This window comes from Vipera ursinii, assembly GCF_947247035.1.
Source record: "Vipera ursinii genome assembly, chromosome: 5".
NCBI classification, from domain to species: domain Eukaryota; kingdom Metazoa; phylum Chordata; class Lepidosauria; order Squamata; family Viperidae; genus Vipera; species Vipera ursinii.
The window spans coordinates 54,036,396-54,324,753 of record NC_139518.1 but is presented as its reverse complement, the minus strand read 5'-3'; the positions used below and the strand labels follow the sequence as shown (position 1 = coordinate 54,324,753).

The window sequence follows — 288,358 nt, the reverse complement described above, 5'->3', positions numbered from 1 at the left end:
ACCAAGCCACTTTTACCAAAACTTGCAGTGAAATGAAAGAAGATTGTGTCTGTTTAGGCATGTGCATGTACACATGGCCTGGGAAGGCTATATCAAATTCTTGGATAAACATGACATGGCAGTGGGTTTGAAGAATAACATTTGGCTCAAATGAAGAGCCCTTTCAATTGATTTTTACATATTATTTATTATATAATTAACTCAGATTTGATGAGATGTATCATGAATGAATAGTAGGGGCGCGGTGGCTCAGTGGGTTAGGACGCTGAGCTTGTTGATCAGAAGGTTGGCAGTTTGGCGGGTCGAATCCCGAATGAATAGAACACTATAGGAAGCATATGCAATAGCTTTTTACTATTTTTACCAAGACTCCCACCTGCAAAGCACAAACTCAGAATAGTTTTTTGCCCTGTATGTTGCAAAGAAATGATGCACGGATAGTCCCCAACTTACGATTTGTTGTTTAACAAGCATTTAGAATTATGACAGCCTTGACTTCCGGTGGCTCCACGGCGACGGAGACAGCCTTCCCGGGCTGCCCGTGGCTCAGCTGTGTGTTTTTTCGCCCGAAACAGCGCCGATCAGCTGTTCGGGCGAATTTGAAGCCCCCTCCTCGGGAGAAGAGGAGGGGGTGAGGCCCCAGGTAGGGGTTGAGTTCTCCGGGGCCGCCTGAGCTTGGAGCTTGGGCGGCTGAAGGATTGAACTCCCCCGAAGCCTGGGTTGCTCCCAGCTGGCCAGCGTCTCTGCTCCGGATCTCTTGGAGCAGAGCCAGGCGTCTGCGACCACCCCTGCCTGAAGAAAGGACTATGGATTAAAGGAGCAGGCAGAGCGGTACAAGAGGAAAAGGTGAAGAGGATTATTTTATTATACTCTCGAGCTTGATGAACTTTTTAAACTTTAAGTGAAAGTGCGTCACAATTGAAAAGTAAAAGATGGCGGCTAAACCTCCCCCTAAAACTCTTCGGAGTGGTGGATCTTCTCCGGTGCAACAATCATCATTACAGGCGTTGCACCCTCCTGATGTACTGACACCGAAGGACTTACGAGATGCTTTGGATAAACAAGCCCAGGTACTTTTGGAATCAATTAATCAATCAATGGGTGATAAATTTGCACAGATGGAGGAGAAATTGGAGAAACTGGAGGAGAGAATGGAAGAGAGAATGGAACAGAAGTTCAACGTGATGAAGGTAGACATTTTGTCTTCAGTGCATAAAGTGGCGGAATGTGTGGAAGATTTAGATGAAAAAGTGGATGATTTGACTCAAAAGAATGCAATATTAGAAGTTAAAGTACGGGAGAATGAAAATTTAAGAGACAAAATGGAAAGGGAGTTAAGCCTTGCCCAATATTACCAGATGCAGTTTGCTGTTAGAATCAGAGGTTTAAAAGAGAACATTAAGGAAGATTTAAAGCAGCTGGTTTCTGAGGCTTTTGAAGTGGTATTGAACCAGCCAGCATCTGAAATAAGAGCAGCTATGGATAAAGTGTTCCGTGTAAACTCATGGATTGCCAGACAGAGAAAGTTGCCTAGAGATGTGGTGGTTTACTTTGCAAAAAGAGAAATCAGAGATGAAGTTATACAAGCTGCCTATGATGCTAAAGTTGTGATTGCTGATCAAGAAGTCTTGGTTTTAAAAGAAATCCCTCCAAAGATTTTAAGGAGAAGGAAGGACTTTACATTTCTTGTGCAAGAGCTCAAGCAACGAGATATAAGGTTCAGATGGGAGATTCCAGACGGGCTGATGGTGATGTATGAAGGCAAAAGGTATCGGTTGATTACTGTGAAGCAAGCGCGTGATTTCTACAATACTGTTTTAAAAGCAACCCCATTAACACTTCTGGAAGCTGCAAAGGGATCTGGAGAAGGAGAAGGAGAACATCAAGAGGATGAAACAGAGGAAAATGGTGCTGGAGGAGATCAAGCTATAACTTCTTTGGATGATCCTAGAGAGCAAAGGGTAACGCGTGCTGCTTTAAAAAGAGCAAAGAAAATAAAAGAACAAGACCAACAAAAGTCTTCAGAATCTTTACAACGTACTCATAGCCAAGCAGTGGGAGGAGCACGGCCTAAAGAAGATAGTCCTATCAAAGCTGTGCTTCAAGAGCTTTGGGAGGATATGCATGGCAACTAAATTTTTGACTTGGAACGTTAATGGACTAAATTCACCACAGAAGAGAAAGAAAGTTTTTCAATATTTAAAACAATTCAAGATAGATGTTATATGTTTGCAAGAAACGCATATTAGGGCTATGGACCAAAAGTTTTTATTGAACTCAAGACTGGGTACGCACTTTGTTGCCTCTGCAATGAATAAGAAAAATGGAGTGGTTGTTTATATTAAAAGTGCCATAACAGCGGACTTAATTGAAGCAGACAAGCATGGAAGATACGTACTGATAGACTTGTTGCTAGAAGGCAAAAAGACGCTTCTAGTTGGACTGTATGCCCCTAATCAACAACAACAACAGGCTGACTTTTTTAGTTTACTTCATACAAAGCTTACCCAGTTGGATTATAAATCTTTTATTTTTATGGGGGACTGGAATGGTGTTATGGATGTACAGATGGATAAGGCTGGAGCTTTTAAGCGCATTCCAAGTCATGCTAGACTGCCTAAATCTTTTTTTGAAATGAAGGATGACTTGGAACTGCGAGATATTTGGCGTGAGAGACACTTGCAGGAAAAGGATTATACTTTTTATTCTGATAGACATCAATCTTTTTCGAGGATTGATTTTATTTTGGTGACTAATGACTTTTTTTTGAGGACTAAAAAGGTGAAGATTTGTGCAAGAACTATCTCTGATCATAGTCCAGTTTGGTTAGAGATTGATAAGGAGAAAAGAGACAGGCGCTCGTGGCGCGTAAATGAGAATTTGTTTAGAAATCAGAGAAATGTGGAAGAATGCAAACAGCGGATGAAGGATTTTTTTGAAACTAATATGAATAAAGGTACTTCTATGGATATGGTGTGGGATGCTAGCAAGGCATACATGAGAGGGGTGTTGATATATATGAACAACAAACATAGACGTGCTGTGGAAGCTAAGAGGAAAGAACTGGAGAATGAAATAAAGGAAAAAGAAAAGGCTTTGATTTTGAACTCAGAGGATGTGAAGACTAAGGAGGCTATTAAATTGTTAAGAGGACAATTTGATAAATTAATGGCCGACCAAGTGGCAACCAATCTGCGGTTTGCCAGGCATAATACTTTTTGCAACGCTAATAAACCAGGTAGATGGTTAGCTTATAGATTGAGGAAAAAACAAAGTGCTTCTAATATAGATAAGATTGAGCATAAAGGAAGGGTTGTGTTTCAACAGGACCTTATTAAGGACGCTTTTGTGGATTTTTATTCTAAATTATATGCTAAGGAGAAAATTAATGAAAAAGACATTGATATATATTTGGAAAATGCTAGCATCCCGGTTCTTACGCAAGTACAAAAAGAAGGGATTAATCAACTGATCACAGAAGAAGAAATTTTTACAGCAATTAAGGAATTGAAGGTGGATAAAGCACCAGGTACGGATGGCTTGACTGCGGCCTATTACAAAAATTTACAATTAGAAATGATAAAACCGTTAAAGGAACTGTTCCAGACAATCCAGAGGGGGGGAAAGGTGCCACCGTCTTGGAGAACAGCTTTTATCTCTTTGATTCCGAAGGAAGACCAAGATGCTACTCAAGTTAAAAATTATAGACCGATATCACTTTTAAACACAGATTACAAGATATTTGCTAAGGTTTTGGCTAATAGACTGATGAGGGTTCTGCAACAGGTGATTCATGGGGATCAAACAGGGTTTATTAGTGGTAGGCAAATGAAAAATAATGTGAGGCATATAGTTGATGTGTTAGAGTTTTTGGAAAGGAACAACCAGATCCCTGCGGCGCTAATTTTTTTAGATGCTGAAAAAGCTTTTGATCAATTGAATTGGAAATTTCTGTTGAAAGTTTTAGATAAAATGGATTTTGGGGAAAAAATTTTACAACCGATTAGGGCATTATATCAAAAACAAACTGCCCGAATTATAGTTAATAATAGCTTGACAGAAGCATGTAATATTGAGAAGGGCACAAGGCAAGGGTGTCCGTTATCGCCCTTGTTATTTGTGTTAACATTAGAGATATTATTGGTTAAAATTCGGAATTCGGAAAAAATTAAGGGGATTCAAATTGGAGATCAGGACTACAGATTGAGAGCATTCGCAGACGATCTGGTTGTTACAGTGACCCAGCCAGAGAACTCTGTTGTGGATCTGATGGAGATAATAACACAATATGGGAAGGTTTCTGGATTTAAGGTTAATGTACAAAAAACAAAAATTTTGGCCAAAAATATGACAACACCGCAAAAGGCCCTTTTAGAAGGATTAACTGGATTTGAGATTGTTAAAAGGGTTAAATATTTGGGGGTGATTTTGTCGCCCTCTAATACAAAGCTATATAAAAATAATTATGAAAAACTATGGGGGAAAATTCAAAAAGAATTGGAGAGTTGGGAAAAATTGCAATTGTCTTTGTTGGGACGGATTGCAGCAGTAAAAATGAATGTCCTGCCTAAATTTTTATTTTTATTTCAAATGATACCGATTCTTAAGAAAGATTCTAATCTGGAGGAATGGCAGCGAGGTATCAATAAATTTGTGTGGGCAGGGAAAAAACCACGAGTTAAACTTAAGATTATGCAGGATACTCGTGAGAGAGGTGGCCTTAAATTGCCTAATTTTAAATTATATTATGAAGCTGCTGCATTAGTAGGAATAAGTGATTGGATTAATTTGACACAAGGGAGGTTATTAAATCTTGAGGGCCACGATTTGTTGTTTGGCTGGCATGCATATTTGTTGTATGATAAGAAGGTAGACAACGTGTTTAGGGTGCATATTTTAAGACAGGCATTGCTGAGAGTTTGGAAGAAGTATAGACATAAGTTAAGTTGCAAGATACCATTGTGGGCAATTCCAAAACACGCAATAGAAAATATACATGCTGGCTTCAAACATGATTTGACTACGTACAAGGAGATTCTCAGTTTGGAAATAAACGTTTGGTGTTTGAAATCATATAGCCTCTTGCGAGAAGAGAAGGTTGTTCAAAATTGGTTTCAATATACTCAGTTACGGGCCAGGTGGAAAGAAGACCAGAAAAATGGATTTACAATGACTGATGAAAATTTGATAAAGCAAATTAGGAATCAGGGACCAGCACATATCAAACGGATATATCTTGCATTGATAGAGATTGATTCAGAAACAGAGCTTGTTAAGGATTGTATGATAAAATGGGCCCAAAATATCCAGGAAGTTATCACAATGGACACGTGGGAAAAGATTTGGGTGAGGAACGTAAAATTTACTCAAGCTCAAAATCTAAGAGAGAACTTTTATAAAATGTTTTATAGATGGCATTTAGATCCTAAAAAGCTTGCAAGTATGTATCCGAATTATCAGCCTAAATGTTGGAGGTGTGGTGATGAAGATGCAACATATTTTCATATATGGTGGACATGTAAGAAGGTTAAGGCTTTTTGGATAAAAGTCTGGTGGAATATGCAGAAGATTTTTAAACAGAGGATAAAGTTTTGTCCGCAACTTTTTTTGTTGGGAATAATTGCGGACGCTACAGTTGTGGACATTAAGTTGATGTTGAACTTAATTACGGCGGCAAGACTTTTGATAGGCCAATATTGGAAGAAAGAGGAACGGCCGACCATAGAGGAGTGGACTTTAAAGGTTTCCGACCTGGCAGAGATGGCGAAGATTTCGGCCTATTTGAAAGATCATTCGCAAGAACGCTATATTATGGAATGGAGAAAATGGATTGATTTTATCCAGAACAAGTATAGGGTTAAGAAGTTTTATGTAGCATTTGAATAAGTCTTCTTTCGTTTTTTTTTCTTTTCTTATCTTAGTTTCTTTTCATACATATTCAATATTATTAAGGTTTGTTTTATCCTATATAAGCTAGAGAGTGATGGATTTTTAGAGTTTATAATTGTTAGTATATGATTGTTTATGATTGCTTTTTATATATATACCTTGTATTTAGCTCTGGGAAGTCGGGGGGGGGGAGGGGGGGAGGTAGGGAGGGGGGAGGAGGGAGGGGGAAGGGGGGATTCTTAAAGGAAAACTGTATTTTAAAACTTTTCAATAAAAAAAAAAGAATTATGACAGCCTTGTAAAAGGCACTCATGGCCATCTTAAAATGTCATGCTGGCCCTCCCATGGTCACATGCCTGTATTTCGAGTGCTTGGCAATGGCCTGAAATGTATGACTAGTTGCCATGTCTTGCGGCCAAAATACAGGTAGTCCTTGACTTACAACAGTTCATTACAACATATAAATGTTATTAAATTAAATTAAAATTAAATTTAGTGACCATTTGAAGTTACAATGGCACTGAAAAAACTGACTTATGACTGTTTTTCACATTTATGACTGTTGTGGCATCCCCGTGGTCATGTGTTCAAAATGAGTCAGATGCCTGGCAATTGACTCATGTTTATGACAGTTACAGGGCTTTGGGATGATGTAATCAGCCACAGCAACCATCTAACAAGCAAAGTCAATGGGGAAACCAGATTCACTTAACAACCGTGTTACTAATGTTAACAACTGCAGTGATTCAATTAACAACTGTGGCAAGAAAGGTCGTAAAAGGGCAAAATTCACTTAACAATGTTTCACTTAGCAAAAGAAATGTTGGGTTCAATTGTGGACATATGTTGAGGATTACCTGTACCATGATTTGCAGTGTTTTTGTTGGTTTTTGGCAAAAAACACTCATGTGAGTGAATGGGTTCACACTTATGAATGCATGATTCATTTGGAGGCCACCATAAAAACAACAATATTGGATGCACTCATGTGATTGCCTTGACTTATGACCAACATGAATTACAATAGAAACTGTGGTTCCAACTGCAATGGTAAGTTGAGCATAAGATAAGAATTCTACATACAACTGCCTTTCTAGCAAAAATAACATAATAAAATAATTACTATTATGCCACCTGGCCATATATCTTTGAGACGTGTGGCTATTCAACTAGATCTTCTCCATCCTTATTGCCTTGAGCGACAGTCCAATCTCACAAGCAATACAGAAAAATCAAAAAGAGAAAAAAATTGTAAAAAATCATTTTTTAATTTTAAAATATTAAAAATTAAACATACAATATTGCAAACTCTGGAGTATACAGTTGTCCAATTTCAAATATACAGCAGATGGTTAAACTATAAAATCCTGAGCACCACAAGAAGGTACTGATCTGTTACAGGTCTGTTAGCCTGTGAATGTTATTGAGTTCAGGTAATTGCTATGGGGAAAATTATGGTGTGAACATGTGAAAGTAAGTAACATGTGCACACCCTATACCAGGGGTGTCAAACTCAATTTCATTGAAGGCCGCATCAGCATTGCGGTTGCCCTCAGGGGGCCGGGTGGGTATGGCCTGGGTGGGCGTGGCCTATTGGCTGGGCGTGGCTAGAGTGCTTATGGCCTACTGGGTGGGCGTGGCCAGCTCTACATCGTTCACATCAAGCGTGCCTATGGGGGCCTGGGCAGGAGTGGGACAGATCCGAGGGTCTCTGGCAGAAGGAGGGTCTCTGGGCCAGGGCAGTGGCTGGCAGCCGTTCCTTCACTGTTTCCAGGATGGCTTCACGGGCCACATGAAACCACTTTGCGGGCCGGATCCGGCCCCCGGGCCTTGTGTTTGACATGTCTGCCCTATACTAAAGGCATAGTTACTGAATTTGCCTAAACATGTACATAACACATGCAGAGGAAAGAAATTAAAACTTAACATAGCTTCTGCTTAAATATGTCTCTCTTACTTAAACCTTCTTAACCTTTCTTTGACCTTCCTTAAATCCCAAAGCAAAGTCTGCTTTTTTCTCCCTGCAGTTTCTGTATCCTCTGCGATTTATTTCAGCCATTTATCAGAGCTCTGCCCTAACTCAAGCACAGCACTTTCCTTCATCATTTGCCCAAAATTCTACTTCTAATTCTCAGGAACAAAGCTTTTCAAATCCAGACAGAGAAAAGTGGAACATCTCACTTTGCATTCAGAAGGCTTGCCATTTCCCATGTTGATTCTGGAAGTGTGTATTCCCAGTCTTGAAGCTAGCTGTCACTATTGTGAATGTAGGCTGGCATCACAGCAGTGGACAAGTAATGAAATATGAATCCTGATACAAATCCTGGTATTTAACAGCATAATAGAATAACAGAGTTGGAAGGGACCTTGGAAGTCTTCTAGTCCAACCACTTGCTCAAGTAGGAAATCCTACACCATTTCAGACAAATGGCTATCCAATCTCTTCTTTAAAAACTCCAGTGATGGAGCACCCACAATTTCTGGAGGCAAGCCATTTCGCTGGTTAATTGTTCTCACCATCAGGAGATTTCTCCTTAGTTCTAGGTTGGCTCTATTGTATGTAATTGTATCTGATATCAGGATGTAAATATGGACAGTTACACTGGATAAATTGTCAAAAATGTATAAAGGTACTTCAAGTGTACCTTGGAAATGTACCGAACAAATTGTCAAAAATGTCTACTTCAAATGTACGCTGGAAATCTAAATGTAAAGAAGGGACATTTTAACCATCCATAGTGAACCTGCAATAAAACAAAGAAATATTGGAGTAAGGATTCATATTTTATCATTCTTAAAGTGAATATAAAGATAAAACCAGAAATTTTTCTCTTAGGCCTAATGGACAAAGAAGTTGAAAAAGATTGGAACTTTGATATTATATATGCTGACAGCAGCAAGAATACTCTATGTGCATAAGTGGAAAGATACAGTACTTTCATTCCCCAAATGGATGACTGGCTGAAAAAGTTGCTGGAGTTAGCAGAAATGGCTAAATTGACTGTTCTAATTTAAAGAAAAGAATATAACGAACTTTGCAATAGTGGTGGATATCTGTAGCTAGGGTGAAAGATGAGGGTGAAGCTTTGTTCTCTGAGCCTGTGGGATGGTTTCCAAATCTTTGTTACCAGGTGAGGTAACATCTTCAGCAGAGTTTAGGGGATGTCAGTGTCAGTGTCAGCTAAACAGAAGAACACTGACACTGACATCCCCTCAAATCCTCTGAAGATGTTACCTAGCCTGGTAATGAAATGTTCGGAAACCAACTCACAACTTTGAAAAATGAACCTTCACCCTCATAACTTTGTTTTTACTTGGAAACTACTTTTGGACTTTGTGCTTCAGGTGGAAAAAATGAAACTTTGATTTTGGGTCTTGTGATTAGATAGGTTTGTTGTTAAGGAAATGGCTAGTATATACTACTATGCAGGGATTTTTTTTGTCATAGAACGCTCAGAACGGAGTTCCGGCACCTTTTTTGGATGGAATCTGGTAGGGTAGGCAAGCTGGGTTGTATGACATGTGTGAGTTCTGGCACCTTTTTCTTTTACAAAAAAAGCACTGTTATTATGTAAAAGTAAAAAGTTGAGTTTACATGTTATTACCTTAGCCTATTGCTCTAAAAACAACGAAAAGTCATTGCTTTTCTTTTTCTTTCCCCTTTTGCACTAAACTTCTTCTTCTTCCCTTTTTCCTCACCTACTTTCCCATTATTTTAATTTTTCTATTTTATATTTCTATAAAACTAATAAAATTAAAAAAAGAGAGGGTGAAAATACGAACAGCTAGGATTGCATAGTGATATTTTTTATTGTGTTTCATGAACCTATAGTTTCAAAACTGATTTCCATACAATTTATTCCAGGGAAGCAATATTTTCAAGATCTGTATAAACAACCTTTTACACGTAATGACTTAAGGAGATGATGACTTGTACATGCAGCTGAACTATTACCAATTTATTACATGGAAACAAATTTTAGATCAACTTTTTTTCTGGTGAGCAAATCTATTAGGAGGATTGGCTCTAAAGAGTTTGCTATTAAGGGGTAAAATTTAATAACTTTCATCAGATGAATAGACCTTAGTAATGGAGAACTAATGGGCAAAATGGCAAGTTCAGCATTATAAATAACAAAGCAGCAGGTTAGTCCAGTAAAGTAGTTTCAAATCTTTATTTGTTCAGCCAAACAAATGCTCAGACTTAAATACATTCGTGAAAACTGAGTGCCAATTTAAAATTGCATATAATCTTTCATAGTAATTGCTTGCACACTGCAGGTAGTTAGTAGATTTTAAAAAGGATAGCTTTCCCCTGTGACAAGCAAAATTGTCTCCTGGTAAAATTTACACCTTTGCTACTAATTAGCATTTCCATTAAAATGAACAGCTTTTCACAATAAAGAAATTTAGCTAAAGTGTTGTTGAGTATGAGCAACACAAGGCTATTGAAAGCTAACAATTAGCCAAAGCAACAGTTTGTAAAAATATGTCCTCAGAAGAGAAAGCCATCTAGTCCTTATCAATTAATTGCAATGCAGTGTATATCAGATGCTTTATCTGATGTGTTTCTAGAATGACAACAGCTAATAACTCTCTGGACAGTTCACAAAGATTATAGCACAACCAAATATAAAATCTGAATCTGAAACAACCAAAGAATAAATCTACAAATAAAGGACAGCAGGACTGCAAAAATCTAAAAAGCACTAAAAAGTATTCTGTTGTGAAATATCACACCTTAAATACACATTTCACTTTCCAGGGTAATCCGGCTTCATCAAGAAGAAACCACATAGCAAAATGGCTTGTTAGGAGATCCAAGGCTGGTTAGAATATTAGGGGAACCAAAATTATTTTAGAAACTCACAGTATGAAGTTGTTAAAATTTAAGTCCATTGAGGCATGAAACAAAAAATAAAATTAGTAAAAAATGTATTAACTCTTGATTACTTTCAGATATTTGGATAGGGAGATTTTGAAGACATATAATGTTATTTCAGTTCTCCAGTATACAAAAGGATCAGCTATAAGAAATATTACATGAGAAAGTTGCTCACTGAATCAACTTCGATTCTATTTAGGCATCTAAGCTCCTTTTGCATCAACTATTAATAATGATCTCGATAAAATGACTTCTTAACATTCCATCTGATTCTACAAATTGAAAGTTTTTTGTTATTGTTTGGTTCTTGCATGAAATTCTCATGCAACTTATATGTCACGTTTGTGAACTAAAACTAAGTCATGCTGCATTAAAAATATGAATACATGAATAAGGAAGACTGCCATAAAAACATATAAACTGGCAAAAAAACTCACATTTACAGGCAAGAAAAGGATTTTTAAAGACAATGCATCACTCTGAACAGAGGTGCCACTGTTTCCTGAACAATTTGTTCACAAATTTGGCACTTCCCTGATCTTTTTTTATCTATCACTTGGATTGTCACAGCTTCATTACACATCTTAAAATTATTATAGGACACTGATCAATTGCTCAGTCTATTAATCTCAACTGCTTATGTAAAGTCTTAGAAACAATTCCAAGTGCAGGTTCACTCACCTGGTTTGTAGCCAGCCATTTGTTTCCTTCAACTACTATGACAAACACATCACTCAAGGTCCTAGCATACTTGAAAGATATGGATTTAATAAGTTAGCAGTCATAAGCGAATAAATTAGAAACATGAATAGCATAACACTTCAAGATAATTTCCAAGAAAAAATTACCGTTATCTAAGATTTGAGTGCTATTTTGATGGGGGTCCATGTCCTCTGGGTTTCAAGATAGTGGATATAAAGATTCTGCATGGTTTGATATTTCTAGTATGTGTTAGTGCCAGAATATAGCAATTGTAGTGCTAGGCTCACAAGAGCCAAATCAATATTGGCTGAGATTTTCAGCAAGGTGATGATCACAGCAAGAAATAGTCAGAAAAAGAATAATAGATAAGCCTCCAGATTCAAGGGCAAGCAATTACTTAAGGACAAAGATTATAAAATGGTATGGAATCAAATCAAGACCCCATCAAAAGAGCAAGTACCCCTGTAGCTTCTCATAATGTTTTAGTTGTTTCATTTATACACGCAAACAAAAAGCTTCCACTTTGTCAAAAAGCTCACAAAGAAAAAACATAATTGACTGATCCAAAACACTAATTGAGAAAATGGATCATTTGCTAATAATGGTTCATGGGAGTGTTAGATGTATACTGGGGAAAAAAATCTCACAAGCTGAAAGGAGTAAATATTTGGCAGTAGGTTTTGAAAACTGTCCAAGCAGCAACAATGCTTGTTCAATTATTCAGAGTAAGATCAACTTCTAGTATCAGATTGTTGTGATTACTTGGGGAAAACAAAAAGGAAACTGTGAGTAGCATAGCTCCACCCTTCACAAATCTATCATGCACAATTACAAAGTCGATATGAAAGCAGTATTCCTTTTCTGATATTATTCCCAATGGCTTTTCAGAGGCATAATTTTTGCTTTTAGCTTATAGCTCTCAACTGAGTGCATTAAAGTCAGAACTAGAATAGTTATCAGGCAAGTATACATTAGGAATCAGCATTTTCCATCAGCATTCACAAGGTTGTTTTATGAAATTGTGTCATTTCCATATAAGCATTAATACTATTCCATAAAGGATATTGCTACTAAAGGATAAGACCACGCCTCCAGAGAAGATGGCCGCTCATAGCTGAGCGTGGAGAATGAGGGGAGCGAGTTTGGCATTTGGGCCTGTTGTTGGTCTGTAGCCCGGATGGGTGACAGGACCCTCTGAGGCTTCGGTGGAGCCCGTATGGGCGCTGGAGGTGACAGCGGGGCGGTGCTGGAGGTGGTGATGAGGTGGCGGGGCGGCAAGGCTCCCGGACCTGGAATGGCCGAGCGGGCCGGCTCGGTCGGGCCGGCCGGCAGCATACAACGGCCGGCAGCAGCCGGTGGCATCCCACGGCAGCCTGCAAAGCGGCCAACAATGGGCCTGCTGCGGTGTGTGGCATGCGGTGTGTGGCGGCTTGTTCGGGCCGGCAGAAGGCATTCAATGGCCGGCAGCAGCCGGCAGCATCTTGCGGTGGCCTGCGAATCGGCCGGTGATGGGCCTACTGCGGCACACGGCGTGTGGCGGCCTGCGACGGGCCTGCAACAGCCCAAAGAGGCGGTCCAGTCCTGCGGTGGCTTGCGATGGAGCTATGATGGCCTGGGGCAGCCTAGAGAGGCGGTCCAGATGGCGAGGCCCCTGGACTTGTGGCTGCTGAGCTCATCTGCCCATCCGTTAGATCGGTGAACTTCCCCCCCGACGGAGGTTCCTTGGATGGTGAAGGCTGCCGTCCGATGGTCTGAGCGCCATGTGGAGCCCTCCTGGACTTGTTCGGAGGGTGGGAACATCTGGGACCACTTGAAGTTGAAGTTGAAGATGGAGGTGGAGCGTGCTGGATGGCACCCGAGATGGTGGTTATCTCCTCGGGGGCCATACTAGAAATCTGAGGTGACCCTCCTCCATTTTCTGTATCTGGAGACTTACTACAGCCCCTTGGTCACGGTTATATCTAGGACATAGAGATGGATGACCTATCTACATCTGTTCATCACCGGAGCTGCGAAGTCCACCAGACTGTTCTACCATCGTCCAGCCATCGGACTCTCTCTCCTTCTGCGACCTACCCAGAGCTGGATAGTGATATTCCTTGAGATTGGAAGATCTTGGTCACTGTGAGAGGGTGACCATGTTTTTGGGAGCCACTGTTTCAGCTCTGTGGATTTACTATGCATTTTGTTCCAGCCAACTCATTTCTTTGCTCCTATCTTTTTATCTTTTGATGGCTTACACCGTAAATGAGCTGCTTGCCCTAAGAGCTTCCCCCCTCTCTCAGATTTGGCCATCCAACCTGTGCCGCCATTTCCTTAATGATGGGTCTTGGGACCCCAAGAGGTGGCATGGCGCAAAAAAGAGGCTTTTGGGTTTTTTAAATTTTTTTTAAAGGGTTAGGGAGGGGGGAGGGTCAGGCCCGACAGAATGAGGAGAGGATTCTACCGGACCTCTCTCAGTCTAGGTTGGCTGATGGTCGCGGCAATAAGGGGGCCGGGGAGATTCTTGGGACCCAGGGGGATGGGGTGGGGATAGCGATCCCCACGGTGATTGGGAATGGCGTCAGATGGATGAACAGAGGGCCATATCGTAATATGGGATTGCGCCCCCGCTATTTTCGAGCTGTGGTGCACTCCGACCCTCTGACTCTCACCTGCTCTCCCGGGGAAGGGGGAGGGCAGACACCTGAGCTCAGGCTGATCTATTTGAATGCCAGGTCTGTTGTGAATAAAGCTCCCCTCATCCGTGATTTGATCGAGGAGGACGCAGACCTGGCATTCATTACGGAAACTTGGTTGGGCTCGGAGGGAGGGGTCCCTCTGATTGATTTATGCCCTCCAGGATTCCGTGTGCTGCATCAACCTCGGGCTCAGGGTAGGGGCGGTGGGGTGGCGGTCGTTATTAGAGAGACCCTCCGTCCGTGAGAGGCCACTGCCCCTCAGATAGACGGATGTGAGTCCCTCCTCTTAAGGTGGGGCCCTGGTGGTCAGTTGGGCCTGTTGCTTGCATACCTCTCTCCCAGCTGCGTAGCAACGGCTCTGCCTGGGCTACTTGCCCTGTCAGGGTTGGCGGTTGAATTTCCCAGACTTATGGTTCTGGGAGATTTTAATCTGCCTTCCCTGGGTGGTGCGTCGGAGGTGGCCCGAGAGTTCATGGCTTCCATGATGGCCATGGACCTGACCCAGATTATTCAGGACCCAACTCACAAGGGGGGAAACACACCCGACCTTATTTTTATCTCTGGGCAGTGGCTTAATGGTCTGGGGGGGGTTACTCCAACATCTCAACCCCTTTCATGGACAGACCATTATCTCCTGCGGTTGGGCCTCCGTCTCGCCACCCCCCACTGCTGGGAGGTGGAACCGACCAGATGGTTCCTCCCCAGGCGCCTGATGGACCCAGATAGATTCCAGACGGCGCTTGGATTGATTCCTGCCTCCCTCTCCCACAGCCCGGTCGAGACCTTAGTTGATGCCTGGCAACGGGCTAATTCGAAGGCTCTCAACCGCATTGTGCCTTTGCGGCCTCTGACCCGGCGCAGGTCCCGGCTCGCTCCTTGATTTTCCATGGACCTGCAGGAGATGAAGCGCCGGAGAAGGGGCCTAGAGAGCATTTGGAGAACCAGTCAGTCCGAGTCTGACCGAACACAGTTAAGATCCTTTTCTAGATCTTATCTTGTGGCAATGGAGGTGGCGAAGCGTGCTTACTTCTCCACCCTCATTGCGTCCGCAGATAACTGCCTGGCCGCCCTGTTTAGGGTGACCCGCTCCCTTTTAAATCAAGGGACGGGAGACGCCCCCTTACGGGGATGGGCCGAGGAATTTAGTAAATATCTGGTGGACAAAATTGCTCAGATTCGGGCTGGTCTGGACTCTGACTGGGCAGTATCTGACGAGGGGAAAGCGATGGGTTTGGCCGAGAACATTTGGGAAGAGTTTAATCCTGTGACTCCAGATGAAGTGGACAGGATCATGGGGAAATTAAGTGCTGCCACATGTCTGTCGGACCCGTGTCCCTCTTGACTGGTTTATGCGGCTCGGGAGGTTACACGAGGCTGGCTCCTAGCAGTTATCAATGCTTCACTGAGTGACGGGTGGTTCCCTGCCACCTTGAAAGAGGCGGTGGTAAGGCCCCTCCTCAAGAAACCTGCACTGAATCCAGCTATTTTAAATAATTTTCGTCCTGTCTCCAACCTTCACTTTCTTGCAAAGGTTGTTGAGAGTGTGGTGGCATGGCAGCTCCCTTTGGTCCTGGAGGAAACTGAGTATCTGGATCCATACCAATCGGGTTTCAGGCCTGGGTATAGCACGGAGACGGCATTGGTCGCACTGGTGGATGATCTCTGGCGGGCCCGAGATAGGGGTTATTCCTCTGTCCTGGTCCTATTAGATCTCTCAGCAGCTTTTGATACCATCGACCATGGTATCTTGCTGCGACGTCTTGAGGGGTTGGGAGTGGGAGGCACCGTTTTACGGTGGTTCTCCTCCTACCTCTTGGGCCGTTCGCAGACGGTGTTGGCAGGGGGGCAGAGGTCAACCCCAGGCCCCTTAGTTGTGGGGTGCCTCAGGGATCGGTACTCTCACCTCTCCTGTTCAACATCTATATGAAGCCGCTGGGTGAAATCATCCGTGGTTTCGGGGTGAGGTATCATCAATATGCTGATGATACCCAGCTTTTCTTCTCCACCCCAAACCAACCCAGTGATACCCTCGATGTGATGTCCTGTTGCCTGGAAGAGGTACAGATTTGGATGGGGAAGAACAGGCTCCGGCTCAACCCGGCCAAGACTGAGTGGCTTTACGTACTGGCATCTCATTTAGTCCAAGAGGTTGCATCTTTGGTTATGGGAGGAGAGAAGTTACCTCCCGTTGATAGGGCACGCAATCTGGGCGTCCTCCTGGATTCACGACTCAGTTTTGAAGATCATATTGGAGTCGTGGCCAGGGGGGCATTTGCCCAGGTTCGCCTGGTACACCAGTTGCGCCCCTTTCTGGACCGAGATGCCCTACGTACAGTCACCCACACACTCGTTACCTCCCGTATAGATTACTGCAATGCTCTCTACATGGGGCTGCCCTTGAAGACCACCCAGAGGCTTCAGCTGGTGCAGAATGCGGCCGCGCGGGTAGTGATGGGAGCACCCCGATACTCCTGTATTACACCCCTCCTGCGTGAGCTGCATTGGTTACCGGTTGTCCTCCGGGTGAGATTTAAGGTGCTGGTACTTACCTTTAAAGCCCTACATGGCTTAGGCCCGGGATACTTGCAGGACCATCTGCTGCCGGGAATGACTTCCCATCGCCCAGTGCGCTCACACAGAGGGCCTCCTCAGGGTACCGTTGGCTAGACAATGTTGGCTGGCGACCCCCAGGGGGAGGGCCTTCTCTGTGGGAGCGCCAGCCCTATGGAACCAGCTCCCCCCTGAGCTTTGGATGGCCCCAGATCTCCGGTCCTTTCGCCGCGGCCTCAAAACACTTCTTTTCCATCAGGCTGACCTGGACTGACAGGGATTTTAATTATGTTTTTAATTTTTAACTTATTTTAATTTTAATTTTAAATTTATTCTACAGGGGCCATTAATTTAATTTTCTTTTAACTTCTGTATTATTGTATTTTATTGTTGTTAGCCGGCCTGAGTCCTTCAGGAGATAGGGTGGCATATAAGTCCCAATAATAAATAAATAAATAAATAAAGTATTGAAAGTATTATTCAGTATTTTAAGCTATTACAGACTTTTCTTTACTGAAGGAAACTTCATTACAAAATATATAAACTATTTAATCTAGCACTATTGAAGATGCCTGCAAAAAGGATATTATAGCAATTTTTTTTAATGTTTGCTTTCTATGGTTAGAATTTGGTCCTCTCTTAAAATGTTGGCAATGGATCCCAACTGCAGAAATTCCGAATTGCAATTAATTTATTAAAGACATGTTAATGGAAAGCTGTGAGTATACATTAATGTTAAGTATTCACTTATGACCTCATCTTACTTACAATTCCATTTGGAAGAGATAACTGCAGATAACTGGGTAATCTACAGTTAGATTCACAATCTAAGACTAGCAGGAATTTAATAATTTAAGTCCCAACTAAGTATCTAAGAATTATTAAGGTACCGTTTAAGTATGCTATATAGGCAGTTCCAAGTAGTGTGATTTATAGTAGATCAGAAGCCATTGTGGACTTTCTAGGAGCAGAATACAATAACAGATTGTTAACAGAGGGCTTTGAAGTATAACCTTGCTGTTGGCTTTACCTGGTAACCATGTTTTTTTATGAGGGTGAGGGTTCATTCTCCGAACTTGTGGGTTGGTTTACGAATGTTGTTACCAGGGTAGGTAATATCTTCAGCAGATTTTAGGGGATGTCAGTGTTGGTGTTTTTCTGTTTATAAGGGCTTCAGGTCTGGGTGTGTCTAGTGAGGGTCTTGTGATGGGTCAGGCGTGAATCATCAGTGAGTCTTGTGATCGGGAGCTTACATCAGGTCAGGGTTGTTTGGATGTGAACTGCTGTCAGGGGGACTTGTGTGGCTTAGTTGGTGCCATCTCTGGTTAGCTGTGCAGTTGTTTGGATTCTGAGGGGTTCGTAGATAGGTTGTAGGTCAATGTGTCTGTTGATGTAATTGCTTGTAGAGTGCCAGGCTTTGATGAACTCATGAGCGTGGCAGGTAGTAATGTGACAAATGATTTTTGTGTTGCTCCAATTGAACTGGTGCTGTTTGGTGTTGGTGTGGGTAGTGATTAAAGATTTGGGATCATGGCGTTTGACTGCCAGATGGTGTTCATGGATCCTGGTTTTTAACTGATGTTTGTGCCATGTAGAATTGGTTGCAATAGTTACAACTGATTTTGTACATTACATTGTTACTTTCATCCTTCTATATCACCATGCTCGGGAGTTCATTGAAGCCTGGCAGTCCACAAGCAATTCCATCAACAGACACATTGACCTACAACCAGCCCCTGGAGCTCCTCAGAATCCAAATCAACCGCACAGCCAACCAGAGACAGCACTGACTCTCAACCAACCCACACAAGCCCCCCCGTTTACTTTCCAATGACCCTGACCTGATGTAAATTCCCCAAGATTCACTGATGACTCACACCTGACCCAACACAAAACCCATCACAAGACACCCACATCTGAAGCCCTTATAAACAGAACAATGACACTGATATCCCCCAAACTCTGCCTAGAATGGAAAAAAATGTATAAAATCATTATGAAATGTGTACTAGGGATGATTTAATGACAGCCAAATCCACATGCTTTTTGTACTGATCCATGTTTTAAATATCAATTGTTCTCAATTGAAAAAGATTTTATGTAGCCATTCATAAAATGAACATTCTGTAGAACTGTGTGATATGAAATCTCAGTAAAACATTTTGAAAAGGGAGAAATTGTGTTGTAGGAATTATTTATATGAAGAAAAATTATATAAGAGAGTAAAGGTAAAGGTAAAGGTTTTTCCCCCCCTGGAATATTCAATCTATGCACTTCTGAGATTGTCAGAAATCTATACTTCGTGCCTGCTTTATTCCCATAAAAGCTAATAGGTAAATAATAATAAGATAAATCAACATTCTAGCTGAATAGCTCTCTTATAGCTATTCAAAAACCAGTAAAACCATGGAAGGAAATAAGGCTAACCAGGGCTGCCACCAATATCTGCAGAGTCACCATGTTCGCTCTGAAAGTTTCTGAATTGAGAGGCTGAACAGACAAATCAATGGTATGAAAACATCTTTTTACTCTGGCTGTCCCTTCTCCATAGAAAAGGGAAAACTATAAAAATAAGCAGTCACCTGTTTAAATTACATTTTTTTATTTTTATGAATATCCCTTTTAAATCCTTCATGCACATTTTCAACATAAAAATCTTTCAACTGAATCGTATGACATAAGTTGCAATTGTTCTATAATGTGGTAATTCCAACAGCTCCCCAAGAATCTCTTAAACTTTGGCAAGTAGTATCATCTGACTAGACAAAATCCCGTAGGAAGGGCTTGATGAACATTTTACATTTGATGTAAAGTGGACCAGTGTATGGAACTCAACTCATGGATGGATAAGGGGAGAAATTTTCATAGCAGTACAGTAGGCAACATGGCATAGGGATTATTAATCATAGCTATGCTGGTGTGTTTGTTAAATGATAGTAATCCATTTTTTTCATACTGAGTGACCAATGAAAACACAGTGTTTGCATTGTTTGTGTCAACAAGTTAAATGAGGATGTTATTTTAAGACTGATAAGAGATTCAGCAACTCCTAGAAAGCTGCCATTTTTAAAGAAATACCATGATGATTGTACAATATTGGGATCTTTGTCCTGGTAATACTGCAAGGAAATGCTAGGGTTTTAGTCCATTAATATACAAATATACATATGTAAACAGGTAATGTACAACCAGCCTAAAGTTGTATCTTGCATCACAACTCTGAAATTGCACGAATAATAGTATGAGAATGCTACAAAGAAAAGATATGATTTACTACACTAATACACATAATAATAGTTTGAAAAGAAACAGTTATCCTACTCATTCTCTCATGTTATTACATATTCAACATCAGAAACTAAGCTATCAGATACAATTCATGGCATAAAGATGAAAAATGTCCTTTATTTACATAACTGTGCATCTAGGATAAAAATTAAAATTAGAATCATACAATTCCAGCTTTCTTCATTCACTCATGCATATAAACAATGCTGTATCTGTAATGGCAATATGCGCCAAATAGATACCTCTAACCTTTTAAACCCTAATGGTAATTCTGTAGAACGTATTGTTATGTTCACCTGTGTGAATAATAAATAGCCATATACATGTGTATGAACACACATAACAAACACTTCAGGCTGACCGTTGTCATGACATACATAATTCAAACAATTCAAGGAAGCAACTAGCTAGCTTTAAAAAAAAGTGCATAGAAATCAAAATATTTAAAAGATTAAAAGAGCTCCATTCTGGAAAGAAATTTCTATCTGTTTTTTACAAAAATGTTTCTTCTAAAAGAAGAAAAACACAAAACAACTCAAAGAATAGAGCTTTGAAATGCATATTATGGCAAAGAACTCCTCAACTGTAAGTCTTAAAGAATACATGAAAATCTTGGTTCCTTAATATGTCAGGAATTTACTGGCAAAATTAACATATTTAGTACTTTAGTACTTCCTTAATGTGTATGGCATACACAATTCAGGCATTAATTGTAATGCTTTAGAAGATATGAATATTAATATTAGATATTTTCTGTAATCTTTCTAATAGCAAAACAAGAATTTCTTTCTTCTTACTTTGGGGTACTTTGATATCTGTGTAGTCCAGTATGATTTATCTGGACAACATAGACTATACTTTTCAGCTAAACGTACAATGCCAACAAAGCACAAAATGGCTAAAGCATTTAAATGGTAGTATTTCCCCAAGACTGAAGAACATTACCCAAAATTTAAGAGTATGGCTAGTTTGCATGCATTTACTCAAGTTCCACTATATTTAAAAGATGTATAATAACAATATAAATTACTTATACTTGTATAATATTTAAATGCTTCATAGATGGATCTATTTCCATAAAACTATTTCCTGAGTCTATCTTTTTCTAATCAAATTCAACAGCCAAATTTAGAAACATTCATGAAGAAAAACAAAGCCCTCTAAATGTGAAGAGGCAGCCCTACAAGACAAATTTTTAACATTATTTTAATTTTCACAATGTAAATCTCTACATCTAATTTATTTAAATATAAAGTTACACTGTTCTCTTGCAATCTGTGTTCAACCCTGGCAAATTTCTGCAACATTATAACCAGGGAGATATTGTTTTTTTTCTTAAAATACAAATCAGAGAGCTATTTCCCCCCCAAGTTACATCAATCCAAATGATATCTGAAATAATTAGCAGACATGTAAGGAAATTATTATGAAGGAAGAACTTTAAAATTGTATTAAATACTAAAAACTTTTAAAAAGGGAAACTTTTGAATTAAATTTGATTATGTTGTACTCATGGTGTTACAAATAAGGTAAAAGTGATATAAAGGGACCATTTTTCCCCATGTAATGAGTCCATCAACCCCAACTCTTTCACATAGAGATCAAAACCAATAAAATATTATAAAGGGTAGACAATGTACTTGTCTGTACTTATTCTGATTTCCCAGTTCATGGAAGATCAGAAGAGATGAATAATAAGAGCATTTGGGTTTGCCATCTACCCTAGATTATTTGGTATGCCAAAATAAAGAGCTCTTTACTATCTCTGACTTGTAATGATTTTCTGTAAACATTAACATCACACTTAGAAGTAAATTCATTTGTAACAGCCTTCAAAGATTCTGAGTAAAATAACGTATCAATTATCCCTTGTAGTAGATGATAAGCCTTTCAAATTAGTTGGATAGCTAAAGTAATTTAATAGCACAACCTGTGAATTTTCAACAATAGGCACAAAATATCTCTCAATCAAATCAGATAAAAATTATATGTAGCATAACAAGTGATAATGAATACGTTATTGAAATAAACCTGTACTAAACTTGGGTTCACTAGGGAGAAAGTATTCAAAAATGTGAAAGATAACAGGAAAAAATCTCATGTTGATCTCATCTCATCTTGATTTTTCCCAATTGCCTGAAATATTTTAAAACAATAATTGCCTACTGGTTTTTACAATAAAGAGATAAAACACACCTTAGCTATAAAACACACCTTAGCTATGACAAAAAACTATTATTTAAAGCCTATGAAGCCTAATGTGTGTATTTAAAAATTCCTATTTTCCAGAATGTTATTAAAAGAAAACATTTTAAAGTCCCAATATATATAACTTCTGAAGCTGAACTTTTTTTGCTAGTATCCCTTGGATTGAATTGATGATAGGATGTCTCTTTTGCATTTCCAAGTTGCCTTTGCCAATGAATGAAACACTTCTACAATTTGAATGTGTCCCATGTAAATTTTCCAAAAGTACGGCAATGTTTTCCTTTTTTGCTTTCTTTCCTGGGAAAATTTATTACCCACTTCTCACCGAAACACTACATAACTGTGAAGTTTTTGATTGATGCTCATGGTGCTGATGATGAGTGGTATTTCACAAATGCAATTGCAGCCAGTTCTTTACAAAATTCTTCTAATACTATCACACCTTCAAGTAACGTCATGTGGTCAACACTGTAAAGTGAAGATAAGGAACAGATTTAAAAAGCCACACGTCATCAGGAAATGATCTGTATTTGACTGGTAATTAATATACTTACATAGGCCCTTCAGGTTCTAACCCAAGAAGACGTTTCCTGACCAATAGAAGTTTAGGTGTGAAATCAGGTATGCGCTGAATCCGTACCATCAGATCTCCAACAACCTGTATATTATCCACAAAATATTGCACACAATGAAGCAAAGAGTCAGTGTAATTATATGGATCTGAATCTGGAGATAAGAAATCAAAATTCAACTTTCTGAAGTACTGTACATATCATGTACATATCCCAACAACATATTAAATTCTCACTCTGGTCCATCTGATGAAATTGCATTGACGAAATGATGAACATTAACAAGAATAAAAGCTGTCTCCCATTTCCAATTGCTCAGCAGCAGCAAGACCATTAACATTTACACAACTATGAGACTGATCAGATGGCATACGTACCCTAACAATGACTGAAAAAAGAGAACGGCAGCCAGAAGCCAGATTTACATAGGGATCCAAAAGGTATTCATGAATATGTGGATGTGGAAACAAGGAAAGCTTGGACAATACAGAAGTGACTTGTAGATTGACATCATATGGCTGTGGGGTAAAAAGAAAAGAAGACATTTCCCAAATATACACATTCGTTGTCACAGATACATGAAGCAGAAAATTACTAGCTTTGCTTTTAACCATGCACAAGATTTACAATGAGTAATTTTTATCAACCATGCAAGCACATGGCTTTAATTGTTTGACCAAAAGGCCATTATATTACTCAAAGAAAGCCAATGACTGAGATTTCAGTTTTATTTCTTTAGGGCAATAATTGATTTAAAGCTATCAAACTGTAAGCATAAAAGAGACAGAACGTGTAAAAATGAATCAATTATTACTGTTTAGACTATGCGGGACAGAAGGTTTCTAAATGTCCTATTCAACACCCCAGTCAACTGTCATCTATACTGATGATCATTTGTGGTGATTGAGAGATTCTTATGGCTGCTCTTGTAATGCTAATAGCAGGCTGAGTGCAGCACAAAGAATTTGTATTTTCTTTCTGTCTCTACTTCTGGTACTTTAATACATTTTAGCATAATCAAGGGAAGATTATCATTAGGTAAAATTCTCAGAAATTGGGGTGATGGAACAAAACAATTTTCCTAATGTACAACCATTCATTCATTTGCTTGTTAGCATTCCATCTCCTGTCTATGGCTCAAGAGAAAATTCATATTCCAATGTTATTATATTAGCAACCTAGTAAGAAAGATTGTGTTTAGAAATAGTTTGATCTAAAGTTATTATAATGGATTTGTTTTGGATCAGCAAAATGTCCACTTTATCCTTTGTTTCACAGTTGTTATAGAACAGTAAGAGATATTCAATCCTGCAAAAATCCTACAGAAACCAAAAAGTTTTCAGCCTAGGTGGCTGCACGCAGATCGCTTAGAGCTTCTGAGACATTCCAGTTACATAAAATGTTGAAAACTTTTTGTGATTAGCTAAAATCTATTGAGATTAACATATTGGTATAAGCATCAAGAGGATGTTGGCCTTGAGAACAAGAGCAGAACATGCATGGGACACATGGGTTAAATCTGTAATCAGGAACTATCTTGCACTTAAGAAATAAAGCACTTTTTGCAAAGAAAAAGATAGGCAAAATAATGTAATTTGGAAGTTCTAGATACAGAATTTCAGTTTCTATGTAAAAAGAAAATCAGGATAAACATCAACTATTCAGTTCAAGAGGCCAGTAGTAATGGATTAACAGCATATAGAATGCTGTGTCAGAACACTGAAATACCATTTATGGATCCGAAAAGCAGACCCTGCATTTGCAGGAAACCACCATATGCTTTATAACAGGGGTCCCCAACCTGTGGGCCATGGCCCACTAGTAGGCCATAAGAAGTTTGCAACTGGGCTGTAGAAACGGTCGGTGAGAGCACGTGCATTCTCACTTGTGCGAGCACCAGGGGAGTGCACATAAACTCCATTTAAGGGAGTGCCAGGCACGCTTGCTGGCCGCTCACATGAAACCATCCCCTCCCCTCCACTGCGGGTTGCATTAGCTTTATAATCTAAGTCTTATGTCAGTAGAATTGTATTCAATTGTAAGTAAATGTTCACAGACCTATTGTTAAAATAATTAAATCAAGTTTTTCATTTTAATCTCAAATGGATGTTTAAGAATATTTCCTTCCTGATTTAGATTAGCATTTTAGGCTTAAAAAAATGCAGCTAGCTTCCTTTATTTTAGTATAAACTAGTATGCCAACAATTTATACTATCCTCTCCCTGTAACCTGTTCAGATTTCATGACTCTTAGCTCTTCTATTTGGGGAAAGGACCATTTTTTAAAATTGAGTTTAGGAACATTCATCAATTCTCAGGTATACAAAATCACTCTCTACAATGCAACTGTACTAATTGCCCTATCATTAGGTATGTTTTGCCTAAAAACAGCTATATCACAAGAGGAAGCAGCACAAAATGCAGGTTTACCTGATCCAGAATTTTGCCCATTCTATCAAAGAGAACTTTCAAGAAATGTCCTTCAAAGAATGCTGTTTCTAAATTGCACTTTTCCAACAATTTAGGAGATCCTGGCCATTCCCATCGTAAGCATATGGAACAATAATCCCGAAACTAAAGAAGGAAACGTGATTACTAAATAATAAATTAAAGAACAAATAGTAATTACAGGAAAAACTTAAATAATCAACTAGTTTTTAAAGATCCCTTTAAAAAAATTCCAAAATAGCGATAAGCAAGTCTGTCTGTCTGCATTACAGTATCCTTCTAAGAATATTGTAAAAAACATTGAACTTAATTAATAAATGCTATTTTCTTTTTGCCAGACTAACTACAATTACTGTATATATTTAAAGAATACGCAACTAAATACTATACCGCAAATATCACTTATGAAGAAAAATTAAGGTACTAATTTGAGGCACATTAGGATGCTATAAAATTTAATGGACATCATGTCCATTTACTAATCAAATACTGCTTCAGTTCATGCTGCTTGACAGATAAAATAAGGAATGAAATGTACTATTATGTGGTTGCTGGTTTTAAAAAATAATAAAGTAAATTGTCACATCATTATGTAATCATGTGAAGTTGGCTTCTGCTTCCCCCTTGTCTGAAACCATCATACTATATATATAAAATAGCATTTTCTGTCTTTTCTTACTTGTCGATGGGCATCTCTGAGGTAGGTATCATAACCTGTTCCATCCACATGGTAGGAAGATTTGGCTTCATCTGGTACAAGACAGAGAAAACTGCAAAGATATACAAAACAAAGATATATATATATAAAACAAATTCTTTCTATGTCTTTACAACAATGAGCAACTCAAATACTATTTAACTAGTTTTATGGATTGCTGTGGAACTGAATACAAAAAAATCTGTTGAACTGTAACTTTCTAAGGCAGACATGTCAAACACAAGGCCCGGGGGCCGGATGCGGCCCGCGAAGTGGTTTCATGCGGCCCACGAAGCCATCCTGGAAACAGTGAGGGAACGGCCCCCACTGCCTTGGCCCTGGCCCAGAGACCCTCCTTCTGCCAGAGACCCTCAGATCTGTCCCACTCCTGCCCAGGCCCCCATAGGCACCCTTGATGCGAACGATGTAGAGCTGGCCATGCCCACCCAGTAGGGCATATGCACTCTAGCCACGCCCACCCAGTAGGCCATGCCCACCCAGGCCATACCCACCCGGCCCCCTGAGGGCAACTGCAATGCTGATGCGGCCCTCAATGAAATTGAGTTTGACACCCCTGTTCTAAGGTATCAGACATATCATGATAGATTCTAGGGTTTGTTATGCTCAACCATCCTCCCCACCCCACCCCAACTCAAGACAGGCCCCTTCCTTGGAAAGCTCAGCAAAATCCTCCTCCTCTGATGCTGCTGCAGGTGCACATCCCATCAAGACTGAGATCTTACTGCACACACTGGAATTACAACAAATTATGTTGGTTCTATTAAGAAGGGGGGGGAAAACCCCTGCTAGACATAAAGAGCAAAAAGGACATTTAGCTGATTTTTTGAATGAATTTAAGGAATAAGCATTACCATCTAATGGCATATCTCTCAGGATTTCAGAATTAGATATCTACTGTAATTCTGTACTCTTAAGAAGCTATTTGTAATTGTTTTGGCATTTTTGGCATTTTTCTTAATGCAGCAGTTGAAGAGTGAATATTGCAGCATAATCAAAGCCCATATATTATAACTGTGTGATTTTGAATATATTAAAACAGGCTTTAAATACTAAATTAAAGATTCAGGAATCCAGCTCAGAAATGAAGGTCAGTCATTCCCTTCTGGCTGATTCATTATATTCAAAGCTATCTATTAGTTCTCTATCTTTTCAATTTTCTCTCAGGCTCAGTGAATACACGCGCACTACAAGACCCCTAACTCTAACCCATACTGTCACATTATAGCTTCAATGTTCATCAGAAAAAGTAATTAATCTGCTTCCCTTGAAATCTTCAGGTCTAGTTTATAGTAAACTCTTGATTTAACAGAGTAATGTAGGGAATGAGTATCCCACTAAATCACAATGTTGCTAAATCTGAAATGAATATGTTCATGTGCATTTTATGAATGCATAACATTGGAATGGGATTTTGTGCACATGTAATATATGCACATGTAAAATAGTGAATGAGATTTTAGCATACATATATGTATGAAGGGCAAAGCTTTTGTCCACTACGCCCAAAGTATTCTAAACCAAGATTTGTTAACTAATATGCTTGTGTAATGCACATAAAAGTAATGTGGTACAGAAGTTAGTTCTTTTGTAGGAATAGGATGACTAAGATTCAAGTCCAGCCTAAGCTATGAAAAACAGGGTCAGTCCTGAGAAAAACCAGACAAAAAAATGCTGTGAATATCACATTTACTCCTGGAAGGTCATATATGAATATAACAAACAATTAATAAAATACATACTTTATCAGTCATAAGACTTGGATTTTATTGCGGAAACCTAAGGCAAGTGTTACAGTATTATTAACCTAGGAACAAATATTAGTAAATTCAACACACCTATTTACAATTTTATGGACTTCAGTCTTCCCATCATTTTTGGGATGATCGGGAGTTGTAGGTGGTGAAGCGCTAAGCCACTCTTGATTTGACAATATAGTATCAGGAGAAAGATCTGTAAACAAAGGATCTTCTTCCAGGTCTCTGTGACAAAATGAGGAAAGAACAGAACTTGGGTTTCCTTTGTTGAAAAGTTTGTCTTTCTATTTGAAAGACAAATTTATGTCTACAATCTGAAAAAAAATTACATCCATCTTGTACAATTTTTACTTCCTTTCCCTTTCAGCTACAGCCTTCAACTCATGAGCAGCTTTTTAAACGTTCCAAAAATAGCTTGAGTAAAAATATGAAAACATTCTGTCATGAAACAATTGCGAAATAGGCCTTTCCACCATCAGAATATTTGAAGCGTGAGCCACTTCAGAATTAATTACCTAGAATGATGTTTCTTTTTCAAACAATGCCTACTTTGACAACCAATGCACCATTTAAGCAATAGCAGAAAGTTACTGTATATCTAGATATTTATATGGCAAGGGAAAAAACAAAAGTTAAATGTCATTTTTTTCAAGATGAAAAAGAATGAGGATTGGGCTTTCTTGATTTGAAGTTGTTCTGTTTGGTTTGCATGAAAGAGTGGATGCTATGCAAAATTAAATTACTTATCACTTGTCTTTATTTTTAATGTATTATTTTGTAACAAAATTATTCAATAAAAATTAGTTTTTTAAAAAATTAGATATACTGGCAACCTGGGTGAGTCCTACAGCAATCGTGTAACATAGCAGTACCAAGGCTGGTTAGTAAGCATGCAAGCCACAGCATTCTAGACCAGCTGTAACTTTTCAATGGTCTTCAAGGGCCAAACCCAGTAAATTAATCTAATCAGAGATGACAAGAGTTTGAATAACAGTCTTTGAGCTATCCTGCTGCAGATAAGGCTACCGTGAAAAGGGTAGATGTACATTCTTCATTTATACGTCTGACATTAAACAGCGGTATTTTTAAACAAACTTTTATGATTTTACTTCTACTTCTGAAATACTCGTCACCTATTAAAATAATACAAAAACTAAATCTACATTCTCAATTATTTGCTTATTAAAATAAACCTACCTGAAACTAAAATAATTTTAGTTCTAAAAAAAATGCTAATGAAGCATTATAGCTACTGTATTTTTCAGACCATAAGACGTACCTGACCATAAGACGCACCCAGTTTTTAGAGCAGGAAAACAAGAAAAAAAAATTCTGAACCAAATAGTACTGGTATACTAAAACAGGGCTTTTCAACCTTTTCATCCATTGTACCACTTTTAGGACAAGGCAATGTCCGAGTACCACCAGTCGCCCAGCAAGGTGTCAAAAACTTGACACCCCCCCCAAAAAGGAAAAAAAATGATACAGGTAGTCCTCGACTTACAATGATTCACTTAGTGACTGTTCAAAGTTACGACAGCACTGAAAAAAGTGACTTATGACCATTTTTCACACTTATGACCACTGCAGCATCCCCAGGGTCATGTGATTTACATTCGGATGCTTGGCAATCGATTCATATTTATGATGGTCACATTGTTCCAGGGTCATGTGATCGCCTTTTACAACCTCCTGACAAGCAAAGTTAGTGGGGAAACCAGATTTACTTAACAATCATGTTACTAATTTAATTTCTCTCTCCTTCTCTTTCTCTCTCTCCCCCTCCCTCTTTCTTTCTCTCTCCTCTCTCTCCCTCTTTCTCTATTTTTCTCTTTCCCACTATTTCTCCCTCTCTCTCTCCATTTCCCTCCCTTTCTTTCTCCTCTCTCCCTTTCTCTCCCTCTCTATTTTTCTTTCCCTCTCTCCCTCTCTCTTTTTTTCTCGTCTCTCCCTCTCTCTCTCTCCCTTTCCCTCTCTCCCTCTATTTCTCCCTTTCTCCTTCTCTCTCCCTTTCTCTCCCCCCCTATTTCTTTATCCTTCTCCCCCTTTCTCTCCCTCCCTATTTCTTTATTCTTCTCTCTCTCCCTCTCTCTCTCTCTATTTCTCTCCCTCCCTCTCCCATTGTCCCTTCCTTTTTTCCTTCCTTCCTTCCTTCCTTTCCTCCCTCTTTGTCCTTCCCTCTCCGCGTTAGAGCAGTACCCATGGAGGCGGCCCTGCGGCCTGGCTTTCTCTTGCAGAAAGCAAGCTGAAATGGAGTGAGGGATATTGACAGGAACGCAAATTGGCCGATGTCGCACTCCTGCAATCTCCCTCGTTCGGTTTCAGCTTCCCTTGCTACAAGAGAAAGCAGGCTGAAACGGAGCGAGGGAGATTGCAGCAGCGCGAGATCAGCCAATTCGCGTTCCTGGCAATCTCCCTCACTCCGTTTCAGCCTGCTTTCTCTTGTAGCAAGGGAAGCTGAAACGGAGTGAGGGAGATTGCAGGAGCGCGAGATTGGCGTTTCTCAGTACGTGCCGATTCGCGCTCCTGGCAATCTCCCTTGCTTTCCACTTGCGAGGTTGGGGCTGGCCCTACGGATCACCTTCGGACCATAAGACACACCCTCGTTTTCCCCCCAACTTTTTTTGGGGAAAAAGTGCGTCTTATGGTCCGAAAAATACAGTACTTCAGAGGAAATTAAGAGGAAATTCAGAACATAATAAAACATACACTGCTCCTGGTATCTGCCCATTTTCTACCACGTCTTTATCTTCTTGGCATGGTGGTTTATATTCTGTATAGTTCCTCTCTTCTAAATTTCTAAGAACCAGGTTATAAAGAATATGTTCATCAGGCTTTTGCAAAAGGTGTTCAAACATTCTGAGGGTCATTATGCTGATCTGTAGAAGTAAAGGAAAAAAGACATTAAAAGATAATTGTCTTTTTCACATGGGTTCTCAATATTATTATGCTTGTCACTGATAGAACAGCTGTAGAGGCGTGTGTGTGTGTGTGTGTGTGTATGTGTATACACACATATATACACACACTTAATACTCAGAACTGCAATCTGTGGTTGGAAAATATTTGGTTCAGAGAAACACAATTGTTACTATCTCCTAATTTGGTGGCTCACTACAGATGGAAAGTTAGGAAAAGCTGCTGTAAAATTATTTTGGGAATCCATCTGAATGAACTATTCTAGGTTAGGGATGGAAAACTGTCATACTTCCAGTACTGAATTAGTCTTGTTTATATAGCTATTAGTGAAGTTGCAATTCAACAAGTGGAGGACCACAACTTTCTCATGCATATTCTATTCTATAGTATTCTGCTTAGAGAATGGAAACAAGACATGCCACAAGTTCAAAGTAGCACTTAAGTGAATATTACAGGCTTGCTAGCCTGAGGCAAATCTTGAGATATTAGTCTTCTAATTGCTAGACCTGCAGAGCACTTTAGGTTATCAGTGACCTGCCTAGCCTTTGAAAGTGCTGACAGGCATTTATTTCTACCTCATAATTTTCCATTTCCTCTCTTACCTATCTCTGCATTACCTCCCAAAATGCTAGTATCCTATATTGGTCAAATAGGAAAAGAAGCACATATGCATGCTAGGGATTGCATACAGACTTTTTAGTATTTGTTTTTTAGTACTTTATGGGTTACTCTGAATTATTTATCCTGAGTGCTCTGTCCACTTAGAAATGAGACTATTAGAAGGTGCAGTAGTATAACCTTTAGATGCATTCAATATATACATACACATACACACACACACACGTTTATCTGGTGTCTGAAGATGAACTGTTCACCATTTAAAAGTTAACTTATTAATGCATATCTGAACACTGATTGTTTCACAACAGCACTATGTACTTGCTATATTTGAACTTCTTACCTCATCTGAAATGTGATCACAGTGCTCAATTAAGCGATGTCGCAATGGGTGCCTGTTGACATCCGTTAGTTTTTCTGGCTCCCGCTGGTCTCCAAGGATGAAGTAAACCATTTCGTGAACTAAGGCATCTGATGTGACTTGACGAACGATACGATGCAACAGGGCAGTTGAAGTAAGAATTCCAATCTCTGAACTGATCATAACAAACATTTTTTAAACAAATTGATGTGGGTTCGTGTTTTTTTTTTAAAAAGGATGGGAGAAAGTCCAGTTCATTTTTCAATGGAAGATTACTCACGTTTGCATTAGCTGAGGTTCCATCACGTCAATGAAAAAACGCTCCCGCACTGAGACTGCCATGGCAACAGCAGTTGTCTAAAACAGAGGATATCAAGATGTCATCTTCACGATTTACAAATCATAGCTTTGTGAACTTGTTTTGGCAATGACTGATACAAGTATCACAAACCTTGTGAGCTTCCTTAATGAGCTGATCACAGTAATCAAACCAAGATAGAAATGAAATCAGAGCTCTTTTGCCTGGGAAAGCAGATGCGTCTTCTTTATAGTTATAGGAGTCCAAACTAGAGTGCAGGAAATGAAGGCAAATGAAAGGTATTTGATATTTGCTACCATTATAGCATAAGGATAAACAATAATTCTAAACATTTAGATACCGTATATACTTGAGTATAAGCCGACTCGAGTATAAGCCGAGACCCCCAATTTCACCCCCAAAAACTGGAAAAAGTTATTGACTCGAGTATAAGCCGATCCGCCGTTCTGCAAGCCTCTGCCGCCAGCAGAGGCTCGATCCGCCATTTTGCAAGCCTGAATACACAGGAATACCCTGTGTAGCCGCGGCTCGTCGGCAGGTCTCCGTTCCTCCTGCCGACCTTTGGGGAGGTTTGGGCGCCTCCCCAAACCTCCCCAAACCTCGGCAGGTCTCCGTTCCTCCTGCCGACCTTTGGGGAGGTTTGGGCGCCTCCCCAAACCTCCCCAAACCTCGGCAGGTCTCCGTTCCTCCGCGCAGACCTGCCGACCTTTGGGGAGGTTTGGGCGCCTGCCCAAACCTCGGCAGGTCTCCGTTCCTCCTGCCGACCTTTGGGGAGGTTTGGGCACCTCCCCAAACCTCCCCAAACCTCGGCAGGTCTCCGTTCCTCCTGCCGACCTTTGGGGAGGTTTGGGCGCCTCCCCAAACCTCCCCAAACCTCTGCAGGTCTCCGTTCCTCCTGCCGACCTTTGGGGAGGTTTGGGCGCCTCCCCAAACCTCCCCAAACCTCGGCAGGTCTCCGTTCCTCCTGCCGACCTTTGGGGAGGTTTGGGCGCCTCCCCAAACCTCCCCAAACCTCGGCAGGTCTCCGTTCCTCCTGCCGACCTTTGGGGAGGTTTGGGCGCCTCCCCAAACCTCCCCAAACCTCGGCAGGTCTCCGTTCCTCCGCGCAGACCTGCCGACGTTTGGGAAGGTTTGGGCGCCTCCCCAAACCTCCCCAGGTCTCCGTTCCTGTTTGGGGAGGTTTGGGCGCCTCCCCAAACCTCCCCAAACCTCGGCAGGTCTCCGTTCCTGTTTGGGGAGGTTTGGGCGCCTCCCCAAACCTCCCCAAACCTCGGCAGGTCTCCGTTCCTCCGCGCAGACCTGCCGACCTTTGGGGAGGTTTGGGCGCCTCCCCAAACGTCCCCAAACCTCGGCAGGTCTCCGTTCCTGTTTGGGGAGGTTTGGGCGCCTCCCCAAACGTCCCCAAACCTCGGCAGGTCTCCGTTCCTCCGCGCAGACCTGCCGACCTTTGGGGAGGTTTGGGCGCCTCCCCAAACGTCCCCAAACCTCGGCAGGTCTCCGTTCCTCCGCGCAGACCTGCCGACCTTTGGGGAGGTTTGGGCGCCTCCCCAAACGTCCCCAAACCTCGGCAGGTCTCCGTTCCTGTTTGGGGAGCTTTGGGCGCCTCCCCAAACCTCCCCAAACCTCGGCAGGTCTCCGTTCCTCCGCGCAGACCTGCCGACCTTTGGGGAGGTTTGGGCGCCTCCCCAAACGTCCCCAAACCTCGGCAGGTCTCCGTTCCTGTTTGGGGAGGTTTGGGCGCCTCCCCAAACGTCCCCAAACCTCGGCAGGTCTCCGTTCCTCCGCGCAGACCTGCCGACCTTTGGGGAGGTTTGGGCGCCTCCCCAAACGTCCCCAAACCTCGGCAGGTCTCCGTTCCTGTTTGGGGAGGTTTGGGCGCCTCCCCAAACGTCCCCAAACCTCGGCAGGTCTCCGTTCCTGTTTGGGGAGGTTTGGGCGCCTCCCCAAACCTCCCCAAACCTCGGCAGGTCTCCGTTCCTCCGCGCAGACCTGCCGACCTTTGGGGAGGTTTGGGCGCCTCCCCAAACGTCCCCAAACCTCGGCAGGTCTCCGTTCCTGTTTGGGGAGGTTTGGGCGCCTCCCCAAACGTCCCCAAACCTCGGCAGGTCTCCGTTCCTCCGCGCAGACCTGCCGACCTTTGGGGAGGTTTGGGCGCCTCCCCAAACGTCCCCAAACCTCGGCAGGTCTCCGTTCCTGTTTGGGGAGGTTTGGGCGCCTCCCCAAACGTCCCCAAACCTCGGCAGGTCTCCGTTCCTCCGCGCAGACCTGCCGACCTTTGGGGAGGTTTGGGCGCCTCCCCAAACGTCCCCAAACCTCGGCAGGTCTCCGTTCCTGTTTGGGGAGGTTTGGGCGCCTCCCCAAACGTCCCCAAACCTCGGCAGGTCTCCGTTCCTCCGCGCAGACCTGCCGACCTTTGGGGAGGTTTGGGCGCCTCCCCAAACGTCCCCAAACCTCGGCAGGTCTCCGTTCCTGTTTGGGGAGGTTTGGGCGCCTCCCCAAACCTCCCCAAACCTCGGCAGGTCTCCGTTCCTCCGTGCAGACCTGCCGACCTTTGGGGAGGTTTGGGCGCCTCCCCAAACGTCCCCAAACCTCGGCAGGTCTCCGTTCCTGTTTGGGGAGGTTTGGGCGCCTCCCCAAACCTCCCCAAACCTCGGCAGGTCTCCGTTCCTGTTTGCGGAGGTTTGGGCGCCTCCCCAAACCTCCCCAAACCTCCCCAAACCTCGGCAGGTCTCCGTTCCTCCGCGCAGACCTGCCGAGGTTTGGGGAGGTTTGGGGAGGCGCCCAAACCTCCCCAAAGGTCGGCAGGAAGAACGGAGACCTGCCGAGGTTTGGGGAGGTTTGGGGAGGCGCCCAAACCTCCCCAAAGGTCGGCAGGTCTGCGCGGAGGAACGGAGACCTGCCGAGGTTTGGGGAGGTTTGGGGAGGCGCCCAAACCTCCCCAAACAGGAACGGAGACCTGCCGAGGTTTGGGGAGGTTTGGGGAGGCGCCCAAACCTCCCCAAACGTCGGCAGGTCTGCGCGGAGGAACGGAGACCTGCCGAGGTTTGGGGAGGTTTGGGGAGGCGCCCAAACCTCCCCAAACAGGAACGGAGACCTGCCGAGGTTTGGGGACGTTTGGGGAGGCGCCCAAACCTCCCCAAAGGTCGGCAGGTCTGCACGGAGGAACGGAGACCTGCCGAGGTTTGGGGAGGCGCCCAAAACTCCCCAAACAAGAACGGAGACCTGCCGAGGTTTGGGGACGTTTGGGGAGGCGCCCAAACCTCCCCAAAGGTCGGCAGGTCTGCGCGGAGGAACGGAGACCTGCCGAGGTTTGGGGACGTTTGGGGAGGCGCCCAAACCTCCCCAAACAGGAACGGAGACCTGCCGAGGTTTGGGGACGTTTGGGGAGGCGCCCAAACCTCCCCAAAGGTCGGCAGGTCTGCGCGGAGGAACGGAGACCTGCCGAGGTTTGGGGACGTTTGGGGAGGCGCCCAAACCTCCCCAAACAGGAACGGAGACCTGCCGAGGTTTGGGGACGTTTGGGGAGGCGCCCAAACCTCCCCAAAGGTCGGCAGGTCTGCGCGGAGGAACGGAGACCTGCCGAGGTTTGGGGAGGTTTGGGGAGGCGCCCAAACCTCCCCAAACAGGAACGGAGACCTGCCGAGGTTTGGGGAGGTTTGGGGAGGCGCCCAAACCTCCCCAAAGGTCGGCAGGTCTGCGCGGAGGAACGGAGACCTGCCGAGGTTTGGGGAGGTTTGGGGAGGCGCCCAAAGCTCCCCAAACAGGAACGGAGACCTGCCGAGGTTTGGGGACGTTTGGGGAGGCGCCCAAACCTCCCCAAAGGTCGGCAGGTCTGCGCGGAGGAACGGAGACCTGCCGAGGTTTGGGGACGTTTGGGGAGGCGCCCAAACCTCCCCAAACGTCGGCAGGTCTGCGCGGAGGAACGGAGACCTGCCGAGGTTTGGGGAGGTTTGGGGAGGCGCCCAAACCTCCCCAAACAGGAACGGAGACCTGCCGAGGTTTGGGGACGTTTGGGGAGGCGCCCAAACCTCCCCAAAGGTCGGCAGGTCTGCGCGGAGGAACGGAGACCTGCCGAGGTTTGGGGAGGTTTGGGGAGGCGCCCAAACCTCCCCAAACAGGAACGGAGACCTGCCGAGGTTTGGGGAGGTTTGGGGAGGCGCCCAAACCTCCCCAAACAGGAACGGAGACCTGGGGAGGTTTGGGGAGGCGCCCAAACCTTCCCAAACGTCGGCAGGTCTGCGCGGAGGAACGGAGACCTGCCGAGGTTTGGGGAGGCGCCCAAACCTCCCCAAAGGTCGGCAGGAGGAACGGAGACCTGCCGAGGTTTGGGGAGGTTTGGGGAGGCGCCCAAACCTCCCCAAAGGTCGGCAGGAGGAACGGAGACCTGCCGAGGTTTGGGGAGGTTTGGGGAGGCGCCCAAACCTCCCCAAAGGTCGGCAGGAGGAACGGAGACCTGCCGAGGTTTGGGGAGGTTTGGGGAGGCGCCCAAACCTCCCCAAACGTCGGCAGGTCTGCGCGGAGGAACGGAGACCTGCCGAGGTTTGGGGAGACGCCCAAACCTCCCCAAACGTCGGCAAGTCTCCGTTCCTCCGCGCCCTGCCTGCCTGCTTCTTTCCGCTGCGGAAAGAAGCAGGCAGGCAAGGCGCGGAGTTTGGGGAGGTGCGCGCGCACCTCCCCAAACCTCCCCAAACTTCGGCAGGTCTCGGACGGCGGTGGCTTGGGAGAGGTGCGGGCGATCCCGGAAGCACCAAAGCCTCGGTCGCGCACAAGTCCTCGGTAAGTTTTTTTTGTTGACTGGAGTATAAGCCGAAGTGGAATTTTTCAGCCCAAAAAGTGGGCTGAAAAATTCGGCTTATACTCAAGTATATACGGTAATTTTCATTATTATATTGATAGTGATACTTTCTCCGAGACACATTTAAAATTTAACTAATCTCAAGTATAAGATAGGTTATAAATATAAATCAATCTATGGCTTAGAAATAACTCAAACAACATGTCCAAGAGTCCACAATGTAATACAAGCATGCAAGGACAGAATACATACCCCCAGTTAATGCCTTCAACTGTTTCGATATCTAAAGGATCCATTGACTGAGGGAGGGCTTTGTAAAGAGAGGCCAGTCTATCTGTCAGCAGTTCACATAAACATGTACTCTGTGTTAAGCACTTGGCAGCTGCTGGTTCAGGCAAACTCACTAGAAGCATGAGGCCTTCACAAGCTTTCACTGCTATTCGGCCATCCTGTGAAGGAAGAACAACACATTTCACTAAGTTGCTCTGATAACATCACTGCTTCAGACAGGAAGGCGATGCAGAGTGTGGTGAGGATGGCAGCAAAGATTATTGAGATTTACTCCATTCTATCCAAGACATAACATATACCGTATTTTTCGGACCATAAGACGCACTTTTTCCCCCCAAAAGTGAGGGGGGAAACGAGGGTGCATCTTATGGTCCAAAGGTGATCCGTATGGCCAGCCCCAACCTCCGCAAGTGGAAAGCAAGGGAGATTGCCAGGAGCACAAATCGGCACGTGCTGAGAAACACCGATCTCGCACTCCTGCAATCTCCCTCGCTTGGTTTCAGCTTCCCTTGCTACAAGAGAAAGCAGGCTGAAACGGAGTGAGGGAGATTGCCAGGAACGCGATCTCGCACTGCTGCAATCTCCCTCGCTCTGTTTCAGCCTGCTTTCTCTTGTAGCAAGGAAAACTGAAACCGCGCAAGATCGCGTTCCTGGCAATCTCCCTCGCTCCGTTTCAGCTTGCTTTCTGCAAGAGGAAGCCGGGCTGCAGGGCTGCCTCCGTAGGTACTGCTCTAACACAGAGAGGGAAGGACAAACAGGGAGAGAAGGAAGGAAGGAACAATGGGAGAGGGAGGGAGAGAGAGAAAGAGAGAAAGAGAGAGAGAAAGAGGGAGAGAAGGAAAAAGAAATAGGGAGGGAGAGAGAGAGAGAAGAAAGATAGGAAGGGAGAGAAGGAGAAAGAAAGAGGGAGGGGGAGAGAGGGAGAGAGAAAGAGGGAGAGGGAAAGAGGGAGAGAGAGAAAGAGGGAGAGGGAGAAATAGAGGGAAAGAGAAAAATAGAGAGGGAGAGAAAGAGGGAGAGAGAAAGAAGGAGAAAGAAAGGGAGGGAAATAGAGGGAGAGAAAGAGGGAGAAATAGAGGGAAAGAGAAAAATAGAGAAAGAAGGCGAGGGAGAGAAAGGGAGAGAGAAAGAAAGAGGGAGGGGGAGAGAGGGAGAGAAAGAGAAGGAGAGAGAAATTAAATTAGTAACATGATTGTTAAGTAAATCTGGTTTCCCCACTAACTTTGCTTGTCAGAAGGTTGTAAAAGGCGATCACATGACCCTGGAACAATGTGACCATCATAAATATGAATCGTTTGCCAAGCATCCGAATGTAAATCACATGACCCTGGGGATGCTGCAATGGTTATAAGTGTGAAAAATGGTCATAAGTCGCTTTTTTCAGTGCCATCGTAACTTTGAACAGTCACTAAGTAAATCGTTGTAAGTCGAGGACTACCTGTACTTTATCATTTTTTTTCCTTTTTGGGGGTGTGTGTCAAGTTTTTGACACCTTGCTGGGTGACTGGTGGTACTCGGACATTGCCTTGTCCTAAAAGTGGTACAATGGATGAAAAGGTTAAAAAGCCCTGTTTTAGTATACTGATACTATTTGGTTCAGAATATTTTTTTTCTTGTTTTCCTGCTCTAAAAACTGGGTGCTTCTTATGGTCAGGTGCGTCTTATGGTCCGAAAAATATGGTAAGTGTTGCTTGAGCAGGTCCACAGGATTGTCTGGGACACTACACATCTCTTCACAACCTGTTTTCCTTGTTACCTTCTGGGCGGAGGTATCCGAAGCAGAACATCTAGATTCAGTCACAATTTTGTTCCATATAGCATCAATCTTGAGAACTCTCAAGCTTCCCCTTTCCACTATGTATTCCAAGATGGGACAGTAATTAATATTTATATGTATTTATATGTGTGTAGGTATACACATGTGTATAGCATGTTTATATGTGTGTTATGTGTATACTTTTGAGAGCAGAAAACAGGATTTCATTTTTAATGTGTGCTAGTGCACCCACAGTAAAAATGACAAAGGTTATTTATCTATCTAAAAAAGTTGACGCACATCTAATTATATAGTTTTCATGGCCTAGTCTAAAAAAAGACATATTGATTACATAATATGTCATGAACATATGTGTAGGATTAATTTTGCTTATTTATTATACAGACAGACAACCACAATCAGGATTGATTCTGTTTACAGAATAATTAAAAAGAAGTTTCCGTTCTCAAATGCAGCTTTACTAACCTTAAAAAAAGTAAATGGGTTTCATCACATTTTCATCATCTGCAGGCAACATGGCTAACAAAATGGAGATAGCTTTAACAAGGTCTAAAAGTTCTTGCTAATCTCAAGCATTATTTAGCAGATTGGGTATTAACAGGACATCATTCAGAGCAAGACTTAAGGAACTTACAATAGCGATTCCCTAACTCTGAAGTATAGCTTTCTGAAAATAATAAATTAATGTACTGACTCTTGTGCAAAGAAAACTAATGATTTTGTTGGTGTTGACATTATAAGGGATAACCGCTTTTAATAATTTTCTTTCTTCCATATACATCAAGGATTCTCAGACTTAGCTGTATGAAAGCCCCTCCCTCTAGAGGTAATGAGAAGCAAAGCCTAGAAAGTGTGTGGAGAATGTTCCTACTTTGCCTGCTCAGTGTGACATTTGCCTCCCCCTCCCCACAGTAGCTTGCCTTACAACTTACTAGAGATCCTGTCCAGTTTGAAAACCGCAAATTTGTGAGAATTCCTGTGAGTTTTGGTTAAAGTGGATCTATAGCGACCATGATTACTCAGCAGCCAAACAACCACCAGACAGAGAAATGACATCCCTCTTTAATCCAATATTAATTCTGCTATAATAAATAGACACTCACGGGGCTTTTGGTAAGGTTGAGCAGAGAATTCACCAAATTATAGTCCCCATGTGGGCGAACAGCTAAAGCCTCTGGAGATAAAGGGATGTTTAATTCAATTTGATTTGCAGACAAATTATCTGCCTGCTGAAGGTCATTCTCTTTTTCTACTTGCTTTGTCCTATTTGATGTTTCTTCAGACCGAATGGACTGTCCTGTATCTGTCACCCCAGAATCTTGCCCTTTTACAAGGTCTTCTGTGACTGAGTTTGCTGCATCTTTTGAAGCCAATCCTTTCTGCTTGTTCTGAAAAAAAGTTAAAATGGATAAAATCAATGTTTGCTTGTAACAGAAATGCAGCAAGAAGAAACCCAAAGGAAATGAAGAAACAGCAGAAGAAACCAATAATGTTAAGTTGATTCCAGAGAGTCTAAATTTCTCAGTAACTAAAATGCATTTGAGTTGAATAGTGTAATGGAAAAGGAAGCTTTTCATTATGCCTTTCACATTTTAAGAACTTTTATTCACATCATGTATTTTTGATTCTCAGATAATTTCCTTAGAACAGTAAATTATTGCACTATATATCTTGTACAGACTGCCGAAATTTATAAACATCAAGCAATCCTCCATGAATTTTAGCCTGCTTAGATAAGCTATTATCTTTTGTTTATTTGCAACTTATACATTTACATATTTTTTAAAAATAACCAGACATTAATTATCATTTGATTGGTTAGCCTTAGTGGTTTACTTCTTCTGTTTCTTATCTAATTCAAACACACTTCGCATCAGTCAGATTAGTCAGAATTGCCACATGACGTTAAAAATAGAAGAAACAGGACATCCTTCAACAATTTAAAGTATGCTGCAAAAATTTGCTAGAAATTGTACAATCAGGTGCAATACTCTACATATCCTTCCAAATGAAAGCAGACATTTATGATATGCAAGGAATCTTTTAATACTAATTCAAAAGAAATCCAAAAGAATTCAGTTTAAGACCTCAACTCACTTTATTATTCTTGAGTTCTAAAAAGAGTTTTAGGTGCTATCTAGTTATGCTTCTAATTGCACACATCTAAAAGAAAAAAAATGTTATTGAAATTAGCGAATTTGTACTTACCACTGTCACAAAATTGTGAAAACCTTTCTAAAGGCTGCCCAATTAAAAGTGGAAACACTTTAAACATTTCTGCCTAAAGATCTGCTTCTGTTTTGTGAATGATAAAACAGATTCAAAGTTCCAGTTTTTAACAGTTTAAAAAAAATCCTTAAGAACTATGGTAATGGATCCATAGTTTGCTATTTAGCAATATGGTACACTTATATTATAATAAGCTTGCATAAACAATTGTGTAATTGTTATTCTTGAGTAATATGTTATTTTGGAAGCACATGTAATATTCCAAGCATTACAGAAAATAAACATATAATTAAGACTAAAATGTAATTAGAACATAATTATGTTCTATTATGAACATATGAGATAAAAAGATAAGAGTAATATTGCATAAATTGCCAGAAAATGTTTTCCTACAAAAAGGCATATATACAGTTTCTTAAACATACTGTAGATTTCTTTCTTTGCTTTTGAAAATGAAATTGACTCTATAAAACACAATAATTTGTGCATGACCGGCTGGCACCATTTTAACATTAATGGATCCCACTATTCTGAGACCAAATTTAAGTACTGTGTGTAACTATACAAAATAAGTATTCTTAGGTTTTCAGTGTTTCTTTTAAATAGGCCTCAGGCCTCTAGTAACAAGGTTTCAACACAGTTGTGATGTGAAATTGTTAATGATGGTCTTCATCTAAAAAGAAATACTTGCAGAAAGAATCAATCTGACAAATGATGGCAAAAACTTGTTGACTATGCCTAAACTTAGTATAGCCCACAATTTTGTACTATAATTTTAAAAGCTACACCACCACTACACTGCTGCTTTATGGGATTTGTTGTCCCAAAAGTTACATGGGACCATGTTTCTTTTACCATCAAGAAACAGTCTGTGGCAACAATAAAAAAATGTAAGATATTTCAATGTGGTGGCTGTTCTGGATTATTGTTAATGGGTTGCATTAAGCGATGAATTGTGTATCACACTATGCAAAACAATCAAAATTCACTGATTTGTTCATGCATTTCTGAAGCCCACCTGCTCACCTGCCTCGAAGAAATGTGTAGGACAGGGCCTGGAATCACCTATTAGGAAAGTTTAATGAAATAGGCTGTATGCTTTCTGATTCAAGAGCATCATCACCAAGGGACTTCACTACCAGACCACTGGGGATAGCAAGAGCAAGCAACAGTTTGCTGAACTTAACAGAAAGAAAAAAGCCAACTCAGTTCAGCAGCAAAAGGTGTGTAGAAAGCATCTTGTCAAACAAACAAACGCCACATAAAAAGCCCAGCTAATTAATTGTGGTAACAAAAACATCCAAACAAATGTAATCATACACACTCTGTCAGAGTACATATGCTGCTCGTTTTCTCTTTTCACACTATTAGTCACAAAATCATGGAACAAAGATAATTGAAAATACAACCACATAATTTCATAGGACAGGAGACTTTGTTCATCAAGAAAAGGACTGCACTGAAAAATGCAGCAGTGTTATATATAGTCCAGTTGTCTAATATGGCCACATAAATCTGCAAATAATGGCAATAATAATTACCAATTTTGTAAATGCAATTACAGTAGAAGACCTGTTTATAGAAAAAGTCGCAATGGCTCTAATAAAATTCAGAAGGTTAACTGCTAGCAACCGTCTACCGCTAATTAAAAACCTTAATACCTTCAACAGTATTAATTCTATATATGTCTACTCTGAAATGTTGCAATAAATTCAGTCGAAATTACTTCCAAGAATAAACATACGATTCCAAATTTGTAAGATTCTCTCAAGATTTCCAGTCTTTGCTCCATGGCTATGAGCACTGGGTTGATCGTTATGGCAATAGTGAATTACTATAGGATCTAATCCAATTGGGCTGTTAAAACTTTTAAACCAAATTCAGTTTATATATTAAAAATTAGGTATGCAGAACATGGTGAGATGCATCTCCTCATGTATCAATCAAACTTTCTATCACCATGGATATCTTGAAATCACTGGATATATATTGGCAAGCCTAAGCAGTTCGGTTAAACTGTATTCATAATTTCATGTTTCTTTATTTGTTTTTGTTAAATTTGCCACCTATCTTGCCATTGGGCTACTCTAGGCAGTTTACAACATAAAAAGAAATGAAAAGAGGGCAAGCAAAACAAGAATATCTAGATTACTGCAATGCACTCTACATAGGGCTGCCCTTGAAGACCACCCAGAAGCTTCAACTAATCCAGAATGCAGCAGCAAGCACAATAAAGCCCCCCCCCAGGTTTGTCCATGTAAAACCTCTGTTGCATGAGCTGCATTGGCTTCCGGTTTCTTTCCTTATGCAATTCAAGTGCTGCTCATCACCTTTAAAGCCTCATATGGCCTAGGGTCATATGCTGGCTGGCTCAGGAATTCTGGGAGCCAAGGTTGCCTACCCATGGCCTAGGGCCAGGCTATCTGCGGAATATCTGCCTGAAGTTCAGTAGGCCTCCACCTATTTAGCCTTCCATAAGTCTGTAAATCCCTGATTTTTCCATCAAACATTGGAAGATCAGAAAATCAGACTGATTCGGCACCAGGTTTTTATTCTTTTTAATACTTTAATGTTTTAAATACTTGAGTTTTACAGCTTTAATAAGCAGGCATATACATAGAATGAAGGCTACTGCTAAGCTTGTAAGCCGCCCTGAGTCTTCGGAGAAGGGCGGGATATAAATGGAATAAATAAATAAATAAATAAATAAATAAATAAATAAATAAATAAATAAATAAATTTTATATGTCTTTTAATTTTTGATTGGGGGACATCCAGTTTGCTGAAAGATGGGTATAAATGTTTTAAATAAAAAATAAAATAATCTATATATGTGATTTGTGATATTACAAACAAATTTAAATTCCAAATTAACAAAATTGAAGAATTAAAAATTCAGCACCATTGATACTCCAGTCTCTGAACAAGTAGTCAATAAGTAGCAACTATCTGTACAACATGACATTGTCACATTAGTTTTGATTGATGTAAAATATGGGGGAATGTTTCCCCCCCCTCTTTTTAGTTTCTTTTAAGACTGAATTATTTATAAATAAAGGTGAGATTAAATATTTAAATAAATATTAAATACAATATTTAAAAAACAACAGATCTTAGCAGGATTCAGCCTCAATTTATTAGTCCTCATCATGCCATTACAGTGTCCAAAGTACACTAGAACCTAGATCGGATGCAACTGACTTCCTAATTATTTCACTAAGCAGTTTCGTACTGACATTAAACACAGGTCACAAAATGGATCCTTTGGATACTCCAGTCCACACCTTAATAATGAAGCTGACCAAGTTCCCTAAATACACAATACTGTGATTCCAACTATCACCCATACAGCCAGTCCAACAATATATTACTGCACAGTCAGTAGTATCTAATGTGATTCAGATACATGGTTATACTTTCACATTTCTCTCTCTTAGCAGATCATCTATAAGGATAATCAACATGATGCTGGAACGGTTCTAGATAATCTGTTTCTTCCAAAAACACTTAAAACTAACCAACTACCTGTCTCAAATACCTTAGTGTTCATATATACCTGGAATTAGTGGAGAAGTCTTCTTCAGCATAAGCTGTCCTTCTGTGTCCTTGAAAATGATCTCACCATTTTATTATTAATTTTATGCACCTAATTAGTATTTATTAGCCACAACAGAATCAAGCTGTACATTGTGAGGAATTTCAGTGCACACTAACTGGAACTATTCCCAAAAAACCAAACTGGCAGTGCTCTAAAATGACTTCCATAAGTGTTACAATTGTATGTCCAAGTCTGTGTAGCAATACTTTAGCAAAATTATGATAAAAGAGATGAATCTCCATCACTATTTGTTTCACTAGAATAATTCTGTTCAGCACCTCTCAAGGATGAAATTGTCCTCTTTGGCTTAGGTCAGCCTTTCCAGATAGGCCAGATTGAAAATACAACCAAATGATCTAATTCTACCTTAGGCTACATTAATAGTCTGATAATGAAAAACCTCCTGCTGTCTCTTTTAATAGCCTGAAAAGTTAGGAAGATTCCCTTTTGCATCTCTCCCTCTGTACATATTATGCAGTTGAGAGTTATGCCACCTCTTATCCCATCATCCCCTAGGCAATACCTCTTCCCTGTTTTCCAAGGTCATTCCCACATACCATTACAGTTTAAAAGTCACACACAGTTGCTAAGTAAAAATAGCAATTTACTCAAGGCAGAATAGATAGTGGAAGTCAAGGAAAAGAATATAAATCAAAACAACCTGTGGAAAAGAAATCTTGTCTGAGCAATTTTGCTTTTAACAGGAACATGCAGAAGAGTAATTAAAATCCAATCCAAAGTTCAGAGAGCCAAGTTAGGTTTGTCAGCCAGATCCAAGGTCAGAGTTTCATGACTGAAGATTCACAAGAATGATACGCCAAAGGAGGAAATCAGACAGTTGTCTCTAATAAAGTAACAGATAAAGCTGCCTTTTAAATTAGGCTGCAGACAGCTATCTTTAATCAAGTGTGTTAGTCCCTTGCTTGACAAGAAGCCTCATTGAGCACCTGTACTGTTCTACTCTCTGAATCTGAGAACTTGGAAGCTGAAGCTGACAACTCCAGCCATTCCCATGGTGCCTGTGTTTGATCAGCCTCAGGTGACTCCTGACTTAAGAGTCTCCTGAGGCTGGTATTCCACATGTTCAGTTAGAGCAGCTTCTTAAAGAGTCTGAGTCCTGGGTCATGGCACTATCTTCCTCCCCAGAACTCCATCCAACCTCAGCTGGAAGCTTATGATTCTGGACGTATTGTTTATGGAAGTGACATATCAAAGGTGGAGCATGAACGTGGAATGCATCCTCACCACCACTGGCCATTTCTCTTGTAGTCCATCAAGCAATGTAATCAGTCTTGATACTTATTGGAGTCCAAAATATATGTCACCTCATACTTGGGCTCATCATTTATCACGATAGGTGGTGGAGGCAGAGGATTTGAACAATGAGACATTGGAGCATCAGCTGCCAACAATGATCTATGGAAGACATGGTATACCTTATTTGATGCAGGTAGTTTAACATAGGTTACTGGGTAATTCATAGCTTTAATTAGCCTCCAATTAATAAAGCAGCTGCAGGTTATTGATATTGATCAGCAAAGTGTTTATATGATTTTTTTTTATTTTTTGCTTTCCATATCTGAAGGATTTGGTGGATTGCCTTCAGTTCCTGCAAGCATTGATTGCAGATGTAATTGATTAGGTAGGGGAGTCCAGAGGGGAAAAAAAAGATGGAAACCATAATGAATAAGAATGGTGTTATTTGTACAGAAATGTGATGTTCAGTGTTTTAGGCGCATTCTTCTGAAGCCAGAAATTTAGTCCAATTGTCTTGATGGTAAGTTACAGAGCACCAGAGAACTGGCTTTCTTGGAACATTCTTTGACCAGCAGCAAACTGGGCATGAAACAATATATTGCTCTACTTATATCTTGTAATGTGGCCACCAGAAATCTCTAGCCATCTACTGAGAAGTCTTAAGTGGACCAAAACACTCTGCTGGTGGGCTGTCATGACATAAATGCAGAACAGTAAACTGCAAGGTTCCAACGAGAACTTCAACCTTGACAGAATAAGACATTTTGATCCAATACCATGGGGGAGGTTATTATATATATAGCTTCAATTTCCTTCCAATAGGCCTGGGTAAGTAGCAGGTAAGGCATGGGCTGTTCTTGTAGTTCCTGAAGTAAATACAGTGGAACATTGGAAGCAGCAAAAAAATTTTTTGGAGATATAGTAGTAGCAGCTCAGTTGATGTCTGATAGTTTCTATTATGGCTTCCTGGACTGGGCATTGGCATGCTTGTTTGGGCTGCTAGGTATATAAGTAATTTTAAAATTAAAATAGAAGAGCAGCAACTACTGGATTTGTCTTTGGTTCAGCTTCCCGGTTGTCTGATGAAGCTGATGGTCAAGGTGTATGGCCTTTTCCAGCAGATACCACCAAGTTTCACGTGTGGCTTCAGTTGCTAACAGTTCTTTTTCCAAGATGGTGTACGTTTTTTGAGCTGTGATAAGTTTGATTAGCCCCCAATAGGATGAAGGAGTGTTATCTGCCATGAGCAACAGCACTCCCAGGGCTACATCATAGGCATCAGTCCCTATGACAAAAGGCCGTGTTGGATCTGGATGATGAAAGGTGGGCTGAGAGATGAAATTAATTTTTTCTCCTGAGGAATACACAATCCTCAATAACCTGGATCAAGTGAATATGTGCTCCAAAAGTGATTGGAAGGCTGTTATTTCTAGTTTGATGAAGAAATTTTCTACTTAAGCTTAAGTGACTTAAAGTTCAATTTTATTTATTTATTTATTGGCTTATTTAAAAGATTTATATGGCTGCCCATCTTAAACAACTCTGAGTGGCTTACCAACAAAACAGCAAAACTTTTGAAATCAAGAGGAAATTCTAAGTACGCATTAATCTAGTATTGTTTTTTCATGCAAATCCAATCTTTCTAAAGATTTATATCCAAGGAATCTGAATTAGGAAGCAACTCAGTTTAAATTGCTTCAAGATAATAAAAGTACTACAAATATATATTACAAGGAATGTTAGGGTACAAAAGGAAAGTAAAAGGCTATGCTGGATTTATGAATAAATTTGAATCTATTATTTGTAAAAAAAAATGGAAAAGTATGCTTAACAAGGTTTAAATAATTCATTAAATATTGTATTTATAAAAGTATTGTGTCTGCTAGTGAAGCACAATTTTCTGCATAATTGAAAAGACTCTCTTAAGAAAAACTGATTTTTCAACACTTAAACAGGCTTTTCAGTAATAAAAGCACAAACAGCAATGATTAACTTACTTCAAGAAAAAAATTAACCAGGTATGGATCTTGTTTCAATTTTGAACATACTGTGCAGAGAAACTGGATTTCTTCATTTTCTGTAGGCGTTGCAAGAACTTCACCACAGAGTCTTATTAATTTCTGTTGAAAAATTACAGAAATATTTTTTAAATTAGATTTTTTTAAAAAGTAACAATTTCTAATGATTCTTTTGTAGAATCATACTTTAGATGTCCTTAAAATAAGAAAACAAATATATTTAATAATCAAAAAGAATGTATTTTTAAATGTACCATTTTTAAAATTAATCCAGTACCTGTACAGGTCGGTGTACATTTATGTGTGGAAGAAGAGGTTGCTGTATTCTTCCCAGAAGTTTAGTATAAAAAGATAAAACCTGCTGTTTCATACCTGGAGGACACTAGGGAAAAAATGAGCAAAAATTAAAAATTATATGGAAACTGATGAAAACAATTATTTTCAATATTTTTATATGTGTAGCTTTAGTTGACAAGCTTCTGATATTACACAGAGATTTATTTTTTAACTTGTACAGTATTGAGCTCTTCTGAGTTCTATTTTGACTGAAAGGTGGCAACAAATATTTAACAGAATACAAAATTATTCTTCTAACAAACAAGAATAAATTTTATAACAAACAGAACACAATTACAGTATTTAAGAAAACTGATTTTTCATAATACACCTTACACAGCAGAGTCAAACATGTAGTACCTATTGGAAATACCTTAAAATAAATATATCTTACTATGATTGTTGACCCCTATGAAATGTAGTTTCTTTAAAGATTCCCAACAGGTGCTATGTGCTTGCCCATGTGGACTCTGAATCACATATTTCCACCTGAATCAATCTTGGCCCAGACCTTTTTTGTACATCATGCCAGCATTTTAAACTAACAGTGATACATGAGTGCATAGGCATGGTTGCATTGGTTGGATGAAAAGCAACCAACGTTGTTTAGGTATGACTTACTGAAAATGTAATTAGCATTTGTGGCCCTAAAACTGCTAGACGAGGCCATGTATGCTGACACTTTCCCAGCAGCAATCTCACACATGGGAGGGGGAGCTACAATGAAAGTTAACATCACAGAAAGGATGCTGATTTGCCTTTAAAGCTATACTGCACAGTTTGATGAGATTTACAATTCAGATCAATCACGAACTGAGAACTTCAGTAAAGACTAAGATAAACTGGGCAGTAAGAAAATAGGATTGAATAACTCAGGAACAAACCAATTCAGCATTCAATAGTTTTCAATCTGCCCAACTTGCAAGACTTTCACATACAGTATGCCATGTGTTTATGCATGATTCTAACTCTTAGTAGCAATATCTCTTCCTAAAATATCCTAAAATATCATTTCCAACGCATCATTTCTTGTTCAACAAGACTGGAAGAACATGAAGATTTAATATGTGTTAAATTACATCCAATCATAAAGTCTGGCCTTTATTGATAAAACCTGATATACTTACATCAGCCTTGCCCAAGGTGTATAAAGTTTCCAAGATTTTGTGATGTAGCAGATATTCCATACAAGGCCCTGTTTCCCCAAATTCCCTTTCATTTTCTTCTTGAACTAAAATGTCCAACATCTGCTCCAGATGTGATGGAATATTAGTATCAGTCACAGGCGCTTTGTCATCTACAGAAAGCATTTACATTAAGATGCAGCTTCATTAGCATGGTATAAGTAACTTACCAATATAGCAAATATTCTTTTTATTTACTTTTAAATTTTCTCACGTGATAGAAGAAATAAAAAAGGCAAATGTATGTATTGTTTTTACTAACCACTGAAATTGGTGCATATCTGTTGGAATTAGCTTATTAAAGCAAATGGTTGATGACATTTTGTGAAAAAGGACAGAAAACTCTTGCAAAAAGTGCTTGGAAAAAAAGTCAGTTGTATATCCCCATCTTCGATATTACTAAGTACACATATTTTCTGATATTAAATCTCAATGTAAAATACATTTAATCCATGAATAAAAGCAAAGACACCATTTATACTACTGGTGTAATAAATTAACTGAAGCCTAAGTGGTATTTATTTATCTCAGAACACTAAAAGCAATGGAGGTACAATTTCATCTAAGGAAACAGTTACGTTACAAATAAGCCAAAGGAAAGTTTACTCCATTTCCTCTTATGCAACTTTCTACAAATAAATGTTATTTCAAGGTAAAGAAAGTCAAAGTCACAGGAACAACTTGCAACAGCTGAACTTCTGGACTTTTAACATTACAAATGTGTTTCAGAAGTGTTGCCAAGTACACCATCTAGAGGTCATCAACTAGATTCCCCTTTATTTTATTATTCCTTGGATCCGATTCTGTGTACGGTATGCCATATGTGCGGAACTACAATTCCCATCCACTGAATTGCTGAAGGGCAATAAATTGAAGATTATTTTAGATCACTACTTTCTAAGTAACAACAAAGAATTTTGTCTTACCTGATGTTTCTATGTAATAATGGGTAATTGCCTTCCAATGGTAAACAAAATCCTCTTGCAATGGAAGGGAAGGTGCAAGCTGAAAAAATACAAACAAGTGAAAGATATAAAATATGTATTTTATATTCCTCTAAACATCTTTGCAATTTACTTACGAATTTGTCACAAAATATACTGGACAGATACATTGTTCAACAGGACAATGATATAAAATGCAGCTGTCATTAAATCAGGTTACATAATTCTGAAAAAAATGATCCATAGAGCTATGTATATTATCTTTTTTACTTTTTTACTTTTACTTATAAAATTTATTCTGATTTTATTTAGAGGAAAAGTTAAAAGGCAAAATTAGAACAAAACAAAAGCAATATGACAAGGACCCCAACAAGACTTACGACCTTTGGTTCAGTGACCGTTTGAAGTTACAACAGTGTTGAAAAAATGGACTTATGGCTGGTCCCAGGATTACAAGCATTTAAGTACCCTTGCTATCACATTATCAAAATTTGGGCCCGCCTGCACTTATAGAAGGGGTGCTTCAACTCCACATACCTGGCTATATCCCCTTCCCCATCTCTACCCTTTTGGTATTCCACACTCCACCATATACCTCTGTTCGCAGCTGCCCTTTGCTATCCTCTTCACCCTGCTAATGGCCCAGGATCCAGGTGCTGGGTGACGGTAAAGCTTTGAGATACATGTGGTAAGGTCAGCAGGACAATGGAACTCATTTGTTGAAGAGAGCTAACTAGGCCTGGAGAGATGGCAATGCTGGAAGAAGTGGAGAGATTAAGGCTTCTGGACTGTGCAATACATACTGTGTAGTTGTGTCGCAAGTATTCCTGGAAAAGTGGCCTGCAAGGATGTCCATTCATAAAGATGCCCAGCACTGCCATAAATGCTATTGGCACTGGGATATTTAAAAGTGGTATCCAGGGCCAGCAGTTCTTCAGGACCCTGGTGATGGCAGATGGATCCCCGATTAGGGCTGCCTCGATCAAAGCTTACAAACCTATGCCTGCAACAAAAGCCTATGCCTGCAACACACCCTCCTCCATGGTTGCTAATATTGCCTCTGCCACACATGCCAAAGAACTCCTTTGTTTTTACAAGACTACCCACTCCACAATCTCTCTGGCCAATGGGGAGGTGAACCACATGATGTAAGGGACGGCTTAGCCATTTAACTTTTAATGTATTGAACATCTCAAGTGTCTTGAGAGCTTTTTCTGATTGGCCAAGCCCTTTACTTTATCATGTGGCTTACCTTCCTTTCCCAGACCTTACTAGTGCTTTTCTTAGTTGATATTTGAGAAGAAAAGACTGAGCTTTCACTAAAGGGAACAAAAAAAGATACAAAACAAAAAACAGGGTCTGTGGCTACTAGAATAGTCTAGTTTAATTTAGCATAATTTCCTCCTACACCCAATCTTAGATACTATAATAAATATGATCTGAAATCATCATTACCCCAAGGCTTTAAATCCTGCTTTCCTTAAATTGCTGCCTAGTAATTAGTTTCTTGGCTTAACTTTAATAGGAAACAAATTCTCAACTACAGTGGTTAAGATCTTACTTTCTGGAAATCAAACCATACAAATTATATTATGGTATAGTTCTGGATATGCCCGTGTGTTTTTTCTCACTTGTTTTGCACCCGTCAGTGCCTACTTTATGTTTTTCTTTTGTGGTTGGCAATACTACTACAGCAGCCATTCCATCAATAAAAAAGTCCATTTGTGACTTATTCAATACCTGAATTATTTTTTCAAAATCCAAAATACCAAAAATGTCCAACAATTCAAATTGTTGTGGCTCTTCAGGCTTAGCATATATGAACCCTGCTAGTGATTTTAATGAGCCACAAAACTAGCTGCTTCTTCTTCTTCTTTTTGCTCATTCAGCAAACTCTGAATGAACACAAAAAATTAAAAGTATGTAAAACTTTGTAAATTCAGCTAGCAGTTAGAGACCCATACTATTTAATAATTTGAGTTTTACTACTCTGATAAAAAATACCTGCTAATGGGATTGGTGCTCTAAATCAATCATTTCTACAGTAATTTCTTTGGGGCTTGCTTTGTAAAAACATAAAATAAAATCAATCTTTCCATATGGATCATAAATTTTATTTACTGTGCACTGAAATATGTATGTACCAACTGTTATGATCTGGAAAATAAACAGCAATACCATTGCCTACCCCTAGTATTAAAAGCCCCAACACACCAGTGTTTCTAAGTAATGCATAAGATGTATGACTTGATTAATGCAAATAATACACACACACACACTAATTAAAAATGTAATTTGTACAAATAAGTGGTCTGCATTTTCTGTTCCATGGTAAAATTGTGGATATCAAAGTTGTGTATAGCAAGATCTTGAATCTATGGGAACTGAAAAGTTATATTCCAGACCCTACAATTATCCTCTTCCCCTGAGAACTTCATTTCTTTTCCTTCCATAGATATTTTCTTTACAATATACCTCCTTCCTCCCTCAGTCATGATGGGTATCATTGGGTCAGAGTGATAGGGCTTCAGGTGGTCTGTTCTTCAGATTGAATTTGGTTGGCTGGTGATATACAGAAACGCTCCATTTGCACCTTTTGGGTCATATTAGTTTTTCTGCTCTCTATTTCAGGGGGTCCCCAACCTTGGCAACTTTAACATGGCAGGCTGGGGAATTCTGGGAGTTGAAGTTCACAGGTCTTAAAGTTGCCAAGGTTGGGGACCCCTGCTCTACTTTCTTTTATGATATTAGAATAGGAGATTCTTGATTATAGAACTGGCATTCACTGGCACAACTGCGAATTCCACCATGAGAAGGAGCAAATAAACAGACATTGTGAAAACACATTGTGATTATTTGTATGTAACCACAAAAGTCCATCTGTTATTCTTTGCTTTCCTAAAGTAACAAAGTACAAGGTCAAAACTAAGGATACATTAAAAGCTTTACATATACTAAGGTTTGATCTCTATCAATCACAGATATGAGAAACCATGGATAACCATAAATTGACTCAAATGACAATTACCTTCAGTATTTTAGAAACATGTGACTTCTTAAATACATGTGGCATCCAAACAGAAAAATGCTCTGCAGCATTTGAAATGTACTGAACCATGAGTCAGGTTGTAACCTTAGAGTGAGAGGTAAATTTATAATTTATAATCAGAAGCTATTTCTTTTTATCTTTTTTTCTCCCTTCCTTGCAGTTTTAGCTTTCCCTTTGATTTCTTTTTCTTTTCTCTTCCCTACTTTTTATTAATTTGAATTAGTTTTATCTTTTTTAAAAACTTTAAAAATTATTATTATACACACACACACAGAAACACACACATAAAGGAATTAATGCTACCTGCAACATAAAATTCATGTTTCAGTTCTTGTAGCAGAAATAATTCCTTGATCTATATAATTGGCTGGGATGCAATCTACTCACAGAAATTATACTTATATTAATGTGTTTGTGTGTGTGCGCGTGCGCACACATGAGCTTTTATCACAATCAAGCTGTATACAAGGAAGCATTTCCTTTGCAGAGGAACAGATGATGCTATGTGTTCAGCATAGATTAATTGTAGGAATAACTTGTGTGGATCGTATGACAAGTTTTCTATGCATGCAGATGTCACACAACTCCCCCTTATGTCAACTCATATTTCTTTAGGGCCTACTATACTTGAATCTATACTTTGTAAAGTGATACCAATCCATGGGAACCGGGATGCACAGCTGGAGGTAAATGGCAGGTAAGTAAGCGAAACCGAAATCATCCACCTCGGTCTGTGGAAAAATTGTTTTCCATGAAACTGGTCCATGGTGCCAAAAAATTGGGAACCGCTGTCCTAGTATATACAGTCTTAATCAAAATCTTGTTAGCAAAAAGTCCTACCATGTTTAATACAACTTTCTGGTTAAAGGCATATAAAAGTTACAATTAATTTCTGTTGTCAATTTTTCAATGTGACAAGGATGCAATTCCACTTGTGCCAGGCTCTTATATGAAAAATATATGCTTATAAAAATTCAGCTTTACTAGTAATATGCTGCTTTTACTCCACCCTTTCCAATTGCTTAGTTGACTCCTATGATTAAATATGCCATAAACTTAGCATCTAGCAGAGCAGCTAATGAATACCTTGGAAAAGATATTCAAATGCCGTTATGTATCTATATCTACAAAGATCAGAATTATGCAAGCTATGTTATCCCCTGTGACACTCTGTGGAAGTGAAAGTTGTACTTTAAAAGATCATTGAACAAATCATTCTAGAGTTCTTGAGACCCAAATCATTAGGCTCCAATTATCCTACTTTGGACACATTATGCGAAGACCCAACTCTCCAGAAATACTCTTATGCTGGGAAAGATAGAAACTAAAGAAGAGGATGAACAGAAGGAAAATAGACTTACAGAGTTACAGAGATGATGAGCACATCTTGGAGTCAAAAATGACTTGATGGCACATAATGGATCTATCAATAATTAAAGTACATGAAGAACCTACGCTTCGTAATCATACATGGCACCAATCTATGCTTACGATGTCATCTTTTTGATTTCTTGCTGAATATGCAACAGGGGACTTTGTCAACCTAGCAGTTCGAAAGCACGTAAAAATGCAAATAGAAAAATAGGGACCACTCCGGTGGGAAGGTAACAGCGTTCCGTGCGCCTTTGGCGTCTAGTCATGCCGGCCACATGACCACGGAGATGTCCTCAGACAAGTGCTGGCTCTTCGGCTTTGAAACGGAGATGAGCACCGGCCCCTAGAGTTGGAAACGACTAGCACACATGTGTGGGGGAACCTTTACCTTTACCTTTAAGTTCAAATAATCCTATTCCTGCCAACAATCTAGGTTTTTATAAGCAGATGGTATAAGGAACCAGATGTGAGCCATTAAACTCCCTCATTTCTACACTTTTGCTCCCTGGGGGAACATCTTTAAAATCAAGGATCCGGTGATCTGATAGCAGATCAGATCCTCTCTTCAAAGCACACCCTACACTGGAGAAACAACGGCCCCCTCTGAAAACGAAAATTGGAAGACTCACATATAACACAAGCTGTATTTTGTGGAAAGGTCTTTTTTGCTATTGTCCTAAAGGCTTCCAAAAATAGCACTACACCCATGTTAATTGTCTAATTGTCTTTTATTGCAAAACGGGTACCTTTTATATTTACCAGAGCCTTTTAGCCTTTTATTTGGCTACACTTATGTTTTAACATAAACATTTGTCTATTTGCTGATCCCTCCTGTAGTCCAGGCCCAGAAGCATAATTGAAGAGGGCTATAAAATATTTTTTTAAATGGACAAATAAAGGGAAACTGAGCTATGTAGCTGAATTCAATTAGAGACTAGAAGGAAAAAAAAGGAAGCGAGAATTATATCAAGTTCTTATAGCCTACTTTGCCATCTGAATCCGGGTGCGATCTCCCCTTCTTCCCCAACAGGAAAAATTAAATAAAATTATTAGGTGATCTGAAGCAAAAAGACGAAGGCGGTCGAACAGGAGAGGGAAACCGAGAAGGCCCTGAAAAATAAGTTCTCCCCAGCTTTAGGCCCGAGGTAAGCCCCGGCCTTGCGTGGCGGGCGCTGCCGGTGGCCTTACCGCTTCCACGGCGTGCTGCAGGATGGAGGTGAACTTGGAGAACATCTTGTCCCTGGACTGGAGCAGCCGCTGACGGGAGGATCTGGAGAACTCTTCGATCCGCCGCCTCCGCTCCAGGGTGAGGGCTGCATGCGGCTGACCGGGCAGCGGGGATCGGATCGGCTACCGAAGCAAGTCGGGCTGCCCAGCTCCGCCTGCCGCAGGAGACACCGTGGCACTGAAGGAGGCGAACACCCACCCGCGCCGGGCTTCGGCTACGGAGCCCGGAAGCCGGAAGCCGAGCGCCTTCGCAGGGCGCCGTCGCTTCTGCTCCCTCCCCTCTCAGGGGCCTCCGAGAGCCGCTACGTCCGCGGACGCCGGTGCTGCAAGCGCTTTAGCCGGAGCCGCTTAAGCAGAAAACAACGCGGGCTCCGAGAAGAACTACACAGAAGAGCGCTGTGGTGTAACGCCAACGGCCACTAAAGGATCTCCCAAGCGCAGCTCTCCTTCCCCTCCCTCCCTGCCTCCCTCGCAAGATCAAGCAAATGCCCGACGAGGCAGAGCGAAGTTCTGATGCACGGCAGGTGCCTATTGCAGGGGAAGGAGGCGGCGGGGGGGGGGGGCGAGAGAGGGAGAAAAGCGGTAACACGAATGCAACTACCGGCCGAGGGAGGAAGAGGCGAAAGAGGCGGCGAGTTGGCCTTATCTCGAAGCCTTCGCTGGCTGAAAAGGGGTCGACCCAACCTCCTGTCCCGACCCAGATGCTCACTCACCTCTGGCGGACATGGCTCAGACGGACCAAGAGAGAGGAGGAGGAGGAGGAGGAGGCGGCGGCGAGCGCAAGAAGCGAAGCCCCCCCGACGTTAACCGGGCGCAGCCGAGCAGCATCTCCCCATGTGCCGCCGGGACTGCGAGCGAGAGGGCGGTACCTGTCTGCGTCTCAAAGGGAGCGAGGGAGCGCCGCGGAGCAGCACGAGAGCCGACCGCCGCAGCCACTGCGAGCAGCGAGCGGCTGGGCCTGGGCGGGGCCATTTGCCGCTTCGCCAGGCGCTGCAGCGCCAGTCGGGTCTGGCTAAAAAAAACAAGCGCCTTTCCCGGCCCACCAATTCGTGGCCGGGGCGGCCTGCGGAAGAGCGGGGTGGGGGTGGGGGTGGGCGATTTGCCTCTTCGCTCCTTGACGCAATAACATTCCGGGATGAATTCTGGCTTAGCCGCCGGATAAAGAAGCCAAGTCTGTTTTTCTGAGGGCAACTCGGGACATACACGGCGTTTGCAACGAGCTAGCAACAGGTACTACCGTCATCCAGGATATTTTTAAAAGGGGAGGGGGGCGCCTCCAGGTGCCCACAATGAAGGAACCTCAGCCAGTATAAACTGATGGAAACTGTATTTGAAATGATCGGTATTTTGATCAGCAATTTTGCATTTAAAGCAGTTAAATCGGTTAAAATATATTCTAAAATATATTCTAAATGTACAGTTTTCCCCACGCAAATATAGTATTGTTTTCAATGGGCAAAGAATAATGGAGGGGAAAAATTGACTTCGAGGTAAGATGAATGAGAAAAAGGGGGAATGTTCAGATAATTATTCTTCATTTTTGGCCTTTCAGAGCCTTTAAAAAGTCCTGTTGTTTCCAGATAGATAGATAGATAGATAGATAGATAGATAGATAGATAGATAGATGATAGATAGATGATACATGATGGATAGATAGATGGATAGATAACCTTTATTGTATCTTTTTACTGTAGACACAATGGCACGCATTAAAAATGGAATTTAGTTGCTTGCTCTCAAACTGCAATGAAGGTTTTATAGTTTGTGATGTTGTGTGTGACTTCAGATATGTGGTGATTCATCAGCTGAAGCATAACCATATTATGGTTACAAAACCAGTCAGTGTTGTTGATGCCTCCTGGTATGGGAAAAAACAGAAACTTACCTCAAACCTGGCTCCAAACCTGCTTTTTTCAAGAGGGATACGACAATGTGCACCTTGGTCAACTATTACACAGCTCATTCTCTTGGCACAAATAGCAAGACTTTAATCCCAGAAGAATTTCCAGGTGGATATGTTTTCTCAAGATAAATTGATGGCCAGAATATTATTGTAGAGTTTATAACCTTCGCTTTCTTGCGAAGGTTGTTGAGAGCGTGGTGGCGCATCAGCTCCCTTTCTTCCTGGAGGAAGCTGATTATCTGGACCCGTACCAATTGGGCTTCAGGCCCGGGTACAGCACGGAGATGGCATTGGTTGCACTGGTGAATGATCTCTGGCGGGCTCGGGACAAGGGTTGCTCCTCTGTCCTAGTCCTATTAGACCTCTCAGCGGCTTTTGATACCATCGACCATGGTATCTTACTGCGGCGTCTCAGGGGGTTGGGAGTGGGAGGCACTGTCTTGCAGTGGTTCTCCTCCTACCTCCTGGGATGTTCGCAGTCGGTGTTGGCAGGAGGGCAGAGGTTGGCCTCGAGGCCTCTCGTTTGTGGAGTCCCTCAGGGGTCGGTCCTCTCGCCTCTCCTGTTCAACATCTATATGAAGCCACTGGGCAAGATCATTTGGGGTTGGGCATCATCAATATGCTGATGATACCCAGCTTTTCATCCCTACCCCAAACCACCCTAGTGATGCCCTCGATGTGATGTCCTGTTGCCTGGAGGCGGTTCGGGTCTGGATGGGGAGGAACAGGCTTTGGCTCAATCCCAACAAGACTTGAGTGGTTGTACATGCCGGCATCTCGGGAAATTCAGATTATTCCACCTCTAATTATGGGGGGTGAGTTATTACCCCCCCCGTAGATAGGGCTCGCAACTTGGGTGTCCTAGATTCGCAACTCTCCTTGGAAGATCATATAGGAGCTGTGACTAGGGGGGCCTTTGCCCAGGTTCGCCTGGTGTGTCAGTTGTGGTCCTATCTGGACCGGGATGCCTTGTGTACAGTCACTCATGCGCTCGTGACCTCTCGTTTACTGCAGTACTGAGGACTACTCGGAGGCTTCAGCTGGTGCAGAATGCGGCCACGCGAGTGGTGGTGGGGGTTTCCCGATACTCCCATGTAACACCTCTACTCCGCGAGCTGCATTGGCTTCTGGTTGCCCTCCGGGTGAGATTCAAGGTGCTGGTGATGACCTATAAAGCCCTAAATGGCATGGGTCCGGATTACTTACGGGAGCACCTGCTGCCGGCATCAACGTCCCTTCGTCCAGTGCGCTCCCACAGAGAGGGCCTCCTCAGGGTGCCATCGGTCAGAGAGTGTCGACTGGCGGCCCCCAGGGGGAGGGCATTCTCTGTGGGCGCGCCAGACCTTTGGAACTGTTTACCAGTTGAGCTCCGGATGGCTCCTGACCTTTGCTCCTTCCACCGTGACCTAAAAACTTATTTATTTGAACAAGCCGGCCTGGTCTGATGGGTTTGGGGTATTTTAATAATTTTATTAATTTTTACTGTAATTGGGCTACAATATTTAATTATTTCTTAACTTTTGTACATTGTATTTTTATTGTATTTATTGCCCTGTACACCGCCCTGAGTCCTTCGGGAGAAGGGTGGTATAGAAATGAAATTAAATTATTATTATTATTATTATTATTATTATTATTATTATTATTATGTATGAAATGTCTAAAACATTATCTGTAAGTTCTAGATATAACAAAAGCACCATCCTTTTCATTGAACGATAGTAGGTACGTCATATATACAATCAAAATCTTCAGAGCAACTAAAAGTGCATTATCTGCTCTATGACACACTATATACATCTGTCATAATGATTAAAACAATATTTCAGAGGGCCTCATTCTGTCTGCCTAAATGTGCACCCAAGTCTAATAAGTCTAAAAACTATCCTGATTTCACTAAAAATCTGAATTGAACTCTGCCATCTGAGATACAGTCTCAAATTAGTATTGGAAAATCCTTTAGTGGTGTTGACTTTACAAGCATTGGCTTTGTCCCTCATGGCTATAGATTAAAATCCAAATATGTTGGATTTTACACTCAACATTTCATCTCAATTGGCTAAGAAAAAGTTCTGTTGGAAATCAGTTAAGAGGACTTGAGTTTTCTCTATAAAAGTATTACTTAACTATACCACTCGTAGCATAAAATAATGTTTTATTATTAGAGTTATTAGAGTTTTGGGGGAAGTCAGTTGAAGCTCCTAAGCCTTGTGTTTTTTATTTTGTCTTTCTAAAAAGTTATAATAAACTTATAAAATTAATTTTAATTATGTCAATTTTGAAAGAACAAACAAAAATCGCTCATTCTTATAAATCAGTGCAGGGTGTCTTTAAATCATATACAAATAGTTTTTTTTCTTAAAATGAATTTAATGCAACAGCAAAACTTTGGCCATATTGGATCTTGGCAGAGAATGCATAATTAAGGATGCATGTGTTATACTTGCCTTAAATCCGCAATTTTTTGAATTTACGGTATCAACAATTACGCAATTTTCATGCATACTGATGTCAACATGATATAATACTGAAAGGATAAATCTACAGGGAATTATGCTGATAATTGTTGAGCTCTCTCAATGTTTGAATAGGCTTTTTTAAAGGAAGGTCATGGAAGATAACTGAATAAATTCAGACAGATTTGTTTTCTTTCAAATATCGCCACCTCAATCTATTCAGTTAAATACACTGAAGCAGCCAATATACTATCCATTGTAGATATCTAATGATTTGTGAGGTTGATCATTAGTTATATTATTAGTTGCAGTGTAAACAAAATACAAAATGAAGTCTATGAAGAATTCTCTAATTATGAGGAAATAGACAATTTACATCTGGGGGGAAATAAATCAGATGTTTCCTGCAGATGGCAGTAGGTTTACACATTTTAAAGTGGATGCTATAAACCTCTAGGGGGGGGAATTGTGTTTTGTAGAAAAACTACCTGATTTATACAAAGTATGTAAACCCCATTTTAAATTTTCATTTTTAGAAAAAAGTGCATGTGAAATTGAATAAATTATTTAAAAAATAGAAAAAATATGTACAAATGCAAGGAAAATTCTTTTTGCTCATAGAACTTATTTTTTCTTACCAGTCTTTCTAATGCAGTTTATCTGCAATTTTCTTTAACTGTATTTTACCTTTTACAGGGAAATTTTACATCCTGGTCCATCATTACTGCTATTGTACTATTGTACTATTCAAATCTGTGTGTGCTGTTTGTAACAGGAATAGGCATTGCCTAGGCAAGTGGGCTAAAACATTTTTAAAATCCAGAATGTCTTGACAGCATTTGAAGGATCACAGAAAAAGATTTCCTTAATTCACTGAAATATGAGAAGAGGAACGTATAGCGCTATCAGACTTGCAAGACTTAAAACTAATCCCAGTAAAAGTAGTTTCACCTTTTCTGCCAAGGTGAGTTCATAATCTGGCCTACCTAGTGGAGGACACCCCCCCCCTACTCTTTGTTTGCTGTTTTTGTTGGCCTTATAAAGCATTGTTGAGTTTCAACAAGTAGTGACAATAACAACATATGGGGCCACCAGGATAATGGAAGAAGAGGAGGAGAACTGAACAGACTGGTGAGGACAAATATGACAAGGACCATGATAACATCATCCTCAGCAGGAAAGAGATTAGCAGTAGTAAGTGGATAAAACAGCCAGGGTCATGTTTGTCCATTTTTAATATATTAAATTGAATGGAGCAGATGGAGAAAGTTGTAGTCCTGAAAGACCAGTTTTAGGACTGAATGAATGTATGTTTGTTGCTGAAGGCAGATGAGTGAAATAAGTCACAATCCCTCTTAATAAACTGAAAGGGGACTTCAACAAAATAATACTGAGATGTAAGTAGTGGCAAAAGTGGCCCATGATGAATAACATAACCTGGTTGCTTGTGAATTTGAAACAAGACTGCTGACTTTGATTTTAAACTTGGGAATTACAAGAAAAGGGATAAAGAAAAGGCTGGGGTACATAGCAGGGAAGTTCGTTACTGGGTCAATTATGGGAGAAAACAAAGACTGAAAACTAATTGTTTTTAATATTATTATTTGTATGTGGACTTTAGCACAAAGTTTAAGGAGTGCTTAGAGAGTGGTAACTCGGCTTCAGTAAAACGGCCTAATAACAATCTTGCCTCTGCAGAAAACAACCCAAGCCAAAATGACAATGAAAGGCAGTGACCAGAGAAGAGAGAGCATTTCCATATTAAATAGGAGTATGAAAAAAAAATTGACATCAAAACTGATAATGATAATTTTAAACTGAGATGCAGTCAGGCTTTGAGGGTAGATCATGTGGTAAAAGTTTGTGGGGCAGTTAGAGAAAAATGAGGATAAGCCCTAAAACTCTTAGATGTTCTATTACTTGCTGTGCATCTGGCTTTGATTAATGTGATACATGAATTTTTCATCATTTTGTTGATGAGATGCTTACGTACCCTGTTTTTCACTCTTTGATGGATACATTTATCTCTAAAGAAATCCCAAAGGCTGGAAAATTTGAAATCTTATTTGTGTCAGAAGCATCTTCAAATTATAGACATATAATGTTCAACACTGAGCAGGTAAAATACGTATAAAATAGATCATAGATATATTGTGCATATAAAAGGTATGTAAAATAAATAGAATTAAAGCTAGGTGACATTCACCCAGTATTGGGCCACATCAACAGCATGAAGTCTTCCTCCTAGTACATGTTGAAGGACATCATATGCACCATAGCATGTGTGTGAGATGGATCGTTCTTTCCCACATTCACACAGAGTATCTTCTATAGGGAAAACACATTTTCTTAAATTGTTCTTTGATCTTTCTATCCCAGCACACAAGTCTCTTTAATGATTTCCATACAGGCCAAGGTTATTCTTAACCAGGCAACAGACAATCATGTGGTTGTGCTCAGTTGTCTGGTAGCTCCTTACTCGCCTTTCATAGTTCCAGAGCTGTCTGTGGCAGTTACTTGTTAGGAGGTACAGAAGTTTTGAGGAAGCTATTCCTTGATCTCAGCCTTGACCTTGGAGGTTGATAGCCGTATAATAGGTGTGTTTCTGCAATGTCACTTTAACCCATTCTTTCTGGGCAGCATTTTCGTGGCAGAACTTTGGAGAGGGTATACCAGCTAAATAATCCATCTTTTGTATTGGGGTTGGTTTTAGACACCTCGGTAACCAGCCTCACTTTTTCATTTAGGGCCACAACCACCTGTTTTGCATGTTTTGATCTGTATCAAACAGAACTAGCATATCCTCCAACAGAGTAATGTAGCTCTAATATGGAAGTTCTTAATGTGTGTGGTTGGGCGTCCATCTAGTGCGTTATTTTTCTCAGATTGTTGTTCTTAGCAAATATTTTGTTTGGTATTAAAACAGGTATTCTTAAAGGTAAGTGTGTGGTCTAGAGCTATTCCTGAATACTTGGGGGTAGCTCAGTGTTCTAGGCCTGTACCACCCCACCATACTTGCAGTATTCTTGATGTCTCACATTTTTTTAAAATGGAAAACACAGAATTGTGTTTTCAGCTGGCTTGGCTTCAGCTGGTTATCCCTGTGGCACATAGCCATTAGGTTCAGACCCTTGGTCAATTTTTTCTTGGCAGCCTTGAAAGTTACGCACTATTGCCAGATCATTGGCATAAGCAAAACTCCTAGTAGCGTCTGGCATGGTTGGTCATTGGTGTATATGTTAAACAGCATAGGAGCTAGTACACTGTCCTGCAGAAGTTTCTTTGGATTGTCCATCCTCTATGTTGTTCATGAAAGTCAACATAACATCTATAGGCATTCTATAATGTTCAAGTTTGAAATAAAACTGGTTTATTCAAATTAGTAAAGTAATATAGTGATTACTAGACAATGCCAATAACCTATTGTCAGGCCAACACAGATCTTGTGTAGGTTATATCACAATTCACGATATTCTAAGGGCTACTGTCTAATTGAATAATTATTTTACAATCATCTATATAAGGAATTAGAGTAGTGTTAATTCAAATGAGTCAATTTTAAAATGTGTCAACTTCATGGCCTCAACCTGTTATCACTATATTCCTTTGGTAATTTAATAAACCAGTTTTATTTCAAACTCTCCAACTTTTGGGCTTCTTTAGAGATGACTGTCTCCGTTACAGAGTGAAGTCTGAAAAATACTGAATTAGAGGATGTCATTCTTGGAAGCAACTGTAGAGAAATTGCAACATATTGACAATAGCTTATCAAAGCCAGAACTGCTCTGCAATGTAGTGATGTAACAGCATGACTCTTATACAAACGGGGAAATATGAATGGGTGTTATTATCTTTATCCTTGAGTACTGCAGAACTGGACATGCATTTCTGATATATACTTCAAAGTTTCCTTTGGACACAGGGAAGATGCTGTAGTGAAGAATGTAGGTCTTGCCAGTGTCATGAAGACTTGTTACTTGTCTAGCAATTCACCTTTGCCTAGATGTGAAGCAAAAAGAGTGCAAACTGTATATGACTTAAACAAAAAAATTTGTTCCTACAAAAAGCTGTATATTTTATTTAATGATTTTAAAATTTAAGTAAAAGTCCCAATGTTCAAAATTCATCTAGCATAGTTTTCCAGTTTCTAACTTGGTGCCTTAATCATTACACCAAGATGGCTTGCCTAATATTCTGTAGGGAAAGTCCAAATAGTCAAAATGGCAATGCAAGCAAAGCCCTACATCTTTTGCACAGGCATCAAAATTGCACACATGTACAGAGAGAGAGGCTATTCTGGATCAAACTGCTGTATTGTGATTGATCCCTTTGTTAAGACCCCTGTGCTGGTCTGTATAAGCAGATGTTATCACTATTAACAATTCTTTCCAGATAGCAGAACTCATAAAAATATCTTTTATCATCCAGAAATACCTTTATTTGCATGTAGTGTAGATTACAGCAGATGAGGTGAATTAGATGATAACGCATGATATTTCCAAGGTCAAAAGACAGTATTGACTCAGTGTCTGCTGGTCATGGAGGAGCACGTGTGTCTGCCGGTTATGGAGGAGGAGAGTCCCCAGGGAGCAAGAAGGAGGAAGTCCATCCCAGAAAGGGGAGGGGGTGTAAGGCACATGATCAAGAGAAGGAGGAAATATGTCATAGAGAAGGAGGGGTTTGGCTGACCAGGTCAAGATAGCATATTATAATTTCCCCAAACAACCACGTGGTGGCAGCACACTCCCCGTCTGGTATTTCATAATACCACTATAGAAAATCATATAACGGTAGTTATTCAAATGCAAATACACGTTCGTGAATTGCTTGTTGTCATAAAACACCTGAGAGATATAAGAAATAAACCTGAGATATATAAGACATAAAAATCTGAGAGATATAAGAAATAAACATGCATACATATTGCAATAATAAGAACTGCCATTACAAGCCTAAAATAGTCTAAATTAAAGTTCAAATCACTTTTCTTCTTGAAGTCAGGATCCAACCAGGAAAAGCGACGAATTCAGTCTTCAAGAGGTGAAAGCAGGACAAGCTCTGTGATGGGTCTGATGAAAGTTTTTGGTGCCTTTAAATTCTTGAGCTTGTTGGTCCTTGAGCAGAACAAGGTAAGTTGGGGATTGGGGTGAAGATGAGACATTTGAGACTGGATCATGAATTAGTTGCTCCCCGCCATGCTGCTCCCCGCCATAATTTGAAGCAGGGTTGGATGCAGGTGGTTGCTGTGGATTGCCTAGAAGTGGAGCAGGATGCATAGCTGTAGCGTGCTTGTCGCTGTCGCATTCTGTGCACTTGACAAAGGCTTTGCAATCTTTAGCAAAATGATCGTATGAAGCACAGCACCTGTAGCATATTCCAAGTTTTTGGAGAACCTCTTTCTGCTCTTGTACAGTCATTGCTCTAAGCTCACGACATTTTCTAAGAGGGTGAGGTCTTTTGTGAATAGGGCGCTGACGATTAGAATCTTCATTCCCACCACCTGAATCACTCCATTGAGGAGATGGTACAGGAGGCGAGATGTCCGTTTTTCTTGTAAGCACAGCTCCACATGAGTCTCTGTGTTGAGCTGCTGTGTTAACATACCTTGATGATGATGATGATGGAGCAGGCACACTGGATTCAGGGTAGTTGGAGCTGGGATCATTTCTTGTCCAGGCGTGACTGCCGATGAACCTTGATGATGATGATGGAGCAGACACACTGGATTCAGGGTAGTTGAAGCTGAGGTCATTTCTTGTCCAGGCATGTCTGCTGATGAATTTGCAAAAATATGAGAATGGGGGAAAGGAAACATCATGGCGTAGTTTGTAATCTGAGCCTTCCTGTGTCCATTTCTCCTGCAGGTTGTATGGCACTTTTGACACCACTGGATTGACATCGTGGGAGGAATCCAGGTAGCTCAGACCAGTTAGACGTGTGTCTGTTTTTGCCAATTCTATTTCCATGAGGAGATCACTTAGTCTTTGAAGCTTGTAATTGTCTTTGTTGCCTAACTTTGGAAAGTTTTGTAGTCTTTCGAATAAGGCATTCTCTAATGCTTCTGGACTTCCGTAGGTTTGTTCAAGTCATGCCCACGCAGCAGTGAGACCTGCATCTGGGGAGTCAACATGTACTGTTTTCAGTCCTTGAACACGATCTGCGGATTCTGGGCCCAGCCACTTTATGAGTAGATCAAGTTCCTCCCTGGTGTTGAAGTTGAGATCAGCAATAGCAGCTTTGAAGGTTGCTTTCCAGGATCTGTAGGTCTCTGGACGGTCATTAAACTTTGAGAGGCTAGAGTTGAGGAGCTCTCGGCAAATCATGTATCTGGCATGGTCAGAACGGTCTGACCCCCCCACTCCTTGATGCCAAAGAAACTCGTGGGACCCCTTGGGTGTGAAAGTTCTCTGGTGAATAAGGGGAAGGTGTACCAGGATAGAACGATGCTGCAAGAGCATTCAGCTGTGGTGTAGTCCCTAAGGCTTGTGCTGACTGTCAATTCAACCGTTATTGATTACTGGAAGTTACATTGTCATTGGCGAGAGGTGATGCAGTTTGAAGTGTTGGCGCACTTGTGTTGTGGCATTGAAGAGGTGCAGGCTGGATTTGTGTGCTGTTCTGGAAGTACAGCTGATGCACCTGTGTTGTAGTGTTGAGGAGGTGCAGATTTTTGCAGTTCTGGGGTCTCTGTGATGTTCGTAGGAAGTACAGTTGACGCACTTGTGTTGTGGTGTTGAAGAGGTGCAGGCCTTTGCGGTTCTGGGGTCTCTGATGTTCGTAGGAAGTACAGTTGGCGCACTTGTGGTGTTGAAGAGGTGCAGGCCTTTGTGGTTCTGGGGTCTCTGTGGTGAGTCAGGACAGCATTGTTCGTGGGAAGTACAGAAGATGGCTCTGCATTGTTGCAAACATTATGCTTTAACACATATTGACTGGTGTGTTCCATCGGATCTTCCACTTCTATTGGGATGGAACAATCCACATCGGTGCCTTCCTGCATCGCCTGTTCATAGACCTTCAGCTTTGCTCGGGCAGCTGCCTCCTCCCTTTCCATTCGCAGAATCTTTATTTTGTATTCCACCTCTGCTTGGCGGGCTTTGTTCTCAGCTTCCACCTCTGCTTGGCGGGCTTTGTTCTCAGCTTCCACATCTGCTTGGCGGGCTTTGCTTTGGGCTTCTATTTCAGCTTCCTTCCTGGCAAAGGAAACTTGCACTTTCTTTTCTTCTGCAAGCGCACGGGCCTCCACTAGCTTGTCATGTATCGTTGAAGACCTGGAGCGAGAGGATCTAGCAGAATGTACTGTGACTTTAGTTGATGTGGATCTATGAGATCTGGTCTCCTGCAGTTCAGCAATACGGATTTCTGCCTTATTCTTTGCATCTTGCACTAGGAGATCTCTTTGCTGGTTTAGTTCATCAATGTTGGTTAGTTCTGCTGAGGAATCATCTACATTAGAGTCATTCAAAAAACCTGTGTGTTTTGCAGACAGCCGCTGGTAACTTTCATATGCTGCAGATAGATGACCTATAGGGCCTCTTAATTCAGCAGGATTATCATTAAGGCTCTCCAAAACTGACATGCAGTATGCAGTTCTGTCCCATAGTTCTGACAGATTACTGGAAAGTTCATTTCTAGTTGTCTCATAATTTTCCCTGATTTTCTGGGTTGGTTTTATTGTACGCTTAGGTTTTACAGCAGGATCTTTGTACAAATCAGGGTTGTCTGGTCGAACCAGCTCTTCTGAATCAATGGGACACTCCGCCATGGCTAGGATAGATACAGAAACTTCCTAGGTATTTTTAACTAATTCGGTGAACTGTACTCTTTGACCACCAGGTGACGCCTTCTGTGTGGTTAGAGACTTTAGGAAAGTTCACCCTTTAGCCACTAGGGGGCACTCTACATGTGCCTGGGGACAAGCCTTATATTTGCTGAGCAGCCACCGGGGTGCTGCTTGCGTAAGTGGGTACTTCAACGAAGTTTACCCTTTGACCACTAGAGGTTGCTGTTTGGAAGCAAGCCTGTTATTTGCAGATCAGCCCCTGGGGAGTGCGCTGTGCTGCATGAGCAAATACAAGCCTGTTATTGCCCCTAGCCTTCACTTGGACACAAGGTCAGCCAGATTGTTTCTTCTTAGGACCACAAGTTGTAAGCCGGTCTGGAACTCTTAAGGAACTGCCTGTCCGTGTTAAGAGTGTCAACCATAGGCTTTAAACTGTGCCATTAACGAAGGTTAATTTGCTCCTTGTTCCTTTGTTTAGAGCTAGTGGGACTGGGTAGGATTGCTTTGCTTTAGGCCTTCAGTTGCAGGTAACTTAACTGTAGGCTTGCTGAATAATCTTCCCTCTGGAGATTCAAAAGATATATTTTAGGATTGTTAGCTAAATCACTTGTTTTTTTCATATAAAGATGCTTTCATGGCTTGTCATAAGTGTGAATCATTATCTTTCTCTGTCTATACAGCTTCACATGCAGTTTAAATTTGCAGACAGTATAAATGTTTCAGCTTGGCCACCAGAGGTCACTGCCTGCTCTAACATAAATCCAAGTTTGCTGTTTACTTCCTGCATTCCAAGGGTAGGGGTCTCTTTCACTCAGCAGTAAACCAGGGGTTTGGTTACCAAGGCAACTAATTGTTTTATGGCCCCTTTATGGCTGCTCTCAGAAGTCTGTTAAACAAAGGGAGTTTAGCAAACTGACAAACTTTTCTTCCCTTTTGAGTAAAATTCAGCTCTGAACACAAATTGTGTTTGCAACACAGGATATCTCTGATCTTCCCAGTCAAATTTGGGTGAATGGCATTTTGGAGAAGACAGACAGGGAAATTTTTATCCTGCATTTGATTTCAAAAAGGCTTGAAGTTTACAAACAGTCTCTCTTTGCAATTAGGAACATTTGTAAACATTCAAAGTATATCTGAGCAGAAATTCATTTGCATTTCAAAGTCTCTCCACATTACTTTAAGACACTGGCTATAAATTCAATGACAAAGAGGCAGTAAGATTTTAACAGGTCTTTTGGCTGGTCTCAGGAAGACAGGAAGAGACAACAGTTCACAGAAGCACAGATCCTAGAAGCACGACTCTGTCTCTTGCAGAATCAGCTGGAGAATGACAAATTAAATCATCTCCTTTTTTATTGCAGGCAGGCAAGGAGTTCAAACTGTCTTTTGACTATTCTGGATCAAACTGCTGTATTGTGATTGATCCCTTTGTTAAGACCCCTGTGCTGGTCTGTATAAGCAGATGTTATCACTATTAACAATTCTTTCCAGATAGCAGAACTCATAAAAGTATCTTTTTATCATCCAGAAATACCTTTATTTGCATGCAGTGTAGATTACAGCAGATGGGGTGAATTAGATGATAACGCACGATATTTCCAAAAGACAGTATCGACTCACATTGTCTGCACGTGTGTCTGCTGGTCATGGAGGAGCACGTGTGTCTGCCGGTTATGGAGGAGGAGAGTCCCCAGGGAGCAAGAAGGAGGAAGTCCATCCCAGAAAGGGGAGGGGTGTAAGGCACATGATCAAGAGGAGGAAATATGTCATAGAGAAGGAGGGGCTTGGCTGACCAGGTCAAGATAGCATATTATAGTTTCCCCAAACAACCACGTGGTGGCAGCACACAGGCTGATCATGCAGCTGTAATGATCATTGTGACTTTTTAGATCCCCCTGGAGTGCCTTTGAGAATATATATGCTGCTGAATTTTCTTTCCAGAAGAGCTGAAAGTAAGATATTGAATATTTGGATTTTAATCTATAGCCATGAGTAAAAAAAAGCCAAAGCTTGCAAAGTCAACACCACTAAAGGATTCTTCAGATATTAATTTGAGAATGTATCCTAGAGTCCAATTCAGGGTTTTAATGAAATCAGGATACTGGTAGTTCCTAGACTCATTAAAGACTTAGGTGCACATCTAGGCAGACTGAATGGGGCCCTCAGAAACATTGATTTAATCATTATGACATATACATAGTGTGCCATAGATAACATACTACTTTTGTTGCTGTGAAGTTTTTGATTGTATATATGATGTACCTATTATCATTGCAGGTAGAAGGATAGGCCGTTTCCGCTGCTCACGGCAGGACGCCGCATGGCGCTTCACATTGTTGCCGTTGCTCGCGGCAGGTGAATTAGCTCGGACAATGATCAGAAAGAGACGGCAGGCTGGGTTCCAAACGCTTTATTCGCTTCAGCTCCGAACAGCTGACAAGCGGAGAAACCCTTCCTTTTATAGTGAACTGTCAACTGTTACAACAAATCAGGAAACCGTATTCTCCCGCCTCAAGGGCGGCGACCAAAAGCCTGCCGGTAGCTTTGACAGCTCCCGGGCGATTGCGCTTGCGCGGCTTGGCAGGGGAATCCGTCAGCTGGCTGGCTTACCGGCTAAGGGGAGGCGTTTAGGGAGCCGGCATTCTGACAGCTCACGGCTGTCAGCCGGGCCGGTTCTTGCGCCTGCACAGCCTTTTGACAGCTGTCATTGTCAGTGGTTGCTGCCGGCCTGTGCGCGTGCGCGGTTTCTTTCTGCAGCCTTTTGACAGCTGTCATCTGTCAACGGCTGCCGCGTTAGAGATTCCCTGGTTGTTCTCGGGCCGGGAGATTGTCCTCATAATGTCAGTATGCAACAGCAGGACGCTGCGTTGCCTCCTGCCACAAGCGACAGCAATGGCCCAAAGAGCTGCGCGGCTTCTTGCCGTAAGCAGCAGCAACAGTGCAAAGCACTGTGTGGTGTCCTGCCACAAGCAGCGGAAACAGCCCGAAGCACCATGCAGCTTCTTCCTGTGAGCGGTGGCAACAGTATGAAGCACCATGTAGCATCCTGCCATGAGTAGTGGCAACGACACAATACGCCACATAGTGTCCAGCTATAAGTGACAGCAAATGGCCGCTGAAGAAGTCAAGCAGCATACATACATATAGCAATAACACTTAGACTTATATACAGCTCCATTGTGCTTTACAGGCCTCTAAGCGGTTTACAGAGTCAGCATATTGCCCCTAATAATATGGGTCCTCATTTTACTGACCTCAGAAGGATGGAAGGCTAAATCAACCTTGAGAATTGAACTGCTGGCAATTGGCAAAATTAGCTTGCAATAATGCATTCTAAACACTGTGCCATCATGGCTCTTTTTATGTATGTATATGTAAAATGTACCAAGCAGCTTGATTAGGCTTTGATTAATGTAATAGACAATAAAATATGAATTGTTAATTGCAACATTTGTTGGATGTATATCCCACTTCTCCATCAATTCAAGATGCCATACCTAGTATTTCTGCCTTCACTTATGGGAATAGCATCCATCTGTGAAATTGGCTATGTTGAGTGAAAGTGATTGGCTCTAAGATCACCAATGGCTTAAAGCAGTGTTTTTCAACCACTGTTCCGCGGCATACTAGTGTGCCGCGAGATGTTGCCTGGTGTGCCGTGGGAAAAATTGAAAAGTAATTATAAAATACTTTCTTTGTGTTTATTTGATTCCTATTCAAGAGAATTACTTTATATATAGTCAATATAGGCACAGAGTTAATTTTTTTGACATTTTCTAATGGTGGAGTGCCTCGTGATTTTTTTCATGAAACAAGTGTGCCTTTGCCCAAAAAAGGTTGAAAAACACTGGCTTAAAGGACCTGGATCTTGGTAGCCCAGGTCTTAATATCCTAGCAACTGCCCCACACTAAATTAATTCCAACTGGCTTTCAAACATCTATTAACTTTATGATAGTATTCTGGCCATCAATTTATCCAGCACACTGAAAAAAAATCCATTTGGAAACTCTTCCAGGATTAAAGTCTTGCCATTTGTGCCAAGAGAATGAGCTGTGTAAAATAGTTGACTAAGATGCACATTGTTATCTCCATCTTGAAAAAAACAGCTTATCAGCCATGTTTGAGGTCATTTCTCTTTTTTCCCATACCAGGAGGCGTCATCAACACTCACTGGTTTTGTAACCATAATATGGTTGTGCTTCAGCTGATGAATCACCACATATCTGAAGTCACACACAACATCACAAAATATAAAACGTTCATTGCAGAGAGGAAGCAACAGGAATTTTTAAAGGCTCTGAAAGGCCCAAAATGAAGAATAATTATCTGAACATTCCCCCTTTTTCTCATTCATCTTACCTCGAAGTCAGTTTTTCCCCTCCATTATTCTTTGCCCATTGAAAACAATACTATATTTGCGTGGGGAAAACTGTACATTTAGAATATATTTTAAATATATTTTAACCGATTTAACTGCTTTAAATGCAAAATTGCTGATCAAAATACCGATCATTTCAAATACAGTTTCCATCAGTTTATACTGGCTGAGGTTCCTTCATTGTGGGCACCTGGAGGCGCCCCCCTCCCCTTTTAAAAATATCCTGGATGACGGTAGTACCTGTTGCTAGCTCGTTGCAAACGGCATGTATGTCCCGAGTTGCCCTCAGAAAAACAGACTTGGCTTCTTTATCCGGCGGCTAAGCCAGAATTCATCCCGGAATGTTATTGCGTCAAGGAGCGAAGAGGCAAATCGCCCACCCCCACCCCCACCCCGCTCTTCCGCAGGCCGCCCCGGCCACGAATTGGTGGGCCGGGAAAGGCGCTTGTTTTTTTTAGCCAGACCCGACTGGCGCTGCAGCGCCTGGCGAAGCGGCAAATGGCCCCGCCCAGGCCCAGCCGCTCGCTGCTCGCAGTGGCTGCGGCGGTCGGCTCTCGTGCTGCTCCGCGGCGCTCCCTCGCTCCCTTTGAGACGCAGACAGGTACCGCCCTCTCGCTCGCAGTCCCGGCGGCACATGGGGAGATGCTGCTCGGCTGCGCCCGGTTAACGTCGGGGGGGCTTCGCTTCTTGCGCTCGCCGCCGCCTCCTCCTCCTCCTCCTCCTCTCTCTTGGTCCGTCTGAGCCATGTCCGCCAGAGGTGAGTGAGCATCTGGGTCGGGACAGGAGGTTGGGTCGACCCCTTTTCAGCCAGCGAAGGCTTCGAGATAAGGCCAACTCGCCGCCTCTTTCGCCTCTTCCTCCCTCGGCCGGTAGTTGCATTCGTGTTACCGCTTTTCTCCCTCTCTCGCCCCCCCCCCCGCCGCCTCCTTCCCCTGCAATAGGCACCTGCCGTGCATCAGAACTTCGCTCTGCCTCGTCGGGCATTTGCTTGATCTTGCGAGGGAGGCAGGGAGGGAGGGGAAGGAGAGCTGCGCTTGGGAGATCCTTTAGTGGCCGTTGGCGTTACACCACAGTTCTCTTTTGTGAGTGCGAGGAAGCCTGGCCTGGTCAGTGAACCTACCTTCGTAGGGGTGGGGTGAGATTTTGCTTCCACCCCACCCTTTTGGGGACCAGTGTTTTACAGTGTTGATGGTAAAACTGGGGATTAATGCACCAAGATATTTAAAGCTGCAATGAATCTCTTTGGGTAAGAGGGAGGGAGAACAGAGAAAGGAAATAAATAATCACAATCACTTGGGAGCTTTACCAGGCTGTCTTTCCTTTCAAGAAAAAAAAATCTTTTTTGTGAAGAATTTGGCAGGTAGAATTTTGCATTGATAGGAAGTGAAGAAAAATACCAGAACAATAGTAGTATGTTCTGCTTTCTGAGCTAGGTGAAGTAGCTGGTACAGTGATTTTAGTCATTCAGCCTTGTAGATACTTGTTTTAATGAAGTGTTAGGTATTTTTCTCTAAGGGTCTTATTCATGGAAGTGCATATAATATTGATGTTAAAGTCTACAAACAACTTTTATTATCTGGATATAAAAATATTACAATATTAGTATATTTTTCAACAGCAATCCATTGCACACTTTTCTTGCACCCAGTCAGAAATCCTTTTGAATATAGATGCATAGGATCATAATGGAAAGAAGCCCAGATATAAAATTCTTCTTTGGAACTGGGACATAAGATCTGTCTTATGTGCTTTGTTTTGAGGACAGTAAAAAAAATATTTCAGAGAAATCAGTGCATTTGATATTTTATAGATGCATTGTGTACACTTTATGTAAGACCTTTTATGTACATGCACTTGTAAAGAAATAACAGCACCAAAGACATGTTTCTCTGATTTCCACTGTGTGCATTTGCTTTATTTCACTTGCACTGTAATTGTTCTTTCAATAATAATTGAACAAAATGGAATGTGACCAGAACAAAACTCCTATAGGAATCTGCAAATACTGATTTGTCTGCAAATTCATGGGTGTGGCTATGCTTGGTACTGGAAAAAGAAAAGGTGGAGACATGGGAGGAACTTTGCATATTCTGACTAGGCTCCTTAATGTTGGTAGCTTCCTCTAAATTTTGTGATGTCACAGTACTGATTCAGCTGAAATTTGAAAGCACATTTAGTTAATTTATTTTGAGGATGGGTGGGATGCTCAGGGAATTCCTCTGATTTATAAAACTTGCACATCAGCAACTCCAAGATCTCTTCACCTTCATCTTTCTGCAGAGATATCTGTTTAATCCTTGAATGGAAAACCTTGTGCCACTTTTCATTTCCAACATCTATTGCTAGCTAGCTCTAGAATTGCAAGACCATTGCAGAAACCATACTGTAAAGTTATTGTAAAATAGAGAAAATTGAAGCAAATCTTATTACTAGAGAGGTGAGTACTCCTGGTCTACTTTCAATGTTTTTGCATTTTTGCAAGAAATAAGCTAAGAAAAACATTAGATATCATATATTATGCTTCCCAGCTGTCCAACATACTGGAGAGCAAACATGCAAATCAACATTTTTTGTATAATTTAGACATATAGCAGTAGACTGAAATCTTTTAAGACAAGCTTTGATATCCTTGTGAATTAAGGTTTTAAAAAATATTCAAAATACCGAATAACTTTAAAATACTACGATTATAACATAAAGCATCACATTAGGATGTAGTAACTTGACAGATTTAAGGCAATGGCTTTGGTAGCTTTAAATATAAAGAGTTTAGAAAGCCAAATATAAAGTATTATCTGGAAATATTTTTGAAAAGCAAGGGCTAACCGCAGCTCCAAAGAGTGCATATTGAGCAGTTTGGGAGAAATCTGTCAAGAAGACTTTGGGAAGCCGACTGTAAAATTCAAGACAGGTTTATATGAATATTATTTTGCTAGTCGGGCCTAACTGATTATGTTATTGAACAAGAATGGTAGCCTGTGGGACATTTGCTAATGCATCCTTCTGATGATCATGCTGCTTCTTGCTTTGACAACAACATTCCTTCAAAAAGAGAAACAATAGGATATAATGGGTAGGCAACCTCGGCATTTATGACTTGTGGACTTCAACTCCCAGAGTTCCTGAACCAGCATGGCTGGCTCCAGAATTCTGGGAGTTGAAGTCCACGAGTCATAAAAGAACCAAGGTTGCCTAGCCCTGGGATATAACAACCAGGAAAAACAGGAAAAATACTATTGAATATCCATCTTCTGTGGTCTTTGGCTGCCAATTCCAGATTCAGATTATGTATGAGTGATGTATGTATTCAGTGGCCCCAATTATTCCCAACAAGGTGCATAAATACAGATGACTATTATGGAAATTGCTTTTATTAAAGCTATTTCAGTTAAAAAATAAATAAAGGGGTCAATTTTTGTGCCAAGATATATTTACATTCTCTAATTATATGCACGTAACCAGAATCACCAGACTGAGGTTTCTGCAAACATAGAACAAAAACTATGTGACATCTCAGGGATTGGTTATAGACCAGAATGCTCAGGACCCCTCTTGGTAGAAGTAATCAAACTTTATTAAAATCCTCTTAGTTGCCTGTAGATGACATCAGAACTATTTGGGGTGCAATCTTCGATGGAGTCAAATGGTAATTTTAATAAGCTCCAGCAATCTACAGACTCTGCAGAAAACTAAATATCGACATATTTGTTATTGGAAAACTTGTTTTGTACGTTTTAAATTACAGTTTCTTGGTTTGCTTAGCTAACCTGGATTGGCATGTTGTCCCAACCCAGGTATCTGGATTAAATACAGGTAAATTCTATAAAATGGTGTCTCAATCAGCAGACGGTTGTAGAAGACTAAATAATGCAGCTACTATATGGCTCCCAACCCTTACTGGTATATGGAAATGGGAGACAGAAATAGTATGGGAAGAGATTTGTCCATAATGGTTATGACCTTAATTAGATCACCACTTTTTATTTTACAGAATTACATTTTTTATTTTAGATAGTCAAGGATGTGACAACTAGCCAGGAAGTTTGTGAAAATGAACAATACTGTAATGTGATGGTTGCAGTTGGTATATCACCTGGCTACAAACTGAGTAATGATTTATCTGTAACTTGTGCAAAATACATCTTATAATAAGCTTAACTGTGTTACATTGCCCCTTCTGGCCAAGTGAGCATAAATATTGATCAAGACTGAATAATATTACATTTAAATAATAAGTAGTACTGTAAGTCAATCAACTCCCTTGAGGTTTTCAGAGAAAGAAGAAAAGTGCACAACAGGAAGTTGATTTAAGCTGCCTATAAGTATATCTAAACAAGAAAATGAGTTGGCAGGGCTTAACAGGATTCCCAGCAAAATGCCATCCACAAATGTGTTCTTATTTTCCTATCCCAGTGGCTTAGATTTGTAGCCCAATCTATGGATTTACATACATAGTTTCAATTGGGGAGTCTCTGGACTTACGGATGTAAGTATTGATCACATTTTTACAATTGTTCCACCAGATATCCAGGAAGGCTTTGCAAGTATAGTTGTTCACCTATCATCTATGTCACAGGTCTGCAACCCGCGGCTCCGGAGCCACATGCAGCTCTTTCAGCCGTCTCCTGCGGCTCCCAGTCCTCTGCCATGTGCAGTCCCCCCAAAAAAAAGTGGGACTAAAAAAGTTCAACCAATCAATTCAAATATGCAGGGTAGGTGCATATCTCGCCTTGGCTCCACTCTTCAGTCAAACCCTGTTCTGTGCATGCACGCGTGTACACACATGCGCACACATTTTTTGCGGCTCCCAGTTTTTCCTTTTGTGAGGGAACCGGTTCTGAGTGGCTCTTTCACTGTTTCAGGTTGCTGACCTCTGATCTATGTCAACTAATCTCACAGTTTCATGGCCAAGAAGCTTAGGATGCGGAAAATAAGTTCTGGAATTAAACTATAGTATGCATTAAAAGGGAAATTTACTTTCTTGTTGACTAAAGACAATCTGTTGTTTTAGTGTGTGTTAGTCTCCTGTCTGTGATAATTGAGGATCTTATGGTGACCATGGGCTTATACTCCAGGCAAGCCTGGAAGCTTAGCTGATGTCTCTCAGTGAGGGGTTAACAACATGCCTATATGCCTGTGGAATATTTTTATTAATTATGGAATGGAATTATATTTGATAATTCACAGTTCCTTAAATGGAAAGACAACATGAAAGATACACTACAATAACATCAGCTAACGATGGTTGAGATTGCCAGAAGAGCAAGAGGCAGAACTTTCTATCTCCCTTGATACCTGAAGCGGTAAAAGAGAAAGAGAAGGAAGAGCAGGAGGAGGAGGGGGATCCTCAAAGTGCAGTTACTTGACAATTTTTTCAAAGTATTAAGTACTTGAAAGACAGAGAAGTTTGTCATCTAAAATGTAACACCTAAGCAACTAATTATTCTGTGTCCTTTAGCTGTTATCAGGGTAATGGTTAGTTTTTAAAAATAGGTTTTTAAGTATAAGATACTGTAATAATATCAGAATGATGGCCAAGGAGAAAAGAACTTTGCATATTCCCACAATAGTTGTGTTACTTGTATGGATAGAACTTTCCATGTTTGAGTCGCAGAATTAAAATCAGGTTCTACCTGTATATCAATGCTTTTGTTAATGTATTTTGATGGTTATACAGTATATTTGTCAGTTTTACAAAAAAAAGCAGAGTTTATGGAGATTGAGAACGACCAATGTCCTATGATTGATTAGGCTCCCCAAACTTGGTATTCTTTAAAAATATTAACCAGTTTCCATAGCTTTTAGCCGGTTGGTTATTCCATTTTTAACAGTTTTGGGGGGAAGCATGGAAATTCAAATGCTGAAAAAATGATGGAAACGAATGGAAATATTAACAAATGGAAGGTACTGACATATGGACACTTACCGTAGTAAAATAATGTGATTAATGCGAGACTATTAAGAATAAAATCATAGTCTGGATTAGCATTGTTGCTGAATGTGTTTGTTAAATTACTTAGATTAATTTTATTATGCGATTGCTTTTTAACATTTTACCATGAATTAGATTCACAACGTGAAGACTATGTTAAAGTGTGGCTTTATGAGAAAAAAATCTGTGAAGTGCTGGTCTTAACAAAAGCAACTTAACCATTTATCTTGAGCTGCATCTTTTATTTTATTTTTAAAATCTCTCTTGTTTTGGTTACAAGCTAATTGGAATTCCTGGGGAAAAAATTACAAATAGGTCAGCATAAATGAGTACCAGAATGATTGTGAGCTGCTAGTTTCCTGTCATTGTCTATCTGTACAATGAGCTTTAAGCTATTTTGAATGCCCATGCTTCTGTATGACTTTAAAAAGATAAAATAAGCTTAGCTTGTGGCTAAACAATTAGCAGTTCACTTCTATGCATGGTTACAGAAAATAAGTCTCTTGGACTTCAGTGTGTGTCACTCCCAGGAAATTTTATACAGAATTGTATGACTGCCACTGGCATCAGCTTGGGCAGGTGTAAAGCCTCGCATATGTTCCTTAAATGGAGGGAAGTTATCTGAATCTGATCTAATCCAAATGCTTCACAAACAATAGAGACAATAGCACAACAAGTAACACAAGCCAACATGATCTTGCTGCTGCAACTAATCATGTGGTTACCTGCTTATGATGTTGCCTATGCATAAAGACAGCTGTTGGCCATTTTTGTGTGTGTGATGTTTAACTTTTGTGCATTCACACGCTAATGGTATGAATATGTTTTCACATTTCTGAAAGTTGCTAACAGAGAATTAGGCCCTGTTGTCTGTAATTTGAGAATGCAGGATATGGAATAAAAGACTTAAATTACAGGAAGTTATTTAACAGTGAAGCCAAATATGAGGGGGGAAGATGAACTTTCTAGTGCTGGATATGTTCAAGAAAATGGTAAAGAACCATTGGTTAGGGATCACTTTGCTTCTATTTTTGTGCTGCATAGATGAATCTATTTTATTTCAAAACAAAATTATGGGCAGGTGGGAAAAATAAAAGTTTCACACTAGCACCACTGCTGAATCTATTATACTGCCATGCCTGCCACTTTAAAAAAATAAATTTAAACAGTGTACCAATTGGCCCCTCAAAGGTTGAATAGCCAATAAATAGCAATTAGCACGAAGAGTGGCAATTTAAAAGAAAGGAACTTAGCCGTGGGAAATTTATTTTAGACATTTGAGTCTGCAATGCAAAGTTTTTGAAATTAATTCTATCAAGCAAAGTTTTCAATGTTTTGACCTCAAATGTACTAGGGAGGCACAATAAAACTATAACAATGGGAATCTCTTACTTCTGAACTCCTATTCATCAACTAGAGGAGTAAATATAAACACGATGGGACCATTTTAGTTTTCTACATCCCAAACTGAGAGTTCTTTCCTTTTTTCCCCCTGTGCTATACTTGCACACATGAACAACATACAGAATCATACAGAACAACAACAGAAGCATCATGGGAAGTCATTACTTATTGGAATAGACCCAAGACTCTAAAAATCTAGTTTCAGTTGTTGGCAGGCATGCATGCGTGAATTATCTGTACAGAAAATATACTAAATTTAGGATGGTCTTTTTGAAAACAGAAGATAGAAAATAATCACTTCTTTCCATGATAATTTGTTCAGTGAGTCTAAACATCCCATTTTAAAAACCAATTACTTGGGGGGAGAGGGGAAGTCTTCCTGTAAGATAAATTTAATACATCATATAAGTACATCTAAACTTTTTCTGTTATTATGACTTTGATCCTTAATCCTGATACTGATATTGAGGTCTGTATATTGAGATCTGTATCATTTCTGATTTCATAAAAATATAACTTGCTGGAGAGGAGTAATGCAATTCAGTAACAATATCAGCTTATACAATATGGTCTTCTTTATACTATAAAAATACCATAAAACTATCATTATAATCATGGGGTTTTTTATTTGTACTATACTAGCTTTTCTTATCTTTTATCAGGATGTGCTGATCAAAGGATGGATCTTTCTAATAAGTCCTTTTGTCTACGAGTCTCTCCAGCTGGCTGAATTGCATATCCATCCATCTTCCGCTTATGTTATAACTATAATTTGTGATTTGTTTTCAGCAGTAAGATATGATTCATGATCCATTGCATAATTTTTGTCACCCAGCTGTAGTGCACATGGCTTTGTTTCCTATTTATAGAGCCTTAATGGTGTGAACATTTTTTGATAGTTATCTTTAGAACATTCTTCTTTTTGTCATGTTCTACTAACAGAAAGGAGAGAATAAGTGGAAGGAGTTGGTGTGAAATTTAAAATTCTAGGCTATGTTTGTAAGACCCTCTAAACCACAAACTAGTTAGCCACATTTCAGTTTAGTTCATTATATTAAGCTAGCATGTATTATTAATTTATGTTCTAGCATGCTGTGGAAGCCTACAAAACCACTGTTCTTCTTTGCTGTTTTAGCTCCTATATATCAGTATTGTTCACAAAAACCTCCTAAAGTAATTCTCAGAAATGATGTTTGGATGGGGAATCCAACCTTTAGTTGAAAAGAAAAGGTAAAGATTCATTGAATAGAAAACTACTAGAGATCTAGGATCCAAGCTATTGTGCTTGCAATATTATTTACTTAAGCTGCTTTTTATGCTTCCACATAAACCTTAGAAAATATGGCTCTTCCTTAATTCCCACAATTGAAAATGGATGCTAAAGACGTACAAGAAAAAAAAAATTAACTGTTCCAATTAAAGAAGAATCTATATAGTTTTGTTTCTACTTGGAAAGTACTTCTGACTTTGAGCTGGAGACTGAAAAAAATAAACTTTGATTTTAGATTTTTTTATAACTAAATTGACTTATTGTAGAAATGGCTTGAAATAGAAATATAAAGCAAAGGGTTCAGATGTATTTTTAAAAAAATTATTGTACTGAAAAAAGTTGGAAATCACTCCTTTTTTCTTTGTACTTCCATTCTCTTTGTCTCTTCTGATTTTTTGTTTTTATTTGTGTTTTATCTCATAACAAAATTTAATAAAAATATATAAAAAGGATGAAAAAGTATGGCAAAAATACTTGGCCCAGTTGACTAGGAATGTAATTAGTAATTGGATTTTAAACATGTTCATTGACAAGGTTTGCTGGCATATGTATTGGTTTGCCGGCATATGTGTTTTCTTGCTGATGGTTGAATGTTGAACATATACGGATATTCTGGTGTCCGCTTTGAAAAGAATTTAAAAAATTACATTATCATTTTTTTCAAAAGGGCATAGTGGAATCACATTGAAGATGACTATCTTCCACTAAGAAATTCTGCTGTTTTATGTCAAATGCTGAGAACAATTAATTCAGGAAGCTATCGCTAGACTTATGGCATTGGATTATTTCCAGTCTATCTCCATATTTTCCTTTCTGATGAAGATTTTTCAGAAATAGTTATCCTAAAGCTTTTGAAGCCCTTTAAGTCAGATTTCAGACATGGCAAAGTACTGAAATAGCACTGATCACACTTTCTTAATGATTCAGGATGGCACATTGATGACCGATGGCAGGTCTGGGATGGAGGTAATGCTTCTTTATTGGACCTTCTTGAGCTTCAATATCATCATGGTGTCATGGAAAATTCAGAAATACAGAGCACAAGTTTGAGGAAAAAGAACATGTCTATTGCAAAGATCATTGGGTGCCTTTTTTTGCAAGAAAGTGGAAACACACAAAAAAATATAGTACTTGGGAGCTATAAGGTGAGAAAGTTAGTAATCTGATTTTCTGTTCAGTTTTGGGGAAGCTAATGAGATCTTCATCCCATGTCGTAGGATTATTTCTAGGCAAAACTGTTTTAAGAGTGGGAGCAGAACTGGGAAAGTCCATTGTTAATATGGAATATGGAAGTAATCAGGCTAGTGTCCCTGACTGAGGAAGGAAAAGTTTCTCACCTTATTACATTATGTTGCAGTTACCTTGATAAGTTGCCATATGGCAGCACTGTGAAGTAGTGAACAAAACTACTGTTCTTTGTTTCAGATAGGGTGGCAGAGGCTTTGTCTGGGGCAGAGAAGATCAATTTGTCTCATAGGATGACATAGAGAGGAGCTGGGTTTGACCTTAGTTATGTCCAAAGGACAAGGAGGAAAAGGGGTGCAGCCTCCATTTTGTTTGTTATATCTATTTTCTGCACTGCACATGTTACCCATTGGGCTCACTGGGAAAATGTGGTGGTTCTCCTTCCCCCCATGGTCAGTTCCTGTTGATGCATTTGCATAGATCCATCTTGTATACCAATTGTACCCATTCTACTTGGTTGCTTGTTCCTTTACCTATTTATAGTTGATTCTAAAAGTTAGAAGCTATCTACTGTGAAAAGATACCATTTGAGTAGCAAAATAACAAAAAAAAATCCAGGTAAATAGGATTATTGGTTAATAATGAATGGTTATCATCAAAATTGTTTACAATTGTTAATAATAGCAAATACATTCATAAATAAAAATCCTGATTTATAGGTGGGTTAGTTGCCTTGAATAGTGACAAATAAAAGCATTTGGGTCTAAAATAATGTAACTGTTTCCTGGAAAAATTGAGGACAGTCACTTTTGTATGATCACACAATTCCTCTTTTGTCTCATGGTATTTGTGGTACATTGGTTATAAAAGTGTTTTAGCTGAATTGCAAAAATACTTGGCCCAGTTGACTAGGAATGTCATCTGGCCATTACCCAATGAACACATTCTCTTTGCGACAGAGTATATTTTTGATTTTGTCTAGTACATAGGATTCAAATATCAAAGTTTGCTGTAGAAATATATCCCAGGAATGAGTTATTTAGTTCAATATTGACTTGTATCAGTAATAAACCCATTCTGTCCAATCAGTATGTATCAAAACACACGTGTTTGAATTTCATTCTACAAACAACTTATTAAAATAAACATTTTGTGTATCACTTTCATATTACATGCATTGTTGGCACATAGAAAAATGTTTCTAAAAAGATAAAAATTGGTAATCTGAAATATGGCTTAATGTTGTTCTTTAGTTTTGTCACAGGCTCATAAATGATTTTAGGGTGTATTTTTATCAACTGGGACACTCCGAGTCCCAGGTGCACATGTCGAATGTCTAGACATGAGAACTCTTTGACATAGAAAAGACATGTTGGTAAAGTTGCCCAGCCATTCAGTTTAGAACTGCAAAGGGCAGTAATTCACATTTAGCTCCCCTGTTAATTATCAAGTCCTGGCAGCCATAGCTGCTGTTCTATTTCTTTTTCAGTGTAATTAATTATCTGGCCTGAATCAAAGGAAGAAGCAGCTGCCTTTGTTGGAGAGAAGGGAGGAACACCCCCCCAAAAAAAACTTCTGTGTCCATAATGTTCTTTTTCTATGCTTTTTTATGAAATAAATATTATTTATTTCATTGTGTCACTGAGAAAAACAAGCATTAGACAAAAAGGTTCATACCTTTGTTTTCATTTGCAATCATCAGGGTTAGTGTTTGGATCTGGAGTGAGAGAGAAGTTTCTCTTTTCAAGATAGAATGAGAATGTTTCACTTGGCTGCCAGTATGTTTCAGTTTTGATCTGGTGCTTGCTCAACTTGAAGAAAATTGTGATACAAAGTCCTTGCTGCATTTTGTCATTTGTCAACAAATGATCATATTCATGTGGCAATGTCAGGGGGATTTGTGAAGTTGGATACAGTGTAAGGATGCTGGTTCCCAGCAAGCTATCTTTGATTTATGCTCAGGATAATCCTGCTAACAAATATCATGGAGTACACTGTAGTTTAGGAGAGATCAGAAATACACACCAGGAGGTTCTTCCCCTGTGGATTATGCTAATTGTGAGCAAAATAATCCTGGGTCAATGTAAATATTCAGTTACTCCTTAAATCTTTACCAAATAACACGCAATCAGTGAGCTGATTCCAGATTACATTAAAAATGACTCCTAGAAAAGAATTAATCTGGTTCTATTATTATTGGAATTGCTTTTACCCTATTTTTTTCTTTAAAATCTATGTGTGATTTACTTGCCTAGTTCTGGCTGGCTCTGAAGAGCAGATGGCAGGCTGAGCGCATAGAAGGTAGCAAAGATATGCATGCTCCATTCTCATCCTGCTAATGACCACAAAAACAATGAATGATCTTATTTTACTAAAAATGTTAAGGAATGTTAACTGTCTGGGTGATTTGTAATAAAATACAATAAAAATACAATTTGATCAAAAACATACACAATAAAATCAAGTAAATATTTATTAAAATATTTAAAATACCCAGCAGATTCTAAATATTTATGCTCACTTTCATAACGGATGTTACTTTTAAATGTCTACTTCTGGAATTTTTTATTTATTGTGGTTGGTTAAGATGTTATGATCTCATTCACATGTGATTTTCAGCAATGTATTATAGGTTACACCAGAAAGTGAATGAGAACTACAACCTGTTTTGTCTTATATTCAATTTCCACAATGAGATAAATAAAACAGGTTAAAAGACTGAGCAAGAAAACACTGTCCATACTTCCCCTTTAACTTAATTTCATGTGGCCTTTCACCGTATAATTTCCATATAATAATACACTGCAACATCATATAATCCATTTAATTTTGTGATTATGACTGCAGATTACGAGCGTTTTAGTCCAACTATAGGGTCACAACATTGAGAAAGGCTGTGAGTGGACCCAGTAGGCAATTAGTTACCATAAATATAAAACCTTCGTTAACTTTCAATTGCAAAGGTGATTTTTTTCCTATTTTTTTTCCAAGTCAAAGATGTGAAACTGCAGCATAACTGTTTTGTATCTGTATCAAAAAGAAAAAGATGAATTTTCATAGAGAAAAAGGATGGTACCACTCACTATTGGCTTGGGTACCTATGATTGGTAGAATATATTTACTATTTCTTATCAAAAATTGTAATAGATTTTCCTTAATAAAAATCCCCAAAAGTTAAAGTATAAAATATTTTTCTGCCTGGCTCATAAAAGTGATACGACCTGGCATTGCTACAGAAGAAATTAATTTTCAGTACTTAAACTGATGAGGAAGGTAGGAGCTTAATGGTTCTTGACAGCATAAGACAAAACAGATTACCTTATTTAATAGTATCAAGTATGGGAAGACCTTTTTTCCCCATAGTGGGCCACATTACACAGATCTAGTGCTTTTTTTTGGCATAGAACATAGAATAGAGAACAGAGTTCCAGCACCTCTTTTTGACGGATTTTGCAAGTTTTAAAAGTAACTTTTGAAAATTTGATGTTTGGTCCACATGGCTTTGAATCACCCTGTCAAGCTTAGCAGGTTGGCAGCAAAATAGTTTAAACGGTGCATGCAAGACTGCTTGTGTGTTGAGTCCTATGCATGCGTACTTCGCGCTGGTTGCAATGGTGCTGCTCGGCTTGTGGCACTGCTAGGCTTGTGATTGGTAGTGTGGTCACGCGCTAAGTACTTACTGCAGGCGGTGACGTTATGTTTTGTTACACAACTGACGTGTGGATGTGTGTACAGTGATTGACTATGTGCAAAAGGTAAATAATTTCTTTATTTTAAAAAATTGTTGGCGAATTGAAAATCCTTTTTAAATTTTTAGTGTAAAAGTGTGGCCCCAAATTTAAAAATGAAAAAGAAATTACTAATTACTTCCCAAACACCGGTCCTGCTAAGAACTGAATATATATATGTATGTATGTATGTATGTATATGTAGGTCTTGGCGTATTTGGGTCTTTTCCCGTGTAAGATTGAGGGTGTCTTGGCGACATTTTAGCAAGGTCCCACTCGTCATCTTCAGGCTGGTGTCTTCGGCTTCGTGCAGCATGAAGCTGAAGACACCAGCCTGAAGATGACGAGTGGGGCCTTGTCGAAACGTCGCCAAAACACCCTCAATCTTACACGGGAAAAGACCCAAATACGCCAAGACCTACATACCTGTACCTGTGAAAATCTACACACACACACACACACACACACATGTATGTATGTATGTATGTATGTATGTATGTATGTATATTCTTACAAAGAAAGCACTGCACAGTTCTATTATTTTTTGGGGGGGATTAGGAACTTATATAATGAAGAGTTTTGAAGCAAATCATGTGGTACCCAAGCTAATAGTGAGCGGTACCATCCTTTTTCCGAAAATTCATCTTTCTCTTTCTGATATCATCCTCCTTCCTCAAAAGTAGAATACATGAAATTAATGGTGATTAACATAGTTCTGAAACAAGAGATGGGTTGAAATTAGGCCAAGAAGTAATAGAATTAAGCAGAAGGCTGCATGGGGATATCAAGTTCAGGTTATTAATTTCTGCTTTATAAATTAAGATGTCTTTCTGAAGCAATATTAAGGATAAAATGCTTAAATGGAAATAACTGCTAATTCAAATATAAGTGATTCTAAATAGAATATACAGTATTGCTTTCATTTTACTAGTCGAATATGCTTTCTTGTAGTTTAGCAGATGTGAAGTGTTCTGAATTCCAGAGAAGAATGAAGGGAGAGTTGATTCTGTCTTTAAATCAATACAAAATAGACACTGACAGCGAGGCCTTGAGAATGACCCCTCTGGCTTCATTAAATGGCACAGACAAGAGACTATTGAAATATGCTGAAGCCTTGATGGGTACATTTTTGCAAGTGTTAATCAAGTGGTTTTAAAGACTGCACTATAGAAGTAAATGCCTGCTTTGAAATCTATATGAATAAACCTTGTTGTTAGTGAGTAAATATAATGGCCGAACAATCATGTGCAGACTCCAGAGTACATGAAGTCAGCATCCTGGCAGCCAAACTCTCTTTGTTGCTGGGCTTCTTTTCTACAGCGTTCTGCCTTTTCAGAGAAGCTGTTGGAATGTTCTTTTGCCTGGTTAACTATTGATTGCTATTGTTAATGTTTGGTGGCATGATTTATACGGCTAGCCAGGGTTCCTTGTTTTTCCTGCGGCAGACAATAAAATAGCTACATCTGTAAGCACTGACCTCTAAAAGTGCAAATAGGCATATTCTCTCTGGTATGAAAGTCTCATTGTACAAAATTACAGCTGCTAAAAGTAATCTTTAAAAAGGGGGGAAATAAATATTCTTCTTTTAATGTCCAAATAAGCATTTCTGAAACTAAATTTTTAGCAAGCTTTTTCCCCAGGATGTATGTGGACAGCAAGGGACACGGTGGCTCAGTGGGTTAGGACGCTGAGCTTGTCGATCAGAAGGTCGGCAGTTTGGCGGGTCGAATCCCGAGTGCTGCGTAACAGAGTGAGCGCCTGTTACTCGTCCCAGCTTCTGCCAACCTAGCAGTTCGAAAGCACATAAAAATGCAAGTAGAAAAATAGGGACCACTACGGTGGGAAGGTAACAGTGTTCCGTGCGCCTTTGGCGTTTAGTCATGCCGGCCACATGACCACGGAGACGTCCTCGGACAAGCGCTGGCTCTTTGGCTTTGAAACGGAGATGAGCACCGGCCCCTAGAGTTGGAAACGACTAGCACGCATGTGCGGGGGAACCTTTACCTTTATGTGGACAGGGGAATACTTAGTGTATATTTTTGTGCAATTAAGGAATCAACTTGCCAGCTCATGCCCTAAAATACTTTTAATCTCACAAGGAGATTAAATACATATACTGAATATATAATGAAATATAATGGATAAAAATCTGTTTCCTATTATTCTTTCAAAGATGTGCATTTGCTTTAAGTAGTGATAAGGTTAATTCACGTGAAATCTAGAATCTGATTTGCTATACTTATATAGGTTGCTGGTAGGGGCATCAAATATATGTTCTGGATGCATCCCATTCAATATTTTACTTGAAATCAATCCAGGATTATGTGTCAACTGAGATATAGTGGAACAATATGGCAGGGGTGGGCAACTTTTGAGAACTGTCATTTATTATAAATTTGACAGCACATTCTGGACTGTCTTACAAAATGGCTGCTTAAATTGCTGGTTAGTTACAATGGAAGGAAAATAGACCATTTTAGGTTGGTCTGTTGATTCCTCTTCCTTATATGCCTCTTCTCAGTTAGGACTCTTAGTAGTCATATAGACTTTCTCTAAGACACGGATGTCAAACCCGATTGTGTCATGTGATGCATCGTGATGTATCGTGACATTTTTTTTTCTTTTGCGGACCTAACGTGGGCATGGCCTGCGCGTGATGCATCTGGCCTGTGGGCCGCCAGTTTGACACTCCTTCTCTAAGATGATTTGTCTGCAATCTGGCCTTTAAGTCTCTCAGTGGGACATTCATTTGTTGTGAGTATATCTATTTAGCTGACATCCCTTTCTTTCCTTCTACTTTCCAAGCATTATGAACAACTCAAGGGAGCCAGGTTTTCAGGTAATGTTTCCCAACATATATAGAGGCTGGTCATTTTTATCTCAAGTAAGAACTCTGGATTGATTTGTTCTATGATTCATTTTTTTCCTGGCTACCCATGGAATCATTTCTGGTATCAGAATTCAAAAGTATTAATATTCTTTTTATCATGTTTTTTTCAATGTTCAACCTTCACTTACATTGACAGTCACAAGGAGAAGGCTACCTGCATGAATTCTAATCTTAGCAGGTATAGAATTCTCAGAAAACCTGAATATCTTTTCAAAGGACTTCATTGCTACATTATTAAATACTATTTTGCAGCATATTTCTTGATGGCTGACTTTTTTATTGTTGATAGCTGATCTTAAAAGGCAGAGGTTATTCATTATTTGGTCATTGTCAATTTTAAGGGTAGTTTCTATACCTGTTAGGACAGGTATCAGGACAAAAGGATGTTCTTCATCTTTTGGTGACCCTGCTAGGAATGCATGTCTGTGGAGATTCTCATTCATCCTGGTCATAGTTGTTTCAAACGTGCTTTTTCAAAAGGCAGCTGGACTGTTTTTTTCCCTTAAGGCAGAAGACATTTTGCTTCTCATCCAAGAAGCTTCATTGGTTCTGGCAGGATGGTGGGAAGGATGGAAGGATCAGTTCTGATAGGATGGGTGTGTGTGTGTGTGTGTATGTAAGGATCTTATTTCTTGAATATGAAGTATTATATTTCATATATCAATATGAAGGATCGTGTGTTTTGAATATGCTTGAAATGCAGTTACATGACTGCGGGGTATGTTCCTGTCAGTATGGATAGACCTTGCTTAGTAACTGCCCATTTAGCAATCACTCATAGTTACAGCAGTGTAAAAAAAAGCTTTGTTACTAATTCTTGCAGCATCCCAGGGTCGATCATTATTAATGTGTTTTGCAACTGGGTTGTGATAAGGAGAGTTAATGGAGAACGTGGAGATAAAATTATAAGTCTGGTCACATGATGTTTCGCTTAACAAGTGCAGTGATTTATTTAACAACAAAGTGGAAGTGAGGTCATAACTCCATCACATTCATGTTATTTTTTGTTCAGTGACAAGAGCTGCTGGTCCCAATTGTGGTTGCTCAACAAGGACTACCTGCATCTTAAACTTTGGTCCAGATGAAGTTCCTTAGGTTTTAGTAAAATTCAGAGGACTTCTGTCATGCATTATAGAATCTTCCAAATAAATTGGCCTAGAGTTTGGAATTGACCGTGCCACAGCGATTAAATTTTAAACTATTTCTTGAATCTACTATCTTGAGGAGCAAAGATACAGGTTTATGACAAATTAAGTTTTTATTAATCTACCAGCATACATTTCACCTAAAGAAGGAAGCTTTTTTTTTCTTCCTTTCCTCCCAGCCCCACCTCTTCCACACAATTAATTTATAGTAGAGTGGAAACTAGATGGTAATTACATACACAAAATATCCCAAATCCGGCGACTTACTAAAGTAATGCTAACTAAAGCTATTAGCAGTTGCCACAGTCTATGAAAAACAAAGGAAATCAGCAATACTTTGTGAACTGATCACTGTATTTTATATGCAGTCTCCATGGAGACCTGAATATTCTGAGTGTCAATTGCACTCTTTCAAATAGATTTATGTGCTAGTTATATCCCTGTGCGAGTCTGGGAAAAATTCTTTTGTTGCTAATGGAAATCCTTAAACCAAGGCCAGATTTAAACAGGCTGCCATAATTAATGTGAGTGGTACGTTTTTATGCTTTTTTCATATATTTCCCCAAAATAAAAACAGTGACATCACCTAATGCAAATCTGAGACTATCTTTGCCAGCTCAGACTGGGAGACAGATGGACAGGAGGATAAAATAGAGCTTGCTGACAGCTTATTTAGTTATGGTAGCTTTCCTATTACTTATAGTTCAGTTTAGTGATTGCCATGGAAATTCTTATCTGCTTCCAGGTTTGCACATAGTGCTTTATGCAACAGATAGAAAAGGATGACTCTTCTTTCATCTCTGCAGTCAGTGCCACAAATCGGATTTATGCTGTGATGAAATAAATGGTGTAGAAAGCAAAAAATATAATTATCTTTGTAGTATGGTGGACTGCTTTGGTGTGTTTTACCATATTTTTTTTAGTAAGTAAACCCTTTGTTTTAAAGATGATCCTATTTATTTTTTCCTTCCCTTGATTATATAGTAATTTGAATGATCATGCCTAGTTCTTTGGATTATTACATTAAAAAGATCGTCCAAACCACAGGTTTGGTATCTCTTTTATAATTCTTACACTTCCGAGAATGTCCTTGCTTTCCAGATATTGTACTATATACTTAAAACACTAGCAAGTTATTCCTTCTTGGTGAAGGGAGGAAATCCTCTAGTGCTTCTTGACAGTAATCATGTTACTGAGCTTGGAAATTTTTGCACAGTGTTTCAAATTGGTACTGATATCCAAAGACGTTATCTTTAGTTGGAAAAGCAGACAATGCAGCCTGAGAGCTATTCCTTCTATTTAGGGTAGCACAGATTGGCATCCAATAATATATATACTGTAGTACATCTGAAGCTAGAAGTGGGTGCTTTGTTTGTGTTAAAGCCAGCTTATGTTTCTATTTTTGATTTAAATGGAGTAATGTTTTCTGCTATCTGAATTCATAACAATATTGGCTCCTACAGGTATGAAATTTATATTCATAAATATGCATGTTCACTTTTATATTAATTCCTTAAAAAGGAAGTTAAACAGCATCAAGTAAAGTTTGGCTGTTCTCTCTTAGTTGCTTACACATTCAGCCAAGGCTGGGCCAATACCTTTCATGCAATTTCTTAAAGATTTTCTTCTCTGAGAAGCCTTTGTTTTCCCTACTCTATTATTGGGTGTTTGAGCATTTCTTTTGAGTTTCTTGTGATATCTTTGTTACATTATGTTTATGTTATTATCAGGGATAGCCAATCCCGATGCTCTGCTGATGTAGTTTTCAGGTACAAATATATTTATCTCTTTAAAACCTTCCTGGCTACTATTACCTCCTAATGTGAAAAAATATCTTTGTGAGAAGCTATGGAGGCTGCAAAATGTTTACAAAAGGCACGCATATGCTTACTTCTGAATAACTAAATAAGGTACTTCATTGCTCAAAGTCTAGTGAGTAATTAAAACAAAAACAACACATTCCATCACCCATGATAATTTATAATTTCATCAAAATCAATAGGGGAAAAATTGAGAGCAAATACTCTTTCATGCAACTACATGAATAGTGATAAAAATTGCAAGGAAATCTATGTACAGTGCTACAATCAACATTGATGTGGTGGCTGCTTACAGTTTTATCATGGTAGCACTAATATTTAGAGATGTCTTTCAGTAATGGTGCGTAAAATGCTGCAACATGATCAGAGACTGCAAATCTATAACAGTTTGATCCCTCTTGATTCTCAGGAAAGCAGTGTGGTAGACTTGCATTATATTGCAAGTCCTCTATTTAGATGTGACTTGGAGTGCATCCAAAGTGACCACACCAAATATTCAAGTGCAGGCATAACTCTATAATCAATTCTCCAGGGCAAGACATTTCACTTCAGTGTAAGGGTCTGGTTTTCACACTAAATAAAACATTAAAACTGTCCAAATATTATTTGTAAATGATATGTTGTATTATTTCCCAGTAAGGCAAGAAAAGCATATTTTGGTTGTCTTTAAAGGCAGACCACAGTAGTAAAGCAAGGATGCTCTTCAGTGCAAATACAAATATAATGTTTTCTTAAATTCACTTTTGGATGAATTCTATAATATAGTGATGGCGAAACTTTTAGAGACCGAGTGCCCAAACCGCAACCCAAAACCCACTTATTTATCGCAAAGTGCCAGGGCCGCATCAGCATTGTGGTGCCATCGGGGGGGGGGGCAAGGAGGTGCTGCTGAGTGCCGCCTCTGGCACGCAAAAACTGGGGGCGCAAAAATGGGCCACCGTGCCGCAAGGTGCAAAAACAGCCACCGCCGTGCCACAGGGTGCAGATACAAGGCGCTGCACCATGCAAGAATGGAGTAGGGCTAGTAAGTATTATGCAGGCACTAGCCCCACCCCATTTGCAGCATGTGCATGCTCAAGGCCTGATGCATTGCATGCAGGCATGTAAAATGCTTCCCCCTCCCTTTTCTTCCAGTCCACCAATCAACAATGGTTGGTGACCTCTGCTCTACCACCTGTACTCGAGCTTGCTAATCAGCCACTTTGCCTGCTTTGTGCTGGGCAGGGCTCCTGCTCTGGGCGATGGTGGCGGCCTGATGGACCTGCTGCTGGTGGCGGTGGCATACGTGCCAACAGAGAGGGCTTTGAGTGCCGCCTCTGGATGTGTGCCATAGGTTCGCCACCACTGCTATAATACATCTGGGTACATCACCTTATGAATCATAGTGGCTTTCCAGTTGTTTCTAAAAGAAGGTGTTTGAGCAGAACATATAGACAAAAGTGTTTCCACACCCCTAGCTCTCCCATGTGATATGGCCATACTGTTGATAGGCTGTCCTCAAGTTTAAGCCTGTTATTGTTCCCTATTTAGTGCAGCTGGATGTTTATTGAAATGTTGTACCAAGGTATTGTTCTGTTTGTCGAGATTGTTTTTGTCACTGGTTTCCTCATAGTCTCTCCCTTTACGCTGATAACAATGTTTTGCTATAACTGGGGAGTGGAAAATAAAGTAAAAGATACTGTGGAATTAAAGAGTGCTGTTGTAAGAGCTTTTGAAATGGTGAATTCATGCTTCAATTGCCTTCCATTTAGTCTGTAATCTATAGGCAGCTGCTGCTGAAGACCACTCAAGCTACAGCAGGTCCAGAATGCAGCAGTTCAAGAAGATATGGCTCTATCACATGTCACCCATGTAACAGTGTTTATTTCAGGTGCAATTCAAGGTTCCGGTGTCATCCTTATGAGTCAATATCCTAGACTCACATATTCCCAGTGATACCTGCTCATTGAGTAAGATCTGGAACAGAGGGCTTGCTCCATGTACTGACTCAAGATGCCAGAATCCCTTCCACTATGTATACAGTTTTGTTAAACTTTTGACTTGTTTAACTATATTTTTGTTCTAAGAAGAGCAAACATGGAAATAAGTATTTGTATATTTAGTTCATATATTTATAAGGTTACCTTATTGCAGGTAGTCTTTGACTTATGATCACAATTGAGATTGGAATTTATATTGCTAAGCAATGTGATCATTAAGTGAGTAATCACTTAATGACTTTGTTGCCATGGTCATTAAGTGAATCACCCATTTGTTAAGCAAATCCATTGTCAGAATCTGGTTGGGAAGATTGTCAATGGTAATAATGTGAACCTGGGATTCTGCAATCCTCATAATACATGCCAGTTGCCAAGTGCTTAATTTGCGATCATATGGCTGCAAGGATACTGCGATAGTTGTAAATGTGAAGATCAGTAAAAAGACACTTTTTTCAGCCCTGGCATAACGTCAAGCAGTCACTAAATGAAGCATTGTAAACCAAAGACCACTCATAGTCCCTCTTGTTTTGTCTATATTATTTTTTTAATCATTCTTCGTCCTTTGGGGAAGAGTGATATATCAGTAAGTCCAGTGGGGTTTATTCTCAAGTAAACATAGATTGAATTAGGTTGTTGAGCTTGAGTTGAATTTGGCTATTAACCTCAAGCCAGTGTCAAATAATGCCATTTGTGGGGCTTTCTATTATTCAAGAGGAAACTGGCAAGAACTGAACGAATACAGATATCAAAAAGAAAGGCTTGCAAGCATTTCCCATGCAAAATTAGATCTTTTTCTTTTTTTGCCTGCTTATTAGGGCTTTATTTGTTCTCTGTTTTTGTTTTTGCCAACAAATTTAATACTATTTATTGCTTGTCACTACAGCTATACTGGTAGTCCTAGATTTACAACCATTCTTTTAGTGACTGTTCAAAGTTACAATGGCATTGAAAAAAAATAACTTATGACTGTTTTTCATACTTATGCCCATTCTAGCCTCTCCATGGTCACCTGATCAAAATTCAGATGCTTGACAGCTAGCATGTTGCAGTGTCCTGGGGTCTTGTGATCACCTTTCGCAATCTTCTGACAAGCAAAGTCAATGTGGGAGCCAGGTTTACTGGACAATAACTTAACAACTGTGGCAAGAATGTGTAAAATGGAGCAAAACTCACTTAACAAATGTCTCACTTAACAATATAAATTTTGGTCTCTATTGTGATCATACATCAAGGACTACCTGTATAAGGGATGAAAATAGATGTGGGATAATTCCATGCTCTGGAACAGGGGTCTTCAAACTTGGCCCTTTTATGACTTGTGGACTTCAACTCCCAGAATTCCTCAGCCAGCTGGCTGAGGAATTCTGGGAGTTGAAGTCCACAAGTCATAAAAGGGCCAAGTTTGAAGACCCCTGCTCTGGAATATCAGATGAAATTAAAATGTGGTCGCTTATCAGCCTTTGTGTCTGTGGTAACTAAATGCGCCTATCATGTTTTCCAAATGTGTAAGTAGTCCCATTCCAATGCTCCTATTTTAAAAAGCCTCCATTACAGTGTTAAGTTACAGTTCATTACAGTTTCAAACAGATCTCATTTTTTCTCAAAGGCAAAATGCATTAAAGATTATTTTCTTTTCTTAGACTCTTGAATAATACTAATTTGTGTTAATTATTTCCCCAAGAGATATTCAGCTATATTGTGGTGGTGATGAGGAAATTTTCCATTTGATTCTGGCCATTACAGTTTCCCTCCTTTACTGAGCTAGCCAGGAGAAACAGAAACAGTTTACAAATCACTATTTGCAAGATTTTTACACTGCCAAACTCAGTAATACTTCTAGTTGTCATGCATGCTTGTGGATTATTTTTTCTATTCCTCTTTCATTCCCCTTTCTCCTAAGGAATGCAGAAACCAAAAAGTAGCTTAGATAGACATAGCAAATATATATGAAACAAAGTTATAAGAGCCTTGGTGGAGCAGTGGGCTAATGCCTCCTTAAGTAACACCAGCTGCCTGCAATTAGTGCAGGTTAGCATCCCACCAGGCTCAAGGTTGACTCAGCCTTCCATCCTTCCGAGGTAGGTAAAATGAGGACCCAGATTGTTGGGGGCAATTAAGCTGACTTTGTAATAATGCCGCTTGGGATGTGTGTGAAAGCCCTAATAAGCAGGCATATACATAGAATGAAGGCTACTGCTAAGCTTGTAAGCCGCTCTGAGTCTTCGGAGAAGGGCGGGATATAAATGGAATTAAAATAATAATTAAAAAAAATAAAGGAAACATAATGTGACTTTTGTGTACCTTGGTGGATTTGATGGAAATGATATTGCTTCTAGTAAATTCTTTTGTGAATATACTATACATACATGATATGAAACACTTTTTGATTGATTGATGATATGCCATCAAGTTGGTGTCAATTCTTAGTGACCATATTGAAATTATTTTTTTGTAAAACTCTTTAATAATAAAAAAAATTCTTAGTGACCATATAGATTTTCTCCATGATGATTTATCTACCTTGCTGCTGGTCATCCTTTTCTTCTCTTTCCTTCCCTCTTTCCTAGCCTATATTTCAGGCCAGAAAAATTATTTTTCCTACAAATGTTTTTAAATGATAGGTTATAATTCAGATGCTGCTGATGTTCAAGACAACTTCAGGACCTGAAGTTGTAATAGTCAAAATCCTACTAAATGATCTTTTTGATAAACCTCTCATGTCACATTTTTAGTGGAGTATATTCTTTCTTGGTGTATTTGTTTTTCCTCCCTCGATGACAGCTGCTACTGGTATGTGGCATCTCATTCTTGCAGTTGGGCAAATTGATCTTAACAGCTTGCTTTTCTAAAAATGCCAGAATTATTCCAAATAGCTGCTTGAAAAGGCAAACCTGAAGCCCCTAACTCCCCCCCCCAAATAGAATAGTACTTTCTATTTGGCCTGGTTCCTGGGAGACATATTCCGTTGCCAAACTCTACTGCCTAGTTCCCACTTTTGTTCCTGTTGATCTAATTCCTCATGCAGCCTGCAATACAGTAATCCTTTTTTTTACAACCATTATTAAGCTTTTCCTTTTTAAAAGTATATCTGTTTTAAACATCAGCTGAACCAAAACTCTAAAAGAAAAATAGATTGGAGGATTCATATTATGAATCAGGATTATAATAGGGTTTAGGACAACAATTTTACGCATTCCTTATTAAAAATAATCACCAGGAAACAGAATTTCCTAGAACATGCTTTCTTTGCAGACAATACTCTTAATCACCGTTTACTGAAATCTTAATTTTCTGTTTGTGTGAGATTTTTTTTATACAATGTTTATGCATTGCATCATGAACTTTATGCTGGATTTACACAATGTGCTACGCTGAAATATAGTTGGCAAATGTATTGTGAGAACACAGCTAGTGAGTCAGACCATGGATCCATTTAGCTCAGCTCTGTTGACAGTGATTAGTTTTCAGGCTGGAGTTTTTCCAGCTCTACTTCCTGCATTTGGATCTTCTGTATTCTGCCACTGAACTGTAACTCCTATAGTGGCTACTGTGAGGAAAATATATTGCTTCTGACAGTGTTTTCATACATAGACCCCATTCTTTTGTTCTGACTCACTTCCACATAAGTATTTATGCACAAACTTTACATTAGAGGTAGTCGTCACTTAATTCCCCTAATTGACATTGGAATTTCTGTCACGTAAGTGAAGCGGTCAACCACCTCACTTAGCAATGACAGTTGATTGTTAGGCCGGAATCTCATGTTTTTCCTGCCCTGCTGCACTTTTCACTGAATTCCACCATCCTGCTGCCTCCCTTTTGCTGGGCACCCTTACTGCCCTGCACTCTGCTGCCCCACCCTTGTCCTCCATTTTGTTCCTCTTCCTGCTGCTCCTTAGGCATTGGCTTGGTGCTTTGCCAGGTTTTGTGTCCTGACGAAGATGTCACATGGCCAACAGTTGCCTTGTGAAGGACTAGGCTGTGCATGCCTTGTCAGCAGTGGGAGATAGAAGACAGCAGGACAGGAAGAGCAGTGCTTGAAAGAGAAGAGACGGGGAAGAGAGAGTCGGGCGAGGGGAGACGGGAAAATGAAGTACATCTTGCAGTGGTAAATGCAATTATGTGACCAGAGCCATAACTTTGAAGACTGGTTACAAATATTATTTGTTCCATGCCCTTGTAACTCTGAACACATACTCATTAATTAAGAACTACCTGTATGTGTTCTTTGATCCAGTCTGTGATCCTAAGAACATCAATTACACATAGAAACACAATGAAAGCTAACCTACCTAATCTCTTCTTAGGTAGCCATATTCTTTCTGGCCCCTTCCCTTTGGTGCCAACGCATACGTATGAGACTATTAATATGAAATTTGAGCTAATATTATGCTTTAGTTAATATTATGCTCTCCCTATATTTGAGATGTGTTATATTCAGTATACTTGATCAGATAATGAAACTATAAAATGGATTCATTTAATGTACTGTAAATAATGTGTAGTCATCTGTTCAGGGTTTAAGAAACTGTGTTCCAAAATCTTGGCCAAAAATCAAGAACCATTTCCTATAACATTTTGAAGCAGTATTTTGTGAGAGAAAACTCTCTTTCCTTACATTCCCTTATTTTGATTTCTGTCCAAGATGGTGATGACACATAAATCACCACATTAGAGTGCTGTTGACAGAATTATCCTGGATATCAAAATTAGGTGCTTCTCAGTCTTATGCTGGCTGTCCTTGTTACGTTGCTCAGTTCTGCTTTTTTTCAGGGCTGTCTTCACCCTTTGCCCCTATATCTCAATCAATTCGTTTTTTATTAAACTGATCCAAGTATAAAATGCAAATGAAAATAAAAATGGTGGAATAAGTGGAGAGGAAAAGGGGGAAATAAAAATTTAGGGTAGAGTGGAAAAAAGAAGACCATTGACTTCTTACTCTTTTAGCACAATAGAATAAGATAATAACATTACAGCCTCAACTTTTCACTTTTACATACTTAATATGTTCTAGCCATTTCTATAACAACAAACGTATCTAATTGGCCAGATCCAAAGTCAGTGTTTCATTTTTTCCATTTCAAGTACAAAATCCAGAAATGGTTTCCAGGCAGAAACAAAGTTGGATACGCTTTTTTCTTTAATTAAAGCAGTTAATTTTTAATCATTTCTGCTTCACCTTAATATCAAGCTTTCACTTTTGAGGTTTTTGTGGTTAAGCTTATGTTCACTTTGTCTTTTCTGGTTTGGTTCTTTTAATTTGGTTAAGGGATTTAAGAAAGTTTTGTTTTCCTTTACTTCTTGTGGTTTTGCAATCCAGGGGCTTAATGTTTAAGGTTTATGGTTTGTGATAAATGTTCTTGTGGTGAAGGCTCATGCTGTGAGTATATCCTGGTTGTGCTTGAGAACCATGACATTTCTTTTTGTATTTTATGAAATCGTATTTTCTATTCTTGTATTTTAACCTTGGCTTCCTGCTGTGCTTGGATTTTATCCAATATTCAGGATGTACTCTATCTAACTAAAGATAAGTTTTACATTTTGCAGGTAGCCTTTGACTTACGACCACAATTTAGCCCAAAATTTCTGTTGCTAAGGGAGATATTTGTTAAGTTAGTTTTGCCCCATTTTATGACCTTTCTTGTCATGGTTGTTAAGTGAATCACTGCAGTTGTTAAGTTAGTAACAGGGTTGTTAAGTGAATCTGGTTTCCCCATTAACTTTGCTTCTCAAAAGATTGCAAAAGGTGATCACATGATGCCGGGACACTGCAACTGTCACAAATATAAGTCAGTTGCTAAGTGTCTGAATTTTGATCACATAACCATGTGGATGCTGCAATGGATATAGGTGTGAAAAATGGTCATACGTCATGTTTCTCAGTGCCATTGTAACTTTCAGTGGTCACTAAATGAACTGTTCTAAGTCAAGGATTACTGTATTCTGTATTTTTATTCTTTATTCTTTATCCTTTCTTTATCTTTAGAAAACTATGCTTCTGTATTTCCCTATACCAGGGGTCAGCAACCTGAAACAGTGAAAGAGCCACTCGGAACCGGTTGCCTCACAAAAGGAAAAACTGGGAGCCGCAAAAAATGTGTGCACATGCGCATACATGCGTGCATGTGCAGAACAGGGTTTGACTGAAGAGTGGAGTGAAGGCGAGATATGCACCTGCATATTTGAATTGATTGGTTGAACTCATTTAGTCCCACTTTTTTTTTTGGACTGCACATGGCAGAGGACTGGGAGCCGCAAGAGATGGCTGAAAGAGCTGCATGCGGCTCCGGAGCCGCGGGTTGCAGACCTGTGCCCTATACTATAGTTTCTTGTAGCATTCTGTTTTTTAAATAAGAAGTGAAAACTTTCAGTGTCTTCCTTGTGTCAGTGTGCCCTCTTAATCAGGAACCATATTCAGTGTTAATCAGACCAATTACTTTTAAATTTAGCACAAGCATTACACATCATGATCTTGAATAATAGAGGGGAAACTGTAACTCACTCATTCTTTCCAATACGTGGTCTGTGGATATTTGCTTTTTGGGGGGAGAATATTGTTAAGTTATTGGTGTATATTTAAGATGTAATTGGGGATTGCCCCTCCCAGACCTAATTGGAAGAGTCATCCAGTCTTGTTATTGATATGATTTTGTTTATACAGATTTGTAGCAAGGGCCAAAAGATATCCATCATGATGGTTGGAGCTTAATAATACCGTGGAGCTAAATAATATCTGAGAATATATACACTCATGAGCGAAGGCAAATATGTGTGTCCCAGGATAATGTTGCCAGTTCAAATTCTGCATGAAAGTTAACAGAGTAAAGAAATTAGTGTACAAAAAAGTATAATTGGGAAAAGTATTTACAAACAGTGTGTATAGATGATGTAGATTAAAAAAATGTAAACTGATTTGGAAACCAAATGGAACAAGCAGCCTATGTCAAATATTATTTTCCTCTTCCCATTCCATAGTTTGTAAGTCCTGTTTTACAAGTGGTTCATGTTTAGCACTTAATTTTCAATCCAACAAATTATATATTGTTGCAAGAAGTTCTTTTTCTTTAGTATTTTGGATAAATTGTTTTACCATCAACTCTTGCTTTCGTTGTGTTGCAAAACCATTTCAAAACCTTTCAACGTTTAATTGGAATGGAGAAATGATGCACCAATTTGACCTGTTTTCTTCAGAGTCATTGTCAAGGCAGCATTTTTTTTACATATCCTCAAGAGTGTAACTAGATAATTAAAAGATTCTAGATAGATACAAATTTAAAAGTAATTAGAACCTACTTAAATTTCCCAGAAGACAATGTTGTAAAATTAATTTTATCAAAATAATTATTTAACTTATACGTCATGTCTAGATCCAAATTCTATAGTTGCTCCCTAGTTACAATTGATTAGCAATGGCTATAGTATGAAAAAAACATGTAAAGAAAGTTGTTTCATGTCTCTTATCTTTTTCCTCCCTGTGTACTGTGTTCCCAATAAAGATAGCATTACTACTCTGTCCTACTGCACATACTATAACTAAATAAAACTTAAAAAACAGTAGTGTGTTGTTACTCGTGGTTCCCCTAAAATAAGACTGGTCTTATATTAATTTTTGCTCCAAAAGACGCATTAGGGCTTATTTTCCAGTTAGATCTTATTTTCTGGGAAATAGGGTACTAAATGCATCTGTCTGGGGTTTATTTTGGGGGTGGGGCTTATATTACGAGCATCCTGAAAAATCATGCGAGGGCTTATTTTCTGGTTGGGTCTTATTTTCGGAGAAACACAGTATTAAAGAAACAGCAGGTTGGCTTTAAAATTGTAGGTATAAGACGTCATCTGTAAGAAATAATTTCTCTCTCTCTCTCTCTCTCTCTCTCTCTCTCTCTCTCTCTCTCTGTCTCTGTCTCTGTCTCTCTCTCTCATGGTGGAAATGAGATAAGAGTGTTTTGATAGTAGACAGCAGTTTTTACAAAATTGTTAGCTAAGTCTATTTGTAGAAGTATTTTTAAAATAAGAATTTGTTGCCATTATAATATTCCAAATGTTTTAGCAGTTTCCAAATGTTCCGCTATTTCTATCACTGAAGATTTTAAATAAGAAATTAGATATTTTAAGAAGAAATTAGAAATTAGACAGCCATTGGTCCAGAATAGCATAGGCATAGGGTCTCCTGCTCAAGCTCATAGAAGATCTCCAATGTTATTCTGTGTTCTCTTCATTTAATCTTGACAGATAAATCAGGATGTGTTCTTATTTTAAAAGATGGCTTCTCTGAAATAGAATAGAATTCTTCTAAAATAATTGCTTTGTATAAAATAAATTCTGTGTTTTGGTCATCTTCATTTGAGCTATACATTCATATTCAGTTCCATCTCATTTCCTATCCTATGACTCCTTTTTTGTTCAATGGTATTCTTAATTAGCAGCCCATATATGGATTCTTCCAACTGAAGCTAGATGCATTTGACTAATATTTCCATAATACTCTTAAGATAGTATTAGTTGGAACATCTGGGACAATGTACATCTGCCATATTTCCTCTTCATCTTCTATATATCCAGTGGTCAGGATCCTTTTTTTTTTTTGGAGTTGAGGTTTCAGCAGCCTCTTCCAACACTCTGCTTTATAGTCATGTTTTTAAAGTTATTTCTGATTTGAAGTTATTTGCTATTGTATATTTTGCTCTACATGTTATTACTTCTACTTATTGTTACCCGCAGTTCTGGAGTTGAGGTTTCAAGAGCCTCTTCCAACTCTCTGCTTTATAGTCATGATTTTAAAGTTATTTCTGATTTGAAGTTATTTGCTATTGTATATTTTGTTATTACTTCTACTTATTGTCACCCCCAGTTTTGGTCTCACATGCTTCATTTATGTAAGTTGCTGTGCCTTCTAGCTCCCCATTTCCATGGGTACTTTTGCATAAGAGATTGCAAATTCCTTGATACTGCCTACCATTTCTACTAAAAGTTTACAAATTATATTTTCAGTTTGTAAATATATATTGTTCCTTTATTTATTTATTTATTTATTTATTTATTTATTTATTTAAATTTAATTTTTATACCGCCCTTCTCCCGAAGGACTCAGGGCGGTGTACAGGGCAATACAATAAAATACAATATATAAAAATTAAAAAAATATTAAATACGATGGCCCAATTCAATAAATTAATACAAAGCGTTAAAATACCCCTAAACCCATCAGACCAGGCCGGCTTGTTCAAATTAGTATGTTTTTAGGTCACGTCGGAAGGAGCGAAGGTCGGGAGCCGTCCGGAGCTCCACCGGTAAACGGTTCCAAAGGTCTGGCACGCCCACAGAGAACGCCCTCCCCCTGGGGGCCGCCAGTCGACACTCTTTGACCGATGGCACCCTAAGGAGGCCCTCTCTGTGGGAGCGCACTGGACGAAGGGAAGTTGATGCCGGCAGTAGGTGCTCCTGTAAGTAACCCAGACCCATGCCATTTAGGGCTTTATAGGTCGTAACCAGCACCTTGAATCTTACCCGGAGGGCAACCGGAAGCCAATGCAGCTCACGGAGTAGAGGTGTTACATGGGAAGCCCCCACCACCACTCGCACGGCTGCATTCTGCACCAGCTGGAGCCTCCGAGTAGTCCTCAAGGGCAGCCCCATGTAGAGAGCATTGCAGTAGTCCAAATGGGAGGTCACGAGTGCATGAGTGACTGTGCGCAAGGCATCCCGGTCTACATAGGGCCGCAACTGACGCACCAGGCGAACCTGGGCAAAGGCCCCCCCTAGTCACAGCTCCTATATGATCATCCAAGGAGAGCTGTGAATCTAGGAGGACACCCAAGTTGCGAGCCCTATCTACAGGGCTAATTGATGCAGATTAAATAATCAGATTAAAATATTTTCTTCTTCATGAAGAATTTCTCATGATTCATTTAAAACAAAACGAATCAAAAATGTTTTGTTCAGTCTACCTGCATTCTTATCTATTTGATTTATTTCATTTTCATTTGTTCTATAGCTCCTGTATGTGCAGTTCCATTGCAATGTAAGTCATCCCCCTTAGTTTAGGCATCTAATATTGACCTTCAAATGTTAGTCCCTTGTGCCTTCATATTACATCTTTCCAATTTATGACTGATACAATTAAAATTCTATTGGCTCTTCTTCTCACTCCCTCTGACTTAGTTACATGACACATCTGGATTCACGATTCTTAGTTATGTATTTGGAATGCTGTCACCTTGAATAGCATACACATCATGCTTTTTTGTGTTAAGTTTGTTCTCTTTATCAGTCCTCTGCTTTATGTTCATTTGCAGAAATAAGTATTTAGACATAACTTTTTTCTGTTTGTCTGTGTGTACATGTGTGAGCGTGCTTTCTAATCAGTGTTGACTGCCTGGACAAATCCCTGTAATTTTCTTGGCAAGGCTTTTCAGAAGTGTCCTTCCTAGGGCTGAAAGAGAGTGACTGGCCCAAAGTCACATGCTGGCTTCAGGAGAAGGTAGAACTCATTGTCTCCCACCTTCTAACTTGGTGCCTACACCCAACTGGCGCTCTCTCTCTCTCTCTCTCTCTCTCTCTCTCTCTCTGTGTACATAAATATACATTAACATCAGAAGAGAATCTAAATCACATATGAATATATTTGGCATGTTCTTAAGCCAAATAAAGGTCATTTAGGCCAGGGCTTTTCAACCAGTGGTATAGGTACCATCTGTGGTACATTGGCACCTAGCAGGTGGTACACAACCATCCTAGAAAAGTGGTAGCGGGGGAGGAGAATGAGCTGAATCGGTGGAAGCACCGCACAAGCCTGAGCGAGGAAGAGCTTCACTGGGCGGGCAGGCAGGTGTCTTGCTATAGGCTGTGGCTTGGGGGGCACTTTTTCAGTGCCATTGTAACTTCGAACAGTCACTAAGTGAACTGTTGTAAGTCAAGGACTACCTGTACTTCATCGCTTTTTTCCTTTTTTTTTTTTGGTCATCACGTTTTTGACACTGTTAGGCAACTCGTGGTACTCGGATGTTGCCATATCCTAAAAGTGATACAATGGGTGAAAACGTTGAAAAACCCGGATTTAGGCCTTCTGAATTGTTAAAAATATCCTTCAATATATCCAATGTTAAAATATTAGGCTCCATTCTGTATTAGTACATCAGTTTTAAATGTTCTTCTCCTCTAATTATAATCTTTAGTTTCTTCTGCTTCTGTAGTGTGCAACCTTTAAAGTCCCATGCCATCATATTTTAAAGAGTTCAAAACAAAACATTTTTCCACAGGAAATATTATTATAATTTATTTCAAACTCTTATTTCAAATCCTTCTAGACCCATAGTTGTTAATTTTGAGATGGGCAGCATATAAATTTAATAATAAATAACATAAAAATAGTCTGTAACTTTCCAAAATCAATATTGTAATTGCCCTTTTGCTGTTTATACAAAAAAATTTTTAAGGTCTTAAACTTGTATTTAAAAGTTTCTTTGCTATGAATTGAAGAAACTCAACCACTGTTGTAGAACGTATTGATCCATAGGTTCTGAATAGCTGGAAAGCAGTTAACAAGCAATTTTTGAAAATGATAATTAAAAAAAATATACAAATCCAATGTCCACTAAGGCACCAGCCATGGTTTGGATGAAGATGGTCTTCCCTCGTCTCCTAGAACACTAAACCTGCCAGAAACTACTTGTCTTGGAATCTCCTTGCAAGGAGCAACTATCTGCAGCATTTGTGGGTGATCTCAAGTCCTCTGCTTGTCTGGAGAACAATTACAAAGAGCCACTGTAATTGTTGGTTCTGCTTCATTTTGCCACATTGACATTTCTACTTTTAGTGGCGCCATCTTCAGTTCGCTACCATATTTCTTTCCTAGAAATCTAAATTCTGTTTGCTTTTTTATCTACCAGATTTGTTATTGCAAAACAGTTGAAAATGAAAACATAACTGACCCTGTGAAGGATATTTTTAAGATGTGAGATTGTTTTACTTGGAAAATAAAACACCAAAGGCTTTGAGATACTCTATATTAAAGAATATTGTATTCATAAATTTCCTCTACAATAATGGATAAATAAATATACACAAATGCAGTAATCATTTATTGCCTATATGAATCATGATTTTAATACAGATTAGTATATGAGAGCATGTTTGGTATAGTGATTAAAGGCTTTATGTAAGAAATCAGAATATTTTGAGTTTTAATCCTGCCTTGGGCTGGAGGCTAGCTGGTTGACTTTGGGCAGTCACTATGGAAGCCCTAGGAATAGGAACATGGTAGCCCTCTTCCAAAAATATTTCCAAGAAAATGACATGGCTTGACTTGACAAGACTGACCTAAAATTGACTTGAAATTGGTATAAACAATAGCAATTCTATACAAAAATATAAAATATATTTTTTATTTCTTGCAAACATCAGATAGAATAAAATACAAACTAGATTTGGTGAGCTTTATTGTATTTTGTTTCCTTTCAGTTGGTATTGATTTTGTCATGGTTTATTGTGCTTTCCATTTTGTATTTTTATTTTATTTTACAGAAGAAGAAAAAAATCAAGCATGTCCTTCAACAAAAGCATTTTTCTAACAAAAGAAATAATCGGTATGCAGGAGTGAAGAATGTATCTGTTGATTAAGTAGAGAATGTTAAAGAGTGTTTGATTTCCCCTTTCTACTTTCTTGGCAGAAAATTCCCTTATACAGCTCATGTTTCTAGGATTTTCTAAATAAATCTGTGTTACATCCACTCTTATCTCTTTCTTGCTGTCACCTAAAGAAAAGTGATTAGAACTGGCAGATATTCCAACTGTGCCCAAATATAAAAAAGCATAAAAAAATAGTACAGCCATATGGTCAAGACTGAAGGCTTTAATATAAAATGAAGCAATCACTAATTTTAATTTGAGGAATTTAGGTATTGCTTTTAAATTTTTGAACTGTTGTGCTTTTTTAGAGCTTAGACTTTGGAGAGAAACTGCTTTTGAAGGTTTCAGATGGCTGATATTGATGATTGCATAAATTTTATTGTGTAATCTTGAACATTGTCCTTAAACCCTTGGGTCAATCAGAGAAGATGTAATGAATGGGGACTATTGAAAAAAAAATTGCAGTACATTTATGTGTGCTTTATACTTAAGCACATAAATGGAAATTGCATCTAAGTATGTAATTTCTAGTGGCTAAAGAATTAGGGTAGGTTTCTCTACTCCATTTATCAGTTGTAAATTGAGACAAGCTAGAAGACACAATTATTCTTGGCAGTCATTCTTCTCCCTTGAAAAGACCATCATTTTATTGACATAGTCCAGCTTGAGTGATATGCTGAATGATCTGTTTAAATTTAATTTCAAGCTTTATATTATACTGTGCCACCTTCACAGTATTAAATCCAAATATTGAATCCAGTTTTATTATGGAAGTGAATAAATACCTTGTATAGTAATGTTTCATTAAATGTAATATATTTTACTGTGATAACAATATGGGCAATCTAGAATACAGGTAGTTCTCAATTTATAACAGTTCATTTTGTGACCGTTCAAAGGTACAACGGCACTAAAAAAGGTGATCTTGCTGTTTTTCACACAACTGTTGCAGCATCTCCCTGGTCATGTGATAAAAATTCAAACAGTAGGCAATTTATGACAGTTGCAGTGTCCTGGGGTCATGTGATCAGCTTTTGTGACCTTTTAACAAGCAAAGTCAATGGGGAAGCCAGATTCATTTAACCACTCTGTGACTTAACAACTGCAGAGATTCACTTAACAACTGTGACAAGAAAGGACGCAAAATGGGGCAAAATTCACTTAACAACTGTCTCACTTAGCAGCAGAAATTTGGGGCTCAGTTGTGGTTGTACGTCCAGGACTACCTGTATTAGCATTATTCATAAGCATCTGTTTATAGTAATATGGTTGCCTTGCCTATAGACTGTTCTTCCAAGTTATCTCATAGAAGTCCCTGTGCTTGAGATGCTCCAGTGATAATCACCAGCATGTGCTTATTTATTTATTTATTTATTTATTTATTTATTTATTTATTTAATTAATTAGTTTTATATACCGCCCTATTCCCGAAGGACAGAGGGGGGTTTACAGGGCAAAGTTTAAAAACAATATTAAAGTTAAAATAGAAATGGAATTAAAATAAATTAAATTAATTACTAGCCCAATAAATTAAAACAAAGTTTAAAACTTAAAACCCCTCAGTCCAGGCCAGGTAGATCAAAGAACCAAGTTTTCAGGTCCCGACGAAATGAAACATAGATGTTGAGATATGGACTGTTCTGTCACTATTGAGTTCTTTTTTATTGGAGAAAAGAGCATGTACATAAGACTGACTAAAATATTGACACAATTGAAATGTACAAGCTGTTTGATCTGGTGTGTGCCTTGTATGAATACTGGGAACTGCCAGACTTTATGTATATCATGGACTGTTATCTGGACTGAGTTCGATCCTGTTTCCCCTGATGATGTGGACAGGATTATGGGGAGGCTGAGCTCCACCACCTGTTTATTGGACCCGTGCCCCTCTTGGCTGATTTATGCGGCTCGGGAGGAGACACGAAGCTGGTTCCAGGCAGTAATATCTGCCTCTTTGAGTGAGGAGGTCTTCCCCGCCGCTTTGAAGGAGGCGGTGGTGAGGCCCCTTCTCAAGAAGCCTGCCATGGACCCAGCGATTTTAAACAACTATCGTCCTGTCTCCAACCTGCGGTGTTGGCAGGGGGGCAGAGGTCGACCGCGAGGCCACTCGTTTGTGGAGTCCCTCAGGGGTCAGTCCTCTCGCCTCTCCTGTTCAACATCTACATGAAACCGCTGGGTAAGATCATTCGTGGTTTTGGAGTTGGAGCTTTTCATTTCGACCCCAAACCACCCCAGTGATGCCCTCGACGTGATGTCCCGTTGCCTGGAGGCGGTTCGGGTCTGGATGGGGAGGAACAGGCTTCGACTCAACCCTGACAAGACTGAGTGGCTGTGCGTACCGGCATCTCGGGATATTCAGGATATTCCACCCCTTGTTATGGTGGGTGAGTTATTACCCCCCGTAGATAGGGCTCGCAACTTGGGAGTCCTCCTAGATTCACAGCTTTCCCTAGAAGACCATATAGTAGCTGTGACTAGGGGGGCCTTCGCCCAGGTTCGCCTGGTGCGCCAGTTGCGGCCCTATCTAGACCGGGATGCCCTATGTACGGTCACTCACGCGCTCGTGACCTCTCGTCTTGACTACTGCAACACTCTCTACATGGGGCTACCCTTGAAGACCACTCGGAGGCTCCAGCTGGTACAGAATGCAGCCGCGAGAGTTGTGTTGGGAGTTTCCCGACATTCCCATGTCACACCTTTGCTCCGCGAGCTGCATTGGCTTTCAGTTGTCTTCCGGGTGAGATTCAAGGTGTTAGCAATGACCTACAAAGCCCTACATGGCATGGGTCCGGAATACCTTGGGGAGCACCTGCGGCCGGCGTCAACTTCCCTCCGCCCAGTACGCTCCCACAGAGAGGGCCTCCTCAGGGTGCCACCGGTCAAAGAATGCCAACTGGTGGCCCCCAGGGGGAGGGCGTTCTCTGTGGGAGCGCCGGATTTATGGAATCCATCTTCCGGTCGAGCTCCGGATGGCACCTGATCTCCGCTCCTTCCGGCGCAATCTTAAAACCTACCTCTTTGAACAAGCTGGCCTGGCCTGATGGGATGGGGTCGGGTTTTATAAATTGATCTTAACCTTTTAATCTGTATTAATTTATTACGGGCATTGCTGTTTAATTACTTTTTAATTTTTGTTTCTTGTTTTTTATTATGAGAAGGGCGGTATACAAATTAAATTAATAAATAATAAATAAATAAACCTTCGCTTTCTGGCGAAGGTTGTTGAGAGTGTGGTGGTGCATCAGCTTCCTCTGTTCCTGGAGGAAACTGATTATCTGGACCCGTACCAATCGGGTTTCAGGCCCGGGTACAGCACGGAGACAGCATTGGTCGCACTGGTGAATGATCTGTGGCGGGCTCAGGACAGGGGTTGCTCCTCTGACCTAGTTCTAGTAGATCTCTCAGCAACCATGGTATCCTATTGCGGCGTCTCGGGGTTGGGAGTGGGAGGCACTGTCTTGCAGTGGTTCTCCTCCTATCCCCTGGGCCTCTCGCAATCGGTGTTGACGGGAGGGCAGAGGTCTACCCCGAGGCCTCTCGTTTGTGGAGTTCCTCAGGGGTCGGTTCTCTCTCCCCTCCTGTTCAACATCTATATGAAGCCACTGGGTGAGATCATTCGTGGTTTCAGGGTGGGGTATCATCAGTATGCTGATGATACCAAACTTTTTTTCTCCACCCCGAACCAACCCAGTGATGTCCTCGACGTGATGTCCCGTTGCCTGGAGGCGGTCCAGGTCTGGATGGGGAGAAACAGGCTTCATCTCAATCCCGCCAAGACTGAGTGGCTGTGCATACCGGCATCTTGGACTAATCAGTCCATTCCATCTTTAATTATGGGGGGTGAGGTGTTACCCCCCTGTCGATAGGGCTCGCAACTTGGGCGTCCTCCTGGATTCGCGGCTCAGTTTTGAAGACCATATAGGAGCCGTGACCAGGGGGGCCTTTTCCCAGGTTCGCCTGGTACGCCAGTTGCGGCCCTACCTGGACCGAGATGACCTGCGCACAGTCACTCATGCACTCGTGACTTCCCAATTGGACTACTGCAACGCTCTCTACATGGGGCTGCCCTTGAGGACCACTCGGAGGCTTCAGCTGGTGCAGAATGCATCCGCGCAGGTTGTGATGGGGGTTTCCCGATACTCCCATGTAACACCTCTACTCCGCGAGCTGCATTGGCTCCGGTTGCCCTCCGGGTGAGATTCAAGGTGCTGGTGATGACCTATAAAGCCCTAAATGGCTTGGGTCTGGGATTTCTGATGGAACACCTGCTGCTGGCATCAAGCTCCCTTCGTCCTGTGCGCTCCCACAGGGAGGGTCTTCTCAGGGTACCGCCGGTAAAAGATTGCCGGCGGACAATACCCAGGGGGAGGGCCTTCTCTGTGGGTGCGCCGGCCCTTTGGAACCAGCTGCCTGTAGAGCTTAGGACTGCCCCTGACCTTTGCTCATTCTGCCGGGACCTGAAGACCTGGCTCTTTGAGCTTTCTGGCCTGGACTGAGAGTATTAATTGGGGTTTTAATTCTATTTTAATTGGGATTTTTATTTCAAGGTTAATGTAATCATTTTAATTGTTTTTAATTTTTTGTAATTTGCAGTATTGTTTTTAAAAAACCTTGTGAACCGCCCTGAGTCCTACGAGAGAAGGGCGGTATATAAGTCTAAATAAATGAATGAATGAATGAATGAATGTAGAAGAGTCTTTTGCCTGCTTCAGTTTTCATATTCTTACATCATGTTGTTACATATCTGGAGTTCGAGGACAACTTGAAATTCAGGGTGGTGTTGGGCTGTCTCTTGATACCTATTAATATTTACCGGCATGGGATATTAATTAGGGGACTGGCAAGCATTCCAAAAAATTCAAGGTACATAAGGAAAAAAAAAAAGAAAATACTGAGAGATAGCAAATGTGCTTCTTCTCAATAGAGAAGCAAACCATTAAATGCTATGGTTTGCTTCAACAATAAGTAAAATAGTAAAGAAAATTTGCTTATTTGTTTTTTAACTAGAAGCTAATCTTTTAGATCTAGATTGCTATGAGTTTGGAAAGTGATTATAGTTTTCCAGCAGATAGGATCAATGAATTTTTTTTCACATTAACATCAAAAATTTCCTTTTAATCTTTGTTGTCCTTGAATAATGCTGAGATATTTCAGGCACTCCATTCTTTTGTTTAGTTTTCTTTAATCTACTCTATCAAGGAGGTTGGTTTCATTTGTTTGGCATGGAGAAAAGTGTGGGAATCTGCATGTAAGTGCAAACATTGGTATGGAAGAACTCTAAGGATGATTAAGCTAATGAACGCTATGTATATTTGAGTTTAAAAGACAAGTGATAGGAGAAGGGAACATTCAGGCCCATTTCAGGAGGAAGGTAGAGCTAGTGACTAATACTAAATGTATATAAAAGATTTTTAGTGCCTAGTTCTTGCTAATGGAGACAGAAATGAAAATAGTTTCAAAATTCTTTTACATTGCAGCTGTGAAATAATAATAATAATAATACATATAAATATAAGTTATCCATGTAGCATATATTAAACTAAATTTTCTCCCAGGTCCAAACCATTGATTCCAGACAAATTTTGGCACTTCTTATTTAAAAAGTTAAACCCTACTATAAACAGTTTACATTCTAAATCATATGTTGGCATTGACACTTGGGAAATGAAAATAAAAATGTAGACAGCTGTCTTGTAGTAAGTGAAACCAGAGCTAGTCTACCATAATATTATCAGTTCACTGGCAATTGCAGAAATATTTTTCTAGTTCTGTTTTGAGATGTTAGAAATTGAATCTGGGGTCTTCTCCTTGCATAGCATGTTTTCCTGCCCTATGGAGTTCTTTTTTTACTGTGTCACTGTGTGTTTTTGTCTGTGGGGACTGATTGATTGATTATGTGCCATCAGAGTTGCGTCAACTTTTAGGGACCAGATAGATGCATTTTCTTAATGATGATCTGTCACTAGCCTGATCCTCCAGCACCTGCAATGGTGCACCATAACCACTGTAATTGAGTCCATCTAACTTGCTGCTATTCTTTCTCTTCTTTTTTCCTTGTATGGCATAACAATAGCTGATGATATGAAAGGTAGAGATATATAGATGCAAGCACTTCTTGCTTTTTATTCAAGCTCAAGATAATGGTTCAAATGTTTGACTGTTGTTTGGTATTCAGTGATTTTCCTGAGAATACCTTGGATAGCCAAGAAAAGAAACCAGTGGCTTATAAAACAAATCAATCCAGAGTTCTCACTTGAGACATAAATGACCAGATTGTCCTATTTCAGCTATATTATGCAAAGATCCAGCTTTCTGGAAAACAACTCTATTGCTGGGAAATTATTTATATAATAAGTAATGGGGAAAAAACATTAGCCTTTGGCCTTGGCAACTAACCAGTGCATGAGAAATTACTAGAGGAATTGGCATTTCTATCTTTCCTATCAGCTATAGTTATGCCATACGTGTACTTTTTGACAAGATATTATATCACTTCTCCACTTCAGCTTTATAAAACATCAACAAAGTAGATGAGATTCTGTGTATGTATTTCTGTGTTGAAGACAGAAGATGGAATTAGCCTACCCAATTAATAACTCTTTCCTGCCACAAGTCCATTAAAGAGAGACTTTCCCTCCCTTATTCATTGTTCTAGTCTATAACTTCAGTGGTTATTTGCTAACCATTACTAATAACTGAATTATGGTTGGAATTAATTATCTAGAAGTGTCTATGAATTTGGCTTTGCTTAGATCCAGTTAAAATGTAGTCAGATGAACTGAAAATTCACCATTATTTTCTGTGTGGAAGTTAATATGAGCATGTGAAGTGTAGTGAGTAGAATAATAATGAGATGTGACTTGGATGTGAAATTGGTAGTACACACAAGGGCACATTATAAACATAAAGGTGGGTTTCAAAGCATCCATTATGACTTTTCTGCACAACAATAATAGCTGAGAAAGATAAATAGCTTTTTTGTTTGTTTTTATAACTTGATAATTTTGATAACTAGCATTAAATTGTTAGGCTTTCCCCAAACCAGTACAGTACTAGATTTAGAAGCTTCACATGTAGTCATTCAAGGACATAGTTCTCAATAAGCTATTTTTTTTGCAAGAAACACTATTAATGAAGAAATCCAGCAAAGGGTTTATTTAACATGTAAGCCTCAAAATCTTACATTTTTTTTGTCTTGTTTGGTGGAGCAGTGGAGTAAAATTGTTGTTGTTAGCCGCCCTGAGTCCTTCAGGAGATAGGGCGGGATATAAGTCCCATAAATAAATAAATAAATAAATAAATAAATAAATAAATAAATAAATAAGTAAGTAAGTAAGTAAGTAAGTAAGTAAGTAAGTCCCACTTTTGGGTAGCAAGCAAGTTTGGCTATTGTGGATTGTTATTGTAATGGACCAATCTGGTCTTGTGGGCCATTCTTCCCACATTGCCTGATCTATCATTCACAAATCCCTTTACCATTGCTTAAAGAACTCCAGGATCAATAATACTGGCTTTCTTAGTGCTTATGTTGCAACCTGCAAAGAGCTCCCTCCTTCTGCAGGTGCTCTTGAGTCAGAATGGAGGATGACTAAGGTAAGATTTGTTAAGAGCAAATGCTTTCTATTCTTTTAGCATTGCAGCACATGGGAGCAGCAGCACACCCTGCTTGACATGGCCACTCCTCTCTTGCTCTGAACACTCGCCAAAGGATTGAGAGAGAAGAGCCAGAAGGAGAACAGCCACTTCAAGGGACTAGTTGTTCCTTTCTGCACTTGGAGGAAATTGTAGCTTTTTTTTTTAATGTCGGGGAGATATTGCAGCTGGAGAAAACAAATGGCGCTACAAATAAACCACAGTTCTGCAAGCAGCCAAGGTCTGTCCTGAGAAGTTCTGCTATGTAAATACCTTGCTATCTGGCATATTATTTGTATTGTATCCAGGATGTTATTTTTTCAAGCGGGAAGCTGATTAGGAAAGTTTTGCTCAGCTGAAGAGAGTACTTGAGTTGTTCTGTCACTGGACTGGATATTAGCATCCAGTCAAACTGTGCAGAAAGAAAATGCTGTTGTTTTTTTTAAAAAAATGGATGTCTGGGTTCCATATGGTATATAGCCTTATCAGGATAAGGAAAGAGAGAGAGATATAGAAAGACAGATAGAGATAGATTGAACTTGATAGATCTCATACATGCATTTGATGTGTTTGATTCACTTTTTTTTAAAAAAATATGCTGTTGGGATAACTAAGAAAGGTAGGAAATTAGCCTGATTAAGTTTTGTTTTGCACCAACTTGTTGCTGAAGGAATTGTGTACGTTTTCAGGATATATTGAATTCATAGTTGGAAAAGGAATTCACCTGGGCTTGTTTAAATATGGATAACCTACATAAAGAAATTGATAGGTCTTCTTTGCTTTAATGCACTAATTAATCTGTTTAGCAAAGCCAGGAGGAATGTTTTGCACTTAAACGATAGTACAAGTATTTATTTTGCAGGCTGTGTATTGGCTCTGTATATAGTTTACTCTGTATATAGAGTGAAGAAAACAAGCAAGCTCAGAGAGCACCAAGGACCCTGCATAGTTCACTTTGCTCATGAATCTATAAATTAACCAGAGCTCTGTTTAAAATTTCAGTTTCCAAGAACACTTTTTAAAAATGTGTGGGCTTAGGGAGACAAGCATAACAAAAAGAGAAATGGAATTTATATATCAGGATTAATGTTCATCCCCAGAGATAAAGAATTCTTGCCTTGGTTGTGTTTGTACAGAATTTTTATGCCTAGATCATGGAAATTTGTATGATGATCTTTGGGCAGATTGTTTTTGAGGAACAGATGTGTCCAACCTGATCACTTTTTCCCCTTTAATGCCCTGTTGAGAAATGCATTTGTTTAGGCATGATGTTGATGATGACAATCACTTGACATGTTTATGCTTGTTAGAGAAAAGACTACCGCAGTCTTTTATAAGTGGGAAGTTTGGAAAGAGTCTTTACAGGTAAATTGTGTAACTGTGATATCTTTGACAAGATCTAAACCATGCACAGGATCATATTAATTGAATTAAAAGGTTTTTATTGAAACAGAACTAGCCAGACCAGTGTGGCGAACCTCATTATCCAGAGACTGCCTTTAATGAAATATTATTTAAAGAATTCTTGGCAACTCTTAGGTAAACTCTCCTTGTGTTGTCACATCTGATGGACATTGTTCCATATCATTGACACAATAATTGCTGCTTATTGAGAGTTTTTTTGGGCTTTTTTTGTATTGTGCTTGAAAAACATTAATCTTTTATTTATTATCTACAATGCATATCAATAGTGTGTTGCAATATAGATAGTGCTAACACATGCATTAGAAACAGTCCTTAGTATGTTGTCTTCAGCTAACCTTTCCCCTCCCATCTTTAGTGATGCATGTTCTTATGCATACATGAGTGGATGCATGTTGGAATGTTCTGCAATTACAAATAGGCTTCATAATTTTAATTTTAGGGTCCAAAATTTGGTTGCTTTTGACTGAACTGGCATAAAAAATATAGTATGAATACAGGTGAAATGTGCTTTAGGCTTTATTTCCTTTTCTTTGTGGAAAAGATAGTTATATCTATATGCCTTAAATTAGAGGTTATTACCTTAGGAATGAATGATGTTATTATAAACTTGGTGAGATTTTTTTTTCAATGCAATTGATGAAAGGTCATTAGTTTTTTCAGGTTAATGCTTACTGATAGTTTAGTCAGTTAATAGTTGGGATTGCAGTTTTCCCTAGAGATCAGCCACTTCTAGAAATGTGTTGTTAAATAAGAAAAAATGGGGAAAATAGTTCAATATCTATGGAACAGCGTACAGGATGTACCGTATGTATTGCATGTGAAAATACCAGTTCACTGTTGATCACTCTTGTCTTCAGTTAGAGGAAAATGTGAAATATTTCCACTTAATGTCCTAGAGAACCAGTGCTAGTCAGAACAGTAGTGAAATAGTCCTGGTGCAGGCATCTTATTAAGTCATGTTTAATATTCTTCTTATCACTCTCTCCATCCCTTCATTGCCATCTTTGTAAACAACATATAACTCTACATCCAGACTTTAAAATTTAAGAACATCCCAGGAAAGCAATAGTGGGCTGCTGTAGCCCTGATTTTGTATTAGGACAGTGACTAAACTTTGTGGGATTTCAGCCTACTTTGAAATGGGGTACCGTGCTTTTAAGATTGTAATGGAGGTGTTCTTTCTCGGAATCCTTCTGCTCCCATTTCTACCTTAGAATCAACGTATAATGCCAAAAGATAATAACAAGGGACCAAAAAGGGTTTTTTTTTTGAGAAAGCTTTAAGGTTGGAAATTGGTCTGAAGAGTTCCCACTCCTCCCCCCCCCCAAGAAAAGCCACAAATATACAGCTGAAATAGGGCTGCTATATCCCTAATGGGTATCTAAATGGTCTTTTATGGACTTCAGGGAAGCTGACAAGTTGGTAGCTAAATAGTTGGTAGCTAAATAGTCCAGCATAATCCCTTAAATAGTATACCCACCTGGGCTACCTGGAATATAACAGCATGATTAGAAATAAGAGTATTTTGGAGGCTTCCACAATACTTTCCAGCATGTACATTTCCTATTTAAATCCTCATTAAAAGTGGAGATAAAGACATATAAGACATTAAAAGCTAAAATTAGTCAGAAGGGAGTTTGCATATTGATTACTCACCTACTCCAGATGTCTGAATTATCACTCAAATGATAATTCACTCGAACTGAATTATCACTCGAATGAAATATTTGAAGTGCAAATGCCAGTAATTGTCCTTTGAAGTAGAAAAACTTTAGGATAAGCTCCATTCTGTGTTGGATAAGCTCCATTATTAAAACAGTATGTGGATTTTTTTTTTCAATGAAAGGATGATGAAAAAAATTATGTGCATCAAATCATACTAAACTAGCAACCACATAGATGTAGTTAGTTGTTCTCCACCCTGGTGTATTCTAAAATTATTCTTTCAATTCTCCTAACGATACACTCATCAACCATTAATCTTTCTGTTGGTTGTCCTTTTTTTTCTTTCCTTCCACCTTTCATCCCGCTTTTTCCAGCATTAGATTCTTTCCTGATTATCCAGGGTATTTGCATAATGTGTCTGAAGTAAGATAATTTGAGCTTGGCCATTTGAGTCTCAATGAGAACTCGGTTCATTTGTTCAATTATCCATCGGTTTGTTTTCTTGGCTGTCCATGATATAATGGGAAGTCTTCTCCAATATCAAAGATCAAAGAAATCAATATTCTTCCTATGCTGCTTCTTTAAGGACTAACTTTTCCCCCATAGATTGTCACAGGGAATGCCATATTTGTATGATTCTGAGCTTTGTTAAGTATAAATATATTATGACATTTGAATATTTTTTCCAAGGCCATAATGGCTGCTCTAACCAAGTGCTAGAATCTCCCTTCCCCCACACTACATCTACTTATCATTAAGAACTAAAAGAAAAATAGAAATGTAAAAGGTTGTAGATCAGATAGGTTGACTATTGTGAAAAGTAAAGTTTGAGGATAAACCATGCCAAAACAAAGAGCAGTGATCTTTGGCAAAAGAAATATCAAACTTAAGTGATCAGTTAATGCCCATCACATAGAACTATCTTCCTTCAAATACTTAGATATTGTTTTTTGCAATCAATCATTGTGGTGGAAACTCTAGCTGTACTTAAGGGAGGTGTTAAGAGGGGCCAGGTTTAGAGTCTTTGCACTTCAGAAAGCGGCAGAATTCTTGAAGCCTTATTCTTCTCTTCCTACCATCATCTCATTTTTTATATATCAAGTGTTATGGAATTGTGAATGGGATGTGAATTAGACTTCAGTATTAAATAGATACTGAATCTAATATTGATTTACTGACACTGTCTTGTAAACAGGGTTTTACATATTCCAAATGTCTTTGCTATATGTTGACTAAACATGGGTGTGTGTAGAGTGATATTTGAAAAGTTTTTGGTAAAGTCTCAGAACCACGCAACTGTGCTTGGTACGTATTGGCACTTTTCAATGAACTGTGCATACAGTTTCAATGCCCTGAGCTGCCTTAAACCTTTTCATTATGTTCTGTGTAATTCACATACTGGATTATGTGACAATGTCAGAACTGTGCTCAGAACCTCTTAGATTTTATAGAAAACAGCAATAGCTGTGCCCTTCAGCTCTGTGTTTATTGAGGTTCCAAATGTCTAATGTCTGGCTTAAGACACCAAGAACAACACAAGGAGTTTCTTCAGTGTATTTTTTTATTGTTGTTTATCTATAGATAAAAATCTTACCAGACCAAAACACTTCTCTTAATAACTACTAGATATACAGCCTGTATACTGCTGAAGTGGGGGTTATCTACCTTCAACCTCTTCCTGCATACCAAAGATTCCAAGCTAAGTTGTCTCTTAGCTTTCTGTGAAGGGATCCCTCCTTCCTGCGACTCTGGACTACATTTGACCATGCTAAACATGATTCAACATGCCAATACTTGGTAGCCAGTGGTCTGACATTTTCCATTGCTTTGTGTCATCATGCCTGACGTTGCTCCGTTGATCTCTCATTGGATGTAACATACTGTACATAATTCTCTTTAGCAAGGCTGATCTATAAGACTGGAGATATTCTGGATATACTCCAAAAGATTTGTATAGCACTGTACAAATGGGGCCTGCAGCAATCAGACTTCATTACTTCCAATTCATATTTATGTTCCAGTTTGTGATTCAATAAAAGACAGTAGTCTTTTCTTACTAACCTATGCCTAGGTTTTCTGTGCCAAGCATTGGCGGTGTCTTCATATTGTCTTAGCAAAGTGATCATTATGAGACTCAAAGATCTTAGCAGCTTTCCTGACTTGTATATTTCTCCTATAAAATAGGGTAGGGTGCTTGTTAAACCCCTGAAAAACGTTGAGGAATGATGTATTTATTATTTGTCTTTTAAATGATAAGATTTGTTATTTTTCTCTTATTTTTAAATATAAGCTATTCAAAGTCATTTGGAAACATGCAGCCTTTAAACTATAAGAATGAATGAATGAATGAATGCCAAGGGAATTTGGCACTGGAGTAATTGAGAGCTTTTCTTTGGGGATTATTTTCTTGATATTTTATGATCCATAAGAAGAATTGCAAGTTGAGATTTTTATCTTCATTAATTATTTTTTGAGACTGTCTTACTTCAGGATAATAGCAGTTCTATCCATCTTCCCTGTTAGGTTCTTGATAGCACATTTCAATAACAACAACAACAAAGACTCAACCAGCAGAAAACAATTTTTAAGTAAGATGTACTGAAAGAGAAGAGGCTAGGATTACAGAACTGAATTTTATTTTACTTTAGAATCTAGTTTGCCTCTCAGTTTGTTAGGGAACTTTTTCAGTCTTTTATTTTTAGACTTTGTGTGAACTGGTGAAGAGATTATTCTCTTAACTGATAAGACAGGAATGTCCATATGGCCAGAATGTGAATCTCTTAGATTTAAATTGAAATCTACCATTAAATGTCTTTTCCTATAAAACAGAACGTGACTTATAGTGTGCTTATTTTCATATTTCCATTTTCTGCTATCATTCCCTTATTACTGCACCAACTTTTAGCTTTACCATTTGGAGCTTGAACACAAATATACAGAATTTTCTAAATATATATGACACCTAAAATCACTTCTTTTCTCTTCCAATGCATCTTTATGTTACTTTATCTAGATACATGTACTCAAGGCCTTCCAAATTATTCAGTTCATTGATGTAGCCATCAGAAAAAACACAGATACATAGCAGCAGAGGAATTGTGTTCCTGCTGTTACCATGAATCTTTATATCTCAGTGAATCCTCCATTGATGAACAAATTCTAACATTGTCACTGTGGCCATACCATATCCATCTCCATTTTTGTTATGTATCTTTACCCAATGCACACAACATCTTGTCAGTGAGTTTGCAATCTACACACTTGGAATACTCTACACACTGGAGGTGTTGAAACTTGAATTCCTCAGACCCTCTCATCCTGGACATAAACTGTTTCAATTCTTCCCCTCAGGAGAAACGTTGCATCCCCAAACATCTAGACCACAGGTCGGCAACCCGCGGCTCCGGAGCCGCATGCGGCTCCCAGGCCTCCTCCCTCTTGGAAAAAAAAAATGGTACTAAAAAAACTTAATCAATTTAAACTTCTCACAAAAAAACTTGAAAAGTTTAAATTGATTGGTTGGTTTGTGGGACCGCCCACAAACCTTTGTTTTTTTACTGGCAGAGTGGAGGAAGAGAGGAAGAAGTAAAACGTAAGTAGATCTGCTTCTTCCCCCCCCCCCGTTCCCTCTCGTCGCCGGGGCTAGCAGCCCCGACGAGCAAGAAGGCACGCTTCGCCCGCCCGCCCCCCCGTTGGCTCCTCGTCGCCGGGGCTGTGCGCGCTTCCCCACCTTCCCTCTCGTCGCCGGGGCTTGCAAAACGGCGGATCCAGCCTCTGCCGGCGGCTTGCAAAACGGTGGATCCAGCCTCTGCCGGCGGCTTGCAAAACGGCGGATCCAGCCTCTGCCGGCAGACACGCTTGCAGAACGGCGGATCGAGCCTCTGCCGCCAGCAGAGGCTCGATCCGCCATTCTCCAAGCGTGTCTGCCGGCAGAGGCTCGATCCGCCGTTTTGCAAGCCGCCGGCAGAGGCTGGATCCGCTGGTGCACGTTTTGCCTCTCTCGCCCGGTGGAGAAAAGGGGGCAGCGGGAGCCTCTGGGTGCCCAAGCCACGCCGGAGGATCTCCAACGTGTGTGTGTGTGTGTGTGTGTGTGTGTGTGTGGCGGGGGGAAAATCAAATTGGATCTTTTTATTGATGTATCCTACTTTTATTTGGTATTAGGTTTTTATGGATCAATTATGAACACCCGGGGTCCCTCTGCGACTTACGGGCGAAATATCTAACTTCAGAGCCATCCTCTCCAGCTGCGGTGGCCCGGGGGAGGGCAGCGCGGGGCTGTAGGTACTCAAGATAGTTGGGGGGGATCCAACCTGCCGCGGGGCGTGGGAGTGGGACTTTAGTCACGGACGGCGAGAGGAACCTTCGGAAGGGGAAGCGGGAACGAAGAGAAGATGAGGGTGGAGCGATCGGGGAGCTGGTAACTCAAGTTCCCCGAGTGGCTTTCAGCACTGGAGAAAATGCAAAATTGCTCGAGACCAAACTCGAAGGAATCAGCTGCCGGTGGGAGCGAGGCGATCCGTGTGGTCCCGTGACAGCCAGTCGGGCAAGCAACGCAAAGAGCGGCAGGGCTTTATTTTTGCACCGTGGAGCTCCCCCTCCCCCCCAAACTCCCCCTCCCTCCCCCTCACTTCCCAGAGCTGAATAGAAGGCAGAGGCTCGATCCGCCGTTCTGCAAGCGTGTCTGCCGGCAGAGGCTCGATCCGCCGTTTTGCAAGCCCCGGCGACGAGAGGGAAGGTGGGGAAGCGCGCACAGCCCCGGCGACGAGAGGGAAGGGGGGGGAAGCGCGAACAGCCCCGGCGACGAGAGGGAAGGTGGGGAAGCGCGCACAGCCCCGGCGACGAGAGGGAAGGGGGGGAAGCGCGCACAGCCCCGGCGACGAGAGGGAAGGGGGGGAAGCGCGCACAGCCCTGCCCCCATCCACCTCCAGTATGGATGGCTCTGCCAAAAGAAAAGCAGCCGAAGCAAGCCTCCCATTGAGAGAATGGGGCGGCGGAGGCTTGCAAAACGGCGGATCGAGCCTCTGCCGGCGGCGGAGGCTTGCAGAACGGCGGAGGCTCGATCCGCCATTCTGCAAGCGTGTCTGCCGGCAGAGGCTCAATCCGCCGTTTTGCAAGCCGCCGGCAGAGGCTGGATCCGCCGTTTTGCAAGCCTCCGCCGCCCCATTCTCTCAATGGGAGGCTTGCTTCGGCTGCTTTTCTTTTGGCAGAGCCATCCATACTGGAGGTGGATGGGGGGCAGGGCTGGTGCACGTTTTGCCTTGTTTTGCGCATGCGCGTGCGTGCATGCACGCGCACGCACATTTTGCGGCTCCCACTTTTTTGTGTTTGTGACGGAACCGGTTCTGAGTGGCTCTTTGCCTTTTTCCGGTTGCCGACCCCTGATCTAGACCCAGAGACAGTTTTTTCCCCTCATGCCATCACTGTGCTGAACATCACAGCACTGTCTTATGTCTAAGTATATTTACCCCCTGTAGTGTGGCTGTATTACTATTATCCTTTTCATTTTTCCTATCACGTTCTGTTATTGGTATCTCATATTACTTTGTTGTTTGTATGTATGCTGAGAGCTTATGCACTGGAGACAAATTCCTTGTGTGTGTCCAACACTTGGCCCATAAAGAATATTCTAATAAAGAATATTTTAAGGCATGGGTGTCAAACTTGCTGCATCACATGATGTGTCTTGACGTATCGTCACTTTTTTTGCATTGCCGGAGCTGGATTGGGTGTGTCCTCCACATGATGCAATCAGCCCGCAGTTTGACACCCCTGTAACTAAGGGTTAAACATCTGGAGGTATTGATAAGTTACTGCTGAGCCTATATATGAAACCTTATGCTATTTAGGGATTGGAAGACTTGATTCCATGATTCTTCTTGCACAAAAGTAAACAAGTTACCTTGGCTTCTCCTTCTCACTAGGACTTCCCACACAGCCAAAAGGAAAATCTTTCTTGACAGCCTAAACAAAATGAAATCATAATAAGATATAAAAGATAATTCTACCTGACAAATATTACTGCCTCCTACTCTGTTTTCCTGTCTTTAAGGCCATTAGCAATGCCTTTAAATAGAAATACATGCATACAAGAATGAATGTTGCCTGATAAGTGTTTTTAAATCTACATCTTGTTCATACAGTACCGTACTGGCCATTTTAAAGCTTGTTTTTCAGTTCTGTGATTATGTAGGAATGCAGTCTGTCTATATTTGGCATGGTTTACTGGACTTATTTAATTATGAAAGCTAGTTTCTGTGATCAGTTGTCAGTACTTCAAGTGGGCAAGGACAAGGTATTTTAAGTTTGTTTCTTATCCTTTCCTGAATATTTTTTTCTGTAAGTCCTCCCATAAACAGTTTGCTCACTTCTTCCCAAGGTCAGGTTTACATTCTTTCACACCAGTTGAATAGCAGTTTTTTCTTTATTTGCTTGCTTAATGTTTTGCCTCATGATACATGGAGGGTTTCATAATCATAATAGTAAAGTTGGAAGGGACTTTGGAGGTCATCTAGTCCAACCCCCTGCTCAGGCAGGAAACCCTATACCATTTCAGACAAATGGCTGTCCAGTCTCTTTTTAAAAACTTCCAGTGTTGAAGCATTCACAGCTTCTGGAGGCAGGTTGTTCCACTGGTTAATTGTTCTAACTGTCAGGAAGTTTCTCCTAGGTTGCTTCTCTCCTTGATTAGTTTCCATCCGTTGCTTCTTGTCCTGCCTTCAGGTGCTTTGGAGAATAGCTTGACTCCCTCTTCTTTGTGGTAGCCCCTGAGATATTGGAACACTGCTATCATGTCACCCCTACTCCTTCTCTTCATTAAACTAAAGGTAAAGGTAAAGGTTCCCCCGCACATGCGTGCTAGTCGTTTCCGACTCTAGGGGCCAGTGCTCATCTCCGTTTCAAAGCCGAAGAGCCAGTGCTTGTCCGAGGACGTCTCCGTGGTCATGTGGCCGGCATGACTAGACACCAAAGGCGCACGGAACGCTGTTACCTTCCCACCGTAGTGGTCCCTATTTTTCTACTTGCATTTTTACGTGTTTTCGAACTGCTAGGTGGGCAGAAGCTGGGACGAGTAACAGGCGCTCACTCTGCTACGTGGCACTCGGGATTCGACCCGCCAAACTGCCGACCTTCCGATCGACAAGTTCAGCGTCCTAACCCACTAAGCCACCGCGTCCCTTCTTTCTTTAAACTAGACATACCCAATTCCAGCAGCCATTCCTTATATGTTTTAGTCTCCTCTAATCATCTTTGTTTTTTTTCTTTGATGCTTCTCTCATGTGGTTGAAAATGAAATTAGAAGACTATAGAGAGAGTTAAACTGAATAACTTTGCATTTCCATTTTTTGTTTAATTCACAAATAGCTTTCGCACAACTTAAAGTTGTACTCCAAAAGTTAATATGATTCATTCTTCAGAATTTTATTGTTTCTTGCATAAGTTCTTTTAGGACTAACATCTAAGAACTGGTGTAATAATTCCTAATTATTATAAATTAGGAATGACAAAACTTCAAGAAAGTCCCAATGAACCATATGAGCTTGTTCAGCCTTTATTTTGACTAAGTTGTCCTTACAATTTGGGGGAAGAAATATTATAGTTAAGAATCTTAATCAGATGTGGAACTATATTCCTAAAACAGAATTTATCATCTCATGAGGATTCCTGTCTTGGGTCTGACAAAAAGGATACTCTGGAAAGAAATTTTCCCTCCTGATTTTAATGAATGGATCCAAAATATGAGTGAGTTAACCTGTTTTTGAAGTTACTGGGTTGCTGCTGTTTCCAGGCACTGCTGCATCCAGTATCCAGACTTTTTTAAAAAAAACTTTCTTACAACAGTTTTCTGGGATAATGTGTGGCAAGTTCTTGCCTGTTTGAATTTTAAGTCCCAGCATACTTTAGCTTCTTCATTTTTTTATAACTTTGTCTATTTTATGATCCCACCAGTTCTTGTTTGCAGGTCTTCCATATTTTATAATGCACCATTGTTGCTTTTGTTTGTAGTCAATCTGTTCCATCTTCTTGAAGCAACTAACTTTTAAAAACTTTTAAATCTATGAGAGCAAAAGAGAGTGAGAGAGCTTATTGACAGATGAATTATTGGTAACACTAGTAAAAAGGTGCCCGGAAAGACTGCAGCGCTGTGAGAACAAGCTCACTTCGCCCCTACCGGAACGCAGGTCCTGGTCACAGATCCAAATTGTGACAATCAGCCACCACCAAGCGTCGTTCTCCTGAGCCCTTTATGCCACAAAAAGCGCATCACCCTGGTGTGCCTGGTCCAGGGCTTCCACTACGAGTGGCCACTGGATGTGATCTGGGAGCGTGATGGCGAAAAGATTAATCGGCTCTCCTTTGCTACTGAGCGGGTCAAGGAACAAGGGAAGTGCAACTTCGCCACTGCCAGTCGCCTAAGTGTGTTGGCAAAGGAGTGGCAGAAAGGCCACAAGTATTCCTGCCTTGTCAACCAAACAGGGCAGGTGGTAGGTGACTCGGTGAAGAGCAGTCCAGACCACGAGACAGAATCACCTTCAGGTATCTCTGAGGTTCAACTCACCCTTTATGCAGGACATTTTATATTCCTCCTACTAGGGGCCAAAAGCTTGGCCTACAGTGTTATTCTGGGCATTTACAAGATCTATAGAAAAAAAGGTCTCTAATTGCGTTACCCGCTACAGCAGTATTCACTCCCTTACCAGCCAAGCACAGATTTACGTATGGCTGCAGGCCTTTCCCAGTGAAGATCCATTCCATTCTGAAGTTTCCACATCCTTCATCTCAGCCTCTTCCTTCCTGAGGGATTCATTGGTCACTTTATATTAAATTGTCCTATGCCTTGAGAAAATTTCAATATGTATCCTGGTCCTGGATGAAGCGGATTATCTGGACCCGTACCAATTGGGTTTCAGGCCTGGGTACAGCACGGAGACGGCATTGGTCGCTCTGGTGAATGATCTCTGGAGGGCCCGGGATAGGGGATGTTCCTCTGTCCTAGTCCTATTAGACCTCTCAGCGGCGTTCGATACCATCGACCATGGTATCCTGCTGCGGCATCTCAGGGGATTGGGAGTGGGAGGCACGGTTGTTCGGTGGTTCTCCTCCTATCTCCTGGGACGTTCGCAGTCGGTGTTGGCAGGGGGGCAGAGATCGGCCCCTAGGTCTCTCGTTTGTGGAGTTCCTCAGGGGTCGGTCCTCTCGCCTCTCCTGTTCAACATCTACATGAAACCGCTGGGTGAGATCATTCATGGTTTTGGAGTTGGGTATCATCAATATGCTGATGATACCCAACTTTTTATTTCGATCCCAAACCACCCCAGTGATGCCCTCGCTGTGATGTCCCGTTGCCTGGAGGCGGTTCGGGTCTGGATGGGGAGGAACAGACTTCAACTCAACCCTGACAAGACTGAGTGGCTGTACATTCCGGCATCCCGGGACATTCAAAATGTTCCATCGCTTTTTATGGGGGGTGAGTCTTTACCCCCCGTGGATAGGGCGCGCAACTTGGGAGTCCTCCTAGATTCACGGCTTACCTTAGAAGATCATATAGTAGCCATGACTAGGGGGGCTTTCGCTCAGGTTCGCCTGGTGCGTCAGTTGCGGCCCTATCTAGACCGGGATGCCCTGTGTACGGTCACTCATGCGCTCGTGACCTCTCGACTTGACTATTGCAATGCTCTCTACATGGGGCTTCCCTTGAAGACCACTCGGAGGCTCCAACTGGTACAGAATGCGGCTGCGAGAGTTGTCTTGGGAGTTTCCCGGTACTCCCATGTTACACCTTTGCTCCGCGAGCTGCATTGGTTACCAGTTGTCTTCCGGGTGAGGTTCAAGGTCTTAGTGATGGTTTTTAAGTCCTTACATGGCATGGGTCCGGAATACCTCGGGGACCACCTGCTGCCGGCATCAACACCCCTCCGCCCTGTGCATTCCCACAGAGAGGGCCTCCTCAGGGTGCCTCCGGTCAGAGAATGCCGGCTGGTGGCCCCCAGGGGGAGGTCCTTCTCTGTGGGCGCCCCGGCCCTGTGGAATCAACTGCCGGTGGAGCTCCGGATGGCACCGGATCTCCGCTCCTTCCGGCGCGGGTTAAAGACCCACTTATTCGAACAAGCTGGCCTGGCCTGATGGGGAGTCATTTTAGGGTTTTAATTATTTGTATATTTCTATTGTTTTATTGTGGGCATTAATTTAATTCTTTTTTTAACTTTTGTATTTTTATTATATGCCCTGTTCACCGCCCTGAGTCCTTCGGGAGAAGGGCGGTATAAAAATCCAATAAAACTAAACTAAACTAAACTATTTTCTGCCTCATAATAAAGATGTTAGTGGTAACACTAGTAAGGAGTAAGTCAGCACCTTGATTTCCTGGCAGTTATTGAACCCTCCATTTTATTGATCTTTTGTGCTTTGAACAAGAAAAGAAAAAGGAAAAAAAATATTGTTTGTTTCTCACAATCCCAGTTTCCAAACTGGTTGCTTCCTTTTCAGATAGGACATATTAGTCCTTGAAAAGGCATATTAGTCTCAGAAAAAGAATGCTATCAAAAAGAAAGTGATATATTTGTTTTGTAGCTAATGTATATTTGATTTGGGACATTAGTAGGGAGAAGAAATTATATGAGTTGGGCAGTTTGTGTTGCTGTCTATATAGTATGCTATTATTATAGTTGGTTGCACAGTCAGCTTAGGTTGGATTTATCATTTTTATCAAGTTCTTCCCAAGGACCTGGGATAGGCAGATTTTGTTGTTTAATAATACTGAAGGCATCTTTCCAGGATGTAAGCCTTTTGCAAGTAAGTGACGGTGATTTTGTCAGCCCTGATGGTGTTCAAATGATGCTTCAAATGTTTTGGAATTGCAACTAGGGTGCCAATTTCTAATTGGTACTATCTTTTACCAGTGTTCTGCTTCTAGTTGCAAGTCTTTAAATTTTGTGATATTTATTCTTTCAGTTCTTTCTCTTCTACTGTGTCCAGATACTGTTGTACTATTTAGAACTTTTTGTGTTTCTTATCAAAAATTATTAAATCTAGGATGTTGTATGGCAGATTCTTGCCTGCATGAATTTTAAAGTCCCACTTTAATGTTTTCATTACTTTGTCTATTTTGTGGTCCTATCAATTCTTGCTTGCAGGCAAATGGCATTTCTTCCATATATTCCAATCACTATTGTTGCTACTTTGTCATGCCATTGTTTGTAGTCAGTCTGTGCAATCTTGCAGCAGCATCTAACTAGATAACCTACAAATATGGGCAGTTCAAAGCAGGGTGGGTTTTTGTAAAATTAGGGTGTTTAGATCTGATAAATAAAATATTTCCAGATATTGAGGAAATCTTTAGATATTACTCTGAAGGTTCCAATCACAATATTTATATTTGTATTATGATTCATTGCACAGTTAGACAGATGTTTAGACAGATTTAGCTTTTTTTAATCCACCTATCGAGTCATTATTATTTTGGTTTGTTGCATAGTCAGCCAAATGTTCAGACTGGCATTCTTTTCCACCTACCAAGTCCTTTCCAAGGACCTGGCTTAGGCAGATATTGATGTTTTATGATGTTACTCACTGGGAGGATCGTTATTATTACTGTTATTGTTCATGTGAGGAAGAAATACAGAAGTACATAACTGCAACATAGCATAATTTACTGGACTGAGTGCAATATTTGACATGCGAAGAATATAGTATATGCATTTTTTAAAAAATCTAATATTTAAGGCAGATGCTTACATTCCCAAGACTGGTTTTTAATTCATAGATTAACAAGGATATACAACCTCTCATTCTTAGCTATTATTATTTTAATGTTATTTAATGTGAGTGTTAATTATAGTAAAGTTAGAAACAAACTTCCAGGGACCCATTATAATATAATAAAGGGTTTAGGATTCAGGAATCACACATAAAGAAGTTAGGGATAAAAGCATGTTGGGACACAATTACAGTTCATAGTTGAGATGTTCCCATCCTTTGAGATCTCCTTGCCTTGTATCACTGCCTAAACCTATCACTGTCTGTCTGATCTATTTGGAATTTTAAATCCACAGGAAGTACTCTTGTTTTCTTTACATTGGTTTGAGTTTACTTTTGTCTTCACAGTCAATGAGATAGGAAGTAAGCTAACAACTAAGCGCACAGCAACAGAAATAAACTAGAGGTTAGCCTTATATCCTATGTGTAGCAGTTTTACTGGCTTTTGACTCATAGAAACTGTTTGCAGATGAATTACTCCATTCTATTCTACATTAATCTCCTTTTTCATATAGCTGAAAAGGGCATGTCGAATCAGCCAGATGAACATAGTTGAACAGCTTGAAAGTAATTACTTTAATAAGATCCTTCCCCTTGGTTTTTTTTTCCCTAATGAACTTTTACACCAGAAAGGAGATTAGCTTTTCCTCCTCCCATCAGGTAGATTTTAGAATGGCTCTGTAGCTAAACTGATTAAAGGATAAAGCAGGAGAGGGCCACATTTTTTTTGCCTCTGAAGTCTCCATGCAGTGATGGATGGTGGATCATGGACCACATATCAGAAGTGGACATGGACAGAACTAGCAGCTTCTTAACCTACTATTCATCCATTGTTCTCTCACAACCACACAAACACAACTTACTCTACAGCATTGTCGCTTTTCTTCACAAACATTCTGCACTTTTTTACCAATATCCAGCTATGCATGTAGCTACAATAACTCCCCTCTGCCATCAACATAGAGAAAAGAACACATTGTGCATGCAAAGTCCTCTGCCTGCCTGATTTATGATAAAAAGTTGGCTTCCAACTGAGAATGTGTAGATATTAAGTCTTAGAACAAGGTGACCCAGTTCAAATCCTTTCTAAGCCTTGGAACTAATGAGGCAATTTTAGGCCAGTCACTGTCTTTCAGCTCAACCAACCTCTCAGTTTAATTGCTGTTGGAAGGAATACAGTTAGAACAAACACTACTATATGCCATCTTGAGGGCTTAAGAGAAGGGTGGGGTGTAAATTAGAGCTGTGCATGCTCTGTTCACTCTCCAAAAGTATCTTGGAACACAAATGTGGCATCTATCAGCGATAGATTAAACTAGCAACTCTGCCCAACCCAATATAAATCCAATAAATGAATAAGCAACACTAACAAGAATACATATATTGTGAATTTAACAAAAAGCAAAAAGATTAAAAACATGCTGGTAGAATACTTTATTGAAAACAAAGAAAGATTCTGGTCTTGTTTTGGCATTCAAATAACATGTTTAATTTATGTATTTGATGACCCCTAAACAGGGAGTTTTGCAGAAAAAGCTAACAGAAACAGTTGTTAAGTATGGAGGATTTCTACTTCTAAGAACCAGAATTTGCCTAAAACTACATTTTCACTTTCAAATACATAAACCATGGAAGACAGAGTCTTCCATAGCTGTAAATATATGGTCTTTTTCAGCTATTCATTTAATACATAAGAGGATTAAAAGAATGTATTTGACTTCTAGATGCATTCATTGATTGTATAGTTAGAATACTTAAATAGCGATTCCAGATATAGAACAATTCTATGTCTGTTCAGTTAGCCAAATATTAAGAGTTTGAATTTTTCAATACATAGAAACACAGGGAATTTATTTATACCTGTATAGGCTAGAATTGGTTTCCTTAGTGATGGAACCAAGTGCTTCCAAAACAAAATATAAAATTGTTCATGGGGAAGACTTTGCCCTAATTGTTGTAAACATCACTTGACAAACAGATCTGAAGCTAGAGAAGACTATTAGCAGAAAACATCCCCCTATAAATATATCAAGAATACATTGTATTCTTGTATTAGTATTTTTTTAAAAATACTAATATCACATATTATTTTACCCTGAGAAAGGGAAGTCTTATTCTTCAGATTAAAAAATTAACAAAATTCCTAGCAATGAAGTATGCTTGAATAGTCTTCAGTTTTCACCAGCTCAGCTATTTGAATGTATGTGTAAAATTACCAGAGCTCCAGTGTAATCCTTTTCTTAATTCCCTAGATTTCAGGACTTCTCAAATTACTACTATCCCAAACAGATTTTAAGGCTCACATAGTCAATAGACGTCAGAGAAAGTCTGTTAGAAATAGCACTAGAAATAACCCGCTATGTGTTTCAGAAAATAGGACTTTCATTGCATGCCAAAATGATTTTAGATTGGATCATCTGCTGTCACACCAACCTTGCTAAAAGCTGAGCTAAAAGTGGATTTTAATATGGTGCATTCTCTTCTTATTTTGTAATTAAAGGATTCTTTCATTTTATAAGCCTTTCATTTTATAGCTACATACATATTTATAGCCAAATAGGAAGACCTGTCATCTGAAATCTGAATTTAAATCTGAGTTAAAATGGGAATCTAGTCATTTTCTACACTTGAAGTGGCAGATGAACATGGAAACAATAGGTTTATATATCAGATAAACAGTGTTATTGTTATCTAAAGGAGTCAACAAGAAAGGGACAATGATCAACATAATGATTTTAGTCTTTTGCAAAGAGGAAAATGGAGGAGTTGAAGTAGGGCAAATATACTAGGCCATCTTCTAGCTTGCCTGAAACTTATTGTGATTCAATAATATCTGGGATTTTCATTTAAATTTCTGTAGTGCCATAGTACTGCCACTGTTGATCATTTATAAGCCTTCATCTATTACTTTTCAGTCTAACCAATCAGCTAAACAGCTTGAGGTACATGCTAGTTTCTAAGATTCTGTTATTATTCCATGCCACAATAAAATTGCATTCCTTGAATCCCTATGGCAGACATGTCAAACACAAAGTCTGGGGGCTGGATCCGGCCCGCAAAGTGGTTTCATGTGGCCCCCGAAGCCATCCTGGAAACATTGAGGGAACGGCCCCCACTGCCTTGGCCCTGGCCCAGAACCCTCCTTCTGCCAGAGACCCTCAGATCTGTCCCACTCCTGCCCAGGCCCCCATAGGCACCCTTGATGCCAACGATGTAGAGCTGGCCATTTATTTAACCAATAAATATTTGACCCATAAAGGAGAATAGGTGTGGTTTTGTTTTGTTTTTATGTTTTTGAAGAGCAGATTTACTAAGACTTTTTTTCTTGGTATTTCAAGTGGCACTAATTCAAAAAGCAAGCAGGCAAGCTATTCTGGAGAGTTATTCATATGTCTTATCCGAGATAATACTGTCAGACACGTTTGTTTATCCCCAAGTGACCTTTAGTCCTCAGTTTTTTTATTAGCAGAATGACAATAGTCATTCCATGACTTATAAGCTATGTTCCACCCTGGCAGCTGTTTATTTATTAGGACATTTGCTTCAGTTATTGCTTGTTATTTCCAGGATAGATGGCAACTAGGTAGAACAGTAAATTCCTTTTTTTCTGTGTACCAAAGACTGCCATTTATGCAATAATAACTTTGTTAGATAGAATTATATAATAATAAAACTGAGAGATGCCATTTAGGCTGAGCCCAACTCCTGCCCAGGGCAAAAATCCACATTAAAACTCTCTTATGTAGCTTCTGCTTCAAAACATCCAATAAATTGAGACTCACCATCTTTCTGAATATTTGTTCATTCATACATTCATTTACAGAGCTTATAATTCGCTCAGATCAGATTGACCTTGGATGGTTTACAATTCTCAAATTCTTTATCCTGGATTAGAAACAAAGCTAAATATAAAATCATTAACAACATAATAATCAAACTAAATCACTATTTCCTATAACATTGGACGTAAACTAATCAAGAAGAGAAGCAACCTAGAACTAAGAAATTTCCTGACAGAATAATTAATCAGTGGAATAACTTGCCTCCAGAAGTTGTAAAAGCTCCAACACTGGAAGTTTTTAAGAAAAGACTGGACAACCATTTGTCTGAAATGGTATAGGATCTCCTACCTAAGTAGGTGGTTGGACTAGAAGACCTCAAAGGTCCCTTTCAACTCTGCTATTCTATTCTATTCTATTCTATTCTATTCTATTCTATTCTATTCTATTCTATTCTATTCTATTCTATTCTATTCTATTCTATTCTATTCTAATTCTTATTCTTATTCTTATTCTTATTCTTATTCCTATTCCTATTCCTATTCCTATTCTAACCTTCAAACGCATTTGTAGAGAGGATCATATTCTTAATATCACGATCGGTGTAGGCTTCTTGGTATCTCAGTATATAAATGTTTGGTCCGGATAGTGCAGTATCTAAATATTTGCTCTTCAGAATGCTTTTAGCAATGTTAAATAGTGGCTGAGAAGGAGTTACTGTAAATTTGTCACAGCATAGTTCCGATACTGCGCTTGTTATGTGTGGTTATGATTGTAAGAACAAGAGAATAAATGGAAATAGGCTTTCTAGAGGTAATCTTTATCTATGGAGAAGTAATAAGGTATAAGCATGTAATATTAAGATTTCAAATAAGTTAGTTAAAATAGCGTTTTTAATTGCCTCTTTGGAAAGCATTTGTTCTAGATGTATTTGGTATTATTTTACTCCACCCACTTGGAATTTGGTTAACTCCACAATTCAACTACACACACTATTGCATATTTTCTCAATTGCTATTCTTGTCAGTAAAATCGTTCTATATAAATGAGTAGTGAAGTTTTATCCGTTTATAAAAAGTAGCATTTAAGATATACAGTAAATGAAAATGATAGATAATGAACGCTTTGGAGAATCTGTAAGTAAAAATACTAGGAACTATGAAAGCACCTTCAAAGAGTGTTGATGATGTAGACTGATAACTGTACTTCAGGTGGCTTATTTAGCCAAGAGCTTCTGCATCTTTTTTATATTTCACAGAACACAATAGAATATAGACAATAGTTGTTATATATACTGTGGACCTTCTTGAGAATCTGTGGTTGAAAGTAATGAGATAATAGGAAGCAAGTAAGACATATTAAGACACTCTAGAGCTCTATTAAAATATTAAAACTTTAGGCTAAATCAATAAAGAGCAATATTGTATCGAGTAATAGCTAATGCATGGGCCCTTAATGCTCTTCATTATATATCTTCTTGTGCTGATAATTTATTAATGAAATAGGGTGGATAGTTTATTTACTGCAAATGTATTTGCATCTATAGGAGCTATTTAGTAGAAGAGCATCATTGCTAAAGAATATAAAATAAGTGCACATCTGAAACTTGAAAAGGGCTGCATGGTGATTGAAACTTAATAGGAGTTAAACCCTAGTTATTCTAGCTTATATTTTTGATACTGGATCATTTCAATTACACTCATAACTATTAACACTTAATGTATGAAAAGTTTCAATGGGTGGGAAAGAAGTCATTACACATGTATGACACTACTATTCATGCATGATAAAAATCAGGTCAACTTGGGTTTTTGTGTTTTGCAAGTTTTTTTTAGCATAAATAATGTAGATTCTAGAGGGCCATATAAACTGCTGTGTTTAAGAAATACAGCTCAAACACAGTTTTGCATCCCATAAAAGTTTTAGAAGCAGATTTTTATTCTAATTTTTGAAAGACAGATTTTCTTTCTTTCTTATATTATATATTGCCCAATAAAATACTAAAATTTCTGCATGAAATTTGACAATGTCAAAGTCTAGCAGATTGCAGGGAATAAATGAATTTATTTGATTATACTAGTTTTCAGACAAATGTTTTCTACAGATCTTTTTGTTTCTGAAATGAGCAGAAATAGTTATCTATGCATCAAATTTGGAAATTTGGAGAGAGTTTTTATAAAAGGATGAAATGTTATATAGTAATCATATACGTTACACATCCACAGACAAGCATTTACTGATAAAGCATAAAATGGCTGCTTTAATCAACTCCAAGAACCAAGCAGATTTGAAGTTGTGTTTGAATTATTAATAGAGAGAACATAACCATGCAGAAGAAAGCTCAGGAAGCTTGTACGTGCGAGTTGATAAGATTCGAAAGAATGACTGAAGAATCGGTCTGTAAGAATGGTTTTTGCCAGTATGCTCAGAAGATCACAGCTTGCTTTGGAGGGATTGGTAAGAGAATTGGTGTGATAGAGAAATTGAGTAACATTTTACTGAAAGATGTGAATCATTCAGCATTTTTTTTTATGAGTAAGCTGTTTGTTTTCAGGTCATTAGTGAATTCTTCTGTTTGTTTTTCTGCATGCATGCACTTTGGATTCTCAGTGTGAACAGTCTATATTGCATATTGTTCTGAACAATTTAATGTGGAAGTAGTGGTAAATTACAATGGCCGGTAACTGAATGAACGCCTGACAAATGAAATTCCTCAATGTTTGATCTTTCATCTTCAAAATTTAATGCATCTATAGTGTTATGGTTTTTGTTACATTCCTTACTATATTTGCCTGGAATGAAAAAAAAATTGCAACGCTTATGTGGAATAAGCTTTAAGTCTAAATTATTTTATATTGCATGGAATAACTCAACAATGATGTCATTATTCTTTTATCACTTTTTAAACCATAACAGAAATGTCACCTCCTTTTCTGCTTCTTGGAATAGTGGTCAAAGTTTTGTTATTATTATTACAGCCTAATTCATAAGGCAGGAATGTTTGAATAAAATATTTTGCTTCTACAAAAGTTGGCATTTTTATCTTTTAAAAAAACCTAATGGCAGGATTTTGTATTTGTTTTATTCTGTAGAAATGGAGCTTTGGATAAAATGAAACACTTTTTAAATTAAGCTGCCCATCTTTTTCTGTTGTACTATCTTTTTTGTTAGCCTCAGTTAAATTTTATCTTTTGTATGTAGCACTAAACAAGATATAGAAAAAGACAAGATCTGGTGTTTGTGTTTTTATGACCGAAGCAATGAAGGCAGCTCTCTTCACACAATGAACAGTATTACTTCTGCTTTAAATAAATCTAAGGCTGTCATTTTAAATATATTTTCCTGTAGATTTACGGTTTACACTTCTAAGTAGCCATATGTAAGACATTTGTCAATTGCTTTAGAAAAGGTTCCATGAAATTCAAATCTCCAAAATTCAATACTCCTTATTACCCATATTTTACTAGAAAAATCTGCAATGACAATAATTGTGAGCCAGTTTGGTTTAATGGTTAAAACACCAGATAAGAAACCAGGAGATAGTGACTTCTAGTACTGCATTAGGTATGAAAGCTGGCTGGGTAACTTTGGGCTGGTTCTCTGGGTGGATGCCACTTCCGGAGGTCCATTCTGGGCCTGGGCAACAAAAAATTAGCTATCGGTTCTGCCAAACTGGTGCAAACTGGCTTGAATCCAACCACTGATATAAATAAATAATGAGCCCACATGTTACTATTCTGATTCACATAAGAACTACAGAAGAAGGTCCATATATTAAGAAATATAACAACAAATAGAGCTAAGAATAGGATTTTGGCGGGCTAACGGTTGTTTTAACTCTAGCCTCTTCATACTTAGAGATTTTTCTGAAGATCATTCTTGACCAGCATGTTTACACTAAAAGTTGTTTCTTTATGGCATATCAAATTTAAAAAGTAAAATGGTAAACAGATATTGATTTTTTTAAAAGATTTTTTTTAAACATGAGGCCTAGTTTTAAAAAGTGTTTAAACAGGAATTTATTCACAAAACAACTATAACTATTGTTCTTCATCAAAATATTGGAATTCCCAATAGACTCTTAAAGTTGAAAATGTAAGGAAATGGCTGTTGGTTTAACTGTTTCCCACATTTTCTGAACTTTTATTTAGTGCAGAAAATTTGAGAAACACTGTTAGAAACCATTATAAAGTAATGGATGAGTTAATGAAATTAGCCTTATATTGTCAACTTTAGAATGAGCATGGTTGCAGACATCTTTTTCCTTCTCGTTCCTCATTGCTACATAGCACAGAGGGAGGGGGTTTGCCAGTGTTGCACTAGACCAGGAGTAGGCAACCTTGGCTCTTTTATGACTCATGGACTTCAACTCCCAGAATTCCTGAGCATGGCTGGCTCAGGAATTCTGGGAGTTGAAGTCCATGAGTCATAAAAGAGCCATGGTTGCCTACCCCCTCACTAGACAAAACAGACTTTCTCTCTCAAACTTTCTCTCACGGGAACCAAGGTCATCAGCTACTCCCAAGACTGCAGGCTGGGTGTTTCATGAAAAGCCCACCAACAAGCTGAGTGGGGAAACGTAGTTGCTTGCATAGTTTTGGGAGTGGGATTTCTTAACTTTGTATTGGGGGATTGTTATGCATCTCTTCAGACTTGGTTTCATTTTTGAAATATCAATACTATGTATCAATAAACATGTTCTTTGGGGAATTCCAAGCCTCAGAGTTCTGCTTTATTTGTCGATCGGAGCCATGACATATATCCTGGTCAGGATATAATCTAGTTTGATATTGATATCAATATGATATCAAGGTCAGCTTTATAACCTGTCAGATATTGTAGCTATGTATAATCTGTATATTCAGAAAAATGAAATGGCATTGAATTGGAAGGAGTCTGTGTGTTGAAGGGAGGCAGATTATAAGTCTTATGATTGCATGTATAATATGTTACATTTCTGATATGTTTTAAAAGTCATATCAGTATATTGTGATTTGAACACTTCAGTATATAATACTTAAAAAATCTAACTCCTGCCTTGGTTTTGATGAATGTAGTACAGTATTTGCCTCTACCAAATTAAATACCTAATCAGAAATTTGCCATTTATTAGTATTATATTGCAGGTAATGAAATTAATATTTGTATTGAAAATATGGTTACAGAACAATAAAATATAATATTTTTAAATGTATGTTCAGTTTAAAATCATTGCTGCTTTAAAATCATGTAAACTAAATTTAGCCTTTAAGTAAACTAAATTTAACTTAAGGTAGTTGACCCAAGTGTTCTTATGTATTAGTCTGCCTTTGTAAATGCTTCAGTCCTCATTTGTTTGGCGACCATTTGAAGATACAACAGCACCAAAAAAAGTGACTTACAACCATTTTACAGACCTATGACTGTTGCAGCACCCCCATGGTCACGTGATCAAAATTCAGATATTAGACAACTGGCATGTATTTATGACAGATGCAGTGTCCCAGGGTCATGTGATCGATCACCTTTTGTGGCTTTCTGACAAGCAAAGTCAATGGGGAAGCCGGATTCACTTAACCATGTTACCAACTTCAGTGACTCACTGAATACTCAACTTCAGTGATTCACTTCAATGAGCTACAGCGGTTCACTTAATAATTGTGACAGAAAAGGTTGTAAAATGGGACAAAATTCAATTTTGCTTAGCAATGGAAATTTTGGACTTAATTGTGCTTGTAAGTCGAGGACTACCTGTATATCTAAATCTATATGACATAAAATATTCTACAGTTTCTAGTAAGCATACATAAGTATTTTTAAAGGAAACTGTTTACGCTATACAATTTATATTATTTGTGCTTGAAGTATAAGTAAATGAAATAGGTGGTTCATCTGTGATACATCTGGTTGAAACATATTAGAATTATGTTGTTGCATGATGCAGCAGTATATATTTTACATATGAGTACCCTTATGTTTTGATTAAATAAATAAGTCCTCATATGACATGAAAAATAGGGGTTTTTTCCCTGTGTTTCTTTTCTGCCAACTATAAATAAGATTTTTGTGGTCCAGATGTAATGGCCTTCCTCAACTTTAAAGGCAGTTTGAATGATTGCCACAGATGGAACACACGAGCAGTCAAGTAAACCATTTAGATTTATTTGCTTCCAGATTAGAACCAACATCTCTATTTTACTGGATTATGCTACACTGGATAAAACAACTTCTGATCTGTTCTGTCAGGCCCTCTCTTCCCCCCTCCCCCAATTTATATCCCTGCTGAACTCACACACAGGTGACTCTGGGTGGCTTACAACATTAAAAAATCTGCAGCATTAAAAATTCACAACATTAAAACCTATTGCCCCCTCCCAACCCAATCAAATCAACCACTTTATCATTTCCATCTCCATTCATTGTCCCCAGGCCTATTGACAAAACCACATCTTCAGGCCTTTCAGAAAAGCAGTAGGGTGGGCGGCAATCATATCTCAGAGGGAATGTGTTCTATTAAATGTTCATTAGAATCTTGTATTCACTAACTAATTCATGAACCGGTCCTATTGGACAGAAATTATTTGATGATATGTTATAGCACTAAATGAAACCGTGGACTAGAAGCACCCTCTACATAAACCAGTATTTCCGCAAACATCAGAAAAGTAAGTTTGACTGAAATAGTTTTGGTGTAAACTAAATGCACATATAAATATGCACATTTGCATTCTTTCTTTTCTAATAAGATTGCCTCTTTATTAAACTTTGTTTTCCAAAACTAATTCTTAATTATTTTTGATTTTTTTTTGCTGAAGATACTAATCTGATTATGCCATTCATATCTTTTACTTTGCATTTATGTACACAATAGACAATGGCTAAAATGATGATGATACTATAACATATAGTAGGTGGTTTCAATAGTGTTTGCAGTTATCGTTTTATTCGGTGTGCTTCTCATAATCTTCCAAAGACCAGTGCTAAAAATACTTCTTCCTTAATCTACTTTATGGATGAGAAAGAAAAGAAGCAATGTATGAGCATAATATGAGAGATGGATAGCTGGAAAAGTTCATATAATTTCTATCTTACTAAGGTTGACTTCCTTTGCTCATCATTTCACATAGGTGCCATAGATATGCTGTCTTTTCCCATTTTAAAGGGCTTTGGGAAGCTCTGCGGAACAGGGAAAAAAAGAAAATTGGTGTCTAAGCAGATGAAACACAACAACTCTATCCAAAATATGTCTCTTATAGAGGAGGGGGATATTACTAAGGTAAAAAGAACAAAGAAGCAATTTGCGTACTTGAAACCAGATGGCTACTATTTGTATGAATGGTTGTTTGAACAATGGGAAAGTTCAGGTAAGTGAGGGACATGATTCTATTATAAATTTGGGGGAAAAATTTATTTGGTAACCAGTAAAGGGTGTGGATGACCATAAATTGTTAGTAATAAAGATGGAATGAATAAAACATCCTAATTAGCCTTTGCCAAACAGGGATTCTCTGAATATGGTGGGTAGTTCTGAGGTCTTCATCTTAGCATGTCTGAAAGTGCTACATCGGGGAGGGCTAGTCTGAATATTTTATATTATGCAAAGCAGCTCCTACATTTCCAAAGGTTTGGAGAGTAAGATACTATGTTCAACAAACAAGTGTAATATATTTCAAAATGATAATCATATTGCAAACAAAGGTTGTGTCATAGTATTTTTAGTTCAACTTGTCCACCATTAACTCTTTTGGGACTCCAAGCTTTGGTTAGTATTTCTAGACTTGTGTGTGCATATTGTTTTGAATTGTAAACTGCCTTGAGTATTCAGTTTGATCAGAAAGGGTAGCTTAATCAAGTAAATCTTGGAACACTTTAAGATGTTTTGAGTTTCTACTGGGGTTATGGTAATTTTAAATAATGAGAAACATAGCATTCCTATCTTCTCAAAGTAGATAGATACCAGTTCTAACTATTTTTGTTTTAGAGCTGCAGATTTATTCACTGCTTTTTCCCCCTTTGAATTGATATAATATCTGCATGTATCAAGATAAAGAAAGCAGTGGGGTGAACAGTTCTTGCATTTAAATTGCTCATCTCTGTCATTGTAAAAGATTAAAAGTGTTTTATAATAGTAGCCATTATCTCTGTTTTCCAAATGGTAAAACAGGAATTGAAAAGGATAAAAACACCTCTTCAGCACAAAGAAAATTGGTGGCAAATGCATAAATAAAATCCCATTCAATCATTTTTCACTGTCCTCAATTTACATGCAATACACTTATCAACAGTGGTCCTGAATTAGTTTGCATTGATTTTCATACCTGTTCAATCGTTTGCCATCAAATTTGTGTCGACTCTTAGCAACCACTTGGATAATTTTTTTTCCATAATAATCTGTCCCCAACCTGATCTTTCAGCTCTTCCAATGATGCACCTTTTGTGTCTATAACTGAGTTCATCCACCTTGCTCCTGATTATACTCTTCCCCTTTCTTCCCCTTTTTCAGCATTATCCAAACAGTTAGCTTTTTGCATAATGCCTGAAATAGAATAAATTAACCTGCTTATTTGTGCTTTCAGTGAGAACTTTGCATTGATATGTTTAATGATCCTCCTTTTTTTGTTTTCTTGGTTATCCATGGTATTTTCAGGAGTCATTTCTAACATAAGAGTCATCAATTGTCTTTTTGTTCTGTTTCTTCAAAATCCAACTTTTGTGTCTGCTGTGTAAAGTCTCACAGATAAAAAATATTGCCTACAAAGAATGGCTACAGGAGTTGGGTTTGGCTAGTCTAAAGAAGATACAGGGGCGACATGATAGCAGTATTACAGTATTTGAGGGACTGCCACAAAGAAGAGGGTGTCAAACTATTCTCCAAAGCACCAGAGGGCAAGATGAGAAACAATGCTTGGAAACTGACCAAAGGGAGAAGCAACTTGGAATTAAGGAAAAACTTCCTAACAGTGAGGAATTAACCAGTGGAACAGCTTGCCTTCAGAAATCATGGGCGTTCCATCACTGGAGATTTTTAAGAAGAGACTAGTCACTAGATAGTCACTTGTCTGAAAGGGTATAGGTTCTCCTGCTCGAGCAGAGGGCTGGTCTAGAAGACCTCCAAGGTTCTGTTCTGTTCTGTTCTATTGTCAGAAGGCCACAAAAAGTGATAACTTGATCTTGGGACACAGCAGTGGTCATAAATATGAACTAGTTGCCAAGCATTTTAATTTTGATTACATGACCATGGGGATGCTAGAAAGGTTGCAACTGAAAAATGGCCATAAATCACCTTTTTCAGTGCTGTTGTAACTTTGTACAGTCACTAAATGAACTGTTGTAAGTCGAGGACTACTTGTATAGTATCCTGAACTCTGTATACATTTCTCGTGATTACAATGAGATGTTCTTGGAGCATGAAGCACTTTTCATAGCTTAACATGATTGATACAATGAAAGGCCTTTCTACAACCAATGAAGCACATACTGACTTCTTTATGGTACTCTTTGACTTTCTCAATTATCTAGTGTGTACCAGCAATAATGTGTCTTGTTCTCTAGCCTTTTCTGAAAGCAGCTAGTAACTCTCTTTCTGTGAAGGGCTCTCTTGTGGACTGGATGTTCCTGAGCATTATTTTGGTAGCATGTAGCACTATACAGTAGTTTATATAATCTGATAGCTAGGACTTCTTTCTTTGGTATGGTATGTAGATTGATCTCTTCCATTCCATTGGCCACTGTGTTGTTCTCCAGATTTGCTGTCATGATTTGGCTAAAACTATTATTCGGTTTCTTACCATAGTTTTGTAGATATTCCATCAGTTCCTGTAGCTTTCTGACTTGTTAATGATTGAGGTACTGATTTGACTTCTAGTATGAGAGATTCTTCTAAATAGCGAATATCTTGTGAGATAGCTTGGATATTGATGTTTGTACTGTATAGAATTTCAGTATGTACTTTCCATGCTGTTTGATTTTCTTTGAACCAGTTACACAGTATATCTGCTATTGCCATCTTTTAACAGACAAATTTGAGTTGGAGCACTTTTTCCCCTGTGTCTGTTTCCATCTTTGATATATTTACAAATGTTATAATACTGCCTCTTGTATCTTCCAACAGATCTTTGACATTTTTCTTAAAAACTTCTTCCTCGTAGTTTTGTCATTGCTGGTTTGGGATTCTTGCTTCTTCTCTTGGCAATTTTCTCTTTTAATTTCTCAGCTGTTTTGAAGTGTTCACAACAGCAGAGTTGTTAACCATAACAGTTTGTAGAGGTGTTAAGCCAATTTTAAGAAATTCTGCCCTAATATATTACCTTTGATTTGCAACTAATTGAACTGAAACATTAACATAGAGCTTTTTGTCCAAACTATGAAATTAATGGGATTTAACTTACTATTGATTAACTTTAGTGCCATTCTTGTCAGAGTCTCTGTTGTAAACATGGGATTCTGGATGCAGGAGTTCCCTCTTTCATTTTTGCATGTTGCTCATTTTCAATACCAAGTAATCTTTTTGGAAGATTCCTTTAACAGCTCACTCATTCCTTCCTTATCCTCAAGGTCAGATCTACATTACTTTACAAAAGACAGCATTTTTGACGTACATTATATTTTTAGTTCAAAACTTTGCAGTTTATTTTATAAATTAGAAGCTCCATAATGCTACTTTCCTTTTCCTGAAAACTCATGGTTAAAAAGCTTTCTCTTGCTTGCATTCAACCAATGCATAAACCTTTCAGGCAATTTATTTCTTTTTTCCTTCTGTGCCTTCACCATGTTTTCATCTTATCTACAGTTTGCCACTTCCACTCTGATCAATGGCATATCCTCCTGAGTCATTAGCTTTGAGCAGTGAGAGAGTTTGTATCTTTCAGACTGGCTCTCATCTTGTCCTCCTAGATTTCTAGGTCAATTAGCTTGGAGTTTTTGCTGACAGGCAGGTTATGAGGGCTGTGCCAAGCAACAGGTTAGGTGGGCTATTTTTAAACACAGGTTTAGCACTCTTCTTAAGGAATGCTAAATCCATGTATAAGATAACATTACAGAGTTGCTGTGGGTAATACATTGCTTAGAAATCTATACCCAGCCACAATGTGCAACTTTCTAATGTGCAAGTGTCTGTTAAGTTACAGTTGATAGGTGCAGAAGAGTAGTAGTATGGCATACAATTGTATTGTTATCATTTGGGGCGTCCTAAGATATGGTGGGATTGCATTATACCAGATATGTCAAACTCAAGGCATGCAGGCCAAGTCTGGCCTGCGGGGCCGCTGTGCAGACAGCTAGTGGCCGACCCACACTGCCTTGGCCCCAGCCCACCACAGCCCGGCTGGGCACTCCCCCTGGCTGCACGCAGAGGAAGCAGTGAGCACATGGGGGCTGGCGGTGCCCAGCAGCAGCTGCAGCTCATTGGTCCTTCTGCTGCTCATTGGCCAGCAGTAACAGCCAGCTGGATGCGAACCTATAAGCCATGCTCAGCCTAACCCCACCTGCACCACACTCACACACCTTGTCACCCCACAGACAGGCCCCTCCCACCCCACCACCTGCCTCGCTTTTCGCTTTGCCCTTGTGGCACTGGCACCAGCAGTAGCAGCCCCGTCCAGCAGGAGCTTAAATATTCAGCCTAAAAGTAAAGGCTGATAAAAGTGTGGATTTTAGTTTGATCAGTAGGCATTCTGGTCCTTTTGTAGTAATGTCTGATATTATCAGCTCTCATAAAGTAACTACACTGGAGTTTAGCTTTTGTGGGGAAAAAAGCAAATGCAATAAAAGTTCAAATAATGTACTTATGAGTGAGTGCATGGCTGATAAATGGATTTGCTATCTTCTTCAAACTGGTTGCAATACATACGAACAATCACTGAGAAAAGAAAATAATATTCATTGTCTTTCAATGAAAGCTCTTTTATTTCATCATTTCGGCAAGTTTGAGCTGTGCACCACAATGCAAGTCTTTTATGATGACATAATATATAGTGAATCTAAATGTAGAACTCCATCCTGCAATACATGGGCTTTCCTGAAATTCATATATGTGCCAACAAACCATGCTACCATCAATGCACCAAAATTATTTTTAAAATGTGGACAATATTTATCCCACTTCCTTTTTTTCTCTACTTCCATCATTGAAGGAATATACTTCACCATAAAGATCAGTAACTGTTATGAGGCCGTTGGTCGGCCAAAGTTTTACAGTAACAGTTACAAGAAGATCCCCTTCTCTGAGGAGAAGATGACAACCCGAAGCAAATACTTCCACTGCGACGGTCAAATTAAATATATCACTGCTCAGTGTGCTAGATTTACTTTCTGGATTATTAAAACTTATAAACTGCTAGTATTTCAGCCACTCTCCTTAATCATTTCAAACTTCCAGTTCAAAGAAAATAATCTGTCAAACACTCTATAGCAGACATGTCAAACACAAGGCCCGGGGGCCAGATCCGGCCCACGAAGTGGTTTCATGTGGCCCATGAAGCCATCCTGGAAACAGTCACGGAATGGCCCCCACTGCCTTGGCCATGGCCCAGAGACCCTCCTTCTGCCAGAGACCCTCAGATCTGTCCCACTCATGCCCAGGCCCCCATAGGCACCCTTGATGAGAACGATGTAGAGCTGGCCACGCCCACCCAGTAGCAATATACTCTAGTCACGCCCACCCAGTAGGCCATGCCCACCCTGGCCATACCCACCCGGCCCCCAGAGGGCAACCACAATGCTGATGCGGCCCTCAATGAAATTGAGTTTGACACCCCTGCTCTATAGATTTGTCGTATGTCTTTTTCTTGCTTCTTTCAAAAAGTCAGTGGTCCAGAATTATTTCTACAATCTGTTTCAACCTTAGATCTCTCTGTGTGTTTGTGTGTGTGTATCTTGAAATACATTTGAAATGACTTGGTAAGGCCATACTTGGAATACTGCACCCAGTTTTTGTCACCATGATGTAAAAAAGATGTTGAGACTCCAGAAAGAGTACAGAGAAGAGCAACAAAGATGATTAGGGGACCGGAGGCTAACACTTACAAGGAACAATTGCTGGAATTGGGTATGTCTAGTTTAATGAAGAGAAGGATGAGGGGTGACATGATAGTAGTGTTCCAATATCTCAGGGGCTGCCACAAAGAAGAGGGAGTCAAGCTATTCTTCAAAGCACCTGAAGGCAAGACAAGAAGCAATGGATGGAAACTAATCAAAGAGAGAAGCAACCTAGAACTAAGGAGAAATTTCCTGACAGAACAATTAATCAGTGGAAGTTTTTAAGAAGAGACTGGACAACCATTTGTTTGACAAGGTATAGTGTTTCCTTCCTGAGCAGGGGGTTGGACTGGAAGACCTCAAAGCTCCCTTCCAACTCTATTGTTGTTGTTAATATAATAATAATAATAATAATAATAATAATAATAATAATAATAATAATAATAATAATACTTAGAATCAATGTGACAACAGATAGACATAATAAGCACGTACTTCAGCTTTCTTTACATCATTGCCCTACTATATTTGTGGATAAGATATTTCGCTAGTTGTCTAACTAGGAAATTGAACTATGGAAAATGGAACTAAATAGGAAATGGAACAATGCTCTTGGCAATGCTGTAAACCAGATGTCTATGGAGATTCTCAATCATCCAGGTCATAGTTATCCCAAAGGTGCTTTTTCACGAGGCAACTGGACTTTTTTGTTTTTCTTGAAAGACCTTTTGCTTATCATCCAAGAAGCTTCTTCAGCTCTGACTGGATGGTAGGGAATGAAAGGATTTATACTCCTTGCAGACAGGTGATCATTTACATTCCCGGTACTCCCATGTTACACCTTTGCTCCGCGAGCTACATTGGTTACCAGTTGTCTTCCGGGTGAGGTTCAAGGTCTTAGTGACGGTTTTTAAGTCCCTACATGGCATGGGTCCGGAATACCTCGGGGACCACCTGCTGCCGGCGTCAACCCCCCTCCGCCCTGTGCGTTCCCACAGAGAGGGCCTCCTCAGGGTGCCTCCAGTCAGAGAATGCCGGCTGGTGGCCCCCAGGGGGAGGGCCTTCTCTGTGGGCGCCCCGGCCTTATGGAATGAACTGCCGGTGGAGCTCCGGATGGCACCGGATCTCCGCTCCTTCCGGCGCGGGTTAAAGACCCACCTGTTTGAACAAGCTGGCCTGGCCTGATGGGGAGTTAATTTGGGTTTTTAAATATTTGTATATTTTACTGTTTTATCTTGGGCATTAATTTAATTCTATTTTAACTTTTGTAGTTTTGTACTTTTATTATCTGCCCTGTTCACCGCCCTGAGTCCCTAGGGAGAAGGGCGGTATAAAAATTTAATAAAAACTAAACTAAACTAAACTACATTCTGTTAGAGAGTCATTGAGGCCACCTGGAGGTTTATCTGTGTCATCAGGGTCATCTGAGAAGTGCAGATGGGTGTGGAACCTTCTTGTAAACCAGAGTTTCTCAATCTAAGCAAATTTAAGTTTGGTAGATTCAGTTCTCTGAATTCTCCATCCAGCATTCTGTCAGTTTGTCCACCCAGTTTAAAGTTGAAAAACACTGCTATAGATAATTGGTGGAGGGCTCAGCAGAAGCTCAGGAGCTAAGCAAGTTTGGATCTCATTAAATCCTTGCATAGGGGAGCTTTTAACTCCAGGGTTTTCAGAAAGGGCAGCTGAAATACATTCTAGAAAAAGAAAGGGTTAAAACCACTTCTGCATTGATAATAACAAAAATACCTTGGCAAGTCTGTAAAAACACCAGGAATCAGGCTCCAGTTGAAGTAGAAGTTATTCTTTTTCTGCAACAGATTATAAAATCAAAGATATATAAGCACTCATGTTTTAATTGAGCATTGATTTTCTTTACAAAACTCACAATATGCTTCTCTTTACAAATGAATCAAAAGCCCCTATATCCAAACAGAAAGGTTCTACATACAAAATGTTGGAATACTCATAAATAAAAGTCCTAACTAATGGGACTCAACAGATCCTGAGAAGAATATAAATCCTTCTATTCCCCACCATTAAGTCAGAACTGAAGAACCTTCTTGGATGAGACATGAAATGTTTTCAAGGAGAAAAAAAACCAAGAAAGTCCAGTTGCCTTTTGAAAAGCACCTTTGGGACAACCATGACTGGATGATTGAGAATCTCCATGGATAGATCCTGACATTCTCTTCTTTTGTGAAACGCAATCATAGAGGCACTCATGTTTATGTCTGGCTGGTTTCCTTACTATACTTAAAAATGACTTAGAGATTACATGCAAATTTGGTATTAGAGAAAAAGATACTGTACCCTGATAATACAGCTCTGGTCCCCTGCACTTTATTTTATTTATTTTATTTTTATTACATTTATATCCCGCCCTTCTCCGAAGACTCAGGGCGGCTTACAAGCTTAGCAGTAGCCTTCATTCTATGTATATGCCTGCTTGTTAGGGCTTTCACACACACACCCAAGCGGCATTATTACAAAGTCAGCTTATTGCCCCCAACAATCTGGGTCCTCATTTTACCTACCTCGGAAGGATGGAAGGCTGAGTCAACCTTGAGCCTGGTGGGATGCGAACCTGCACTAATTGCAGGCAGCTGGTGTTACTTAAGGAGGCATTAGCCCACTGCTCCACCAAGGCTCTTGGTTTTCCATGCACACATACGTCTAATCTTGGACTTTCTCCGTCAGTTTTATTTTAGCTTATCATTCTGCAGTGCTTTTATCATGTAGTAAGGGACTGTTTCTTGGAGCTTAATGTCACAAATCTAATAAATCTTTTCATTTGTAAGTCAGGTGAATAATACAGTCTCATTTGCTCATCTCTCCAGCTAACTGCTATAGAGAATGGCTGAAACAGGAAAAGAGATGAAGCACAACAGTGTTAATCCTCATCACATGTGAAAAGGGGGACATGGCCGTTTGATGACCTAATGTCCCAGTCTCCAGCAGTTGCTCTTACATGTCAGAAACTTTTGGAATGGAAAATAATTTCAACTGAGGGAAACATTTCAAATAAGAACACCGCAAACAAGGCTGCTCTTTTAATGTACAAGAATAGGAGAGGGGACATAGAAGGGAATATTATGGCAGGTTGGGAAAGTATGTTAACAAAAATCAAGTAATAGACCTCTTTCAAAACTCAGAATACAACAAACATGTAAATGACTAACCAAAATGGCAAATAACAGTGGCCCTATTTGTGTGTAAGAGTAAACTATGGCTAATTATTATGTATTCCTTATACAATGCTCAGGACAAATTAGAAGCCTTTATTTCAGTTAAGAATTCATTGAATGTTCAGTACTATCACTGAACTAAGAAAACTGCAGTTAGTTACTATGATCCAACTTCATGTAAGATGCCTAATCATAGTTAAGATTAACCACAATTGATGGGGTTCAACATTAAGCCTTTCGATATAAATTGAAAGCAAAAATCTAAAACCATTATTAAAGAGAGAAGGAAAGGATGGCTAGGCTGGAGCTTTTGCATTTCTTGGGGGTGCTGGATGCAGCATTGATGCTAGACAGTTGGGTATATCCTCAAAGGGAACCTTTATCAGCTTCAGTTAACAAACCAACTGTGTCCTTACTTTGAGGAGAAGGACCTGGCTTCAGTGATTCATACACAAATTCCTCAGAGTTGGATTCTTATAATGTACCCTTCAGTGGTGGCTCTGGTTTACAATGCAAGTAGCAAGCTAATAAGTGATACCTTTTGAAATACCCCTGTACATCTTGTTCTGGATCAACTCTACTGATTGCCTATTATCTTCAATATCAAAGTGTAAACATTGATATGCAGTGTCTTAGCTTGGAATCCGGCAAATTGCAAGTCTTCTATTTCTGTATAGTCCAGTTCACATCACCAAAGAGTGCCTTTTCAGGATCCCACTGCATGTACATTCAACAGCTACACCAAGTTTTCTCTTTATCTGAGCCCAGGTTATGGAACAAGATATCAGAATTAAAACAGGTTTCTTCTTTATCATATTCTAAGATGGGAGTCAAAAGTTATTTGTCTTTTCATGCCTTTTAATTGTCTGAATTTTAATTGCTTTAATTGCTTTTATGTGATCCTTGTTTTATAACATTGCTTTAATAGTATTCCAGAATTCATTTTTCCATTGTACCTTGTTTTATTTGTTTTATCTGGGTGGGCAGCGTATATCTGTAAATACTTTAAATAGAATAAATAATAAATTAGCCATTGTTGATTGCTATATCTAAGGCAGGTCATTATTCAAAGTGCACAACACTATCAACCTATTATCATGCTGTGAGGCCCTAGAACTATTTTTAGTAATTTAATCAGCCACAAGAATTGGAATGTCAGTTCTTTGGGGCTGTGATTCTGCTACTTACTATGAGTGACTAGAAGCAATTACTGGTTTAAGAAATAATACCAACATTTTCTTATGCATGTTTCCCTCCTGACTCATCTTTGTCAATTGCAGAATTAGATGAAAGAAGAAAGAAACAAGTCCAGATGGCTTTATCTTTGTCATATCTAGTAGTATGTATTTTTTTAAAAAAGAAATACAACAATCATGAAAATATTTGCAGCAAATAAAATTTAACAATGATTGTACATTCTCAGCTTTCTGAAATGTACCAGCCATCTGTCCCTCTATCAAACAAATGGCTTTGATCATTTACCAGATGACTGTAGTGCCAGAATTCAAGCTTTTGGGGGGAAATGCTGTGAATACCATGAGTGTTCCCCATACATTCTTTGAAAGCCCTTTATCACCAGAATTGTAGGCCTTGCTTTCCCTAAATTAATCATCTCTTAAAGCAATGAAAAAAGATGCAGCTGCTTTAAGAAGACTGTCATGAACTATATTCCCATTGCATTAAAATTGATAGAGTACTTTATCTGGACAAAGAAGAAAGACTGTTTGTACCTTTGTACAAAGGGACGCGGTGGCTCAGTGGGTTAGGACGCTGAGCTTGTCGATCAGAAGGTTGGCAGTTTGGTGGGTTGAATCCCAAGTGCCGCGTAACAGAGTGAGCGCCTGTTAGTCGTCCCAGCTTCTGCCAACCTAGCAGTTCGAAAGCATGTAAAAATGCAAGTAGAAATATAGGAACCACTACGGTGGGAAGGTAACAGCGTTCCGTGCACCTTTGGCGTCTAGTCATACCAGCCACATGACCATGGAAACATCCTCGGACAAGCGCTGGCTCTTCGGCTTTGAAACGGAGATGAGCACCGACCCCTAGAGTTGGAAACGACTAGCACGCATGTGTGTGGGAACCTTTACTTTTACCTTTGTACAGGGGAACAACTTGCCTCCAGAAGTTGTGAATGCTGCAACACTGGAAGTTTTTAAGAAGAGATTGGACAACCATTTGTCTGAAATGGTACAGGACAGGCATGTCAAACTGCCGGCCCATGGGCCGGATGCGTCACACCGAAACCATGCCCACCCCATTGCCAGCAGTGGGGAAAAAGTCCCAATACATTGCGCGACGTCACATGACTTCGCGAGTTTGACATGCGTGGTATAGGGTTTCCTGCCTGAAGAGGTGGTTGAACTACAAAAACTCCAAGGTCCCTTCCACCTCTGCTATTCTGTTACCTTACTTGGAGGTGTAATCTTCAGCATTGGGAGGATGAATGTACAGCCTCAACTCTTCAGTGATCTACAGGGCTGAAGTTTTTAATAATTTACCAGTGAATCCCTTATTGACATAAATTACAGTGAAAGATAGTACCATTAATTGAAACGCTTATATTGAACATTTATTTTTATGTGTGCATCCATGGTTTGCCCGTATATTTTTGTTATTCATTTTCTTTTAGTTGTATCCTATTTGTTTTTTTTTTCCTGTTTTGTATTTAATAAAAGGGGAAAAAAGGTACAAAGATTCTGGACATGCCTTCTGTATTTGGTGACAGCTTTTCTTCTCTCTTAGTTTGACTGCATCAATAAGAACACATGCATGCTCACTCTATTTGTTGTCACTAGAAGCAGTTCCCGTGACATTTCTGAAATCTTGTCACTTGAGGGAGTCCTAGCTTACCAGCTCTTTTGCAACTTGTCAGAAGGTAATGCCAAGGACTGGATTAGAGATGGTGAAATTTCTCCTTCCGTACTGAGTGGCTGTTGCTGGGTTCTTTCCCTGCCATTCAGAGGGAGCAGAGTTCACGCTCTGGAAATGAAGTGTTGTTAGGACAAATAAAACAGACGCAGAAGGGGAAAGCAAAGAGGTGAGAGTTACAAAGAGAAAGAGAGAAAGACGACACCAAGCAATTTGATTACATCAGATCTGGTGGGAGAAATAATACATAGCTCTCTGGAACAGCCAGCCTTCTGGGTATTTGTTTTGTTCATTGCTGCTGGAAAAGAAGGAACGCGTGCAAAACATATATGTCCGTGTTTGAAAAACATTTGAGTTGAACTTCTTCCTGTCCGCTGCTGCTGACCCTTTTTCTGTCATGGTAAAAGAAAAAGGTAATTGATTTATATGTACCTTACAGGTTTAGACTGAAAGAGCTTGGGGAAAATAAGGGGAGGGAGGCACTCAGATTTGTTTTCTATGGTTACTTTTTATATTTTTTTTATGTGTAGAATGACTAAAAGGAATCTTCTGGGCAATCATTTTTTGAATTAAAGGTGCTATTTCCTGGGTCTGTTCCCAAGGTTACTGTGAAAGTACTTAGTCAGGAATCTGTTTAGGGAAGACCTTGAGACTGATTGAAATGCAGTACAGTTTCAGTTCGGAAGCTGCCTATCTTAAAAGTGTCCTAACTTGAAATTTTACTAGAATAGCCATGAGGAAGAAGAATTTTAAACATGCTAGGATTCACTGCCTAACAGTGTATACTTGGAGAGTTCTTTTGCACCTTGAAGCACTGTTGAAATAGGTGATGCTAGTCTGAAGCAACTGTTTTAATCTAGTCACTTTTAGATTTCTCTTTAGATTTATAGAAGAAAAATTCAGAGAACTCCCCTATTTTGGAAAAAGATTGTCCGTTTCCAGAAATAATAAACACAGGGATGAGAATAGAATCATAGTTGTTTATATAGTCTCTCTTTTGTTTTTTGTTTGTACGTAAATGTATGTATGTATATGTGTGTCCCCTGCATCTTAAGAAAAGTTAATGGCCATATTGTGCTTGTACCTGATATAAGGGAGGTATCTAAATATCGTGATGATTAAGTACCTAAGGCCTATTTTTGATTATAGAGTTTTATAATACATATTTATTTAAAAAAATCAGGGAATCAGTCTGACAAATCTGTTTCTGTGGTGGAAATAAGCATGAAAGCTTCTATTCCCCATTATATGAATAAAAATAATAATGCATAATGGCTAAAGAGATTATACCTGGGATACTCAGGGTCAATACAACCCTCAGCCACCAAATCTTACTGGGTTACTTTAGGCCAGTCAATGTCCTACAGCCCAACCTGCCTTAAGGGTTGTTGTTGCAGGGAAAAATGGAAGAACTTCTGTGTTTGCTGGTTGGGCTCCTAAAAGAAGATTTTGATATAATTCTAAATGAACAAAACAACAAGTCTGATTTTTGAATATAACATATAAAATGAAATAATTTAATTTAATTTTGCAGTTCTGATGGATAACTGATAGAAATAAAGTAGAGATATGTCTGCATTGAACTTTTATTGTGGGAAATGTTGCAGGATTCTAATTTGTCAGGCCTGCTTTGTGATTCTGTCAAGAAATGTTCCTGCTCAGTGAAGGAAGGTTTTTTTTCCTGAAAAACTAGTTATTCAGGAAAAAAACAACCTTCACTGAGTAGTAATCTTTCTTCTAAGGAAACATTTAAGTTTGGCTCTAGGGGATTTTGATTGATAGTATCAAAAAGTGTATGCTCACTGTTTCCTATAAAACTCCTTTTAGCACTTCTAAATTTAGGTCAGAACATTTTCCCCCAAACCTTCCTAAATGGAAAATAGGTGGTAGGGGTTGAATCTACAAACAGTTGTATGCAAAGCGTATGTTTTTCCTGTGAGGTATGGTATTTGAGTCTTGTTAATATCAGAAAAATAAGAGGGCAGCTGAAATATTCATCTTACTGCCAAGAATTAGTGATGATTAGAAATGGCTTTAGTATTGAATGTTCCATAGAAGCGGTTGTTTTTTTCCAACTGCAGATACCACACTTGAGCCATAGACTACACCCACTGACATTCTGTCCCACGGCTGTGCTGCTGTGGAAAATCACTTAGGTATAGCCTCTGTAGAATTCAGCAAACACACCCTAATATTGCATATTAGAACTTCATTTAAGGAATAGATTGCTTTGTATGTTCTTGCTTCTGTTGCCTAGGTGCAGCTCCATTGATTCTGAACATTCTGGAAGAATTAATTATGTAAATTAATTGGGCAGTCATAAAACTGCAAGCTTCATTTTAATAAAATAAATGTTAAGTACCTTGACATAGTGAAATGGAAATCAAATATACTTTATGCAGTTGTTTCATTTCTTCTCACATGAATCTTATTCATTGAAAATTAGTAGATGTTCCACAGTTATTTGTCTAAACTCTCCTTTCTAAATGTGTCATTTTTTCCTTACGTATAAGGAGAGGCAATGAAAAACAGAATCAGATTATGTGTACTCATCTATTTCTATCTGTGGTTTGAACATCCATCCATCAATTAGAATTAGAAACCTCGTGTAACACAGTATGTTTGTGGACATTCCTGCAAATTGGCAGTTCTCTATTATCATCACTTGTTTAGTGGAAGTCAACAGTTTGAGTTGTCTGGTTGACGAGCGAATATTACATTGTCATAATAACTTGAGTTTGCTTTACTGAAAAAGCTAGCCAATGTATAAAGCATGTGTGAACCGTAATTCTAAATTCTACAGCAATTTTGTTTCTGAGAAGGGCATCCATTTTGTAAATGTACCATGATTTATAAGTTGACCCTGTTTCATAATACAATGATGCTTGTATTTGTTGTTTCATAATGACACCAATGCTGTGGCATTTTGTAGAGAACATTTCTTCATTTGTATAATAAATGAATTTAATTAGCTTTGACTTTTATGGTGCTATCTTATACCCCAACTGGAATTATGAAGAACCGTCATTACATAATGTTATGCAGTCGATTTCTAAGATTCAAATTCTCCAACTTGCCCTGTCTTTTCTCCTTTTTCTAGGCCCATACCTAATACTGCTATTCTTGCATTTGCTTCTTGCACCGTCAAGATAACACACAATTTAACAATGTCCTATTAGGAATAAATGTGTTATTTCCAAACAAGCCCTCTAGTATTTCCCTGACTGCACAAGTTAGCACCTGTGATGTGTATTAATGCATATATACTGAAGCATTTTGAAAATATGCATCTCTATAAAATTCAGGAAATGATTGCATATTTTATGTAGATGTCTTTAGCCGAGTTTGTCTTCTATCAAATAATTTCTGCACTGCGTAATACTGTTGAAAAAATAATTACTGTGAATAAAGTAGGATTACATTTATAACTGGTTCTAGTTCTTCCTGAATTATAGAAGAATTTAAGAGACGTTATAATGAGGTGACATAATAAATTCAATTTTATTTTCAAAAAATATGAGCAACTTCAGAAACAAAGCATAACATAAAAAGAACAACAGATTGAAAAAGATGACAGGCCAGAGTATTTATTTCACATCCATTTTTTAAACCTTTCCTCATCTAAATTAAAGAAATTTTTGTGTTTGTGAAATATTCAGACTATTCAGAAAGCTGGTATTCTTCAGAGGTTTATCACACCTAAACAATAACATAGAGAAGAAAAGCAAAGAAAGCTGAGCTTCCCTAAGATGCTGATCCCCATCCCTATAACAAATACACAGGATCAAAATTAGCACCTGAGCTCAGATTTTTTTTCCCCCCTTGGGTCATCATTAGATTCTGGTCTATTATAGACTTTACCAAATTATTTGTTCAACACTTAAATCAATTAGTATAAATATTTGCATTTGTTAGGATGGTGACACAGGTGTGTGTGATACAGAGGAATATGGAGATTGTCTTAAAGAAGAATTCAACAGCATCAGATAATATCAGATTAACCCTTAAAGGAAGGAGGGAATGAAAAAGAAACTTAAGACTATTCCGTCTTGAGGTTCCTTGTTATAAGAAGAGGAGCGATGCTCTCAGGCTTTCAAGATTTTGCTTTTATTTATTTGTTTGTTTGTTTGTTTGTTTGTTTGTTTGTTTATTTATTTATGGGACTTATATGCCGCCCAATCTCCCAAAGGACTCAGGGCAGCTAACAACAATAACATACAATAATACAGAAGTTAAAATAAAAATTAAATTAATGGCCCCTGTAGAATAAATTAAAATTAAAATTAAAATAAATTTAAAAAATTAGAGTTAAAAATTAAAAACATAATTAAAATCCCTGTCAGTCCAGGTCAGCCAGGTGGAAAAGGAGTGTTTTGAGGCTGCGGCGAAAGGACTGGAGATCTGGGGTCATCCAAAGCTCAGGGGGGAGCTGGTTCCATAGGGTTGGCGCTCCCACAGAGAAGGCTCTCCCCATGGGGGTCGCCAGCCGACATTGTCTAGCCGACAGTACCCTGAGGAGGCCTTCTCTGTGTGAGCGTACTGGGCGATGGGAAGTTGTTCCCGGCAGCAGACGGTCCTGCAAGTATTATACCCTCCAACAACAGAATAGACCTCTAATATGTGTTTTATGTGTTGATACTTTATTTATTTAGCTCAATATGTTCCTTAAATAAACAATTTGTACATCCACTATATCCCTTTATATCAGGGGTCTTCAAACATGGCCCTTTTATGACTTGTGGACTTCAACTCCCAGAATTCCTCAGCCAGCATCCCTGGCTGAGGAATTCTGGGAGTTGAAGTCCACAAGTCATAAAAGGGCCAAGTTTGAAGACCCCTGCTTTATATGATATCATGAAAAAAATCAAGTACATTAAAGCTGTACTGTGGACTGCATTAAGGTATTCGGAACTTGAAAAATTAGAGAAGATGCTAAAAAGTGCCATTTGGTTGAAAATTAATTTCAGGTATAACTAGACAAGGTTGTATTATGTGGGCATAATTCCTGGTCAACAGTTTAGGGCAATGAAGCCAAAATTTCCTGATGCAGGATATATCTTTATTCCAAACATACCTTTTATTACCACATATTGGTACAGTGGTGGACTTCTGATTGCAGCTGTCACTAGGTCACTCTTGAGTAGGAATGCTGAGTCCTGTGTTTGAAGACAAGTGTTGTAAGGCTGCATACTGGAGGGTGTTTAATCTTCTTTTGGAATCCTTTTCAGAATGCCTGGCAAATAAATTGGATGTGGCTATAATTATCTAAACAGAGGTTTTGAAGGAAAAAACACAGCTCTCAACTATAAAATATGAGCCTCACCTTTTCTTCTGCCTGTGTCATTTTAAAGTGTTATCACTATATCTGGGAAAAACTGCCTGCCATCCTCCCTGTGAAGTGCTGATCTTAGCAGAGAAATGTACTCTAGACATGTTTGGATCATCAGCATTTTCTCACCCAGATTATTGCTTACAGCACAGATAAAAGTGAGTGAAGTACTAATATTTGTGTGTCTAATCACACTTGGCTAATAAAGAATATTCTATTCTATATTCTATTCTGTTTTATACTGTTGCAGCTGAAGATTAAAATCCCATCTTTTATTCTAATTTTCTGGTGAATAATGACAAAGCTAGGAGCATTAACCTCATTGTCCTTGTCACTTCATTATCTTCTGAGGGGAATAGTGACCTTTGTAGAAAGAGTTCAGTAAGTAGGCAGTATACAGATTATTGTTAATTAAAAAGAAATATATAAATTAAAATGATGTCCAGAAGAAAGAGTACTTACATGTAAGTTTCTCAGATCATTCTTGGGAAAAAAATAAAAAATGAAGTCAACTTCATTGTAGCCTGTTCAGTGTGAAGTCCTTTTCTGAAATGGCTGGCTTCCCCAAAAGTGCATATTACACCTTCTCTTCTTACATCCCACAGAATGTTTTAAACAATTTTTATTCATACATGGTTTGGGCTGGTATTAATTGTGGGCATTTAATATGTAACAATTACAGTAAATATGTAATTGTGTATTTTAACCTGATGTTATATTCTATCATGTTAAACACAGGCTAGGACTCATGTTGGAGCCATCAATAGTTATTGTAAACATTCCAAAATGGAAAAAAGGTATATTATTATATAGGATTACAATCATAGGTTGTATCCTAAAAAGCTGCATGAGTTGTTCAAAATCAAGTCCACATTATTAGGAGTGACTAATGTGTTGTAATGTGTAACCTGTTAAGTAAGTGTCAGGAAGTGGATATTATCATTTGAATGCATTGTTTAAAATTTTATAATGCATAAGGTCACTTTCATGAGTGAAACCACAATGGTGTTATTATTTCTGAGGCCCTTTTATTTTTCACTAGCTTCTCTGGAATTAGAATAAGAATTGAGTAGTTCTTTCAGAGTGTTGTGTATCAAGCATTCAGTGTTTGATACTTAAAGAACATTACATCCATTTAATTAGAAGCTGTGCTAAAATAAAATCCCACTGGACATAATAGGGATGATGCTTAGTGAAAATGGTAAATTATTGAATGTTAGTATAAAGTGAACAACTATTAGAAAAAAGTAGAAAACCTGATCCCATCCACATTTTTGGAAATCTAAGTCCCATTAGCTTTGGCAATATGAAGGATTATGAAAGTTGTGGGCCCAAATGTAAAGAGTTGGTTGCTCTGTCTCTCTGTATTGCTTAGATTTATGGACATGCAAAACTACATTCAAATGTGTCTTTATTTTTCTGATAAAAATGACTTATTGACTTCTCCCTAGAACACTTTTCACTCTGTGTGTGTGTGTGTGTGTGTGTGTGTGTGTGTGTGTGTGTGTGAATCCTGGCCACACTAATTTCTTTGTATCTGAGCCAATCAAGTGCTTTAATTATTATAGACTAATTTGTAAAACAAAGCAAGTTAGAGATCAATTGCAAATGATTCATCATCATGAGTAGGTAGTTATTCGAAGAAAAGCTTATAATTTTAACCATTGTCTCTATCTTAAAATCAAGTGCAGAAAAGGAATTAAATGTTGGTACGATGGTCACACTTGCTGATGGATTGCTAAAAATTATACCATTTTATATCCTCCCTCCATTTCTTCTCCTCCATTTGAACATTCAGTTGAGTGGCTTTTGTGTCTGAGCTGAAAGTTGCAGTGTCCTCACAGTCAGAAGTTTTCTGCCTTCCCTGTTAATTTCATCCTCCTCAGAACTTGTGATATCTCTCAAGACATTGCTTATAGAAATCAAGATAAATCAACTGAGGATGAAGAATGTCATTGATTACCTTATGCAGAGATGTTTTGCTTGCTATAGATCAGGGGTGTCAAACTTGCTGCATCACATGACATGTAGCAAGGTATGGTGATTTTTTTTCCCTTGCCAGAGCTGGGATGGGCGTGGCTTCCACATGATACATCGAGCCCGCAGGCCAGCACTTTGACATCCCTGCTATAGATGCTTCCTCTAATATGGCTTTACCTTGGTGAAAGATTGATGATAGCAGCCAAGTCTTCCTAAAGTAATTGAACAGGTAGCTCTTGACTTAAAACAATTCATTTCATGATGATGGTATGGAATTACAACAGCCTTGGAAAGGGTACTTTATGACTCATACAGACTTCAACCATCACAAAACACTGTACCATCACTCCCATGGTCATGTGATCATGATCTGGGTGCTTGGCAACTCTTGACATGTCCAGTTGAGAAGTGTCTCTCAATCATGTCATCTCCATTTGCAATCTTCTCTGCCAGTTTTCCCCAAAAGCCAATAGTGCCAAGCTGTTGCCTCCTGCTAAGTGGACTCTAGCTCTGGGCGATGGCTGACAGAGCTGCCTGCTGAGGAGAACTGAACTTCCTTGGTGGGATATAGAAACAAACTGCATTCCTGCATCCTGCTGAAGGAGTTCCCGTCTGTGCATTAAGGAGAGCTGAACTCCTTCAGCAGGCAGCTGAACTCCTTCAGCAGGCAGCTTTTTCAGCCAGCTTCGGTAGATGAGAGGAAGCCAAAATCCAAGAAGAGAATCTCCACTCAGGCAGCATAAGGACTGTGGGGTGCTTTAGGTGAGTGAAAAAGGCCCAGCATAGGCCAAGCACCAGTGTCTTTCTGTTCAGGAGCTGAAAATCCTGCTTGGATTTCTCAAGAAGGATTTTCAGCTCCTGAACAGAGCCTCACAGAGTCTCCCCCGGCATTCTCCGAGGCACCCTGTGCTTCCTACCTGGGACTCCCTTTGCTTATTCAGTGAGATATTTTGTTGACCTCAATCAGGAGTGCTGGGATTGTGGTTGTTGAGTGAAGTAGTCACGTGATGTCTTGTTTAATGACCGCTTTGCTCAGTCACCAAAATTCCAGTCCCAATTGTGGTTGTAAGTCAAGGATGGCAGGACAAGAAGCTCATCGGAGAAAGATTCAACCTGAAAATAAGGATGAATTTCCTCATAGTAAGAACAATCAATCAATGAAATAACTTGCCTTCTGGAGTTGTGACTACTGTATCACTTTCAAGAAAAGATTGGACAGACATTTGCCCAGGATGGTATAAGAACCCCTGCCTCCTCTAATCCAACTTGAGGCTTGGACTAGAAAATCTTCAAGGTCACTTCCAGCCCTATGATTCTATGATTACCTATTCCCACATGACTTTGATTTTTACAGCAAATTATAAACAGAGAATTGAGGAAAGACTTCGGTTGTAAACCAGACTGCTTAACCTGCCCCCAGAGGCACTCACACAGCCCTTGGTGACTAATCACACGTTATATTTTCTTCCAATCTTTCTTATTTATTATGCCTAGCCCTTGCCTAGTAAAATAATGGGAAGTTTAAAACTTGCTGCAATCATTTCTTCTGGTTCCAGTTGGCCTAATAAAAGGCATAACATCAGTTGTGGATATCGGATATTTTTGGCTCATGCAGATGATGTTTCTTTTTGATATCATTTTAGAATGCCTCGTTCACATTAGATTATTTGCATTCCTACCAAAGTGGAATCTGTTTCATTCAGATACAGTAAGCACAAACTTCTTACCTGGCACATTTAACTTGTTTAAATTGAGTCAGAGGTCAATATGACCTACGGTACATTTGATATGCTTGAAGAAAAAAAAACCTAGGAGCTAGTTACAACAGAGAATGAGTGATAGTCAAGGATAGCAGAGCACACTTAGTAGGACAACAAAGACAGTGTTCGACTGAAGTCCTCCAGCTATTGGAAAAATATATTCTCTCTCTCTGTCTCTCTCTCTGTCTCTCTATCTCTCTCTGTCTCTCTCTCTCTCTATACACACACACACACACACACACACACACACACACACACACTAGGGACGCGGTGGCTCAGTGGGTGAGGACGCTGAGCTTGTCGATCAGATGGTCAGCAGTTTGGCGGGTCGAATCCTGAGTGCCGTGTAACAGAGTGAGCGCCTGTTACTCGTCCCAGCTTCTGCCAACCTAGCAGTTGAAAGCACGTAAAAATGCAAGTAGAAAAATAGGGACCGCTCCGGTGGGAAGGTAACAGCGTTCCGTGCGCCTTTGGCATCTAGTCATGCCAGCCACATGACCACAGAGACGTCCTCAGACAATCGCTGGCTCTTTGGCTTTGAAACGGAGATGAGAATATATATATATATATATATATATATATATATATATATATATATATATATATATATATATATATATATATATATATCAAAAAAATAAAGGAAACACTTAAACAACACAATGTACTGTATTTAATAGTAGGATGTCTTATTTTCTGTTCCCTTTATTTTTTTCAGCAGTATGTATGTGTGTGTATACACACACACACACACACACACACACACACACACATTTTGATTGCATACTGAAGGACTTTTAAGTAAAAAGAGAGAATTAAAAAGACTATGTAGAGATGGAGGTCAAGGATATGAAGGGACCGTGTGCAGCAAACTGCCTGCCTTAGTATCCTGTTATCTGCATGTCTATGAGCTCATTCCAATTAGCACTGCCAAGGACTGCCAGGAACCAGCTAGATATGAGAGAGACTGCCCTGGCTGGGATGTTTCAGATGTTCTCTAAGATTGACTAGGGAGTACACCAATAAACAATGCTTTTGCTGTGCGTTATTTCCTGCTTGTTAAAACTGTATAAATACAATAAACTGCATAGGCAGACAGACATTTTGGGACACCCTGCGATGACTGGTCTCTGAATCCCACAAGACGACATTCTGGTTAAGATGTTATAAGTAGCAATAGCAGTGGTTATGACTGATAAGAAATCATCCCCACTTCTCCTTTATTTCATAATTAATATATTCCTTTCTGCATCAGCCCAATAACGGCTGAAAAAGACACATCTAATGAGGACACATATGACCTTGTTTCTGCAGATTGTACAATTCTTGCATAAATCAAAGCATGAGAATACACTATACGTATATGCAGATGTCAACGCTGCTAACATCAGATGTTCTTGCTTTGACAACATGTGGAGAGGCAGCTTTGCTTCCTTAAAACTTGTGTGTTACTTTTAAAGTTAGAATTAGTTGATGCTGGGGGAGGAGTGGGAAGAATGTCTCTCAAGGCTGTTTTGAAATAAGAGAAGGTAAGAATTTGGCGGGTTATTTAACAGGAGGGAAAGCTTACAATTCAAACTAATTGGAGAATGTGATTTGTGACAGTTATTTAGGGAGGAACTGCGCTTTGATACTGTGTGCTTAGGGGAGGGGAATCCAGATTTTGGCTTGACCATGTATTGCCGAACCTATGCTCTTTTGATTAAAGACTCCTTAAAGTAAACAATGCCTCGAGGTTCTTTGAAGAATTGCATGTGTCGGAACCATGACAGCAGCAATGTATGCACACACTATAAGGAATGGTCACACTTAATACAACCTTCCCCAGACTGGCTCCCTTCAACTTTCATTTCAACTACATCTATCATACTGGCTGAGAGATTTATGAGAGGTGAAATTGAACACATTTCTTGGATATCATATTGTCTTATAGCATTGTGTAGAGCAGGGTAAATTCTTACACAGAAATTCAATTTTGTCAACATTTTGCACTATATGAAATGGCCCTGAAAGAAGCCAAATCACTGTTGAGGTGGCAACCAAGCATCAGTGGATTAAATATTCTTTTTTTGTACTGTCTATCCAGGTGGGTAAGTTAAGGTTAAATTCTGAGTCTGACCTATCTGAACAATTATGTTGGTCATGAAGGAGGAGGAAAAAAAAGAGACGTTAATATTATTTTCTAATCGCTTGAAAATATACTATTTGTTTATTCACATAATGGTTTCTAGAGATGTGACCATTTAATTTCATTGGTCTAGCATAGGCTTTCCTGTTCTTAAAGCTAAGTAATGTATTATATACTATTTATCCATCTTTGCAGTTTTCCTGGAAAGGTTTATACAGATCAAGTGAAATAATAGGACCAATCCTATTCCTAGGGGAAAGTGGCCAATTTATGAGCAGATTTTTGAGTATCATGAAGGACATGTGTTTTTGTATATGGTTTGTTATTACTTTGTAGTACTTTTATATCATTACTGATGGGGATTGCTTATAAGGTTGGATGGAGAAGGGAGACATCTTAGCCATGGAAGTGCACTCATCCTGATCTACTTCATAAAGTTGTTGTGGATTAAAATAGGACAAGATAATGCTATGAACACTGCTCTGAGCTCTGGAATGAAAGGCAGGAAATAAATAAATAAAATAACTTTCCTGGTTTGGGTAGTTTTCACAGTGATATAAGGAGGAATAACTGTGGCTGAGTTATGCTGCCTGTGCAGAGCAGAGGTATCGGTACCTTTTATGAACTTTGTATATGGTTACTGAGTTCACTGAGAGTATCAGCATATATTGCAGAAAACCGGATTTCCTCTTTACAGTTTCAGCACCTGAGGTCATTTGTAACCTTGATTGTCATAATTTATCTTAAAGAGCAATTTATCTTAAAGAGGCCCAGGCTGCTTTTAATGAACATCTTTTGAAGGCACTGTTACCTTTAAGTCTTCAGAATTCATGTTTTATTTATGATTAGAGTCATACTTGTACTAATCCTTAAGCAACTACAGGATGGTAGGAATAATTCCAAAACATATGTTTCCAAATTATAGAATTATAGAAACATAGATTATATGAATTGGAAGGGGCTTTACAAGTCATTTAATCTAAACCTTGCTCACTGCAAGAATCCACTAGATTTCTCAGAAAAGTTCAGTTGTCATTGGAAAATCTCCAGTGAATTTAATGATGATGATGATGATATTGATGATGATGATGATGGTGGTGGTGATGATGATGATTATGGTGGTGGTTTCATAGCCAAGTGCTTTATGAATGTTCATAATTATAATATCCTTCAGAACTAGACATGATGCCTTTGTCAACATAATGTGATTTCTTTCTAAAGACTTGGAAGATACTAGGATGTGCTAGAGCACGGGTGTCCAATGTTTTGGCCTGGGCCATCTTGAGTGAAGAGGAATTATCTTGGGTTATTTGTAAATATGCATATAATACAGTGAATGTACAGTGAGAGAAAAAACTTACTTGATCCCTTGCTGATTTTGTACGTTTGCCCACTGACAAAGAAATGACCAGTCTATAATTGTAATGGTAGGTTTACTTTAGCAGTGACAGACAGAATAACAACAACAAAATTGAGAAAAACACATTTCAAACACATTGATTTACATTTTAATGAGTAAAATAAGTATTTGATCCCCTATCAATCAGTAAGATTTCTGGCTACCAGGTATCTTTTATACAGGTAAAGAACTGAGATTAGGAGCACTCTTTTTAAAGGGAGTGCTTCTAATCTCAGTTTTTTACCTGTATAAAAGACACCTCTCCACAGAAGCAATCAATCAAATTCCAAACTCTCTACCATGGCCAATACCATTAAAATTATAGACTGATCATTACTTTATCAGTGAGCAAATGTACAAAATCAGCAGGGGATCAAATCCTCCTCACTGTATATAAACCACATAATGTTAAAAGTTTATGATCTTGAGGGGCCACATTACTAGCTGTCCAGGATTGCATGTGGGCCACAGACCATGGGTTGGAAAAAGCCTTTGCTAGAGCATAAAAGGTCAGCTCTTACGGATGCTCGCAGAGAGTGGGCTCTGTAGAAGCCACAAGTGAGTAGGACTACAGACAACAGTTAATGACTGCCCTTTCTATCTGTTTCTTTTTACCTCTCCTTATCTCCACCTATAATTCAGAAGTAATCTCATGCAGAAGGCTTTTAAAATTAGATTGAAGGTTAAGTACAAGTGGTTTAATGTCACAGAAAATGTAATATTCCAAGCCCAATTGATGGGATGTTATGATTTAGTCTGGTAGGAGAAAGTGACTTTGGAATATCACACAATATGATTTTATAGAGTATTTGTTCTTTTTTAAAATGTGTCTTCTTTTGGCAATCATTTATGAAAAGTAGAAAAATGTGTACATTTAATATACAAAATTTGTTTTTCCAGTGGCCCATCCTCAGGAGCCTCATCACCCCACAGAGAAGCCTGTCATTCACTGCCACAAATGTGGGGAGCAATGTAAAGGAGAAGTGCTTCGAGTCCAGGCCAAACATTTTCACATCAAATGCTTTACCTGCAAAGGTACTGTAATTTTGTTTTATTGCTAGCCACTCAGTCAATCAAACTATTTGTATTTCTTTACTCAGAAGAGATTGGCTGGATCCCTTTTATGGGCCTGTTTTGGGTTTAGATCCAGGAAGAAGGATATAGAGAATGAACATTACTTAAATGTGCAAATAAAAGTATTCCTTATATTTGTGTCTTTGATATGTATACATGTATTTATGGATGAATGAATGGCCACTGATAGTCACATGAGCAGCAATATATATGCTATAATAATAATATTAATACAAAAATTAATTTTAGCAATTTTCAAATATTTCCATTTTTGAAATTTTAGAGTTTACATTAACTGGTTAACAAATATAAGGGCTGCCCAAACTTTCCAAAAATGTTATAGCGTGGGACCTTGTAAAAAATACTGTTTGGACCATTAAAGCATATTTAAATATAAATTATATTTTCCAGGCTGGCAATTGGAAAACTTGTGGTTTGAATCTAGCTGGTTTGTATGTGCTCCCTTCGTGTTATAAAATACCTTTTTCAAAAATAGCTTTAATAACCACATATAGAGACTCATACCTGTGGGGTGTGTGTGTGTGTGTGTGTGTGTGTGTGTGTGTGTGTGTGTGTGTGTGAAATTGTAACTAATGTAGAAGAAGCAAATTTGTCCAATTGTATAAAAAGTCTTATTTGCCCCTTTTGAAAGATGGTTAATTCAGACTTCAAAGATCACATCTCCGCAATCCAATTGAGTATATAGCAACAGCACTTAGACTTATATACCGCTTCATAGTGCTTTACAGGCCTCTCTAAGCGGTTTACAGAGTCATCATATTGCCCCCAACAGTCTGGTGCTCATTTTACTGATCTCAGAAGGATGGAAGGCTGAGTCAACTTTGAGCCATTCAGAATTGAACTCCTGGAGCCAGCAGTGAGTTGCATATTGAGTTGTGTGCTAATATACAGTATGGGGTTGGCTGTTAATCTGCCATCTGATGCTCCGTCTGCTTTCAGGAAAGATTATCCAGTTTACCAGAGGCTGGACTACTTTGTTGTTGTGAAACAATTTGCTAATAAATGCATGTGGATACAGCAAGAAATTCAGTTAGAGCAGACATGTCAAACACAAGGCCCGGGGGCCGGATCCGGCCCGCGAAGTGGTTTCATGCGGCCCGCGAAGCCATCCTGGAAACAGTGAGGGAACGGCCCCCACTGCCTTGGCCCTGGCCCAGAGACCCTCCTTCTGCCAGAGACCCTCAGATCTGTCCCACTCCTGCCCAGGCCCCCATAGGCACCCTAGATGCCAACGATGTAGAGCTGGCCACGCCCACCTAGTAGGCCATGCCCACCCAGGCCACACCCACCCGCCCCCCTGAGGGCAACCACAATGCTGATACGGCCCTCAATGAAATTGAGTTTGACACCCCTGAGTTAGAGGATCTTTAGATCAAAACATTGTTTTGCATTTCTTGATCACAGTTTATAATATGTTCTTTTCAATATGTTTCTCTAATATGTTTCTCCAAAATGTGAGGTTTTTTTTAAATATGTTCCACTTTTGGAAAAATTTAGCTCTTTCACAACACATTTGTTTTTGTTATGGAAGTTGTATGATCTGAGTTTGAATTCAAGTCAGGTATTACTTTCAGTATGGCATTAGTGATGTGAAACAAGCTTCTACCTCATCCTCAGTCCTGTTATGAATCTTTGCTTTGCTTAATGTTTTGTAAAATTTGCTCCCCTTTGCAAATATTGTATTTTGGCACAAGTGGGTATTTAAGCAAACTTTCCTTTCCTTTCCCAGTTTATTTCTTATGACTAATGCGTTCATCTAGCTTTTGAATATAGGTGGGATCAATGGTTAGAAATGACATTCTTCATGACCACCCAGAGGAATCATTGATTCCAGTTCTACAATCATATGAAGTACAAGATTCAACATTTATGGCTGCTCAGCTCTTCTATTCCAGTTAGTTTCTGTATATGGAATGGAGGAAAGACATCTTGTTCTTTGTCTGAGATTGCAAAGTATCTTGGGGCACCCTGAATTTCTAATTTGAATATGGAACAAACTATGCCTAGAAGAATTAAAATTTGCTTTCCCCAATTTGAATGTCATAGCAGGCTAAGATTTTTGTGAACCAAGAAGGAATGGTACAGTTGAAGAAGGAAATCCACAAGGTATTTCCAGCAGTCTGAGGCATCACTGTTTTCTCATACTTAAGAATTGATTTATTAAGCTTTTATCTCACTTCTCCCAGAATGTTAGTACTGACAAAGAGAATTTTATTAAAATGGACATATGTGCACTTTTACACAACATTTTGCTATAAGATCTAATATATGTTTGCCCATACCATGTGGTGCAGTGGTTAGAATACAGTATTGCAGGCTAATTCTGCCAACTGTGAGCAGTTTGAGTCTCACCGGCTCAAGGTTGATTCAGCCTTCCATCCTTCTGAGGACCCAGATTCTTGGGGACAATATGCTGACTCTGTAAACTGCTTAGAGAGGGCTGTAAAGCACTGTGAAATGGTAATATTGGACCTATTGGATCATCTCTTTAGAATTATTTACCTACCACTCATTCACCCTCCCTGCACCTCTCACTGCACCTCCCTCACACCCTTGCACAACTCTCACACCTCTACATAAACTCAATCCATGAAGTATCTCTCACACACCCTGGTGCAATTTATATGGTGCCTCTCACATACCCCTGCACATCCTCTCCAATGAATGCATCACCTTCCCTGCAACCACGTGCACCCCTTCACTGTCCCCCCACTTGGCAGCAGCTACTTGCCTACCTGCCAGCCTGGGACTTATGACTTTTTCCCAGCTTCCTTGTTGATTTTCCTTGTGCAAAGCAGCTAGGGAATTTTGGAAACGACAAGCATGTAACCGTAGCTGACCATGGAAACATGGCGGCATTGAAATGGTCATAACTTCAAATATTCAATCTCCTGGGAGTAATGAATCGCAGAGTATCAAATAGCTTAAATGAATCAATCTTTGCCCTTGATCTGAGAAATGACTACATGCTCTCTGGGGACTGATCTGTAGGCTTACATTCCCTCTGCAGTTGTACCTCATCCCATAAAATTTTATTTCTGCTGGCAGAAAGTGAGCACCTCTGATGCAGTTTAATAGAATACATGTTCTTTCCACTTTGGGGTTAACTTTCGGGTATTGTTGTAGATGAAGATATTTATAAGTTGGTAATATATTAATCATTTGCAGTGAGTTGCCAAATCAGTCACATGGGTAAGAGTGAATAACCTCTCCAAGGATAAAGAGAAAGACAGGTGACTCTATATTATGCATGGTATTTATATAAATATATTTTGCCATATTAAATTTTGCCAAATTTTATGTTTTCAGCTCTTCTGAATATTATAAAATGATGTTGTTATGATTGAGATCTATTTCCTCAATTGCATATAAACTTAGGAATTGTTCCAGCATTGACGGGCAACTAGACACTGAACTGGGTAGTTTTCTAGATGTGTGAGAAATGTCACATTGTTGGACTGCAGTTTTTTTTTAACTAGTAAATGAATTAAATCCTGATCTATAATTTCATTATATAAAAACCCATTTTATTATTAAGTTACCAAGATAGGTTTCTTAGCATCATGTTTAGGATTATAACCACTAACAAATAATTAGTAATCCTATGAATTCATACCATAGGTTCCTTTATTGTATGAAAAGTAATATAAAAAGCTGTTTGATTATAGCAGTTTAGAAATGTAATAAATAAATGCCCAAAGTGTGCCATGCCCCACCTGCTGATGCAGTGCTTCTCCGCAGGGTTTTTTTGGGGAAAAATATACACAAAAATCTTAATTCATGTTTGTATGATCATAATATTTGAATTTTCTATTAAGTAGGTCTGGGTTGAACTGTGGAGCCCAGTGTTCTATGAACCTTGTTGTTTGTTTGCACTTTCTTCAGTGCTAGAAAGGAATGGGCTTTACTGTTTCTTTATATTCTGTAATTTGCCCTGTGAGTGTTGGTGGGCTACTTGAGTCTTTTAATTTATTTAAAATATTTTGGAGGGCTTTAGTTGATTTGTGTGCTACGATGATATGGTGTGGTGATAATAGTTGGTTATTTCTGACATGCTTTTGATGAATGGCAGTGTTATCATTGTCATAGCTTGGTTGTGCGGAAGTGGGTTGAGCAGTCAGGAACTTTTTGATAAAATTGTGAGGGTATATATTGAACGAGATGAGCTAGCAGTGTGCTGTAGCTCCCAAAAAAGCCAACACAGTCCTAGGCTGCATTAACATAGGGATGGAATCAAGATCATGTGATGTGTTAGTACCACTTTATAATGCCCTGGTAAGACCACACTTGGAATATTGCATCCAGTTTTGGTTATCATGATATAAAAAAGATGTTGCGACTCTGGAAAGATTGCAGAGAAATGCAACAAAGATAATTGGTGGAGCAGTGGGCTAATGCCTCCTTAAGTAACACCAGCTGCCTGCAATTAGTGCAGGTTCGCATCCCACGAGGCTCAAGGTTGACTCAGCCTTCCATCCTTCCGAGGTAGGTAAAATGAGGACCCAGATTGTTGGGGGCAATAAGCTGACTTTGTAATAATGCCGCTGGGGTGTGTGTGAAAAAAACCCTAATAAGCAGGCATATACATAGAATGAAGGCTACTGCTAAGCTTGTAAGCCGCCCTGAGTCTTCGGAGAAGGGCGGGATATAAATGCAATAAAAATAAAAATAAATAAAATAAAATTATAGGACTGGAGGCTAAAACATAAGAAGAACAGTTGCTGGAATTGGGTATGTCTAGTTTAATGAAGAGAAGGACGAGCGGTGACATGATAGCAGTGTTCCAATAGCTATGGGGTTGCCACAAAGAAGAGGAGGGTCAACCTATTGTCTAAAACACCTGAAGGCAGAACAAGAAGCAATAGATGGAAACTAATCAAGGAACCTAGAACTAAGGAGAATTTTCCTGACAGTTAGAACAATTAATCAGTGGAACAACTTGTCTCCAGAAGTTGTAGATGTTTCAACACTGGAAAAATTGGACAATCATTTGTCTGAAATGGTATAGGGTTTCCTGCTTGAGTAGGGGTTGGACTAGAAGACCTCCAAGGTCACTTCCACTCAGTAATTCTGCTATTCTGTTATGTCCAAGCTTTTAAAAACTTTTTGAGCTATGTTATTTGTTGGGATCCCTAGTAAATACAATTGGACAAAGACCTATTCAGGTTTGTATATTTTGGGCCATTTATGGGAGCATAGGAAAATGGACACACTGCTCTTCTTCAACCACTACAACTGCTGTGGCCAGTAAAAAACCCACTTTGCTATTAAAATCTGCTGACCTCTGAGGATGTTCTGCTCTCTGGTGTTCCAAAAAAATATCAGCATGAGGAGAATAAAAAAAAGTAACTGCAAACTCCTTGAGGCTTTGTTGAGCTTCACTGAATAGTAATTCTTTTTTGTTTTGAAAATCTAGATTTCGATCCTTATGTTAGGGAAATTTGGTGAAATCTCCATTTCCAACCTTATGTTATTTTTCTTTTCAGCCTCTTAGTTCACTCTTTCATACCTGCCCTTTTAATACAGTAGTTTGGTAAGAAAAAGATAGATAATTTTGCCAAGGGGCTGAATTAATCAAGTGAAGATGAGTTTTAGAAGAAACTAAAGAGATCTTTAGATTAAACTGGGTAATCATTTAGGTTTAAAGTTGCCGATTGCCCATTTCTCTCTCACTGTCTCATTTTATATTACAGTCTTTAACTAAAGCTTTTTAAACATTTCAAATGGGATTTTTTATGGTGCTTAGTTTAAGCATCAATTACAATTATTTGTGTGTGTGTGTGTGTGTGTGTGTGTGTGTGTGTGTCTGTGTGTGAAGTGTTTGTTAAGTATTTTAGAATACCTTGCTAGGCCCCAAACATGGGACAAATCTTGCCTCTCAGCTAACAAAGCCTGTGGCCTAAAGGTTAGAACAATTGCCTAATGTGCCCAGGTTCGAATCTCAGAAGGGTATGGCTGACTGATGAGAACAAATGAGTTTGAAATGGACATATTAGTCTCCCTTTAATTCTTTGTTAGCAATCCAAAAAAATACATACATACATATGTGTGTGTGTGTGTGTGTGTGTGTTGTGTGTGTATCCTTAACAATTTTAAATATTAAAAATGGGAAACAATTTTCATAAAAAGATAGGAGAGAAATATCACTGATTTAATTTTTTTTTTAGAAAACTGCTTTTGCTAAGTCTGAAAGTCTGAAATATGTGCTATAATAATTACTAAAGAAATAGCTGTAACTTTTACCATTCAGGATTTTTTTGCATCAGTATCCAACCTTTGCTCCCTTCGTACCCTTTAAAAATTATCTTCATAATTTAGTTTGTATGTTCTACCCATATGTGAACATAGCAGCTTTGAGTATTTCTAAGACTCGCTGAAGGCTGATAAAGTCCCAGTCAGCTATAAATATCACTATTCAGGAAATGAACTCTTCATACTAAAATGTAAAGCATCTCAGTTATTCTTCAGTCAACTAAACTGTATTGAAGGAAAGTGTGTGGGTTTTTATTTGAGGTTATATATACATATACTTTGAGGTTACAGTACCAAAGGGTATTGTTTGATGTTACATAAATAAACAACAATAATGGCTTAACTTTATCTGAGAGAATTTTCCTGCATTCACTGATCTGTGTAGAATTGCTTATAAAATCTAGCTTTTGTGCACATTCAATAGCAAATCTTTTAAGTGTGAGATCCTGTGTAGGAATTCTTTTTCTAAGTAGGGCACAAAGAAAATTCTTATAATAAAAAAGTATGGAGATTGCTCTGAGAAAACATAATAAATTGTATTTTACCTTCAGTTTTCATCTATGTTTCACTCAAAGATATACATTGGTGAATACATGTACCAATACACAGCAAAAGAAAAGAGTTTTTCAAGAGATGTGTATATAGTATATCTATGTACAGTGCTTCTACAAATTGAGTAATAGTCCCTTCTAAAATGGTAATCATAAATTGCAATATTCCAATCCAAAATTATCAACTTTATTTTTAAATACACACATCCTGGTTTTCAGGATGGCTGAAAATGGATAATATCATGTGTTATGTATTGGGCTCTTGTGAAACACCATGTGGGTTGCTGGAGCAGCTAACAGCTCTCCAGCAACCCAGACTTTAAGTCTCCTGTGCTGCAGTTGGCTATCTCCAGGCGGCAATAGTTGATTCAAACCTATTGGCTGCCGCCTAGGGGCTACACTATATATTGCGGCTAGTTGCAGACATTTCCTCAGGACAGTTCCAGCACGAAATAAACAATGAGTTATCCTGTACTCAGCTTCGCGTCTTCATTCCTGCACCAAAGAACACATTATTTAACATCATGAAAGTGTCTGAACTGAAAAAAATGGCAAGTTTGAGCTATTCCGCCCCTCCCCCCCTCTCTCTCACACACACCAATTGCATATCAGCTAACATCTTTATATGAATGGGCATTGACTCTGGCAGCTTGAAGCAGTTGAATGTGTGAGAGAGGTTTTCATTGATGAAAACATGCATATTTCTTAAAATTAATTGAAGGAAAATCTGTAGAAGTAGCAGGTTTCACCCTCTTCTCAGATATTGGAAGGATTATACTCATCTTTATAAATCTGCCAAATGCCCATCTCGATACCAAGGTAATCGCAGTGGAAAAATACAAGGCACAGCTAAACTTCCAGTTTGAGCTCTCAAATACCACTGTCTTGTAGTTCATCATCTAAATACCCATATTACTCTGTTTCCGTGAAATAAAAATAGTCCAGGAGGCTATAATTGCAAATAACAGTACTGAGATTAAACTGGCTGAGCAGAGACCATTATCAAGATTAAAATATGACTGTGCATAGTGTAATTATTGCCTTTGGTGACGAATGGAATGTAAATGAATTCAAGACACTATCCAAAGTAGGGTGGGTTTTTGTATGTATGCTACAGCTATATACTGTAGCATTTAAAGATTCATATTATTAATTTTCTGAAAATGAATAAACTGAACAAAATAGTTCTTTCTTTCAGAAAGGCATTCTAACCTAGTACCTTATGCCAAAATAAAGAAAAAAATTCCCCTCTCTATTTCTTTCCTCTCCCAGGGGGATTTAGCAATTTAACTATGGTAATTTAAGTATTACCTTTTTATTTGAAATTTAAATGACAATAAGCTGTTAATTGTGACTGATACTAATCCAAGGAATAACTCACATCTTGTCTGGTGGCTTCAAAATAAAATGAACAACATGTGTAGACAGTAGGAGATAAAATTGACTATAGTAAGAATAGTCAAGAATCCAAGAATATTAAATTATGTTTAGCGTGGAGAACACCTGTGAGCAGCAGCAATTATTTTATAAGAAAAAATGGTAAATTTTATTCTAATACTATATGAAAAAGCTATACCTAGTACATTTTATATTTATGAAGAAGACTAATAAAACTTTGATTAGTGGGGAAAGTGTGTTATTATTCTCAGTCCCCAAAGGGCTTTATGCTAAGCAGGGAAATTGGAGAAAATACCCTGGGAAAAAGCAGCAGCAAACCATTTCAGTATTGCCCTCAAGAAAAACTATACTATATTTATGTGTCCATGAAGTCTAGAGGCATTGAACTTGGATTTTAAAAGACTTTACATTTAGCAGGGTAAACAGACTTAGTTTGCTTTATTTTTGTGAAATGCAGAAAATGCTTACCACTTTATGGTAATTCACTGTATATAGGCTTAACTTTACACTTGCTAGGTTGTTGGGTTAATAGGCAGTTTGCAATGTTTGCTAATACTGTCCTATTTTTTCTAGCTGTTTTAAAATAAAATATTTTGGCAACTTTTTCAGGTCCTTGGCACCATTGTGTGACGGTGTACAATGGCCCAAATAGAAATGTATATTATACATATTATATAATATCTACTTGATAGCTATGTATGTAGGTGTGTATGTATGTGTGTATGTATGTTTGTATAGATGAGACTTATAAAAATATTCAGATAATGTTATGGAGTTCTTAAACAGTTTTTGTCTAACTTAATTTAACTGAATGTTATTAATGAATTCTGATCATTTTGTTAACTACTTGTGCATGGAATAGGTCTACCTCACATTATAAAGCCTACAACTGCAGTTGATCCTTCCTATATAGGAAGACCTCCCTATTATATAGCATTTTAAACTTGTCACTGACCCTCAGTCAGTTATGTATGGTGCCTTGCTGTAAAATGGACCTGGAGGCTATACCACTTGCTGAGTCATCTAATAATTTCATTCTGTTTGTAAAAGCTACTTATGGTCTAATAAGCACCAATAGCTTGCAGGTGGGGATCACTAATTTATCACCATATTTAGTATGGGAAGATCCATTAAAATCAGTGGACGCTTCATTATCCTTTTCAGATTTTGTACTCAGTTAAAAATTTTTGTGTTTGTGAGCAAAACTAAAAAGATTGAAGATCAGAATTAAGGATAATATTTTAACTTTCCCGTCTATACTTAAAGGGATTGGTATGAAGTGACCTTAAACTCAGCTGGTTTTTATATTGGAAATAATGTGAAGACAGCTTCCAGCCAGGCATTAAATCAATAGACTACTGTGTATATGTGTCATATATATGTATACGTATGCACATATACGTATACTTCTCTACTGGTATATTTATCAGAACAAGCTTACCTTTCTATATCCAATACTGTGATTTCCTCTTAAATAAATTATTCCGTGGGCAGACTGTCTGGCACCACCATGACTCAATAGTGCTATAGGAGAATTTATGAACACAATAGAACAATTTTATAAGGCTATGCATTAACTGACTTACTGCATTAGATGGCCATAATTAGATTTGGGAGATGGAATATATAGGAATGGAGACAATCCTGCAGGGAAGGTAAGGAAGCTCCTGCATTGTTCTATTAACTAACTGTTCTACCTTTTGCCTAATCTGTTATCTTTGTGATCAGATTTTTTTAATGTCACAAGTGATTATCTATATATCTCTATCTCTATCTCTATCTATCTATCTATCTATCTATCTATCTATCTATCTATCTATCTGTATTTATGTAGTGTGTGTGTGTATGTATGTATGTGTATACACACACACACACACAGTGCTTTTTTCGTAAAAGAAAAAGGTGCCGGAACTCACACATGTCATACAACCTGCCTTGCCCACCCTACAAGGATCCATCCAAAAAAGGTGGCAGAACTCCGTTCTGAGTGTTCTATGAGAAAAAAAGCCCTGTATATATATATAAATTGTGCGTATACAATTTCTCTGTGTGAGAGAGTTGTTTACATCTGAAAGGTTCATGTACATTATTGTTCTTCCACTGATGATGCATATATAAATCTTAATTTAATTTAATTTTTATACAATAATAGCCTTTTAGGAGCTTTTTTTTTTAATGAGAGGCCCGTAATACTCAGTAAAAATTATGTCAATAAAACTGAGAAGAGACCATACATTGAAGAATGGTCATTTTATGTAATCCAAAAATAATAGTGCTGTGGGTGAACTGGAAGTTAGAAATTGATAGTTCTTTTATTATTTTATTGCAGTTTTTAAATTAACATTTTTTCAAGTTATTTGTTATATATGCTTGTAACTGTGATAGGGATAATGCTGCCATTGGTAATATAATGTAACATAGTGATATGATATAAATATAACATTTATAGCATTTTGCTGCTTGCTCAGGAGATTTGAGGAAAATACATTCCAAGTGGTATGCATCTCTTATTTCTATGTGGATAGCTATTTTTCCTAATTTAATAAACTCAGCAAATATGCAGAGCAATTCAAATGACCTTTTCAAATGTAGTCCAAAATAATAGATTAAATTCATAGGACACAACTTTGATTTTAGTCAGATCATCATTCTGACAAAAAATTTCCTCAGTATCAAGATAGGAATGGTCCCATGCCTACTAAGAAGAGATGAAATTGTAACTGGGATCTTTGTTTATAGACAATTAAAACACATGATATATCATTGAACAAAGTTTATATTTAGACTTTGAGCTACAAATTGTCAAATGTTTTTGTTGTACAAAAGTTTGATTCAAATACCATATTTACTTATTATAACTAGATGTTTATGTTCATGGTGTTCTTGAAATTGTCTTGAGTATAAATTATAGGTTGTTAATAGTTTTAATACTATATACCAAAAGTCCTTTACATTTTCAGTATATAACCATGCTGTTTAATTTATTTCACTTTTCGTTAAACCAAATTTTGAGCCACATTTGATACACAACTTTTTATCATTTTGTTAGATTTTTCATCTCTAATGTTGAAGTAGTATGCATTTTGTCAGTGGGGAGGCAGGACATTAAAAAAATGTAGAGTGTGTGTACAATTTCTGTGTGTGAGAGAGTTGTTTACATCTGAAAGGTTAATGTACATCAACTCGTGAATGCTATTCTTGGAGCATTCTTAGAGTTGGTCCTGAAATCCTGAGAGGAAACCCTTTGTTTAGCAGTTGAAGATCTCAGAGAAAGATTCCCAGCGATTCTGTGCACAGTGCATCCAGATGCCATGGTCTTCTAAGAGACAAATGGAAATTTATGTGTTGTATACCACCTGAAATATACAATCCTTTCATAGTGCCCATTGGAAATTTACTCTCTCCTGTACCACAATAGCTGTAAAGGTTAAATATGCTCCAGAAAAAAAAATCAGAAGTGTCTTTTGCTCTGCTTTGTAGCATTTCAAAGCCTGTAAATATCATTTATATAAAATCATCTCATTTATTTCGTAAACTTCTTATTTATTTCTTAAATTATTATTTATTTATGAGTTTGTTAATGGAATGATGTTGGCTTCACATGCAATGTTTCCAGAAATATCTAAATTAAGGATTATATCATGTATCAGGTTTTATTTTTAAAAAAACTTGCAAATAAATGTGTGATCTTTTAACCTTGAGATGCTGCATTTGTGACTCATGTGCTGGAGTGAGTAGAATATAAAGCAATCATTCTGTTCCAAAAATATAACAGGCTGAAAAGCAAGAAATTCACTATAAGTTATGATTTGGGTCATACCTGAAGTAGGTTTTTTTTTAACGTAACTTGCTGAGCAAACCTTAGTGGCCTTGTTTGCTTAACATATTAATCCAAATGTAAATAAGCAACATTTCAAGGTACTGTTTTGTGTGTGAAGCTGTGCTACCAGTCAGTTAAATGTAGCAGGCATCTTAGCATAAATGTCTAAAAGTGTTATATTTTATTAGTAACTGTCAGACTAAAGAGACTGGTTGAAAGCCAGATGAATTTATTTCAACTAAGGAAATTTCTTTGTTTGCTTAGATTTTAAGCCATGGAAAAAAATTCTGTTGACCTTGTTCTGCCATCTGTATTAAGAAAGAGAGCAAACATAAGACAATTTCAATAGGATGTTACAATTAATTTGCAATTACATATTTTTATTTTTTTTATTTTGATCATAAGCTATTTGTAGATAAAGCTAATAAAGTAGAAAATAAATCCAAGCTAGTTTTACTTTTACCAATTGATGTTCCAAAGTGTTACTGTACAAATAAATATTTAGAAGTTGGTAATATCATGTATGCTCTAGTGTTCATGTGATAGAACTTTCTCTACCACTGAGGACTTAAAGATTCACTGTATCTATACATTCAATTTAATTTTTTACAACAACAAAATAAATAAACTTGATCTTCATTTAAGGGGAAAAACGTACAAATCTACTAAAAAGCAAAAAAACTAAACAGTGATATAAAGATTTATTTTATAATTGAGGGAAATATAATGATTAAGGAAATCTGATTTGAAATTTGATGCTTATGCTATGCTAATTTAGTCATAGATGCAGGCTTTAGAAATAGTCTGCTGTTCCTTTTATCCATTAAGATTGTTTTCCCTTTATTTTTAACACTTTCTACTTAGAAATGTGTCTAGTCCCCACCACCCATCTTGTTGCCTTTCCTGATGCCTACTTTGTTCATCAAAATTCTGTTTTATTGCTTAATTTTTTATTATTATTCCTTGACCTCTTCCAAAAACTAACATAGGTGACAAACTGTGTTCCATTATAAATTACAAATAGTTGTATTTTTCTGATTTGTTCTTGGTTGTTGTTTTTTTATATTTTCACAGTGTGTGGGTGTGATTTAGCTCAAGGAGGCTTTTTCATTAAGAATGGTGATTATCTTTGCACGGTGGATTACCAGCGGATGTACGGGACCCGATGCAATGGCTGTGGGGACTTTGTGGAAGGAGAAGTTGTAACAGCTCTGGGAAAAACATATCATCCCAACTGCTTTGCCTGTACTATGTGCAAGTAAGTCAACTAATGCTTCTTCTTCTTCTTCTTCTTCTTCTTCTTCTTCTTCTTCTTCTTCTTCTTCTTCTTCTTCTTCTTCTTCTTCTTCTTCTTCTTCTTCTCTTCCATCTCCTCCTTCTCTTTCTCCTCCTCCCCTTCCCCCTCCTTATCCTCCCCCTCATACAATTCACTGTGGTGTTTCCTTTTTAGCTACTCATTTGCAAAAGGATAAATATTGGTACTTGAATATACCTAAACGTACCTGATCATGGAAACTAAGTGGTTTAATTCTTGTTTAGCTAGTATTGGCATTTAATAAAAAACATCTTGGAAATAGCTAGATTCTAGGGGCTGTTTCTCCTTTGGTCAGGACCCAGCATGGTCAACCATCAAGATAATTTTGACTAAATTTCCATACAATTATGGAGGGCTACAGAATTCCAATTAGTCTTTCAGAGGAAAAAAACATTTTTAGAGGCAGAATGTCCCTTTTTTTCTCACTACATTCTCTATCTGTAATTTCAGTAAAAAAAAATATCGAAGTATCTTTGGGTGCTATGTTTTGACAAATAGTGCCTTGGAAAATGTATTTTTATTTGTGTAATACTTTCATATATTTAAATTTATTTAAATGATTATCCTCCTTACCCCCCCCCACAGAGCACTGCATAGCACTGTAGAAAAAAAAGCTTTAAAACTCTGCAGAGCTTTAGCCAATCCATCAGTGTAATGGACAGCTAGATGGACCATTGATCTGACCTGTTATAAGACAAATATTTTTATTCCTGTTGTTGCCTATCTTTTGAAGAAATGGATCTTGTTGCCATTGTTGAAGGCTGAAACTCCCTCATGCCATAATTTCTGATTTAATTTTTTGTGGTAGTTGTAGGAATTGTTCATTCCTATGGTATCTACTTTTAATCAATTCACCCTTCTTTTTCTAAAGAAACATAGCTGAGCTGGCTCTGAGTAATGAAAACACATAATATAGTCTCCAGTAGCTGCATTCCTGTTTTCTGCTTGTTTAGAATACCAAGAACTGCTTAAATTCTGGGATTTGTTGCTTCCACTCACTGCCAAAAAAATGAGCTATCTAATCACATATACTTTCGGTAAAAAAAATAATGGAAATTTCTAAAGATTTTCATTATAGCATTCAAACTATCAATGAGCAGGCTTCATTTCCTGATGAAAACACATATATAGGCCTGGGCTTTTTAAAATAAATAAATCTTTGAAATAAAAATGTATTGGTCAGATATTTTTTCCTATCATTATTATTTTTTCCTTATTGAGATACATTTAGTGTTTGGATTTTCTCCAAATGTCTGTCTTTGCCAATACTGCATTTTGAACACGCTTCGGCCCTTTTTCCTGCAAGAGACTTGATTTTACAGCAGCGGCAACAATGGGAAGGAGCTGAGAAAGAGAATGTAGCCCCAGAGATGGCCTTGTCTTAAAATGTCTCTTTTGTTTCCCAGACGTCCTTTTCCTCCAGGAGACCGGGTTACCTTTAATGGAAGAGACTGTCTCTGTCAAATGTGTGCTCAACCAATGGCATCCAGTCCAAAAGAACTCTCCAATTCCAGCAGTAAGTATTGTATCTTTTCTAAATAGTCCACTGTCTGGAGGGCCAAATTTCTATTTTCTGCTGCTGCTTTATTCTAATGTGCAGTGCTGACTTTGGCTGCAGGTGGGGTTTTGCATTCTAGAAATTGGATACAGTCTCCCTCTATTTCTGCAGCCTGCTGTTTTTTATTTGTTTATTTATTTTATTTAACTGCATCTGGAGAAACTAAGTAGATCCAGTGTAGTTCTTTTTTATTCAAAAAAGGTCAAATTCTTTGGTTCACAAATATTCAGAGGTTATATTATTTTAATTTTGACCTGCTGGAGACATAGAAGCATTACGGTTTGTATTAAAATAGCATTTACAACATTTTCAGAGTTTTAAGTTTTAATTACTTTAATATCCTTTCTGTTCAGAAGCAAAAGTAAGTAAAACCCTTTTATAAGTTTGGTAGTTACTTGCTTTTAAAAAAATTGGTAAGGAAAATATTTAAGAGAAGTAAAGAAGATTACAGTTACATTAGGTGTAGATATTAGATGAAAAAAATGTCAAATTTGCAAAAGGACTTTCAAAATGTTAACCAAATTGATTAATGAATATGTGTTTTGTTATAACTGGTCTAAAGCTCTGTCTTTTTCCAACTTTATTTTAAATATATTAGAATCCAGATTCTACACAGATCTTTTTGCTTATTTAATGTTTGTTTTATTTTATTTCCTCAATAGCTAATTGTATGTCTGTCTTTTTTAATATGCAACAAATATTTCTTTGCATGGAAAACTTTAAACATGTAACAAATTAAGGAAAGCTGAATTAAGTCAATCTCCAACAGAAAGGCAGCGTACACCAAAAAATAATTATAGACACATTCAGAGACTGTCTTCTCTACCTTCTTAATCTAGTTGGTTCAGCTGCAGCTGACATTTTTTTCTTTCCATTAATGTACATAGGTATAAAGCCAGAACATACACACATATATACATACATATGAATTAATAGCAAATGATTAAAATTGATTATCTTTAAAATAAACCATTCCATTGATAAAGGTAATGATCTCAGGACTATATGTGTGCACTTGCATCATTCTTTGTCATATACATTACACAGACTTAAACATGTTCAGTAGATGTAACACGTAGATTTCGTATCCATATTTTTAGAGCTGTTCTCTGAAAGTTGGAGCTGACTTCTTGCTTTTTGTGTTTTGTTTCAGTTGTTTTTTCTTCCTTTAAACAGTGTCTATTCCGAACACACACACATGCACACATACACATACACAAACATGGAGACCCCTTAAAGAAGCACACATCATTTTCTATATTAGTTCTGCCTATCTATAATTGTATATCATTCCAAATTACAAGATGAACTTACATAAGTATTGCAGAATTCTTTTTTATAGAAATTATCACAAAGGCATGGGTAATGGGGAACTTACTATTGCGGTTATTAATGCAATGTAACTTCAAATGTCCTATGAGAAGACATTAAAACAGGTACATTTCTCCATTAAGTTACCCAAAGTAGAATAAATGGAGTTGTGTTTGTTTTGCCTTTCATTCATTTTAGAAATCAGAAATTCAAAAGTTTGGTATTCTTACGTAACTTTTCATTAAACAACTCACATTACATTACATTCTTATTACATCTGTCTGCAACAGTTTGTATTATAAATAGAGTTCCTTTCAACAAAACAGTAGAGAAATCCTAAGAAAACACAGTACTGGCACAAAAGCATCTTCTAATAGAGTCCAAACAAAAAACTTATAATGTTATAATTTTAGATAGAACAGTTTTGACAGAATGAGGACAGGTTTGCTATGCTATGAGGAGATACGTATGATATGTGTTATGAATATAAACAGATTTTGCTATGAAATTATTTTAATGAAGTCTTCTTGGTCCATTTGGGCTGTAAATGGTCAGATATTAGGTAACTGTCTTGAGCCTGAGGCCTCATTTGGGGGAGAATATCAGTGAAAGAGCATCTGAAACTTTGAATATAACATTGTCTTATAGAAGGGTCAAGTAGAATTAATATTAACTTTTTTTTCATGTTTTGATGGGATTCCCTAAAGGCTTGTAAGACTGAAATCTTACAAAGCTGAAATGTAATTCAGTTTGGGGGACAGTTGCTGTGATGTTATTGCTATAATATCAATAAGTTTTTTTGGTTTAAAAAAGGGGATAGCTTAAAGAGAAAAAGCTAGATTCAATTTACATTTCATTAAAGATGGATTGAAGAGCTGACTTAAGTCTTGCACTTAGGACTGTGGCAGCATCCGACAATCTTGTTAGGTGATGAAAGTTCAGACAATCAGCATGTATTTACAGTTGCCATGTCCCGGGGTCATGTGATGACCATTTGCGACCTTTCCAGCTGCCTTCTGATGTGAAGTCATTTGAGGGGTGGGGCGGGGCGGAAAGCTGGATTTGCTTAACAGTCACATGATTCACTTAATAATCACATTGATTTGCTTAACAACATTACAAAAAAGGTTTTATAATCAGATGTCATGGTTCCAACAGACACGAATAAAGCAGAACTCCGAGGCTTGCAAATTCCTCGAAGAACCTGTTTATTGGTTACAAAGTAAGATCGGCACGATCAAGAGTGAAACCAAGTCTGGAGACACACGTAACAATTTCCCAATACAAAGTTTAAAAATCCCACCTCTATAACTATGCAATCAACTATGTTCCCCAATGCATCTTCTTGGCGGGGTTTTTATGCGACACTCAGGCTGCAGTCTCTGGGGCAGTTGATGACCTTGGTTCCCATGGGACAAAAGGAGGTGATTCGCTCCCAGTGTTTTTTTGACTTTGGGAAATGGGTCCAAGTAGCTCTTTGAGTGTTTGAGGTTGCCAACCCCTGGTCTAGTTAAAAGATAGGGTTTCCTGCCTGAGCAGGGGGTTGGACTAGATGACCTCCAAGGTCCCTTCCAACTTCTTCTTCTTCTTCTTCTTCTTCTTCTTCTTCTTCTTCTTCTTCTTCTTCTTCTTCTTCTTCTTCTTCTTCTTCTTCTTCTTCTTATTCTTATTATTATTATTATTATTATTATTATTATTATTATTATTATTATTATTATTATTATTATTTGTTTCTAGTCAGCAAATCTCAATATCTTTTTTCCAACCAACAAGTGGCCTAGAAAATGGCACATCTTTTCAAGTTCAGTGGAAATGAGTTACATCAGGCTGCCTTTTAAATACCATCTTCCCATAGCCTTGTAATATATTACATGTCTGCAAAGTTGTTTTGACTGTCTTCCTTGAAACTTCTATGACGCGTATATGCTTCTGGGCAAATGACACGGCTTTTAAAATTTGTTCTTTTTTTCTCTCAAGTGTGAAAGAACCTTGGAGATGAGAATGTCGTATTGTTTCTGTCCATTAACCTGAAAATTCAGGGTGGTTGTTGTTGTTTTTTTTTTTTGTCCTTTTAGAAAGAACACTGAGTCATTGTTATAATCCAAAGCTTGGATCATCTTGGAAACTATCCCGTTTGCTCACTGATTGAAAATCGAAAGGCTTTTAAGAAAGGCACATGCATACACAGGCACACACACACACACACACGTCTCTCTGTCTCAAGAATTAACTCCAGAGCATTACCTGGCAACAATTTTTTGTTAGTCTTGGTTTCCTTGTGGCCTGAAATGCAGAGGGGAAATTCATCATATTATTATTTACTGTGCTGTTCTGTTGGCAAAGATACTCCTTAGAAGGAACACAACAGAGATGTAAGTCTGTAACTTAGAGCATCCCTATCAGAAACTTCTGTTATTCTTCACTAACAGCTCTCAGAGTCTTCCATTTTTTTTGAAATGGCACAACAGTTGTCGGAAGCAAACATATTATTCCTATTGGAGATCAGGCCCAGGTTTTATTTGCAGCTGATTTCTGAATGTGGGCATAAAAGTTCCTCCTTCTGACATGAATCAGTTGTTTTATCCCATGAAATTTGGAAGGCTGTACCATTAATTTCCTAGGCAGTTTAGTTTCAGCAACGAGGATTTGATTATGTCATAAAACATCCATAAGGTTACATAAAGGAGCTGGGGAAAAAGCCAACACCCAGAATTAGGCAATAAGCATGGTTTTATTACAGCATATAGGTGTATATTCATTTTCTTCAAGTTTCAGCTTTCTTGCTAGTGCCATTTACAATCAGTCCATTGATGTGTTTATTTTGAAAAGACTGCATCTGCTAACATCATTTCTGGCAAGTGATTGCACACACTGCAGGTTGTACTACTTTACATTTGTCAGTTACATGACACACCCAGGCTTTCTGTTCCATTCTCTTTTCTTTGCTTGCCAACTGTGTGGAGGTTATTTCTCTGCTCCTCTTTCACACACACCCTTGTACAAAAATAAAAAAAGAAAAGAGAAATGGGAATAAAAGCTTAGAAGGGGGTCAAGAATAGCATGCCTTGCCTTGTCCCTGTCGATATTTTCTAGCATAGTGCTACTGTTTCTAGTTACTATTTTATTTTAAAAAGTTATATTTACATTATATAAAGGAAATTGGTGTAAGCCATAAGGAAGGATTTCTGGAATCTTCTGGAATTCTTTATCTAGATTCTGGTTAATGCAAACTTTTGGTAACAAATCTTGGTAACAGATGAACAAATCAAACTGTTCAGACCATCCTTCTCCAACCTGATCTTTTCAAGTAGATTTATGTGAACCATGCTGACTTGGAATTTGGGTAACTGCAAATGGGACATATTTGGAAGGTGGTGGCTGTAGAAACTAATCTAAAAGTAGTTTCCAAACTGGATCTGATTTGATAAATAGTGAGGTATAGATAGACAAGCTTTAAGGACTGGTAGATGATTAAAATATTGATTGTCCAGTCTTGTATTGTTCAGAGAAGTCCTTGCAAAGTGTTTATGTATGTATGCACTTTTATTACTTGAATAGAAAAACAAATAGAAAAAATACAAACACCATACAGATTTAGAAAGCAAGAATGAAATGAAAATAAACAAACAAAGGAAAGCCAGTTTAGTCTAGTGGTGAAGGTAGCAGGCTGAGCTCTAGTCCTGCCTTAGCCATGAAAGTCAGCTGGGTGACCATGGGCGAAACACACATTCTCAGTCCAACTCACCTCACAAGGTTGTTGTTGTGGGGAAAACAATAAGAAGGAGTATTGGGCATGGTCGCCACCTTGAGTTGTTGATAAAAATAATAAAGGCAGGATGTAAATAAGTAAAAATAAATAAAATAAAAAGGCATATAGATATATATTCACAGTATATTTGCATACATGGAAACCAGTGCTATGTAATTGTTAAGGAGCCAAACTGAGTTTCCTTAGTCACAGAATCCAGCTTTGTGTATTTGGACCAGTCGTTCTGTCTGTTAACTGGGAAGTCAAAATAAACATCTGTCTACCAAACCTTACTGCAATGGTATGGTAGATGATGCTCCCTAATCTTCAATAAACAGCCTTCATCCTACACTGAATAAATTTGTTATGAGTTATTCCAGATGAGCATTTCAATGAATGGGATAGTCAAATTTCATTATAATCATCTATCGCTATCAATATCCAGAATGCTTCATTCATAAATTTCTAATAACATTAATTCTGCAGAATTCTGAAACGTTGGGGCCATTTATTTATCTTTCCAGTGCTGATAAATAAGGGTGCATAGAATCCACTTTCTTTGTCAGGTATCAGTTTCTAGATGATAATGGCCCAATTGATTTAGAGAGTTGTTAATAGAAACTGATCTATGCACTCTAAAGCACATCTCATATTCTGCAGAATATGCAAAGATCTTATAGCGGATATTGCTCAATTATTGATGTATTCATGAATAAAGTGTTCTCTAAAATCTAAAAGTTTGAAAATACCTTTTCCACTTTAGGTTATTTAACACATTTTCATAATTTATTTAAATCTTCCAGTTGTTTAGTAATTTTAAAAATATGTTACCAATGCGCTTTTAAAAATGCATCGTGGTGTTCATTTGTAACACCAGAAATAGAAACAAAGATCAGATTTTTTTAGAGGAACTCTAAGCCAGTTACTATTTTCAAAGAGTTTTATAACAGAGGGATTGGCATTATATGTAATATGCACTTTGGTAGTCCCACAGTAATGGTTAAATGTCAGGTTGATTGTCTATGATCATCCTTTGAAGCAGCATTTTACCTTCATCCTAGATAACAAAAAAGCATATTCTTAAACACCCATGATGCACTAGTCCTTTTGGAAAAACAGCAAGATTCATGTATCATTACGATTGTCTATTCTCTTGTGCCTCTACTTTACGCCCTGACCTTCATCTTGCTTCTGCTTCTTATATTTATCATACCATTAAGTTATGCATTTGAAAGCTCAAAACCTCTTGACTAATTTATAGGTGGCATCGTAATCTGATCTTCTGTACTTTATTTATTTTCTTGCTTTATGTGCCTCAAAGATTTTATGAGAAGATTTGAAAAGAAAGATTGCTATGCTTTTGAAGCAATGTTTTTAATTGGATTTTTGAAAAGGGCAGACTAATTGTTAAAATTTAATTATTTTTTCCTGTTTTAAATATGAATATGTTTTTTGAGAACATAGAGAAGGTTTATAATTAAACACAAATCTTATTTTTTTATTTTGAATGACTACTTAAATTCAATTGAATAGCTACTTGATTTGATATCAAAGAGAGCACTAGGAATGTTGCAATTATCTTGCAACAATTGAGTAGTTCACGGGTCGGCAACCCGCGGCTCGAGCTGCATGCGGCTCTTTCAGCCTTCTCCTGCGGCTCCCAGTCCTCCGCCATTTGCAGAGAGAGACACAGAGAGGCACTTGCACTTCCCCCCCCCGTGTAAAAAAGAGTGGCCTCACGCTTTTCTCCGACAAACTGACAAGCTTTTGGGGTGGGGCTCCTGCGTTTGCTGCATCTCCACAGGAAGCAGGAAACAGCAGAAAGCAGCACATCCAACTCAACTTGAAATATGTCTGACATTTTTTTCTGCTAAAAACAGCATTTAAATGCGAGAAGATTGTGGTCTAAGAGAAATAATTCAACGATTATTTGTAGGTCCACAGGTAGGGAGCCTGCTTCCCTTCTAGTAGGAGCAGAATCTGATTGGATTATGTCGATTATCAGGTTCGATTATGACTTAATTAACTGGTAATGGTTCTCTAAGGTTTTGGATGGAAATTTTCCCAGCCCCTCCCCCCTCAAAATGCCAGGGAATTAATTTTGGACTTTCTGCGTGCAAAACAGATGCTGTACTGCTGAGTATTGACAGGCAGAATAGCCAATAGGCAGATATTATGGGAGATGGAGTGTAACAATATCCAGATACTGACACATCCAAGATCTAGTGCCACTTTCAGTATAGCTTGATTGGATTAAATTTAGAAATGCTTATAATTAGACTTAATGAATTTACTGAAACAAGATGTGTGTGTGGGTGAGTGTATGTGTGGGTAGGTGGTTGTGAGAGAGTCAATGGACTACTTGCTGCAGTTTTCTTGGCAAGAATTCATAAGTGGCTTGCCATTGCCTGCTTCCTAGGGCTGTAAAAGTGACCGGCCCAAGTTTACCCAATTGTGCCTAAAGTGAGAGTAGAACTCACAAATGATCTAGTTTCCAGACAGACTATTATACCACAGTGGTTATCTGAGGCATGTTAGACATGTCTAATTTAATTCTCATTGATATTGGTGCATTTGCTCTAAGCATCATGCTCTGGATCCATTATTTGATTTTTTAAAATGGAATATATCAGCAGTTCAAGGTACCTAGTCAACTTCCTGTGGTCTTGAAATCCTGGTGATTGTACAGAAAACTTCCAAGAAAACTCAGAGCAATAGGCAAATATTAATTAATTGTAAAAAAGAAATATTAAAAGTTAACACATTTACATTTTTACTTTCCTGGTCGCTTATTTTCATTAGATAGGGGAAAAAATTGTCTTCATTTGTGACGGAAAGAAATGCTTTGTAATTGAAAAGGAAGTCCCTTGATTCTGTACTGAAATCTATTTAAAGAAACTGTTTAATATTACAATTTTATTATAATAAAATGTTGGGTAGTTTTAATGTTTCCCTCTTATTTTATTTTTATACAAACATTTAGAATGTTGCTGCCACCTAGAGGATTGAAATTTGATAATGTGTAAAGATCAATTAGTAGAGAGAGAGAGAGATGGAAAATAGGATTGTTAACCTAGGAAAATATATTTATTTCTAGAAATTACATGCAAAATTAAAATAAAAATGCAGAAAAGTAAAATCAAACTGCAGAAATTATATAGAAAATTAAAATAAATAATTTATTATTATTAAACCAGCATATAAAATTAAAATCATCATTAGGCAAAGGTGATAGAAAACTGTCAGTTGCTTTTCATAGAGGACCCTTCTATAAGGACACATACATACAAACACAGAGAAAAATGTATGTATTATGTGTATGTATATAAATACATTTATGAATCAATTTCTATAACATTCAGAAAACTTCTTTCATTGATTTGCTTTAAAATGATAACAGGTGGCTTAATCTGTGAGTAAGTAAATATGGATCAGTAAAATTCAGTGACCTGATATATGTATCTTGGTTTATTTGCAGATTGTGCAGGCTGTGGAAGAGATATAAAAAATGGACAAGCCTTGCTTGCTTTGGACAAGCAGTGGCATCTTGGGTGTTTCAAGTGTAAGGCCTGTGCAAAGGTTCTAACTGGAGAATACATCAGCAAGTAAGTCCACATAGAAAATAAAATATTTGGCAGGGTTTTTAAACAACTGGCATTTAAATCCTTTACTATTATAAAGAGGACTCAAAATATATGTCCTTTATTCAGGTATGAATAATTACTTTGCCCTTCAGAACTTACTCCTGTAAGGGAAGCATCATATGAACCATGGAGAAATACCCCCACACCCGCATGTGTTATGTTATCCTCCATATGACATCACATCAGAACATGTAGTAAGATATTCTGTTCTTAGATTGCTGAGAACAAACTTGTCAAAGGCATGCATTTACTTACTATTGTTCCTTCTCTGTCATATTGTTATTACAACGTCCTTTGGGGCTAAATTAGGTCAAGAGATGGCTACTTAATGAGTTTACGAGCTGAAGAAAAAATTTAAACCTGGATTTTTTGCCACAATTAAACACTTAATGTTTCCATTCTCTGATTGTGAAAAATGTGTTTATCTTGAATGGTAATAAGTGCAGGATGAAACATAGCTGATGAAAAATCTAAGAAGCTGCCTTTAATGCTATTATGCACCATTATTAATACCTTTCTTGTGTTCAACCCAAAATATGAAGACATCCAAGGGAATGGACGTAAAATAATGTGTATTCTATAGAGTATTAGTGAAGCTAATTTTTTGTGGGTTACATTCAGAGACGGTGCCCCTTACTGTGAAAAGGACTATCAAGTTCTCTTTGGGGTCAAATGTGAAGCATGCCACCAGTTCATCACTGGGAAAGTCCTAGAAGTAAGTAATATGCAACTTTATATGTAGCTGTTTGTTATATATGTATTTCACAAATGTATGTATATCTATAGATTTATGTGTATTTTTATGTTATATAGGAACAAAAGGCACATATTATTTAATGTAAATGGACTATGACCAGGCTTCATGTTTTGGGGGGGAAATCTACACGCTGTTTGACATCAGAAGCACTGAGCAGCAAGGCCTTTACACAGTGAAGAAATCTTTGGCATATCTTATGCTTTCATATATGGCCTATAAGAATCTTGAGTAATTCCTCATAAGGTTTAGTAGGTTGAATTATGTGATACAAAAATATATAGTAAGATTTAAAGTTAACAAAAGCAACCACTACCTAATTACACTTAACTTTCAGTATAGAGCAGCAGAAGAAGGAGGGAATACTATTGTGTAGGGCAATCCAGCATCTATTCCTGTTCCTCCAAACTCTACCGTTAATTTACAAATGAGGCTTTACTACAGCAAAATGGAGATAGATACTTTGTGTCATGATGTTTGAATATTTTCAAATTTTGGCTACTTATTATTTTAAGTATTTGTCTAACTTTGTGCATTTTAAAAAACTTTCCTCGGTATATATTATTTAAGACTCCATAGTAAGTTTTGTTATAAACCTATAGTATTTCATTTCACTTATAGTAAGGCAGGGGTGTCAACTGCCGGCCCGCGGGCCGGACACATCACAACAAAACCGCGCCCACCCCATTGCCGACAATGGGGAAAAAGCTCCGATATGTCGCGCGACATCACGTGACGTCACGAGTTTGACATGTCTGTAGTAAGGAGTACTATAAAAGTAGGAAGTAAACACCAGAGGGCAGCACTAGATTTTGTAAGGAAGTAATTGTATGGATAAAGACTATAACTAACCCCCATTTTTTCATAAATGGGCGGGATATAAATGGAATTAAAATAAATAAAATAAATAAATAAATAATACTTTTAAATATAATACAAAAAACAAGAATTGCTTTACTTCAGAAAATGTACAATTTTCTTTTGAGAAGTAGAGGAAGGCAACTGAAATAATTTGCATTTTTAAATTGATTAACTCATTCACTTAATGTGAATGTCTATTTTAATAGGTTCTAAATGTTTATCAAAATGTTTTAAAATGCCAAAACAGTATAGAAGTCATAAAACATACATCAGTCAATAGAAATAAAGTAGTTTAAACTGCCCAGTTTTTTAACCTGAAGTTGAAAAGAAGTCAATTGTGTTTCCATTGGGAATGCATTCCCCAATCAAAGGGCCACCATTAAAAATAGTCTCTCCTTTTTTGGTATATTGAAAAATACCACATCTGACAACTGGAAAGTTTGGAAGAGTCACTTCTTACTTTATTTGGATCCAAGTCTTGTATAAAGAATTGTAATTTTGTAAGGAATTGTAAAGATAAATATAAAGGGTGTGGATCAACTTTGGCCAAATGTTTGGATCTCAAGATGGAATTAGATGTTTTGGAACAAATCTTTTTTTTCCTGGGAGTGGAGCTGAATGGCTTGAGTTCACTTCATTGTAATTCTGGGCCTCTAGGACGCTCACATTCTGATTTGTTTTTCTAGAACATTGTTTCATTACAAAAATGGTCAGGAAGCAGCTGCCATCAAAAAATAGTTTTTATTTATTGTGCAAAATGCCATGGTGGGGAGCAAAAAAAAGATAAGTATTAGGGTAATGAATCACAGAGGGAATTATGATTAAAACAGAATATCCTCATTCAAGACAGTCAAACATCATAATGAGTGGAACAAAATTGAGAGATGCTTATTAAAATGTTCCATACATCACACACACACACACACACACACACACATATGCACAGACACACACACATACACACACACACACACACACAGAGAGAGAGAGAGAGAGAGAGAGAGAGAGAGAGAGAGAGAGAGAGAGAGAGAGAGAATGAATTTATTTTAAGGTATATAACATAGCAACAAGTTTATTTCCGACTCATCTTCTGACAATCTGGGGAGGAGAAATTTTCTTTATAAACACTCATTTCTTTGCCAAAAAAGAACCTTGATCTGTCAGTCTAACTCTGTGCAAAAAGTAGATAATCTTGTGGAAGATAAGACCTGCTAGGTCAGATTTCTGTTTTGGGTGTGTGAGAGAACAAGTAGTTATAGATATGCCAGTCTTAGTTGTGTCCATTATCATTTTCAAGAATCCAATCCTAGGCCATTGCCCATTACGGATAGCATGGGTACCCATGAAGGAGCAAGGATACAAATGCCAATATTGCAGGTAGTCCTCAACGTACGACCACAATTTAGTCCAAAATTTATGTTGCTAAATGAGACATTTGTTAAGTGAATTTTGCCTTGTTTTATGACTTTTCTCAGCACATTTGTTAAGTGAATCACTGCAGTTCTTAAATTAGTAACATGGGTTGTTAAGTGAATCTGGTTTCTCCATTGACTTTGCTTTTCAGAAGAACACAAAAGGAGATCACATGACTCTGGGACACTGCAGTTGTCATAAATGTGAGTCAGTTGTCAACCATCCGAATGTAAATCACGTGACCATGGGGATGCCACAATGGTCATAAATGTGAAATACGGTCATAAATCACTTTTAGTGCTGTTATAACTTCAAACGGTCACTAAGTGAACTGTTGTAAATTGAGGACTACCTGTATGCACAAAACTCATTGGAGCTGCTTTAGTCACCGTAAATGGTGAAATCTGTATCTGATTCTTTTAGTAGCTTTGAACTTGTTTTTTTTAAGACCACATGGGGAGTTATATCACTTGTTTTCAGTTCAGGAAAGATACTTGACAGATGTTACATACTACATTTATATCTGTCTATCTTTTCCACTAAAAGTTGACTAATTAGAATTATATCAGTATTTTTCCCTTAAGGAATGAAATCTCACTGAAAAAGGATTAAGCTGCCAACTCTGAAATTACAATTAACTCAACCTAGTTGCTTAGCCCACTTAGATTGCAGATTTAGTAATGAAGTTGACCTGACTATTTGCCAGGGAAAGTTGGCATTAAACACTTAACAAAAATAAATACATCACAAAAGTTTTCAAAGACCCGTTGCAATAACCCAAATTATATCTACACAATAAACATAGTATGCACAGTATATATAGAGAAATACGTTAATTAGGTATTTGCTGTTAAATGTTCTGCTCACATAATGTTGCAGTATAGCTTAATAGGAATCTTATCGAGATAATTGAATTAAAGCAGGGGTGTCAAACTCGCAACGTCACGTGACATGTCGCAATATATCACGACTTTTTTGCCATTGCCAGCAATGGGGTGGGCATGGTTTCGCTATTTTGCATCCAGCCTATGAGCTGGCAGTTTGATACCCCTGAATTAAATACATTTTTAAAAAATCAGTTATAAATATAAGGACTCTTGAACGTGAACAGAAGAGATTTAGATTTATGTTATAATACATATCAACTCATTAACATAGAAAGTACAGTTTATCTGCTTTGAGAAGAATTGATCCTTTGCTTTGATAGTAGAAGGAAACCAAGTCCCCAAGGTCCTAGCTTCAGCAGGAACATTCAGAAGCAATGTTCTGAACAGTTCTACTAAAATTACTACATGCTACGTAGGTAAATGTAGACAAATGGTACTGCCTCACCTTAAGCAATAGGCATCCCCTTTTCTTTTTTCCGTAATGGATTGGTCCGTTTATTGCTAGCTTCAACCAAAAAGCTAGAAAAATCTTTCTGTTTCTGCACTGTGAGTAATCGGGACCAGACTACAGGGTTGTTATTTTGAAAGAAGAGAGGGCTGTACTTTGGATTAGGAACAATATTGCCCGAGTTTTCCTTGTGGTAAAATGATCTGGAATTTATTTCATGTCAGCAAGATGACTCTCACAGTTATTTGAGGGAGTCAGAGGGAAATGGAAGATGCAACTCATTGCATGGTGAAGTTTTTAAAAAATATATCAAAGAAGTCTTAGCAGAAGGTAAATTAATCTTCTTGAGAGAATTGTTGAATATGCAGCATTACAATTATTTAAATAAAGCATGCAACTTTAACAGAAGAGGTAAATGAGGAAAGGAAAATTAGGGTAACTAATCCAACTGTTGTTACCATGTAGCAAACAAATAATCAGAAAAAAATACATTTATGTGAATTTGGTGTGACTTCTTGTCTTGAGAAGTATAGATATTAAACTTGCCAATGCAAGGAATAAAATGTGTGTGTGTGTGTGTTAAAAATTTTAAATTTCTTATAACCAGTGCTATTTCTATTTATTTTAAAAAATATGAGGGACAAATGTTTCTCTATTTAGTTTATATAGAAGCATTCATGAATACATTTATAGAGAAATCCAGAGAATTAATACATCAGCGTGGGAGAAATATTAGAGCCCATGTACTTTTCTTTAAGGAAGCATATAGAAAGTGAGAGGGTAATTATAATTCATACATACTTTGGTGAAAGAGATTTTTTTAACCTAAAACTGATTAATGTGTACATGCACACACATACACAATCATTATTCAGGTGGAATATTGAGATACATAACAGCCTAGTTTTAATTATTAGGGTCTGAAAATGAAATTATATGTCCAGATTTATGACTTAAGTTTACACTCTTTTAAAATATGTGAGTTTGTTGTTGTTTTTCATTCTATTTTAATTGATTATGCACTATTATTTTTAAAGAGAAGTAGGATATAAATGTTTTAATATAAATAGTTATTTGTACAAGGCATCTATGGTATCTATATTTAAATACTGATTACAGTTTTCGCTTTTGATAAAAGTGTGTGATTTTAACCTATGGCAACCAGCAGCATATCTACAGATATTTCAGTTGCAGAAAGTTTTCAAGCTCATGCTTGATCCTATTTCAGATACAAGATATTGAAAAAGTATCAGCAGTTTGTGGCCTGATTTCTATCAACATCAACCAACATATTTACAAACTGCTAATGGGCACTAGCAGAGGACATTGAAGCAGAATCTTGCATATATCTTATGAAACTGAAATATTATTTTTGTAAAAGCTTGTGACTATTCGTGGCATTTAAGAAGAAAGAAAAGATTAAGCTTTTCTGTGTGAGCTCTCTGCTGAGATTTATTTATTTATTAGGTTTTTATCCAACCTTTATTATTTTATAAGTAACTCAATACCGTGAAGTACATAATATTCCTTTCTCCTTCTATTTTCTCCACAACAACCCTGTGAGATGGATTGGGCTAGAATAGGGGTATCAAACTGCCGGCCTGCAGGTCAGATGCATCATGCCAAAACCGCGCCCACCCCATCTCTGGCAGTGGGAAAAATGTTGCGATACGTTGCAACATGTCATGTGACGTGGTGAGTTTGACACCCCTGGGCTAGAGAGACAATGCTGGCCCAAAGTCAGACACCTGGCTTCTGTGCCAAAGGCGAAACAAGAACACAAAGTCTCCTGGTTTCTAGCCTGATGCCTTCACCATTACACCAGACTCTGATGCTCTGATGTTAGACTGCCTGCCAAAAAATACTGGCCAGATTTCCTGATGAACAATAAATGTACCTGTAGAATCCCAGGATCCAAATACCTTTTATTCCTATTCCAAATGGTTTTAGTATTTTCTTTCTTTCTTTCTTTCTTTCTTTCTTTCTTTCTTTCTTTCTTTCTTTCTTTCTTTCTTTCTTTCTTCCTTCCTTCCTTCCTTCCTTCCTTCCTTCCTTCCTTCCTTCCTTCCTTCCTTCCTTCCTTCCTCCTCTCCTCTCCTCCCTCTTTTATTTCAAAATGGGCTAATAGATAATTGTTCATTATACATGTGTAAGTATTTATTTTATCCATTATCTAATATAGTTAAACAGGTTAAGGGGATTCTAGCATGGATGTGTGGCATTTGGATTCAATCTCTGGAAAGTATGAGAGTCCAGAAGAAGGTCGTAGCTGCTTTAAAATGTTACAGACAGATACTTCCTTTGTACATACTAAAGTACTTTTCGGAGACTGAATCTAAAGTGAGAGGTCCTTGGGGCTCTCTGAGCTTGGTTTTTTTTCTTGCAAACGTTTCATTAGCCAAACTAGGTAACATCATCAGTGCTAGTCTTGATCACTAGCACTAATTATGTTACCTAGCTTGGGTAATGAAATGTCTGCAAAAAACAACCAAGCTCAGAGAGCACCAAGGAGAGCTCATTTGAATCCTGAGCTACAGCCGCCCTGAGTCTTCGGAGAAGGGCGGGATATAAATGTAATAAAAATAAAATAAATAAAATAAATATTCTCCTTTATTGAGTACAAAGTAGTTTGTACAGCTTTAAAGTGGAGCCTTAATCTGCAACTTGTTTAGAAAATGTCAGTAGTCCTTACTTGTTAACCACTCATTCAGTGAATATTTGAAGTTACAACTATGCTGAAAAACAATTTTATGTCCAATTTATCACCATTTATGACCTTTGCAGCATTCCACAATTACATGATCATCATTACTATCAATATGCTTGTCTTTTGGTTTTCTTCTTTCCCCTCCCCCACCTTTTGCAGAGTAGAGAGACTGAGAGAAAGGCATTGCAAGAGAATAAACTGATTGTTCTTGCATGCATCAAAAGCAATCTAATCATACCAGCCAGCCAGGGCTGGGAGGTATCTGTGTGCTATCAAAGCAGCTTACAGTATTTTCTTGAATCTCTTCCTCTTCAATTTCTCTGTTCTGTGGAGGAAGAGGGTAGAATATACAAGTAATTTCTGTAAGCAACCTCCCCTTTATCTGAAACTTTTCTGCTGCTAATATGATTGCATAGCTTTTGATGTGAGGAAGAGCAAACATCTTACTCTCTTGATATCCCTTCCTCTTCATTCTTCCTGCTTTGTGAGGGCAGGTAATGGCCAGGCAAAGGAGAGATTCCCTACAGAAATTGCCTTGCAAAGTGGAGAGATTGGAAAGTAGAGGTTTCAAGAGAGTTAGCTGTTTGTATGGCATGCCTATGGCTCCCAGCCCTAGACTACAGGCATAGTTGCATTGCTTTGTGTGTACAAAACAACAAAGCAGGCACTCCAGCATTCCAAAGGAGACAAGTGGTTAGGAGGCAAACAAAAGCCAAATTGTGAAACTGACTTTCTGCCTGGAAAGTAGAGTTCCGGTCATGTGATTTCCCATTTAGTGACTTGCTTAGTTTAGCACCAGAGTTGCCAGTCCCAATTAGGCTCATTAAACCAGGACTACCTGCATATTGGGTAGAACAAATTAGCATTGTGACATGGTCAAAGGTGAGGCATATTGTATTCAGCTCCTTTAAAACTACTGTTAGTCTTTTATGTGATAAATTTGTAACTGACAGATTTTATAGTTTTATAGTTTATGTATTTACTGTTAAATGCTTCACTGATTACCTAAAAGAAAAGAAAAGAGAGCCAATAGTGTAATACCAGAAAAGGATATGAAGTCTTTAGAAAAGATATGTGGGTTCACGTATAATGCTAACTAGAATAGCCAAGTTGGAGCCTTGGTGGAGCAGTGGGCTAATGCCTCTTTAAGTAACACCAGCTGCCTGCAATTAGTGCAGGTTCGCATCCCACCAGGCTCAAGGTTGACTCAGCCTTCCATCCTTCCGAGGTAGGTAAAATGAGGACCCAGATTGTTGGGGGCAATTAAGCTGACTTTGTAATGATGCCGCTTGGGGTGTGTGTGTGAAAGCCCTAATAAGCAGGCATATACATAGAATGAAGGCTACTGCTAAGCTTGTAAGCCGCCCTGAGTCTTCGGAGAAGGGCGGGATATAAATGGAATTAAAAAAAAAAAGTTTGTGTATGAAGTAGCCTAAGGACCACTCGGGACGACAGGCTAGTTAACAACAGGGTTTATTTAGTACAAGGCAAACATAGAATAACTTGTCCGGCTTTTATAGCCGGCAGCTGGCAGCGAGGGCCAATCAGGAGTGTTCATTTTGGCGCCGCGTCAAACCGGGACCAATCCGCGTCGTCTTCTGTTGACAGCTCCGGCTTCCGCATGGTTTGGTGTTTTGACAGCCGCGAGCTGTCAGTGGTTGCGCCTGCGCTGTGCGGGGAACTTTGACAGCTCAGGCTTCCGCCTGGTCCGGTGTTTGACAGCCGCGAGCTGTCAGTGGTGGCGCCTGCGCTGTGCGGGGAACTTTGACAGCTGTCAAAGTTCCCGCGTGTTTTTTCTGTCAGGCGGCTTTCCTAGTTTTTACAATCTGTTAATGAAGTATTATTACTGTTTACATATACAACACACCCCTTACCCCTCCCCTGGCGCATTTCCTCCCTCTTGGACGTTGGAACCTGCCCACTGATAGTCTCTTAGGTAGGTGGGGGCTCTTCGATTCCTGTTGGAGCGGCGAAGGGGTGGGGGATTGTCTGGTTCTGGTAGTTCGTTCCCCTGCTGTTCTTCTTCCTGGTTTGGCATAGGAAGTATTTCCGGGGGGGGTTGTAGCTCGGAATGCTTTGGGTGCTCAGAGTTGTGTGGTGGTTGTCTGGGTCTGAGTTGGTCAATATGGCGGCGTATGTTGCCGTGTGCTTGTGTGGTAATAAGGTATGAAATGGGTCCGGTTTGTTTTAGTACTGTCCCTTGGACCCACTTGTTTTTGTCCGTGTATGACCGTGCCCATATCAATTGTCCTGGGTTGAGTGTGCGGTTTGGGTAGGGATGCTGTTTTTCTTCTGGGTATGTGTCAGGGTGCAGTCTATCGAGTCGTGTTATTAGCCTCCTCCCCCATCTCAATTCCGCTGGTGATTTGCCCGTTGTTGTGCATGGGGTTGTGTGTTGTGACAAGAGGAACTGGCTGAGACGCCTCTGCCAATTCCCTTTAACGAATTTTTTCAAGGCTTCTTTTGTGGACCGTACCATAATTTCCGCCATCCCGTTCGACGATGGGTGGAACGGCGCCGACGTTACCAGCCTAATACAATTCTTCATAGCGAACATCTGAAATTCACGAGAGGTGAATTGAGGTCCGTTGTCTGAAACTATGGTGTCTGGAAGGCCATGTGTGGCGAATATTTTTCTTAAGGCTTGAATAGTGGATTCGGACGTTGTTTTTCTAAGGGGAGTGACTTCTAGCCATTTAGAATAGCTGTCCACTACAATTAAGAAACTTTGGCCCTGGATAGGTCCTGCAAAATCTAAATGTATACGTGACCAAGGGTTCCTTGTAGTTTCCCATTTGTGGATCGGTGCTTGGGGTGGCTCGTTTCGGGTCGCCTGACAGGTATAGCACCCTCCCACGTACTTTTCTATTTGTTTATCAATGCCTGGCCACCATACATAACTTCTAGCCATCGCTTTCATCTTTACAATGCCTGGGTGTCCTTCATGTAAAATGTGTAATGTTTGGTCTATGTTTTTCTCTGGTATGATGACCCTATTTCCCCACAGCAGGCATCCCCTATGGGTGGAGATCTCATTTTTCCTGTTAAAATATGGTTGGAATTGGGGTTGTGGGTTTTGAGCTGGCCACCCTGTTGTGGCCCATTTGAGGATTCTGGTAAGTATTTTGTCTTTGGCTGAATTGTTGGCTATAATGTTTGCAGTCAGGGGGCAATCTGGAAGTTGGGAGATTGCTAAAATCAGACCAGCTGGGGCTGGGTCAGAGTCCTTGTTTTGCATGGGCAGTCTGCTGAGGCAGTCTGCGTGTCCTAATTCTTTTCCTGGTTTATGTATTAGTTGATAGGAATAGGCTGCTAAGAATGTGGACCACCGTAATATTCTCGGAGAGAGAATTTGTGGTGTAGTTTTATTCCAAGTGAATATGCCCAGCAGGGGTTTGTGATCAGTAAATATAGTAAATGGCCTCCCATAAAGGTAGTCATGAAATTTTTTGACCCCTGCAACTATTGCTAGGGCTTCCCTGTCTATTTGTGCGTAATTTCTTTCTGCTTTGGTCAGAGTGCGTGAATAGAAGGCTATGGGTCTTTGTGTACCGTCCTTGAATAGATGACTTAATACAGCCCCGATTCCATAGGGAGAGGCATCGCAAGCGATGCATATTGGGGTATCTTCTCTGAATAGGGTGATAGTTGAGCTGTGACAGATAATCTGTTTTAATGATTGGAAACTATTCTCATGTATCTTGGTCCAGGACCAAACAGTACCCTTGTCCAGGAGCCTATGCAGGGGCTCCGCGATAGTGGCTTTATGGGGGATGAAGGCATGGTAGAAGTTTAATAACCCTAAAAAAGCTTGAAGCTCTTGTTTATTCCTTGGGCTGGGTGCCGTTTGAATAGCCCTTAGTTTTTCTGTGGTGGGGTGGATGCCCTGGCCGTCTATTTTGTACCCTAGGAATTCAGTGGATGTGACTCCAATAGAGCACTTTTCTCGCTTAAGTTTGAGGCCGGCTTCTCTGAGCCGGTTCAGCACAGCTGACAGCCTGTCAGCTAAGTTTGCTTCGTTTTCTCCGGCGATGAGAACATCGTCGAAATAGGGGCAGACCCCGGGTATTCCCTTCAGGGTCTTCTCCATGATACCCTGAAATATACCTGGGGCCGCCGATATGCCGAATTGGAGTCTCTTTACTTTAAAGGCACCGCAGTGGGTGACAATTGTCTGGGCTTCCGCGGTGTCCTCAGTGACAGGCAGTTGTAAATACGCCTGCGTGAGATCGAGTTTGGCGAAAATGGCGCCAGAACGGATGGAAGCAAATACGTCCCTTACCGCTGGCACCGGGTAAGCGTGGGGGCTGAGGGCTAGGTTGACTGTCGCTTTATAGTCTGCGCAGACTCTCACTTCTCCATTAGGTTTAATTGGGGTGACAATAGGGGTCTCCCAGGTCCCCCCCTCCGTTGGTTCAAGCACCCCGAGGCCTATGAGGCGATCAAGTTCGTTTTCTATTTTTTCTTTTAGGGCAAAGGGTACTCTCCTAGCTCTTATCTTAATTGGTTGGATTGCTGGGTTTAACTGTAAGGAGTTGGGGGGTCCAGTGTATTTTCCTAAAGTGCCATCGAAGACGTCTGCATATTTGTTGCAAACGGCTTCTAGGCTGGGTGATTGAATTGTGTTTACCCCCGTTATGGCGATCCCTAGCGGCCCGAACCAGTTTAACCCTATCAAGTTGGTGCGGTTCCCTGGCGTAACTAAAACCTCTAAGGGACCCTTGAACCCCTTGTACTGCACTATGACCTTAGCCCTCCCTTCCAGAGGAATGGGGGTTTTCTGGAAGTCAGCTAGGTGTACTTGGGTTTGCCTCAGGGGAATTTGTCCCTTGCCTTGCCGACAGATCTCCTGATACGTTTTTAATGAAATTAAGGAGACTGCTGACCCTGAATCCACCTCCATGTGGCAGGGTACCCCCTGAATTTTTACCCAGACCTTAACCTTTGCGCTTAGGCTGTTTACCCTGTCAATTGTCTCTACCAGGGGCCCTGGCGGTTTTTCTCTGCTGGCCTGGGTAGCTGGCCTACCTGGGGAGTTTGCCTCCAGATCATGGACGTTGTCACGGCCCTTGCTGCGGCACACCGGCTTGATGTGGCCGGTCTTTCCGCAATTGTGGCATTTAGCGTTTCTGAATCGGCAGCTTCCCCGGGCATGGTTGCCCCCGCAGCTGGCACAGGCGGCCCGTTGCTCGTAACGTGGCGGCGGCGGAGGGGGGTTCCTGGACCTACGGCGGTCTGAAGTGTCGCCTCTCCTTGGTTGCCTGCGTTCCATTCTGCGCTGCAGGGCTTCTCCGTCGGTGAAATCCACCGACTCTTCGCTGTCGCTGAAGGTTGCGCTCTCTTGGAAGACGGTCGCTGGGCTCTCTGGGGTCGAGGTTGTCGGCTTCTTCTTGTGGCTGTGCTCGTAGGCCATTATTTCTCTGGTCAGCTCTGCCAGGCTCATGTCGGTTTTGGATGTTAGCTTCTTCTGCAGCTTCTCGTCCCTCAGACCGATCACCACCTGGTCTCTGATGCGGTCCTCCAGGTCGGGGAAACAGCAGTTCCGTGCGGCGTGTCTGACCCCGGCGATGAACTCGTTGGCGGGCTCGTCCGGCCGCTGTTTCTTTTGGGCGAATTGGACCCGCCAGTACAGTTCTGAGCGAGCCGGCATATAGTACTTGTTCAGCTGGTCCACCAGGTCCGCGTAGGAGACTTCTGTGATGGCCACCGGGCTGAACAGGCCAACGGCTGCATCATACACTGGAGGTCCGCTGATGTACAGAAGAGCGGCGGCCTTTGCTCTGTCGTCAGTGATTTTACTGACGAGGAGGAATCCCTCGACCTGGCCTAAGTGTGATTGCCATCTCTCGGGATGGCGGGTATCAAATTCCCTCACACGCCCGAAGTTTGCCATGTCGTCCGGTCCTGGGTTGCTCCTTTGGAAGTTAAAACTTCCCGTGACAGCTCTTGCCGGGAACTCTCTTCCTCGGCCGTGACTTCAGCTCCGGAGCGATCCCACCTTCGTCGCCAGTGAAGTAGCCTAAGGACCACTCAGGACGACAGGCTAGTTAACAACAGGGTTTATTTAGTACAAGGCAAACATAGAATAACTTGTCCGGCTTTTATAGCCGGCAGCTGGCAGCGAGGGCCAATCAGGAGTGTTCATTTTGGCGCCGCGTCAAACCGGGACCAATCCGCGTCGTCTTCTGTTGACAGCTCCGGCTTCCGCATGGTTTGGTGTTTTGACAGCCGCGAGCTGTCAGTGGTTGCGCCTGCGCTGTGCGGGGAACTTTGACAGCTCAGGCTTCCGCCTGGTCCGGTGTTTGACAGCCGCGAGCTGTCAGTGGTGGCGCCTGCGCTGTGCGGGGAACTTTGACAGCTGTCAAAGTTCCCGCGTGTTTTTTCTGTCAGGCGGCTTTCCTAGTTTTTACAATCTGTTAATGAAGTATTATTACTGTTTACATATACAACACAGTGTATCATTATTACATTATAGATGAATGTAATAAGGGAATATGGTGTAATGAATTTTGCACTGGCCTGGAAAGTATCAGACTGCTTTTGCTGCCAACCCAGTTTGTCATGTAAATCTTTAAGAAGCCTCTTTAAGAAAAGAATTTACAAGCAGTTAATTGCTTCTTCAAAGAAAAGAGAAATTGATGTTAATACTGTCATTTTTAAAAGGATGGGAGAAATGAAATCAGGAAGAATCTTGTTTTCAAAATCTGGAATCATTTGCTAAAGAATTCTACAAATATGTTAAAGGGGTTTTTTTCCTCTTGATCTTGCCTATCACCTCTATTCTTTTCTTACTACTCTGAAAGAATCATACTATTTTCAACTTTCCTCTTAGTTTTAATAAATGTGTAAAGGATTCTACTGCAGGGGTGTCAAACTCAATTTCATTGAGGGCCGCATCAGCATTGTGGTTGCCCTTAGGGGGCCGGGTGGGTATGGCCAGGGTGGGCGTGGCCTACTGGGTGGGCGTGGCTAGAGTGCATATGGCCTACTGGGTGGGCGTGGCCAGCTCTACATCATTCGCATCAAGGGTGCCTATGGGGGCCTGGGCAGGATTGGGACAGATCTGAGGGTCTCTAGCAGAAGGAGGGTCTCTGGGCCAGGACCAAGGCAGTGGGGGCCATTCCCTCACTGTTTCCAGGATGGCTTCGCGGGCCGCATGAAACCACTTTGCGGGCCGGATCCGGCCCCCGGGCCTTGTGTTTGACATGTCTGTTCTACTGTCTCACAATCTTTATAGTGCTGCATATCCATCTGCAGGAGACAAGGTGGGAGACTGAATGACAAAACCTGGCAAGCAAATCATTAAGCAAGCCACAAGACATGTGTAATCTCACAATGCAAATACAAAAGTGCATTGTATTCATGTATTCATCCTTTCCACATCTTTGAAGTTTTGACTAGCTGCTTATGCAGTGCAGAGAATTCTGGGAGAATACATGAAAACAGGTCTGTAATTGTCCCAGCTACCCATTCATTAAGAAGATCAATGGGGGGAGGGTCTATTGCTTGAGGGCCCTTTAATTTACTTGCATAAGTTCAGTCACACATTTTTTTCTGACTGGTGTTATCACTGTATTTATTTACAAACACTTTTAAACACTATGCTACACTAAATATAACTCTCTTTGGAAAAATAAATACATTGCTTTACTTTTTATTTCATTAAATAATTCCATAATAAATTAGTCCTCTGGGCTTCCTTCAAAGAGGGACTGGCTTACACTGATAGTGCTATTTTGAAGCATACATAGCAATGACATTTCCACATGCAAGAAGCACATACTAGATATGAATTCTTTGCTGTTCAAGTAGAGAAAAAGGTGTGTAGGATGGCATCCAACAAGAATTTATAAGGAAGCTCAGTGTTGGGATATTGAAGGGTAGCAAGTGATAAACCAGTTTTTCAAAAGGGAAAAGTTTATACACCTGGGGAAAATTATACACTGCTCAGTTTGGTGACTTTTTGGGGAAAGCACAAATGACCAAACTCATAGAATAACAAACAAAGAGAAATGGCCACAGATTTTGCAATAATAAATCCTTCCTCGCCACCGTTCAAATATGGGGAAGGAGATGGCCATGTCAATATGGTATACTAGGATTTTCAAATGTCATCTTTTGGGATGAAATATTTTGATATTATATTTGGTGTGTGTCCCACTCATTTTATATCTGGCAAATTCATCAAAAGCTTATCTTATGAACTCTGTAGTTGCATAATGATTAGTACTTCCTTATCCATGTAGCATTTCATCATGCATTCCTCTTATTAAATTTTAATCCCAAGCATAGAAATAATAGAGGATACAGTGAGCCTTTTCTCATTGAACAACTCATGCCAAGTATTCTACTTGTTTTAATTTTTGCTGTTTGCCATTGATATATCCTCTCAACCCAAGTTTTAAATTTCTCTCCTGGGTTCATTTTCTTTAAAACTGCTAATAAGAAAGGTTATCCCAAGTTATCAAAGTCTCGTTCAGTATCTGAAAATGCCACTGCTATCTTTTGATATATTCTAATGCATTTATCTAAAAAAATGTACTGCCATCCTTAATTTTCTTCTTGAAATATAATCTGTTTAATCTGTTTGCGTTATTTCAGAAATATTGTATTTCTCCATTTAAATAAATTGTTATTATTATTTTTGGAACCATATTATTGGGCTATGATTTGCAACTGTGATTCAGAGAATATCTTCTTCCTTAATGGGTGATATGAACGCCTTGGATATTCAATACATGTCAATTCTGGGATGTTTAATGCTTTCCCTAATAAAATATCTAGTCCTTTCTTTTTGAATTTTGTAGTCTCTAGGCACATATCGTGGGACGCAGTGGCTCAGTGGGTTAGGACGCTGAGCTTGTCGATCAGATGGTCGGCAGTTTGGCGGGTCGAATCCCGAGTGCCGCATAACAGAGTGAGCGCCTGTTACTCATCCCAGCTTCTGCCAACCTAGCAGTTCGAAAGCATGTAAAAATGCAAGTAGAAAAATAGGGACCACTATGGTGGGAAGGTAACACCGTTCCGTGCGCCTTTGGTGTCTAGTCATGCCGGCCACGTGACCACGGAGACGTCCTCGGACAAGCGCTGGCTCTTCGGCTTTGAAACGGAGATGAGCACCGGCCCCTAGAGTTGGAAACAACTAGCACACATGTGCAGGGGAACCTTTACCCTTTACATTTAGGCACATATCAAAGCCATATATTGAAAGACTTTTGCGGAGAGCTTTCCCATTTTTTCTCGATGAAATGAGAAATGCTAGAACTACTTCTTGGATATACATACAAAAGAAATATATATGGACTCACCAGGAGAATTTGCCTTGGTTCTGTAAATTGTACCATGCTACGTTTTGTAGATCCAGTTGTTCAGGCTACCTAAATCATTAAAAAGAATCTAACGATACTTCATTTTTTTTCATAAACTGAAAGTGCAGATACTTTGTGAAAATTCCCAGAGACTTGCAGTATTTACTGGTCGATTGGCTGTACATTTGAATAGGAAATACATTTCTTTAGCATTATTTTTGATTGCTTATCAAACTTGCTGGAGTGGGGTTAATTAAAAGATTGGAACAGTACAAATAAAGCAAATGGGACTGGTAGAAAAAGATACAATATATCCTAATTCTTAGTAGGATTACTGCTAGCCAAACCTTTTGTCAAGTCAAGTCCTTACTTGGTTTTGAAATGAAGCAAATCTCAACAGCACCCCATTCCGGGGAGAGAACATTTTAAGATCGAAACATGACCTCCAATTTTAAAAAAGCATTCTGTATTTTGGTTCTTCTTGTTTTCAGGAAGTGAAGTCTTTGGGATGTTTTGTCTTCCAGCCCTTACTGTTTGTATTGTAAGAATTTTCTCATTTTGTTTCACAAAAATGAGCACACATTGGAAAAATGATAAAACTCACAAGGTATTAGTGAGAGGGAAGCAAAAGCAAGTGCTATCTCCAAATACATTTAGACAGTGCTACCAAGCTAAGTAGTAGTATACAATGATATGGCATTATAAAATATGGCATCCCAAAATCAAGACTTGTAACATGTTAAAAAGACAGAAGAAAAGAAAGAAGTTATCTATATAGCTTTTGGAAGTAGCTGAAATAACGTCTCTGTTAGATAACATTCCATGGTCATAAGCTCCTAAACAGCATAAAGCTAAGCTGTTTCTACTAGGTATATACTCCTCTCTAGAGCGTATTAAAACAAGAGCAAGGTATAAAGAAATAGGCTATCATCAAAGATATTAGACCCAGGTGTCAGTGTAATGATTTACTGCTGTGCAAAAAGAAACCATTTTGTGGTGAAAAAATAAGAGTGCAATCTTAAGTAGCTTCATGTTTCAGTAAAAGTAATCATTTTTGAAATGGTTGGATAGAATTATTAAAATAGAAGAAGTGAGCCCAGCTGTTCAGTTGTAATAGCATAAAAATGTATTTTTTGGCCAAAAGAAGAGACATGTTTGTAATTAGCCTCTCCTCCAGATCCATTGGCAGTGAAGTAGTCCTTGTCTGATAATGTGTATTTCTACATCCCAATGGCAGTTCTTTTGGAAAGAAGTACAGAATGAGATCAGAAGTATTAGAAAACTATGTTCTCTTACTCAGACAAAAGGACAAACATCTCTCACCATATACTTTCAAGAACATTTACAGCCTACAAGTAGAAATGAAAGCCAGGGAAAATACAAGTTCATATCTACACATTTACATATATGGATTCCTAAACTAGGACTGGGCATTTTCAATGCTTCATAGAACATCGAAAGAACATTCAAGATCACAATCGTATATATACTTGTGTTAGACACAAAAATAGTCACAAATTGAAATCCACTCTGTTTGTGTTACAAATAGAAAAGAAGTTTATTAGACTTCACAACAAAGTCTAAAAAGTAATGGTTTGCAAAGCGTGGTGGATTCAGGAAGGCAAACAATGCAGCCAAGCACTGAACCACACCCCAAATTCCAAAATCACATATTATTATACATCCTATCGCGACGCCCCATTCCCTCCCCCATGGCCCCATTGGCTTAGGCTTTGGAGGTCACAATCTATCAGAAGCGCCTAAACAGAATACATTATCTCTGCCCCTGTTTGCTTACATTATACTAATAAGATCCCTCCCCTACTATCCTGTTTCTAGAGGAAAGATGTCTCCCATGTTGTACACCTGCCAGGGTTACTAGGCACCAGAAGGTACTTAAAAACAATTCCTAGATAGTGACTCACATTTGGGCCCCATAGTAACTCCTGTTCTCCCCCTCCCTCCACTTGAGGCCTGTATTTTTCCCCATATTCTCAAAGCATCTACTCAAGCAATATATTATAAAATGATTATTATAAAATATAAAATATGATTACATGATAATACTAAAAGCATATATCTTTTTATTTTTAAACTTCCTCACTACTTCCAGTTATTTTCCACACTTGGGAGTAAATTATATTAAACCTCCTATGACCTATTTCCAAGTAGACGTGCATAGGATTTCATTATAACAATATCAGTGATTTTTAAAGGAATATATTCTTTAACTAATATGATTTGTAAACATAATTTTTTCATATAAACATTGGAGCCAATAATTAATTTGAATTTTTAACCAAAAAATTAAAAAAAAAACAATTTTTAAATTAAAAATTAATTTTAAATTTAAATATTTGCCAGATGGCCTGCTAAATCTACTTCTGACAATTTTAAGTACATTTCTGCAGGCCTGAATCTATGATTCTCCAATACTTTGCAAAACTATGTTTTTTTAAAAAATTAAAAACCCAAAGTTTTGGGATTGAATATTTCATAGATTTTCAGAAGCTGTAATGTTAGCTTAACTGGCATGTTAAGAAAACATCGTTTTTCCTGAAAGTAAGTCACTGATTCGGTGAATTATGTATTAACTGAGAAGAAATTAGCTTTCTGATATCTTACTATATCACTTTAATTTAATAAATTTTGTTATGTATGTTTGTGTGTCCTTCCTCTGTTCATGGTATGCAAATTTTGGCAGCTGTAAACACTGATATTTGTGCTATTTGGAAGCTGTCTTAATAAATTTAGACAACTTTCAGACACACTTGCTCTAATTTGCCTATAGAGTTATGAAGGCTTTATGGTAGAAGTAATTTTATCATTACTAATTCTGCTTAATTATCAGTATTAACTTTTTTTGTGAAAGAGCACAAACAGAAACACACTATTGTCTCCATTTATCAGTGATAATTGTGTAATTTAAAGTACATTTTAAAATCCCTGCAATCTAGAACATTTTCCCTCATCTAAAGCCCTCAAGTTATGTTATGATTCTGAAATATCCATAGTCCTTTCTTTAACTGATTTAGGGATTGCTATCATATTTTTAAAGGCAAACTATTTTAAAATAATGTCATGTTAATTCTCCATTACATTACATTATTCAACCGTTAACTAAGATGGCGGACGTGCGGGCGGATCTGTTTGAGTGAGCTCTGCAAGTCTCAGAAAATAGGTGTCCTAGGAGCCCCCCAGGGGTGCTTGCACCCTCTGGGTTGGGGGATAGTGAGTGCAATTGCTTAGGCAGCTGAAGGATGAAGGTTTTCGACTCCGTTAGCTGCCAGCTCTGCCGTTTTTTTCGACTGGAGGCTGGTGGCGCCTACCTGCTCCCTCGGGCGTTTTTCGGGCCGTTTTCGCGGGCCTGGTGGTTGCGGCGGCCGGCGGCTTCGGCAGCGGCGTCTTCGGCGGTGGCGGACCCGGCGTTCACGGGAGGTCCCTAGCTGCTGGCGGCCTTGGCGGAGGCGTTTCAGGCCGTTCCGGGCCGCTTCTGTGTCCGGCTCGGTCTTTCGCGGCTCTCCCTCGGCTGTGGCGACGGCGGCGTTGTTGGTATGTTCCGGAGACGACGGGGACGGCGGCGGCGGCGGCGTTCTCCGGGGCCGTTTTGGGCCTGCCTTTCCATCGACCGTTCGCTGGGCATCCTCGGCGGTTGTGGAGCCGGCCTTCGGATGGTCCCTCGCCTCTGTCGGTCCCGGTGGAGGCGTTTCGGGCCGTTCGGGCCGCTTCAGTGGTCGGCCTGGTCTCCCTCGGCTGTGGCGGCAGCGGCGTTCCTGGCTCGCTTGGATTGCGACGGGGATGGCGGCGGCGGCGGCGGCGGCGGCGGCGGCGTTGTGCCGGGGCCGCCTTAGGCCTCCCTCTCCACCGATTGTTTATTCTCGGCTCCATCAGCGTCCTGGCGGCGGCAGCAATGGCGGCGGCGTCTGCAACAACGCTCCGGTGGTGGCGGTGGCCCTGGTGGCTCAGCGGCGACGCTGTAATCAACTTATTGTTTCCTCTGCTTGCTTTGTTTTTTCTGGATGGCCTGGTACTCTTACTTCTGTTGGTGGCCTCGAGGGTCCCTGGGCTAGCCGGTTAATCCCGGTGGACCCCAGTGGAGCCCAATGGTCCTTTGAAAGATCTATATTTCCCGTGATACCAGTTGTGACTCTGGCTGGTGCCATTGGATTTGTGGACCCAAAAGAACTAGATAATTTGGAAGACCCCAATGACTGCAGAATTGGCCATGATCAACTTTTTCGAAGGACAGAGCAGCGAAGGATTTGGCCACCTAGTAGTGCAGACTTTGATGATGTAATATACGATTCCATCCCTGCCTTCGGACTGTTCTCTATTGCCATTCACATATCGGCCCCAAAGGTTTCAGAGTTCCCTGGGTACTGGCCACAGTGAGAGGGTGGCCTGAACTTCATCTGCTGCCCCTAGAGGTGAGAGCTCTAGGGGACATGCTGTACCCAGGATGGATGTTTCGGACCATTCCCCCCCTGGTATAGGCTTTCCAACCGTCGTGAGAGGGCGGTGGTTGGCCTGTCCTGGGGTGACACCCAGCTGAGTGGCAGCGGCTGGGTGGAGGCTCGGGACTTCTATTTGCTCTCTGTTTGGTTCCTCCTTAAATCAACTGATTATGGACTGCCTATATCTGGACTGCTTTATGCCTCGTTTTAGGTACTCCTCTACGGACTTGCTCGCCCTCAGGGGTGCTCCCCCTTCCTGGAGGCGGCCCGCCTTTCCAGCCGAGTATAATCTCGAGGAAGGTCCCATCTATTGGGATCCTGAGAGATGGCCGGGCACGGCTATGGGCCTCCGACGTAAACCTAATAGGAGGTCCTTGATCTGTTTTTTGTCAAAAATTTTTTGGGGGTTAGGGAGGAGGGAGGGTTCTTTTTTTGGTGGTTTGGACGAGGGGGGCAGTCCAACTACCTTTGTTCAGGCTAGTGCTGAGGCTGATCGCGGAGGGGAGGAGCGGGGGTCGGCTGCTTCTGGGGCTCCAGGGCCAGTCGTGGGATTGTCCATTCCCACGACGATAGGGAATGGCAGCAGGTGTAGGAACAGAGGGCCGTATCGGTCTCAGGGAAGGCCTCTCCGCTGTTTACAAGCGGTGAGGCACTCCGACCCTCTGGTTCCGCCCCGAGGTCCCGGGAGTGAGGATGAGCAGCCTCCTGAGCTCCGGCTGGTGTATTTGAATGCCAGGTCGGTCATTAATAAGGCTCCTCTCGTTCGAGACTTGGTCGAGGGTGAGCAGGCTGACCTGGCTTGCATCACGGAGACCTGGTTGGGCCCAGAGGGCGGTGTACCTCTGGTTGATCTTTGCCCACCAGGTTTCCGGGTGCTGCACCGGCCTCGGGCTCAAGGTAGGGGTGGGGGAGTGGCTGTTGTTGTGAGGGAGACCTTGTGTCCGCGGGAGGCCACCGTTCCCCAGACAGTCGGGTGTGAGTCTCTCTTTTTGAGATGCGGCCCTGGTGCGCAGTTGGGCTTGCTGCTGGTGTACCTTTCGCCTAGTCACGCAGCAGCAGCCCTGCCTGAGCTGCTTGATGTCCTCTCTGGGCTGGTGGTTGAGTTCCCGAAACTTATAGTTTTGGGGGACTTCAACCTACCATCGCTGGGAGGATCATCTGAGTTGGCTCGGGAGTTCATGGCTTCCATGACGGCCATGGACCTGACGCAAGTAATTACGGGACCGACTCATGAAGGAGGCCACACCCTTGACCTTGTTTTCTTGTCTGGACGGTGGTTAGATGATCTTGGTGGGGGCTCTCCAATTATTATGCCCCTGTCATGGACCGATCATCATCTCCTGCGGCTGGTCTTCCGTTTTGCCACCCCCCGCCGTGGGGGTTTGGAACCACTCAAATGGTACCGCCCCAGACGCTTAATGGATCCTCAGAGGTTCCAGGCGGCGCTGGGGTCCCCACCTGCCTCCCTCGCTCACAGCTCGGCCGAGGCCTTAGTGGAAGCCTGGGAAAGGACGGCCACTGAGGCCCTTGACCGAGTTGTACCCTTGCGGCCCCTGACCCGGTGCAGATCCCGTCGGGCTCCATGGTTTTCTGCGGAGCTCCGGGAGATGAAGCGTCGGAGACGGGGCCTAGAGAGCGGTTGGAGGGCCAGCCGATCCGAACCCGACCGATTGCGACTAAGAGCCTATATTAGGTCTTATCTCGCTGCAATTAGGGAGGCGAGGTCCAACCACTTCGCCACCCTTATTGCGTCCGCAGATAATCGCCCGGCTGCCCTGTTTAGGGTGACTCGCTCCCTCCTAAATCAGGAGGTGAGGGAGGATCCCTTGCAGGGACGTGCCGAGGAGTTTAACCAACATCTGTCGGACAAAATCGCTCGGATTCGGACCGGTTTGGATTCTGACTGGGCAGAGTCTGACGATCAGGACACGGGTGGTCTTGTCGATATCATCTGGGAGGAGTTTGATTCTGTGACTCCGGAGGAAGTGGACAGGATCATGGGGAGGCTGAGCACCACCACATGTTTACTGGACCCGTGCCCTTCCTGGCTGGTTTATGCAGCCCGGGAGAGGACACGCAGCTGGTTCCAGGCAGTTATATCGGCTTCTTTGAGTGAGGGTATCTTCCCCGCCGTCTTGAAGGAGGCGGTGGTGAGGCCTCTCCTCAAGAAGCCTGCCTTGGACCCAGCTGTATTGAACAACTTTCGTCCTGTCTCCAACCTTCGCTTTCTTGCGAAGGTTGTTGAGAGTGTGGTGGCGCATCAGCTCCCTCTGGTCCTGGATGAAGCGGATTATCTAGACCCGTACCAATCGGGTTTCAGGCCCGGGCACAGCACGGAGACGGCATTGGTCGCGCTGGTGAATGATCTCTGGAGGGCTCGGGACAGGGGGCATTCCTCTGTCTTAGTCCTATTAGACCTCTCGGCGGCTTTCGATACCATCGACCATGGTATCTTGCTGCGGCGTCTCAGGGGACGGAGTGGGAGGCACAGTTTTACAGTGGTTCTCCTCCTATCTCTTGGGACGTTCGCAGTCGGTGTTGGCAGGGGGGCAGAGGTCGACCGCGAGGTCTCTCATTTGTGGAGTTCCTCAGGGGTCGGTCCTCTCGCCTCTCCTGTTCAACATCTACATGAAGCCGCTGGGTGAGATCATTCGTGGCTTTGGAGTTGGGTATCATCAGTATGCTGATGATACCCAACTTTTCTTTTCGACCCCAAACCACCCCAGTGATGCCCTCAACGTGATGTCCCGTTGCCTGGAGGCGGTTCGGGTCTGGATGGGGAGGAACAGACTCCAGCTCAACCCCGACAAGACTGAGTGGCTTTGCATACCTTCATCCCGGGTTTACTCGGACATTCCATCTCTAGCTATGGGGGGTGAATCATTACCCCCCGTAGATAGGGCTCGCAACTTGGGGGTCCTCCTAGATTCACGGCTCACCTTGGAAGATCATATAGGAGCCGTGACTAGGGGGGCCTTCGCACAGGTTCGCCTGGTGCGTCAGTTGCGGCCCTATCTTAGCCGGGATGATCTATGCACAGTCACTCATGCGCTCGTGTCCTCTCGTCTGGACTACTGCAACGCTCTCTACATGGGGCTGCCCTTGAGGACCACTCGGAAGCTCCAACTGGTACAGAATGCAGCCGCGAGAGTGGTGTTGGGAGTCTCCCGATACTCCCACGTTACACCTCTGCTCCGTGAGCTGCATTGGTTGCCAGTTGCCTTCCGGGTGAGATTCAAGGTACTGGTAACGGTATTCAAAGCACTCCATGGCATGGGGCCGGAGTACCTCAGGGAACATCTGCTGCCGGCATCAAGCTCCCTGCGCCCTGTGCGTTCCCACAGAGAGGGCCTCCTCAGGGTGCCACCGATCAGAGAATGTCGATTGGTGGCCCCCAGGGGGAGATCCTTCTCTGTGGGCGCTCCGGAGCTGTGGAATCAGCTACCGGTAGAGCTCCGGACGGCGCCCGATCTTCGCTCCTTTCGTCGCGATCTTAAGACATTTCTGTTTGTACAAGCCGGCCTAGCCTGAGGGGGAGTGTTGGGGTTGTTTTATCTCTCGCTTTTTAATTTTTCTGGGGGTTTTTAGCGTTGTATTTATATTGTTCTTAACTAGGGCTATTGTTTAATCCTGTTTTAATGTTTGTATTCGCTATTTTATTCTGCCCTGTGAACCGCCCTGAGTCCTCAGGGAGAAGGGCGGTATATAAGTGTTATTAAATTAAAATTAAATTAAATTTTTCTCAATTGTGAAAAATTGTGTGATCCAAGTATATGTATGTACCACTATTTTAGTAGGCTTTCTCAATGCTTATATCACTAGAAATAGAATGTAATTCTTAACAGTTACCATTGTTAAGGAGAGAAATCTCCTTACACATAAATTTGAGACAAAATTTTAGCTTAAGTTACAGTCACAGCTTATCATTAAAATTAATCCTGCAATTCCTTTTTATCTGACAGAGTCCTACATTTTTAAAGCCTTTATTTTTGTGCCCTAGTATGATTTTTTTTTACATTTAAAGCTTTTATCTTCATTTCAGAGGTAAGGGTATTTGATATGCAGATGAGTATAAACAGTAGTACAGGGTAATTTATATAAAAGGTATACATTCATCTTAAAATAATGAAAAGTAAGTAATTGTTGCCATTTACAGTATTAAAGAGCAATAGACTAAGTTTCATTGTATGTGATTGTAAGTTGGAACTTTGCCAGTTTCCATTCTGTCTGATTAGCACAGTTACAGAAGTAGAACAGTGTCACAATATCTTGATTCATGTGATAAAGATATTAATGAGAAATACCAAGATAAAAAGAGTTCTAATTAAAATTCAATAAAAAATAGCTATATGAGAAAAACACAGAACTTAAGCTGCAATCTGTATATAAAGACTGCCTTTTTAATTCAGAAATCTTGCTCTGCTTTTACCACTACCAAAAGCAATAGCATTCAGTGAGTGGTGAAAGTAAATAGAATAAAAATGCTAGGTCCATTTATCTATAAAGAAAAAATGCCTGCTTATTATATTTCACTAATAGCAGTGAAAATAAAAAAGGGGAAAGAGGCAATGAAAAAAAAATGCTATAACTAAACTATGGGCCTAAGAAAAAAATCACAGAAGAAAGAAATATGACATTACAAATTTGTATACATCACTAACGCATCTAACTGAAGAGACTGAAACTTGCCTTTTCAAAATGTGTAGTATGTTAGCTTTAGAAAAGTGCAGTTCGTTAAAAATCATAACTTATGAAAGGCCAAGCTAGGGTAGCCTCTTGGATAAGATTTTGAACCTGGAATGGTGCCATTTTTGTATAAATATTGGTGAAAGATACTGTAGATCTTACTGTATTCTCCACACTCATCTTTTCTGCAGGCAGGGGACAAGCATTACCATCCAAGTTGTGCACGATGCAGCAGATGCAACCAAATGTTCACAGAAGGAGAAGAAATGTATCTGCAAGGTATAGAAATTATATCTTGATATATGTAGGCAGAAGCTGCAGCTAATGCTGAATGCAGAAACATGGGCAGTTATAGCATGCCCCAACTTCCAGGTGCAATTCAAGATGTTGGTTATTACCTATATAGCCCTACATGGTATGGTTATTTTAGGAACTTACATAGTTTCTTATCATCCTGTACAAGTGGGCATCGTTGGCATGGTCCAGGTACCATCCATAAAACAGCAAGTTCTGATGGGACCTAGGAAGCTGACCTCTGTCACAGGACTTGCCCTCCATGTTAACAGGATCTTCAAGGCTGAACTGAGGTTATAATAGAACTGTTTTGCTTTCAGTGTCATGAACTAATCTCTGTGGATTTTCTTTCATCATTTTTTTCTGATTCTGACCAAATATAAAAATGTTGGTTTGCTTCAGTTCATATCCCTATCCAGGGGTGTTATTAGGAAATGATAAAATAGGGTTAAAGTATAAATCAATATAAAATTTCCTGAATCTTTTTTCTTTTCTTTTTTTTAAACCAAAAAGAAGAAGTACCAGAATTTACTGATGGAAAACAAGTTTTTTCTAGTGCTCTTTTGACTATAACATGTTTCCATTATTTATCAGCCACAAAAAAAGTGAAGGAGGGTTTTTTCTGAAAATTTAAACTTTTCTTAAAGTGATGCATTGCGAAGCTATATGATCTGAAAGCTTAAATACAGAAATTTCAGTTGGGTAGTCTGTTCACTGTAAACTTGCATTAGACTTATCTGTGTGCCAAATAACATAGAAATTTTTTGTCATATCTTCATGTTGAAGGAGAATCTTGGCTTCTGCCTTAATCTAGTCTAAACCTAAGTACTGCTCACAGAATTTTCCTTTTTTCCACATCTCTTTTTGCCTTGCATCCATGTATCTGCTTGGGCCTCCCAAATCTTTCTCATGAAATTTCAATCTTCTGAGCCAATTTAGAGTGCCCAAAAAGGTGCTGGGAAAGGGACATCTAATCTGCTAATAGATCCATGGAAGTGAGAGGAGAAAATGAGAAAAAAGATGTTTGTTTATTGAAAAGTTTATTCAGTATTAACATTTGATTTAATCTGATCTTTTTGGTGCTAAGTAATGGAAAAGTAGTGCACCTTTTTATTTTGATGCAGGGTGCTGTGACAGTTATTTTCGCAAGTTGAATCAATGTTGAAGGAAGGCCTTGGGAAAAGTAAATCTGCTGAAAGATTTACTATTTGCAGAAATAATTTTTGAGACATTGGTGCATTGACATTGCACCGTGTGCTGAATACTTGCTTCCGGGAATTGCTTCTACAATATGTGATTAATTGTACATAAACAAAATATTACAAAGCAGTTTGTAATATACAGTTTAAGTCTTCTGTTAAAAAGAAAACTGATCCAAGTCAAAACACTCCTGCAGAGGTTTTTCCAGTTAAAGAAGGTGGGAAGATTTCTTCAGAGCTGAATGAAATGTAATATGATCTAATTTGTTCTTTTCCACAATAGGTTCTACAGTTTGGCATCCCGACTGTAAACTGTCTACAAAGGGAGATGAAAAGCTAAGGGTAAGGAGTAATTTGCATTTTCTGATTTTTTTTAAACTATATGATGGTTTCTTTCACATAAAATATTACTATTTTGCAAATTTTAAAAAATCCTTTTTATAATTATTTTATTGTTGATCTTTTTCTTGTGTTTGGTCTTGAGTTGTAAATAAAATTTTAATTTTAATATGATTCCTTTAGAAATTGGAAATGTTTTTATAGCCTCAAGGATGTGATCCTGTTTATTTATTTAAAGTTAATATGACTCTAGGATAAGTCTCAGCAAAGAACAGATAATGCATAAGATCTCTGCCAATTTATGTGTTTTATCATTCTGAAACCCATTAAAGAAAAAGGAATCATGAATCATGAAAAGGAATTCATGATTATGCTATAAACTGACAATATAATCTGATATACTTATAGGCTTGCATACTCACAACTGATACAATACTCTTCCACATGTGGGGGTCCATCACAGAATATTGTTCAGGTTCTATGAAGAAAACAAAAGGAATAAAAAACATTCTGAGTTTCTGAAAAACAGTCATGTAACATTGTATGATATTTTGGCAAATGTTTATTGCCTTTCTAGAAAAACAGTATTCCAGTGTCCCAAAGAAGGCCTTGGAGAAAACTGTTGTGCATTTTATCATTGCTTTAATTCACCAGTGTCATTTCCCCCCCCCCTTTCTATACCTTTACATGATCATACAGTTCAGAAGTATATAACTTTCATCAAAACGTAAATTAACTTCCAAAATTTTCAGATTTCTGAGTAGTATATTCCATTCTTACTGATAATATCTGGATCTAATTTTTTTCTTCTATTGCTGAAATGAAGGAGATCCTAGAAAAGTTTCCACTGGCTAAAGGAAGGAGTAAACCTTATTTTCCATATTTTCCAAAAAGTTTTTTTATGCTATGTATTCTGGAAAAATGGGATTTTTTGAGGGAAGGGGCATAAAGAAAACATTATTTCCCTTTTTACTGGGATGGACAAACCATTATTTGTATTAATAAATGGGATGTTGTCCATAGTGTTTGTGTTCCAGACAAATACCTAAGTTTTGCATCATTATCTTCATTTGGCTTCATTTTTGTGGGTGGATGGGCCTTTGAGTCTGTGTTGATCTATTCATTAAATATCCTTTTTGGATATCATTAAAATTTGTAAGGCCAGGTTAAGTAGCCACAAAGACTGTGTTATTGATAAATAGTAAAGTCAGAAGTATGATTCCTTTAAAAGAATGATTCTTGTTAACTGCCTGAGTCTTGGGACGTGGGCAGGATATAAATGCTAATAAACAAACACATTTGTTGTAGGATTAGTTCATCTCTAAGTTGAAGATCCAAACATGCTGTTAGCCAGATTGTTTATGTTTTGTTATTAGTGTGGTAATAATTCTCAGGCTAATTGTTATTGACCTTTCAAAACCATTTAGCAAAATTCACGGTTTCCAAGGAAACTGCAGCTATTCCTTTCTTTCTCTCCTACATGAGCAAGTGCTTGTCTGGCTCAGTGTAAAAAGACATTTGCATCTAAAATGTAAACTATTTCTTGAGAAATGGTAGTTCCAAAAGTGTATAGCTTCACAGAGAATCAAAACTGTTCTCGTTGTATTTCCCCTGATAACCAAAATATATGCAACTAGAATTACTTGTTGAAATAGCTTCAGCAGTCATCAGTACATTATAGAGCATTTTGTCTACAGCGGATCTTGGACTGCATGCTTCTTATTATCGTGAGTTCCTGCTGGGTTAGATTTTAGGTGGAGTCCATAAAAGCAGTGATTATTTAAGATCTGTTCCTCTTGGGAGATTTGCATAGAAGGCTACAGATGCCAGAAAAAGCAAGAAATAAAGTAATCAGGTATAAAACTGTGCAGAATGTTAATTGCTTTCTAATACTCCCCTTAATCGTTTTTTTTTTCTTTTTTGAGGGGGTTGACTGTTTCTCTAACTGCTGTCATGTACCAAATATCACAATGATTATAAGGAGAAAATTTTTGTGGAGAGAGAGGAACTTCTCTTTTAATATATATGTTTAGGAAACCTTTTTGCTTTTTTCACTTTTCCTTCTTGTTTCTGTTTTATAACAGCATTCCTCATCTGATTTCTTTTATCCAAAGAGTTTGGTTCTTCGCAGGCCTTACTCTTCAGAGGTTTGCAATTGTGCTACTTCTTTCTGCACTCACATTTTCAGCTGCTACCCCCACTTCTTTCACTACCCTTACTTTTCACCTTTTTTTTTTAACCACATAAGGCACACATGATTTTGAATTTTCACAGGCAATGTCACTACTTGCTTCTAATGTATATGTTTACATAGATTGCAAAGAAAAAAGAATAAGGATGCTAAAGAAACTGCTTTGAGACACTATGATATTTATATAGTGATACCATGTTAATTCTTAAGGCAAAAAAGTATGAATGAAAATCATTTTACTTTTCATGTAAGTCATTCAAATGTTAATAGTCCTTTGAATTCTAGAAGATATCATCTTTAAAGAAAAATAAACTAGCAGATCATCTTTGGGCAGAAAAGACATTATTCAGTCCGTGTTTTGTACAAAGACATATGTAAATAGTTGTATCCCAGAGTTAATGATGAAACAGGCATTCCTACGCTTAAATATTTATATACTTATTTATTTACATATTTATTTAAGCATTGTTTCTCAAGCTAATCTCCATAGTTTATATTCCCAGTTTTCAAGGTTGACTTAATTTAGATACTCCCCACTTTGGTAATACTAGTAAGCAATGTATTTAGGCCCAACTAGTTGACAGTGTTTTATTAAAGTGTAGTAGATTTTGTGCACAACAAACAGTTCTGTATATTTGTTTGCAGTTATTTGTATTTTTGTGTAAGCATGATAGCACGGATAATATACGTATATGTAATGCATGCCCATTTTATTTGGTTGCTGTTCTGATCAAATATTTGACTGTAATTCAAATTGTTACTTATTGTAAAATACACTCTCAAAAGTTTTATATGTAATGGAGAACAAATTCACTGAGTGATGTCTTTAAAGGGTGTTTGCTGTTCTGTGATAAGTAGATGCAAGTTACTACTTCTTGAGATTGAATATTTATAGTTTCTTGATATTAATTTTCATCAACGTTTATAATCTTCTCTGGCAAAGATTCTCAATGTTTAATGTCTTATAAAAGTAACTTGAAAAGCTGAAGACATGGGTTTGCTAGCAGGCCTGGGAACCTCAGAGTAATATGGAGTTCATCAAGTGGTTTGTTTCATTATTGTCACAAAGGGTGGGGTTAAATGGGGTCATTAGTTTTGTATTTGGTGTTTAGTTTTGCAAGCTACCTGGAGTTGCTGTGAGTGGATTTGGCAGCCATATACATTTTCTTAATAAATAAAATTGACCAGAGTATCTTTTTACTGTTACTAGACCTAGAGCAGGGGTCTGCAACCTTGACAACTTTAAGACTTGTGGACTTTAGCTATGCTGGCTGAGGAATTCTGGGAGCTGAAGTCCACAAGTCTTAAAGTTGCCAAGGTTGCAGACCCCTGAATTAGAGAACATTTCATTTATTAAATTTCTGTCTGTCAAATAGCAAGACCAAGTCAGAGATGTGATGAAATATATATCATTTATGTAAAAACTTTTAACAGCCTTTCTTTTTTACTGATGAGAAGCAGTATTCTTTGACCATGTGTACTGAATAAGACATCACTTTGCTATTTAATACTTTATTCCTTCTTCTACCTTAGATGCCTTTTATTATTTCACTGCAGAATAGATTCTGGTTGTTGGGGGGAGGGGGAATGTATGAGTGAGGAGAAACAAAATAGATTGATGGTCAAGTAAAACACATGTATTATTTTTTTCATTGTGAATGCTGTCCTGAAGCCATCAAGAGGTGATGGATAAAATGACGGTTATATTAGCTGTAAGATTTTATTTTTTATACAGGTAGTCCTCTACTTACAACAATTTGTTTAGCACTGAGAAAAGTGACTGATGACTGTTTTTCACACATACAACCATTGCAGTATCCCCAGGGTCACATGATCTAAATTCAGAAGCTTGGCAACTGACTCATATTTATGACAATTATAGTATCTCAGGGTCATGTGATCACCTTTTGTGACCTTATGACAAGCAAAGGCAATGGGGACCCCAGATTCACTTAACAACAGTGTTACTAGCTTAACAACTAAGGTAGTGATTGATTGATTGATTGATTGATTGATTGATTAATTAATGTATTTTCTGCCCATTTTGCCACAATGTGATTTTTATTAGGACCTGGGCAGTCTTATCATTCTGTCATCAAAATAACCCGGTGCCAAATCCTATGTTAGGATTTCATCTTTTAAAAAATTACCTCAAAGGTGTTTTTTCAAAAGGCAACTGGGCTGTTTTTTGTTTGAGGAAGACATTTCATTTCTCATCCAAGAAGCTTCACTGGGTCTGGTTTTGGTTCTGTGGAATCTCCATGGAAATTTCATTTTTTTTTAAATTACAATTTAGGGTATGGAAATGTCCTAAAGTAAGTTAAAATTTAAAGAAGGCTAACGTTTTCTAGTTTTCACAAAGGTTAATTGGTAGAGGAAGAAAGGATGTATAGACTAAAGTCTCCCTGCTGTACAGGTAGTCCTGGAATTACAACAGTTCATTTAGTGAGCGTTCAAAGTTACAGAGATGCTTTAAAAAGTGCTTTATTATTGTTTTCCACATTTATGATCATTACAGCATCCCCACAAGTTACATGATCAGAATTCAGAAATTTGGCAGCTGACTCATATTTATAATGGAGTCATGTGATCACCTTTTGCAACCTCCTGACAAGCAAAATCAATGGGGAAGCCAGATTCAATTAACAACTGGGTTACTAACTTAACAACTGCAGTGATTCACTTAACAACTGTGGCAAGGAAGGTCTTAAAATGGGGCAAAAACTCACTTAGAAAATATCTCACTTAGCAATAGAAATTTTGGGCTCAATTGTGGTCGTTAATTTGAGGACTACCTGTACATCTTCATAATGATCTGTCATAGCCTAGCATTATGTACAAATGCAAACTATTTATATAAAAAAGATGCCATAAAATTGTTTCTGTAAACCAGTATCTCTCTAAAACAGGGATCCCCAACCCTGTTGGCCACTGGGCCCCGGAAATAGCTAACAAGCCCTGCCCCATTTGCACATGCACGGGGATGCTAGCACCACTGCCAGCGTCACGCAGGTGCCAGCAGCTCATTTGCACATGTGCACGTATGCCAGCATGCATGCTGTGGGCGCATGCAGCCCATTTGCACAAGCTTGCAGGTGCCAGTGTGCATGCCATGGGTGCGCACAGCCCACTTGTACATGTGCACGCATGTTAGCACCGCCATTGTGCACGCACCTGTTTGTGCACGTGCACGCGGGGCTGCATGTGCGCACATTTCCCTGCTGCTCCCTTTCCTTCCAGGCCGCCAAGCTGGAAATTTTGGGGAGCTCCACTCTAAAAAACAAAGTGACCTTGCTAATTTTACTCCAGAGTGAGTAGGCCCTAATGTTTTTGAGTTAAAAATAATAAAATTAGACAGGATTAAGAGGGCAATTTTCTTACGTTGTCTTGTGCTTAAAATCCCTTCAAACTCCCTCAGAAAGATTTTTGGTACCTCCTATTGTAGTCTTTGTGTCTTATAAAACCTGATATAGCCCTTGAGGTGATAGAAGTTGCACATTCTTCCTGTAAAAGAAAAAAAATTATCTAAAACGTAACTGTGTTCTAAGCATATACTTATCCATGTATGAGTCACATTCTTCCATATCTAAGAAGCTGTTCTTTGGGCCTGTTACATGGTAATTCTATATGAATGCAGTATGATTGCAAACACAAACCAAACTATTCCTTCTTCTCCAGCTGTTTTCACCATCTTGTATACTGAACACCATCAAAACGTTAAGGCAGGTACTGTAAACTGTGCTGGATCAATGTCTTTGTATCTGTTAGTAGTGCATCCACTTGGTTTGATGTTCAAGGAATTATTATTGATACAATGAACTTACCCTATTTAATTCTCCAGAGCATGACTTGAACATCTGCAGTTCAGAGATGGGCAGCATCACATCACTCTCACAGAAGGATGTGGATGGCTCCAGTGTTGCTTTGTTTTAATTTTTTAAAGATTATCTGTGTAAATTACAATCCATGCATGGCAAAATCAGTGTCAGAGTAAAACAGAGGTGCTGCTTGTTGAGATATGAACCAGTTTTGCTTTTTATTAACAAAGGAGTTCCTTGGGTTAATGTTGAATATAAATATGCCAACTTTTAAATGCAACAATTAACACAAATGTGTCAGTGTGGTTTACTAATTTAGATATTGGATTAAAACTTGAGAAACCCAGATACGTGTTCGAGGCACCAGGTTAGAAGTCAGGAGATTGTCAGTTTTAGACATTGTATAAATATTAATCCAGTTAGGCGACTCTGAGCCAGTCACTCTCTCTTAGAAGAAGACAGTGGCAAACCACTGTTTAAATGTTACCAAGAAAATTGCATGGACTTGTCCTGGCAGTAGCTAGCACAGAAAATAGTGGGAGGAGGGGGCACAGAAGGGAAAAGAAGGCCTTGTATCCTGCCTTCCTTGAATTTCCCCATAGATCAGGGGTCCCCAACCTTTGAGGCTTGGTAGCCCAGCTTGAGGGGAGAAAAAGGGGAAATGGGCAACCTGCGAGTGCACGCAGCCCTTGGGTGAGTGGTGGGCCGGTGTACTTGCGCAGCTCTTCCACAAGTGGCTGGTACAGCATGCATACACACAATTGCCCACTGAGTCACCACTTGTGCAAAGTGAGCTGTGCGCGCGCACCAGCCAGCCACTCACACTGCCCAATTCCAAATGTGCAACAGCCTGGTAATAGGCCATGGCCCAGAGGTTGGGAAACTCTGCCATAGATGGTGGAATGTAGCTATAAAAATGAATTTATCCTAATATGTAAAAGAAATCTGAGAATTCTTTTTTATAAAAATGTAATATTGTGAAGAGAGAAACCATAATCATGACAACAAATGGAATAAATAAATAAAGTGTAAGGAAATACCCGTAACTCTCACTTAACTATCATTAGAAGTTACAATGGTGCTGAAAAAAAAGACTGTGACAGTGTCCCCTTGGCCTCATGATTAGAATTTGGTCTCCTAGCAACCAGTGCATATTTTTTGATGGTTGCATAGACTTGAGGTCATGTGATTGCCATTTATGAGCTTTCTAGGAGACTTCCAACAAGCAAAATGGGGAAACCAGATTCACTTGATGACTGCATGATTCGCTTAACAAGCACCATGATTCCCTTAACAACCATGAGGGAAAAGGTCATAAAATCTATCGCAACTAATTTCATAACCATGTTGCTTAGTGATGGAAATTCTGGTCCCAGTTGTGGTTGTAAGTTAAGGATCTACTTAATGGATAGCACAATTCAAGCCCTTATTTGTAGATCAGCAATTTAAGGAACATGGAACAATATTGACAGATTCTGTCCCAGTGTAGTCAGAACAAATGTACAATGCTCTTATGTTACATTTGAATCATTGGCATTTCATATTCATAATGTTGAACATTCTGTAATACTGATCTTAAGGTTGCAAGTTGAGGTATTCTTTCCTTGAATGGTATCTATTCTATATGCATATTTATTTTGGCAGCAGTCATATCTGACTCGAAGTAGTTGGATGTTCCTTACATTTAATCAAATTTATTTCACAATTAGTACCAATACAGTTGCAAAACTGATATAATTAAAAAAGAGTCAGAAAAGGTTTTGTTGCAGGGGAATGTGTCATTCATTGTATGGTAGACACTCCTCATGTGCTAGTGTTGCACCTATTAGGAAATAACTCAAACAAAACAAATTAATGCTTTTAAGTAAATGCATGTTTAAAAAATACAGAAACATTTTCCCCACAGGAAATAAATGACATTGTAGGACACGGGTGTCAAACTGCCAGCCTGCAGGTCAGCTGCATCACATGGAAGCTGCCACCACCCCATTGCTGGCAATGGCAAAACTGTCCTGATACATTGTGTGGCATCACGTGACATCACATGTTTGACATGTCTGTTGTAGGAAATGCCTAGACTGAGCCCAAGGGAGGGGACAAACATGTCATCAGTCATGAATCCCTGTACGTCTAAGTCGGGCGTCAAACTGATGATGTCATGTGACTTGTTGTGACGTATCGTGACTTTTTTCCCATTGCTGGCACTGGGGTGGCACAGTTTCATTGTGACACATCTGGCCCATGGGCCGGCAGTTTGACATCCGTGACCTAAGTCCAGCCCATTTTGAATTCTTTCTTAACTCCCGCTTATTTCCTTTCACCCTTAGTAGTTTAGATTCCTGTAGATAGCTTAAACTTATAATAAATCTTTGTGCTCAATTGAACTGCCTGAATCTCCTGATTTTGCTCACACTTGAGGGACATTATTTTTTTAACTTGTTTAAGTTTTCCATACAGATGAGTTTTAATTGAAAATATTTGGAGAAAAACAATTATAATAATCTTATATGAGTTTGACTGCAAGAAATGGCTTTCTAGCTGAAGCTGATTATCTGAATGAATATAATAGTTTACATTTTAGGAAGAGGTCATCAAAACAAGCAACCATAAGCAAGCAAAATAAGCAAATTTTACAAGTGCAGAAATGATTTTAAACATATATTTAGAAATTTATTGATAAAACTGGAAGTTTTCTTCTGGGTGCAAAAATGATAGCCAAATAAGTCAAGCCAAAAATATGATGACTGACAGAAGAATTACAGGTCAAAATACCGGTAACAGAAAGTTGATCAGCAGATAAAATTTATTGTGATAATGAAAAAAGAAGAATTAGTTGCAAAGCAAATGAAAAGCATAACCTTGTAGTATTAATTTACAAGCACCAAGTATTTGTATGACACAATAGCAATATTTTTTAAAAAAGAAAATCTTGCTTTACAAAAACAAACATATGTTGTTGATATATTTTATGGCATGTTCATTTTGTCTCTCAGTACTGGCTTATGCCTCTAAAGATCATCTTGTTCTTTGTTATGGACTATTATGCAAGAATAATTTGTACTTTTGCTTTTTTACCCCATTTTTTTAAAAAAAGAAAACACAGCAATTTACTGAAATTGGGGATTGGATTTCTCACCAAAAAAAAAATCAGAAGATCTATTATCTTTTACGAAATAAGGAAAATGTACTTTCTGCCTATCTCTGTGCAAATATTTCCACAGTAATGTCTGGAATGAATGTTTGCTTTCTCAAATCTTGGTCTTTGGTTTCTAGCCAGTGAGAGACAAAGAAAAGTTCAGCGAGTGTTTAATTATAAATGATGTTTGGTTCAAGTAGAAAACAAAAAGGAAAGCATTTATTCTGAATATTCCTTGGACCTTGAAAGAACATTTGCTGAGGGAGGGAATGTGTATATATTAGAAAGGCGATTGGTTGATGCTTTGTAGTCTTCCCCATCCAACTCTGTTGGATTCTGCTGCACTGGCTATGAGGCAAATGAACAACATTGGTGTTTCGCTCTGAATTTGGATGAGAGATCTTGTGGTCAAGCTGGATTTGCAGTGGGGACATTCTTTTCCTATCTGACTGTTTCAGTGGAAAAGAGAGTGTTGGCTTCCTTTGACCTTGGTGGTATCATCACATTGACTCCATGGCTGGAGTTACTTGGGATGAAAGAAAGTTACCCCTGTCTCACAAATAATAATACTAGGCAACAGCAGGAAGGGGTTAATGAAACCTGCAAATCCGTATAATCAGCAAAAGATAATGTGCTGTTTAAATACAAAGGGGTCCTGCTCTAAACCAGTTTGAATTGGTTTAGATATCCAGTTAAATTGTTATATTCCTTTATCAGGTAAGAAACTTTTAAATGTTGAATCTAGTTCAGCTGAGATCCTAGTATGAAGTTGATTAGCAAGTATTTTGTTCTGTGGAAGATAAATCCTTTTTCTGTTCAGATAATCTGAATATTTTGCAGTTCTTTTTAATCATATTTATGCATGCTCATCTCTTTTCTTTAACAATTGTTTTTTTCAGTTGAATATATTTGTGTGTGCTTTTTAAAGAAAAACAAACCTTAGGCATATTGCCAGGATTTTATTTTATTTTGCTGCAATAAAATATAAGCGGTTAGTTTTTGTTTTTGTTTTTTTTAACAGGATTTTTTTTTTGGTCTGTGTTTTGTATGTTGGATTTGGGTGTTCCTGAAACATAACCCAATTCCCCCCCCATTTTTATTTTGCTTAAATGTACAATGGGACAGTCCTGGCAAACATTATCCTGTCTTGCATATCCTCATATCCCTCAGTTCATGTGTAGTTCTAATGAATCTGTAATTTTCATTTTGAAATATCTCAATGAAACAGATAAATAAGGTGGCCAGGGCACAACCTGGATATTTCATTTTAACTAAGTAGACCTTTATGTGATGCCACCACATAAGGAGATGAAAAGCACCACTTAGTTGTTTCTGTCTTCTTACCTGTGGAGCAGTTAGGGAATCCCATGGAATGACCAGGATAAGAGGAGAAAATAAATAAGCCAAAGCAGCAGTGCCTGCTAGATCATGGTTTTTCAGAAGACATCCCCAGTCTGAAGTATTGGGCTTTACAGGTTCTTCTGCAGGCTTGCAGGAATTGGCAATAATTGTCTTCTAAAACTTTGGGTTTTTTAAATCCTCCTTGTGTAGGACTTAGCATGAAAAGCTCTTCCAGTCCATAATGCTGGGTAACTTCTCTGTAAAGATAAATACAACCTGCTTCATAAGACAAAAATGTTTTTGCTGAATTTTCCTTTAAGAAAGAAAAACACAACTTGAAAACAGTTTGGAAATGAGCTTAGCTTTGAATGTTCCCAACGGGATATCTAACCCAGCCACGTTTTTACAGTGGTTTTTTTTCCCCCCTTACAGCCTACCCGGACATCCTCAGAGAGTATTTATTCTAGGCCTGGATCCAGTATTCCTGGCTCACCAGGACATACAATCTATGTATGTATACTTTCATAAAATGTTTTATTAATTAGATTATGATGTAGTGTTATGTTTTTAGAAATGTACTTATTTAGATGTATTGTCATTCATGAATAAAAGCAAACAGTTCATTAACTGGGAAATCAGAATTATTTGCTCATGTTAATTCATTTTTATCAATTAGATTAAAAGAAATTCTGGCAGAATGACTTGTCTTGTTAAAAAAGACTCCTTTGTAAATTTTTGATTTGTTGTTTGGGCATTGTCAGTAATACAGGTGGAACTCGACTTAACAACTGGTCACTTAGAGACCACTCAAAGTTATGACCAGCTTTACCAAAAGTACTTACAACTCAGTTCCGAGGTTCTGACAGCCACTGCCTCTTCTATGTTCACAGGAATTTTGAGTGCTTGGCAACCAGCCTGACCAGGATTTACAGCTTTTTTTGCTGAAAGCCAGCATTTACTTCTAGGTTTTGGCAAAAATGTGTCATAATGAACAAAGGGTTCCCTTAACTGCAGATTCCCTCATGACTGCATTTATTCACTTAACAACTGTCAAAAAAAGTTGTAAAATTGGCTTGGTCACATGCTGTATGGCCATCACAACTTATGGGCAGACTTCATTATGGTTGTAAGTTGAGGGCTATCTATATTGCAAAGCTATTATTTAAAAAATTCATTCTATCTGCTAATGAGTGGTAGACAAACAAATCTTGGAAATGTGAAGATTTTTTTTTATCTGAATGTGATGTTCTGTGAAGTTGGCAGTATAGAAATTGCTGTGGGCCATCAAAATGAGTATGTGTATGAGTGATAGCTCAATATGGTCGCCAAATACTCTTTTTAGGGGGCTCATAATTAATCAGTTACATGATACTGATGCCTGGATACAGCTCATTGTAAGTCATAGTTATTTTGTCAATGAATAAATCACAGTTGCTTGGTATTTAAAATTCACTGAGTCATAAACCATGCTTTAGTATGTTAGTCAACCAATAAAATCCATAGAGATTTTTCTGTTCACATCTTCTATGATGGATGTGGACCACCAATTTCAAGCTACAAAGTATATTTATTTATTTATTTTATTTTAATTCCGTTTATATCCCGCCCTTCTCCGAAAACTCAGGGCGGCTTACTTTGAAGGGAAGTCATCATGTTCAGAAATTGCCACTTTTCTACCTTCTGGTTGCTGGTCCTTTTTTCCCCTTACACTTCTTTGACGAATTGATGATGATCAAATCTAGTCTTAATGTAATAAAAAAAGGGGGCATTTGATTGAAAATGAATTTGGAGAGTGGAAGAGAAAAATAGATGGGTTTTTTTGTGGTTTAACAAGCATTTGTTTTTCTTATGAGCAAAATCATTTAGAACTGGGTGTTATTCAAGTGAATCTACACATTTGTGTTTACCCATTTTCTTTGATTTTTAGGCAAAAGTAGACAATGAAATCCTTGATTATAAGGATTTAGCAGCTATTCCCAAAGTCAAGGCCATCTATGACATTGAGCGCCCAGATCTAATTACTTACGAACCTTTCTACGCTTCGGCCTACGAAGAGAGACAAGAAAGGCAGAGCCTTGGAGAGGTAATGAAATGGAAGTTCAATTTGGAAACCAATTCACTTCTTATATGTGGTTTACCTTCTGTTGTTTCTATGCAATAGTCCAAATGCTTCATATTTCTCAACTTCTTGCTTCTTTATAGCTTTGGAAAAAATGTGAGCATTGGATTCTGCTGCTTTCCTTTTTCATCAATAACTATGTGTGCAGGGATCCCTATCCCACAGAGCACTTCCCTGTCACCTTCATGCACACGCTTGACTGGTGGTAGCCAGCAACCTCTGATTGTGAAGCACCTAGATGGGCGTAAAATCTTAAGGATTTACTTTCCCTAGAAGTGGTATAGATTCTTAAAGAAATACTGCTACGTGGGTAGAGCATCTGTGTGAGACATGAGCAGTAAAATGGCATCCGAGTACAAGAAAACATTATTAGAATTGTAAGAAAGACAGTTGAGTACATGTTTCAAAACATCGTTATTATTTTAGATACATGAGATCTCTGTGTTTGTACAGAAACCTAGCTATGTCAGTTGGAATGGAATAGCATTCATCTAGCGATAAAGATGTCCCCTTCTGGAACTTTGTAGGACATTGAAGACATTGATATTCTTTCTTGGGCCAGGAAATGAACCAGATTTGTTGACAGATCACTTTGTTTCAGTCAGTGTGAATTTAAAATAGAATATTTGGACCCAGACATAAACTATGTTTATGTGTTGTTATTAATGTGGGCTTTTCTTTATGTTAGGTATACATAAAAGAACAACAGAGAAAAGAAGAACTTTAATATTCATATCATTTTCCTAAACATTTTGATCATATGATGTGTTTTCTTGGAAAGATTGTACCTGGGAAATGCACAGAAATGTTTTCACAGAGTGCCACCTAGTGGAAACCAAGAAACACAAAGATTTTATTTTGTTAGTGAACCTAAAATAATTCTTAACAATTCTTAATGAAAAAACCTAATTATCTACCACTTTTGTGGTATAGCTCTGATCTATTTTGTCTTTGTTCACATTTACTCCCCAGGCTGCATTTCTTTTCAAGGGCTTCTAATTTATGCTCTATCTTTATTACTAATTTTGATTTTGATTGTGATTTTAATTTGTTGCTCATTTCATCCATTTCAAATATTTTTCTTGCCTAGATTTTGTATAAGTTAATTGTATTTTTGAATACGCTTACTTTTGTTATGTAATGTAATTTTACTGCAAAATCATATGCAGTAAAAAAGTGCAGACATTGTTAGAATAGATGTTATTTCTATATGTGTTGGCAGGGTAGATATGAACCCATGTGTGTGTGTATATATATAAAGTTTATGCTTCTGGGGACCTTGAACCAATAGCCTTTTCCTTTTGATTTTCTTTCATATCTGCTTTCCATTGTAAAGTCTGCAATCCCAATTGTAAGTTCAACCCTGGCTTGGATTTTGGAAAATTTGACCTAAATGAATCAAATAATACAAAATAACCTAGATTTTACTAGATTTCTTTATCTCCTCTGTCATTGAAAAACTAACATTTATTCTAATTCTGCTTCTTTTGCTTTAATTGTGCATAATATTATTGAATAAGTAAAGTTTTGATAAGTACTGAATGTATAAAAATAATACCTCACATAGTCCTACAGTCTAATTTAGGAACATGTCATAAGATAGCCAAATGAATCATACTACCGGTATGTTCAATTAGTTGGGTCATATATTATCATTTCTTTCTTGTACTATGTTAAGTCAGAGTAGGAAGAAAAATTCAATGGTTATGAAAGTGGATTAAATTGGCCCCCAGCAGATAAGACCATAAGTGCCTATTACTCATGATAACTGCATATTTTCTTCCATATGGTGGGTGCTATGAGAACAAGAAGAATGGTCTTGGTTGTGGGATTGTATAGACATCTGGTTGGCCTCTGTAAAAACAATGTGCTGGACTGAGATAGGCTTTCATCTGAGTCAACACACCCTTCATAATGTATTTAATACAATTCCTGCTGGCTCAGGAATTCTGGGAGTTGAAGTCCACAAGTCATAAAGGGCCATAGTTCCCCACCTCTCATTTAATACAATTGCATTACTCAGTTCTTCTCAGGAATATATCCGTGGGCTGTTCAGATGGTTGGACACTAGTCATGTTTTCTGCTTCTAGATGCAGAGAACTAAAGGCCAAACTCAGTTGTGAATCTTCCTGCTGAATTGATAAAATGTCCTTTACAAGTTGGATGTTCAGTTATGAAACAGGGTTACCAGCTATGCAAACCCTAATAGTTTACATATTAAGCATTAATTCAGTACAGGGGGAAATAATTAAAACCTGACCATAAAATATTCAGGAGATGGTAGATCCCAGAAACTAGATGTCAAATAGTAACAACATATTTTATTTTTCATTTTTATTATATTCTGGCTTGATTTATTCTTGTAGCCTAATGGGTTTTGTATATACTCTATATAGTATATAGTAAGAAGATTCAGCACTTTATTGTTTTATGTTAAAATAAATTTAAAATGAAGCAGTTATAACCTGGTTTTCCCCCCCTCAGAGTTCAAGATACGGCAGTTCTCCTGTGCATGATGAAAGTGTAAGTTGAAAAAAGAATAATGGACGATGATATAAAACAAATTGGCATTAGACAGTTTGTCTCTAGTTTGAATTATTTATTTAAACGTATTAACTATAAACACACTGAAGAGTGATTGTTAGATAAAATAGCAATGTCTTTAAATCATAAGATATTAATTTATAACAAGCAGCCCAGAGTCCCCTTAACAAGGCAGATGAGCAGCATAAAAATGTAATAAATAAACAAGCAAACAAATCTCTAGACTATATGCATTCAGCATGGTAGGTGAGAAGGTGTACAAATTTCGTATACAGTTCTGCACACACAAAAGATGAAGTTCAAATACATTATTTTGCTAGCAATTCCATTTCTCTGGTGCTTGTGAATTGTTGTGAAAGTTCCTCTAGATTAGAATCATTTGGTTAAAGAGCATTTCTTGCCATTTGCCTTCCACAGTTTTTAAAGAACCATTCTGAAAAACTGCAGTGTGGATTGAGCTGCCGCAAAGATATGTGGTTAAACAGATATGCCAAAGTTCATCACAAACTGAGGTTTTCCAATGCATGTCTTAAGAACTCATAAATCATAGGTGCATAAAATTTGACTTACGTGCTATTTTAAATACCTTTGGGCTATGGAAATCATAGAATGGTATTGCTAACTGTCTCTTTGCTTTCTGTACATCAGAAAATGAAGATGGTAAAGCTAATCAAATCTCATTTTGGTCTGAAATAGTCATTTTATTTGAGATCAGCAAGTAAATTTTGTAAACAGTGAAGACATTTTTGCCCAAGAAATTTCAAAACAGTTATTCCTCTTTCTTTTTAAATTATACTGTCAAGATGAAGTCTGGCCATAGTTTACAGAGAAATTCTTTTTAAGTATGGCTTCAGTATCACATGTATTTGGTAAATTCCTAATAAAAGTTCAAAGTCACTGAAAGATGAAAGCCAATGAGTTACTGTTATGCTTATTTTTAGTTCATAGTAATACAGTAGTTACATTACTAATGTTCATGATAATCAAGTTTCCAGTAAATGAAATCATTACTACAGTCATTTATTAATCTTTGATTATATTAAGCACAAATTAGCATTCCTGTAGCTCTAAACTCAAGCAATTTCTTATATCCATAAATCTGACTGTCAGAATTCTGTTGGAAATCTCTTAATTAAATTGGATCAAACAATCTTTCTCATGAAATTATCAATTATCTTATGAGAGATTTGAGTAAAATGTCTTACCTATAAGCTCCTTTCTGCTTTGTCTTTCAGTCACCAAGGACGCTCTCTCCAACTCCGTCTGCAGAGGTAAGTTTATTTATTTATTTTATTTATTTTATTTTATTGAGATTTCTATACTGCCCTTCTCCCTAAGGGACTCAGGGCGGTTCACAGGGCATATATAAATAGCAGTACAAAAATTAAAAGAAAATTAAACCAATGCCCAATTAAAATACAACAATGATAAAATAATAAAACCAATTAAAAACCCATATACCCCTATCAGGCCAGACCAGCTAATTCAAATAAATGGGTCTTCAACCCGCGACGGAAGGATCGAAGGTCCGATGCCGTCCGGAGCTCAACCGGCAGTTGGTTCCATAATGCCGGAGCACCCACAGAGAAGGCCCTCCCCCTGGGGGCCACCAGTCGACATTCCCTGACCGGAGGCACCCTGAGGAGGCCCTCTCTGTAGGCACGCACAGGGCGGAGGGGAGTTGACGCCGGCAGCAGGTGGTCCTCGAGGTATCCCGGACCCATGCCATGTAAGGACTTAAAGATCATAACCAAGACCTTGAACCTTACCCGGAAGACAACTGGTAACCAATGTAGCTCGCGGAGCAAAGGTGTAACATGGGAGTACCGGGAAACTCCCAAGACAACTCTCGCGGCCGCATTCTGTACCAGTTGGAGCCTCCGAGTAGTCTTCAAGGGAAGCCCCATGTAGAGAGCATTACAATAGTCTAGGCGAGAGGTCACGAGCGCATGAGTGACCGTACACAGGGCATCCCGGTCCAGATAGGGCCGCAACTGGCACACCAGGCGAACCTGGGCAAAAGCCCCCCTAGTCACGGCCACTATATGATCTTCCAGAGTAAGTCGTGAATCTAGGAGGACTCCCAAGTTGTGAGCCCTATCCACAGGGGGTAAGAGCTCACCCCCCATAGAAAGCGATGGAACATTTTGAATGTCCCGGGATGCCGGAATGTACAGCCACTCAGTCTTGTCAGGGTTGAGTTGAAGTCTGTTCCTCCCCATCCAGACCCGAACCGCCTCCAGGCAACGGGACATCACAGCGAGGGCATCACTGGGGTGGTTTGGGGTCGAAATGAAAAGTTGGGTATCATCGGCATATTGATGATACCCAACTCCAAAACCATGAATGATCTCACCCAGCGGTTTCATGTAGATGTTGAACAGGAGAGGCGAGAGGACCGACCCCTGAGGAACTCCACAAGCGAGAGTCCTAGGGGTCGACCTCTGCCCCCCTGCCAACACCGACTGCGAGCGTCCCAGGAGATAGGAGGAGAACCACTGAAAAACTGTGCCTCCCACTCCCAATCCCCTGAGACGCCGCAGCAGGATACCATGGTCGATGGTATCGAAAGCCGCTGAGAGGTCTAATAGGACTAGGACAGAGGAATATCCCCTATCCCGAGCCCTCCAGAGATCATTCACCAGAGCGACCAATGCCGTCTCCGTGCTGTACCCGGGCCTGAAACCCGATTGGTAAGGGTCCAGATAATCCGCTTCATCCAGGACCAGAGGGAGCTGATGCGCCACCACACTCTCAACAACCTTCGCAAGAAAGCGAAGGTTGGAGACTGGACGAAAGTTGTTCAATACAGCTGGGTCCAAGGCAGGCTTCTTGAGGAGAGGTCTCACCACCGCCTCCTTCAAGACGGTGGGGAAATAACCCTCACTCAAAGAAGCAGATATAACCGCCTGGAGCCAGCCTCGTGTCCTCTCCCTAGCTGCATAAACCAGCCAAGAAGGGCACGGATCCAATAAACATGTGGTGGAGCTCAGCCTCCCCATAATCCTGTCCACTTCATCAGGGGTCACAGAATCAAACTCCTCCCAGATAACATTGACAGGACCGCCCGTGTCCTGATGAATATGTTGATGAATATGTGCTGTATATGACCAATCCAACTTTCTGTAACCTTGTTGACTGCTGTATGATGGTGAGATAACTCTTTTTGTAAAAGAGAAGTAGTAGACGAAGCCCCTTTCTCAATTCTATTTGTTGATTGTCCTGTTAACAGTCCATCCATAACAAACAATGCTTCCTTATAATATCTATTGGTATTTATGATCTGGTAGGATACAAGTGGAGAAGCATTTTTGGAATAATATATTGTACCTGCTAAATGTCAGAATCCATTTATATCACATTTCATAATTGTATAGGTAGAACAACGTGCTATTACTGGGGATTCTGCCATCTCTCCGAGGGGGGGGGGAGAGGATGGTTACTAAAGCGATTTTCAAACAACAGGGGATGTTTTAACGGGGGAAGGGAGGGGGACAGACAGATCTGGTTTGTGTCTTCATTTACAACTGAAAAAGGGAAGCAATAACCATAAAACCAAGGAGAGTTCCCTTTCCCATGAAAGGACCTGACACCTAGCAACTGACGACAGCCTGACCAAATGGATGAGGGGAGGGACTGGAATGGGAATGGTTTATATAGGATTGAAATGTAACTTTTCTCAGATTCCGTCTTGTATTCCCACAATCGATTCCTTCCTAGTAAACATTTTCCTTTTGGACTAAACTTGCATCCAAGAGTTCTTATTTCCTAAGATGTGGATTGAGGTGGGTCCTGACAGTAGACGGAATCTGCTTTAAGAGTCAACCTGGAAGGGAAAAACCTTACCGGGGGACTTTGCAACAAATACAAATGTCTGGCGACGAAGCAAGAGAGGAGGGAAGCCCCATGGAGGGGGAGTCTTCCCCCCAAATGGAATCCCAGAGACAATGGGAAACTGAAGCAGCATATTCCCCCGGGGAAGAAGCGGTGGAGCAGTACGACCGAAAACCCCGGTGGTCGATGGGCGTTGGAAGGAAATGTGAGTGGGAAAAGGCTTCGGGAGAAAAGACCCTGAGGCGTAGTAACCACCAACCGGAATGGAGGCAAGAGATGGAGAGTTCCCTGCACGCCAGCGAGGAGGAGCGGATCCTGGAAAAGGCCATTGATCTGATGAAAGCAACCCTGAGTTCACTGAGGGAGGAGAGAGCTGAAAATTGCAACCGAGGCAGCGCCTGGGGACGCAACTGGAAAGGTAACGGAGGGGATCCAACACCTGAAACCCCGGGGCCATCCAAGGGAACAGGAATTGCTGCCTCAGCAGTACCCCCCCCCCAGAACCACAGATGGGGACCAGGATGAGGAGCGATACCGGCCACGGCGCAGACAACGCTCCAGCCAAAGACTCCCGCCCCTGGAAGTCAAATTCAAGGGGGAGCCATCACAACTGGGATTTTTCCTAACCCAAGTCCTCAGCTACATGGAAGAGTATGGACGGGACATCCCCAGTGACAAAACACGCATCCGAATTGTGCAATCTGCCCTGGACGGGATGGCTGCAGACTGGGTGGTGAACTTGCATGACTCCAACGCCCCAGAACTCAACGACTTCAACCGATTCATGTCATCTTTGAGGCGACGGTTCGAGGATCCTTTGGCTGACCGTAAGGCCCGGGAGAGAATCAAAACGGTGAGGCAGGGCAGGCGAGCAGTGGCTGATTATACCCAAGAATTCCGAGCCATTGCCAGCAAGCTGAACTGGCCAGAAGACATCCTCCTTAGCCATTTCAAAGACGGTCTGAACTACGACCTGTATGATGCTTGCCTGCCTCGAGGAGACCCACCCCACCTCGACGACTGGTACATCCTGGCGGAGGAAGTGGAAATAGACCTACTGAAGAGACACCGCAGAGGAAAACCATGGGGCCGCCTGCCACCCGAGCAAACACGCGAGGGGGAAAACCCACCAGCCACAGCCAAAAAATCAACAAGTTGCTTCAACTGCGGGAGAGAGGGCCACCGTGCTGCAAAATGTCGTTCAAAAGCCCCCCCACGAAAACCAGAGGCATCATCCTCCAAGAAGCCGGGGAAGCCCCAAGGCAACACAAAAGAATCTTCCATGAAGGGGACAGAGGCTGTAGAGTCCACAATTCCTGCCAGGAACTGGGACTGGACTCCGGCCTGCACCGCAGGGACGGTGGACAACTCGGAAGACAGCTCAGAGGGAGAACCATTGGTAAGTGGACCCCTTCCACCCATACTTAAGACAGTGACTATATTAGCTTCCCCTATGCCTGAAGCAGCCAAAATAAAAGCTCTGATAGACTCTGGGTGCATCCGCTGCCTTATCAGCCCAACGCTGGTGGAGAGATTGAGCATCCCAGTGAGGAGGCTAAAACATCCAATCTCTTTTAGTCAATTAGATGGGACAATAGCAGGGGGAGGACCAGCCACCCTAGCCACTTTACCAATCCACCTATCACTGGGGCCCCATGAGGAGGACATAACGTTTATAGTGGCCCCAGGCATGGAATGCCCAATGATCCTAGGACTGGAATGGCTGAAGAAATGGAACCCCGGGATAAACTGGAGGACAGCAGAACTCAACTTCCCAAAGGGGGGGCAGAAGAACGTAGACTCCAAAAGCACCCCCCCAACCCAGAGGGAGGAGACAGCAGCAGTGGGGAAAGAGAAGGGATTACCAGAGATACCAGAGGAATACAGGGACCTGGCTGAGGTTTTCAGTGAGGAAAGAGCAGATGAGCTCCCCCCCCCACCGCCCCACAGACTGCACCATAGAATTCAAACCTGGGGCAAAACTCCCAAAACCCAGGATGTATGCCATGAGCCCAAGGGAAATGGCAGAAATGGAGAGATTCATAAAGAAAAACTTAGAAAGAGGATTTATTGAGCCTGCCAAACCCAAAGTGGCCGCCCCGGTTCTGTTCAGGGAGAAGAAGGATGGGTCCTTTCGTTTGGTTGTGGACTATAGAAATTTGAACACAATTAGTGAATGTAATCTGTACCCCCTTCCCCTAATGAAGGATATGTTATCCCACCTATCGAAAGGAAAGATTTTTACCAAACTAGACCTGAGGGAAGCATACTACCGTATTAGGATTAAGGAAGGAGACGAATGGAAGACTGCATTCAACTGCCCAATGGGGTGCTATCAATTCAAAGTATTGCCATTCGGACTGCAAGGGGCCCCCGCAGTCTTTATGCAATTAATTAATGACGTGCTGAGAGAGCACCTATATAAGGGGGTCCTGGTTTACCTCGATGACATCCTTATCTTCACAGAAACCAAAGAGGAACATATCAAACTAGTCAGAGCAGTCCTGAAGAAGTTGCGAGCTGCCCACTTATATGCTAAATTATCGAAGTGTGAATTCCATCAGGAAATAATCGACTGCCTGGGATATCGCATATCTCCAGAGGGCATCGAAATGGACCCTGAGAAGGTCAGGGCAGTACTAGAGTGGGCACCCCCCCGCACACGGAAGCAATTGCAAAGTTTCCTGGGGTTTGCAAACTTCTACCGCCAATTCATCCCCGCATTTGGCCAAATAGCCATGCCCCTCACAAATTTGTTGAAAACGAAGGGGGGGTCACCCGTGAAACCCAGCCAGCCTCTGAAATGGTCAATGGAATGTCAAGCAGCATTTGAGAGGCTAAAGAGACTTTTTTCTGCTGAACCTGTCCTAAAACACCCAGATCCCGACAAACCTTTTGTAATACAGGCAGATGCGAGTGATGTAGCGGTAGGAGCCGTACTATTACAAGAAAATGATGGGGGGACATTGCAACCATGCCCATACACATCCAGAAAACTCACAGAAACAGAACAACGCTGGCCAATATGGGAAAAAGAGGCATTCTCGTTGAGGTGGGCATTACTAACATGGCGCCAATTTTTAGAAGGAAATAAAATACCTTTCCAGGTCTGGACAGACCACAAAAATTTGGAAGCACTAAAAACGCCCAGGAAGCTCACTCCTAAGCAAGCCCGCTGGTCCCAACATTTTCACCGATTCAATTTCACTCTCAAACACTTACCAGGGGGAAAGAACTTCCTGGCAGATGCATTATCCCGCATGCCCCAATATAACAGCACAAGAGTTACTGACTTTAAACCACTTGTACCGGAACAACAACTGGCAGCACCAGTCACCACCAGGGCACAAGAAAAAATGAAGCCGAAGGTAGATAGCCAAACTGGAATAGAATTCAGGAAATCTTTGGAAAGTGATGAATGGTTCCAGAAAAATAAACATGTGTGCACAATTAAAGATGGACTGCCGTGGGTGGGGGAGAAGCTATATATACCTGCCACACAGAGAATCAATTTCATGCAACTGTGCCATGATACAAAATCAGCAGGACACTTTGGCTTTGTAAAAACCTTACACTTAACTAAAAGGCAATTTTGGTGGCCATCTATGAAAAAGGACATAGAAAGCTATGTGGGTAGCTGTCAAATTTGTGCGATGGCCAAAAGACTGCAAGGGAAACCGCCAGGCCTGTTACAACCGGTGGCAAACCCCTCAGCCCCATGGAAAGAAATAGCCATGGATTTTATCGTAGAACTGCCAGAAAGTAATGGAAACACCGTAGTCTGGACTGTCACAGATCTGTTCTCTAAGCAAGTACACTTCATACCTTGCCAAAAAATCCCGACTGCAAAAGCATTAGCAAAACTTTTTGTACAGCATATTTACAGATTGCACGGGGTACCACAACGCATCATATCTGACAGAGGGGTGCAATTTACATCGGCATTTTGGAAAGAATTTTTATCCCTCTTAGGAACCACCCAAGGACTGTCATCTAGTCACCATCCTCAGACAGACGGAGCTTCTGAAAGACTTAATAATATACTTGAACAATATCTGAGATGCTATATTAATTTTCAGCAGTCCGACTGGACGGACCTACTGCCTTTTGCAGAAGTAGCATATAATAATGTAGTCCACTCAAGCACAGGTTACACTCCTTTTCAAGTAGCTACAGGCCAGAGTTTCAACCCAATACCAGAACTAACCCCAAAAGAACCGGTTATCCCTGATCTGAAGGAATGGATTGCTCAATTACAAAATACATGGCCAATCGTTAGGAAAGCGTTGGAAGATGCCAGAAAAGCATACAAGACACAGGCAGACAAAAAAAGAACCGATCCCACACCATTTAGGGTAGGAGAGATGGTATATTTATCCATAAAATATCTGAAATCACTCCAACCCTGTAAAAAACTAGGACCAAAATATATTGGACCCTTTCCAATTAAAAGAATCATAAACCCAGTAACAGTTGAATTAGAACTACCCAAAAATCTTAGACGAATACACCCAACCTTCCACTGCAGTCTATTAAAGAGAGAACAACAATCTCCACTACGAGAAAAAATCCCACCACCACCACCCCCCATCATGGTGGAAGGAGAACAACATTTTGAAGTGAAAGAAATCTTAGATTCCAGAAAACACCATGGAACGATACAATATTTAGTGGCATGGAAACACCTCCCCTCCTCAGAAAACGAGTGGGTTAACAAACTCCATGTTAAAGTACCTAAGTTGCTTAAGAGGTTTCATACAGAATATCCAAACAAACCAGGCTAACATTTATATGTTTTCTTTCCCCACAGATGGACTCATCTTTTTTCTGAAAGGAGAGCCGAATGTCAGAATCCATTTATATCACATTTCATAATTGTATAGGTAGAACAACGTGCTATTACTGGGGATTCTGCCATCTCTCCGAGGGGGGGGAGAGGATGGTTACTAAAGCGATTTTCAAACAACAGGGGATGTTTTAACGGGGGAAGGGAGGGGGACAGACAGATCTGGTTTGTGTCTTCATTTACAACTGAAAAAGGGAAGCAATAACCATAAAACCAAGGAGAGTTCCCTTTCCCATGAAAGGACCTGACACCTAGCAACTGACGAAAGCCTGACCAAATGGATGAGGGGAGGGACTGCAATGGGAATGGTTTATATAGGATTGAAATGTAACTTTTCTCAGATTCCGTCTTGTATTCCCACAATCGATTCCTTCCTAGTAAACATTTTCCTTTTGGACTAAACTTGCATCCAAGAGTTCTTATTTCCTAAGATGTGGATTGAGGTGGGTCCTGACACATGAGTGGAAGGTATGAGTAGAAGGAGTTTTATCAGATCATCTGCTATAATACATAATATATATATATTTTCTTCAGGGTTATCAGGATTTTCGAGATCGAATGATACAGCGGTCAACCAGTCAGGGTTCCATTGGTTCCCCTGTATACAGTCGTCATAGCTACACTCCCACCATGTCACGTTCACCACAGCATTTCCACAGACCTGGTAAGGATAATACAACCATAGAACCAAATTTAAGAAACTATCATTATTTATCTTTTGGAATTACTAGGAAAGGGATCTACTTCTTTCAATTGCAAAACTATTTATTCATTATAAATCTGTGTTTCCTTTTTCTTCTCACTCTTTGTTAAGTGGATATTTATTGTAGGAGAATAGGAATATCAGCTAATTAGAAATTAAATAGTTTCCTAAAATGGATTATATTATTTGGACCAATAATTAATTAGGAGGACATAGGAAATTAAATTTTTCTAGTTTCTTTCACCAACAGCAAATAATTATGAATTTTAGGTTATGGGCATTTTTAATAAAGACAGAGTTTCTGATTTTTTTGAATATTCCTTAATATACCTTCTCATTATTTGATGATAAAATGTAAAACCATTCATTTTTTAAAAGTCTTTATTAAACTCTAGAGCACAGGTGTCAAACTCACTATGTCACGTGATGTGTCATGATGTATCATGACTTTTTTGACACCCCTACTCTAGAGGAAGAAAGTTACAGTATGGAATTTTTTTAAAAAAGAGGAAAGAAATATTTTTTTAAAAAAAGTTGTTAGGGGAAACATTTTCAAAGCTGAAATGCTAGATGTCCATACAGAAGTAAAGCAATTCATGAGTCAAACTCAGTTTCTGGTGATTTTAGTAATGTTATGAAAGTTGCCTGTTGTTGTTGTTAGCTGTGAAGTCGTGTCTGACCCATCGCGACCCTATGGACAACGTTCCTCCAGGCCTTCCTGTCCTCTACCATCTTCTGGAGTCCATTTAAGCTCACGCCTACTGCTTCAGTGACTCCATCCAGCCACCTCATTCTCTGTCGTCCCATTCTTCTATTGTCCTCAATCTTTCCCAGCATTAGGCTCTTCTCCAGAGAGTCCTTCCTTCTCATTCAGTGGCCAAAGTATTTGAGTTTTAGCTTCAGGATCTGGCCTTCTAAAGAGCAGTCAGGGTTGATCTCCTCTAGGACTGACTGGTTTGATTGCCTTGCAGTCCAAGGGACTCGCAGGAGTCTTCTCCAGCACCATAGTTCAAAGGCTTCAGTTCTTTGGCACTCAGCCTTTCTTATGGTCCAGCTTTCACTGCCATACATTGCAACTGGGAAGACCATAGCCTTGACTATATGCACTTTTGTTGACAGGGTGATGTCTCTGCTTTTTAGTGTACTGTCTAGATTTGCCATGGCTTTCCTCCCCAGGAGCAAGCGTCTTTTAATTTCTTGGCTACAGTCCCCGTCTGCAGTGATCTTGGAGCCCAGGAAAATAAAATCTGTCACTACCTCCATTTCTTCCCCATCTATTTGCCAGGAATTGAGAGGGCCGGATGCCATGATCTTGGTTTTCTTAATGTTAAGTTTCAACCCAAGTTTTGCACTCTCCTTCTGCACCTGCAACAAGAGGCTCTTTAGTTCTTCTTCACTTTCTGCCATTAGAGTGGTATCATCTGCATATCTTAGGTTGTTGATATTTCTTCTGGCAATCTTAATTCCAACATTTGATTCATCTAGCCCTGCCTTTCTCATGATGTGCTCTGCATATAAGTTAAATAGGCAGGGTGACAGTATACAGCCTTGCCGGACTCCCAATTTTGAACCAATCAGTGGTTCCGTGTCCAGTTCTCACTGTTGCTTCTTGGCCCACATATAGGTTTCTCAAGAGACAAATAAGATGGTCTGGTACGCCCATCTCTTTAAGAACTTGCCACAGTTTGACTGTGATCCACACAATCAAAGGCTTTAGCATAGTCAATGAAGCAGAAGTAGATGTTTTTCTGGAACTCTCTAGCTTTCTCCATGATCCAGCGTATGTTAGCAATTTGATCTCTAGTTCCTCTGCCTCTTTGAAATCCTGCCTGTACTTCTGGTAGTTCTTGAATCACATACTGCTGGAGTCTAGCTTGTAGAATTTTAAGCATAACTTTACTAGCATGAGAAATGAGTGCAATGGTGCGATAGTTTGAACATTCTTTGGCACTGCCTTTCTTTGGAATTGGAATGTTAACTGATCTTTTCCAATCCTGTGGCCACTGTTGAGTTTTCCAAATTTGCTGTCAAATTGAGTGTAGCACTTTTACTGCATCGTCTTTTAAGATTTTGAATAGCTCAGCTGGAATACTGTCACCTCCACTAGCTTTGTTGTTGCTCAACTTTTCTAAGTCCCACTTCACTTCACATTCTAGGATGTCTCGCTCGAGGTCAGTGACCACCTCATTGTGATTATCAGGGACATTAAGCTCATTCTTGTATAGTTCTTCTGTGTAATTTTGCCACCTCTTCTTAATGTCTTCTGCCTCTGTTAGGTCCCTGCCATTTTGGTCCTTTATCATGTCCATTTTTGCATTAAACGTTCCCTTCATCTCTCCAATTTTCTTGAAAAGATCTCTGGTTCTCCCTATTCTATTGTTTTCTTCTATTTCTTTGCACTGTTCATTTAAGAAGGCATTCTTATCTCTTCTAGCTATTCTCTGGAATTCTGCATTCAATTGGGCGTATCTTTCTTTTTCTCCCTTGCCTTTCGCTTCCCTCCTTTCCTCAGCTATTTGCAAAGCTTCCTCAAACAGCCATTTTGCTTTCTTGCTTTTTCTTTGGGATGGTTTTCGTTGCTACCTATTGTACAATGTTGCGAACCTCTGTCCATAGTTCTTCAGGCACTCTGTCTATCAGATCTAATTCCTTAAATCTATTTGTCACCTCTACTGTATATTTAACAGGGATATGATTTAATTCATACCTGAGTGGCCTAGTGCATTTCCCTACTTTCTTCAGTTTAAGCATAAACTTTGCAATGAGAAGCTCATGGTCTGAGCCACAGTCAGCTCCTGGTCTTGTTTTTGCTGACTGTATAGAGCTTCTCCATCTTTGGCTGCAGAGCACATAGTCAATCTGATTTCTGTGTTGACCGTCTGGTGATGTCCATGTGTAGAGCCGTCTCTTGGGTTGTTGGAAAAGAGTGTTTGCTATGACCATCGTATTCTCTTGACAAAATTCTATCAGCCTGTGCCCTGCTTCATTTTGTACTCCAAGACCAAACTTGCCTGTTATTCCGATTATCTTTTGGCTTCCTACTTTAGCATTTCAATCCCCCATGATGATAAGGACATCATTTTTTTGTTAGTTCTATAAGGTGCTGTAGGGCTTCACAGAACCAATCAGTTTCATCCTCTTCAGCACTGGTGGTTGGGGCATAGACTTGGACTACTGTGATATTGAATGGTTTGCCTTGGATTTGAACTGAGATCATTCTGTCATTCTGAGGATTGTATCCCAGTATTCCTTTTCCTACTCTTTTATTGACTATGAAGGCTACTCCATTTCTTCTGAGGGATTCTTGCCCGCAGTAGTATACCTGATGGTCATCTGAATTAAATTCACCCATTCCTGTCCATTTTAGTTTGCTGATACCTAAGATGTCGATGTTCAGTCTTGTCATCTCTTGTTTGACCACGTCCAGCTTTCCTTGATTCATGGATCTTACATTCCAGGTTCCTATGGAGAAAAAATCTTATCGGACTTTCCTTTCACCACCAGACACATCCACAGCTGAGTGTCCTTTTGGCTTTGGCCCAGTGGCTTCATTCTTTCTGGCGCTACTAGTACTAGCCCTCTGCTCTTCCCCAGTAGCATATTGGACGCCTTCTGACCTGAGGGGCTCATCTTCCAGCGTCATATCGTTTTGCCTTTTGGAACTGTCCATAGGGTTTTCACGGCAAAGATACTGGAGTGGGTTGCCATTTCCTTCTCCAGTGGATCACATTTTGTCAGAACTCTCTGCTATGACCTTTCCGTCTTGGGTGGCCCTGCACGGCATAGCTCATAGCTTCATTGAATTACGCAAGCCCCTTCACCACGACAAGGCAGTAATCCATGAAGTGGGAAAGTTGCCTATCTTTGCCTTTTTCTGTCATATTTTTTTCAACTACCCAATTTACCTAAACAATCCAGCATCCAAGTATTATTAGAGTCAATTTTGTTTAGATTTCACAACCTGCCAAAGTCATATAGCTATTGCCACTGTAATTCAAGTAGTTATTTTCTGTTACACATGGGCTTTTCTTTAGAAATATTCTACATCAATATTAATTTGGCAATTCGTTAATATACAGTATGTTAATATTAAATAGCCATTTGAAATTTTACTTGATCTTTAAAACTAACATAACAATATAAAGTTAATACTTTTTGAGAGATTTTAAAATTGTGATGATATTATAGGAAGTCAATTGATACCATCAACAGTTTTTACAGCCTCAGATTTTATTATTTTTAGATCTTATCTTTGGTGAATAAAAGTAAATTCAGATTTCAGTAGAAAGAAAACTTATCTTTAAGAATGCCTACCTACCTAAAATATCTATATTCATCCTTTTGTAAGCCTCTGAACTCTACAGTTTCATACTGATTTATTTCCTGAAAGTTTACTTCTGGTAAACCAAGTAAAAGGTTATAGTGATTAGAACTTATATTCTATTTTTAATATGATTCTTCTCTAGTGCTTATATTATATTAAACATTTTCATTCGAAGGACATTTTGTTATTGTGGAAATTATTTGTTTGACATATATGGCCACATATTTGCCAAGCAACTATAGCTTTTCTTCTATTAGCACAACCTATAACAAACAGCCTAAGCCTTCATTTGTAATTGTTTGGCCCAATCCTTCCTCAGATAATTGTTCCTTAGAAAATAAGTTAAAAATGAGAGTTGCATGAATGCCAATTCAGCCATGTTTGTTTGTATATAAGGAAATATGGATTTAAGTTGAAGCGAAGGTATATTCAATGTAAACCTGATTTTTCCACATTTCTTCCTATGAATTTTTCCTGCAGTAAGAAACCTCTTTCATTTCCTTTGTGTAGTCCTCAGATTCCTACTTATGAGAGCTTGTCCCTGTGTCTCCCTCAGCCTCTATCCACTTTTCCTGCTTCTGTCTTATTTGGTCTTCTCTTTTCTTTGTTTCTGCTTTGTCCTGCTTCACGAATCCTTGCTGCCACAGAGCTGCTGTCTAACGGTGTGCAGCGGTTAGCCCTCCTACGCACTAATAACCCAATCTCTACACACAATGATTCCCGCCCCTACTCCCCTTTCCGACACCACTTCATTCCCTATGTTAAAGGTAAGAAGACAGACCATTCAAACTAGTGTCCAAATGACTGGAGATTTATTAGCATTCTAGGGAAGCTAATAAACCACATCTCCATAAGATGGCTGTCCACTCCGTGGTCCTAGCATGCTCAGATTTTTGTCATAACGATTATGGTAGACCTGGCATATCTTCTTTTCTTTGAGAAAGTATGTCCTTTCTAAGGGTCCTCCATAGATGAAGTGGTAAAGATTTCTTAAGAAAATGTGGCTGCTTGAGAACTGAGATATTTATCATTTTTTGACATTAATTTGGAAACTATTGTAGAAAATTCATCTCTGTTTTCAAACACACTGATATGATTCACATTTTCCTAATCTTAAAAGTCCCAGACCACATACTAGTTATGCATGAATTTAACGGGTATCTTGCATATATACCAGCTTCCAATATAGATTTACATAGATATATATGTATGCATATATGCAAGAACAGTTTCCTGTTAAGTCTCCAAAAATGTTATTTTAAAATTTTGAGATGAATGCTACGTTTAAATGTGTCCTTTCATCCCATACATTTGCCATTTCAATAATGGAGCATGCTTATATTGCAAATTTTAATCTATAATGTAGAAAGATGCTTTACATTTTGTCGACAACAATTGTCAGTGATTCTCTAGCATTTCAGAAAAGAGGGGATTTTTTTAGCTGTACTTACAAGGAAATCTGTGAGCTTGTTTATGGAAAATATGTGTTCTAACACAAAACCATGACCTTTCACACAGTGATGTGTAGGTCAGTTGACACAACATTTCATCATCTGAGACTGATATATTTTAACTTATTTAACACCTACATTTTGAGAATTCTCTGATTCTTTTCCAATTGTTTGCTCCATCCACCACTTTGAGCTTCCTATACATAAACCTAGTTTTCCTTAATAACTGTTACATCACCTAGTCCCTATATTCAGCATTACTTTCTCAGTAATGGTTAAACAGTAGAATTGGCTTAATTAATAAAAGCGAAACAAGTTTTAAATGCAGGCCTAATTATGCATCCTTAACCTTCTAAAAGCAAATGAAGCAATAAATATGTCAGTATACATAGATCTCAATCTCCTAATTATGGTAATATAAAATACAATTGCAACCTTATTCTCACTTTGTTTCACTCATGAGGTCCCTTAAAAACAGAGGCACAGCTCATATTTGCATGCACTTGATGCATAAATTCTACTTTTACATTTCCATGTTTATTTCATGCTTTTTAAGGCATTCTTCCTATTGGCTCTTTTAAATCTGCCATGGCAAAGCTTCAAGTTCAACTCATAGTTACCATTTTCTGAAAAGTAAATCTATCTGGAAGACTGAATTTGTGGTTTGGGTTGATATTTCAAATTCAGGGTATGGGGAGGAAAATGTATGCATCCTAGTGAATTAAGTGGAATTAAACTGGGAGTCTTTCATCAATGAAAGATCTCCATTAGTGGAACATACCTTCTAAAACTACTTGTGTATTTTGGAAGATTACTCCCTTCCCAATTCACTGATGTAAAAAATCTGATGGAAAATTATTGACTGTATTACGTACGAGGACAGTTCGGAAATAAACCTCCATTTGGTCATCAATGACAGACATTCACAGATACAGAACTTTTATTATGCACATTAACCAAATATAGCATTACATTATTCTTTGACATAATTGCTATTCAAATTGAGGCACTTGTCACAATGTCTTACAAGGTTTGAAATTCCTTAGTGGTTGTCACATGGCACCAAATCTGGGCTATGGGGGGGGAGTGATCAAAAACATCCCAACAGAATTGCTTCAGCCGAGCATAATCGTGAACCAACACCACACCAGAGGTCAGCATGCCCCAAAGCTTGTTATTGATGGCTCATCTGAGTTTTCGTAACGTTTCACAGTAGACTTCTGAATTGATGGTTAAACCATGCTCCATGAACTTCACTAGCAATACTCCTTTGGCATGTTTACATTTGGCGGGATTTTCTATGGCACCACTTCCAGTGTGGTGTTGGTTCATGATAATGCTTGCCCAGAAACCTCTAGATGCACCCAAGAACTTTTGAAACAGTTCTGTTCGGATGTTTTTGATCACCCACCTCCCAGATTTGGCGCCGAGTGACTACTAAGGAATTTCAAAGAGACAAATGCCTCAATTTGAGTGGCGATTATGTTGAAAAGTAATGTAATGTTGTAGTTTTATAATGTATATAATAAAAGTTCTATATCTGCGAGTGTCTGTCGTTGATAACCAAATGGAGGTTTATTTCCGAATTGCCCTCGTATGTCATAGTTACTTCAAATAATTGTGAGAATGTATGTGAACATCAGTGACTGTTACTTTTTTCCCATTTCTCTGTCCATACTTACTGGCAGCTTCAACCTGGGCTGCTTGGAAGCTTGCTTTTGCGCATTGTTAGTAGTGATGGTTAGGAACCTAGCATTAATTTTGCAATTACGCTAAGTAGTTTCATAATACTTATATTGCGTATCTCAAAATATAAGGAGTTTTTCCTTCTAGGAATTCTTTTCAACCAGCTCAACCCAGTTTCAAATTAGGAACACTTACCACTGAATTGGTCCCAAAAAACATAGGATCAGTGATTCTAATACTAAACAGCTGTGGATCTATGAGATTCTCTAAGAAATAGATGTCTCCAAATGATTTCCCTGCAGGTCATGATGTTATAATAGAAAATATTGTTACTACTTAATTACCAAACACTTAATGATACTTTGTTTCTCTTGTTTTAGAAGTTCTGCTTTGGACCTTCTGTTTTCATTTACTGCTTTTCGTGTTAGCTTATCCCTTCATTTGCATCTTACTCTACATATTTTAAATTGAAGTACAATATTCCAAAACATGCAGTGTGCTGTTCTAATTAAGGAAATAATTGTGTGCTTCCTGGACAGATCATCATAATAGTGGTGATGTATATTAGAATCTATTCTAATAGATTAGATTAGTATAGATTAGAATCTATTCTAATCTATACTGTGTCATTTACATTGTGAACTTGAAACCAAGATTATTTTAGCATAGCTGTGGGACATATCACAGGTGTAATATTTAGATTATGCAGTTTTTCTAAGTGTATTTAAAGAATGAGAAATATTAGTCCCCTGCCCCATCAAACTCAACCTTTTGTAGAAGAATATCATCTTGAAGGAAACCAAATGTATCAAATAAGTCCAAGCTTCATGATTTCTAACCTTGGGAAACTCATATGCACTTGAGATGCCTGAACCATCCTGGATAGTTTTGTTTTTAGTGCTGGAAACAAGAATGCAGTAAAGATGTAGGTGGGATGAGCTTGGCAGGCACATCAAGAGAATTATTTAATGCAATTGTGATTCTTACAAGCCATGCTGCAGAGTCAAGTCAAAGCAAGTTCTGGCTGGTGGTCATCAAGGACTGGAACAACTTATTTTTCCCTAGGTAAATAGAGGAAAAGAAACTAATTCTGAAATATTTGCTAAACATGAAGAACTGAAAGAGCTTGTTGCTTCCATGATAGCAACTTGTGCATTACACCCAAAAGACCTTACAATACACAATTGAGCTGATCTTAATTTTAATTTTTAGTACAGATACTTACATTCTACCATTCAATGCTTGACAGTGTTATTAAAAGCAACATACCACCAGTGGAGATAAATGATTAAGTCAGGTTTTTGTCTATTAACTAGAACAATGCAAATTAAAGTTATATTTATCTTTTATCCACAGCTCAGTTTTTTAAGCTAGTTGGTAATAGAGGGTATTAGGAAAATCCAAAGAGGTACTCCAGTTGTCATTTAATTTCTGTTGTTTCTGCTTTTTTCTTTCTGTTTTTAGTATTTTTAACATTTTTTTTATTTTTTTATTTTAATTCCATTTATATCCCGCCCTTCTCCGAAGACTCAGGGCAGCTTACAAGCTTAGCAGTAGCCTTCATTCTATGTATATGCCTGCTTATTAGGGCTTTCGCCCCACCCCCCAAGCAGCATTATTACAAAGTCAGCTTATTGCCCCCAACAATCTGGGTCCTCATTTTACCTACCTCGGAAGGATGGAAGGCTGAGTCAACCTTGAGCCTGGTGGGATGCGAACCTGCACTAATTGCAGGCAGCTGGTGTTACTTAAGGAGGCATTAGCCCACTGCTCCACCATTGTTAGTCACCTAGAGTTATTAACATAAAGTGAATGAATAAACAAACAAACAAATCAAATATTAGATTTTTTTATATGCAGATTTTTAAAAAAAATCACAAAAGCAAGTGAACAGAGACAGAATACTCCATGAGTATATTCTATGAATATGGGTCAACTGGAGTTCCCCAGGCATATGGTCCCGGCGGGACTTCAACTTGCTTTCTCTGTGGTCTGAAGTAATACAAGAGTTCTACGATAATCACGGATCTGGTCCAACTTGTTGATGGTTCTATTCATGCAGGGGGTTACACATTAGATTTGGTGTTTGCCTCAGGGCAGTGGCATTGTGATCTGGATTTGGGAGACATTAAAATCATTCCCTTGCCATGGACAGATCACTCTCTCTAATCCTAGAATTCTCCATAGCTATCCTACCACCACAGGGGGATGGAGCCTATTCAATTGGCTTACCCCAGTGCCTGATGGACCCAGTATGAGCTTGGGATTTTTCAAGAAATTCTGACACATGGCTTGGCAGAGGCCCTGGTTGCAGCTTGGAATGAGCAGGTAACAAGACCGTGGATTTAATTGCACCTATGTGGATGTCTGTGTATGTGGATTTGATATGACATCATAGTTTACTAAGTAGCTCCAAAAAATAAAGCAACATAAGAGATGCCTAGAGGGCTGCTGGAGGAAGACAGAGTGAGGCCGAGCGCAGGTGATATCCTGTATTAGGACTTACCTTGTGGCAATAAGGGTAGCGAAGTATATCTTCATCCTTATTGCATCTGCAGATAACTGCTGAGCAGTTCTGTTTCAGGTGACCAAGTCCTCCTGGGTAAAGAAGAGCTGTGGGAGTCCCTGAAGTGCTGCTGTGAAAAATATTCTTGGCATCTAACAGACAAAGTTGCTCATCTTCACTGTGAGTTGGATTTTGGTAGGGAAAGCAAGACACTTTGCATACCTTGTGATCTGGGAAGAGTTTGAGCAAGTTGAATCTGAGGAAGTGGACAGAGGTCTTGTGGCTGTGAGCTTGGCTCCCTGTGTTCTGGACCAATGCCACTCGTGATTGATTAAGGCCTCCTAAGAGCTGACATGCAGTTGGGTTCAAGCAGTGGTTAGTGCATCTTTGTGAGAGGGAATGGTACTGCCTGCCTTAAGAGACTGTTCGTGTGACCCCTTCTGAAGAGGGCATGCTTGAACTCAACGGTGCTAGACAATTTTCATCTCTTTTAGTGATGGTTTTTAAGGTGGTAGTTGGTGCACAGGTGCAAAGGGCCCTGGATGAAACACATTATCTGAACTCATTTTGGTCTGGATTCAGGCCAGGGCACTGAAATGGCATTGGTCATACTTGTCAATAATTTTTGGAGAGCTCAGGTTAAGGTGGTGCAACAACTCCTGGACCTCTCAGTGACTTTCAGTACCATCAAGAATGGCAATCATCTAGGCTTCAGGGGTTGGGAGTGGGTACACTGTGTTACAGTGATTCTCCTCCTTCATTTATGTTCCAATCGGTGTTGGTGTGGGGAGGAAAGGTGAACACCCTAGGTCCTTGCATTGTGGAAGCCTTAGAGCTCAAGTCTTTTGCCTCTCTTCTTTAATATAAAACTGCTGGGGAGATTATTTGCTCTTCTGGTATTGGCCAAGTGCCTGCAGACTGTAACAGTCTTGTTAAGAAGAAGCTCAGAGTCAAAACTCAAACCTGGCAAGAGGGAGCAGCTCTGGGTCTTCAGCTCCCCAGGTGATATTTCATCTTTGTCTTTGGTTGAGGTGGCACTTCCCTGGGCTGAGGTGAGTCCTCTTAGTCTCATGATAACTATGGCTGGGTGGAGGAGACTTTGCACAATTGTCTAGTGCACCAATTACATCCCTTTTTGTATTGTTAGGCCTTGCTTATGGTCACTCATGATTTGATCACTTCCTGTTTGGATTACAGCAGTATGCTCTACATGTGGCTGCTCTTGAAGTTCCCCTGGAAGTTACACCTGATCCAGAATGTGGGGGTGCATGCAGTGATGTTAGGTTTAGCCACGTTACACCCCTGTTGCATGAGCTGTTTCCTTTCCCAGTGCTGGTTCTTTCCATTAAAATCCTAAAAGATATAGGATCAGGTTAACTATAAGACATCCTCTCCCCAAGGACATTTGCCTACCCTATCAGTTTGGATAGGGTGGACATGCTCCTAGTCCTACCCTTAAATGTTGCCATTTTGTGGACCTAGGAAATGTGTCTTTTTTAATGAAATGTTCTATAGCCCCTGTCCTATAGAACACCCTTCTCATTGAGGTTTGGCAGGCCTCCACCCTTTTAGCCTTCCTAAAAGCACCTAAAACCTGGCTTTCCCCCCAGGTCTTTGGATAGGGTGAGATTTACAAGAAGACTTTGTGGTGGACTGCATATAAAAGTTTAGTTGTGGTGCCAAATTTTGATATTTATGGTTTTAACATTTTTATTGCACACGTATGTTATTTTAACTAGTGGTGGTGAGCTGCCCAGGGTTTGGTACAAGATGGGGAGCTATATAAATATTTTAAATAAATAAATGTCTGCGCAATCCTGTTGCATTGCAAGCCAGAAGTTGGGGGACTTTGCTATTTTGCAGTAATCTGCCTGAAGAGAAGGAACTCTTTCATGTAGCCGCATGAAACCTAAACATGCTTGGAGTCAAAGAAGATATTACTTGTTCATCATTTTGTACCTATATTTTGGAAATGGATAAGTGCATCACTAGAATCAGCCATGTAGTTGATAGGAGAGAAAAGCTAGTTATGTGTTTTTTTCCCAAAGCTTTAGAAGCTGCTACTTAAAAACTTCATCAGTGTTGTTTCTTCCATGATTTTTTAGAGCTGACCTTACCGTTTGGCAGAATAGGAATCTATCCCAAGATCTGATTTGGCTGCCTTAAACAGGGTAACACTTATATAGCCATAAATGTAGATACAGATGATACTGATATTTCCAACAAAATGGAGGCATCTCTTATCATTATGGATGTCCCTCTAATAAAAAGTATTTTCCACTTTAAGTACTATTCGTATATGTCCTGCCTTGACATGGGGAAGGAGCAGAAAGTTTCACAGCATTTATTCTTCTGTCTCAGGCAAGAAAATGTTTGGGCCAGCCTTGCTTCCCCAGAAGCTTATCTGGAGATGATTCTCCAGTTGAACAAAATGTATCTCCAATGAGGAGTAATGTGGTTTCAATTAATAAGGAATGAACAACTGCACCAGACATTAACTGGAATAACTTGTAGTCTCTTTGCTCATTTTTCATGTGTGATCATTTTAAGTATGGGAGCTTCTTTTGCATGAGAATTAACTTGGACACCAACTTGATTTGCATTTTGCCTAGCAATAATTTTGCCAAATGTTGTTACTTGTATACTGAAACATTTAAATCCAGTAATTCCAATTGTCTTTTTCCATTCCTTTTCACATCTCATCTGTGTAATTTAAATGCATGGTATTCTTATGCATGCTATTGATATGAATGAGTGAATGAATGAATGAATGATATAATGCAAGCTGCCAAATTTCAACCTAAAGCGAATGACTCCTTTAATATATAATAGCAGTGCCTTACAATACTAGCCACATTTCTTAACTCTCCTGTATATATTTTTGTTTGTTTTTCCTTCTCTGGTTTTCCCTTTGCCATTGACTTTTGGTTGGGTTTTTACTTATGCCTGCTTCTTTACTGCTCTCTTTGTTTTGTTTGTTTGTTTGTTTTTCCATTCTCCTCATTGGAGGCAATGAGCCGTCCAGCGGTCGGAATTCCCCGGCCCCTTATCGGCCCGACAGTCGCCCTCTAACACCAACTTACGCTCAGGCCCCTAAACATTTCCATGTTCCAGGTAGGAGTGGCATTGTGTGTCTTGGTGTCTTGTCCGAGTGTAGACTGTAGTAGCCTTTGTAACTCTTTGTTTTTGTCTCCATCACTGCATGCTGTTTAGTTGTTTTGAACTTGGGATAGACCCTGAACTGGTTTGAAATCCAGACTTGTTCGTTTAATTTGGGAACAATTAGAAAATGCTGGATATGGGGAGATTTTTAGTTATAAATTAATATTTCTCCAAATTACATGTATAGCATAGAGAAAACAGCGATACATAGTGGTTTAGTTTAACTGCAAAGCCCTTTTTTTTCTTGTTTGTCTCAGAGTTATACCATGTTGATATTGGCTAGTATTTTTAACAAGATGCAGCCCTAAGCATACTTGAAAGAAATTAAACATTATCAGCTTTTCTTATAAATTTTCAAAAGTAAAAAGAAAACTAAGAATAGTAAAAGGAAGAATTTACGTGAACACCATCTCAATAATAACATTAATTATTCAGTTAGTCTTATCTATATGTACATATCATTTGCAATTGATTAATTTACATGATCTTAGAATAAAATAGAACATTAACTATATATACTGGTATAAAGAGACAAAACATCACAATAGGCCTCTGCTGAAAATCTCATACCAACAAAATGCTTTATCAGTATTAATATCAATATCAATGTCAAAATGGAGGTAAGTTCTTCATACCTTTATACCTTTGTATACCTTGAAAAAGAAGGATATCCTTCATTCCTATGGTTTGGGGTTTTTTTGTTATCAATGGTACATGCAATATCCATTTCATTTGTCTTCTGATCAGTAACCACACAATTAGTGCATAGTTTAAAAAGAATGGGAGTCTTCCAATTAAAATCCCTCAAATTAATAGCGAGATACCTTTTTGTAAAAGGGGAGCTACTATAGTGCCCAGACACATCCTGTGACTCAGTGGGGCAGTTGATCACCTCCTCTCCACAACAATTAAGACTTTCTGTGGTTTGTCAGTCACTCTTAGTCAATATAGACGTGACATGGAGAGGCCAAAATATCCTTCCATTTAATTTTGATGTGTTGATATTCTACGTAGATTTTCTCTGTACCTTTGCATACTTAATTTAGTATGACCTATTAACTATTTATAAATAATACTGTAGGCATATTATTTAAATGTCAGATAGTTAACAGAGATTTCTGCAGTACTTAAAACTGTAGGACTACCTTCTCGGTCAGCATGTTGCTTTTATTATTCTCTCTCATTATTCCAAGAATCCCTAAGAAGAAAACTGGCAGGTTGGCACAACTATGGAGTACCCATGGAACATGGCAGCAGTGATCAGTTTTATGACATTTCCCATTTCTTTTCACCACAACTTTTGTTGCCCTCTCACTGCTGTCCTTGAATGGGTCAGTGAGGAGAGCTATAAAGCCAAGGGTCACTTGAGTTACTTTAGCTATACATAGACCTGATATGTAATATGTGGAGATTGTACCCCAAAAGGTTAGCAGATTAGGACAGAAAGATAGACTATGTGCAATTGAAATTAATGAAATTAATTAAATATATTTAGTATTTTCCAGCCAAGGTTTCAAAGGGTCAGAAGGCTGTACCTAAAGGTCTGGGACTGCATATAAACCTGGGGCTCATGGCATGGGTCATGCCTTAAAAGGGTAGCATATCATGGTGGCTCAGTGGGTTAGGACACTGAGCTTGTCGATCAGAAGGTCGGCAGTTTGGCGGGTCGAATCCCGAGTGCCGCGTAACAGAGTGAGCGCCTGTTACTCGTCCCAGCTTCTGCCAACCTAGCAGTTCGAAAGCATGTAAAAATGCAAGTAGAAAAATAGGGACCACTACGGTGGGAAGGTAACAGCGTTCCGTGCGCCTTTGGCATCTAGTCATGCCGGCCACATGACCACGGAGACGTCCTCGGACAAGCACTGGCTCTTCGGCTTTGAAACGGAGATGAGCACCGGCCCCTAGAGTTGGAAACGACTAGCACGCATGTGCAGGGGAACCTTTACCTTATCATGGTGTGGGACGGTTTTAAGATACAAATGGAATTAAGGTTTTTGATTACATTTTGGATATTCCCCTCTCCAATAGTTTCCTTCCCATTCTGGAGCTCTCTTTCAAGAATGCCTGTCTCAGAAGACTGGAGTCAAAAGCCCAAATGAACCTTACAGCCAGTGATCCTACTAATACAGCCTAACTTTCAACCTTGTGTACATTTAATCTGGCTGTTACAATACTATACAATATCCATTGCTGATGCTGGGAGTATTTTAGAGACCGTCATATTAGAATAAAAAGTATTTTTGGGGGGGAAGAAAAATATTTGCTAACATATAACAGAATTTATAGAGTTGGAAGAGACCTTGGAGGTGTTCTAGTGCAACCTCCTGGCTCAAACAAGAAACCCTATACCATTTCAGACAAATGGTTGTCCACTCTCTTCTTAAAAACCTCCAGTGTTGTAGCACGTACAACTTCTGGAGCAAGTTTTTCTATTGATTAAAATTGTTCTGTCAGGAAATTTCTCCTTAGTTCTAGGTTGCTTCTCTTCTTGATTAGTTTCCATGCATTGTTTCTTGTCCTGCCTTCAGGTGTTTTGGAAAAGAGGTTGATCTCTCTTCTTTAAGGCAGCCTCTTAGATATTATTATTTATCTATAAAGTTCCTTAAATGAAGAAAACTATCTATTATGTACCGTTCCCTAGATACATATACTGAATATCATTGCCAGCATAAAGTGATCTTGTTACACATGGCAAATTGATGTGTCACAGAACTCTCTTCTCTCAAAGGATTTGGAAGAGAGAAATGTCAGTCCCTTTATAATTTTAAGGACATTTGCTGTTAAACATGTCAAATATATGTTTTCTAGTGATTACTATGTGATTGTAATTTTTTCAGCAAAGTAATAGAGCCTTGGTGGAGCAGTGGGCTAATGCCTCCTTAAGTAACACCAGCTGCCTGCAATTAGTGCAGGTTCGAGTCCCACCAGGCTCAAGGTTGACTCAGCCTTCCATCCTTCCGAGGTAGGTAAAATGAGGACCCAGATTGTTGGGGGCAATAAGCTGACTTTGTAATAATGCCGCTGGGGGGGGGGCGCGCAAAAGCCCTAATAAGCAGGCATATACATAGAATGAAGGCTATTGCTAAGCACATTGATTTGTGCTTTAGATTGTAAGCCGCCCTGAGTCTTTGGAGAAGGGCGGGATATAAATGGGATTAAAAAAAAATAGAACAACTTGCAACAAAGCATTTAAATTCACAATCATCCAGTGCACACTTGTGTTCTCCAAAGCTGTCTATGTGGGGTTTTGAGCCAATACTACTGTTTAACCCAACCTACCCCTGAGGATTGTTGTGTGTGTGTGGGGGGGGGGGGAAATGGAAGAAACAGTGCTTTCCTAGCTCCCATAAAATCTTGTATGAAAATGAGGAATCTTATAAATAAAAGAATAAATAAGATTGTAGTATTGCTTAGCAAAGAAAAAAGATGTAACCTGGTAAGGAGAAATTATTTTAAAATCTCTGGAAGGAACCCAGCATTTAATGATTGCACTTTATAATAGCTGGTAACACAATTTTTTAAATTACCATGTTTTTGATTGGCCATGTTAATTAATTTGCAACAAGCTTTCTGATATAGGAGTGATGTACTATAAATGCATACCAATACCCGCTTTCAGTTCTCTGTAATCATAGGCATATTTAGACATACACTCCATTGAACTCCAGTGGTGCTTACTTCTGTGTAAGTATGTATAAGAGTGATAATAAAATGAACAGGATAGCATTTTCATTTTTTGCTGGCTGTTGAGTAAACATAGATGACAGAATGTCTTAATTCAAAAATGATTTGGGTTTTAGATCATATTTTCTAAGAATCCTCTCTTACAGCAATTATTAGCATTCTTGTTTTTCTATATTTCAGCAGAATAGTTGAAATAGCCAAACTCATTTTTTAAAAAACCACTCCTATTTAAAACTATTAAAATTTGGAGCTTTGAAAATACTGATCTGCCAAAAAATTATCCTGAAAAGGTGAGCAACTATTTTGTGATATAAGCTGATCAGACCAAGTAACATGGCAAAAACATTTTTTGAAGTGCCATATAGTCTTGAAGAAAATAGCTCTACTTCAGAAGGGAACTTAAGAAGCAAGTTCTGAAACTTTATGTAAATTCACATCATTAATGTCTGTGGTTGGAAAACAAATAGAACTTCTGTGGCTAAGTTTTCCGGTTGATATGGTGAGCTATGTTCTGTGCAAATTATTTTTGTCTTCACCCAAGGCACCATCATTATTATCCCTAAAATGTTTATCCAATTAACAACCCACTAAGAATATAAACAGAAAGGTTTACCTTTAGGAATCCCATGTGGCCAGTCATATGTCAAAATTTCTTATCATGTGTCTGTGATAGTTTTCTACGTTTGTGTGAATGTGCGTTTCTTTCATAAGACACTTAGCAGTTTGGTGTCATGGTCTTTCAGTTCGTATGCCAAGACCTTGGTTTGGAACATCCATTCATTTTATGTTTGATTGCTTTTCCTCTTCCTTGTGTAATAATTGAAAACGTAAAATTGTTTATATTTTTCTGCTCTTTATTTTTATTTTTTTACAGATCAAGGGATCAATATTTATAGAAAACCACCTATCTACAAACAGCATGGTAAACTTTATTCTTTCTGTCTTCAAAGTGGGATAATCAAATTATTGAATACTTACATGAACAATAAAATTCTTCTGCAATTATTGTATTACATACAATACTAATTGATTATTATTTTTAAAGTTAATATAATTTTTCTTTTTTCTTTTCTTTCTCTGTGTTGAGGTAAATAAAATAGATTTAAATGATATAGGTTACATAATATGCCTCTCTGTTTTAGCTTGTCATTTGCGTCAGAAGATGTATTCCTTATGGTTATTTCTTTACACAGGACCCCCTTTGAGATAAAATATGTACATTGGTGTTCATTTCAATACTTCAAACTTTATATTTTTAAAAAAAAATTATAAGAGGCTGTTTTTAAACCAGCCGCAGAAACTGAAAATGCCTGATCTCCACAATAAAACCTGTGTAGCAGGCATTAGAGTTGACCTACAATGAGTGTCCTATAATCACTTAATAAACTCTGTGGTTAAACAGAACAAAACTTGGTTCAACAACTTGATCTCCATATTAGCTTGATTTTTGTATTTCTAGAGATGATTCTGGCCAATTAATATTAAGAAGGGACAATCTCAGCCTAAACCTTAAAATATTACAGGCTAATTCAGAAGCGTTTACATTTACATTTCTTTGCTGTTAGAGTTTTGATTGCTATATTTCTAAATCAGGAAATAATATTTTTGTTTAATTTAAATTTATTTTATTTTATTTTATTGCCACCCATTTCTGAGGGTTTTGACCCCAAGGACCACATTTGTTGCCAGTTTGGAAACACATGGAACAATTGCCTTAAAAAGACATAAGAGTGTCCTGTGGTTCTCCTTTCTGAACACTCATCTCTTAACTTCACTTGGCTAAACAGATTATCTAAGAAAACAAACTAGTTCAAACACGCCTTGAACAAGTTTCAGAACCATTCCTCTGATTTGAGTGAGTGTGTATACACACACAAAACACACACAATGTGTTGTTACATTGGTACACACACATTGATACTGGTACATTTTTAAAGGCTTTCAGTTCCTCTTAACATGGGAAATTATATATATATATATTTTAAAAAATAATAGGCTCATCCTCTTTCTCCTCCTTTTCCAAGACCATGACAGATTATTCATTATGGAAAGCAGTGTGGAAGGTATCTAATAATATGCATTAGCTTTGAAACAAAACCATCTTTGTTTTAAAAAAAATACTGGCATTCGAATGCATTTTGTCCCTACTGTGTCTTCCTGTGCTTGACCTAATTTAAACTATAATAAGAATCTCTTTTCTATGTTGAAGCCAAGCACCAAGTCATCTAAACTCCCAAAAGGCAATATATTTGTACATATGCCATGTATAGGAATAGCTATATACAACAGAATATGCCTATAAGAAAGAAAGAAAGAGTAATTCTTTAGAAAAAAGAATACATTTTTATTAGAAAATTCTATTAAATAGAAAACCTAAAATACCTAATCTAGCTTTATTCTAAGTAAATGAAAGAAAGATGTAGCTTTCTGACTCACAATGAGCCTAGAATAATATCTATTCCATTACCAGAGTTGAGAGAGAGAGAGACCAAAAATGAGAGTCCTGAGAATATCAGTTTAATCAGTGGTATTTAAGCCTAAAAGGGAATGACCAATATAAAGTTTCCATAAATAAATATTCCATAAAAAGATTAAAGGCAAATCAAATTCCTAGAAAAAATAAAACTTCCAGAACATAGAATATAAGAAGATTTGTTTGCTTGAACGAAAATATTGATCATTATGTTGTGTAATTACAGTGTTATATTATTTTAACATTTTAACCCTGTCATTTCATTTTTTCTTAATGTTATTTTATTTCTTTATGATTTTATTATGTCATCTCATCTCCCATTAACTTGTGAATATTTTACCACTGAACTCATCCATTTCAATATGTAAGTATTGTTTGAAATCATGCCTTTGTAGTGTCAAACAATGAGCCAAGGTAGCTGTTTTTTATCCATTAGAACTAGACTGGACAGTAGCTCTATGTACATAGAAACCTAGAAGGGAAAGAATTAAAACATGCTGGCAATTCATCTTTCAAATTCATCATTTAGCACATCATGCCTGCAAAGAAATGGAAGTAGAAGTCTTGATGTCCCAGAAATCAAGATTTCAGAACAATCAGGAATCATGAATTTTGTTTCTCTTGCAATACCTCTTTTTTCTTTGCAGTCATTTCAATGAATATGCAAATGGTCAGCAACTTGCACAATTGAAGCATAGTGGGGCTTTGAAGAGAAAGTTCAGTGAAAAAAATAATTATTCACTAACAAGATAACAACATTCCCACAATCCTGTACAATAATGCTCAATTTAATTCATTTTTGAACAACTCTTAACTTTTCACAGAAGGTGAAAACAAAAGTTGTAGTAGTCCAGAAGAATTGCAGACACCATATTTTGAATTGATTGCCTTTATTGCCATTTTGCATGTTTTTAAAAGTCCATTTATGTAATTGTGTCATTAAGCAAATCCCATTGACTTTGCTTGTTGGAAGCCCCTCTAGGAAGATCACAAATGGTAATTGAAATGTGTGCGAAAATTACAAATGGTAATCACCTGGTCCTGGGAAACTGCAAACATTTTGAAATACATGCAGTTGCTAAGTGCCCAAATTTTGATTGGGGACACTGCAGTGGTTGTTAGTATAATGACCAGTTGTAAGTCACTTTTTCCAATACTGTCATAACTTAACGGCCATTAAACAAATTGTCCTAAGTGAGTCATCATGTGACCAAACCCAATTTTATGACCATTTGTACCCTGGTTGTTAAATGAACCATTGTGATTATTACACAAATCACATGGTCATTACATGAATCACATCATTGTTAAGTGAATCCAGTTTCCCCCATTGAGTTTATTTCTTGGAAGCCAACTGGTCACAAATAGCAATCACTGCAACTGTTGTATGTGTGAACTAGTTGTCAAGCGCCCACATCATGATCATGTGACCATGGGGATAATGCAGTGGTTGAAATTTCAAGAAGGGATGGTCAGTCACTTTCAGTGCCATCATAACATCAAACCTCTGTTACATGAATGGTCAAAAGTTAAGGCCCATCTGTATAGTGATGTGGTGGAAACTTCAGCTGAAGTATGGAGGAGGAGGAAGGAGTTAAGACACTAGCTAGCCTGGAATCCCTGAAGGGGAGGAAGTGATGGAGAATTTATCTAGTTTTATAGCGAGTGCAGATAATCTGGCAAGATTCTTGTAAATAGGTGAGTGGTAATAAACATACTGCTCTGATCAGTGTCCCTATGGTTTCTTGTGCATGACAAGTAACTTTATTTTAAATAGGGCAAATAGAGATAATTGAAATCACAACTGGGGAGACTTTCTCTATTTGGTTAAGAGCTACATTCCCGCATGGGTAATTTGTCAGGAACCTAATTCTGCCAGGGACTCCACTTTTCCCCTGTACTTATATGTTCTCTTATAATGCCACCCTACATGGCATTGTGAATGAGTAGTTTGTTTCTTCCAAAGAATATTTGATTTAAATGAATAAATATGTTCAAGAATGAGTGAATGAATGAATGAAACAAAAGATGAGGGACAGGCTGGAGTACGTATGGCTGAATTAGCTTTTAAATTATTGTTACGTACCTCATTTACATTGTGTAGGAGGGAATGAGGCTCAGTCCAGAAGAGAAATGCCCCCTTGGTTCTTGTGTTAATGCTTTATTTGTACGCACCAGTTCTCAGGAATGTCAAGATTTTACGTATTACAGAAATTGGGACTTTATCTCTTACTAAAAGGGAATGTGAAAAATGTGATTGTAAGAGAATTTGGAGTACAATAGTTCCATAGCATTAGTTTAGGCCATAACAAAGCAATTTAATTGGCTAGTTTTAAGTTCCCCTAATTACCATCTAGATGCAGCTGCTCTGGCAGCCCAGATCAAGCCTTTCGATGATATCATCAAGTCCTCCAAGTTCCCAGCAGCCCATGCTCCAGCACCCAACGAGATTCCAAAGATTGAGACAGAATACTGGCCAGGTCCTCCCTCACTTGCGGCTGTAGGTATGAAACAAGTGATGTGGGTGAAAACCCATCACAGCTTCCTGCTATCAATAAGTACATTTAGGCTGCTATGAATGCTGCATAGCTTCTCACGAGGGCGTTGAACATTTTTGCACTGAGTGCTTGATCTCTTAGCAGAGTTATGCTAAGTATCTAATTAATATTGGAGTGGTGGGGGGAAGTGTCACAAACTTTATAGAGTTTGATGGCGTCAGAATTACCTGTGGGTATTTCAGTCCCCAAAGTCTACATCACAGAGGAGATGCTTCAGGAATCTTCTCCCTATAAGTCCCTTTCTCTGGATGGCTTCCCCAGAATCTTTTAAGGGTTTTAGCACAGGAGTTTGTTTGTTTGTTTGTTTGTTTTTAAAAAAAGATACTACCAAAGTGTGGGTAGTGTCCACTGGTTACATCTGTTCATCAGAGTTGGGATTTGGTACCAACATTTACTTATTCCTTTACTTGTCTGACTCACCTACTTGCTGTCTCTGGCATATACAGATATTACTCCTTAAGGATACACAGAGTGAAGCAGCTAGGCCAGCTTACAAATGCATTATACCTTCTCATGCATTCTTCTGTTCACCTTCTGCTTCATTTGTTCAAGCAAGCAATGATCAGCCATGAGCTATGAATGCTGCCATTGAAAGACAGAGTTAAATGAATTCCTTAACCCACTTCATTGCCTACTGCCAATACTGAAGTACAAGCCCATGGCTAGTCCATCCCTCTTCTGTTCTTTGAATGGGTGTGCGGTGTAGTCATTGCCACATATTGAAACCAGACTCTTTTGGCTTGTTGTTGGACAGTAATAGCATGTATAATATTTAAAGTAGCAAAGCTTATATGTCCCCATTGCATCATTTTTGTGCTTTAAAGTTCTTAACTTTATTTTCCAATTTGTGTTTCATTTCTCTAAGTATTATTTTTAGACCCCATGTGTTCCATGACACATTGTTTAAGTTTGTTCACTTAGAGTTGGGTTCTACCTGTATAGACTCAAAATGAGACATGTTGAGATTAAGGAATTTGATATGAGGTTATTTTGATGGACCAGATTCATTCTTCTGCTAGAATTAAATATCAACTTAATGGAAGAAAAAAAAATAACAGTGATATTTTACTTTCATAGTATTTATTATAAATCTGAATATTTAAATATGGGTTAGGGCATATCTGTTATTCCACAGCTGAGGACAAAATTATTAGATAGGGCTGATTTTTTTTTCTTCTATTCAATTGTGTCCAGTTCTTGGAGATTGCTTGGATTTGCAGTTTTCTTGGCAAGATTTTTGAGAAGTGGTTTGCCATTGCTTCCTTCCTAGGGCTGAGAGAAAATGACGGGCTCAAGGTCACCCACTGGCTTTATGCAGAACTCTAAGGCAGAACTCGTAGTGTCCCAGTTTCTAGCCTGATGTCTTAATCACTAAACCACACTGAATTTCATTACCATTTATTTACATTAGTTAAAATGATAAAGGAATAGGACAGAAAGTAGTATCAAGATAATAAAGGGTGATTAAAAAAATATTATCTGCAATGTGTAGCTTGCCATCATGTTTGTCTCAGGAATCAGATTTGGGATGTCACAAAAGCAAAGTATGTGCATAATTATTTAAATTACTATTTTTTAAAATAAAATCCAAAGATGATAAAAAGCCAATTGTAGAATCTTCTGTCTTTTATGTCACAATAATTTGATTGAGTTTGGAATTAGGTAGAATAACTTGAGAAGAGATCAATTGCTGCTCCTTGTCATAAAGCAAATTATTCTGAATTGACCAACTTTGACCACAGTTCAATATATGAAGTCAGTACAGTTATTATAAAAGACTGAGATTGTCAAAATCATATATTGATTTTACTATAACTAAAAGTAAGAGGAATTATGTCAGCAACTAAGGATGTATACTTCTCAAAAAGAAAAGGAATGGTTACCCTAACCTCTCAGAATAATTTAGCATTTGACACCAAAGATATTTTAGTTCCTAAAATATTTTTAATGAACTATTAAAAATAAGGTTTTTAATAAACAAAGAAATAAAATATTGTGGGCCAAATTATGATTCTAATATTGGAAATACAGTATTTTCACCAGAGTAATAGATGTGACAAAAATCTTTCTACAAGCCTGGCCTCCAAGATAGACATTTTTTCTCAACACATTCCCCTTACTCAACAAAATGGTCAATATTAATCAAAATGTTACTAATTATGTTGTATACTCTGTAACACTCTCCATTACATAACATTATGCACTTAATCATCAAAATGGTTTTATGTACAAAAATAGATTATTTAATTCAGAGCCAGATTATCTTAATAAGACTGTTTTGAGATAGAATTGGTAGATTATTTAGGTATTTACTTAAGTATTTAGTTAAGTTCTTCAACAATCAGCTCAGAAGAAATATATTGATTATTACCTATACTGAAATAAGAGGTTCTTTTTACTGTGGCTTATGGAAGTAGGTTCTGATATGCGCCGCCGGTCCACTGGCAGAGACGAAGACCTTGAAGAACTTCAGAGGCGCCGGCAGCTGCAGGAGGAACAGTTAATGAAGGTGCCTGTCATCTTAATTTAATTCTCTCTCTGTGCCAAAATCTGCATGATGGGAATTTTTTTCACTAACTTACTTTTTCCTCGAAATTCTCATCTGCAGCTAAACTCAGGCCTGGGGCAATTGATACTAAAAGAAGAGATGGAAAAGGAAAAGTCGTTGCTTGCCAGCAGATGTTATGACTCTCCAGTTAATTCATGTAAGCAGCAAAATTAGAAAACTATAAAGGATTATGGGACATGATGAACTAGGACTACAGTCCTCTACTGTATTCACATAGCTGACAGTTGAGCCAATTGACTTCAATGAGATTTAGTTTTTAATAGATCTGTATAGAGTTGTACTATAAAAAGTTGATATTATGGCTGGTTCTCATCTAATTATTGCAGTTCTGTTTCTGATAATGCAAAACATGACCTCTAAATAATAACAAGGAAGTAGCTTTTCCTCTGATGTGTTTATTGTCTACATTATAACTCTAGTTATTTCTCACAAAGTGTTATCGGATGTTTTTAAATGAAGAAAGATTCCAAATGGACATTTCTCAGCATCTACTGAACAAATCCAGAAAAAGAAATGCCTATAATAGAACTGCGTTCCTTTTATAGTTACAATGACATGAAAACTTCCTGCTTTGATAATCCCTGATGAAAAGCTTTTATTGATTCAGTTAATAGGATAAATACTTCCAGTATTAACTATATATTTGCCACCAGTCAGAAGCTATTTTTCCTGCATCATTCAGAGCTCTTATATGGATGTTTTGAAGAACATGCACCAAAATTTCTCCATGTTTGTGAGATGGCTATAGTTAGGGAATTGTTACAGGGAATTGTATAGCTAATCATTGCAGACATTGCATATGGTAACATACTGTATGTACTCTCACAACAGCTTTAGGAAGACTGATTTTGTATTTATATGATGTACAGAAGCATAGAATTTTACTACCTCTTCATATAAAATAAATATTAGACAGTTCATGCATCTCATTTTAAAATGAGTATTTAGTTTAGAGAGAAAAGACTGTGGCCATCTTTATGAGAGGATTGCTCTCATGCAACTTATATGGGTATCTATAAAAAGCCAGTAAGTAATTCATGAAGAATGATTAAGAAAGCAACATTTGACTTGTTGATTCTCATAGTCTTTTAGATTAGGAAAGGAAATCGGCCTCAATGAGTAAGGCAATGCATTCAGAATACCTTGGTGATAGCAATATCATCACACAGGTGTTTGGGATAAATTGATATTTCCAAAGAGAAAGCAAAGATACAATTACTGTTTGCTTATAGGAATTTTGTATATGAGATACATGCTTCCGTGCATATATTTTCCTTATACTTTTTGAGCTTTTCATTTGTTTTCCAGAACTCCAAAATATATTTTAAATATATATACTTGTACTAGGGCCATAGGGACACGGTGGCTCAGTGGGTTAGGACGCTGAGCCTGTTGATCAGAAGGTCGGCAGTTTGGCGGGTCGAATCCTGAGTGCCGTGTAACAGAGTGAGCACCTGTTACTCGTCCCAGCTTCTGCCAACCTAGCAGTTCGAAAGCACGTAAAAATGCAAGTAGAAAAATAGGGACCACTACGGTGGGAAGGTAACAGCGTTCCGTGCGCGTTTGGCATCTAGTCATGCCGGCCACATGACCACGGAGATGTCCTCGGACAAGCGCTGGCTCTTCAGCTTTGAAACAGAGATGAGCACCGGCCCCTAGAGTCGGAAACGACTAGCACGCATGTGCGGGGGAACCTTTACCTTTACCTTTACTAGGGCCATGATAGTAACAGACCTAAAGAAGGACAAGGATGATTATAGCTTTCATTCTATCTGTCTGCATCAAATCACTTACTTCCAGGCAACAGTCTATAAAAATGACTCACTTTTGGGTATACAAATGTGTCTTTGTGTATGATTACAGAGAGCAGCCTATTCAAGATTAATCTGAGACATAAATTTAGTAGATTGCTTTAAACAAGTTATTTTTTTTAACCTCAGACTCTGCCTCCGATTTTCATCCTATGAAAACAGTAATAATCCTGACTTGTAAATAACTACTGACAGAAGAGCAGCATTTTGCTTATTTAGTGTGTGCAAGAAAATAAATTAGTAGAAGAAAGTATGTTTTAAGTGATTTGAATCAAAGACTCAGAATTTGACATTGTGCTAAACCATGACCATAAAATATGACTAGCAAGAAATTGTTGCTATGTAATATGTAGAGTGAGTTGTAGACAGTTAAAATCCATCTGTGTAAAATCAGAGAGGAATTGAAAATTTCATTCCAAATTTCACTTACTGGACAAAATCAAGATAAAATGATTGCCTAAAAACTTCATACAGACACAAATTTATACTTTCAAAAATTTTAATTCTAAGTTGCTGTGATTTTGATGATATATTTTTATTTCCTAATAATTATTGTTTCCTTCTTCTCACTTAGCTTTACATGCAGCTGCTTCTAAAACTTCTTCACTGCCTGGCTATGGACGAAACGGACTTCACAGGGTGAGCAGACAATTCTTTCCATACAAGAAAGTACACTTTAAATTTAAATTTCTCTTGAGTTTCTAAGGACCAAATAACTGAAACCGTTTTATGTTGAATAACACTAAAATTACAGTTGATTAAAGTTCTTTAGGACATGTTTGTTAAAAAATACAGTTTAAAACAAAAATGGTAAAAATAATATAATTCAGAAATGTTAAAAATAGAATAAAAATAAAATTAGAAGAACAAAATAGAAATATTATATCAACAGTACAAAATTCTTACTTAGCCTTCTACCTGTATTTCTTCCAGTCTGCCATATTTCCGCTTCAAACTGTACTTTCAGGCTTCTTAAGTGTGTTGGGAAGGAAAGGGCAGTTACTAAGGCCACTTCACCTGGGGGACGGGGCTTAATCAAAAGAATCTATGTAAGGCCAGAATGTCCAGATACTATAAGTCAGACAGGAAACCCAAGAATGATAATCAAATATTGCATAACTTTTTTTAACTGTTAGTGGATTTTATCATACTATGTAATAAGTACAAAATAGTAATTTCTCCATATCTGTCACTAGTGTCTATATTAAGCTGGTACAAGATATTCTGGCTCCATAGGCAGAAATGCAACAAGATATTCTGGCTCCATAGGCAGAAATGCAACAAATCTAAAAATGCTCCTCTCAATGAAAAATGTGGCAATAAATTATTGATAAAAATGGACATTTTAAAGGGTCATAATCTACTGTTTTAGACCAAAGATTTCCGCTCTTTCTCACCCTTAGTATATATATTTCATATAGCTTTATAGGCATAGAGTACAACAACATTCCTCCTGTACCACTGTCAGTTTTATATGCACTTTTTATGAATGTCCTGGATACTCCCAGATAAAAGGCAGTTTGATCTAGTGGTTAAGGCATTAAGCTAGAAATCAGGAGACTGAGTTCTAGTTCTACCTTAGCAATGACAGCTGTCTGGGTGACTTTGGACCAATCAGCTCTGTCGGCATAACCCATCTCACAGGGTTGTGGGAAAAACAGGAGATGAAAGAAGTATTGGTTATTTGCCACCTTCAGTTATTTATAAAAATAATAAAAGGGGGAGGTAAAAAAGGCTAAAAAATAAATAAAAATAAAAGAGTATTATTGACATATTTTACATGGCTTTTGTGCTGATCTTTTTACTGAAATTCAATGTACAGATAATGTGAGTTACCTGTTCATTTTTTTAATATATATTTATATATACATACATATAGCCGATGTCCACAGACTTTGGTCAATACAACAGTTATGGGGATGTGAGCAGTTCAATTCGAGGTAAGTTTGTAAAGGAAATAGAGTGTGAGGTTTGGGCTGTAGGTGGTTTTTTAGTTATTTTCAGCACTTATGCTTTCTGTTGTGTTTTTATAGTAATACATAAGGTCATCTTTCACATACAGCTTTTGGATACCATATTTAATCTTGAAATATAGGTACACTTGCCATTGGTTGAAAAAAAGGGTGGAGGGGATGGTTCAACAATATATTGAAGAGGATGTTGTAAAAATGAAATTAAAATTTAAGAAGGCAGAAAATATATGTATTTTGGGTTGATAAGTTTTAGGAAAGACTCTTGAGGTTTAAAACTTTTGTTCAGAATGTATCTTATCCTAATTATGTGTCTTCTCTCCATATATCCCTTTTCAGATTACCAGGTTGGTAAAGATTTTCATCCATCAAGTAACAAAAACAAATTCATCAACAGTGCACCAACTACATTATTCAGATCTTAGAGGAATTTCTTGAAACTTGTTAATTTGCTTGTTTTATTATTAATGATATAAATATGACCCTAAGGGAAAAAGTGTTTTATTGTCTGTTTTGAGATTTTTTAATCGCAAACATTTCTAAGATTGTCAAAGAAGCAATCGGTGACAGTTCTCTCATTGATTGATTTCTCCTGACCACTTTGGTACTATCCAAAGAAAGTCCAAATATAATTCTGCTTATTCTATAATTATATCTTTGTTCTTCTCCAGATGATTTTCTGTCTTGTTTATATTTTATTGTGATCATGGAATAAAAAACTGATAATGTATTTTATACAAAACAGGCACATGGGCTGTATAAGATGGCTCATTAAAAATGTAGTGTTATTTCTTAAATATAACCCTTCTCTTTACATGTTTCAATATTACTGTTATGGAAATATCTATACATTAGTTACAGAAAACACTTTAATGATGTAGAAGAAATTAAAAAAAATATTTGTTAAAAAGGATTAATTGCTTTAGTACAACTGGAAAGCAACCAAATATTGTAAAGATAATAGCTGGAACTAAAACAATGAATCATTCTGTGGGACATTCCTGATTCCCTGAATAATGATGTATGAATATTCTAGATAAGCAGAAGCTACTAAATTTTTAAAGAAGTTAGGCCCTAAATATAGTATGCTTGATATTTTTAAAACTGATCCAGTAGTTTGTCTTTCTTATGACCAAAAAGTTTTCATTAGTATAAATTAATGTGCATACTTAGCATGCATACCTTTACTCTATTTGTGTGGGTTTGTAAATAAGGATGTAATCTATGTGTTTGATACCTACCTGCTTCTGATACAGTTTCACCCAGATGGTCATGTCCCTGCAATGCGAATGGACAGAGGAGTTTCTATGCCTAACATGTTGGAACCAAAGGCAAGTGCTGATCTTATTCATTGTGGTTCACAACAATGAAGGGTAATTTTTTTGAATGATAGATGCTATTAAAAATGTTGTGGTATCCACTTTTTAATTTGTTTATTTATATGCCAATACTCTCTTTCGGGACAGTAGGGCATCCCCTTTATTTGAAGTGAGAACATAGGATAAGAAATTTAATATATAGGAAACTGGATGGCAGTATTCTAGGTAGACCTAAAACAAATAAATCTTAACAATCATGGGAAATCAGCTAGCCACACTAGTAACCTAACAGCATTAATTGCAATAAATCAGCAGAGTACAGCAGGGATGAATTCATTCATTTGTGTGCACAAAATAAAATGGAAAGCAGATGTTCTGATTGCGATCCCATTGTATACATTTTTATTCAGAAGTAAATTCTAGTAATTCAATGAGATTTATTCCCAGAATCACATGATTCAAAATAGGATATTCAAAGCAATCCAAAGTGTATGTGCAGGAAAGGGTTGTTACGTGAAAGGCCATTTTCAAAACCAGACTAATTAAGGTTGTGCATTTTCTTTTCCTTATAACTCTAAAAGAATTGCTAATTTCTTCTATACAGCTCATTATTTTTGATGTAGTATAGAAAAGAGGAAGGAGGCTGTTTGAGGATGCGAGGAGGAACAAGTTTGAACTGAGATATACACAGTGAGAAAGAACCACTTCCCTTATTGTTTCTCCCCCCTCCACACAAAACCAGAGTGACATAAATAAAAAAGCAGATACATATATAGAGAGATAATAGATATTCATGGCCATAAACCAACGTTGTTTAGCCACAGTGTTTTTCAGACAGTCTTCCTGGAAACTCTTTTTTGTTACTCATTGGTTAAGAGTCACTGATACAGGATATCAGGTTAGTTCTTAAGAAATATGTTCAGGATGTACAGTGTCCTGGTCATTGTAGTTTTAACACACGCAGCCCTAACTTGGGATTGTAGAGACATAGTCATGGGAAAATTAAGGCAATACGAGGCTGCAAAGTATGTACACTTATCTCTGAGTATATTTAGTTGAAATCTTCAGAGAGTATATATACAAGTCTTCCATTGTCACAATGAGTTCACCTATCATCTGACTTCAAACAAATAAGCCAAACGCAAACAAATCACATTCTGGTTTGGCACAATATGTTAATGCAGCCTTATAGCTTGTTTATATATTCCTGATTTTTAGTCTCTAATATTTATTTTTTTAAAACTCAAGGTTCCTGCACAAGATGCTATAACTAGCTTAATAGGGTGGTGGTATGGTGACTAAGTGAGTATGTAGAAAGTAACTTTAGTTTAACTTAAAAAGAGAAATGAACAGGACAAATATAAGCCAAGGGATGGCCACTGAAATAACTTTTTAACAGTTTGCTTGTGAGTGCATACGCTAAGAAGATAAAGGCAAATCAATAGTGATCTGTAAAAGAAAGAAGATAGTAAGCATTATCTATGAACTCATCAAGGGGAAAGAGAGTATGTGTGCATGCATGGGGACATCTTTATAATTATGAGACTTCATTGTTCAGTAACAAATATTCCAAGGAAGCATACAAAAGACTGCACTTTGCATACCCATACTTAAAACAGCCATGTAATGAACTTGCAGCTGTCTTTTGACAATGCTCACATTGTGAATTTAATGTCTATTTGTGGCATTTAATAAATTCTACATAAAGGCCTCTTCTATATGGTTAACAGATATTTCCTTATGAAGTACTCATGGTCACCAACAGAGGGCGAAATAAAATTCTAAGAGAAGTGGATAGAACCAGGTTGGAGGTAAGAACCAGGTGTCTGGTTTGGCATTAGAAGGAAGTTTTGTAAAGATATGGATTGCTCATTATTCATAACCTTACAAGATAATGCATTAATCTGAACTAACTGCTTCACCCATACAAAGCGAACTCAATCCATGCATGCCTGCTCAGAAATAAGCTTTACTGAGTTGAGTGATCCTTTCTGAAGTAAATGTGTATAGAATCGGAACTGAAATAAGCTTCATTATTTATACAAAAGTGACATTCCATGAATAAGCAGCATGTCTTAATATCAGTACCTTGAAACTTGAACTTAGATTCATTGACTGCATTAAGCAACCATGGCATAAAAATCAATTCAGCAAACTCGATTGTGTTAAAGCATAAAACCACAGATTACAGTGCAAGCCAGCTTTTTTATAAAAGCAAGCAGTTATCAAATCAGAAAATAGGTATGAATCTATGATTTATGATATAATTCTGACTGATTCAGAAATTCTTGTCACAACTAAAATTTTCAAAACTAATAGAGCATAACCAAATTGTAAGAGTAACCACACGTATTATAGTGTACAGCCACATTTTTCCTCAAGGTTATACTCTAAAAAAACTGTAAAACTGTTTTCAGTCATATGCTATAATGATGTCAACAGAGTAGATAGGGTCCAATTTTTTAGTCCCCTCCACCATCAATCTAATGCAGGCATGTTAAACTGCCAGCCCGTGGGCTGCAAGCATCATGCTGAAACTGCACCCACCCCTTGCTGGCAATGGGGAAGAAGTCACGATATGTCGTGCAACGTCACGTGACATCACAAGTTTGACATGCCTGATCTAATGTACCAGATTTAAGCCAGCCAAAAAGGCCACCTGGTGCTATAGGACACTGGCCTTTATCCACTGCTCAGGAATTCATACAGTATTAGACCTGGTTCATTAGATCTAATACACTTAGGGTAATGCTGTGATATCTAGATTGCCTGTTTCTACTACTTGAATGATGATGTACTTCTGCCTTGTCTTTCTTTAGCGTCATTTAGCACCTGAGGTTTTTCAAGAAATATTTGGCATGACGATACAGGAATTTGATAAGTTACCTCTCTGGAGACGCAACGATATGAAGAAGAAAGCCAAACTCTTCTGAATTCTTCTTTCTCGGAAGACAGAAGATATCATGTAATAGGATAATGTATTATAATCAAGTCCAAACCCTTTTTGGAGAGCAAACGCTCAAGAAGGTGGGGAGGAGAGAAGGGACAATCTGAGAAAGGCACATACTAATGCCTTGAGATTGTGCAGTAGCCTGTCAAGCTTGTCATAGGCAGAGACATGAAAAGGTTCTTTGTTCAAATCTCAGTCATGGTTTTCACTCATGAAGTTTTTTATATGGCATATATATTCAGTCTTATGCCTTCCTCATTTTCCCTTGACTTTTATTCAAAGGTCGAGGATGCTAATTGAGAAGACCCAGGAAGTGCCCGTAGGATGCACAGCTCACAATTTTGAGGTCATGGACTTTCCAAGCAATGAATGAATATATTCTATAGTTAAGGAAGGAGTCTTGTGTAATATATTTATCCTCTGGGCACAGCTATTACAGTTAATTGGCCTTATTGTCAAACAGCTTATTCTTTCCACAGTACCCATCAATAAAATAGGCTGCTGAACAGAGGTATTATACTGTGCTGCATACTGGCCAAATTTTTTGAGAACAAGCTCCCAGCTTGCACATGCACATATCTAGTAGTAAATTGCCGTGTTTTGTTGTCTTTTCCTGCATTAACTGAATATAATTTTTTGCTTTAAACCACTCGGTTGAAAATTAACAAGAAAAGCAAGCACGTAAACCAAAAATCAGTTTCTTGGTTTAATTATGAAGGAGTTATTTCAACTGTCATGTTAAATGTAAGCCATAGTGTCATGCAATCTTAGGTTTAATTTAGATGTGACCTTTGCTGTGTGAAAAACACTGTGACATAGTGTGGTCATGCATTGCTTGATTGTGCTTGAAAAGAAGCACTGTGTGGGCCAATGTATTGATGTTGTTCCTTTTCATGTTAAAGTAAACAATATTAATCACGTTGGTCCAGGAAAAAAAAGGTCTGTACTAAGGCAATATCTTATTGTGATTAACCAAAAGGCACATAGCCATGTTTAAACTCTGACGTTCTCCAGTTTTCCTTTCATAAAGTTGTAGAATCCGATACAGGTTCATCTTTCATAGGATCTAGTGTAAATGTCCTAGAAAGTCCTTACTATCCTTACTGTGGAACTGAAGATTGAAAAGTCTTTTGTGAGAACAACTAATGCCAAGCAAGTCAAAAGATTGGACACTCTCAAAGTTCTCTACATAGCCTGTTCCAGGATTGGAACAGCATTTTTCATACACTTAATACCATCCCGCTGCAAAGGTTACATTTGAATTTTTTAAAATGTCTACTGGAATTGTGAATTCTGAAATTTTATTATTATATTTTAACTATTATACAGAGTGATTTTGCTGCTACACAGTGACCGTTCAAGCTATTTTCTTGTATGCACTGATAATATTGCACAGTATGTCATGTTAAACTATGTTTAATTTGATTTTCTTCATGTAATCACTCATTATTCATATAAGAAGACTTGAATTTTGTGTTATTTTACTATACACAGTTGCAAATAGGGTTTTTTTTCTTTTTATTTACTATCAGTGCCTGGGGGGAAAAAACTTTTACCTTGGGCAATTTCTGAATCAAATGAACCGCTCAACTACATGTAGCCCTTTTTTTTTTAGAGGATATTGTATGACCTGGCTTGTCTACCTAAGTTGCTTGGTAGATTGTGTATTTTCCATAAAGGACACATAAAATTTACTTTGATAGAATCAGAAGCCATTTTTGGCTGAAAATAGGGTGCAGTGATACATTAATTTTTTACCTGAGTGATGACTGCCACTATATCAATTTTTACTTTTTCTCTTTTAATGTGCAGTTTCTGCTTTCAGTGTAATCCTATATATGTACATACAATAGTTTATACTAATCTAGAAGTAAAAATTCACTAAATTAAATGAAGCTTGCCATCATGTAAGTCTGTGTAGCGTAGATGAGGAACCTGTTGGTTTCCAGATGTTGCTAGACCCCAATTCCTGCTTTCTATACCATTATTAATTGGGGGGGGGGCAACACTTGGTAATATTATTCAGCAACATCTGTAAGGCTACAGATTCCTTGTCTCTTCATCTGTTTAGATAGCAATTCTTATTGTAAGGTTTATGTAGGAAGGACATGCAATATGTTTTGCTCTTACATTTAAGAGCTAAGCCTAAGTGGATTGCAGTGACATATCTGAATCCACAACAGATCTGGTTTGCGAAAATCCGGAGGATCAGTATGTGGAAGCAAAGAGAGATGAGTTTTATTTGCGGCCATTTAGTGATTTTTGCAGCCTGATACAAAACGATAAAGAGGATTTTCAGCATATCAATACAGATGGTTTAGAACACAGGTCTGCAACCCGTGGCTCCGGGGCCGCATGCGGCTCTTTCAGCCGTCTCCTGTGGCTCCCAGTCCTCAGCCATGTGCAGTCCAAAAAAAAAGTGGGACTAAAAAAGTTCAATCAATTCAAATATGCAGGGTAGGTGCATATCTCGCCTTGGCTCCACTCTTCAGTCAAACCCTGTTCTGCGCATGCACGCATGTACGCGCATGCACACACATTTTTTGCGGCTCCCAGTTTTTCCTTTTGTGAGGGAACCGGTTCCGAGTGGCTCTTTCACTGTTTCAGGTTGCTGACCCCTGGTTTAGAATATTGTGTGGCAGAATTCATGTAAAATGTTAACTCCATCAAATGCTGAACATCCCATCACACTGTAATTAGATGTTCAACTCAGAGCTTTCCCAGGAGACACCCAAATCAAGAGAGTGTGCAGTCCCGAGCTGGGTGGGGGAGAGCGGGAAGAGATTTAGGGTAACCACACCCCAAAATCTCTCAGGATATGTCTGGTACCTTAGAAAGTTACTCGTTTGGCAAGATTCTGTCGATCAAATGTAAGCAAGTAAAGGATTGGATATGATTGGATGTCACTGTCCCATCACTGGGCTTGGGCCTGACAATAAGCGGAGGAGTGGCACGACCATACTAATGTCATTGTTTGTGGGAATTTATCACCTGGCCAAGAATAATTTTTCTTTAGCCTGCTTTACAGGTTCCTGCAAACTCATGTCCTCCAATATCCTACCCTGGAATTAGGGGTTTCTGGCTTAATATTCAAGAAATTAAAATCCAAAATAGTTGAAGGGCACTTGTTGGGGAATAGTGAGAGAAGGATACCCGATAATTACAAGATTAAATATGCTAGGACAGTAGGGAAGGGGCAAGTCATGCCACATGACAGTGTTCATCTTTCTAATTCTATTATCTCTGGCAATATTATTAATTAAAACAAATTGTAGCAGGAGTCAGAAGGCTCAAGGAAACTTTAAAGTGACAGTGTGTAGTTGTGTTTGATTTCTGTAATTTTCTGTAATTATGTATTTGGCTGGCCTATTAAACTAGCTATAATTTAGCCAAGAGGACAATTTGATGAGTGATTTACAAAGGAACGTGCTGTTTATCAGAGAAATGGAGCCTTTGCCCCAAAAGCAAATTCTGGACGGGTAGCCAGTCAGTTGAAGAGAGCCATCTGAGCTGCCTCTTTCCTGGACAGGCTATTGCTTCAATGGCACATCAATGGCTTCTGTGATTAGGCATCCTGTCTACTTTTTTGTCCTTGGTTCAGTGCTTTTATACAACGAGCTCTGGACAGACATTTGTATCTGGTGCACAAAAAGGATTAAAGCAGTGCCTCCTGATTGCAGTTCATTAAATTAGCCAACATCCTCTTTTTTTTTTCATTCAGGATGTTTATATCTTGAAAATTAGAATTGTTGCTTCCCATCCTCTCACAGAATGAAATCTCCACTGCCTTTTATTCTTCAATTGAATTTCCTATGCTGAGAAGTAAAAGGTGTAACCTACAGCACAGCTGCTATTTGAAATCATTCCATGTATGCTTCAAATTGACTGGGAAGCCAATCATGTATTGGTTCCAACTGCAAAGCCCAGTGTTCCCTCCCCATTCTTGATTAGCCAATCAATTTTGACTCAACAAAACCTGAATTCTATATTTTCAGTTTCCATGCATATTATTCCAAGAGCAATGATAACGTTTTACTTTTTTAGAAAGTAAGATATTCCCTGTAAATAGACCTTTTCCTTTAAGATAAATGGCTAGTTAAGACATCATTCCAATGTTTTGCAAACTCTCTTATATCCTGAAACAAAAATGGGGGGGTGGTTTACTGTAAAAATGCAGATGAATTCATAATTGGGCAATTAATTCCAGAAAAGTGCATGATCACAAATGAAAACTTACAATTCCTAGCATTATTCATCATTAATTTGGTTCTTCTGATGCAAAACGACATTGTAATTGGGTTTCTACAATTTCAGGATGAAAATGAACGTTGTTACGTGTGTTCCACTATTATTTGCTAACATGTAAGCATGACATACTTTTGTAATAAAGCTTTGCAATTATGGACAGATCATTTTTTTGAAAATGTGTTACAGGTAGTCCTCGACTTACAACATAATTGAGCTCAAAATTTCTGTTGTTAAACAAGACATTTGTTAAGTGAGTTTTGCCAGGACACTGCAACCATTATAAATATGAATTAGTTTACCAAGCATCCGAATGCTGCAATGGTCATAAGTGGGGGGAAAAGATCATAAGTGACTTTTTTCAGTGCTGTTGTAACTTTGAACGGTTACTAAATCAACTGTTGTAACTCAAGGAGCACCTGTATTTATTTTGTGAGGAAGTACAATTTATTTTAGAGACTACTTCCCAATTATACTAATTTTATAAAAGAAGAGTTAAAAGGGTCTTAGTAAAAATATAAAGGGCCAGAAAACCAGCAAACATATTTAATGTGGTGCTAAAAAGGAACTGATTAGAAAGACTGAGCTTTTTCCCCTCTATTATTTTGAAAATGTGCTAATGACTTAAAGTGCTATTGTACAAATAATTCAATTACCTAACTACCTACTTACCACTATCGCCATCCCCAACCCTATATGTATCAAAAAAGACATTTAAGCCCAAATTTTAAGATTTTTTTTTTTTAAAAAAACACACCGATTCAGTTGTATTCTAATGGAAAGAGTAATACCAAAGCTGTGGTGAAGTAGATGGACTTCATTGTAATGATGTACAAATTCACCACCACTATTTGATAAGTTTTTGCACACAGCAAAACTACATCTCTTGAAAATGCAAGTTAATGTCAAACAAAAGATGAATAAGCAACACATGGCTATTGCAGAATGAATACTGTGGAAGCACTGCAGAATGCAGATTGTCATCATGAAGGACTTGTGATGTGTATTGTTCAATTACTTACATTGGTAGAGCTGGGTAGAAAAATTCAAAAACTATGTGAGAAGAATATTATCTCCAGAAGGATATTTTATTGGTGCTTGTCTAACTGTATGATGCCCGTTCTTCTATTGTACATTTCTTCTGCATTTTTAATGCAATCAACTAAAAAAAAGGGATATTTTGGTTCACATCCTTTTTCATGTTACAATTCAATCTTCCCACTTTCAGGAAAACTGCATCAAAAATATAGTATGAAGAAATTATCATGTGCTAAGTTGCTTCCTAAAACAGAGCTGTTAAAAGAATGTCTTTCTTGGTTTGGAAAAACAGTGATAGCGCTCCATGATTGTCAAAGCAAGCTTAATTCCAAATATAAAGTCAAGAAACATAAAAAAAGATCTTTAAAATATTTTTTCAGCATGCAGAATGATTTCTACAAGGAAGAAAGAGGTACTCTTGAGATATTCATCCATATGTAAAAATACTGTAATCCAACATGATCTTTGTTTCCCAAAGGATTTTATCTAAAGCCATTAAACAAGTTTTGCTGTAAGTCTTAGATGTGGATGTAAAATCTATACATCCAAATCTAAGGCTATCAGATTTGGGATTCAAGGATCTGGTAAACCACGAGTGGAAAAGATAAAAGTATTGAAAAATATTTTTATTGTTATCATGATTTTAGCCCTATCAACGAGTGCTAGTTTGCACACTAAATTTGCATACCAACTTCTGACCCCAAATCAAGGCCAGTCGAATTAGATACTAAGGTGGAATATTAGGCTATTTCTCAGCCACCTACAGAAGAACCTGCTTATTCGACTATACTGTGTATTGTTAATAGCAGTGTTTGCTATAAAGTAGTTTAAATTACTGACAATCGTTATAGTGATGAAGCCATATTTCTGATTTTTAGGAACATGACTAATTATATTTTGCTTAAAATCTCAAGGTTTAAATTTATCCATTCTTCCCATAATCAGCCGATTTTCAGAACTGAGAAAAAGCCTTTTTCAGAATTTCCCTTTTCCCCTGCCTCTCCCCCTTTTTATTGCTGTTACGGAATAGCTCTGATTAAGAGCCTTTGTTGAAAGAGAAAGCCAATAATGCCTGTCCATAGAGTTAAATCTGCTTGTCTGCAAAATGGCCACTGTTGCTTTTCATGCTGTTTGCAAATGTCACCCTAATGTCACAATAATCTACATCGCTGTTGTACTCATACCAACTAGATGAATAAAGTTTTAAACTTTATTCTTACTCTATTGTTTGGATATTTGTTTTTCTTTATTCCCTAGTGTTAATACAGTGAACATGGGTTTGGTTATGCCTGATGATAAAACTTGTCACAAACACACAGTTTGCAAAACAGAGGATATGTTGGGAACAATTATTGACAAAATTTTACACATGTTGAAGATCTTGTGGTATTTTCTAAAACAATACTTGGGGGAACGCTCAAAATAGGGTAGGTGTTTCCTTGGGCACAAACTTTTTAAATTATTGAATACCGTATATATTTGAGTATAAGCCGAATTTTTCAGCCCACTTTTTGGGCTGAAAAATCCACTTCGGCTTATACTCTAGTGAACAAAAAAAAAAGAACTGTCCCTTCGTTCGGGCCAGGCTGCTGAGAGAAGGGAGCGGCAGAGCCTTGCAGAGCTGGTAGAGGTGGCGGCAGTCCAGCGTTGTTTCTCCCCCTCGTGCGTGTGTGTGTGTGTGTGTGTGTCAGACCCGCAGGAATGGCTAGTAAAGGTGGCGGCAGTCCGGCATTTGCGTTTCTCTGTGTGTCAAGCCCCGTGGGCCCGACACACAGGAAGGGGGGGAATGCCGGAATGCCGCTTCCCTACCAGCCATTCCCGTGGGTCTGACACACACACGCACGCACGAGGGGGAGAAACAACGCTGGACTGCCGCCACCTCTGCCAGCTCTGCAAGCCTTTGCTGCCCCTTCTCTCCGCTGCCTGGCCTGAACAAAGAGGAGCCGAAGGGAGCAGCTCTGCAAGGCTCTGCCGCTCCCTTCTCTCAGCAGCCTGGCCCGAACGAAGGGACGCCCCTTCGTTCGGAACAGGCAGCGGAGAGAAGGGGCGGCAGAAGCTTGCAGGGCTGGCAGAGGTGGCGGCAGTCCAGTGTTGTTTCTCCCCCTCGTGTGTGTGTGTGTGTGTGTGTCAGACCCGCAGGAATGGCTAGTAAAGGTGGCGGCAGTCCGGCATTTGCGTTTCTCTGTGTGTCAAGCCCCGTGGGCCCGACACACAGGAGGGGGGGAACGCCGCTTCCTTACCAGCCATTCCCGCGGGTCTGACACACGCACGCATGCATGAGGGGGGGAAACGCCGGACTGCCGCCACCTCTACCAGCCGTTCCCGCAGGTCTCACACACACACACAGACGCACGAGGAGGGAAACAACGCTTGACTGCCGCCTCCCTAGCAGACCTTCCCTGCGGGATGTGCTGCCAGGAAGCCTGGCAGCCTGATGAGCAGACCCTGCGAACCGCAGCCGAGCCAGCTCCGGGATGCTGCCAGAGTCAACGAGCGGCTCGTCGTGGCACAGAATATAGATATGTTGCTAAGAAGGGGCCAAGCTTATACTTATACTCGGCTTATACTCGAGTCAATAACTTTTTTCCAGTTTTTTGGGGGGTAAGATTAGGGGTCTCGGCTTATACTCAAGTCGGCTTATACTCAAGTATATGCGGTAATTAGTACTGTGACTAATAAATAACAGACACATGGTTTTGAGATATCTACCTTAATTTCAGGGTAGCGTTATTGTGTAGGCCAACAGCTCTCTTAATGTCCTAGAATTAACAGAATGATTTGTAAGAGTTGTGCACAATTATAAAGTTTTTTGCAAAGTTTATGGATTGAGAATGTAAAATTCATTGTCTACAGCCTCTCATTCAATGCAGAGGAGTGCACGTTTGTAATTACTGTATTAATCGAAAGCCAAAATTGGAGCAGGATGTGATTAGTAGAGTAAGTAGTAAACAACTGGTAAGAGCTATGCAACAGCAAGTCACAACATAATATAGAGCTGTGGGAGAAGATAAACACACAAGTACAAAATGGAGGAGATCAGGTTCAACAACAGATTGAAATAAAATCTTAGAATAATTATTAAGTTAGCAATATGACTGTAAAAAAAGACAAAAGAGACTGCATCAGCAGCAGTTTGTCAAATCATTGAAAAATTCTATTCTGCACTGGATAGATCCCATTTCAATTATTGTGTCCATTCTGGGGTAGACTGGTTTAATTAACTCAGAAAAGACAACAAGGACAATAAGGAAAGTAAAAAGTCCTATGACGGTGATGGCGAACCTTTTAGAGACTGAGTGCCCAAACCACAACCCAAAACCCACTTATTTATCGCAAAGTGCTAGGGCCGCATAAGCAGTGCTGCCCTTAGGGAGGGCATGGCCCACTGGCTGCGGTTGTCACGGCAGACTGGGTGGGTGTGGCTGGGGTGGGAACGGTCACCTTGATGTTCATGGGGGGATGCCTATGGGGGCCGGGCAGGGTTTGGGGAGATCCAGGGGATCTCTGGCGGGTGAGGTGGTGGGCAGGAGGCCCAGCATTGGGGAGGAGACATGCAATTCTAGCTGAGACTGGGGGGCCATGGCACTGGTGGGAATCTGGCTTTCCCTGCTCAGGGTGGCCTTTGGCTTGCTGGGTGTGGGCGTGCTCTACCACCTCTACTCGTGCTTGCTAGCTGGCCGCTTTGCCTCCTTTGTGCTGGGTGGAGCTGCTGCTCCGGGCAGCGGTGGTAGCCTAATGGACCTGCGCAAGCTGCTGGCATCGCCGGCGTGCGTACCCACAGAGGGCTGTGAGTGCCACCTCTGGCACACATGCCATAGGTTTGTCACCACTGTCCTATGAAAACGATGGTATAGGGAATATTTTGGATAGAGAACAGCACTCTTCAAGTATCTGGAAGTCACATGACAAAGGCATAATTTGTTCTATCCAAAGCTCAGAAAAATAAATGTATGTGATAGAAGACACATTTTTATTATATAATAGAATTTTTTAAAAAGCGTTTTGAAATTTTTTAAGACACATCCCTTTCACCACATTCAACAATCCTACTATTTATTTTAGTGTTACTTTGATCAGCATTTTAAAGTTTCTATTTTCTATTTTAATATGTCCTTTAAACACATTTAATTGCCTTACTTATTCTCTGGAATTGAAACGTGATATAAATCAAATAAAAATGAATAAGCCAACCACTGCACCAGCTGAAGGCAATCACATTCATTATAGGCAGATATCTCAGCCGAGAATTTTACAATCTTTATCCTGGTCAACAGACCTTTTTTTTGGTTGTTTAATGAACAGACATTGGAATGTATCAGTCACTATATATATAGTGTCAGGCCAAAAGCCAAATTTATTTCATATTTGAGAAGCCAAGATGTGACATTGGTCATTTAGCCAGCCATCTTGATGTTTGCTATGCACATTGACCCCAGCAAATGATTCATCATCATTATTCTTCATACTTAAAGCCTTTTCTTCTCAGATAATGAAAAAAATAAGTTCCAAATTGTAGAATCTGGCTTTCTTTCCTGCTTCCTGATACAGAAATAATGTGAGTTTCTGACCTCTGAGTAATGATTGAGGAATGTATTACATCTCCCAACACAGCAGGGCAGCTGGTAAAGTGAATCTTCACAGCAAGTTAAAAATACAGATAATGATGCCAAAATCCAGATCTGATTGAAACATAGTCAAATGTCAACACTAATTTTCTGCTAAATACATATGGTTCCCTGGGATTACTTTAAGTACAGAGTTATGCACTATGCTTTTTTTCTTTACCAACACAGCAAACTTCCCCTCCCCCCCATTTCCCCCTTCCCTCTCCATTTCACACTTAGTTTCCTTTGCTTGAGCTTCTATAATGCTGGGTTGGGGGAATCTAGTTCAAAGTTTTCTGTGGTGGAAGGGCCTCAGGAACATGTACAGACTCTGTTCCTGGGCTTGAATGAAGAAGAAGAAAAGGTCATTGTTCCAGGTCACGCCCCTTCCATAGTTGTCCTTTTATGGATTGTGCCTTTTATACTTACAGCCCCAGAGAGTCTAGAACAATCCATAGTTTTGATGAGGCTCTGAGCTGCTGTTTCTTTTAACAGATCAGTGAGATCAGGACTCTAGGAATCTCTAAACATGCATCATTGTGAGATATACAACTGTGAATGTAAAAAAAATGTCAATAACAGCCAGGGCTTTTTTTTCTCATAGAACGCTCAGAACAGAGTTCCAGCACCGTTTTTTGATGGATTTTTTCAACTTGCACAAGCTGTGCTACTCCCTCTATTGCAGACGTGTCAAACACAAGGCCCGGGGGCCAGATCCGGCCCGCGAAGTGGTTTCATGCGGCCCGCGAAGCCATCCTGGAAACAGTGAGGGAACGGCCCCCACTGCCTTGGCCCTGGCCCAGAGACCCTCCTCCTGCCAGAGACCCTCAGATCTGTCCCACTCCTGCCCAGGCCCCCATAGGCACCCTTGATGCGAGCGATGTAGAGCTGGCCACGTCCACCCAGTAGGCCACGCCCACCCTGGCCATACCCACCCGGCCCCTTGAGGGCAACCGCAATGCTGATGCGGCCCTCAATGAAATTGAGTTTGACACCCCTGCTCTATTGGTTTTCAAAAGCCAATAGGAATTGCTGCTGAGGGTGCCAAAAGACCTGGCTGGCAAACATTGCACATGCAAGTTGTCTGCAACGAAGGCGAGTTGGCAGGAACTTTGCACCCCTCCCTGCTACCCAACTACACCATCGCCTAGTTGTAAGTAAGAGAGGACCAGGAGTGGGAGGTTAAGCAGCACTTAATTCTACCCTGCCGAAAAAGCAGAGTCCATGTATACTCCTGCCTCATGCTCACCCATGTCAGCCAGGCTGACCACAAGCCAGAAGGAGAAAACACAGTGGCAAAGAAACCCCCTCCTCAAATAACTCGCATTTGTCAAGTCCACCCTGCCCTCTGTGAGACCCTTGGCCCAATGGGGAGGTGAGGCCTGGTGGACATGATTTCCCTCTACACCTCTTTTTTTTAAAACAAGTTTTATTGATTTTTTTTAATATTTACATTTACATGTATTTGTGAAACAATATGGTGGTTGGGTAGTTAAAATAAGAAATAACCAGTTGTAAATAGTTCAGGTTACATCAACAGAGATGCCCTCTCTACTTCCCTTAGTTATTACATAGTCAAAATAGGCAAGTTAGTACATTTCTAGTTGTAACCTAGTCAATCAACAAACCTTAAAATATATTTTCAGTAATACATATCAATATTCTGTTTTTAAATTTTATCTAATTGCAATAGAATATTCTAGAATGGCTTATAGTATATAGAAAAAAGCTTGATTTTTGGGTAACCCACAATTCCCTATTTCAATAAAGAATAATTCTTTTGTCTACAAAACTTATCTTGTTCATGACAAAGCATTCTTATGTTTTACCATTAAAGTCTAATTTTCATCTTAACAAATCACCAGTTATTAGAAGTATGTTTTTTGCCTTAACCATTCAACAATTATTAAAATACTATCTTTTATATATAAAATTCTAAATTCTATACTATGGTTCAAAATTAACCACTGAATATTCTATAAGTCATCTTAAACATACATCAATCATTAAAATAATATCTTTTGATATGTCATTCCAGGTTCTAAAATCTAGTTTGGAGTTATATTCTAAAAGCTTACATTTGTTTTCCTTTACAGATCTAAAAGCTAAATGTAAAATCAGTTATATTTTTTAGGGATTCCCCTTAACCCATAAAAAAGATATTTTTATAGTCTATCTTTAGGAATCCCAAAAGCAAAACAAGTTCAGTTTTTTAAAAAAAATCTAACTCTTGCCTTCCTTTTGTGCCAATCATGCTTCCCTTTTGGCATCTTTAAGATCTCAAATGTATCTTCCTTTCTTCCTATACCCCTTATTTGAATCTAGGGAGCGTATCCAAATGTCAATTTTGCAAAGAAGATGTCCCCTTTGTAACCGTTGTATTTTTGCTTTGATAACTCAGTTTTTGATGATTGATATATTATAGTTTAAGTTTAAGTTTAAGTTTATTAAATTTTTATACCGCCCTTCTCCCGAAGGACTCAGGGCGGTGAACAGGGCATATAATAAAAATACAAAAGTACAAAAGTTAAAAAAGAATTAAATTATTGCCCAAAATAAAACAATAAAAATATACAAATATTAAAACCCTAAGTTAATTCCCCATCAGGCCAGGCCAGCTTGTTCGAATAAATGGGTCTTTAACCTGCGCCGGAAGGAGCGGAGATCCGGTGCCATCCGGAGCTCAACCGGCAGTTGATTCCACAGAGCCGGGGCGCCCACAGAGAAGGCCCTCCCCCTGGGGGCCACCAGCCGGCATTCTCTGACCAGAGGCACCCTGAGGAGGCCCTCTTTGTGGGAACGCACAGGGTGGAGGGGAGTCGACGCCGGCAGCAGGTGGTCCCCGAGGTATTCCGGACCCATGCCATGTAAGGACTTAAAAACCATCACTAAGACCTTGAACCTCACCCGGAAGACAACTGGTAACCAATGCAGCTCGCGGAGCAAAGGTGTAACATGGGAGTACCGGGAAACTCCCAAGACAACTCTCGCGGACGCATTCTGTACCAGTTGGAGCCTCCGAGTGGTCTTCAAGGGAAGCCCCATGTAGAGAGCATTGCAATAGTCAAGACGAGAGGTCACAAGCGCATGAGTGACCGTACACAGGGCATCCCGGTCTAGATAGGGCCGCAACTGACGCACCAGGCGAACCTGAGCGAAAGCCCCCCTAGTCACGGCTACTATATGATCTTCTAAGGTAAGCCGTGAATCTAGGAGGACTCCCAAGTTGCGAGCCCTATCCACGGGGGGTAAAGACTCACCCCCCCATAGAAAGCGATGGAACATTGTCAACAGTTGTCATTAAATCAGTCAGATCTTTTTGTTCTTCCAATTCTATCTGGGTTAGGTAGAAAGTAGTAGCTGGTATTATGATTGTCCTTTGATTAATTGAATTCTCAATATATTGTATTTGAAGGCCTTTAGTGTCTTCAGTCTTGGTGTTGTTTTCCTCAGGTGCTGCTGCTTTTTGGGTTGCAAGTTTTGTAGTTGCCATTAAAGTTTGGACTTTAAGGTCTTCTGTAGGTTGCTTTTGTTGTTCTTTGAAATCTCTTATTTTAGTGTTAGTTTCCACTTCTTCTATTTGATTTTGGGTTATTTTTTCCTCATTTAAAGTCAAAATTTGATTTGGTGGCTTTAAGTTGTCAGATTTTTCTTGCAATTTGGCTTTAATTTGCTGTCATTGCCAAAATCGTGTCCAGTATCAGTTTATAATCAAGTGGTGGGATGTATTCATCCATTTTGTTGTTTGCAGTTAAATCTTCCATGGAGGCTGTTTTAATAATAGTCAAAGATTTTCCACCTCCTGAAGAGTTGCATTCAGTGTCAGGTGTTCCCACCCTTATCTTAGTGTCAAGGACAGCTCTGTTATTCAGTGAGCTCTCACAACAACAAAAAAGGAAATTTACTTGCTGTACCAGGTTTCGCCACAAGATATCATCAGTAACATATAACATGCAATGTAAGAATTTTCTTTTCTTTTCTTTTTCCAAATTAATATAGAACTTTTGTAGGATTAGTCCAAATTTTTTTCTTAATTCACAGCTTAGAGAGAAGATAGGGTAGTGGATTCCCAGCAACAACTAGAAGCTTTTTATTAAATACAGATGAAATAACTTAATTTCCCTAAGATGGTTAGGGAAGAAGAAAGGTGAAAACTCACCCAGGTCCTCCAGATTGCTTCTTAGTGCTAGGTAGTGCTTTGGCTTTTGGCAGGGAGCGGGTTAATGATCGGCCATCTTTATGGCCGGTCTCTTCTTCTTTGGGCCAAAGGAGATGATTCCGGATTCCAGCGGAGGGCTGCCACCCTTCCGCAATTGCAGGAAAGTCCTCCTCTTGGTAATTGCCCCTCCATGGCAATTTTTGACCCTTTTCAGGGTCCTCCAAACAAGAAAGAAATGGACGGCAGGAAGCAGGCTGTTCCTGCACGTCTGGAAGCACTGCACGCGCAAACCGAAAGCCTCTCTCCACCTCTTTTTAACGGTAGTCCTGAAGATACCTGGAGGAGATGGGAGTGGCAATGCCACAATGCTGTGGGAGCCGTGGGTCCCGCTCTACAGGGCGGGCGGCAGGGCAGAGTCAGCGCTGTGGGCACTGGGCATGTAGGGGCCTGCGGGCAGGTGGGGCCTGCGGGCAGGTGACCTTCCATGGGCTGGGCCAGCTGGTGGCCTACCCGGTGCTGGACCTGCACCACCACTGCCTCGCCCTGTGCACCTATGTGGTCACCCTGGAGCACCTGGCCTGCAAGGCCTGCTGCTGCCTCAGCCTGTCCACTGCCCGCATCCTCCCACTGCGGCACCCCAGCATCTGGCTTGGCGACTGCAAGCTCTGCACCATTGGTGTACATTGTGGCTGGTGCTGTGGGAGCCACAGGGCCTGCTCTACACGGTGAGGCTATGTGGGGTGGGCAGAGGTGGCTCTGGCAGGGCAGCTGCAGGCACTGGGCGGAGGTGGCACGCATGGGGTGTGGCAGGTGGCTGACCTTCCACAGGCCAGGCCAGCTGGTGGCCTACCCAATGCTAGACCTGCACCGCCTCCTCACCCTGCGCACTTATGTGGCCACCCTGGAGCACCTGGTCAATGTCTGCCGCC

The 288,358-nt window shown here is 39.2% G+C and overlaps 2 protein-coding genes and 1 long non-coding RNA gene across 9 annotated transcripts; 1 reads left to right on the top strand and 2 right to left on the bottom strand.

Moving 5' to 3' along the window:
• Positions 1-19,292: 19,292 nt before the first annotated feature.
• Positions 19,293-58,252, bottom strand: FHIP2A (FHF complex subunit HOOK interacting protein 2A). Of its 4 annotated transcripts, none has more exons than XM_083364094.1 (19): positions 55,952-58,252; positions 50,323-50,401; positions 49,340-49,509; positions 48,154-48,258; positions 47,856-47,978; positions 42,030-42,068; positions 39,878-40,162; positions 36,959-37,155; positions 32,044-32,158; positions 31,873-31,949; positions 31,575-31,767; positions 30,404-30,573; positions 27,776-27,919; positions 25,902-25,992; positions 25,205-25,348; positions 23,153-23,293; positions 22,758-22,861; positions 22,529-22,671; positions 19,293-21,175 (listed from the first exon to the last, which is right to left on the bottom strand). In XM_083364094.1, the coding sequence occupies exons 1-18, from the start codon at positions 55,994-55,996 to the stop codon at positions 22,566-22,568; spliced, it is 2,328 nt and encodes a 775-aa protein (XP_083220220.1). In that variant the 5' UTR covers positions 55,997-58,252; the 3' UTR covers positions 19,293-21,175; positions 22,529-22,565. The 4 variants fall into 4 exon arrangements, with proteins under 4 accessions (XP_083220220.1, XP_083220219.1, XP_083220218.1 ...); XM_083364093.1 differs by having other exon boundaries at positions 19,293-22,671; positions 55,952-56,145; positions 56,704-58,252; XM_083364092.1 differs by having other exon boundaries at positions 19,293-22,671.
• Positions 58,253-64,183: 5,931 nt separating this feature from the next.
• LOC310641388 lies at positions 64,184-66,468 on the bottom strand. Its single transcript, XR_014492723.1, has 3 exons — positions 65,954-66,468; positions 64,784-65,463; positions 64,184-64,348 (listed from the first exon to the last, which is right to left on the bottom strand). It is a non-coding gene; the product is annotated as an uncharacterized lncRNA (long non-coding RNA).
• A 3,227-nt stretch (positions 66,469-69,695) lies between these two features.
• ABLIM1 (actin binding LIM protein 1) lies at positions 69,696-279,848 on the top strand. Of its 4 annotated transcripts, XM_083364406.1 has the most exons (24): positions 69,696-73,265; positions 114,121-114,361; positions 165,247-165,381; positions 178,537-178,720; positions 180,184-180,293; positions 188,873-188,999; positions 189,660-189,753; positions 214,748-214,835; positions 216,333-216,391; positions 227,307-227,384; positions 228,802-228,957; positions 231,478-231,516; positions 232,773-232,808; positions 240,752-240,881; positions 253,897-254,001; positions 258,608-258,655; positions 262,570-262,710; positions 265,182-265,273; positions 265,373-265,469; positions 267,719-267,783; positions 269,024-269,092; positions 270,371-270,445; positions 272,164-272,244; positions 273,253-279,848. In XM_083364406.1, exons 2-24 carry the CDS (start codon positions 114,289-114,291, stop codon positions 273,364-273,366), a joined length of 2,196 nt encoding a protein of 731 aa, XP_083220532.1. In that variant the 5' UTR covers positions 69,696-73,265; positions 114,121-114,288; the 3' UTR covers positions 273,367-279,848. The 4 variants fall into 4 exon arrangements, with proteins under 4 accessions (XP_083220532.1, XP_083220530.1, XP_083220531.1 ...); XM_083364404.1 differs by lacking the exons at positions 114,121-114,361; positions 253,897-254,001 and having other exon boundaries at positions 265,179-265,273; XM_083364405.1 differs by lacking the exons at positions 69,696-73,265; positions 114,121-114,361; positions 253,897-254,001 and adding an exon at positions 73,537-73,614 and having other exon boundaries at positions 265,179-265,273.
• Positions 279,849-288,358: the final 8,510 nt, after the last annotated feature.

Coding starts and splice junctions, on each gene's coding strand:
- FHIP2A (XM_083364092.1), bottom strand. CDS start 55,996: ATGTTCTCCAAGTTCACCTCCATCCTGCAGCACGCCGTGGAAGCG. Junction 48,259..49,339: donor ACACCTTGGGCAAGGCTGAT/GTAAGTATATCA, acceptor TTTTTTCCCTAG/TGTCCTCCAGGTATGAAACA. Junction 22,862..23,152: donor TTTTTTCAGTCATTGTTAGG/GTACGTATGCCA, acceptor GATAATATACAG/GTTGTTGGAGATCTGATGGT.
- ABLIM1 (XM_083364406.1), top strand. CDS start 114,289: ATGTCGGGGAGATATTGCAGCTGGAGAAAACAAATGGCGCTACAAATA. Junction 214,836..216,332: donor AGAAGAAATGTATCTGCAAG/GTATAGAAATTA, acceptor TTTCCACAATAG/GTTCTACAGTTTGGCATCCC. Junction 262,711..265,181: donor TCCCTCACTTGCGGCTGTAG/GTATGAAACAAG, acceptor TTATGGAAGTAG/GTTCTGATATGCGCCGCCGG.